At 40.8% G+C, this 272,818-nt stretch overlaps 2 protein-coding genes and 2 pseudogenes across 4 annotated transcripts; 3 read left to right on the top strand and 1 right to left on the bottom strand.

Annotated features, from left to right (window-relative positions):
* The first annotated feature begins 6,323 nt into the window (after positions 1–6,323).
* Positions 6,324–16,082, top strand: LOC110308927 (vomeronasal type-2 receptor 116-like). 3 transcript variants are annotated; one of them, XM_085828611.1, is made up of 6 exons: positions 6,324–6,642; positions 8,479–8,761; positions 9,226–10,029; positions 10,874–11,098; positions 12,239–12,362; positions 13,509–16,082. In XM_085828611.1, exons 1-6 carry the CDS (start codon positions 6,425–6,427, stop codon positions 14,414–14,416), a joined length of 2,562 nt encoding a protein of 853 aa, XP_085684737.1. In that variant the 5' UTR covers positions 6,324–6,424; the 3' UTR covers positions 14,417–16,082. The 3 variants fall into 3 exon arrangements, with proteins under 3 accessions (XP_085684737.1, XP_085684738.1, XP_085684739.1); XM_085828612.1 differs by having other exon boundaries at positions 13,512–16,082; XM_085828613.1 differs by lacking the exon at positions 12,239–12,362 and having other exon boundaries at positions 10,874–11,102; positions 13,512–16,082.
* A 42,666-nt stretch (positions 16,083–58,748) lies between these two features.
* LOC147001813 (diphosphoinositol polyphosphate phosphohydrolase NUDT4B-like) lies at positions 58,749–226,490 on the top strand (annotated as a pseudogene).
* On the top strand, positions 64,629–71,807 carry LOC147001814 (uncharacterized; annotated as a pseudogene).
* LOC147001815 (disks large homolog 5-like) lies at positions 145,114–150,347 on the bottom strand. Its single transcript, XM_085828616.1, has 5 exons — positions 150,296–150,347; positions 149,169–149,331; positions 147,904–148,035; positions 147,047–147,231; positions 145,114–145,411 (listed from the first exon to the last, which is right to left on the bottom strand). The coding sequence occupies exons 1-5, from the start codon at positions 150,309–150,311 to the stop codon at positions 145,347–145,349; spliced, it is 561 nt and encodes a 186-aa protein (XP_085684742.1). The 5' UTR covers positions 150,312–150,347; the 3' UTR covers positions 145,114–145,346.
* Positions 226,491–272,818: the final 46,328 nt, after the last annotated feature.

Raw genomic sequence — 272,818 nt, forward strand, 5'->3', positions numbered from 1 at the left:
TTTTTTTAAGTGTCTTTTGTTTTTTTAATCTTTTTTTGGCGTTTATTTTGGGATCTAAATTTTTTTTTTAGAATTTTAGGGATTTTTAAGGTTTTAGGGTTTTTTGTTTGTTTGTTTGTTTGTTTTTTTAAAAGGATTGTACGATTTTTTTTTTAGGGTTTTAGTGTTTTTTTGGGGGGGTTTAGGGCTATTTTTGAGTTTCAGGGTCTTAGTGTTTTTTATGAGATTTTTAGGATTCTAGCTTTTTTTTTTTCTTTACAGAAATTTAGGGTTTTTTTTAAAAAAAAAGCTTTTAAAGAATTTTATGGTTTTCAGTGTTTTAGGAGTTTTAGAGTTTTCAAAGTGGTTTTTTTTTTTTTTTTTTTTTTTTTTTTTTTTTTTTTTTTTGCGTTTTAGTGTCTTAGGGTTTTTTTTTTTTCCCCAGTGCTTTTTAGGGTTTTAGAGATCGAAATATATTTTTAGAATTTTAGGGTTTATTTTAGGTTTTTAGGTTTTTTTAATTTTTTTTAAAGGATTTTAGGGTTTTTTAGCTTTAGTTCTTAGGGTTTTAGGGTTTTTTTGGGTTTTGAAAGTGTTTTTAGTTTTTTGGTTTATGTGTAACTTTTAGAGTCTTAGGGTTTTTATTTTTAGGGTTTTTTATGTTTTTTTTTAAAGGTTCTTTTCAAGGTTTTAGGATTCTTCTAGAATTTTAAGGTATTTTAGGGTTTTAAGGGTTTTTGTTTTTAAGGTTTTAAGGGTTTTTGTTTTTAAGGTTTTTAGGGTTTTCTTTTAAGGGTTTTTGGTTTTTATTAGGGTTTTAGGGTGTTTAGGGTTTTTATTTTTAGATTTTTAGGATTTTTGGGGTGTTTCAGGGTCTTACTGTATTTTTAGGGTTTTAAAGGGGTTTTTTTTGGTGCTTTTTGAGGGTACTAGAGTTTTTCTACAATCTTAAGGTATTTTCGGTTTTAGGGTTCTTTTAGAGTTTTTAAGGATTTTACAGATACTTAGGGTTTGGGTTTTGATTTTTTTTTTTTTAAGGCTTTACATTTTCTTTTGTTTTTGTTTTTTTTAGGGTTTTAGGGGTTTTTTTTAAGGGTCTTTTTGGGGTTTTTTTGAGTTTTTTTTATTTTCAGTTTTTTAATGGGGTATTTTTTAGGGTTTTAGGGTTTTATTTAGGGCTTCAGGGTTTTTTTATTGTTTTAATTTTTTTTAGGAGTTTAAATTTTTTTATGGTTTCAGTTTTCTTTTTTCGTTTTTTGTTTGTTTGTTTTGTTCCTTTTTTTTTTTTTTTAAGGGTTTTTAAAGGATTTGGGTTTTTGTGTGTGTGTGTGTTTTAGGGTCTTAGGGTTTTTTTTTTTAAAGTATTTCTTTTTTTTTTTGAGGATTATAGATTTCTTCTAGAATTTTAAGGTATTTTAGGGTCTTAGGTTTTTTAAGGATTTTTTAGGAATTTTTAGGGTTTTTTTTTTAGGATTTTGGGTTTTTTTTTTAAGGCTTTAGAATGTTTTTTTCCGGTTTTAGGGTTTTTAAGGGTCTTTTTAGGGCTCTGGATTTTTTAAAAAATAATTTTAGTATTTTTTATAGTTTTATGGGTTTTTTTTTAGTTTTTTAAAAAATAATTTTAGGGTTTTAGAGTTTCTTAGAGTTTTGGCAGAATTTTAGGTTTTTTTTAGGCTTTTAGCTTTCTTTTAGTTTTTTTAAAAGGATTTTAGGGTTTTTAAAGAGTTTTTGTGGTTTTTAGGGTCTTAGGATTTTTTTCAAGGGCTTCTTTAGGATCTAGGGTTCTAGAATTTTATGGTATTTTAGTGTTTTAGGTTTTGTTTTGTAAGGTTTTAGGATTTTTTTAAGTGTCTGAAGTTTTTTATAGGGTGTTTTAGAGTTCATTTTGGGATCTAAATTTTTTTCTTTAGAAATTTAGGGATTTTTTTAGTTTTTTTTTTTTTTTAAGGATTTTAGTTTTTTACAGTCTTAGTTTTTTTTTTTTTTTTTAGAGTTTTAGGGTTTTGGGGGTGAGTATTTTTAAAAGTTTTTAGGGTTTCTTCAGGTTCTTAAGGGTTTTTTTTTGTTTTTTTTTTTTCGGGTATTAGGGGTTTTTTTTAGGATTTTTTTGAGGGTTCTAGATTTCGTCTAGAATTTTAAGGTATTTTTGGGTTTCTTTTTTTAAAGAATTTTATGGCGTTTTAGTTTTTTTTTTTCTTAAGGATTTTAGGGTTTTTAAGTTTTTGTGTTTTTTTTTTAAGGCTTTAGGGGTTTTTCTTAGGGTTTTAGCTTTTTTTAGTGTTTTAGGGTTTTTTCAGGGTCTTGGGTTTGTTTTGTTTTGTTTTTTTACAGATTTAAAAAGGGTTTTAGGAGTTTTTTTGGGATTCAGGGTCTTAAGGTTTTTGAGGGTTTGGGGGATTTTTAAAAGGCTTTAGATTTATTTAGGGTTTTAGTGTTTTATAGGGTCTTTTTAGGGTTATAGAGTTTTTTTTTTTAGAATTTGAGGGTATTTTATGGTTTTATGCCATTTTAGTTTTCTTAAAAGACTTTAGAATTATTTTAGGGTTTTTGAAGGGTTTGAATATCAGGTATATTACTCATATGTGGTTGAGTACAGTCAGTTTCTTTTACAAATTGATATCTCTGGCATGAAGGGGAAGTAATACAAAGTCTGAAGTGTGTTGAAGGCTGAGAAAATTTCAAGGTCCAGCTACTGCCTGACACTTACTCTTTGGGAGTACAAATAACAAATTTAGTTAAAGGATTAATGTTAACGTTCCTCTATAATTGAAAGGGTGGGAGGTAGCAGCCTGACAGTTGGCATTTCAGGTCCCCAACAAAACTGTGTCTTGCCTTCCTTAACCTCTGAGGTCTGAGATGCTGTAGTTTAAACTAGTACTTGCCAGAGCAAAGGAAGAGAACTTACTGCAGAAAGAACTACTGCATCAGGAGCCACCTGCTTAGCCCAAACCCCAACAAGCAGAGAATTAATTGGATGCGTTTTTCTTCCTCATAATTTCTTCCCTCATTGTTAATAAGCTCTGATTTATGTAGCTAGTAAGGAAGCCAGACTTTTCTTCTGAGACAAGACCTCCTGAGAGATCTGAGGTAACTGCTTTGCCACTAAGTGTTCAAGAACAGCCCCAGCATGTAGGCCTGCCATTAAATCTGTAGTGAGAGACTACTGCTTCGCCAAAATCTCTGTTTGGGTTTTGGTTTGGGTATTTGGTTGTTTGGTCTCCTGAAAAAATGTTAATTGAATATGGCCTTCATAAATCTGTAATTGAGCTGAGAATTCATGAGACCTATTCTCTTCCAACAAGTCTTCCATAGATCACTGCATAACTATCTCTAATAACTGGTTCTGAGTATCTTAAGGGACATGTGATCTATCCCCTCCACGTTCATCCTAGTGGGATTTTTCAGTAGAACTTAATGACTGATATTCATTAGTAGGAGAATTTTTAGAAAGAAATGAGAAATTCCTCGGAACGTTTAGAAACTAATCTCTTACATGCCTACGTTGGAAGAACTATAGTGTTTTTAATTAAGGCTGGAATGATCTCATACTTTGGAGCAAGCAGTTGTTCATTGGATAGGTCCCAGGAAGGTCTCCTATAAAGATCAGATCAGATTATGATCAGTAAGGAAAGAGCATTAGGAGGGAGGCAATGACATAAGGATCCCCTTCTATGAACATTCTATGGTATCCTAGAGAGCTCATGGAATCCCCCTCTGATGTCAGTACTATATAGCAACACTAATTGCTGTTAGGGTATTCAATATCTGCATATAAGACTCTTTCACAGGCAGGTGTGCAAGGTTCAAAGATCTATGTATGAGAGAGAACTGGACTTCATGAGATGCAATTTTAGCTCAAAATCTTGCTCTTCATGAGTGTTTAAATATCCAGGGTAGGAAAACTGGGTTCTGATAATGCCAAATTACATTGGCCTCTGTTGGTTATGTCCTTTTACTTTTCTTTCACCATCTGGCCATTTCTTTGGTTAAACTGTCTGGGTATCTGGGACTTGATCAGTGCTCTTTGGATACAAATAGTGTAGTGTGACCTGGATTCCAGAAGACCTCCTGGGAGTCAGGAAGTGCTGTATCTGGTTAGGGCATGCCTTCAATGTCTTTGCTTGGTACAACCATCGTATATCCCACTGTCTCTGGTTTAGGCAGATCTAATAGGAGCCAAGTTGGCCTTGGGGTCTTGGGAAGGCATATTGATCTTCAATAGTTTCAGTTGCAGATGCAAAGTGGAAAGACAGTAGTACTCAGGAAGAGCTCGATAGATACTTCATGTGCTTATCTCTGTGGAGGTCCGAAATGATGTGGGTATTCAACCAAAGGGCTCACCATGTTCCTAATTATGGAAGAGCTCCTGTTAGACAGGTAGGTTGGTATGCTGGGAGGTACACCCTGATTTCATAAGTTCAGACTGCAGAGGTCCTTCAGGTGTAAAAATTTTATATAATATTGAAATTCTATTTTTATATTCAATATTAGTATAGTTATGTATATGGGACAATGAAGATTGGAAGGGAAATTGGACCCTTTATTGTAAGCCAAGTTTTATGGATTAAGGGGTTTTAAGGGGACACCTTGGAAGAATCACATTCAACAATCCTGCATGTACGTTGAGTGTTAGTGAAGTAATATGTCATGCCAATTATGATGCATTGGGTTAAAAAACCTGTGTGTAAACAAGCTATAACATGTCAGATTTAGTCTCACTAGAACAAGTTTAGTTTTCTACAAAAATCATTTAAATTAAAATAAACTGAGATGTTATTTGTAATGAAACTGAAATTATATTTGTTGGAGCATAGATGTATAATGGGTATCACATTGCCTTGCAATTATCTGTGGTTCATGAATAACATCTTTGCTATTGCATATATAATTCATGAAAGAGGAAGTCTTTCCATCCATATAGATTGATGAGTGCAGATATTCAAAAGTGCTTCAAAGCTTTGTATAAATCATACTTCTTTGCCATATCAAACCTTGTTTCAAGTGATTGAAGAAATACAAATCAGTATCTGATTAATGGGGAAAAACAGGATAAGAATGGTTTACTAATAAATGACATCAAAGTTTAATGAAAATACAACAGCAACACTTCTAAGATTAATCTCTGACAGAAAATAGGATAGAAGCCATCACATGTTCCACATAGCATGACATAGAATCAGGTATCTGATTTCAAGAAGAAATAAAGGGACAAGCAACTGGAAAGAAGCTATGGAATATTATCTGTGAAACAAATGTTTATTCATAGTAATAAAGATAGTAAAATAATTTCCATAGCAGGATTTAATTATAATCCAGTGACATACCAACCATTCCAAAAATGGAGTTTAAGACTCACTTAATTCAGTATGGATATTTTGAACAAAAATATAATGTAGTTAAAAAAATTACAAGTCAAATCAATGCTTCATCTTTGTCACTCATTGGAATCTAACCAAATTACATAGATTAGCTTAACAGCATACATCTATGTTGTTGAAATGTAATCCAAGATAGAAATATTTCAAAACAAATGCCAAGTAGAAGTAAATGAAAAGTATGAAGTATATGCTAACATTAGGAATAAAATTCTACCTCTTAAATGACACCTAAATTCTTTCCTTTGCGCAAAATATATGAAGTTAGTCTCTAAATTCTTAATGAGGTGTGAGCAAACATCAACCAAAGACATGTTTCATCAAATGTCATTGACGCCCAGGGACTGATTATCAAGAAAGAGATCAGCATATCAGTGAATGTCTGCACAGGTACTGATATTGAACAGGATGGGTGTTGAATCTTTAAAAACCCAGGCATTTTTGGATTTAGCATAATGTCGTGTTCTCCAGATGGCAGGAATCATAGGAAGCTTGAGGAGATTTTGTAAACATGAGTAGCATACAATAGTATATGAACAGCAGAGAACATGGTCAAATCCAGGCTCAATGTTACATGTGAGACTGCCCTTCCCTAAACTAGACAATGTGTTACATAATGTTCCATGATAAAACTCAACATCTGAATGATATGGAACTTTTATGACCTTTTCAACTTTAGTCATGGTAAAGAAGTTCTGATGAAATCCATTGTGTTCGTACATAATGGCTGTTGACACATGGTCTGGTCTGAGCCATGAAGAAGAAAACTGTCCTTGGGATTTTCACTATGCATATGAATGCAATCATGACCTCTGAGGGTAGAAAAAATGATCTCAAAACATGTTTTCAAAAATATGTTGATGAAAACTTTTCAGATCTCACATGTAGAGCCTGAGGCCAGAATTTTCCCTATGTATCTAGGGAGCATGACATAGGAGGAATGGAAAGGAACTGTGAATATAATAAGTGGATTTCCAGACAGCAGTAGCCTTAAAACAGACACATAGGTGTAACTGTGTGTGTGATGTGTTTCTACATCAGAAACAGATTTCACAACAGCTCCATCTTAGATGTTAGCAGACATGAAGCAGCTCTGTGCTCTCACTATTTCATTTTTGTTTCTGAAGTTTTCTCTCATCTTGTGCTGTTTGACTGAAGCAAGTTGCTTTTGGAGGATAAAGAATAGTGAAGATAATGATGGAGATTTGCAAAGGGAATGTCATTTTTACATTGGGGCAGCTGATAAACCAATTGATGATAATTTTTATAATTCACTTTTAAATTTTAGGTAAGTCATTAACATTTTTTTCCTGTGTCAATGTCATTAGTTAGAAACATTTAGCTGTATACACAAACTGTGGCTTCTGTTATCTTTCTCACAATGTAACTTTAAGAACCCCTGAAAATTAATTATTATATCAATCACTATTTTAATACTTTGAAATGTGTCACAGTTTAATATAGTTTTAATACGTTATGCTTCAGTTCACAATGCTGGACAATGAGAAAGTCTGGATTCTCTCTTTTGAGTCTTTGTTGACAGTATATGTTGAAAGATATCTCTTCATCTGCCTTGGATTCACAATCCCCATCTTTGTCAAGAACTCAATATGAAAGACTGCATCACTGCCTATATTCAGTTATCTGCCAATGCCACATGTATGATCATGCATTTAAATGCCTTCATAAAAGTGTTATCTGTTTCCAACAGATGAACATGCATTGTTTCATTGAAATATTTGTGTATGTGTTGGTCTACTATACCTGGTTAAATGTATAACATTGCTTATATACTTGTGAATATACATATACTTTACTTTAAAATAGTCTTTAAATGAGCCTCATCCTGCAATTCTGGATTTGATACTGAATGTGGAAAAAGAATGCTAGTCTCATATTCTGTTACCAGAATAATCTTTTTATCCAATTACACAAATGCACAGGCACAGATTAGGCTTATTATCACTATCAGATAGATGGTCAATATTTCTATTACTTATTCAATAAATTTAACATTATTTAGTAGTTAATATATATTCACAATTCCTTTCCATTCATCCTATGTCATATGCCCTGGATACATAGGGAAAATTCAGGCCTTAATCTCTACATCTGAGGTCTGAAAACCTAAATCTAGAAGAATCATTGTACTTTTTGTGGAAAAGAACCTGCTCTCAATGTGGCTATTAGGTCTGAGATCCAAAGTGTGAGATGTTATCATTTGTGGCTGCAGATCATGAGGGAAAGAGTGTTGAAACTTTTAGCTAATCAATGTGCCTGCAACTTCTTTCTTTCTTAAACCAAGGTTTCCTGTGCTTTTCTGTCTTTGGCTCTCATCCCATCTCTCATTAAATTTTTATGTCTTAGAATAAAGAAATACATTTTTCAATTGGTAGCCACAGTACACTGTACACTCTGATAGTGATGGTTGCTTCATATTATTATCCTTTTGTGTTAGGTGAGTAGGAATTCATTTCTGATGTATTCTGAATTTTCCCACATCTCATTGCAAAAATTGTAGAAATTCTCATTGATGACAATTTTTTAAGCCATAATAAGTTTTAAAATTACAAATATATGAACTGTGTCAATATACTTTTCTGGATTAGAAAAAAACTTCACGCTGAACACTTAATTAAAATATATAAATTTTAGCAAAAGTCTATGTTTGGTGTCTTTACTCCTGATGAGAGGTAATAGCGAATAATAACAGATGAACTGCCAACTGTGCTGAGGCAGAGAAGATCTCTGTGCTCAGCCATCACTTAAAGGACCTCAAAGTATTAGGAAGACTGAGGTATTTAAAGAAATCTCATAAAATTTTAACAAAATAGAAATAGTAAGAACACACTAAAAGGTAACATTAACTTGATATGTACAAGACCCTAAAGGATAATATTCCGGTCATATGGTATATTGTATCATTGTATATATCTTTAAATGCATAAATAAAATTAAATAAAATATATCTTAAAATAATTAGTCTGGCCGTGCGGTGGTGGCTCACGCCTTTAATCCCCACACTTGGGAGGCAGACTTAGTATATCTCATATTACAAACTTTACAGCATTTGAAATTTTATATTTCAAACATCTCTCTTAATCATCACTATGCCTTCTTTTAGAATTGCAGCAAGTGAATATGAGTTTCTTCTGGTAATGTTTTTTGCTACTGATGAGATCAACAAGAATCCTTATCTTTTACCCAACATAACTTTGATGTTCTCCATCATTGGTGGAAACTGTCATGATTTATTGAGAGGTTTGGATCAAGCATATACACAAATAAATGGACGTATGAATTTTGTTAATTATTTCTGTTATTTAGATGATTCATGTGCCATAGGTCTTACAGGACCATCATGGAAAACATCCTTAAAACTGGCAATGCATTCTTCGATGCCACTGGTAAGAATTTGTGACAATGAATGGGTTAAGAACATTAAATTGCATTTATAGGTGCCTACAAGAAAACGTGGAGAGAATGCATTTGTGAGTGCGCTGCTACACAAACACACACGCATACACACCCATTATATATATATATGTATATGTATATATATATATACCTACATTATACACACACACACACACACATATATATATATATATATACCTACATATATATAGATGAATTTAAAAATCACTTCATAGATGTACACTGCAAACTGGTAAAACTGTGTTCTAGGAATTTCAGACTTGTAAGGAATAGTCTAGAATCTAATAGGAATAATATATGATATGTATAGTACAATCTTACTGTTCTTAACAGGAGTTCTGGAAGGTGAGTAGCATTACCTGTATATGAGTCCAAACATCCTAATAATCATATTTCTCACTGGAAGTTTCTTCCTCTCTTCTACATCCTTTAGGTTTTCTTTGGATCATTTAATCCTAAACTACGTGACCATGACCGGCTGTACCACGTCCATCAAGTAGCCACCAAGGAAACACATTTGTCCCATGGCATGGTCTCCTTGATGTTTCATTTTAGATGGACTTGGATAGGACTGGTCATCTCAGATGATGAGCAGGGTATTCAGTTTCTCTCAGATTTAAGAGAAGAAAGCCAAAGTCATGGAATCTGTTTAGCTTTTGTTAATATGATCCCAGAAAACATGCAGATATACATGACAAGTGCTACAATATATGATAAACAAATTATGACATCTTCAGCAAAGGTTGTTATCATTTATGGTGAAATGAACTCTACACTAGAAGTAAGCTTTAGAAGATGGGAAGATTTAGGTGCTCGGAGAATCTGGATCACAACCTCACAATGGGATGTCATCACAAGTAAAAAAGAATTCACCCTTAATCTCTTCCATGGGACTATTACTTTTGCACACCACAGATTTGAGATTCCTAAATTTAAAAAATTTATGCAAACAATAAACACTGCCAAATACCCAGTAAATATTTCTCATACGATATTGGAGTGGAATTATTTTAATTGTTCAATCTCTAAGAACAGCAGTAAAATGGATCATATTACATTCAACAACACATTGGAATGGACAGCACTGTACAACTATGATATGGCGATGAGTGATGAAGGTTACAATTTGTATAATGCTGTTTATGCTGTGGCCCACACCTACCATGAACACATTTTTCAACAAGTAGAGTCTCAGAAAAAGGCAAAACCCAAAAGATATTTCACTGTTTGTGAGCAGGTAAAGTTTCTTACATTTCATTATGCTTAGATATATCAATGTGATCTTTTAAATGGAACCAGAGAAACAACTGTACATTTGTTAGAGATCATTCTCTCAGTGGAATGATTTATACACTGCAAAAGTCCCTAATGATTCTTTTGCATGGATGAATATCATACACAAAGATAATATTTAATAGGGGACAATACAATTTTATGAATATCAGTGAGTTTTGTGAAAAGGTGTCTCAACATTTCACCAAATGAGTTCAAAATTAAAATAGAAGCCAAGAGTTTTATCATAAAAGACTTAAGTGATGACTAGACTGAATATTTTTCTAAAAAATAGTGTCTCAAAAATTGATACATGGGCTGTTAATATGGGTTAATAGTTATTCATTTAAATTAACAATTTACAAAAACATAAATGATTAAGACTTCCCATTTTATTAAGTTTATGTTCATTTTATATGTGTACACTGTATACACATAAAATCCCACATTTTTATTTTCACAATTTTCAGACATTCAGACTTCCCCTTCATTCTCACATACATGGCTTCATTTTTTAAAAGTATTTTTGACAAACATGTTCACACAGGTACACACACACACATACACACACACACACACATGCACACCATGTTACTTGTTATCTGGTAATCATTTTTTCTAACACATTTTATCATCAAATATTATCATGAAGCATATATATTTTCAATTATCAATGAGGTGTAATGTTTTTTACTACACGGGTTTATTTCAATACAGCTGTCTTTTCTGAAAATCATTAAGAAAAAAGGGAAAATTCTCAACTTGGCATTACCTTTATTGATATGCATATGTGCATGAATCTCGTCTAGGTGTCTTCCTTGATGAAAACCAGGGTATTTACGAACCCTGTTGGAGAACTGGTGAACATGAAGCATAGGGAAAATCAGTGTACCGAGTATGACATTTTCCTCATTTGGAATTTTCCACAAGGCCTTGGATTAAAAGTGAAAATAGGAAGCTATTTACCTTGTTTTCCACAGAGACAACAACTTCATATATCTGATGATTTGGAATGGGCCATGGGAGGAACATCAGTGGGTATACCATAATTTTTATTTTTCAGGATATGTAGATTTTCAAATATGAGATTCAGTGGTTAAGACCGATTGCTAGTCTTGCAAAAGACCATCCTCAATTACAATCATCAAAATTTGATAACTCTCAATGTCATGTTAATCTGGGCATAGAAGGATCAATGTCCTCTGGATTGCATGTTCAATAGCACCCATATGCCAATTCAACCATAATACAGGAATAACTTTGATAAATTTATAATATAGTATATATTTACATATAATTAATTAAAAATTTGTAACTATATATAACCCATTGAAATTTCTGATTCCATGTGAACTAATGTATTGTCTACTTAACTATAGCATGTATTCATTAACATAAATGTTTCTCCAGATTCAAGGTTTTTTTTTTTTATTTATATATTTTGGATTTAAAAAAAATTGTTTACATTTCAAATGTTATCCAACATCCTGTTTTCCCCTCCTCAGTGGAGGATTGCCTTATCTGACATCATTAGCAGGGGAGTTCCTTAGTCTTGTGAAGGCTTCATGCCCCAGCACAGGGGAATGCTAGGGTGGTGAGGCAGGAGTGGGTGGATGGGGAAGCTCCTTCATAGATGCATGGGAGAGAGGGGAAGGGATAGTGTGTTCAGGTTCTTTTACACTTAGGAAAACTTTATTAAATTTATGGGAGTCTTACATAACATATTTTGGTCATAGCCATCAAACCACTCTTCCTAGATTTACCCATTTCGCCCAACTTCTCCCTCCATACACCTCACTATTCTTTTGTATGTTTTTATTTTTTTGTAATTTATAAATCATGAGAGAAAAGCAGGTGTCACACAAACATTCTTTTGGATTGATCAGTTTAGGAAGGAAAAATTGAAATTGCTACAACCTGAATATTACATATATAGTATTACATGATATAGTAAATATTGTGTGACATTCAGTGCATTGCAGGGAAATACAAAATAGTAATGTGCCTGAAACCTTTAAGTAATACAAAAGAATAAGTCATATCAAAAGAATATGTATAATCATATCCGTTAGTGTCCCATGTATCAATCTATGGGTCATTATTCATTTGACAAATGGTTGACCCACACACAATCACTCACAAGCATATTATATAATATTTATTCACTGCCTCAGGTTCCCTCCTCTGTGTGTAGTGTGGCATGTACTGCAGGATTCAGGAAAATTCATCAGAAAGAAAGAGCAGACTGCTGCTTTGATTGTGTTCAGTGCCCAGAAAATGAGGTTTCCAATGAAACAGGTACATGAGTGCATGCAGAAGAAAAATTGCTGAATTTGAATACCTTCTCTTTCCAAACTAGAAATATGAAATGCCCTAGATTCAAACTGAAGCCCTAAAATCTCCATGAATGAGAACTTAATCAGTTAAATAATGTCAACTTCTTTTGGACCCAGCAAATAACTTCCAATATCTTCTTCAATCAAGGTGTTTCTCTCACAATATGATGGTTACTGATTTTATATGATATAGAAAGTGTTTAGGGGGACATACCTGTGTAACAATTTTTTAAAGAAACATTTTAGATGTAATCTATGCATATGTTAATTTTTCTTTGATTTGTTGTCCATAGAAACTTGACTACCTGATCAGTCCATAATCTTTCCTTCCATCACACAGCTTAGTCCCTGACAAAGACTAGATGCTCAGGGTAACAGTTGTTGTTTAATGAATTATATTTTAAGAACTTAGATGGCTTAATGGATTAATAATTTCCTGTTAAAGAGTTAGAACAAGAGTGAAGTTTTGAAGAATGCAGCAACAGATGGGATACTGCTTATCGTCAATCACTCCCTCTCTAAGGAAAGAGGGATGAATATGGACAACCATAACCTTTATGACATAGAGCTTGGAATGTATATTTGGGAAGAAAGAGATTGTAAAACAATGAGAGGGACATGCATAGGTATATGAGGCATATAACTTCAAGAATGAAAATATTCCTTTATGCAAATAGTACTTGCATGAGTAATTGTATGTTCTAGTTCCTATGTATACATACAGACAAAGGGCACACCCACAAAGCAAACAAAATACATGATGCACTTCATCAACTGGTATCAACAAAGATGTCTGCATTATACCCGTGTCTGTGAATAATGGATTTATGTTTGGAGGAATTAAATAATCTGAAATTGTTATTATTAGTCATCATTTGTTTTTATTTAATAAGTATTTTTTCTGTTCTACTTCCTATGATGGTGGTTTGTTCGATCACAAACATAGGTTAATACAGAGCAATCTTAAGTTAGTGGTTCTACAGCAAAAAGGAATGGAATAGATGCTCAACACCAAATTATTTATTGATGTTTCCTATGAATAACAGAAATATAAAATTATTGCATATGTAATTATGATATCTTATAAGGGTTTATTTTCATTTGCCAGCAGATATGGAACAGTGTGTGAAGTGTCCAGATGATAAGTATGCCAACATAGAGAAAACCCACTGCCTCTCAAGAGCTGTATCATTTCTGGCTTATGAAGATCCATTGGGGATGGCTCTAGGCTGCATAGCACTGTCCTTCTCAGCCATCACAATTCTAGTACTAATCACATTTTTGAAGTACAAGGATACTCCCATTGTGAAGGCCAATAACCGCATTCTCAGCTACGTCCTGCTCATCTCTCTAGTCTTCTGCTTTCTTTGCTCCCTGCTCTTCATTGGACATCCAAACCAGGTCTCCTGCATCTTGCAGCAGACCACATTTGGAGTATTTTTCACTGTGTCTGTTTCTACAGTGTTGGCCAAAACAATAACTGTGGTCATGGCTTTCAAGCTCACTACTCCAGGAAGAAGAATGAGAGAGATGTTGGTAACAGGGGCACCTAAGTTGGTCATTCCCATTTGTACCCTAATCCAATTTGTTCTCTGTGGAATCTGGTTGGTAACATCTCCTCCATTTCTTGACAGAGATATACAATCTGAGCATGGGAAGATTGTCATTCTTTGCAATAAAGGCTCTGTAATTGCCTTCCATGTTGTCCTGGGATACTTGGGCTCCTTGGCTCTGGGGAGCTTCACTTTGGCTTTCTTGGCTAGGAACCTTCCTGACACATTCAATGAAGCCAAATTCCTAACTTTCAGCATGCTGGGGTTCTGCAGTGTCTGGATCACCTTCCTCCCTGTCTACCACAGCACCAGGGGGAAGGTCATGGTGGTTGTGGAGGTTTTCTCAATCTTGGCTTCTAGTGCAGGGTTGCTAATGTGTATCTTTGCCCCAAAGTGTTATGTTATTTTAGTTAGACCAGATTCAAATTTTATACAGAAGTACAAAGATAAATTTCGTTATTGAAATATTCATACTATGAAAATGTTAGATGATTCTCAACATATTTTTCTTTGTCTTAACAAAAGTAGTACTTAATCTTATAAAAATTTAAATAATATACAAATTTGAACTTACAAACAGGACAGAACTGTCTATTGTAATACCAATTACCAAACTTTGGTGAAAAATGGTCTCATTCATAAGGACACAATGCTGAAGATATTGAGAACCAGGAATCTCAATTGCGGACCTGTGGTTTTGTGTGTAAACCATGAACTTAATTAATGATTAATGTAAGGTGACCATACTGACTGTGAACACTACCATCTCTGGTCGAGTTGTTCTTGGAGTTGTAAGAAAAAGGTCTGAAGACAACATGGACATAAAGCCAGTAATTGCCATTATCCCTCATGCTTTCATGGAGTGCCTGCATCCAATTTCATGCCTTGGCTTCATTCAATATACAGCAACGGAATATAAAATATCAACAAAATGGTAAATTGTTTCTGTTGAGATTTACAATATCATCGATTCCTGATGCAATAAAAGGCACTTATTTGAAAAGAGAAACAAGAGTGAATATTAGCAGTGTGAAGTACAGTGACAGTATTGCCTATGACAGCACAGAAGCGCTATAATTTGGAATAGCTTTAAAATGTACTAGGCAGATGTTAAGAATGTCAGATAACATCCAAAGAAAAAAACATTTTATTAAAGGGACGATGCATAGCAGATTGTGCCTGCAATATAAGGCTCTTTACATTTATGTGAAAAGACACAATGAGAAGCAATGGAGGGACCTGGGAAGGAAAGTGGACAGGGTGGGGGAAATTGGGGGGGGGGAATCTGGTCTGGTATTGGCTGAGGGAAAGGACTGAAGGCCAGCAGAAAGAATGTAAATAGGCAACCTCAGGAGAGAAGAGGTTGGGGAAACCCCAGAATGCACCAGAGACCTGGGAGGTGAGAGAGTCCCAGGACTCAAAGGAAGGGACCTTAGATGAAATACCTGACAGTAGGGAGAGGAACTTATATAACCCATCTCCAGCAGGAAGATAGGGCATCAAGTAAGTGATGGGGTTGCTACCCCACAGTCACAATTCTGACCCCATATTGTTCCTGTCTGAAAGAAGTATAGGGATAGAAATGGAGATGTGCCCGAGGAAAGGAAGGTCCAGTGACAGGTCCAAAGGGGTCCAGCTCAGTGGGAGGCCCCAAGGCCTGACACTATTACTGAGGTTATAGACCGCTCACAAAAAGGGGCCTATCATGACTGCCCTCCAAAACTTTTTTCAGCAATAGCTGAAAAAGTCAGGTGCAGATATTTGCACCCAACCAATGGACAGAAACAGCTGACACCTTTTGCTGAATTAGGGAAGGCTGAAAGAAGCTGATGAGTAGGGCCATCATGTATGAGGACCAACAGTCTCAGGTAATATGGAACCCTGAGATCTCTCAAACACTGGAACACCAAACAGGCAGTTTACACCAGCTGATATGAGGCCCCCAACACACATACAGTAGAGGACTTCCAGGTCTGTGTTCATTCAGAGATAATGCACCTAATCCTCAAGGGACTGGAGGACCCAGGGCATTTGGAGGTCAGGTGAAGTGGGTGTTGGAGGTATCCACATGGAGACGGGGTGAGGTAGTGTAAAGGCATGGAATATGGAGCAGTCAGAGGGTAGATGGGGGTGTGGTGTATGGAATATGTAGTGTAAAATATAAATGAAAAATAAAATAAAATTTAAAAAGAAATATATGAAATAAATAATATACCCAATGATAAATAAATAAACGAAGTAAGAAAGGAGGGAGAGGGAGAGGGAGGGGGAGGGGGAGGGGGAGGGGGAGGGAGAGGGAAAAGGAGAGGGGGAGGGAGATGGAAAAGGAGAGGGGGAGGGGGAGGGGGAGGGGGAGGGGGAGGGGAGGGGGAGGGGGAGGGGGAGGGGGAGGGGGAGGGGGAGGGAAAGGGAGAGGAGGGAGAGGGAGAGGAGGGAGAGGGAGAGGAGGGAGAGGGAGAGGAGGGAGAGGGAGAGGGGGAGGGGGAGGGAGAGGAGGGAGAGGGAAAGGGAGAGGAGGGAGAGGGAAAGGGAGAGGAGGGAGAGGGAGAGGAGGGAGAGGGAGAGGGAGAGGGAGAGGGAGAGGGAGAGGGAGAGGGAGAGGGAGAGGGAGAGGGAGAGGGAGAGGGAGAGGGAGAGGGAGAGGGAGAGGGAGAGGGAGAGGGAGAGGGAGAGAGGGAGAGGGAGAGGGAGAGGGAGAGGGAGAGGGAGAGGGAGAGGGAGAGGGAGAGGGAGAGAGGGAGAGGGAGAGGGAGAGGGAGAGGGAGAGAGAAGACATCCTGAGTTTAACAATAAAATGGATGGAACTAGAAAATATTATCCTGAGTGAGGTAACTCAGACACAAAAGGACATGCAGGGAATGTACTCAGTAATAAGTTGATATTAGCAAAGAAGTATACAGCACCCATGATACAGTCCATAAAATTCAAAAAGTTTAACAAGATGGAGGAGGCCCCAAGTTAGAATGCCTCAATCCAACTTGGGAAGAAGAAAGAAATCATGGGAGGGAGGCAGGGATGGAAGGAACTGGTTGGGAAATGGCACAGGGAGATAGATAGGAGAACATAAGGTATTGGGTGGAGGGAAAGGACTGAAGCCCTGAGGGCCAGCAGAAAGAATGGAAACAGGCAACCTTGGGAGGTAGGAGGGTGGGAGACCCTGTAAATTGTACCTGAGAACAGTGAGATGAGAGAATCTCATGACTCCAAGGGAGTGGCAAAGAAATGTGCAGTAGGTAGAGGGACCTAGTAGAGCCCACTTCCAGCAGAAAGATAGGGCATCAAGTGTTGGATGGGGTTTCCATTCCACAGTCAAAACTCTAACCCATAATTGTTCCTGTCAAAAAGAACTGCAGTGAAAAAAAATGGAGAGGAGACTGAGGAAAATGAGGTACCACCACAGTCCCAAAGTGGTGTCCAACTCAAGGGGAGACCAAAGGCCTGACAATATTACAGAGGCCATGGTGTTCTCCCATCACTGCCCTCCTAAAGTCCCAACATGCAGCTGAAAGAGTTAGATGCAGATATTTACACCCAACCAATGGAGAGAAGCTACTGACCCCTTTGGTTAAATTATGGAAAAACTGGAGGAAGCTGAGGAGGAGGGCTACCCTGTATGTGTACCAGCAAGTAGTCTCAATTCACCTGGACCCTGAGATCTTTTAGACATTGGATCACAAACCATGCAGCATACATCAGCTGATATGAGACTACCAATACATATACAGCAGAGGAGTGTGGGGTCTGTGTTCAGTTAGAGAACATGTACCAAACCCTCAAGAGACTTGAGGCACACGGAACGAGGAGGAGTAGTGAGGTGCAGTGTGGGGAGACATCCTCAGAGACAGGGGGAGGAGGTATGGGATATGAACAGTGAGAGGGTAGACCAGCAGGGTGATAAAGTCTGTAGTATAAGAAAAATTAAATAATTTTTTTAAAAAAAATGTGTATAAATTGCCTGATATAACTAGATATAGAACTCCAGTCCTCAACCAAAAGAAAACATAGCCATTTTCATTGATTTCTTTGCTTATTCCTTCATTTATTTATTCATTTACAAATTCACTTTATATCTCTTGTATAGTGGTAGTTCCATCTCTCCACCTAGTCTCCATTCAAACAGTCCCACATCTCATTTACCCACTTCTTCTCCTATGAGAAAAGGGATTCCCGTTTTGAGTATGAACTTACCCTGGCCCATTAAGTAACTGCAGTAATAGGCTCACTTTCTTCACCATCTTCAAGTGTGTCTGGACAACACAGTCCAGTCAGAGTGAGCAGGATACAGAGACAGGCATCAGAGACAGGGACAATGCCCAAACCAGTTGTGTGACACACAAAGACAAAGCTGTACATCGTTTAAACGTGTTTGGAGGCCTATATCAAGCCCATGTTAGCATTTTGGTGGTTTGTTGTTCAATCACACTGAGTCCTCAAAGGACCAGGTTAGTTGATTCTATTGGTCTTCTTGAGTCTCTATCTTCTTTGGGTCCAGGAATCCTTCCCCCAACTTTTAGAAGAGATGTCCTGCATCTGGCTTAATGTTAAATTGTGTGTCTCTGCACTTGTTTCCATTGTTGGATGGAGCCTCTCAAGCCCAGATATGCTAGGCTTCTGTCTGCAAGTATAACATGGTGTTATTAACAGGACCAGGGATTGGTTTTTGTTCATTAGATGGTTCATCAGTTGTGCCAGCCATTGTTTGGCCATTCTATCAGTTTCTGTTTCATTTTTTCCCTGAATGTCTTGTAGACAGGACACATTTTGGGTTCTGTGCATGTTTTGGTGACTTCATTCATCCACTGGGAGTCCTGCCAGGTTATATGAGGTGATCACATTAGGTTCCATATCTCCCAATACTAGGACTCTTATAGATTCACAGGAGACAACGTCAAGCATGGTCCCAGGCACATCCTAAAGATGCCACCATACCACACGCCAATTATTTCCTTTCTCTTTACACTGCTCTCCCTCCATATGATGTCCCTACCACATCCAGTCTCATACCATGCACTCCCAACATATACCATCAAAACATATTTTATTTTCCCTTCTGAGTGAGATTCAAACATCTTCCCTTGGGCCCTCCTTTTTATTTGGCTTCTTTGGTTTGTGGACTACTTTATATTTATCCTGTATGTTGTGGGAAAGATGCACTAACAAGTGAAGACATACAATGCTTCACTTTTGCAGTCTGGGTTACATCACACAGTATACTATTCATCAGTTTTCTCAATTTGCTTGCAAAATTAATAATGTCTTGTATTTACTAGCTTAATAGTATTTCATTGTATAAAGAGAAACATCTTATTCACCCATTCTTCAGGCGAAGGACATGTGTGTTATGCCAAGTTTCCAGTTATTAAGAACAAAGCTGCTAGAAATATAGTTGAGCAAGTGTCCTTGTTGGGTGGCAGAGCAAATTTTGGGTAAATATTCAGGTGTGGCAAAACTGGGTCTTGAGATAGAGCTAATCACAATTGTCTGAGAAACCACAATATGCTTTTCTGAATTAAATGTAGAAGTTTGTATTCCCATGAGAAACTGATGTGTTCGCCTCACTCCAAATCCATGGCACCATTTGCTATGATTTGTGGGTTTTACCTCAGCTATTCTTATAGGTGACAAACAGTTTAATTGAATTCAGACACATTTTTGATTTTAAATTCCTTGATGAGTAAGAATTTTGAACTTTTCTTCAAGTGTTTCTAGGCCATTTGATCTTCCTGTTTTGACAATGCTCTGCTTAGCACTGAGACCTACTTACCCTACTATTAAATTGGGTTATTTCTTTTGTTGTCATCTAATTTTGTCTGTCCTTTATATATTTTTGATTATAACACTGTTAGGTGAAGGATTGGTGATGATATTTTTTCTCATTTATTGGTTTCAATTGTGGTTTTGAAGCTTAACTTTGCCTTACAGAAGGTTTTCAATTCAATGAGGGCCATGTTTAGTAACTGTTAATCTCAATGCCTGAATTATTGGTGTTCTATTTACAAAAGTGTTTCCTGTGCCAATGTGTTTGAGCAGTTATCCAGTTCCTTTTGTGACAGGTTTTATGTTGCAGTCTTTGATTCACATTTTCCTGAGTTTTGTGCAGACTGATCTATTTGCTTTCCTCTACATGTAGACATCCAGTTTGTCCAGCATCATTTATTGAAGATGCTTTCTCTTTTGAAAAGTGTAGTTTTGGCTTCTTCAAAAATCAAATGTCTTTAGGTTAGATGGTTTGTTTCTCAGTTTTCAATTTGACTCCAAAATTTCAACTGTCCATTTTCATGGCAATATCATGTAGTATTTAGTACTACTGGCCTGTACGACAGCTTGAAATCAGTGTTCATTATACCTCCAGAAATTCCTTTTTTATTTAATACTTTATTTTTTTGGTACATGACAGTTTTAATATCCTGAGTGGTTTTTTTTTCATATGAAGTTGAGAATTGTTCTTTCAAGGACTAGAAAGGATAATGTTAGAATTTTGTTTGGATTTGCATTGAATCTGTAAATTACTTTCAGTAAGATGGCCAGTTTTTACTATGTTAATGTGCCAGGAACATTGGATATTTTCCAACTTCTGATACCTTCCTAAATATCTTTCTTCAGAGACTTATCAATTCTTCATACATACCTTTCACTTCCTTGTTTACGGTAATACCAAGAAATCTGATATTATTGAATAAGCAATTTGTATTTGTAAATACAAATAAGCAATTTGTAAAAACATTTTGTCTAGCTTCTACAAACATTTTATATTTGGGAAAAGGACGGCCAGTGTTTTTTTGGAGATGATTTTATACCCAGCATCTTTCATGAAGATGTTTTTCAGCTAAAGGAATTCTCTGTTAGACATTTGGAATCACTCATGTACACAATCATACAATTTAATTTCAGGTACCATGAAATTGCGAATGGTAGCATACATGTTTCTCTCCATGTGTGTTTGTGTGTGTGCTTCCTTTTCTTTGTATCTACAAAACAAAAACTGCCGCAGACCCTCTGGGTCCCTGTGTCTGCGTAAAACGGGTCTCTAGAGTAGGTGGGCAAAGCTTAGGATTAATTTGACAAACAGACACACACACAGGAGAGGTGTTGAATCTGAATGTAATGTTCTGGTCGAGCCTCAGACTTTTTATAATACAAAGTAACAGAATAAGGCACATTGAAGTTTTCCAGGTGCAAGAGGAGTGACTTCAAAAGGAACCAGATAAATGTTTACACTAGAGATTAGCACAGATGCAAGAGTTTCACACTTTAGTGTTAATAGCACCAGGGGGTTATTAACTCTTGACAGGCTTCAAGAATAATGTAGTGTCACTGACCCCGAAATTCTCTAGGCCTTGTTAAATTTTATCTTGTCTGGAGAATCCTCATTATCAGGATAGTATATTAACTCACTCTTGGCATGGAATGTAGTCTATAATAAAATTTTTATCTCAGTGAGAATTCCAGTCTCTTACTGCAGACAACTGAGTTAATGGCTCTGATTTATTGTAGTGCTTAATTAGTTACTGAATAGGTTAAGCTCCTTGCTGCTATCTGGGATCTTGGAACACTGGGAGAGGGTTTAGCTAATTCAGAATACAATCTTAAAAGGCATTTACAATAAGGTAATACTAAATAGAGAGCACGTGGATCCATACACTAGACTAACGCAGGAGTGGAAAATTGATTTTATGGTTTATATAGATTAGGGAGAGAGTGCCAGACTCCAGGAAGAGAGTTTCCTTGAAACTCTTTGCTTCATGAGCCAGCTTCCCAGCTTTTGCTTTGTCAAACTGACTCAACCAAAGTACATGGCAAAAAACAAAAACGAAACTATGAAGAATTGTACTAAAATTCAAACATAAAAACATTCCCTTTATTGATCAAGCAATAGTGTAAAAGAAGGAAAATGTGTGGACATTATAATATTTATGATTCATTATACCAGTTAATAAAAGCTCCTAGGACCATATTTGAAGAGAACAACAATATTGCCACTACAGTATGCAAAAATTTCAGTGAAGTAGTAAATGTAAAATTTGATTTTGAAGCCATATCCAACTAAGTGTCAATGTAAGTCTCATAAACAGCCAGGAACTATGTACAGCTGCTTACCAAATGTTTTTGTTTACCGTACATAAAGAACTATAATCTAAATTATATAAATAATAAAAAAACTAAATATAAAGAAATAATTTAGCTTGATTTTCAAAGGATACAAGAGTTGATATTCTCAGAAGTTGAAATTTAAATGACTGAACAACAAAACAGGAGGAAGTTAAACATTAGCCACAAAGGAACAGAAAATTAAAACCAGTTTGAGGATGAACTGGAAAGAGGGGCAGAGACAAGGGGAAAAGGAGGAAATGTTTGTAGAAACAGCTAAAATTAAAGTTCACTTATTGGATGTTATTTTTTTCCTTTTTCCCCTTTTTTATTGGATATTTTCTTTATTTACATTTCAAATGGTTTCCCCTCTGAAAGCCCCCATCCCCTGCCCCCTCTCCCTACCCACCAGCCCACCCACTTTCAATACCTGGCCCTGGCATTCCGCTACACTGGGGCATAGAGCTTTCACAGGACCAAGGGCCTTTCCTTCCAATGATGACCGACTAGGCCTTCCTCTGCTACCTATGCAGCTGGAGCCATGGGTCCCACCCTGTGTACTCTTTGGTTGGTAATTTAGTCCTGGGGAGCTCTGGGGGTACTGGTTAGTTCATATTGTTGTTCCTCCTATGGGACTTCAAACCCCTTCAGCTCCTTGGTTCCTTTCTCTAGCATTAGGGACCCTGTGATCAGACCAATGTATGGCTGTGAGCATCTGCCACTGTATTTGTCAGGCACTGGTAAATCTCTCAGGGACTGCAATATCAGGCTCTTATCAGCAAGCACTTCCTGTCATCCACAGTAGTATCTGGGTTTGGTGACAGTATGTGAGATAGATCCCCAGGTGTGGCCGTCTATGGATGGTCATTCCTTCAGTCTCTGCTCCACACTTTGTCTCTGTATCTCCTTCTATGGTTATATTGTTCCCCCTTCTATGAAAGACCAATGTATCTATACTTTGGTCTTCCTTCCTGAGCTTCATTTGGTCTGTAAATTGTATCTTGGGTATTCTGAGCTTCTGGGCAAGTATCCACTTACCAATGAGTGTATACCATGTGTGTACTTTTGTGATTGGGTTACCTCACTCATGATGATATTTTCTAGTTCCATCCATTTGCCTAAGCATTTCATGAATTCATCACTTTTAATAGCTGAGTAGTACTTCATTGTGTAAATGTAAAACATTTTCTGTATCCATTCTTATGTTGGAGGACATGTGTGTTTTTTCCAGTTACTGGCTATTACAAATAAGGCTGCTATGAACATAGTGGAGCATGTGTCCTTACTGCATGTTGGAACATCTTCTGGGTTTATGCCCAGAAGTGTTATTTCTGGGTCCTCAGTTAGTACTATGTCCAATTTTCTGAGGAACCGCCAAATTGATTTCCAGAGTAGTTGTACCAGCTTGCAATCCCACCAGCAATGGAGGAGTGTTTTTCTGTATCTACATCCTCACTAGTATGTGCTGTACCCTGAGTGTTTGATCTTAGCCATTCTGACTGGTGTGAGTGGAATCGCAGGGTTGTATTGATTTGCATTTCCCTGATGACTAAGGATGTTGAGCTATGCTTTAGGTGCTTCTCATCCATTCTCTATTCTTCAGATGAGAATTTTTTGTTTATCTTTGTACCCAAATCTAAGCCCATCATTCATTCAGATTTCAAGAAGAAAACCAGTGATAGAAAAGAAGGAACACATATTGATGTGAGAACATTTTCTTTCACAAACCTATTGATAGTACTATATAATTCCTGCAGAGAAAGTTATTATCCATGAAAACTAGAAGTGGAGTCAGGTGGTTTTGTTGGTTCCTGTTTTATCCAAGCACTTTAGAGGCAGAGGCCTGAACATCTCTGTCTGTTTCCTGCCAGGCAGCCCTATAATGTGCGTACAAACCAGCCATGTGTGATATAGATAGCCTACCTTAAAATAAATTAACATAAAGTAGAAAAGTATGCCAATTTCCCTTAATCTAACTCAAAATAGTCTTTAAATTATTACAAAGTGTTAACATATTTAAAGAAAATGATGGGGGAAAAAAGGAGAAAATGAATTCTGACCTTCACTGGAAACATTAGTCTACTGATACTTCCTGGTAAGACCTTGTTTCAAAAATAACAAAAATGTAGGAATAATTCTCCAAAACTTCAATTAACTGTAAACAATCTAATTTTACCCAGCTTTTCCCCGGTATTTGCTGCCATTGCAGAACATTTGACCCCAGGAAACACTCTATATTCAAGGTCATTATATATCTATTTATCCTTTCCAACAATATTATACCAGTGTCTGCATATTCCACTGTTTTGTTTTGTTTTGACTTTTTTGTAAACAGTTTCTCATGCTTTGCAATGCTAATTTATACAAGACCATATTTGTTATCTGATTCTTAAGGACATATTTTTTCCTATTTCAAATGTCTTCAAATATTAACTTCCTTCTCTGTTGGTTTAATTGAACTTTGATCATAAGCAAAGTGAGAAGGAAGGAAGGGGTGAATTGATGTATGGCTTATAGTTATAGAAAGACAACTATGGATATCTGGAGCCTTGAACCAAAGTATAGATCGTAAAAAAGAACAGTAATTCCTGGCTCTAGTGTCCACAGTGAGATGCGGACTCCTATATTACTTACAAATTAAGAAAATACTTCAAAGTTATGAGGAAAGGCTAGTGTTAGCTGAGGAAATATCTCAATTAAAGTAGCCTCTATCTGTTCATAGTACTTATTGACAAATTGAAAATGAAGTTTCTAAAGTTTCCCAGTTGAAGACAGTGCATAACAACACTTTACTCCTGGAGGCTTTTTTCACATGCAGTGGTTATCTGACAGTTGTAACAGGGAGAGAAATGTGCTATGTGATCTCTTGATTTCAGAACTTTTCTGACTTTTCCCTGAGGGTGGCACTGTTGGCTTTCTGAATATTCTTTTGTGGGTGGCAGGCATTTCTCTAGTGTAGCTAAACAACACTCAGACAAAGTGGATTAATAGAGAGAGTGGATCCTTTTGCCAGCTCTGAGGTGTTTAAGGTGAATTGATTACTCTGTTGACCATGATCTGCCCCTGCATGACTTTTTATCCCACAGTAATGAGCCTAGGTTAATAAACCAGGAGACCTAGTCATCTACACAGCAGCTGAGTTCATCTTGACAACCATTTTTCTCCTGGTTTTTTAAACCAGAGGCTGGAATACTTTTAAGCTATTTTGCATACAGTGAAATTGTTAATAAGCAAGGAAATGTGATCACTGTATTCAGCCTAGGAATGTGCAGGGAGGCAGAGAAATACCCAGCTTATTAGAGGCCCTTCCTTCTACACAGACTTTACTATCTCAAATATGGATAAAAATCTTGGTTTTATTTAAAATTGGGTTCTTAAGCATGCTCTCTTTCTATTTGGAAATCAGGGTGGTAGGTCCATCTTTTATGACTTCTCATTATGAAAGTTCACTTGTGTTCTTCTGCCTTCAGGGACTACAGGGAGCCAGGATGCCCTCCTGTACTTGACCCCAACATTCAGTTGAAGAAAGAAATGTAGAGGCCGAGCTCATTGTAGCATCTGATGACCACTGGGAGGAATAATATTTGAGATCAGATCATCATCACTAAAGGAACCTTGGACAGTAGATATCCATTGCTTCAGATACCATGATGTCTATGTTACTCCTTCAATGTCAACCCCATCCTTTCCATGTACATCCTTGGGCTATACCTTCAGGGTGTCCCTGTACCCATTCTCATATGCCTAAATGCTTCTCACACCAGAGAAAGAATCAGAATCTTGTGCTCCTGCATGAGTTAAATGTGAAATGAAATCTTTTGGTTCCTACAATGAAAATGACAGCCTGTAGTCTGAGTAACAGAAATCAAGGAAAGGCAGTGGAAAGGACATTCCCAAAATGTATTTGGAAAGGCCCTGAGGAATAGTGACTTGTTTGAGACTGCTGTGACTTAGTGGTGGTGCTTCATAATTCCCTATCAGGTGCTGTATGCTCATCTTAGGAGATAGAAGGGCCTGGCCACGTTTTTTTCTGTCTCAATGCGTAACTGGGATGACTCAGGTCATTGCTGATCCTCTTGTTTTTTATATCTTGTATTTTGAGGTAATACTGCTCTCCACATTTTTTTTCTGCACCACAGTGTGTTCTCCTTTCCTCTGTGTGTTCCTCTGCCTCTCTGTCTTACTGTGTCTCTCTATGTCTCTTTCTCTTTCCCTCTCTCAGCTTCTTCTTTTGTGTTTGTATATACGTAATTACATGCTGTGTTTCCCTTCAGAATCAGGGTCCAAGTGTCTATAGTTTGACCTGAGGATATGACTTCTCACTATTTCTAGCGGATGCTGATGCTGCAGTCTGGGAGCCCCACTTAACACAGAACAGCTCTTTATTATGTGGTGACCGTGGAGGCACATTGAAATCAGTTGGGTAGGTTTTAAAACTGTTCTGCTTCTGCTCCTGGGTCTGATCCTCAGAATTATGTGCAATCTTTCACACTGCACTAATAGTAACCAAGGATATAGAACTGTTGTTGTGAAACTTGTGTAAATGAAATAACAGGTCTTTATTTTGCCAATACCTATGTCATAGACTCCTAAAAACATAATACTCTGTACTCCCCCTCCAGACCTACTAAGGAGCTAATGCGTCCAGATACCCTCTTCCTATAAATATATCCTCTGCTGGCCTTGGAAAAGGGTAACCAGTTTAATAGCCATCATAACTTCTCAGTATATACAATACAGAATATGACATCTCCTGGTATGGTACCACCAAGGCTTTGAGAATTTGTTTCTTCTGCCTTGAATTGACTCTGGATTGTTCATAGTCTTGAGAACACCCTGTCATCATTGTACTGGGCCGTTTCCTAGGTTCATGGGTTTCTTAGATTGGGGGGGAGGATAATGCAGACTTGAAGAAGGGATACAAGGAGGAGTCTGGCACAGGTTATTATGCTGCATGTATTTTTACCAACATCTACAGATGGCAACTAATAGAGAGAACTCAGCTGACAAATAATTTGGACATTTTGAAATAAGAAAATGCTCTAGAGGATTGTGCCCTGCTGCACCAGAAGTTTGAGGACTTGGAGCCAAACTGTAAAGATCTATAGTGAATAAGAGACCCATAGCAGAATGTAGAGCCAGGCAGCTGAGTCAAGCTAATATCTAGCACCATTTGCCCATTAGCTTTCCAGTTTGTGTGTTGAAAATTCACATGTACGCAGAATTAAAGCAATTAAATACCTTCCTCTCTCTCGATGCCACTGGCAAAATGAAAATTTTAAGCAAAAATCCCTGCCAGTTTTCTCATATTTCTCAGTCACAAAATGATATAAATCTTAGCCTGGAACACATTTATAGAAAAGTATATGGGACCACACCAGAGTTGTTTTATTAGCTCAAAGAGATATCTATCTTTGGTTAAATTCTCACTAGTATGTAAATGAAGCTCTGAGAAAACTACCTGTCCTAGTATCATAGCCACTGGCAATTAGTCTGTCCAAGTACAGACAACAAAAGAAGTGGTGTGTGTTTGGAGGCCCCTCTATAGCTGTAAATGGGGAGAGACATTTTGAGTAAGCCTCTGCTTCTCAGAGAAGATAGTTGCCATGTCCTGAGTACATCTCCATTCCCCACATGGCACAGCTACCCTCAGGTCTTTACCCCTGAGCTAGTTTAAATATGTTTGGTCCAAGGAATTATTTTTGCCATTGTTCAGTTTTGTCTGATGCTAATGTGATGAGATTTTTATTAATTGCTTTGACAAAGGAAGTCCCAAATCAGCCTGGTGCTCTCCAAAATCATTTCCCAGAAGATTTTGCCACTGTGATGCTGGTTTCTTCTTAATTACCATGAACTTCTCTGCTCCAGGTAACGAGCATCAACTTTCCCAATAGTTGATTCTCTTCTGGACTCTAAACCCAGAGTCACATGTCCAAAGCTGCTGAGTAGTGCTGCTTGCTAGGGCTGGAACATAGTCCCCTTATTCTATTAACAGCTTTCTCTTTTTTAACTCCCTTAATGCCTATGATTGGTAGTCCTGGAACTTGCTCTGTAGATTGACCTTGAACTCAGAGATGAGAATGGTTCATCTCCTGAATGCTGGTATTAAAAATGTAGACCACTATACCTGGACTTAAATTTTTCTCAACTTGGAACTTGCTTAATATGAGGCTAACTTCAAACTCAGAGTTCAGCTTGCCTTTGTCTCCTGGGATTAAAGTTGTGCACCACCATGTTTGAACCTAAGATTGGCTGGGTGGGATCTTGGCAAGGCACCACTTCGTTATTCTGTTTATCTCCTTGAACACAGGATTTAGCTCCATTCCACTTCCTGCTGCCCCTTTTTTATTTAAACCAAAAATTTACATTTTTCCTTTCTCAGCTTGATTCTTTTCACTAATGTGCTCTTCATGTAATAGTGAACTTTAGTAACCACAACAGAATTTATACCAGGCTGTTTTGTGACTTGGGGCAACTTTCAAAGACTAAATGCATGGCTTCTATGACTGTACTCCTAACCCACATCCCACGTTGAACACGTTTCAGGCACCTGTATATAATGAGGCAGGTCATCTTTCCTCCTTTGCATTTATCCCGGTGTTTGCTCTCAGTAGTATATTTAATTTCTTTTGTTGATAAATGGGGGCATTTTGAGGAAGGGATGAACCATTCCTTAGCAGGCTTTGGAAAGTGAAGACTCAGTTCCCCATGGGGTAAGAGCTCAAGTGTTTCCATTCAAGCCAAGAGAATTATCTGGCTTTGGAAGGAGGAGACTCTCAATGGCTATGTCCCTGGAGAGTATCTTGGAAAGTGCACTTCAAATTCTTATCAACACAGCAAGAACATTAACAGAGAGTTAAAGACCATTCCCCATGACATCAGCAGTACCTTCTCAGTAGATACTATTATATCCTGGAGAGCCATTAGCATCCTCTGATATGTCCTCAGTTATAACAACAGCTCTTAGGATTTTCAAACAGTGCCTATTGGATACATTTATATACATGTTGGAAAAACTGATGAGTCAAATTAGTAGAAAGGATTTTAAGTGTAGAGAGGTGATAGGGAGTCATAAGTGAGCTTGCATTCATTGAGATTCTAAAAATGAGATGTCATAAAATTGCAAAGCTTCTATAAGGCGAAAGATAATATCGATAAGACAAAAAGGCAACTAATAGATTAGGAAAGGATCTTTCCCTATCCTAAATCAAATAGGGGACTAATACCCAATATATATAAAGAAGTCAAGAAGATGGACGCCAGAAAATCAAATAGCCCTATTAAAAATGGGGTACAGAGCTAAAGAAAGAATTTTCAACTGAGGAATACCAAGTGACTGAGAAGCATCTGTAAAAAAAAAAGTTCAACATCCTTAATCATCAGGGAAATTCAAATCAAAATGACCCTGAGATTCCACCTCACACCAGTCAGAATGGCTAAGATCATAAATTCAGGTGAAAGCAGATGCTGGCGAGAATGTGGAGAAAGAGGAACACTCCTCCATTGTTGGTGGGATTGTAAGCTGGTACAATCACTCTGAAAATCAGTCTGGCAGTTCCTCAGAAAATTGAACATAGTACTACCAGAAGATCCAGCAATACTTCTCCTGGGCATATACCCAGAAGATGTTCGAACTTGTAATAAGGACACATGCTCCACTATGTTCATAGCAGCCTTATTTATAATAGCCAGAAGCTGGAAAGAACCCAGATGCCCCTCAACAGAGGAATGGATACAGAAAATTTGGTACATTTACACAATGGAATACTATTCAGCTATTAAAAACAATGAATTTTTGAAATTCTTAGGCAAATAGATGAGATCCATCATCCTGTGTGAGGTAACCCAATCACAAAAGAGAACACATGATATGTACTCACTGATAAGTGGATATTAACCCAGAAACTTAAAATACCAAAGATACAATTTGTAAAACACATGGGACTCAAGAAGAAGGAAGATCAAAGTGTGGATACTTCATTGCTTCCTAGAAGGGGGAACAAAATACCCATGGAAGGAGTTACAGAGACAATGTTTGGAGCTGAGACAGAAGGAAGGACCATCAAGAGACTGCCCCACCCAGGGATCTATCCCATAGTCAGCCACCAAACCCAGACACTATTGCATATGCCAGCAAGATTTTGGTGACAGGACCCTGATATAGCTGTCTCTTGTGAGGCTTTGCCAGTGCCTGGCAAATACAGAAGTGGATGCTCACAGTCATCTATTGGATGGAACACAGGGCCCTTAATGAAGGAACTAGAGAAAGTACCTAAGGAGCTAAAGGGTCCTGCAACTCTATAGGAGGAACAACAATATGAACTAACCATTACCCCCACCCACACCCCCAGAGCTTGTGTCTCTAATAGCATATGTAGCAGTGGATGGCCTAGTAGGCCACCAATGGGAGGAGACGCCCTTGGTCTTGTGAAGATTATATGCCCTAGTACAGGGAGAATACCAGGGCCAGGAAGCAGGAGTGGGTGGGTTGGGAAGCAAGGCAGGGGGAGGGTGTAGGGGACTGCCAGGATAGCATTTGAAACGTAAATAAAGAAATATCTAATAAAAAAAGAAAAATAACAACACCACTGCCTAAACAAACAAAATTCTGTTTTCAGACCTCCAGTTCTTTATGTTTCAGGAGCCTTAGATCACATGAAGGTGGGTGGAGAGTTCTTAGGGGAATGGATGTAGTCCTGGGCTCTCATGCTCCTAAGTGGAGCTTTGTGGAGGGGTCTCAGAGATCAGGGAAGATGGGTGGTGTAAGGGAAGTTTCCTCTATGTGTCTGGAGTCTGGTGAATGTGCAGAAGAGGTTTTGAAACTCTTCATTGTTTCTTTTCCCATTTTTCGGTGTTGGCCTGTTTTGTTCCATTCAAACAACTTTTAAAATGTATTTTCTTGCATGTCATCAAGTGAATTTTTGTTTCCTCTCCAAGGGCTTCTACCTGTTAGCCTGTGGTTTTCTCTATTTCTTTAAAGGTGTTATTTTATCCTCATTAAAGGTACTTGTCACCTTAATAAGATGCAATCTTAGCTCAAAATCTTGCTCTTCATGTGTGTTTAAATATCCAGGGTAGGAAAACTGGGTTTTGATAATGCCAAATTACATTGGCCTCTGTTGGTTATGTCCTTTTATTTTTCTTTCACCATCTGGTCATTTATGTTGTTAACTTGTCTGGGTATCTGAGACTGGATCAGTACTCTTTGGATACAAATAGTGTAGTGTGACCTGGGTTCTAGAAGGCTTCCTGGGAATCAGGAAGTGCTGTATCTGGCTAGGGCATGCCTTCAGTGTCTTTACTTTGTGCAACCATCATATATCCCACTGTCTCTGGTTTAGGCAGATCTAATAGGAGCCACGTTGGCTTTGAGGTCTGGGGAAGGCATATTGATCTTCAATAGTTTCAGTTGGAGATGCAAACTGGAAAGACAATAGTATGCAGAAAGAGCTCAATAGATACCTCATGCCCTTAGCTCTCTGGAGGTCCCAAATGATGTGGGTAATCAGCAAAAGGGCTCACCTATGTTCCTAATTATGGAAGAACTGCTGTTAGACAGGTAGGTTGGTAGGGGTGGGAGATGCACCCTGCCCTCATAAGTTCAGATTACAGAGGTCCTTCAGGTGTAAAATTTCTATATAATATTTAAATTCTGTTTTGATATTCAATATTAGTATAGTTATGTATAAGGGACAATGAAGATTGAAAGGGAAATTAGACCCTTTACTGTAAGCTAAGTTCTATGGTTTAGGGGTTTTTAGAGGACACCTTGGAAGAATCACCATCAGCAATCCTGCATGGACGTTGAGTATTAGTGAAGTAATACGTCATGCCAATTATGATGCATTGGGTTAAAAATCCTGTGTGTAAACAAGCTATAACAAGTCAGATTTAGTCCCATTAGAATACGTTGAATTTTCTACAAAAATCACTTAAATTATAATAGACTGAGATGTTATTTGTAATGGAGAAACTGAAATTATATTTGTTGGAGCATAGATGTATAATGGGCATCACATTGCCTTGTAAATATCTGTGATTCATGAATAACATCTTTGCTATTGCATATATAATTCATGAAAGAGGAAGTCTTTCCATCCATATAGATTGATGAGTGCAGATACTCAAAAGTGCTTCAATGCTTTGTATAAGTCATACTTCTGTGTGTTTCAAGTGATTCAAAAAATATAAATCAATATCTAATTAATGGGGGAAAACAGGATAAGAATGGTTTACTAATAAATGACATCAAAGTTTAATGAAAATACAACAGCAACACTTCTAAGAATATTCACTGACATGAAAATAGGATAGAGGCCATCACATGTTCCACATAACATGACATGGAATCAGGTATCGGATTTCAAGAAGAAATAAAGGGACAAGCAACTGGAAAGAAGCTATGGAATATTATCTGTGAAACATAGAAGAAAACTTTGTTTTATAAACCCATAAAGTACTGCAGTGGATACCTTAAGATTCCCCACCCAACAGAACAACTTAAAGGAAGAAAAGAAACCAAAGATTCCCTTGATAATCATGAAGGACACGATGATGTGTGCTCTGCCTTCTTTCCTCCAAAACAAGTACATAACATGAGCTTTAGGCAAAAGAAAAGGAATTTTAAGAAATACTATTTGTGTTCCAAGCAACATGGAGGATGTCTCTGCAGAAAAGCACATGGAGCCTCACCTCTAAATCTGGGCAAACCCAAATTCAAGATTATTAAAGACCCGAATGTTTGACGTGTAGTCTTGTTTTAATGAGTATGGTATGGATCCCAGTCCATTGCTTATGTGCACCAAATGACTTCCAAAAGACTGCCACAGCCAGGATGGCATTTCAATAGGCGTCACAGCAGAGTGAAGAGTCAGCCTCTATGAACCTTCCCAGTTAATTTGACATGGTATTAGCACCAGGTGTATAACAATTATAGAATATGACACCAGGACACTTAATTGACCCAATCTATAGGTTTGCAAAAGTACTGAAACAAATTTACACTGAAATAATCGTAATTCAACCAAAGTATGAAATAAATGTTTATTCATAGTAAAAAGATAGAAAAATTTAATTCCATAGCAGGATTTTATTATAATCCAGTGACATGCCAACCATTCCAAAAGTGGAGTTTAAGACTCACTTAATTCAGTATGGATATTATGAACAAAAATATAAGGTAGTTCAAAAATTACAAATCAAATCAATGCTTCATCTTTATCACTCATTGTAATCTAACCAAATTACATAGTTTAGCTTAACAGCCATACATCTTGTGTTGCTCAAATATAATCCAAGATAGAAATATTTCAAAACAAATGCCAAGTAGAAGTAAATAAAAAGTATGAGGTATATTTTAACATTAGTAATAAAATTTTATCTCTTAAATAACACCTAAATTCTTTTCTTTGAGCAAAATATATGAAATTAGTCTCTAACTTCTTAATGAGGTGTGAACATACATCAACCAAAGATATGTTTCATCAAATGTTATTGACTCTCAGGGACTGATTATCAGGAAAGAGATCAGCATATCAGTGAATGTCTGCACAGGTACTGACATTGGACAGGATGGGTTTTGAATCTTTTAAAATCCAGGCATTTTTGGATTTAGCATAATGTCGTGTTCTCCAGATGGCAGGAATCATGGGAAGTTTGAGGAGATTTTTGTAAACATGCGTAGCATACAATAGTATATGAACAGCAGAGAGAGCATGGTCAAATCCAGGCTCAATGTTACATGTGAGACTGCCCTTCCCTAAACGAGACAATGTGTTACATAAAGTTCCATGAGTAAACTCAACATTTGAATGATATGGAACTTTTATGACCTTCTCAACTTCTGTCACAGTATGGAACATCTGATGAAATACATTGTGTTCGTACATAATGGCTGTTGACACATGGTCTGGTCCGAGCAATGAAGGAGAAGATTTTCCTTGGGATTTATGCTATGCATATGTATACAGTCATGGCCCCCTAGGGTAGAAAACATGATCTCAAAACATGTTTTCCAAAATATGTTGATGAAAACTTTTCAGACCTCAGATGTAGAGCCTGAGGCCAGAATTTCCCCTATGTATCTAGGGAGCATGACATAGGAGGAATGGAAAAGAACTGTGAATATAATAAGTGGATCTCAAGACAGAAGTAGCCTTAAAGACACATAGTTGTAAATGTGTGTGTAATGTTTTTCTACATCAGAAACAGATTTCACAACAGCTCCATCTTAGATCCTAGCAGACATGAAGCAGCTCTGTGCTTTCACTATTTCATTTTTGTTTCTGAAGTTTTCTTTCATCTTGTGCTGTTTTACTGAACCAAGTTGCTTTTGGAGGATACAGAATAGTGAAGATAGTGATGGAGATTTGCAAAGGGAATGCCATTTTTACCTTTGGGTAATTGATAAACCTATTGAAGATAATTTTCATAATTCAGTTTTAAATTTTAGGTAAGTCATTAACTTTATTTCCTGTCAATGTTATTAGTGAGAAATATTTAGCTGTATACACAAACTGGGTTCTGTTCTCTTCTTCACCATGTAACTTTAAGAACCCCTGAAAATTAATTATATCAATCACTATTTTAATACATCAAAATATGTCACAGTTTATTTTAGTTTTAATGCATTATGCTCCAGTTCACAATGCTGGACAATGAGAAAGTCTGGATTCTCTCATTTGAGTCTTTGTTCATAATATATATTGAAAGATATCTTTTCGTCTGCCTTGAATTCACAATCCCCACCTTTCTCAAGAACTCAATATGAAGAGACTGCCTCACTGCTTATATTCAATTGTCTGCCAACGCCTCATGTGTGATCATGCATCTAAATGCCTTCATAAAAGTGTTTCCTAATTCTGGTTTCCAACAAATGAACATGCATTGTTTCATTGAAATATTTGTGTATGTGTTGGTCTACTATACCTTGTTAAATGTATAACATTACTTATATACTTGTGAATATACATATACTTTGCTTTATAAACGTCTTTAAATGAGCCTCATCCTGCAATTCTGGATTTGATACTGAATGTGGAAAAAGCATGCCAGGTTTTATATTCTGTTTACCAGAATAAACTTTTGGTACAATTACACAAATGCCCAGGCACAGAGTAGGCTTATTATCACTATCAGATAGATGGTTAATATTTCTATTAACTACTGAATAAATTTAACATTAGTCAGTAGTTAATATATATTCACATCTCCTTTCAATTCACCCTTTGTCTTCTGCCCTGGATACATAGGGAGATTTCTGGCCTTAAGCTCTACCTCTGAGGTCTGAAAAGATAAAATCTAGGAGAATCCTGGTATTTCTCGTGGGAAAAGAACTGTTCTAAATGTTGCTACCTAAGTCTGAGATCCAAACTGTGAAATACTACCATTTGTGGCTGCAAATCATGAGGGAAGTCATATTGAAATCACTCAACTTTTAGCCAATCAATGTGCCTGTGACATCTTTCTTTCATAAACCAAGGTTTGCTGTGCGTCTCTGCCTCTCATCCCATCTCTTATTCAATTTTCATGCCTTTGGGATTAAACGAATACATTTTCAATTGGTAGCCACAGTGCACTGTACACTTTGATAATGATGGTTGCTTCACATTATTATCCTTCTGTGTTTGGTGAGTAAGAATTCAGTTCTGATGTATTCTGAATTTTCCACACCTCATTGCAAAAATAGTGGAAATTCTCATTAGTGACAATTTTAGAAACCATAATAAGCTTTAAAATTACAAATATATGAACAGTGTCAATAAACGTTTCTAGATTAGAAAGAAAAAGTTAGTGCCAATCTCTCAATTGAAAAACGCAAATTTCAGCAAAAGACCATTTTTGGTATTTTTACTCCTGATGAGAGGGAAAAGCTAACGGAACAGATGAACTGACAACTGTGCTGGGATAGAGAAGATCTCTGTGCTCAGACATCACATAAAGGATCTCAAAGAATTAGGAAGGCTCAGGTATTAAAAGAATTCTGATAATATTTTTTAAAGAATAGAAGTAGTAACAACACACTAAAAGGTTACATCAATTGCTATGCAAAAGGCCCGAACAGATAATTTTCTGGTTATATGGTATATTTAATCATTTTGTATATTTTGAAATGGATATATAAAATTAAATTAAATGTATCTTAAAATAATCTGATTGATGATAGTAACAGTTGTAAATATTAAAAGCATGATCTACAAATACAGAAAACAAATACAAAACATGTTCTAGAATATTATTCATAATTTTCTTACTGTGAACAAAATTACCATTTTTAGTGTTTAAGTTCAAAGAGCTTTTGTTATTTGGAACTATGTAAAATATTCTTACTCATAAAATAATTTCTCTACCAGAAACACTGATAATCTTCTTACCCTCCCCCCCCAATCCCCTACCGGCCCACTCCCACTTTTTGGCCCTGGCGTTCCCCTGTACTGGGGCATATAAAGTTTGCAAGTGCAATGGGCCTCTCTTTCCAGTGATGGCCGACTAGGCCATCTTTTGATACATATGCAGCTGGAGTCAAGAGCTCCGGGGGGTACTGGTTAGTTCATAATAATGTTCCACCTATAGGGTTGCAGTTCCCTTTAGCTCCTTGGGTACTTTCTCTAGCTCCTCCATTGGGAGCCCTGTGATCCATCCAATAGCTGACTGTGATCATCTACTTCTCTGTTTGCTAAGCCCCGGCATAGTCTCACAAGAGACAGCTATATCTGGGTCCTATCAGCAAAATCTTGCTAGTGTATGCAATGGTGTCAGCGTTTGGAAGCTGATTATGGGATGGATCCCTGGGTATGGCAGTCTCTAGATGGTCCATCCTTTTGTCTCAGCTCCAAACTTTATCTCTGTAACTCCTTCCATGGGTGTTTTGTTCCCAATTCTAAGGAGAAAAGTGTCCACACTTTGGTCTTCGTTCTTCTTGAGTTTCATGTGTTTTGCAAATTGTAACTTATATCTTGGGTATTCTAAGTTTCTGGGCTAATATCCACTTATCAGTGAGTATATATGTTTGAGTTCTTTTGTGATTGGGTTACCTCACTCAGGATAATGCCCTCCAGGTCCAACCATTTGTCTAGGGATTTCATAAGTTCATTCTTTTTAATAGCTGAGTAGTACTCCATTGTGTAAATGTACCACATTTTTTATATCCATTCCTCTGTTGAGGGGCATCTGGGTTCTTTCATAAGGCTGCTATGAACATAGTGGAGCATGTTTTTTTCTTACTAGTTGGAACATCTTCTGGATATATGCCCAGGAGAGGTATTGCTGGATCCTCCAGTAGTACCATGTCCAATTTTCTGAGAAACCACCAGACTGATTTCCAGAGTGGTTGTACAAGCTTGCAATCCCACCAACAGTGGAGGAGTGTTCCTCTTTCTTCACATCCTTGCCAGCATCTGCTGTCACCTGAATTTTTTATCTTAGTCATTCTGACTGGTGTGAGGTAGAATCTCAGGGTTGTTTTGATTTGCATTTCCCTGATGATTAAGGATGTTGAACATTTTTTCAGGTGCTTCTCTGCCATTCAGCATTCCTCAGGTGAGAATTCTTTGTTCAGCTCTGAGCCCCATTTTTTAATGGGGTATTTTATTTTCTGGAGTCCACCTTCTTGAGTTCTTTATATGTATTGGATATTAGTCCTCTATCTGATATAGGATAGGTCAAGATCCTTTCCCAATCTGTTGGTGGCCTTTTTGTCTTATTGATGGAGTCTTTTGCCTTATGGAAGCTTTCCAGTTTCATAAGGTCCCATTTGTCAATTCTTGATCTTACAACACAAGCCATTGATTGCTGTTCTATTCAGGAATTTTCCCCCTGTGCCAATATCTTCTAGGCTTTCCCCCACTTTCTCCTCTATAAGTTTCAGTGTCTCTGGTTTTATGTGGAGCTCCTTGATCCACTTAGATTTGACCTTAGTACAAGGAGATAGGAATGGATCAATTTGCATTCTTCTACATGATAACAGCCAGTTGTGCCAGCACCATTTGTTGAAAATGCTGTCTTTTTTCCACTGGATGGTTTTAGCTCCCTTGTCGAAGATCAAGTGACCATAGCATAGGTGTGTGGGTTCATTTCTGGATCTTCAATTCTATTCCATTGGTCTACTTTTCTGTCATTATACCAGTACCATGCCATTTTTATCACAATTGCTCTGTAGTAAAGCTTTAGGTCAGGCATGGTGATTCCACCAGAGGTACTTTTATCCTTGAGCAGAGTTTTGCTATCCTAGGTTTTTTGTTATTCCAGATGAATTTGCAGATTGCCCTTTCTAATTCGTTGAAGAATTGAGTTGGAATTTTGATGGGGATTGCATTGAATATGTAGATTGCTTTTGGCAAGATAGCCATTTTTACTATATTGATCCTGCCAATCCATGAGCATGGGAGATCTTTCCATTTTCTGAGATCTTCTTTAATTTCTTTCTTCAGAGACATGAAGTTCTTGTCATACAGATCTTTCACTTCCTTAGTTAGAGTCACGCCTAGGTATTTTATATTATTTGTGGCTATTGAGAAGGGTGTTGTTTCCCTAATTTCTTTCTCAGCCTGTTTGTCCTTTGTGTAGAGAAAGGCCATTGACTTGTTTGAGTTAACTATATATCCAGCTACTTCACCAAAGCTGTTTATCAGGTTTAGGAGTTCTCCGGTGGAATTTTTAGGGTCACGTATATATACTATCATATCTTCTGCAAAAAGTGATATTTTGACTTCTTCCTTTCCAATTTGTATCCCCTTGATCTCCTTTTGTTGTCAAATTGCTCTGGCTAGGACTTCAAGTACAATGTTGAATAGGTAGGGAGAGAGTGGGCAGCCTTGTCTAGTCCCTGATTTTAGTGGGATTGCTTCAAGCTTCTCACCATTTACTTTGATGTTGGCTACTGGTTTGCTGTAGATTGCTTTTATCATGGTTAGGTATGGGCCTTGAATTCCTGATCTTTCCAAGGCTTTTATCATGAATGGGTGTTGGATTTTGTCAAATGCTTTCTCCGCATCTAAGGAGATGATCATGTGGTTTTTGTCTTTGAGTTTGTTTATATAATGGATTACATTGATGGATTTCTGTATATTAAACCATCCCTGCATCCCTGGAATAAAACCTCCTTGGTCAGGATGAATGATTGTTTTAATGTGTTCTTGCATTCGGATAGCAAGAATTTTATTGAGTATTTTTGCATCGATATTCATAAGGGAAATTGGTCTGAAGTTCTCTATCTTTGTTGGATCTTTCTGTGGTTTAGGTATCACAGTAATTGTGGCTTCAGAGAATGAGTTGGGTAGAGTACCTTCTACTTCTATTTTGTGGAATAGTTTGTGCAGAACTGGAATTAGATCTTCTTTGAAGGTCTGATAGAACTCTGCCCTAAACCCATCTAGTCCTGGGCTTTTTTTTTGGTTGGAGAACATTAATGACTGCTTCAATTTCTTTAGGGGATATGGGACTGTTTAGATCGTTAACTTGATCCTGGTTTAACTTTGGTACCTGGTATCTCTCTAGAAATTTGTCCATTCCATCCAGGTTTTCCAGTTTTGTTGAGTATAGCCTTTTGTAGAAGGATCTGATGGTGATTTTTTCAGGGTTTGTTGTTATGTCTCCCTTGCTTTGAAGGAGGCAGGCTTTGGGTTTAGAGGCAAACAGTATATAAACTGAGCCCCTACTTTGGTTCAAAGACAAGGATGTGCAGACATATACTGTGACTAGTCCTTGGATCATGACCCTGTTAGTCACTCACCAGTAGAATTGATTTTCTTTAGTCAACTCCTTGCACTTGTACAAGGCCTCACTGATGTCCTGAGGCATTCTCTTCAGGTCAGTCATCACCTGGTCATGTTTCATCTTGAGCATGAATGTCCTAATTTTGATTCTTTGGGAGGACATGACCCGAGGAGCAAATAATCCCATGAACTAAGGATACAATGATCATGTCAATTCAAGCTGAATCGTGGAATACCCCAACACATCTATGCCACTACCTTGCTCCATGTTACCAGTTCCACTTGGAGCTTATTAAACTTATTACTCTTTGCCTGGGGTCAGTAGAGGCAGGAAAGTAAAGGCAGGGATTTGACCTACTTTATCTCCCCGAAGGGGCATTAAAGAATAGACTAGCTCTCCAAGAACTTTACAGGAACCTGTGCTGTAGTCCTGGGTCCACCTTAAACCTGTGATGACACATCTGTTTGTAGACAAGGAATTGTCAGTCCTTGCATCTATTGCTACATAAACTCCCAAAGCACATAATCAGTATCTACAGGATACTACATTAACAGTGTGTACCTAAGGTGAGCACAGATGTCATGTGCTGTGCTGCTCAAAGTGAGGCTCCCTGTGTCTTCACTATTTTTGCCTGGAAACTGTGTCAAGCAAAATCTCAGGCCCCAGCATACTATACAGACACTCCAGATCTTAAGTGGAACATACATACACACACACACATACACACACAAACACTTAGCCCCCTCATAATCAAACACAATCAAATGCCAAATGAACACACACTCACACACACACACACATACACACACAAACACTTAGCCCTCTCATAATCAAACACAATCAAATGCCAAATGAACACACATTATTTGAGAGTATAGTGAATAAAATTTGATAAAAGCAGTGATAAACTATGGCTAATCCAGTTATACTGAGTGTCTTAGTCAGGGTTTCTATTCCTGGACAAAACATTAAGACCAAGAAGCAAGTTGAGGCAGAAAGGGTTTATTCAGCTTACATTTCCATACTGCTGTTGATCACCCAAGGATGAAGAACTGGAACTCAGGCATGTCAGGAGGTAGGAGCTGATACAGAGGCAATGGAGGGATGTTCTTTAGTGTCTTGCTTGTCCTGGCTTGCTCAGCCTGCTTTCTTATAGAACCAAGACTACCAGCCCAGAGATGGTACTACCCACAAGGGGTCTTTCCCCCTTGATCACTAATTGAGAAAATGCCTTACAGTTGGATCTCATGGAGGCATTTCCTCAACTGAAGATCCTTTCTCTGTGATAACTCCAGCTGTGTCAAGTTGACACAAAACTAGCCAGTACACTGAGAGACAGTATGTGGGACCAGGCCCAACCAGATTTTGACAGGACCAGTTGGACCCAAATTACTTCCAGGTCAACTGCAAACGTGATTGGCCATAAACACAGTGAACTTTGCATCTCCCCAAAACTTATACCTGTATAGCATTCTTACAATGCAGGATTAGGGCTCACACACTACAGCTCTTATCCCCAGACTGTAATTCATACACAGGCTCTGATTTACTTTTGGAGAAATCAAATTGCCTGAGTCCCATTTCATTCCTATCTGAACTTGAAGTTCTATGTCAAAAGTCCATTCAGCAAAATGAATTTGGGTGTGTGGACAGCTTGGTGTTGTGGCCTCCTATGATATGAGGGAATCTGAGGTTAACAGAGAGGGCCCAAGACAGTCAGCAAAGAACTGGACATAATGACTACCTGTTGTTCAAATCCTTGTTAGTGTAATTGGCTAGGATTCCCTGGAGTGTGTCTTTCTCATTTTTGATCTTCTGGAAATCCCTTTTGAGCTTCTCCATCCTCTTCATTGTCTGCTCCTGCTTATTGGTGGTGGAGGGTTGGGGTGATGCCTTTCCAACAGACCATGTAGGTTGACAAACACTAGAAAACTTGTAGAGATAATAGGGCAGGGAATGGAGACAACATGCTTTTCCTTTTCTTTGGGGGTTCTTGTAAGATTATTCATTTGATGTGTTTTCTTGGGTATAATTACACTCATTCTGTTGGAATTTTGCTTCTAGTATCCTCTGTAGTGCTGGATTAGTGGAAAGATATTGTTTGAATTAGTTTTTGTTGCAGAATATCCTAGTTTCTCCAACTATGGTCATAAAGAGTTTTCTGGGTATATAGCCAGGGCTGGCATTTGTGTTCTCTATAGAGTCTGCAAGACATTTGTCCAAGATCTTTTAGATATTATCATTTCTGGTGACAAGTATGATGTAATTCTCACAGGTCTTCCTTTGTATGTTACTTGACTTTTTTCCCTTAGAGCTTGTATTCTGTACATTTATACTTTTGTTTAATATGTGACAGGATGATTTTCTGTATTGGTCCAATTGATTTGGTGTGTTGTAGGTTTCTTGTAAATTTAAGGCCATCTTTATCTTTAGGTTAAGGACTTTTTAAAATGATATTGTTGATTATGTTCTGGGTCTTTGAACTGTTAACCCTCACCCACTTATTTTTCTATTATTCTTAGATTTGTTCTTTTCACTGTGTCCTGCATTTGCTAGATGTATTGAGTTAGGAGTTTTTTACTCTTTGTATTTTCTTTGAGTGACTTTTTAATATCATCTATGGTATTTCCTTTGCCTGTGATTCTCTTTTCTATGTTCTGTTGGTGAGGCTTGCATTTGTAGATCCTGATCTCTCTTGTAGTTTGTCCTTCTCCAGGGTTGCCCCAGTTGTGATTTTTATAACATTATTTTACTTTTTCTTTATTGATTTTATTATGTATTTCTATTCCAAATGTTATCCTCATTCTCAGTTCCCCCTCCAAAAACCCCATCCCCTCCACTTCTAGCATTGCCTCTATGCATGAGGGTGCTCCTATACCCCTCCCCCTCACTCCTGCCTCAGTACCCTAGCATTGCCCAACCCTGGATCATCATGCCTGTACAGGACCAAGGGCATTCCCTCCCATTGATACCAGATAAGGCAGTCCTCTGCTATGTATCCAGCTGGAACTATGGATACCCCCACATGGACTAAGTGCTTGGTGGTTTAGTGCATGTGAGTCTTTTTGGTTGATTTTGTTGTTCTGCTTATGGGGTTGCAAGCCCCTTGTGTTCCTTCAGTCCTTGTCCTAACTTCACAATCTGGGTCCCCTCGCTCAGTCCCCATGTTTGGCTGTATGCATAGCATTTCAAGAGACACCAAATACCAAAAGTTGCAGTTATGAAGTAGCATTGAATAATTTTATGGTATGGGGGCGGGAGTATCACCAAAACATGAAGAAGTACATAAAAGATTTGCTCCAGCATTAGGAAGGTTGAGGACCATTGCTACATACTGATATACTGAATCATCTCCTGATTACCCATAATCCTAACTTGATACAAATGTTATCTATCATTGTTTCACTGTGTTTAGGGAAAAGCAACAAAAATGTTCCTCCACCTGTGTGAAAAAAAAAGGAGAGAGAGAGAGAGAGAGACAGAGAGAGACAGAGAGAGACAGAGAGACAGAGACAGAGACAGAGACAGAGACAGAGACAGAGACAGAGAGAACAATACCAGGCTCCTGTCAGCATCAGATTTCTTGACGTCAGCAATAGTGACTGGGTTTGGTGTCTCCAGATGGAATCGATCCCAAGTTGGGGCAGTCTCTGGATGGCCTTTCCTTCAAGCTCTGCTCCTCTCTTTATCCCTGCATTTCCTTTTGAGAGAAGGAATTCTGGATTAATACTTTTGAGATGGTTGGGTGGCCCCACCCTTCAAAGGTTGCCATGCTTATCCAATGAATATGGTCTGTATAGTTCCTACTTCCCCTTTATTTGGTATTTAGGCTTATGTCCTCCCTGTTGGGTTCTGGGAATCTCATGGGTCCCTGGCATCTGAGACTTTATAGTGGTTACACACAGTTCCCCCTCCCCAATGGCTACAGACCTCCTTTCAAATGACTTTACCTCTGTAGTTCTTCCCCATCTCCTCCCATATCTGAACCAGAACCCCCTTTACCTCCTGCTCTTCTCCTCCTCCCAGATCCTTCTCTCCTCCTACTTCCAAACATTCTTGTCTTTCAATTCTGAGTAGAACTGTAGCATTCACATTTTGGTGTGATCTTCCTTCTTCTTCGGTTTCATATGGTCTGTTAGTTGTATCATGGGCATTCAATGCATTTTTGACCAATTTCCACTTATCAATAACTACATACCATGTGTGTCCATTGTGACTAGGATACCACACTCAGGATGATATTTCAACTTCCAACCATTGGTCTTCGAATTTCATGAGGTAATGGTTTTTAAAAGCTGAGTAGTACTCAACTATACAATGTACCCTATTTACTGTATCCTTTCCTCTGTTAGAGGGATATCTGAGTTGTTTTACAGCTTCTGGTCATTTTAAATAAGGCTGCTATGGACATAGTGGTGCATGTGTCCTTTTAATATATTGGGGAATCTTTTGGGTATATGTACCATGGTGGTATAGCTTCATTTAAGGTAGAACTATTTCCAACTTTCTCAGGAATTGCCAGATTGTTCTCCAAAGTGGTTTTTCCAGTTTGCAGTCCCAGCAGGAATGGAGGAATGTTCTTCTTTTTTCACATCATTGCCAGAATCAGCTGTCAACTGAGTTTTGATCTTGGCCATTCTGAGTGCTGTGAAGTGGAATCTTAGGGTCATTTTGATTTGCATTTCCCTGGTGACTAAAGATGTTGAACATTTCTTTAAGTACATCTCAGCCATTCAAGATTCCTCAGTTGAGAATTTTCTATTTAGCTCTGTACCCCATTCTTTAATAAGGTTATTAGGATCTCTGGAGTGTAACTTCTTGAGTTCTTTGTATATTTTGGATATTAGCCCTCTATCAGATGTAGGGTTGGTACAGATGTTTTCCCAATATGTGTGTGCCATTTTGTCCTTTTGACAGCATCCTTTGACTTACAAAGCTTTTGAATTTTATGGGGTCCTATTTGACAATGTTTTTTTTTTTTTTTTTTTTTTTATCTTACAGCATGAGCCATTGGTGTCCTGTACAGGAACATTTCCCCTGTGCCAATGTGTTCAGGTTCTTTAATGCTCTCTCTTGTATTAGATTCAGTGTATGTTGTTTTATGTGGAGGTTCTTGAGTGACTTTGTCTTGAGCTTTGTATAAGGAGATAAGAATAGATCAATTTGCATTCTTCTATATGCAGCCTGCCAGTTGAACAAGCACCATTTGTTGAAAATGCTGTCTTTTATCCACGGGATGATTTTGGCTCCTTTGACAAAGATCAAGTGACCATATGAATGTAGGTTCATTTCTAGGTCTTCAATTCTATTCCAGAATTGTTCTACTTGCCCCTCTCTGTACCAATACCATGCCATTTTTTATCACTATTGCCCTGTAGTATAGTTTGAGATCAGGGACGGTGATTTCCCCAGCCATTCTTTTATTTTATTCTTTTATTGTTGAGAATAGTTTTTGATATACTGGGGTTTATGTTATTCCAGATAAATTTGAGTATTGCTTTTTCTATCTCTGTGAAGAAATGAGTTGGAATTGTGATGGGGATTGCATTGAATCTGTAGATTGCTTTTGGTGAGTTGGACCTTTTTTACCATATTAATCCTGCTCATCAATGACCATGGGATAGTTTTTCATCTTCTACGGTCTTCTTTGATTTCTTTGTTGAGAAACTTAATGTTCTTGTCATTCAGATCTTTCACTTGCTTGCTTAGAGTCACACCAAGATATTTTTTGTGACTATTGTGAGGTATATAGTTTTTAAAAATTTCTTCCTCAGCCTAATTATCCTTTGAGTAGAGGGAAGTTCCTGGGTTCTTTGAGTTACTTTTATATCCATTGACTTTTTTGAAGTGGTTTATCAGCTCTAGGAGTTCTCTCCTGGATTTTTTTTGGGTCACTTATGTGTAATATCCTATACTCCTCAAATTGTAGTGTCTTGAATTCCTCCCTTCCAATTTGTATCACTTTGATCTGCTTTTTTGCCTGATTGCTCTGGCTAAAGCAAGGAGTATGTTGAATACATAAGGGGAGAGGGGGAAGTCTTTCCTTATCTCTGATTTTAATGGGATTGCATCAAATTTTTCTCCATATATTTTGATGTTGGCAACTGGATTGCTCTATGTTGCTCTTATTATAATCAGATATAGACCGTGACTTTCTGATCCCTCCAGTGCATTTAATTTGAAGTTGTATTGTATTTTGTCAAACACGTTTTCTGCATCTGATGAGATTATCCAGTATATTTTAAGTTATTTTATATAGTGGATTACATTGATGGATGTCCATATATTGAATCATTCCTGCATCTGTGGGATGATACAGCATCTAATGAGATGATTAAGTAATAATTTCTTAAATTTATTACATAGCATATTACTTTTATGAATGCCAACATATTGAATCATTCTTACATCCTATGCATGATGCCTATTGGATCATGGTGAATGATCATTTGCATGTGTTATTAGATTCAGTTTCTAAGAAGTTATTGAGTATTTGTTAGGGTTTTTATATGCTCAGCCCACAGAATGGCAATATAAGAAGGTTTGGCCAAGTTAGAGTATATGGGACACTGTGTGTGTGGTCAAGGCCCTCGCCCTAGCTGCCTGGACATTAATGTTCTATTAGCAGCCTTCACATGAACATGTAGAACTCTCAGCTTCTCCTGTACCATGCATTTATGATGCGGCCGTGTGGCCACCTTGTTGATACTGGACTGATCCTCTTAACCTGTAAGGCATCCACATTGAACTGTAGGAGAAGCTGCAGTGCAGCCAGATTTGGAGGAGTCCCAAAACCCTCCTGGGACAACTAGTCATGGAGTTTGTTCAGCACCCATCCTTCTGCAGGAGTCAGGGTGTTGTTCAGAGTCACAACTCTTATCAAAAGGTTTGGAGAACCACCTGTCTGAGGGCCAGAAGCTCTTGTGGGTATCTGCTGATGCAGAGTTAGAAACAGCTCTACTAAGTACTCAGCCTGATACACAGAGTCCTAAGGGGAGACACAGGAAATACAGAGGTCTGAAGGAAAGGACAAAGTACCCAAAATCTGAGTATCCAAGGCTGTATCCTCAGATTAGAAAAGAGAACAGAAAAAATGGAGAGAGAACCCAGTAAGTGGCAATGATTTGAACAAACAGGGTCTGTGAAATGTTAGGAGATCTGCTTTTTGTGTCAGATTTTTGGAAGTTACAGAGTCAACCAGGAATCACGTGTTTCTTTAGTACCCCTGTCTATCTCCATGGCTCATTTCCCCATAAGACAGACCAAATTTCAGGGCCAGCTCTGTGTACCCAGGAAAATCCAAGAGGTAATATTGATTTTTGTGTCAGAAACCACAGTTACTGTAGTAGGTTGACATTCATATGATAAATTGAACTGAATGTTTCATCAAGCCTGGTACAAGTCCTCAATCTATTGTTAGCATGGGGAAAAATCATGTACTTGAAAGAGGGTAATTTCAGTCAAAGCTAATTTTGAAGACTCTGTATGATGGGTAAATCCTGAGCCTTTCAGGATGCATTGACTGCAAAGGCTTCTCATCAGGTTAGCTCTGTGTCCTGTGCTTTCACTATAAACCCTATTTGCTAGCAAAAGATGATGTATTTATATTCTCATTTGAGTATGTCAGAGTGGAAGAGGAATGAGAACCTATGGCCAAGGACAGGAGAGTCTGATGAAGGCTAGGGTCTCTTCTCTAGACAGACACATAGTGGCTAATGTAATGGTTTGTATGGTATAACAATGCATAAACGGTGTTGTGTGCCCTCTCTTTTTATCATGTTGTGTATTCTTTATACACTTATGAATTATTGAATCTATCTGTGCACTTATTGCCACCACATTTGTGTGGATCCTAAAGGTCATTTTGTGAATCAATTTTCTATTATCTTTCAATTCCTGGGGATCAAACTCTGGTTACCAATTTGGTTGCATACACCTTCACCTGTTGTGACATCCCACCAGTTCATTGTATAGTTTTTTTTTTTTTTTGTACTCTTTTGAGGCAAAGTGTCTATAGTCCTGGCTGGCTTGGAACACAAGGATATAACTTCCTGAGCCCAAAATTAAAAACACTCATTACCAAACAAAATTCTCTTGTGTCTTTCAAATATGGATATTAGATATTTCCAATAAACACTTCAGTTTCCCTAACATACATACACAGCATTGAGCAGACTGCATAACTAACAAAGTCTGTAGTGAGAAAATGCCTTCCAAGCAGCAATATTCTGGTCTAGACCCTCTTCTGTTTTTGTCTGACCAGAATTCAAATGTATGTAACACACAGCTAAAGAAAATGTAAATATATAGAAACGACACCTGAAAGGTCCCTTACAAACACATATGCATGGTCTGTGTCATTGCCTTCCAGCACCTCCTCCAAAACACTGAGTATGTCTAGACATTTCTCTCTACAGAGGGCTTTGTAAACTCCACTCTCATGCTATTTAGGAAAAAGTATTGACAATGTGGTATTTCACTACTACATTTACCATACTTCAGGCATGTCTAAAGTTGGAGATAGAATAGAAGTTTCAAGTAAGGAATGTTATTCCTTGTTTTCACAACGGATTAGTAATTGGCTCATACTTGAGAGTAATTAAAAATTCTTTAAAAGGGTTTCTGATGGTACGCCTGCTGATGGCTGCCAGCATCATAGTTTGTTCCACAGCTTAGATGCATTCTGTGGGGAAGCTGGTTGCACCAGTGACGTTTTGGGGGACAGGAGAAAATCCTGAATGTGAATGTCAGGATGCAGATATTGGAGGAGCTGTACTACAACTCCTCACCAGTGGCACTGAGCAAGTGGGCCAACATAAAGATGTCTAACATCTATTGGCCTGAGAAAGAAATTAGGGAAATAATACCTCTTACAATAGCCACAAATATTATCAAATACCCTGGTGTAGCTCTATCCATGCAAGTGTAAGACATGTATGTCAAGAATTTCAACACCTGGAACATAGAAATTCAAGAAAACATTACAAGATGGAATGATCTCTCATGCTTTTGGATTGGTAGGATTTACATAGTAAAAAATGGCCATCTTACCAAAAGCAGTCTACAGACTCAACACAACATTCATTAAATATCCATCACAATTATTTACAGACCTTGATAGGACATTACAAAACTTAATATTGAAAGCCAAAACAAAATGAGAAAAAAAAAACCACATAAATAACAACAACATCTACAACAACAACAACAACAAAACAAAACAAAAAACCCAGTAGATTCAAAACAATCACCTACAATAAAGAAATTTCTGGAGGCATCACCATCCCTCATTTTAACCCTACTATAGAGCAATAGTAGTCAAAACCAAGTGGTACTGGCACAAATATAGAAAGGTTGACCAATGGAATAGAATTGAAGACCCAGAAACAAATCCTCTGACCTTGATGAGAACTTGATTTTTGACCAAGAAACCAAAAGTGTACAATGGGGAAAAAAGAAAGCATCTTCTACAAATGGCTTAGGTATAATTGAATGTCTGCATGTCAAGGAACAAAAAAGACCCATATTTGTCACTTTCGACAAAACTTAAGTCCAAGTAGACCAAAGACCTCAACATAAAACATGATACACTAAATCTGATAAAAGAGAAAAGGAGGGGAGACTGCATTAGTTAGGGAAGCAGAAACCGGCCTGAGTAGGGCCACAGGCCTCACCCGGCCGGATCAGCGCCAGGGTAGCGGGAGCGCAGGGTTGCCTGACACCCGCCAGCTACCCACGACCCCCGCCGCAGGATTTTGGGACTGCTGGTGAGTGGAACACAGCTTCTGCTCCAATCCAATTGCGCGGGACCTGAGACTGCATTAGTTAGGGAAACAGAAACCGGCCTGAGTAGGGCCACAGGCCTCACCCGGCCGGATCAGCGCCAGGGTAGCGGGAGCGCAGGGTTGCCTGACACCCGCCAGCTACCCACGACCCCCGCCGCAGGATTTTGGGACTGCTGGTGAGTGGAACACAGCTTCTGCTCCAATCCAATTGCGCGAGACCTGAGACTGCATTAGTTAGGGAAGCAGAAACCAGCCTGAGTAGGACCACAGGCCTCATCCGGCCGGATCAGCGCCGGGGTAGTGGGAGCGCAGGGTTGCCTGACACCCGCCAGCTACCCACGACCCCCGCCGCAGGATTTTGGGACTGCTGGTGAGTGGAACACAGCTTCTGCTCCAGTCCAATCACGCGGGACCTGAGACTGCTCTGGTTGGGGAGAGAGAAATCCGGCCTACATAGGGCCACAACCCTCTTCCGGTCAGAAAAGCACCTGGGCAGCTGGGGCGCAGGGTCTGCTGACACTCCCCAGCTACCCACAACACCCGCCACAGGATCTTAAGACTTCTGGTGAGTGGAGCACAGCTTCTGCTCCAATCCAATTGCGCGGGACCTGAGACTGCATTAGTTAGGGAAGCAGAAACCGGCCTGAGTAGGGCCACAGGCCTCACCCAGCAGGATCAGTGCCAGGGTAGCGGGAGCGCAGGGTTGCCTGACACCCGCCAGCTACCCAAGACCCCCGCCGCAGGATTTGGGACTGCTGGTGAGTGGAACACAGCTTCTGCTCCAGTCCAATCACGCGGGACCTGAGACTGCTCTGGTTGGGGAGAGAGAAATCCGGCCTACATAGGGCCACAACCCTCTTCCGGTCAGAAAAGCACCTGTGCAGCTGGGGCGCAGGGTCGGCTGACACTCACCAGCTACCCACAACACCCACCACAGGATCTTAAGACTTCTGGAGAGTGGAACACAGCTTCTGCTCCAATCCAATTGCACGCGGGACCAGAGACTGCATTAGTTAGGGAAGCAGAAAAACGGCCTGAGTAGGACCACAGGCCTCTTCCGGCTGGACCAGCGCCAGGGTAGCGGGAGAGCAGGGTTGCCTGACACCCGCCAGCTACCCACGACCCCCGCCGCAGGATTTTGGGACTGCTGGTGAGTGGAACACAGCTTCTGCTCCAATCTTTAAACAGTGACAACGATAACAACTAACCCCAGAGATTACCAGATGGCGAAAGGTAAACGTAATAATCTTACTAACAGAAACCAAGACCACTCACTATCATCAGAACCCAGCACCCCCACTTCGCCCAATCCAGGGCACCCCAACACACCGGAAAAGCTAGACACGGATTTAAAAGCATATCTCCTGATGATGATAGAGGACTTCAAGAAGGACTTTAATAACACACTTAAAGAAATGCAGGAGAACACTGATAAAAAGGCAGAAGACAATAAAGAGGAAGCACAAAAATCCCTTAAAGAATTGCAGGAGAACACTGCTAAAGAGTTACAAATCCTTAAAGAAAAACAGGATAACATAATCAAACAGGTAGAAGTCCTTACAGAAAAACAGGAAAACACATCCAAACAGATGATGGAAATGAACAAAACCATACTAGACCTAAAAAGGGAAGTAGACACAATAAAGAAAACCCAAAATGAGGCAACACTGGAGATAGAAACCCTAGGAAAGAAATCTGGAACCATAGATACGAGCATCAGCAACAGAATACAAGAGATGGAAGAGAGAATCTCAGGTGCAGAAGATTCCATAGAGAACATCGGCACAACAATCAAGGAAAATGTAAAATGCAAAAAGATCCTAACTCAAAACATCCAAGAAATACAGGACATAATGAGAAGACCAAACCTACGGATAATAGGAGTGGATGAGAATGAAGATTTTCAACTCAAAGGACCAGCAAACATCTTCAACAAAATTATAGAAGAAAACTTTCCAAATCTAAAGAAAGAGATGCCCATGAACATACAAGAAGCCTACAGAACTCCAAATAGACTGGACCAGAAAAGAAATACCTCCCGACACATAATAATCAGAGCAACAAATGCTCTAAATAAAGATAGAATACTAAAAGCAGTAAGAGAAAAAGGCCAAGTAACATATAAAGGCAAGCCTATCAGAATTACAACAGATTTTTCACCAGAGACTATGAAAGCCAGAAGATCCTGGACGGATGTTATACAGACACTAAAAGAACACAACTTCCAGCCCAGGCTATTATACCCAGCCAAACTCTCAATTAACATAGATGGAGAAACCAAAGTATTCCACGACAAAACCAAATTCACACATTATCTCTCCACGAATCCAGCCCTTCAAAGGATAATAACAGAAAAAAACCAATACAAGGACAGGAACCACGCCCTAGAAACAACAAGAAGGTAATCCCTCAACAAACCTAAAAGAAGACAGCCACAAGAACAAAATGCCAACTTTAACATCAAAAATAACAGGAAACAACAATTACTTTTCCTTAATATCTCTTAATATCAATGGACTCAACTCCCCGATAAAAAGACATAGACTAACAAACTGGCTACACAAACAAGACCCAACATTTTGCTGCTTACAGGAAACTCATCTCAGAGAAAAGGATAGACACTACCTCAGAATGAAAGGCTGGAAAACAATTTTCCAAGCAAATGGCATGAAGAAACAAGCTGGAGTAGCCATTCTAATATCTGATAAGATTGACTTCCAACCCAAAGTCATTAAAAAAGACAGGGAGGGACACTTCATACTCATCAAAGGTAAAATCCTCCAAGAGGAACTATCAATCCTGAATATCTATGCTCCAAATACAAAGGCAGCCACATTCATTAAAGAAACTTTAGTAAAGCTCAAAGCACACATTGCACCTCATACAATAATAGTGGGAGACTTCAACACACCACTTTCACCAATGGACAGATCATGGAAACAGAAACTAAACAGGGACACAGTGAAACTAACAGAAATTATGAATCAAATGGATCTGGCAGATATCTACAGAACATTCTATCCTAAAACAAAAGGATATACCTTCTTCTCAGCACCTCATGGTACCTTCTCCAAAATTGACCACATAATTGGTCACAAAACAGGCCTCAACAGATACAAAAATATTGAAATTGTCCCATGCATCCTATCAGATCACCATGGACTAAGGCTGATCTTCAATAACAAAATAAATAATAGAAAGCCAACCTTCACGTGGAAACTGAACAACACTCTTCTCAATGATACCTTGGTCAAGGAAGGAATAAAGAAAGAAATTAAGGACTTTTTAGAGTTCAATGAAAATGAAGCCACAACATACCCAAACTTATGGGACGCAATGAAAGCATTTCTAAGAGGAAAACTCATAGCTCTGAGTGCCTCCAAAAGGAAACTAGAGAGAGCACACATTAGCAGCTTGACAACACACCTAAAAGCACTAGAACAAAAGGAAGCAAATTCACCCAAGAGGAGTAGACGGCAGGAAATAATCAAACTCAGGGGTGAAATCAACCAAGTGGAAACAAGAAAAACTATTCAAAGAATCAACCAATCAAGGAGCTGGTTCTTTGAGAAAATCAACAAGATAGATAAACCCTTAGCCAGACTCACTAGAGGGCACAGGGAAAGCATCCTAATTAACAAAATCAGAAATGAAAAAGGAGACATAACAACAGATCCTGAAGACATCCAAAACACCATCAGAGCCTTCTACCAAAGGCTATACTCAACAAAACTGGAGAACCTGGATGAAATGGACAAGTTCCTAGACAGATACCAGGTACCAAAGCTGAATCAAGATCAGGTTAATGATCTAAACAGCCCTATATCCCCCAAAGAAATAGAAGCAGTCATTAATAGTCTCCCAACTAAAAAAAGCCCAGGACCAGATGGGTTTAGTGCAGAGTTCTATCAGACCTTCAAAGAAGATCTAATCCCAGTTCTTCACAAACTATTCCACAAAATAGAAACAGAAGGTACTCTACCCAACTCATTCTATGAAGCCACAATTACTCTGATACCTAAACCACAAAAAGACCCAACAAAGATAGAAAACTTCAGACCAATATCCCTTATGAATATTGATGCAAAAATCCTCAATAAAGTTCTTGCTAACCGAATCCAAGAACACATCAAAACAATCATCCATCCTGACCAAGTAGGTTTCATCCCAGGGATGCAGGGATGGTTCAATATACGGAAATCCATCAACGTAATCCAGTATATAAACAAACTCAAAGACAAAAACCACATGGTCATCTCGTTAGATGCGGAAAAAGCATTTGACAAGATCCAACACCCATTCATGATAAAAGTCTTGGAAAGATCAGGAATTCAAGGCCCATACCTAAACATGATAAAAGCAATCTACAGCAAACCAGTAGCCAACATCAAAGTAAATGGTCAGAAGCTTGAAGCAATCCCTCTAAAATCAGGGACTAGACAAGGCTGTCCACTTTCTCCATACCTATTCAACATTGTACTTGAAGTCCTAGCCAGAGCAATTCGACAACAAAAGGAGATCAAAGGGATACAAATTGGAAAAGATGAAGTCAAAATATCAATTTTTGCAGATGATATGATAGTATATATAAGTGACCCTAAAAATTCCACCAGAGAACTCCTAAGCCTGATAAACAGCTTCGGTGAAGTAGCTGGATATAAAATTAACTCAAACAAATCAATGGCCTTTCTCTACACAAAGAATAAACAGGCTGAGAAAGAAATTAGGGAAACAACACCCTTCTCAATAGTCACAAATAATATAAAATATCTTGGCGTGACTCTAACTAAGGAAGTGAAAGATCTGTATAATAAAAACTTCAAGTCTCTGAAGAAAGAAATTATAGAAGATCTCAGAAGATGGAAAGATCTCCCATGCTCATGGATTGGCAGGATCAACATTGTAAAAATGGCTATCTTGCCAAAAGCAATCTACAGATTCAATGCAATCCCCATCAAAATTCCAAATCAATTCTTCAACGAGTTAGAAAGTGCAATCTGCAAATTCATCTGGAATAACAAAAAACCTAGGATAGCAAAAACTCTCCTCAAGGATAAAAGAACCTCTGGTGGAATCACCATGCCGGACCTAAAGCTCTACTACAGAGCAATTGTGATAAAAACTGCATGGTACTGGTATAGTGACAGACAAATAGACCAATGGAATAGAATTGAAGACCCAGAAATGAATCCACACACCTATGGTCACTTGATCTTCGACAAGGGAGCTAAAAACATCCAGTGGAAGAAAGACAGCATTTTCAACAAATGGTGCTGGCACAACTGGTTGTTAACATGTAGAAGAATGCGAATCGATCCATTCCTATCTCCTTGTACTAAGGTCAAGTCTAAGTGGATCAAGGAACTTCACATAAAACCAGAGACACTGAAACTTATAGAGGAGAAAGTGGGGAAAAGCCTTGAAGATATGGGCACAGGGGAAAAATTCCTGAATAGAACAGTAATGGCTTGTGCTGTAAGATCGAGAATTGACAAGTGGGACCTCATGAAACTACAAAGCTTCTGCAAGGCTAAAGACACCATCAATAAGACAAAAAAACCACCAACAGATTGGGAAAGGATCTTCACCTATCCTAAATCAGATAAGGGACTAATATCCAATATATATAAAGAACTCAAGAAGGTGGACTCCAGAAAGTCAAATAACCCCATTAAAAAATGGGGCTCAGAACTGAACAAAGAATTCTCACCTGAGGAATACCGAATGGCAGAGAAGCACCTGAAAAAATGTTCAACATCCTTAATCATCAGGGAAATGCAAATCAAAACAACCCTGAGATTCCACCTCACACCAGTCAGAATGGCTAAGATCAAAAATTCAGGTGACAGCAGATGCTGGAGAGGATGTGGAGAAAGTGGAACACTCCTCCATTGTTGGTGGGATTGCAAGCTTGTACAACCACTCTGGAAATCAGTCTGGCGGTTCCTCAGAAAATTGGACATAGTACTACCGGAGGATCCAGCAATACCTCTCCTGGGCATATATCCAGAAGATGTCCCAACCGGTAAAAAGGACACATGCTCCACTATGTTCATAGCAGCCCTATTTATAATAGCCAGAAGCTGGAAAGAACCCAGATGTCCCTCAACAGAGGAATGGATACAGAAATTATGGTACATTTACACAATGGAGTACTACTCAGCTATTAAAAAGAATGAATTTATGAAATTCCTAGCCAAATGGATGGACCTGGAGGGCATCATCTTGAGTGAAGTAACACAATCACAAAAGATCTCACACAATATGTATTCATTGATAAGTGGATATTAGCCCAAAACTTAGGATACCCAAGATATAAGATACAATTTGATAAACGCATGAAACTCAAGAAGAATGAAGACCAAAGTGTGGACATTGTGCACCTTCTTAGAATTGGGAACAAAACACCCAGGGAAGGAGTTACAGAGACAAAGTTCGTAGCTGTGATGAAAGGATGGACCATTTAGAGACTGCTGTATCCAGGGATCCGTCCCATAATCAGCTTCTAAACGCTGACACCATTGCATACACTAGTAAGATCTTGCTGAAAGGACCCAAATATAGCTGTCTCTTGTGAGACGATGCCGGGGCCTAGCAAACACAGGAGTGGATGTTCACAGTCAGCTATTGGATGTATCACAGGGCTCCCAATGGAGAAGCTAGAGAAAGTACCCAAGGAGCTAAAGGGATCTGCAACCCTATTGTTGGAACAACATGATGTACTAACCAGAACCCTGGAGCTCTTGTCTCTAGCTGCATATGTATCGAAAGATGGCCTAGTCGGCCATCAATGGAAAGAGAGGCCCATTGGACTTGCAAACTTTATATGCCCCAATATAGGGGAATGCCAGGGCCAAAAGAATGGGAATGGGTGGGTAGGGAAGTGGGGGGCGCTATGGGGGACTTTTGGGATAGTATTGGAAATGTAATTGAGGAAAATATGTAATAAAAATATTAAAAAAAAAAAAAAGAGAAAAGGAGGAATAACCTTGAACACTTTGGCACAGGACACAACTTTCTGAACAGATCACCAACAGCTCTGACACTGATAGCAGCAATTAATAAATGGGACTTCACGAAACTGAAAAGGTTCTCTAAGGTTCAGATCACATCAAAAGGGCAAAATTGCAGTCTAGAGAATGGGGTAAGTTCTTCACCAACTCTGCATCTGTCAGAGGGCTAATACCCAAAGTATATAAAGAACTCAAAAAAAAAAAAAAACTATGTATCAAAAAACTAAGTAAATTTTTATCCAAAATTTAAAGTGGTATACAGATCTAAACAGAGAATTCTTAACAGAAGAATCTCACTAGGCCTAGAAGCACTTAAAGATATGTTCAATATCCTTAATTGTCATCAATGCAAAGCAAAAGTGCTCTGAGTTCTTACAGCTCTCAGAATAGCTAAGATCAAAAACTCAATGGAGAGCTCATGCTGATGAAAATGTGTGCCAAGGAGAACACTGCTCGTAGTGGGAGTGCAGATTTGTACTACCACATTGGAAATCAACTTGATGTTCTCTCTGCAAATTGGAAATATATCTACTACCTCAAGACGTAGTTGAACCATTCCTGGGCATTTATGTAAATGGTACTCTACCATTTCACAAGGATACTTGCATAACTCTGTTCATAGCAGGACCTGGACTGGTGATGGGAAGATCTGTGGAAGAGCTAGGAACCTAGGATAGTGGAAACTCCCAGGAAATTTTTAGGGTGGCTGTAGTTAAGACTTTTAGAAATGGGCAATGTGGAGTCTGAACTGGTCATCTCCTGTAACCAAGCAAGATTTCCAATGGAGGGACTGAAACAACAACCCAGCCACCAAACCTTAGACCTACAATTTTTCCTTCTTTTAAGTCGTGCAAGCTAAAATATGAAGTAGAATTTGTGGAAAGGGCCAAATAATGACTAGCCCAGCTTGAGACCCATACCATGAGAGGGAGCTCTCCTCCCACACATAATTAATGATATTCTTCTATACCTGCAAACAGGGGTCTAGCATAATTATCATTAGAGAGAAAATCTTCACCCAGCAACTTTTGGAAACAGATGCAGAGGCTTGCAAAATTCTGTGGAGGAGGGATAGGCAGGGTTGAAGAAGCCACAGGGGTCAAGTACACCACAAGGTAACCTACAGATTCAACTAATCTGAAACCATAGTAACTCATAGAGACTGAACTGTGAACCAGAAAATCTGTACGGGAGAGGACCTAGGCCCTCTCCACACATGGAACAGTTTCATAGCTGGGTCTTCATGTGGGATTCCTAAAGCAGGAGCAGAGACTGTCTCTGACTATACTGCCTACCTTTGGATCCCCTTCCCTGACTGTAATGCTTCATCTAGCTTGAAAAGAGGAAGGTGCACCTAGCCTGACTGCAACTTGATATGCCAAGGCTGGTTGATATTCATAAGAGGCCTCTTTTCTGAGGAGACTGGTAGGAGGAGAAGTGGGGGCCTTCCAGGGGGCCACTGGAAGGAGGAATTGTGAGTGGGGAATGGGGGAAGCTGAGTTCTGGATATAAAATGAATAACTAATCATTAGTAATAATTTTAAAATTAGTATTTTTTAATCTTGATGATAAATTAATAAATTCTTCCTTATACCTTTCTAATGCCAGTGAAACAAATTGACTCTAACATAGCAAACGTGTTCAGTTCCATTAGAAGATGCAATCTTTTTAAAAAGAATTATTCCCCTTTGATTAACACAAGGGGCATTTCTTAAGTTGTTGTTTCTGTTGCTGTTGGTGTTTTTAATGACTTTTTTTCTACCAAGTCTATTGCTCATATTTCCTTGGATTTAAAAATTCCAGGATTTATAAATCCTATTTTCTCTGCCTCTCTGCCTGTTCTGTACTGCTGCTTGCAACTGTCTTCCCTTGGCATTAGCCAGGAACCATGCTCGTTCCCTGGCAGTGTAGGGTGGTGCAGGTAGAGTGGCTGGTTGCTGTTGGGGGCTCCATGGAGATCAGCAGGAGCTGGAGTCAACGAGGTGTTTCCACCTTAGTGGCCGGACTATGGTAACCTGCTTTCAGCCTAAAGTCCCAGCAACAGCTTAGCCTTGCCATCCTTGAACACACCACTGATGCACCTCCCAGTGGGGTCAGAGTAACCTGACTTTCTTTGGCCCCACTATTTGGCAGGCTGGTGGCAGCCTGATCCCCAATGTGGTGGCTAGAGCAGAGACTGCATGAGCCCATCTCTAGGATGAATTTTAAACCCAACCAGATGTGGAAACAAGACCACAAGGTCTTCCAGAAGTGGGCAAGTCTGCCCATGCTTCCACAGGGAGCAGGAGAAAGAGGTGCTTTTGGTGAGTAGCAGTTGGTATTCAGACTGATGGATTGTGTCAGGAGGAGGGATGGAGCCAGAGGATGAGCCTGGCGGTGCTGCTGTAAGGGAGCATTATGAAGAACCTGGAGTTAAAGGAAAATTAGGCAGACCCCTGGGACTATTTGAGCAGACTCAACACTGGAAGCACAGAACATATATTTATGTTCTGTCAGTCATTGAAATATTGGAAGGCTGGGAAGGCTCTGTGACTATAGGAAGGAAGAGAGAGTGGTTGAAAGTAGGAGATGCAATCAAGGTTCTCTGTCATATGTACACTTGGTGAAGATCCTCTCCCATCTTGTAGCTGATCTTTCCATTGATTAAGAGTTTCTTTTGCTTTCTTATGCACTGTTTTATTGCTAGGACACACCTTGACCAGGATAAAGTATAAAGAAAATATTCAGTTGGGGTTGGCCAACAATATAAAAGGGTGATCCAGGATTGTCAAGGTGGGGAACATGGCAGCAGGCAGGCAAGCATGCATAGAGGCATCATGACACTAGAGGAACAGATGAACTTGCATCTGATACACATAGAGGAGGCAGAGGAAAGAGATAGATACAGACAGACAGAGAGACAGAGACAGAGACACAGAGAGAGTAGACTGTGATATAGAGAAAAAGGGAGAGAAACAGCGAGAGAAACAGAGACAGAGAGAGACAAAGACAGGGACAAAAACAGAGACAGGGACTGGCATGAGCTTTTGAAACCTCAGTGCCAACCTCTAGTGTCACAACTTCTCCAGCAAGATCATATCTACTACTCCTTTCTAAAACAGGTCTATGAAATAGGTGTACCCCCTGGAGCTCGTGTCTCTAGCTGCATATGTATCAGGAGATGGCCTAGTCGGCCATCAGTGGAAAGAGAGGCACATTGGTCTTGCAAACTTTATATGCCTCAGTACAGGGGAACGCCAGGGCCAAGAAGTAGGAGTGGGTGGCTAATGGAGTGGGATGGGGGAGGGTATAGGGGACTTTTGGGATAGCATTGGAAACGTAAATGAAGAAAATACCTAATAAAATAATAATAATAATAAAATACTTGGATACTCCTTAACTTTCACCTATCCATAGTGATTCATCCCTACATTGACTTTTAATGTTGTTAAATATACTATTTTGTAATTTAATTATCTCTTCACATCTCTTAGTCTGTTTCCACTTTTAATTACTCATTTACATGGTATTTTATATCTCTATGTAATAACAGAGTCTAATATTCTCAAAACCAAACCAAAACAAAACAAAAGCATTCAATTATGAAATGACCTTTGAAGGTCATTTTATCCAAATCACTTTATTTATAATTCAGAAGATTTTAATTATTCAATGTGAATATTTTTATTTCATGGGATGTATTAAAGAAATACTGTTGTGTTTCTCCACAGGAGAGTACATTATAACTGTACCCAATTTCATGACTATACAGATAGAGCATGGATACTTTTTTTTAATCCTGACGTTGGGATCCACATAGTTTGACACATTATCCACATCAAAAGCTCAGTGTTCTCTGTAGCTCTGGCTGGCTGGGCACTACTTATAAAGCTTAAACAACATGATACTGGAAGAGCCCCATTCCTGCCTGACACTTCTAGTGTTACAGGACTATGTATGAAACACACATTAATACAGAATGTCCATATGACAGAAATAAGTAGGGATGATGTTTTATCCATAACAATACACTAATTTTATTCAATAACATCTTAAAGTGGGGAGTCAGTTTATACAGTATATAGACTTAGCAAAAAAGCATACTAATTACACTAACAAAAAGATAATGAATATATAATGAAACTTCAAATGAAAACACAGGAAAACTAAAGACATGAAGAAATCAAAACTCTAACCAAAAACCAAACAAAATAATTTAGCTAGGCATCATTCTCTTGCTGCAGATGCTCAGCACAGACCTACCAGCCTGTTGCTGGCCTTGGTGAAATAGTGCAAAGGCAGTCACTGATGGTAATAATCTGGTCAGGATGAATATAGGCATGCCTCACTGGGTTGGGTGTTCTGCGGATGGACTAGTCCTATAAAGGTTAAGCATGAGAGATGTTACAGATGATACTATAAAGTTTTTCAAATTCACTTGACTGATCACCATGAAATAATTCTTGATGACCCAATAGGACGAGTCAAAATTGGCATTGTCAGAGTCCTGCTGGATGCCCACCAGATCTTGATGTATCTCAGCATAGCCAATAGGATAAATTTGTAACCTACATATTGGGAAAAATTTTTCACTAACCTCACATTCTATAGAGGGCTAATATCCAAAATATCTAAAGAACTCAAGTAGCTAAACACCAAAAAGAAAAGAATCCAGTCTGAAAATGTCATAAAGAACTATAGAAAAAATTCACAACAAGGAAGCTTGAATGGCTGAGAAGCACTTAAAGAAATGTGGAAAGTCCTTAGTCTTCAGGGAAATGAAAACCAAAGGGACTGACATTGGTATAAGGCAGTATATTTTCCAATAAAGAATGGTTACGATCAAAAACTGGTGAAAGCACATGTTGGTGAGAATGTAGGGAAAGAGGAACAAAACTCCATTTCTGGTGGGAGTGCAAAGTTCTATGACAACTATGGAAATCAATCTGGAGGTTCCTCATAAAATTGGAAATAGATCTGCCTGAAGGCCAAGGACTTACCTTCATGGCCTATGGCTTCCTAATTTCATGTTTCACCCAATGGCTTATTATTTAGATTGTCCAATTGGCCTTCGACTTTGATCTTGGTAAGCATTTGATCTCTTTGATTCTCAAACAGTTCTGTCCTCACACATTTTTGAGGTACCCCCGCCCCAGGGACATATTTTTCCTTCAAATTTCTCCAAATTTGGGGACTTCTAATATTTGGGGCAACTGAGTGACAAAAGCAATGTATGTTGAGCACATTAGTGTCCAGTGCTTATGCAACTATGTGTGTTTAGATATGGTAAACCCCTAGAACATACTTTATGAAAGAAGCAGTATGCTCTTAGGTTCCCTGTTTGACCTCACTTAACTTTGCCAGCTTTGTGGGCTGCTGTACTGCTGCTCTGAGAATAATTGGAAACTCCTGGAATAGATGCCTCATGTCTCATTGCCTTTACCAGGCTTAGGACACTAGTGGGAGTAGGTTTGATGGAACATTAACAAAACCAGGGCTTCTTGTGAACCATCTGAATGAAGTATCATGTTCCAGGACAGTTCTGTATGAACTTCTCATATCCAGGAAATGGAGCAAGAGACAAGCCAAGCAGAAGGCATCCTTTTACAGCACCCTCGACACATTTTCACAGGACGGGGTAAGTTGGCTTTGGTAGAAGAAGAGATGTCCTGAGATAGTTGTCCCTCATCTGATCAGAGAATAAGAGTTCATGAATTTTGGGGAAACATTGTGAGTGTGGGGTTGCAGTAAGCATCATGTAATGTGAATGAGCAAAAACTATATTAATACTAAAACAAAATGAAAGTATTATCAAAATGGGGCAAAATATATTTTTCTACTAACTCTAGTATGTATACACTGGCAAACACTTTAACATCTAGAATGGCTATATGTTGTAAAGTAGGGTGACTTTGCCATTGACACATACTGTGTACATAGCAAAGATGAATAAAATGGAGGACTTGCATCCCAAAGATCCATTACTCCCCTCACATCAAAGTGACTGTGCCAACTTTAATAGAAATCTGGAGGCTTCTTTTCATCCTGGTCTCAGGGCTCATCCATAATACAGTACCAAGAAAGCTCTGGCCATGTGTTCCTGTGTTGCTGGCAGACTTCTGCCTCAGGCTTCAGAGGCACTGAAGCTTCAGAGCTTTGTCCTTCCGGGGCAGCCATTCTTTCAGCTATACCAGGCCCTCTGTAACCAAAATGGAGACTTCCACAAAGGCCTGTCTTCTCAAAAAAAGAAGCTAAGTTAATCCAAAATATTGAGATACCACTCTACAGTCATGGTGGGTTGGTTCCATGAGACCATACAAGGTAACTAATGTCTCAGTGACTGTTTTCCTTATTTGAAAGAGAGTAATGAGATCATCTGAGGAGTAACCACTTCTGACTAACATGAATGATAGGATTGTAAAGAGCATGGACTTAATGTTCTAGGTACAGTGCAAATAACTGGGGGAGTTAATAACAAAATCCAAAGGAAACAATAGGAATACTAACAACAACAATTAAAAAAAAAACCTTCTGAGTGCTAGGATTAAAGGCATGTACCCACTCTGGCTAGCTTTATCTGTAATAAAAAACAAACAAACAACCCTATTACAGTTCTAGCAGTTGCAGTAGAGGGAGCTGTGTGATACTGTGTGCTGCTTCCTTTCCCCAGATACCTCAGGTCTACAGTCTTCTACCAGGTGAGCTGGACCTAAGAGCAGCTTAGTTGACCTTCCTACTGGCATGGCACGATTCTGCAAAAATCCTTTCATTGATAAAAAAGAGCATGTATGGAGTAGAACCCTTGTTGGTGCATCGAGAATCCTTTAGGGCAGGAAACAACCAAGACACAGATAGTGAAAAACAAAAGAAAAAATCACATTGCCAAAATATGGGCTCCGTATTGGAAGAAAAGGCCCTCAACTTGTAAGGTATCAACAATATCCATGCCTCAAATGTGAGTTCTGAATGTTGGTATTGTGTGTCTCCAGGTGGTAGTCAAAGGCAGATGTCTTCCCGCAAAAGACATACATGCTTTTTCATCTTTCATCTGTGAGGATAGGTTTCATTATAGCACAGATTCAGCACACCCAGCATAAGAACACAGAAACCTCAGATGACAAAGCCAAAGAGACTCCATCCTGAACTTATAGACACATTAAAATTGAGGTTTAACCTGAACTCAGGCCATTCCACTCCTTGCCCTACCTCCTGAGTTTTATGTTTGCTATGAGTAGAGTATTATGATACAACCCCAGCATCCCATGCCTGCACTTGGGAATTCAGGAAGACTGATATTAGAGAACTGATGGCTATGAGGCTACAATGCAGTACAGTCCAGGTTGACCTTTGCTCAATGATGTACACTTTAATTGTCTGGTTGTATTTTAGAAAGGGAGGGTGTGCAAGTTAATAATTTGGAGATGGGACAGAAGGTTTACTACTTTATATTTGTCCTGTCGCTGAGCCCCTAGGTTCCAAAGAAAAGGGAATTTGACTTGCAAAAGTTGGGATTGTAAATGGGAGATTTTGTGAATCACATGGATATGTAGATAGGAACAATGTCAACTATCAAGATATGCACAGTAAGAAAATATTATCCAGGTTTTATACAATTAAAGGTATAGGAGAAAGATATTGTCCTTTGTGAAACAGGGAAAATCTGGGGAATTAGACTGTATGTCACATGAATTCACTCACATGGTATATTTATTATTGAGAAATATCTCTTACATTCACCATCCCTAGAGATTTGGATGCTAACAAAAATCTCTTATGCATGTCAGGGCCCTAATCAATGCTTCCCATCGAAAGCACTTGTCTTCTAATGAAGCAGATGAAAAATCTCTGAATTTAGAAAGAGAGGTTGCCACAGGATATTTGCCAGGTCACAGGAGAGGCTCCAGGAAATGCACAACAGAAACTGGTCAATTTGGGGAGATCTAGTTATCAAATAGGCCTTAGCCTTTCCCAGTGACATCATAAGTAATGCCTTCCTTGGACAATCTCTTGTATCTAGGAGAGAACTAGAATCTTCTGTGATGTCACCTGTGTTGTGGCTACAGCAACTGCCTGTGGGATATTCCTTCAGTGCCTTTTGGGTTCTCAATCAGGCATGATTTCCTGGCTGTGCAGGCTATTTCACAAGGAGAATGGCCATCAAGAAGAGACCAGACCAAGGAAGAAGGAATCTGGCATCCTTTCTTGTAAAAACAGAAGAAGGAAATCATTCTGGGGAAGGCACAGTGAGTCCTGGGCAGAGTTGGGGAAATTCTGGGACAGGTAGGCTTGAGCTGAGCCTTCCCTGAGTAGATATTAGGAGCTGGAGCCTTGGACTTTCTTAATGACAGACCAAGAGACTAGAATTTCTGACAATTCATTTGACAGAGCCAGGAATTGACAAGCCTGCAGCTCCTTTTCTGGGAACTATTTAATTTCATTTAGAGTGTCAAAGAATGCCCTGAGAAGGCACTATGAGAATAACAATGTGTCCCTTATTGATAGGGAGTTGAAGCATTTCATCTTCTAGATTATTGTAGGATACATGAGTCTCTGATGCAGAGAACAGAGGAGGATTCTAACCTGGTCATTTGTTGATGTCTCAGCCACTTTGAGTTTGAACACACATGACTAGGTATTGATGGTTTTCTTGGCATAACATATGACATGAGCTGAAAATGTTCCCCCAAATCTTTATGTGTGAGGCAGCTTATGGATTTCAGGGCAAGGGGTAATATAATAAAGAGTGTGTGTTAGTTGTGACCAACAGTGGTGGTTGGGAAGAGGAATATAACTTAGCAGACCAGCTCAAATATAGCCTTTCTGCTTTTTCAGTGATTAATCCTGTCTCTAGCTTTTCTCTTCCTCAACCTTCTCTTTGGGACTCAGCATGGTCTCCCCTGCCCTGGGCCATCAACTATGCAAATGCATTTGTGTTTATCTATCTTCAGTGTCTGCTGGGAAAACATCACCCCAAAATTGCAACATCACTAATCATATGAAGAATATGAATAAAGTAGAAGATATGAAATTTTATATCAGGAAGATAAATGCTGAGAGATTAGAACTTTTTTGAATCTTGTACATTGACATGAATACTGATTTGAACTACAGGTAAAATTATGCCCTGTATCCTGTTGACTGTATTGTGCCCTCTCTGTTAACCCACATTTTCTCTCATAATGGAGTGTGTCATCTCTCACATTCATTATAAGAAGTCTTGACAGTTGTTAAATTTTTGGATGAGATAAGTGCTGTGTGTTCTATGGTCATCCTCTTTTGTACTTCTCCTTGCTGTGCTTGGAGTCTGATTGGTTCTCTCAACAGCTGGAAGGACCTGGTCACAATAGCTGCCTTACTGTGTAAGAATGCAATGTCTGCAGGTCATTACTGCTTTACTATAATTTTGTTCATGGTACTCTGAGACTATGGAACCTACCTGGATTTATTTGGCATTTTAATTTTGTGTGTGTGTGTGTGTGTGTGAAGTTAGTTGTGTGTGTTTTGTTCAGGATCTGGGGTTCTGAGGCCTTTGATGGGATCTGAGGATTTGTGTGATGCACAGTTTGTAGTGCATGATAGTGTTGAGTCATTAGAGGCCCAAGTTGATCATCAGGGTACTTTGTTCCGTGTGTTTACCTTGGTATCAATAAGGTAACTCCTGGGGTAGGAGGTGTTATAAAGCCTTTTTCTTTGTAAATACTAGTTATGACCTCTGAGAATTCATGTAGCAATAGGATCAAAGGATTATCCCTGCCTTAAAACTAAGAGGAGAAAAAAGCCTTATATCTATGGACCAAAGCATGTGTCACAGTCTAGTAGAAACATGTCAGAGAACTAGTATATTCCTTCAGGCTCACGTAAGAAGCTCTTAAAGGTCAGTCATCTCCATTTGGTCCCATGGCTCTGCTGTCCTCTGACCAAGATATTTAATCAGTATCAATAGGACCCACTTTGAAGGAGCAAGGATGTGGCATACAATTGGCTTGGGTAGTCCAGATACAGCCTTTTTGCACATGATACTTGATTGCTTTAGTTCAGAGGATTATTTACTCTTTGGGCCATGCTCTACCACAGGATGAACTTTGAATTCGCCATTATCAAATCACAACATGAGAAGACAATGTTGGATATGGAAAAATGACGCAGTCAATAAGTGATACCATTGAGAAGTACAAGGAATTCATAGAAGATAAAGATTTCTACAGGTGAGTCCCAGACACAGCTGAGACCCTGCACTAGTCAGGGAATGCTTGTGGCCTTCCAGGACTTTGAACAAAAGTAAGAGCTCTAGTTCTATACCATCTATTTCTTAATAGGAGACCTCCCTTGTGGCATGGGTCTTGGATTTGTACCTCTTAGACTCAGTTCTCCTAAGTGTGAAGATTGTCCAAGACTGTCAGTCTTTATTCTTCCAAATTCAGGATCCTCTGTATAGAAACAATTTCCACCATGCTGGGAATCTCAAGCAATCCTGACCTCTAGGGTTCTGACAGCAGATTAAAAGATCTGGGATCCATGACAAAAATTGAGAGTTTATACCTTTTGGTCTCCTCTCCTCCCTCAGAGGGGATTTGCACTCTTCCTGGTTTTCTGGTACCACAGACATATAAGCAACCATGAGGTACATTTCCTCCTCTGTGATGTACATGGGACGATCTTAGTGTCAGAGTTTTCAGAAGTCCTTTGATTCTTTTGGCATGTGGCTGGTCCATGGATTTGACCTGCCTCTATTTTGGACTGATGGGTATACTGTGGTCTCTAGTCTGGAGCTGTCTGGGGATCAGGGCCCTTGCAGGGATCATAGTACTTGGAGGAGTGGCAGGCAAATGGAAGCTTGCTGTGAATCACCTTTTTTGTTTCTTTGTTTGTTTGTTTCTTTATGGTTCAGCTTCAGGCACACCTACCTCCGGAAAGAATGCAATCAATTGAAGGAAAAAGTAAGGATGTTGCTGAATGAGAACAGAAAGCTGCTGGTAGAGCAGGCTGACCAGGAAGCATCCTATGGTGAAGAAAAGAAGCTCTGTGATGAGACAAGCAAGAACATACATCCCAAGTGCTAAGCAGTAGCAGGTAGGATAATGTGTATCAGAGGCAGATTGCCCTCATGGCTACCCATAAACATAGACAATCCAATGTAACAGTCCACCAACTTATCCAGGCACTCAGCAATGTCTCCTCCAAGTGTTTATTTAGGTGATCATCTACAAGGCTTTCTCTGGAGGTAGCCTTTTTCAAGAAACTATATGTTTAGCAAGCAAATTTTTCTGCCCTGCTATAATTTGCAGTTCACTAGGGGAGATTAGTTGATTACACATTACAACTCTACATGATATTAAGTTTGAAGGGTGCTGTGCTGGAGTCCTTCTTCAGATCAGTGGAGAGCTTTGAAGGAAGAAGTAAAGTCCTGAAGCTCATTTGCTTTATGGGCATCAGGTAGGATTCTAGGTAGGACATAGATTGCAGGGATGATAGCTTAGTGGAACTGACAAATAAGTGGATTTCATTGTTGCCTTTTGGAAGTTTTTGTCCCCCACCCCAACCTTTTCCCCTGTAGATCTTGATTCACACTGAGTGAACCTGAGTAGCAGCATGTCAGTCCTATTTTCTTTGAGTGCTGTTGGAGTTTTCCTTCCTGGGCCTTGTGGTTTGGAGCTGGCTGGATGAGCAGGAATGTAGGAAAGGCTTCTCACAATCTCAGTTGGTGTGAGAGTTTTGAGGCTTAATGTAAAAATTTCTCCATATATACCCCTCATCTGACCAAGAATGTTTTATAGGGATTTCTATTTCTCTAGTAAGAATACTAGGGTTGAAATTCTCAGTTTAAATATCTGCTCTGCATAGTCTAAAATATTTGTTCCTCTAGCATGATAGATTCTTCATTGTTTTTTGTTCCCTTATGTTTTTATGTGTGTGTGTGTTTGTGTATGTGTGTTTATGGGTGCTTATGCCAATCTGTACCTTTGTGGGTATTTTGTAAGGCCAGTTAAGGACATCTGAATTTGTGTAGTCATTCTTAACATATTTCTTTGGGCCTAGGTCTCTCAATAAACCTGATACTTCCTGTTGTTTGATGTCCAGTAGACTTTTCATCTCCTGTCCACTACCAGGTGGAGATCTGTCTCTTATTTAATCCAACAAATCATTAAACAATACTACTATTTTTAAAATAAGTATTAGATTTCTTCATTTTTCCTGCTTAGAGTTATTGCCTGGGAGATTCTGGCTTTTCTTATTGGCTTCACCATGGGCATACATAGAAGCCAACAGGGCATCACTGTTGACATTATTTTGCTAACTATATTTTGGGCATGGCTCTGTTTCAGGATAGATTCTCAGAGTTGTGCAGAGTGCTGCATTTCAGAAATGTCACAACAGGTCATTTAACTAGATTTCTCCTGACTGATTTTGAGAATGATTTAATATCGCATAATAAGTAATGTGTTGAAAATATCCTGAGTAATGATCAAAGTCACAGTCTTCCTCAGATGCTAAAAAGCACTCAGTGTAGGTTTAGTGAGGGGACTGTGATGAGTCAAAATGGGGCTTACTGGAGGCTATAGGTAGAAAGCTCTTTCTTGGCAATTTAGTGCTACGTTGTCCAGGATATCTGTGTAGAGATTTTAATGTCCTTGTAGAACCAGCAAGTATTTGCATAGAAAAAGTTCCTAAAGAGGAGATTAGTATAGGTCAGGGCTGCAAAGCCCCCTTGAGTCTAAAACCCTTGTACACATCATAGCTCCCACTACATGCTCATACAACAATAATATGCTAGATAAGAGCAAGAATTTCATTGATGTATGTGTTTTTGTTTCAGTCTTTTTGTGCTATGTGGTGTGTGTGTTGGGGTGTGTGTGTGTGTGTGTGTGTACCAGCTGTGACTCAGTGTGTTTATTCTAAGTTGTGTGTTTGTATAATGCAAAATGCCTTTGTAATTGTTTGTGGTATGGATATATACAACTGTGTTTGTGTGTCTATATGTGTTTGTGTGTCTGTTTGTGTAGACTTGCAACCATGTCCGTCTTTAGCGACCAAGCATGATGAGTAAAGCCCCTGAGATTTCAGATTGCACCCATGAAAAATCAAATACAGCAGTCCATTTAGTATGCAACTCTACCTAGCTCGCAAGTGAAATAAAAAGGGACACAAAAGCTCATATAAAGTCATACTTTCCACTGGCTAGGTGCCATATTGCTGATCCTCATTGAAAACTTTTGGAGAAAATCATCGGTATATGGTACATAGAGTCGAGGAGGACATTAGTATATAAAATCCATGTTATGTCCCTTTTCTGCTCTGGAAGAATTATGAAGGCCCACTGTAATGTCAGGTGGCTCACTGTGTCTTTTAGGCATTCCAGATTCTTTCCTCACTGCTTGCTACCATTGCCTTTCCAGCTTCCTCTACTCAGTAAAACTTTGCTGTATAATTTGATTTGGATTCTAATCATTGAGAGATTGTGTTGCTTGTAGTTGTACCTATATCCAGCAGAATTCCCATAGCTGTGGTGCAAAACAGGGCTGTTTCAGGAGCCCCTTGATAATAATAATAATCATGATAATCTAAAGAACTCACACTATGTTATTTGTGTAACATTCTGCAATTGCTGTTATTCAAAATCGTTTTCTCAGAGTTAGAGTCAGCCTAATTGGGGGTTGGGAGAAATTAGGACCTTCAGACAGGTCTGGTAATATAAAATCAGGTAGGTGTTTGAGAAGCAAGGTTCAGAAAGTAGAAAAGAAGTCTCCTTGGATCCAGAGATTCCAGAACAAGGAGTAGATATCCACAGAGTCTCTAGGGCACATGAGGTCTGTAATGATCCTCAGGGTAGTCCGGAAGAAGATGATATCCTGATATCCATCAGCTAAAGAGTGAAATTGTACTATGTGATGCAGCCCTTTCATGAACTATTACTCAGTGTTAGTTAATCCATGCAAGTATTTGATCTTCAACTAGTTAGCCTTACCTTACTCAAAATATCCCTGACACAATCATATTATTTGAAGAAAATTGATCCATTGGATCCTATTTATAATGACTTCCTATTTTTCTGGGATTATACCTTTGGACATCAATTCGGTCAGGCAATGATCAAGGGAGCCTCTAATGGAAGGAACTGTTTACTTTGGGAAAAGGCTGAAACAATGAAGGTGAGGCTAGTCCACCACCAACACGTGATCCTTTGCTGGCAGAGAAGCCTACCCTACACAGCCTTTGGAACTTGCTAAGACAGATTGAATAATATGCCAAGATCCCTGATTCTGAGTCTGGTTCATGAGGGGAAAGCATATCACTGACTGAGCTGTCTATACACTTTGCCCACTATGTATCTATGCCATATAAGATTTGTTTTTTATGTCTCCAAAATATCCTGGGAGATTTTTATAATAGCATTAACTGGGGAAACTAAACAGTTTGCTGAAGTATAAGATATTAGTGTTATGTGAATACAAATAATTTGTATATTTGACAGAGTGCTCTACAACAGTCTTAGATGTACAGGTGTGTTGTTATGTTCCTTCATGGCCATCACTTTTAAAATTCAGTTCCTAGTGTTAGAAATATTTTCAGTTAACACATTCTTGCTAATAATAGGACCCATGCAGTGCCTGTGGACTTCATGTGATATATTTTCACTGGTTATTTCCAGATATAGGGGTTCATGAGTGGTACGCTGTCAGGATCCTGCACTAGAGAAATAATCATAACCTTCACTTCAATTCTAGGCAGGTTCCCCATAAGGCATCCACATGGTTTTCTAGGTTGATCACATCTCTCTTGAACTCAGATTCAGAGATTGCTACAATGTTATTATTCTATATATTATACATGGACTATTGGAGTAATATAGTGGTTTTTTTTAAACTCCAGTATAGTGTGTATTTCACAGCTCAGTTTCTAGCTGTTTTTAAAAGCTGAGAAATAATTACAAGCCCAAGTGCTCTGTGACACTTGGGGATGCAGGCAATGACCTCAGCAGATGATAAATCATAATAGCTTGTCCAGCTTAATAGATCTAGTGTGGGACGTAGAGCTGAATTGAAAAACACTAACGGGGCTGTTGTTCCTTCCTTCCCTAGGTGTGAAATACTCCAGCAGAAACTGGAACATGGAACAGACCAGGACAAGGTCTCCTTTGAAGAGATCTTCTATAGGGGAAGCTCTGCATGTGCAAAGCAAATATTTCATATCATCCCCAGTAATCATAGCTATCATCTGCTGCATTTTCTTCCTTTATTTTTGTTTCATTGCAATGAATAGCCCTTAATTTCATCTGGGCTCTGGCTCAGCAAGAGTGAACAAATAGAGGGATTCAGACATGTGCTGAGACAGATCAAGAGCTGCTAGGCAAGCAGGAAGATTCTGAGAGTGTAAATTTACCTTGTCCTGATAGGTCATCCAGGAAAATTACAAAATCATTCTACAAAATTGTAAAGATTTGAGCCAAAGTTGGTAACATGTATTCTGCTTAGTCTTGGGTGTCCATATTCTTCAAACCCACACTCCAAAAAAGGAGACCTACTAAAGATTCTCTTGTAAAGATTGGTACCAGAAGTAACTCATTTTCTACTGTGTTGCCAAGGAAAGTCATTTGCTGTCAGTGTTTGCTATAAAATAACAGCAAAAGAAGGCTGTTTAGCACAATTCTTGTTTTTGGATTTTGGTTTGAGCTTTGATTACTTTTGTTCTTTGGTTTTCTTTCGTTTCATTAGAAGTTTTTTGTTTGTTTCTTTGCTGTTGTTTTGTTTTATAATTGATTTAATATTTTGATAAGGCTATACACTGTACATATTGACTGCCCACTTTTAGTTACTATTGAATAAATTGGATGTATTCTTAAGATTAAAACAGTGATCTCCAACTGTTCACTCATAAGAAACTTCCTTATCCAGGTGTGGTATCACCCTACTGAAATCCCACACCTATCAGACACAAATGGATCTCTCTAAGGAGACTGGGTTCCATAATGACTTCTCAGTCAGACTGAGCTACAAAAGCGATTGATTTTACATTCAGTGTGGATAGTGTGTCCAACTCTGTGGATACCGATGTCATGATGGAAAAATTAACCATATTGTATCCTTGCATGTCAAATATTTAGCTGCTGCTAAAATGCTGTGGATGATAGTGTTGAACAAATTAATGGGAAATATATCAGCATTTCTTAAATGTCTTTCAGGAAATAAAAATATATTCTAAGGGAATATAAAAGCTGTCAGAAAACACAGACATGTATGCTTCTGCTTTCCTTCAAATGTTCTATCAGTGGTAACTACTACTAGAGATATTCAATTTTAGGACCTTTCAAGTTAGGGAATTATTTGGTGATTTTGTTGTTTTTCTTGATTGTGAGAGTGAATTTTGTGCTTGACAATACATTTGGTTCCTTTTAGGGGTTTTAACACAAGCACAGTGTAGAGTTCAGTATTCAGTATCCAGATGTTTTTAAAAGCTGAGACAAAATCCAGGCCCATATGATCTATGAGTTTTCTCCCTCTGTTTTCTCCCCCCCCCCAGTGGTGATTCTGTTTGTTATTTTGATTTATTTTATATTTATGCATGTTTTGCCTTCTGTAGGTCTGTGCAACACTTGCATGCCATTCCCCAAAGGCCAGAAGAAGTTATGGGGTTTCACCTGGAACTAAAATGACAGAGGACTGTTAGATGCCATGTGGGTCTTTTGAGAAACATATTCTCAAATGAAGAGCTATCTCTCCATCCCCTGATATGCACTTTTGTCATTCCTTGTGTGCTATATTAGTGGAATGTATCATACATATAGAAACTGTTTCTTGAGATATGTTTATTTTGTTGTAAAAAAGTAGAAGCACCCATCTCCTTTCAGAGCCAAAGCAGTTTAGAATGTGATTTGAAGTTTCTCTTTGGATCAGAGAAGCAGATTTGGGGAACAGTAACACCAGGTAACAGTTACAAATCATAGTGCAGAGCCCATCACTGACACTACCATGGGAAAGTGGGCAATGCAGAGAATACTGGCATAAGACAATGGAGCTGGTGCCAAGATAAAATCTTGCAATTGTAGTGGCTCTGAAAATGAGATAGAGCCTTCCCAGATGGTGGCTGAATGGCCTCCTCCATTTCTTTACAAAAGGAAACAAGGTATTCAATTGAGTAGCTGGTGTGTACTGGAGATTCATCCTCTGCTTTGCAGGGTAGGGCTCTGATGGGAAAGCCTCTATCAAAGCACTGAATGGGTCACAGGTGCTTAACCCTTAATTCAGTACTTCTGCTAGCTTTCTGATTCTGTACATTACACACAATAACTCTCATAAAAGAATCCCAGTGTTTTGACTTAGTTTGACTGGCATACAGCACATGACATAATCTATACTTTATTATTCAAGACTACTCTCAAATGTTGTGTGAAACTAATTTCAGAACATCAATAACTTTTATATTTCTCGGGTCCCAATGTTGTCTCTATTTCATTTTCTAATAATTTATTCAAAGTTTCTTTAAAAGTCATGAATTAATCTGGAACTATCATTACACAGTTATTGCATAGTTTCCAAGATGATTACACACAGCATACACCTGGGACATTTTGAAATGTGCTGTACTGAGCCCCTTATATCTCAATTTTTCATAGTTTAAGAATCATTACATCAAGAAACATCGAGTTTCACAGACTACACCAAAGCAGAAGAAGAAAGAAATAGGAAATTCAGATTTAATAGAATAGTTATACATATCAAGGCCAGCTGCAAAGCAGTCATGCACAATGAATTCTATACAGTGATTTTACAGGGCTAAGGTTAAGATAACGGGGAATCACGTTTTAGTATGAAGAACTTCCACAGGCTATTGAGATGTTTCTATCACAGCCTACATCAGGCAGTCCCTTATTTCAAATGGCAGGTACCCAGGAGGAATGTGTCTCCTGCTTCTCAAGAACACAGACACCATCCTTTTTTACAAGTAGCTGCTGCAGGCTCCTGAGAGGTTTCCATTGAGACCTGTTGTGGGCAGTGCATGCTCTAATTGCATGGTCTCTCCATCACCATTTAAATGTAAATATGCAGAGACCTACAGACACAGCTGGCCTCCTTGGTTTTTCTAATTATGGGCAAGAAAAGTAAAAATAAAGAAGTACTGAATCTCTCTCAAATGGAGCACAGAATCATATAATTACATGTGTGTATCAGATGGAGAGTTCTCAGTAAGTGAGCAGTGGGAAACTTGAGCTGCTGTGGGCTAAGACTTGGCACCCCCACCTACATGAAAGCCAGAGGACAAAATATGGAGTTTTTTCTCTCCTATCATGTGGGTCACAGGGAAGGAACTCAGGTCTCTATGCTTGATCGCATTACCATTATCCACTGAGCCATCTCATCAGCCAGTCACCACAGACACAGAGTTTAATAATCTATGTATTCATATTTACATTCGGGGTTATACCACAACTATGAAAACTTTCCCCAGAGAATATATCTACTCAATTAAGAGCAATAAATGGAGTCTGGGAGGGATCTATGAGGTGGGTGGCAGACTTTAAAACTTCAATGGAGCCTCACAGTTTTTTGTCTCCAACAAGTCTGGATGAGATGGGTTAATTTTTCCTTCTCTTTGACCTCACCGTGCTATGATTGAACCTAATAAATGTCCATGCTCCCTGAGTTACATTCCAGGTCTGTAACTTCATTCATCTGCTACAACAGCTACAAGGCAAGTAGCAATTTGAGACACCATAGTCAGTTTGGCTGCTACAAGATTGGTCCTTGAGAGTGGCTGAGAGAATGCTTTCAAGACTAGGAATATCTATCTGAAAGAGAAAAGGAAGTGTCTCACTTCACACTGCATAATCGGGAGAGTTTAGTCGTTTAAAGACTGATGTCAAGCTGTTATCTACCTGCACAAATAGCATTACTAGATATCAGGTTAAGCTACCTGACATCTACCAAAACAGTCAAGCACTACACTGAAGACCTACAATTAAATAAGGCTCAGGATCCACCAGAGAATTGAAAGATGGACAAGAAGAGCTGTATCACATGATAATGATCAGTTTCCTATGTGTTTACAGGTGTCCCTTTCTGTGTCAGAGGCAGCTTAGAAAGAGAAGGTGTCCAAAGGCAGAGAGCAACTTAACACATCCCCCAATCCTTCTCAGGCTTCTGCTTAAAAGCCCTGGCTTGACAGCACCAGTTTGGGGATCCAGGGGATTAATTCCTTCACACATTAAGTCTCTGACTCACAGTCTCAGAAATGAGATCTGTTCCAGGAGACCTTCACAAGCATGAAGCATCCACTGGAAGAAGTACTTCCTCAATAAACTCTGAGATCTAATGTTGTTAAGATCAATATCAGCCATCGCTCTCCCTTCCTAGCCTTGCACAGACATGCTCTCCACCATAGGCATGTGATCTCTATTTCAGGATCCATCCATGCAGGATAGTTTGAAGTTTCTTCCCAACATTGGTTAGCTGGCCTTAAATTTTTATTCCTTTGTCCACTTCTACTCACTGAGGAACTTCTCAATTCTGCATTTCATCGAGTAGGCATTTTATGCCTAGTCTGCAGTGTTATCCTATGTGAGAGGTGACAGATCTGCTCCAACCTTGACAATTCTATGGCATTATATTGAACCCACAAGAGCTCTGGATGGGCGCCAGGTAACCTAGGAAAATTAGCATTCCATCTTCAAGCACCTGAACCTATAGGTCTCCATAAACTTCTATCTTTGATTTTGGATGATCTTATTCAATTAAAAACCACACATTCGGCATTAGTTAGGGAAGCAGAAACCGGCCTGAGTAGGACCACAGGCCTCATCCGGCTGGATCAGCGCCGGGATAGCGGGAGCGCAGGGTTGCCTGACACCCGCCAGCTACCCACGACCCCCGCCGCAGGATTTTGGGACTGCTGGTGAGTGGAACACAGCTTCTGCTCCAGTCCAATCACGCGGGACCTGAGACTGCTCTGGTTGGGGAAAGAGAAATCCGGCCTACATAGGGCCACAACCCTCTTCCGGTCAGAAAAGCACCGGAGCAGCTGGGGCGCAGGGTCTGCTGACACTCGCCAGCTACCCACAACACCCGCCACAGGATCTTAAGACTTCTGGTGAGTGGAGCACAGCTTCTGCTCCAATCCAATTGCGCGGGACCTGAGACTGCATTAGTTAGGGAAGAAGAAACCGGCCTGAGTAGGGCCACAGGCCTCATCCGGCTGGATCAGCGCCGGGGTAGCTGGAGCACAGGGTTGCCTGACACCCGCCAGCTACCCACGACCCCCGCCGCAGGATTTTGGGACTGCTGGTGAGTGGAACACAGCTTCTGCTCCAATCCAATTGCGCGGGACCTGAGACTGCATTAGTTAGGGAAGCAGAAACCGGCCTGAGTAGGGCCACAGGCCTCATCCGGCCGGATCAGCGCCGGGGTAGCAGGAGCACAGGGTTGCCTGACACCCACCAGCTACCCACGACCCCCCGCCGCAGGATTTTGGGACTGCTGGTGAGTGGAACACAGCTTCTGCTCCAGTCCAATCACGCGGGACCTGAGACTGCTCTGGTTGGGGAGAGAGAAATCCGGCCTACATAGGGCCACAACCCTCTTCCGGTCAGAAAAGCACCAGGGCAGCTGGGGCGCAGGGTCTGCTGACACTCGCCAACTACCCACAACACCCGCCACAGGATCTTAAGACTTCTGGAGAGTGGAACACAGCTTCTGCTCCAATCCAATTGCACGCGGGACCAGAGACTGCATTAGTTAGGGAAGCAGAAAAACGGCCTGAGTAGGACCACAGGCCTCTTCCGGCTGGACCAGGACCGGGGTACCATCAGCTACCCACGACCCCCGCCGCAGGATTTAGAGACTGCTGGTGAGTGGAACACAGCTTCTGCTCCAATCTTTAAACAGTGACAACGGTAACAACTAACCCCAGAGATTACCAGATGGCGAAAGGTAAACGTAATAATCTTACTAACAGAAACCAAGACCACTCACCATCATCAGAACCCAGCACCCCCACTTCGCCCAGTCCAGGGCACCCCAACACACCGGAAAAGCTAGACACGGATTTAAAAGCATATCTCCTGATGATGATAGAGGACTTCAAGAAGGACTTTAATAACACACTTAAAGAAATGCAGGAGAACACTGCTAAACAGACAGAAGACAATAAAGAGGAAGCACAAAAATCCCTTAAAGAATTGCAGGAGAACACTGCTAAAGAGTTACAAATCCTTAAAGAAAAACACGATAACATAATCAAACAGGTAGAAGTCCTTACAGAAAAACAGGAAAACACATCCAAACAGATGATGGAAATGAACAAAACCATACTAGACCTAAAAAGGGAAGTAGACACAATAAAGAAAACCCAAAATGAGGCAACACTGGAGATAGAAACCCTAGGAAAGAAATCTGGAACCATAGATACGAGCATCAGCAACAGAATACAAGAGATGGAAGAGAGAATCTCAGGTGCAGAAGATTCCATAGAGAACATCGGCACAACAATCAAGGAAAATGTAAAATGCAAAAAGATTCTAACTCAAATCATCCAAGAAATACAGGACACAATGAGAAGACCAAACCTACGGATAATAGGAGTGGATGAGAATGAAGATTTTCAACTCAAAGGACCAGCAAACATCTTCAACAAAATTATAGAAGAAAACTTCCCAAATCTAAAGAAAGAGATGCCCATGAACATACAAGAAGCCTACAGAACTCCAAATAGACTGGACCAGAAAAGAAATACCTCCCGACACATAATAATCAGAGCAACAAATGCTCTAAATAAAGATAGAATACTAAAAGCAGTAAGAGAAAAAGGCCAAGTAACATATAAAGGCAAGCCTATCAGAATTACACCAGATTTTTCACCAGAGACTATGAAAGCCAGAAGATCCTGGACGGATGTTATACAGACACTAAAAGAACAAAAATTCCAGCCCAGGCTACTATACCCAGCCAAACTCTCAATTAACATAGAAGGAGAAACCAAAGTATTCCACGACAAAACCAAATTCACACATTATCTCTCCACGAATCCAGCCCTTCAAAGGATAATAACAGAAAAAAACCAATACAAGGACAGGAACCACGCCCTAGAAACAACAAGAAGGTAATCCCTCAACAAACCTAAAAGAAGACAGCCACAAGAACAAAATGCCAACTTTAACAACAAAAATAACAGGAAACAACAATTACTTTTCCTTAATATCTCTTAATATCAATGGACTCAACTCCCCAATAAAAAGACATAGACTAACAAACTGGCTACACAAACAAGACCCAACATTTTGCTGCTTACAGGAAACTCATCTCAGAGAAAAGGATAGACACTACCTCAGAATGAAAGGCTGGAAAACAATTTTCCAAGCAAATGGCATGAAGAAACAAGCTGGAGTAGCCATTCTAATATCTGATAAGATTGACTTCCAACCCAAAGTCATTAAAAAAGACAGGGAGGGACACTTCATACTCATCAAAGGTAAAATCCTCCAAGAGGAACTATCAATCCTGAATATCTATGCTTTAAATACAAAGGCAGCCACATTCATTAAAGAAACTTTAGTAAAGTTCAAAGCACACATTGCAACTCATACAATAATAGTGGGAGACTTCAACACAACACTTTCACCAATGGACAGATCATGGAAACAGAAACTAAACAGGGACACAGTGAAACTAAGAGAAATTATGAATCAAATGGATCTGGCAGATATCTACAGAACATTCTATCCTAAAACAAAAGGATATACCGTCTTCTCAGCACCTCATGGTACCTTCTCCAAAATTGACCACATAATTGGTCACAAAGCAGGCCTCAACAGATATAAAAATATTGAAATTGTCCCATGCATCCTATCAGATCACCATGGACTAAGGCTGATCTTCAATAACAAAATAAATAATAGAAAGCCAACCTTCACGTGGAAACTGAACAACACTCTTCTCAATGATACCTTGGTCAAGGAAGGAATAAAGAAAGAAATTAAGGACTTTTTAGAGTTCAATGAAAATGAAGCCACAACATACCCAAACTTATGGGACGCAATGAAAGCATTTCTAAGAGGAAAACTCATAGCTCTGAGTGCCTCCAAAAGGAAACTAGAGAGAGCACACATTAGCAGCTTGACAACACACCTAAAAGCACTAGAACAAAAGGAAGCAAATTCACCCAAGAGGAGTAGACGGCAGGAAATAATCAAACTCAGCGGTGAAATCAACCAAGTGGAAACAAGAAAAACTATTCAAAGAATCAACCAATCAAGGAGCTGGTTCTTTGAGAAAATCAACAAGATAGATAAACCCTTAGCCAGACTCACTAGAGGGCACAGGGAAAGCATCCTAATTAACAAAATCAGAAATGAAAAAGGAGACATAACAACAGATCCTGAAGACATCCAAAACACCATCAGAGCCTTCTACCAAAGGCTATACTCAACAAAACTGGAGAACCTGGATGAAATGGAGAAGTTCCTAGACAGATACCAGGTACCAAAGTTGAATCAAGATCAGGTTAATGATCTAAACAGCCCTATATCCCCCAAAGAAATAGAAGCAGTCATTAATAGTCTCCCAACTAAAAAAAGCCCAGGACCAGATGGGTTTAGTGCAGAGTTCTATCAGACCTTCAAAGAAGATCTAATCCCAGTTCTTCACAAATTATTCCACAAAATAGAAACAGAAGGTACTCTACCCAACTCATTCTATGAAGCCACAATTACTCTGATACCTAAACCACAAAAAGACCCAACAAAGATAGAAAACTTCAGACCAATATCCCTTATGAATATTGATGCAAAAATCCTCAATAAAGTTCTTGCTAACCGAATCCAAGAACACATCAAAACAATCATCCATCCTGACCAAGTAGGTTTCATCCCAGGGATGCAGGGATGGTTCAATATACGGAAATCCATCAACGTAATCCAGTATATAAACAAACTCAAAGACAAAACCCACGTGGTCATCTCCTTAGATGCGGAAAAAGCATTTGACAAGATCCAACACCCATTCATGATAAAAGTCTTGGAAAGATCAGGAATTCAAGGCCCATACCTAAACATGATAAAAGCAATCTACAGCAAACCAGTAGCCAACATCAAAGTAAATGGTGAGAAGCTTGAAGCAATCTCTCTAAAATCAGGGACTAGACAAGGCTGTCCACTTTCTCCATACCTATTCAACATTGTACTTGAAGTCCTAGCCAGAGCAATTCGACAACAAAAGGAGATCAAAGGGATACAAATTGGAAAAGATGAAGTCAAAATATCACTTTTTGCAGATGATATGATAGTATATCTAAGTGACCCTAAAAATTCCACCAGAGAACTCCTAAGCCTGATAAACAGCTTCGGTGAAGTAGCTGGATATAAAATTAACTCAAACAAATCAATGGCCTTTCTCTACACAAAGAATAAACAGGCTGAGAAAGAAATTAGGGAAACAACACCCTTCTCAATAGTCACAAATAATATAAAATATTTTGGCGTGACTCTAACTAAGGAAGTGAAAGATCTGTATAATAAAAACTTCAAGTCTCTGAAGAAAGAAATTATAGAAGATCTCAGAAGATGGAAAGATCTCCCATGCTCATGGATTGGCAGGATCAACATTGTAAAAATGGCTATCTTGCCAAAAGCAATCTACAGATTCAATGCAATCCCCATCAAAATTCCAAATCAATTCTTCAACGAATTAGAAAGTGCAATCTGCAAATTCATCTGGAATAACAAAAAACCTAGGATAGCAAAAACTCTTCTCAAGGATAAAAGAACCTCTGGTGGAATCACCATGCCGGACCTAAAGCTCTACTACAGAGCAATTGTGATAAAAACTGCATGGTACTGGTATAGTGACAGACAAATAGACCAATGGAATAGAATTGAAGACCCAGAAATGAACCCACACACCTATGGTCACTTGATCTTCAACAAGGGAGCTAAAAACATCCAGTGGAAGAAAGACAGCATTTTCAACAAATGGTGCTGGCACAACTGGTTGTTAACATGTAGAAGAATGCGAATCGATCCATTCCTATCTCCTTGTACTAAGGTCAAGTCTAAGTGGATCAAGGAACTTCACATAAAACCAGAGACACTGAAACTTATAGAGGAGAAATTGGGGAAAAGCCTTGAAGATATGGGCACAGGGGAAAAATTCCTGAATAGAACAGTAATGGCTTGTGCTGTAAGATCGAGAATTGACAAGTGGGACCTCATGAAACTACAAAGCTTCTGCAAGGCTAAAGACACCATCAATAAGACAAAAAAACCACCAACAGATTGGGAAAGGATCTTCACCTATCCTAAATCAGATAAGGGACTAATATCCAATATATATAAAGAACTCAAGAAGGTGGACTCCAGAAAGTCAAATAACCCCATTAAAAAATGGGGCTCAGAACTGAACAAAGAATTCTCACCTGAGGAATACCGAATGGCAGAGAAACACCTGAAAAAATGTTCAACATTTGTAATCATCAGGGAAATGCAAATTAAAACAACCCTGAGATTCCACCTCACACCAGTCAGAATGGCTAAGATCAAAAATTCAGGTGACAGCAGATGCTGGCGAGGATGTGGAGAAAGAGGAACACTCCTCCATTGTTGGTGGGATTGCAAGCTTGTACAACCACTCTGGAAATCAGTCTGGCGGTTCCTCAGAAAATTGGACATAGTACTATCGGAGGATCCAGCAATACCTCTCCTGGGCATATATCCAGAAGATGTCCCAACCGGTAAAAAGGACACATGCTCCACTATGTTCATAGCAGCCCTATTTATAATAGCCAGAAGCTGAAAAGAACCCAGATGTCCCTCAACAGAGGAATGGATACAGAAATTATGGTACATTTACACAATGGAGTACTACTCAGCTATTAAAAAGAATGAATTTATGAAATTCCTAGCCAAATGGATGGACCTGGAGGGCATCATCTTGAGTGAAGTAACACAATCACAAAAGAACTCACACAATATGTATTCACTGATAAGTGGATATTAGCCCAAAACTTAGGATACCCAAGATATAAGATACAATTTGATAAACGCATGAAACTCAAGAAGAATGAAGACCAAAGTGTGGACACTGTGCACCTTCTTAGAATTGGGAACAAAACACCCAGGGAAGGAGTTACAGAGACAAAGTTCGTAGCTGTGATGAAAGGATGGACCATTTAGAGATTGCCGCATCCAGGGATCCATCCCATAAGCAGCTTCTAAACGCTGACACCATTGCATACACTAGCAAGATTTTGCTGAAAGGACCCAAATATAGCTGTCTCTTGTGAGACGATGCCGGGGCCTAGCAAACACAGGAGTGGATGTTCACAGTCAGCTATTGGATGTATCACAGGGCTCCCAATGGAGAAGCTAGAGAAAGTACCCAAGGAGCTAAAGGGATCTGCAACCCTATTGTTGGAACAACATGATGTACTAACCAGAACCCTGGAGCTCTTGTCTCTAGCTGCATATGTATCGAAAGATGGCCTAGTCGGCCATCAATGGAAAGAGAGGCCCATTGGACTTGCAAACTTTATATGCCCCAATATAGGGGAATGCCAGGGCCAAAAGAATGGGAATGGGTGGGTAGGGAAGTGGGGGTGCTATGGGGGACTTTTGGGATAGTATTGGAAATGTAATTGAGGAAAATATGTAATAAAAATATTAAAAAAAAAACAAAAAAAAAACAAAAAACCACACATTCTGGAAGGACATAGAAGAAATGTAGTGTAGAGACAGGAAAGAAGGCTCTTCCATTAAGAACATTTGTTTATCCACCAGAGGATCCACTGGGCAGCTAACAATCCTATTAATGAGTCTCTGGGTTGAATACCATGCCCTCTTCTGGCCTCTGCAGGAATTGCATGCATTTGGTGCACAGATGTGGTCCTGGGGGGATTTCTAGAGTCCCCTCTGGGCACCCCTAGGGTCCTGCCCTGCAGGCCTGGCTTGCTTGCTTTTTGCTGGTTTTGTGGTACCAGGTGCAGGTTGCAGCAGGCAAAACATACATATAAATTAAAAAAAAAAAAAAAACAACGTTCTAAATTCAAACAAATAAACAAAACCCAAAAAGGCTCCAAATGTGTAGTCACACTTATATTACCTAAAAAGAAAGCCATGTCTCAACATGTCTGGGAAATCTCAACATGGGTAGAGGGAGGTAGTTTTCTGGAAAGTCAGTATTTCTGCTTTACAGTGATCACCAATGCTATATATCAAGGAAATGAGAGGCAGATAGCTCTGGGTTTCCTGATTTCTTATGAACCCCGAATGAATATTCATTTCATAACAAGCTTTACAGCAATAGAGTTGTGACTCTCATAATTTGGTCAGCATGCTTATTACAGGAACATGTGAATGTCATATACCGTATGTTAGGGGTACCTAAATATATGACCTAAAGGATACAGTATAGATCCATTTTCTATCATGAAGTGCTTATACACAGAGAAGGCCATGACATCCATGCCCCCCAAAATGTACCCTTGTGAAGGACTGGCTGTCTGGGAATTCTCGATTTAGACCATGATGCCTGGAGTTTACAGAAAACCATCTCTGCCTGTGAATTCTGGAGCTCCAGGAGTGTGACACCATACCTGGCTAAATACGCTGGGCTTGAGAGGGTAGGCTTTTAACTTGATTTCTTTTTGCTTGTTTGTTTTTTAATTCATAAAAGTGCAGACTTTTCACTCAGTATGGGTTTAAAAAGAACTTCTCTGTACTCAGCTGGATCAGTATATGCAGTGTATATGGCTTCAGCAAAATATCACAATAGTGACCAGAAAAAAGAAAGAGAAAATAAAAATCAAATCTGCACACCAAGGTAACCAAAAATTCTAATCCTCTAAGCAATCAAAAGCAAAACCTACAGGGGCAGTTAAGTAGCACTGAATGTAGTCAACCATGAAGACAAGGTAGAAAGGCAGTTTCAGATGTAATAGCCCATCAAGGCAAGCCTTGCCATGTTTCTTTGGGGGCTTTGTAGTTTAAGTCTTTGTAAGACCAAGGATGACATATGTTACAGGATTTTGCTCAAAGTCTTTTAACTTTATTTAACTCACCTCCATTAAATATTCTTGGTGTTGGGTGAGGACAAGTATTAATTTACAGTCTTAGATATTTCCTCCTGAATGCTGAGCAGCTCTGGATGTGCTTCTTCATTCTCTGAAGCTCTGCCTGATTCAACCTCAGCAAGAGGGGAAGCCCATACACCTCTGTGTGGAAATACCCTGCTCCTGCCTACCTGGAACATCATCTAAACTCTGCTCATGTCTTTCAACTCCTAAGAAGATGAATGTCTTCTTGATGTACAATTTTTGTAGCATGAATATAATATAATATAACATAAACAATATAGTATAGAATACAAATTCTAGCAACCTAAGTGTTCTTGATGCTTTGTCCTGGAAGCACATAGCTCCCCTCTCCCTTTTCCTGACATGTACTACACACAGCAGCACAGACATGAGTATGGTATTGCTCCCTTCTCTCTGAAATGGCTGTTGAGCCTAATGAACTTAAAGCTTTGTTCATCCCCAAGTCTACACATTTTACATTAGCTGCAAATAGTGAAGTTTCTTAGGTTCTCAGCTTGGAGCATGATAGAAGCTCTTATTGTCCATAAACAGTTGTTTCTTATAGTGACCTTGTCCAACCCTACAACTTGGAGAAATGAATGACTGCAGTTATACACTAAAAGCAGTAGAATTCTCTGAAATGCTCTTTTGCAACATGATTTGCAGTTACACCTTTTCAGATGAACCGTCTGAAACTCTAAAAGGTATTCTATTGTTGCCACTCTGAGGATGAAATTTCCAGGGTTTGGACATGCCTCAACTACCTCTTGCTCCAGGCCTGCTTCTCTCAGCCCATAGCTCTCTGGCCTCACAAAAATCAATAGTCTATAATTCATTAAGGGTGTCTTGGAGTCTCCTTGCAAACACAGCCAAAGGATGTCTCCCATGCCTTATTTGGGACTTTTTATTTGATAGCCTATGGCTCTTGGGGAAGAATTTTTATCCCAGTAGCATAACTCTCTCTCTCTCTCTCTCTCTCTCTCTCTCTCTCTCTCTCTCTCTCTCTCTCTCTCTCTCTCTCTCTCTCTCTCTCTCTCTCTCTCCTTTTGACTGTGTGTGAGTGTGTATGTGTGTTGTATAATTTATATAGATGTAAATTAATGCGACCCATTAAGTCTATTTCAAACAATTTAGAGTTAATTTTTCCTACAAATTCCCTCTCCTTCTGTATTGTGCCATTTGTTCTAGTGATCTAGGTGGAGAGGCATGATGAAGAGCTGTTTCCCCAATGCAAAATGAACTGACAGAGTACTTTTCTCTTTTAAGTTGTCCTCTATTATATCGTTTAAGATATTTGCTGACCAAGGGACTATGTGAATATATAAAAATATACATGCATATGTGTACAGAGACACATGAATACTTTCCTTCACATATACATGCACACACACATAAAAGAAAATATGAATGAACAGTACTGTATACTAGCACCTACAACAAGCACCTATCATTACACAAATATGACACATAAACATGCTCACAAACACCTGGGCAAAAACACATACACACACAAACATACACACACACACACACACACACACACACCAATGAAAACACTGCTATATTACAGCACATTTCCTGACAACTGAGGAAGTATTGGGACCTGAGCTGTGTAATAGATTCTTAAATTAACCCAACTTGTGCTGCCTGGGCCTGTACTGATTTCCTTGTCAGGAACTTTTTCCATGCAGATATTTGCTGCTTCTACAAGTTTGATATAAAACAGACAAATGGGTCCTCTGCATACACAAGTGGGTCCACACAAGATTCAAGGTTCTAAAAAAGGGTTCCAAGAATATCCTCCAGCAAGCTCCAAGTGGAAATATATTCTGCTCTCTAAACCTAACTTAGCAATTTCTCATAAGACTCTGGTAGCACCAATAAAAACAGTTAGCCATAGATATTATCCAGTAGCTGCAATCAACAGATTACAGTTCATGAGATATAATGCCAGGGCCAGGAACCAGGAGTGGGTAGGTTGGTAAGAAGGGGAGTGGAAAAGGAATTGGGGGAGGGTTTTTTTTTTTTTTTTTTTTTTTTTTTATGATGGGAAACCAGGAAACGGGATAATGTGAGTAAAGAAAATACCCAATTTAAAAACACAGTTGTGCGTGTGCCCGCAAGCACGCACGTGCGCGCGCGCGCGCACACACACACACACACACACACACATGTTAGTAATGTCAGCCAAAAAGAGGTTAGTGACTTAACATGCCTTGATTTTTCTGAAATGCAGCACTCTGCAAAACAATGAGGGGGAATCTGTACAGAAGCAAAGTCATGTCTATGATACACTCAGCAAAATAACTTCAGCAAAGGGATGCAGTATAGGATTCCATGAATCCACTCGGTGAAGCCAGTAAGACACTCATTAGATTCCAGGGGTTTATCTTAGTGCAATGAGGCAAAGGAGTCTAAGTTTTATTTTTAAAATGCTTACATGTTTAACTTTTTATTACTAAAGAGTTTAATTAGAAAACAATAAAACTGGAGACTGTCCTTCTGTCCTAGGAGTGTATTGGGCCCGAGGAGCTCTGCTCTGAGATAGCTGCCATAGAGAAGTTCGGAGGACCTGGTTCCTAGATAATTCCGGAAGTGACATCCTGATTCACCTCTCCATAGAATAGAGCTGGAAGGGGTTGCTGTCAGGGGTCCAGGAACTCCTCTGCCTAGAAAGGAAAGCTAGCAGTGACCAACGGGGAGGGGGACAAGAGCATGTGACTGGATTGGAAGTGGCCACGAAGGTCACATCTGGCCTGGTCTCCTGACCTCCTGACCCCAGGGTCTGAGTATCTCCTGTGATCCTTGCCAGCGTCCACGAGGCAGGCAATAGGAAGAGTGCTTTGTGAAGGCCCTGCAGCAGAAGACAGACACAGAAGTGGAGCTTCAGGAAGAAGCTCGATCCCAGGGCCACTGGAGTCTGAGGACCAGTTGATGGAAAGCCATGATAATCCAGGTAAGTTGGCTTCTGTGGTCCCTCAACCAACACCAATGCTTTTGCACAACATCAGGGAATCATCTTTGTGACTCTGGGGTGCCTGGACTCCTGCCCCTTGACCTCCAAGAGCCCCACACTCCCATCTTAGAATGATAGGCTGTTGTTTTAGGTTCCTAAGTGTTCATTCAATAGGAACATCGAGATCCTTGGAGCCCCGTTTTGTTCATGTCTTCAGCTAGCTGTTTTTGAGCACCCCTTTTGTGCCCCATATCATACTCGTATTCTAAGGGTACCATGTCTGCTTTGCGGTTTTTTTCTCACATGGGTCGGCCTCCAAACCCAGAGTCTGGAAGTTGTAATGAATGAGGGAAGGACTGGGAAGGGGAATCTGAGGTCACATGGTAAGATTCAGAAGAGGTGGGCTGGACTATCCTATGTTTTCATTCACTTTTAAGTGTTGGCAACATGGCTTCTCTTGGATTAGTAAGACATTAATTGTTGAAACATTCAACTGTGGGTAACATGTAGCCCAGGTTTCTTGGGTAAGACCAGCACTAGTCTACCCCCTCCCTACTACTTCTTTCTGAAGTTTCCTTCATGATGAGATAAAACTCATGAGAAGGCACAGTGAGCCAAGTTGTGTGTCTGACACCTGAAGCAGACAGCATTGACTTCCTCTTTGTTAATGAATTGGCACTTACAAAAACAAACAAATAAAAAACCCCAAAACACTAAAATGTTTGTATAAAATTATAGAAAATAGCACCATGATCTTCCTAGCTATGAGCAATTGAACCTCATATCAATTAATTGAGACCAAACCATACAAAGATTTCTGCCTGGGAGGTGACAGAAAATTCAAAGATGCTGGTCAGACAGCTTAAACAAAACAGGAAGTCTCAGGTTCAGTGACAGACCTGGTTTTTAGGGAATATGTTACAGAAAGACTGAATAAAAAACAAACAAACAAAAAGATGCTGTCCCAATCAATCAATCAATAAATAAATAAAACAAAAAAAGAAAAACTGAACAAAATCTTACATAAATAACTGGACTTTCAACACACCCACCAATATATGTATTGGTACAGACATGCTCATGCCACACACAAACACATACTCTCTCTCTATAGATAGATAGATAGATAGATAGATAGATAGATAGATAGATAGATAGATAGATAGATACCACACACAAACACATAGTCTCTCTCTCTCTCTCTCTCTCTCTCTCACTCTCTCTCTCTCTAGATAGATAGATATAGATATATGTCGCTTTCTCTGTCAAATAATCATAAGTGAGTAGAAAACTATGAGGAGATAACAATGGATGGTAGAGAAACAGTTGAATGGGGACTATGGAAGGCTTATGTTTAATGTGAGACACAGGACTCTGCTATCCATCCCTTGGGCACTAATATTTCTTAGGGGGCACATTTCTTAGACTAGGTTGAGAGTGTTAGTGAAATTTCATTCTTGAAGCCTCACATCTCTCACACCAACACTCAGGCTGAGAGAAGCCTTTCTCACATCCCTGTTGATCCAGTCAGCTCCAGAATATAAGCTCTAGGAATGAACTCTAGCAACACTGACAGAAAACAGTCCTGACAAGTACCTGCTCAGGCTCTTTCAGTGTGAGCCAAGATTTAGGCAGAGTGATGAGACCATCTTGCAATGCAGGGAAAGGGGAGAAAGCATACAAGCCCCCCCCCCCCCAAAAAAAAGCAATGATTTCCACTCATATGGCAATTCCACTGGCATCTAATACTTGCAAATTTTATCCTACCTGTATTCTCACATGACCCCTAAGAAGCAAATGACTTCATCAATCAACATTCTGTGCTACTACAATGGAGGCAAGCACATAGAACACATTTAGCACACTGGCATGTACTTGTGTACTGTGTGTTCAACCTATCTATCATAAGGAAATGCAGCTTTTAGTTCAGCAGGATTGTTTACTTCCCAAACATGTAGTTTCTTGAAAGAGGATAACTGCACAAAAAGTCTTTGAAATGATCACAGAAATGAACAACTGGTTGAGACATAGGAGAGAACCTAGATAAGGTGCAGGATGGTTGCTTAGGCTTGAATGTGTTTAAGGTTAGACATGACTGCAACCTGCTCCTCATGATTTATGCATACTACATGCTGCTGCTTGGTACATAGGTCATTGGTCTTCAGGCTGCCTTCTTTACACAGCCTCTTTGATTCTTTGGAGCATTCTTCGAATGCAATCTGCTCCTCTAGCAACTGTCTGCTCTCCTTCCACAACATTCCGACTTTGTGCTGGAGATGGTTAGATTCACTTTGGAGTTGGCAGTGACTGATGCTGAGTCAAAAACAAACAAATTGTTACACAAGTCAGCATCCATCATCCTCCCACTCCTCCAAGGACCATCCCTGCCACAATGGGCCCTGGTGCCCAGACAGCCCCAGCCAACTGTCCAGATTGTTCATGGAGCATCACACTGAGAGAGGTCAAATCCAGAGGACAGCCATATTTCAGAAGCCGAGGTACATTTGTAAACCCTGACACTAACAGGGACTTATGAATCTCTCACAAGAGAACATGGCACACATGTGTGCTTATATGTCCATGTTATTTAAAAATCACCTGTAAGTAGAAGGCGGACCTTCTCTAGGAGAAGAGAAGAGTCCCAACCAACATACAGTCTTTCTAAGTATCCCATGGAAATCTTATCTATGTATCTACTTTCAAAGCCCAGGAGGCTCAAAGTTGATTTATATCTTCATCATGGTGTTAATCTTTTCTGTTTAAAATATACTTTGTTGGAAACGAAAATGATTTGAGTTTCTCACAGACTCGTCACACTTGGCCAAAATGACTTTAAGAGGTAAAAATCCTAGAGCCTTGATTTGAAGGAGCCAGGCTTCTGGTTTAGAGGCAAACAGTATATAACTGAGCTCCTACTTTGGTTCATAGACAAGTATGGGCAGACATATCCTGTGCCTAGTGCTTGGATCATGACCCTGTTAGTCACTCACCAGTAGAATTGATTTTCTTTAGTCAACTTCTTGCAATTGTACAAGGCCTCACTGATGTCCTGAGGCATTCTCTTCAGGTCAGTCATCACCTGGTCATGTTGCATCTTGAGCATGAATGTCCTTATTTTGATTCTGTGGGAGGGCATGGACCAAGGAGCAAATAATTCCATGAACTAAGGATACAAGGATCATGTTAATTCAAGGTGAATCGTGGACTACCCCAACACATCTATGCCATGACATTGCTCCATGTTAACAGTTCCACTTGGAGCTTATTAAACTTATTACTCTTTGCCTGGGGTCAGTAGAGGCAGGGAAGTAAAGGTAGGGATTTGACCTACTTTATCTCCTCAGAGGGGCATGAAAGAATAGACTAGCTCTCCAAGAACTTTCCAGGAACCTGTGCCATAGTCTTGGGTCCACTTTAAACCTGTGATGACACATCTGTTTGTAGACAAGGAATATTCAATCCTTGCTTCTGTTGCTACATAAACTCCCAAAGGACATAATCAGTACCTACAGGATACTACATTTCCAGTGTGCACCTAAGGTGAGCACAGAGCTCATATGCTGTGCTGCTCAAAGTGAGGCTCCCTCTGTCTTCACTATTTTTGGCTGGAAACTGTGTCAAGCAAAATCTCAGGCCCCAGCATACCATACAGACTCTCCAGCTCTTAAGTGGAACACACACACACACACACACACACACACACACACACATTGACCCCTCCCATAATCAAACACAATCAGAATGGCAAATGGACACACATTATCTGATAGTATAGTGAATAAAATTTGATAAAAGCAGCGATGAACTATGGCCAATCCAGTTCTACTGAGAGAAAGTATGTGGGACCAGGCCCTTCCAACTGTTGAAAGGACCAGTTTAACCCAAATTACTTCCAGGTTAACTGCAAACATGATTGGCCATAAACACAGTGTACTTTGCATCACCCCAAAATTTATACCTGTATAGGATTCTTACAATGCAGGATTAGGGCTCACACTTTACAACCCTTATCCCCAGACTGTAATTCATACCACAGGCTCTGATTTACTTTTGGAGAAACCAAATTGCCTGAGTCCCATTTCACTCCTATCTGAACTTGAAGTTCTGTGTCGAAAATCCATTCAGCACAATGAGTTGGGATGTGTGGACAGCCTGGTGTTGTAGCATCCTGTGATATGAGGGACTCTGAGGTTAACAGAGAGGGCCCAAGACAGTCAGCAAAGAACTGGGCATAATGACTACCTGATGTTCAAATCCTTGTTAGTATAGTTGCCTAGGATTCCCTGGAGTTTGTCTCTCTCATTTTTGATTTGTGGAGATCCCTTTGAGCTTCTCCATCCTCTTCATTTTCTGCTCCTGCTTATTGGTGGTGGAGTTTTGGGGTGATGCCTTTCCAACAGACCATGTAGTTTGATAAACACTAGTAAACTCGTAGAGATAATAGGGCAGGGAATGGAGACAACATGCTTTTCCTTTCCTTTGGGGCTTTTATGAGATTATTCATTTGTTGTGTTTTCTTGGATATAATCACACTCATTCTGTTGGAATTTTGCTTCTAGTATCCTCTGTAGTGTTGGATTAGTGGAAAGATACTGTTTGAATTTGTTTTTGTCGCAAAATATCTTAGTTTCTCCAATTATGGTCATAAAGAGATTTCTGGGTATAGTAGCCAGGGCTGGCATTTGTGTTCTCTTAGAGTCTCTGCAAGACATTTGTCCAAGATCTTCTAGATATTATCATTTCTGGTGACAAGTCTGATGTAATTCTCATAGGTCTTCCATTGTCTGTTACTTGACTTTTTTCCCTTAGAGCTTGTAATATTTTCTTTCTTTATTCTGTACATTTATACTTTTGTTTAATATGTGATAGGATGATTTTCTGTATTGGTCCAATTGATTTGGTGTGTTGTAGGTTTCTTGTAAACTTAAGGCCATCTCTGAGTTTAGATTAAGGATTTTAAAAATGATATTGTTGAAGATGTTTTCTGGGTCTTTGAATTGTTAACCCTCACCCACTTCTGTTTCTATTATTTTTAGTTTTGTTCTTTTTATTGTGTCCTGCATTTGCTAGATGTTTTGAGTTAGGAGTTTTTTACTCTTTGTATTTTCTTTGAGTGACTTTGTAATATCATCTGTGGTATTTCCTTTTCCTGATATTCTCTTTTCTATGTTCTCTTGGTGAGGCTTGCATCTGTAGATCCTGGTCTCTTTTGTAGGTTGTCCTTCTCCAGGGTTGCCCCATTTGTGATTTTTATAACTTTATTTTTACTTTTTCTTTATTGATTTTCTTATGTATTTCCATTCCAAATGTTATCCTCCTTCTCAGTTCCCCCTCCAAAAACCCCATCCCCTCCACTTCTAGCATTGCCTCTATGTACGAGGGTGCTCCTATACCCCCCCTCCTCACTCCTTCCTCAGTGCCCTAGCATTGCCCAACCCTGGATCATCATGCCTGTACTGGACCAAGGGCATTCCCTTCCATTGATGTTAGATAAGGCATTTCTGCTACGTATCCAGCTGGAACTATGGATACCCAGACATGTACTATATCCTTGGTGGTTTAGTGCATGTGAGTTTTGCGGGGCTTTGTTTGGTTGATTTTGTCATTTTCCTTATGGGTTTGCAAGCCCCTTCTGTTCCTTCAGCCCTTGTCCTAACTTCACAATCTGGGTCCCCTAGCTCGTTCCCATGTTTGGCTTCGTGCCTAGCATTTCAAGAGACACCAAATACCAAAAGTAACAGTTATGAAGTAGCATTACAATAATTACATGGTATGGGGGCAGGAGTATCACCAAAACATAAGAGTACATAAAAGATTTGCAGCATTAGGAATGTTGAGAACCATTGCTTTATACTGATATACTGAATCCTCTCCTGATTACCCGTAATCCTAACTTGATACAAATGTTATCTATCATTGTTACACTGTGTTTAGGGAAAAGCAACAAAATTGTTCCTCCACCTGTGGGGAAAAAAGGAGAGAGAGAGAGAGAGACAGAGAGAGAGAGAGACAGAGACAGAGAGAGAGACAGAGAGAGACAGAGAGAGAGAGAGAGAGAGAGAAAGGGAAAGAGAGACAGAGACAGAGAGAAATATACCAGGCTCCTGACAGCATCAGATTTCTTGACATCAGCAATAGTGACTGGGTTTGGTGTCTCCAGATGGAATGGATCCCAAGTTGGGGCAGTCTCTGGATGGCCTTTCCTTCAAGCTCTGCTCCTCTCTTTACCCCTGCATTTCCTTTTGATAGAAGGAATTCTGGATTAATACTTTTGAGATGGTTGGGTGGCTACATCCTTCAAAGGTTGCCATGCTTATCCAATAAATATGGTCTGTATAGTTCCTACTTCCCCTTTGTTTGGTATTTAGGCTAATGTCCTCCCTGTTGAGTTCTGGGAATCACTTGGGTCCCTGGCATCTGAGACTTTATAGTGGCTACACACAGTTCCCCCTCCCCAATGGCTACAGACCTCATTTCAAATGACTTTCCCTCTGTACTTCTTCCCCATCTCCCCCCATATGTGAACCAGAACCCCCTTTACCTCCTACTCTTCTCTCCCTCCCAGATCCTTCTCTCCTCCTCCTTCTAAACATTCTTTTCTTCCCCCTTCTGAGTAGAACTTTAGCATTCACACTTTGGTGTGATCTTCCTTCTTCTTCGGTTTCCCATAGTCTGTTAGTTGTATCGTGGGCATTCCATGCACTTTTTGAACAATTTCCACTTATCAATAACTACATATCATGTTTATCCTTTTGTGACTAGGATCCCACACTCAGGATGATATTTCAACTTCCAAACATTGGCCTTTCATGTTTTTCATGAAGAATTTCATGAAGTAATGTTTTTAAAGCTGAGTAGTACTTCTGTACAATGTACCATATTTTCTGTATCCATTCCTCTGTTGAGGGACATCTGGGTTGTTTTCAGTGTCTGGTCATTATAAATAAGGCTGATATGAACATAGTGGTGCATGTGTCCTTTTAATATATTGGAGAATCTTTTGGGTATATGCACCATGGTGGTATACCTGTATTTGAGGTAGAACTATTTCCAACTTTCTCAGGAATTGCCAGATTGATCTCCAAAGTGGTTTTTCCAACCTGCAAGTCCCAGCAGGAATGGAGGAATGTTCTTCTTTCTTCTTGCCAGAATCACCTGTCAGCTGAGTTTTGTTCTTGGCCCATCTGAGTGATGTGAAGTGGAATCTTAGGGTCATTTTGATTTGCATTTCCCTGATCACTAAAGATGATAACATTTTTTAAGTACATCTCAGCCATTCAAGATTCCTCAGTTGAGAATTTTCTGTTTAGCTCTGTACCCCATTCTTTAATAAGGTTATTAGGATCTCTGGAGTGTAACTTCTTGAGTTCTTTGTATATTTTGGATATTAGCCCTCTATCAGATGTTGGGTTGGTACAGATGTTTTCACAATATGTGTGTGTAATTTTGTCCTTTTGACAGCATTCTTTGACTTACAAAGCTTTTCAATTTTATGGGGTCCCATTTGACAATGTTTTTTATCTTACAGCATGAGCCATTGGTGTCCTGTACAGCAACATTTCCCCTTTGCCAATATGTTCGAGGTTCTCTACTGCTCTCTCTTGTATTAAATTCAGGGTATATTGTTTTATGTGGAGGTCCTTGAGTGACTTGGACTTGAGCTTTGTACAAGGAGATAAGAATAGATCAATTTGCATTCTTCTATATGCAGACTGAACAAGCACCAATTGTTGAAAATGCTGTTTTTTATCCACTGGATGGTTTTGGCTCCTTTGACAAAGATCAAGTGACCATATGAGTGTAGGTTCATTTCTAGGTCTTCAATATTATTCCATCTTTCTACTTGTCTCTCTATACCAGTACCATGACATTTTTATCACTATTTCCCTGTGGTATATTTTGAGATCAGGGATGGTGATTTCCCTAGCCATTCTTTTATTGTTAAGAATAGTTTTTGCTATACTGGGGTTTCTGTTATTCCAGATAAATTTGAAAATTGCTTTTTCTGTCTCTGTGAAGAAATGAGTTGGAATTGTGTTGGGGATTGCATTGAATCCATAGATTGCTTTTGGCGAGATGGACCTTTTTTACTATATTAATACTGCTCATCAATGACCGTGGGAGAGCTTTCCATCTTCTATGGTCTTCTTTGATTTTTTTGTTCAGAGACTTAATGTTCTTGTCATTCAGATCTTTCCCTTGATTTGTTAGAGTCATACCAGGATATTGTTTGTGACTATTGTGAAGTATGTAGTTTTTAAAAATTTCTTCATCAGCCTAATTATCCTTTGAGTAGAGGAAAGTTCCTGGATTGTTTGAGTTAATTTTATATCCATTGACTTTGCTGAAGTGGTTTATCAGCTGTAGGAGTTCTCTCCTGGATTTTTGGGGGCTCACTTATGTGTAATATCCCATACTCCTCAAATTGTAGTGTCTTGAATTCCTCCCTCCCAACTTGTATCACTTTGATATGCTTTTTTGTGACTGTTTGCTCTGTCTAAAAAGTTAAGGACTATGTTGAATACATAGGGGAAGAGGGGGAAGTCTTTCCTTGTCTCTGATTTTAATGGGATTGCTTGAAATTTTTCTCCATATATTTTTATGTTGGCAACTGGATTGCTCTATATTGCTCTTATTATATTCAGATATAGACTGCGACTTTCTGATTCCTACAATGCATTCATCTTGAAGTTGTATTGTATTTTGTCTAACACTTTTTCAGCATCTGATGAGATTATCCAATATATTTTGTTATTTTATATTGTGGATTACATTGATGGATGTTCATATATTGAATCATTCCTGCATCTGTGGGATGATACAGCATCTAAAGAGATGATCAAGTAATAATTTTTAAAATTTATTACATAGCATATTACTTTGATGAATTCCAAAACATTGAATCATTCTTACATCCTATTCATGATGCCTATTGGATCATGGTGATTGATCATTTGCATATGTTATTAGAAACAGTTTCCAAGAAGTTATTGTGTACACTGTCTGACATCCAGACAGTGCTGGGTTGCAGGTAGTTCACAGCAGGTTTGAGCCTGCTGGCCTGCATGGAGACCAGGGCCAGGGGTCCTCAGAACCTTGGACATGCAGGCACTGCTAGAAGTCACAGAGGATCTGAGCATGGAGGAGGCCAGCAGGCTGAGAACTAGCCCTGAAATATGGGAATGGGGAATTCTGGATTAGCTCAGAGGTGACTAGCCCAGGGTGTACTGAGGTGCATTCTTGGAGACTTAGATGGCAAGGCTCTGTAGGCAAAGGCTTTTTCTCCGTGTAATCCACAGTTGGTTTGATGAGAGAGACAGTCCTTGGTTCTAAACTGTTTATTGATTGTTTTTCATGGAAATGAAAGCATAACCCGTCTTGAGGTTAGACTAGAAGTTAAGTACCTTCTGAGGAAGGAATGTCCAGGAAGGGAAGCTTATTGACTAAACCCTACCATCTTCAAGGTACCTCATTAGTAGGGGGAACCCTATTCTGTTCTAAATGACCACAGGCCATGTTCCAATGTAGAGATTTTGGTCCCATGAAAGAGGCCTGGTAAGAAGCAGGTGACATTTTGCCATCTACTGTGGGTCTGGGACTTCCAACCCACTCAACTTTACCAAATTCTGGACATGTTAGTCTACTGTCCCAGGTCTTAGTCTGAGTTATATTGATATGTGGAGACACCAGGACATATGTTTAATATGCGGGTCTCAAAGCCTACCCTCCACACTGACACACTGTTTCTAACAAGCCACAACTCCTAAAAGTACCACTCCCATATTCAAGCCACCACACTCCTCTGCAATCTCCCAAGACATTTACCTCACTCTGTTCTACTGTTTTCCTTTTTCTCCTTCACAAATTATGTGTTCTATTATTTTCTTGAAATATCGTCTTATAACCCAACACTAGTGCATTACCTTTTATGGATACTGCAGTTTAAATACACATCTCTAGACATTCAAAGTTACCATCCACATAAGACACATCATGTGGTATTTTTCTTTTTGGGTCTGGGTTATATCACTCAGGAAGTTTATTCATGTCTCCATCCTTTAACCTGTAAATTTCATTTATATTGTCACAGTTCATTACCATTGTGTATATGAACCATATATTCATTATCCTTGCATCAGTTACATTACATCTGGGTTGTTTTGATGTCCTGCCTATTATGAATAAAGCAGCTAGGAATATGAGCACACCCCAGTCTCTGTCTTAGGATAATGCCTTTGGCTATATGCTCTGGAATAGTGTCTGAGTCTGTGTTCTCTTGCTAGAAAGAGTCACCAGGACCATGATAGGTCCCTTTAAGGAGAGCATTTAAATTGGGGCCTGCTTACCATTTCAGAACTTTAGTACATTTTTTTCTTGACAGTATCATGCAGATGCAGACATGGTGTTGGAGAAGTAGCTGAGAGTTCTGTATCTGGATCTGAAGGAAGCAGGGATACTGGCCCTGAGCTGGGCTTTTGAAACTTCAAAGCCCACCTCCACAGAAGGCCACAGATCCAAATATCATCAAATAGTGCTTTACCCTGTTGACCAACTATTCAAATGTATGAGCCTATAAGGGTTCTTCTCATTTAAACCACCACAAATAGTACAGCTGGTTAATATGGGAGATCTATCTCTTACAATGTTTTACAGAACATTTCTCCCGAATTCCATAGTGACTGTATGGGTGAATATATGTTCTCTTACCCCACACTCATACCAACAGTTGTGGTCATTTAGTCTATTGGTAAGAGCCATTCTGACTGCAGTAAAGGTTAAAACTATTTTAATTTGCATTTTCCTATGAGGAAGGATATTAAATATTTAAATACATATCTATGATCCATTTCTTTCTCTTCCTTGAAGATTCTGATCAGTTCGACAGAACATCAGAAGGGAGTGTGTTTGAGACTGGGACACTCTAGTTACCCCTGCTGTTCCAGAATCTAGTACATAGACCAGGCTGTCCAGAGGCTCATGCAGTTCTTCTTGCCTCTGCCTTCTGACTGCTGGGATTACAGGTGTGCACTACCATGTACACATGCCTGTCTGCAGCAGACAGACAGGCATGCATACGGGCATCATGGAACTAGAGGGGTGGATGAACTTGAATCTGATACATATAGAGGAGGCAGAGGAAAGAGATAGATACAGACAGACAGAAAGACACACAGACAGACATAGGCAGAGACAGAGACAGAGAGAGTGTAGACTGAGATATAGAGAAAAAGAGAGCGAAACATAGTGAGATCAACAGAGACAGATAGGGACAAAGACAGGGACAAAGACAGAGGCAGGGACTGGCATGAGCTTTTGAAACCTCAGTGCCAACCTCCAGTGTCACAACTCCTCCAGCAAGGCTATATCTACTAGTTCTTCCTAAAACAGTTCTATGAAGTAGGTATCAAACATTCAATTATGAAATGACCTTTGAAGGTCATTTTTATCCAAATCACTTTATTTATAATTCAGAAGATTTTAATTATTCAAAGTGAATATTTTTATTTCCTGGGATGTATTAGAGAAATACTGTTGTATTTCTCATTTGTTTGATTGACGTGGTCATCCAAAGGAGAATACATTATAACTTTAGCTAAATTTATGACTATAAAGATAGAACATGGATCCTCTTTTCATCCTGACATTGGGATCCACATAGTTTCACACATTATCCACATCAAAAGCTCAATTTTCTCTGGAGCTCTGGCTGGCTGGGCACTACTTATGAAGCCTAAACAACATGATATTTGAAGAGTCCCATTCCTGCCTGAAACTTCTAGTGTTACAGGACTATGTATGAACCACACATAAATGCAGAATGTCCTTATGAGAGAAATAATTAGGGATGACGTTTTATTCATAACAATACACTAATTTTATTCAATAACATCTTAAAGTGGGGAGTCAATTTAAACACTATATAGACTTAGCAAAAAAGCAAATTAATTACAGTAACAAAAAGATAATGAATATATAATGAAACTTCAAATGAAAATACAGGAAAACCAAAGACCCAAAGAAATCAAAACTCTAACCAAAAATGAAACACAATAATTAAGCGAAGCATCATTCTCTTACTGCAGATGTTCAGCACAGACCCACAGCCTGTTGCTGGCCTTGGTAAAATAGTGAAAAGGAAGTCACTGATGGTAATAGTCTATTGAAGATGAATATAGTCGTGCCTCATTGGGGTGGGTATTCTGCTGATGAACTAGTCCTTCCAAGGCTAACATGAGAGATGTTACAGATGATACCTCAAAGTTTTTCAAATTCACATGACTGATCACCATGAAATAATTCTTGATGACCCAACAGGATCATCTAAAATTGGCATTGTCAGAGTCCTGCTGGATGCCCAGCAGATCTTGATGTATGTCAGTACTTCTCTGAAGCCTTCCAAAAAGGCATCTTGCTGGACGAGAGGCTAGACAAAATAAAGGCCTCATTACCCATAGCAAACCAAAAAAGAAGAAAATGCAGCCCAAGGTTGCCATGGTTACAAGGAGTAGATGCAAGGATTAGATGTGGTTAATTTGCTTTGCACACCCAGTGCTCCTGGTGAAGAGTTGTGTCTGAGCAAGATCTTGACCTGGTCTCTGATCTGTTTGAGCTTCTGTAGAATATTTCAGACCTATGGGACGAAGAGAAAAAAAAACCTGGTGAGATCTTGCCATGTCAGTGATCCAGCAAACACCAGCTTTACTCAGCAGGACAATCCAATATGACCTTTCATCTGATATCTTTCTTGTATCCCCATAGGAGAAGGGGCAGAGAGAACCTGGGCATGGATGTTTTTCTCAAATGTAAAAAATTGCTTGACACTGAACTGTGAACTACACACTGTTCTGGAGTTAAAGTAAAACACCACATTTCTCCAATAGTCTAAATACTTTATATTGAAAAATAAGTTGTATCAGTGTCTGAATCTACCATTGAACAGAGGCCTTCTAGGGAGCCTAGCAAATGTTGAAGTGAAACCTCTTATTATTTCTGGAGTGCAGAATCCTTCCTTGGCTCTCCTTTTGAACCCCTATATTTGGGAATCCCCAGAGAATCCATCTCACAGGAAATCCATGCACATTGAAAGGATACTGTAATCAGCAAGAGTCTGCTTCATGCCAATCTTTCCAAGGGTAAGAAGTGAACTCTAAAAGGATGTTCATGAAGGAAAAACAAAAAACTAAACCCAAAAACCAATAGCCCCGCTATGCATATGGCTCCTTAGGTACTGCCATCCTGTGCTAGTACCTCATCTCAGAGACAGAGAAAGGACGCTGCATCTTTTCAGCCATGCCAGGACAAACCTGCACACACATACACACACACACACACACACACACACACACACACACACACACACACACACACACACAGAGAGAGAGAGAGAGAGAGAGAGAGAGAGAGAGAGAGAGAGAGAGAGAGAGAGAGAGAGATAGGGAGAAAGAGAGAGACAGAGACAGAGAAGACACACACACACAGACCTAGGCAGAGATACAGAGAGAGACGAGAGAGAGAGAGAGAGAGAGAGAGAGAGAGAGAGAGAGACAGAGACAGAGAGAGAGAGATCCAGACACACACATTCCTACATTTCTGAATGAACACAAGCACATGTATTCACACGTACAAATGTATTTCATTGAAGAAACATGTTTATTTTCCAAGCTAATGATAAAAACAGAGACCTCCCAGGACAGTATAGAGCCAGAATTAAAAAAAAACATTTAATTGAAAAATAAAAGGCTGAAGATGTATTTCAGCACTTAGTAACAGTGTCTGGTCTTCTTGACTTCCAGAGTTGAATACCCAGCAAAAACATGGTTGCTTACAACCGTCTTCAGAAGGATCTGAAGACCTCTTCTGGAGTTTCTGAAGAACAGAAGGTGTACTCACATACTTTAAAGAAATATTTTTTTTCTTAAAAGAAAAAGTAAAAGAAAATAATCTTGACTGGGGTAAGAACATAGTAGGCATAGCCTATAGACAGCTCAGTCAATAATGTGCTTTCTCCTAATAAACAGAAAATGGAAATATGGGTTTGTGGCCAAAGCTGCTTAGGAAGTTCCCAAGGCTATGCGCAGTAGGCTTGTTTCCAGCAAAGGCACACTGGATGGAGGTAGATCAGCCTGTTCCTGCCTCTTGCTCACTGTTCCTCAGTGGCTCCAAAGTGAGCAGAATCTTCCAATAGGCCCTTCATTTACCATAGCCTGTATGAGTTTGGATCCAAGCTAGGATCCCAGGCAACTAGTAAATCTCCATAACCAGGATGCTAAGAGAAACTTCTTTCCCTGTAAGGAGATTCTGTCAGAGATGTTTTGAGGAAAATAAGTCTGAATAGTTCACAGTCAAATGGTTGCATGTGTTATTCCACTAGGCGATACTCCATGGAAAGGCTGGACTCAGTGTAATTTTCACTGCTTTACTGATGGTCTTATAGATAGTTTATAGGTCAGGGCTGCTATGAGGAATATCCCTAAAACCATGATGTGCCCTAATTTCTCTTTGGACACCTACTGCTTGTTCTGGAATTGCCAAGTCCCTGCCCAATGCAGTACAATGTTCTGAAGAGTTGGACATGGCATATCAAAGGACTACCCCATTTGAATCACACCAGCAGTGTCTGAGTATCCTCATTTCTCCCCAGCCTCTTTGAGGATGATTTTAACACAGAGTGAATGATGTTGAATAAGAGTAGTTACAGAGTGCTACAGACAGACCAGTGTTTGTTCTGTAGACTATTGTGAGTCTAAAGGGCTGCCTGAGGCAGTCCTGTTCTTGCACTTCACCATAGGTATGCACCTTAAGATTAGTACATTCTCAACACCAAGCCACTCATTCTTTCAAATCATAACACCCTGGACAAACTCCAAGCCAAGAACAACTGAGTGAAGCATGGGCAAAGTTGGAAAGAAAATGGTAGCAGGGAAGGAAGAAAACAAACTAGGGTGCTCAGAAGATGCAACAAGTCCCCTGATCTTCCAGTGGGCAGTCACTATTCACTGAGTACAGAGAAGGAACACAAAGGTTTTTTTTGGTATTATTATTTTTATTAGATATTTTCTTCATTTACGTTTCCAATGCTATCCCAAAAATCTCCCATACCCCCTCTCCTCTACATACCCACTCCCACTTCTTGGCCCTGTTGTTCCCCTGTACTGAGGCATATAAAGTTTGCAAAACCAATGGGCCTCTCTTTCCAATGATGGCCAACTAGGCCATCTTCTGTTACATATGCAGCCAGACACACGAGCTCCTGGGGTAGTGGTTAGTTCATATTGTTGTTCCACCTGTAGGCTCGCAGGTCCCTTTAGTTCCTTGGGTACTTACTCTAGCTCCTCCATTAGGGGCCCTATGATCCATCTAACAGCTGACTGTGAGAATCCACTTTTGTGTTTGCTAGGCCCCGTCTTAGCCTCACAAGAGACAGCTATATTGAAGGAAGATGGAATATTGTAACTTGTTTAAGATCCCACAGCTCTGATCTGGGACTGAGAACAAAGCAGAACAGCCCCCAGGCATGCCAGGGCAGGGCTGTTGTTAAGGCATTCCTAAGAACATCTTGGCCTTAAAGATGAAACGGTATTCAAGGACAAATGGGACTATATTATCTAAGCTAACACCATCTGGCCGGAATCTCCCCTCAATCTGTAGACAGGCAGGGTCATCTTATCTAGTCCACGCCATTTAGACAGGCAGGGTCATCTTATCTAGTCCACGCCATCTGGCCGGAACCTCCCCTCTGTCTATTGCCCCTTGGCGCCAGGAAAAAGTCATACATCAACTGGTTGCTATGTGAACAAAGATAAGCCCAAGCCCACCGGAACAAAGCTCTGATGCCCCTTTTGCTGATATGTAATCTTTCTGTTAATGAATCAACCCCATGCCTTTGTCAAAATTCTTTGTATTCCTAACCCTTTGCTTCCTTAAAAACCCCTAACTCCTGAGCCTTGGGGTCGATTCCCCTGCCTCCTGTGTGAGGTAAGTATCGACCCAGAGCTCTGCTAATAAAGCCTCGTGCATCTTGCAACGCAACAAGAGAGATTCTTGTGTTCGTGGGTGCTTCCCGTCCCTGGACTAGAGTGGGGTCCCTATATTTGGGGTCCAACATTTTGGGGGCTCGTCCTGGATTTTGGGGCACCCAGAACCCCAAGAATACCCCTTGGAGGTACGTCTGTGTGAGTTTGGTGTGTCTGAGTGCGGTGCCGCTGAATCTGTGTCTCGGTTTTCCAGTGTTAGTATTCTGGCAGCTGCCGCTGAGATCCGTGAGGATCCAGTGTGTGTGCGCGCGGAAGGAGACGTCCTGAGCCGCAAAGCTGCAGCCCTGGGGAGACGTTTCTAGGGCGATCCTGGAGGAGGAAGTGCCCAGGGTCAGAGACAGTCGGAAAGACCCGGCTGTCCTTTGGCAGAGTGAGGGAGATAGAGTGCTCTTTCTGCCAGAGCGGGAGTGGACGTGGAATTCCACTCTGTCAGAGGTAGCGTTTGGCTGGTTGTACAAGTCCAGGCAGGGACGAGTGTGCTTGGACGTTCTCGTGTCCCTTGTCTCTGTCTTCGTTTTGTCTCTGTTTTTGTTCTTCATTATGGGTCAGACTCTCTCAACCCCGCTATCTTTGACTAAGGACCATTGGACGGACGTTAGGGCAAGAGGACAAAACTTATCAGTAGTGGTTAAAAAGAAACCCTGGCAGTCTTACTGCGCCTCGGTATGGCTGACCTTCGGAGTGGGTTGGCCTGAGGTAGGTACGTTTCACCTCCCCACCATTAGGGCCGTAAAAGCCGTTGTTTTTCAGGAAGGCTCCGGATCGTTTCCAGATCAGCAGCCGTATATCACAGTGTGGGAAGATTTAGCACGGTTCCCGCCTGCCTGGGTTCGCCCATTTCTTCCACCCCTACATCCAGGTACCAAGGTTTTGAAGGTTCGAGAGAATGCTGAGAAGGAGAAATTAAAAATACTACCTGAAGGAGCCAGCGAGAAATCCACCCCACCGCAACCAGCGGCTGTTTCTAAAATCTATCCGGAGATAGAGGAACCTCCAGAATGGCCCGATTCTCTACCACCGCCTTATCCCCCAGTCCTCCAACCTGCACCCTTTCCCAGCTCCGCAGCCCAGCCCTCGGCTCCGGCAGCTCCACCTTTGGGTCTAGGGAGTGGGGAGGGGGGTCCCTTAGCAGGAACTAGAAGCCGCCGGGGAGTGCTCTCAGAGGGGCTAGCCGATTCTATGATGGCGCTTCCACTTAGAGCTGTTGGAGCTCCCCCTACCGGCCAGAATGACCTCCAGCTTCTTCAATACTGGCCATTTTCGTCTTCGGACCTTTATAATTGGAAAGTAAACCATCCCTCTTTCTCAGATAATCCTACAGGACTTACAGGGTTGATAGAGTCTCTGATGTACTCACACCAGCCCACCTGGGATGACTGCCAACAGCTCCTACAAACCCTGTTTACCACCGAGGAAAGAGAGAGAATCCTCCTCGAGGCACGGAAGAACGTCCGAGATGGAGCCGGATGGCCGGTCCAGACCTCGGTCGAGATAGACGAAGGATTTCCCTTAACTCGCCCCCAGTGGGATTATAACACAGCACAAGGTAGGGAACGGCTGTCCAATTACCGACGGGCACTAGTCGCGGGTCTCAGAGGGGCTGCTCGTAAGCCCACAAATTTGGCTAAGGTAAGAGAAGTTATGCAGGGGCCAGCTGAGCCTCCCTCAGTCTTTTTAGAGAGACTCATGGAGGCTTATAGGAGGTATACCCCGTTTGACCCTACGTCAGAGGGACAGCGGGCTTCAGTGATTATGGCCTACATAGGGCAGTCAGCTCCTGATATTAGAAGGAAGCTGCAGCGGATTGAAGGATTGCAAGATTATACTATAAGGGATGTGGTTAGAGAGGCTGAGAAAGTGTATCACAAGAGAGAAACAGAAGAGGAAAAATTAGAGAGAGAAAAGAAAGAGAAGAGAAGATGAAGATAAGAGAGACAGGAGACAGGAGAAAGCTCTGACTTGAATTCTGGCCACAGTGGTAGATAGAGAAAGGAATAGGACTAGACAGACAGGGGACCTGAGAGATGAAAAAAGGCAGGGGCCAAAGAGACCCAGAAGAGACCGACCACGCCTAGAAAAAGACCAGTGTGCATACTGCAAGGAGAAAGGCCACTGGGCCAGCGAGTGTCCTAAAAAGAAGCAAGGGACACCTGTATTGTCTCTTGGAAAAGGTGAAAACTAGGGAAGACGGGGCTCGGTCCCCCTCCCCGAGCCTAGGGTAACCCTAGAAGTGGAGGGGACACCTATACATTTCCTGGTCGATACGGGCGCAGAATTTTCAGTGCTTAAAACCCCGCTAGGAAAATTAAGAGAGAATGAGAAAACCTTAGTAATTGGAGCCACAGGACAAAAGTCATACCCATGGACTACGACCAGGACAGTAGACCTAGGACGGAATCAGGTGACTCACTCGTTCCTGGTCATTCCAGAATGTCCTATGCCCCTTCTAGGAAGAGACTTATTGACTAAATTGAAGGCACAAATAACCTTTTCCCCTCCTGGGCCGATAGTATCATGGGGAATAGAACAGCCTCAGACTTTAGCACTATCTCTGCAACTGGGAGAAGAATACCAGATTTATCAAAGCGAGTCAAAGCCCCCTGAGGGGCTACAGGACTGGCTTGATCAATTTCCCCAGGCATGGGCCGAGACAGGAGGAATGGGATTGGCAAGGCGAGTTCCCCCGGTAGTGATCGAGCTCAAGTCGGGGGGGCCACTCCAATTGATGTTCGACAGTACCCTATGAGCAAAGAGGCACGGGAAAGTATCCTCATATCACCAGATTACTTCAGCAGGGGATCCTAGTTCCCTGCAAATCCTCTTGGAATACTCCGCTGCTCCCAGTAAAGAAGCCAGGAACAAACGACTACCGCCCAGTCCAAGATCTTAGAGAGGTAAACAAAAGAGTGCAAGACATTCACCCTACAGTGTCCAACCCTTATAACCTACTTAGCACCTTGCCACCTGAACGAACTTGGTACACTGTTTTAGATCTTAAAGATGCTTTTTTCTGTCTGAGATTGCATCCCAATAGCCAACCAGTGTTCGCCTTTGAGTGGCGAGATCCGGAGAGTGGACGGGCGGGACAGCTCACCTGGACGAGGCTGCCCCAAGGGTTCAAAAATTCGCCCACTCTGTTTGATGAAGCCTTACACCGGGACTTGGCCTCTTTCCGAGTCAATAATCCACAAGTGACCCTGGTGCAGTATGCAGATGACATTTTGCTAGCTGCAGGGACACGAGAGGAGTGCGAACTGGGAACTCGGAATCTCCTGGTCGAGTTAGGTGAGTTGGGGTATCGAGCCTCAGCTAAGAAGGCGCAGCTATGCAGGACCCAGGTGACCTATCTGGGATACATCCTGAAAGATGGACAACGATGGCTGACTGATGCCAGAAAACAAACAGTGATGCGGATTCCAACTCCCACCACTCCCCATCAGGTAAGAGAGTTCCTGGGAACAGCAGGATTCTGCAGACTGTGGGTACCGGGATTTGCCACCCTAGCAGCCCCTTTATACCCCCTGACGAAAGAAAAAGGGGAATTTACCTGGACCCAAGACCATCAGTCGGCTTTTGAGACTCTGAAAAAGGCTTTGCTTCAGGCTCCAGCCCTAGCACTGCCAAACTTAAATAAGCCGTTTACCCTATACATCGATGAAAGGAACGGTATAGCACGAGGGGTCCTAACTCAGACTCTGGGGCCCTGGAAACGTCCCGTGGCTTATCTATCAAAGAAGCTGGACCCTGTGGCTAGCGGATGGCCTTCTTGCCTGCGTGCGGTAGCGGCTACGGCAGTGATGGTAAAGGATGCTGATAAACTAACCATGGGCCAAAATGTCACTGTGGTGGCTCCACACTCCCTTGAGAGTATTATCAGGCAGCCGCCAGACCGATGGATGACCAACACGCGAATGACCCACTATCAGAGCCTGCTCCTCACTGAACGAGTGACTTTCGCAGCTCCTACCTCTCTCAACCCTGCCACCTTGTTACCCGAAATTGACGAGACTCCAGTGCACAACTGTGAAGAAATATTGGCAGAAGAAACTGGAACTCGACCAGACCTCACAGATCAGCCATGGCCGGGAGCAGCGAATTGGTACACTGATGGGAGTAGCTTCATGGTAGAAGGTAAGCGCAAAGCAGGGGCAGCAGTAGTAGATGGAAAATCTGTTATATGGTCCAGCAGTTTGCCTGAAGGAACATCAGCCCAAAAAGCTGAGCTTATTGCTTTGACACAAGCTTTGAGGCTGGCCGAGGGCAAGGTTATCAACATCTACACGGATAGCCGATATGCTTTTGCTACGGCTCATGTCCATGGGGCAATCTATAGACAGCGTGGCCTGTTAACTTCTGCGGGGAGAGACATCAAAAACAGAGAAAAGATTCTTAGCCTGCTAGAGGCTGTCCACCTGCCTCTCAAGGTGGCGATCATCCACTGCCCAGGACATCAAAAAGGAACTGGACAAATAGAGAGAGGAAACCAGATGGCAGACCAAGTGGCTAAGGAGGCGGCCCAGGGGCCAATGACTTTGGTAATCAAAACCGCGCCCCAGACGGTTGGAGGGAAAACTGAGAAAAGAGTTCTCACAGGAGAAGAGGGGCTAAAATATTTAGCTGACATTCATCGCCTGACTCACTTAGGAGTTAAAAAGATGATAAGGCTGGTCAGTAGGTCCCCTTATCGCATCCCTGGACTACAACAGGCTGCAGAGGGTTTAGTGAGAAACTGTCGAGCCTGTGCACTCACCAATGCCGGATCCAGTAAGCTCTATGGTGGAAAACGTCTAAGGGGAGATAGACCGGGGACCTACTGGGAAGTCGACTTTACAGAGGTAAAGCCAGCCCGATATAGAAATAAGTATCTGTTAGTCTTTATAGATACCTTTTCAGGGTGGGTTGAAGCGTTCCCCACTAAGAAAGAAACAGCTGCTATAGTAGCCAAGAAGATACTTGAAGAAATTCTTCCTCGCTTCGGAGTACCCAAGGTAATCGGGTCAGACAATGGGCCTGCTTTCGTCTCTCAGGTAAGCCAGTTGGGGACAAATTGGAAATTACATTGTGCCTACAGACCCCAAAGTTCAGGGCAGGTAGAGAGAATGAATAGAACTCTCAAGGACACCTTAACCAAATTAGCGTTAGAGTCCGGCGAGAATGATTGGACAGCCCTCCTCCCTTGTGCTCTATTCCGGGCTCGAAATACTCCGGGAGCCCTAGGTCTAACACCTTTTGAATTATGATATGGGGCGCCCCCGCCTATTTATATGACGGTAGAAAGTAAAACTTGCCCAGACATTTCCTTTGTTCCTTCTACTCGCCTTTTAGCCCGTCTCAAGGCTCTTGAAACGGTGAGGAAAGAAGTCTGGGAACAATTAAAAGAAACCTATGTCGCCGGTGATATTCAGGTGCCGCACCAGTTCGAAGTGGGAGACACTGTCCTGGTGAGGAGACATCGAGCGGGGAACCTTGAGCCACGGTGGAAAGGACCCTACCTGGTGCTGCTGACAACACCCACTGCAGTCAAAGTAGAAGGGATCCCTGCCTGGGTTCATGCGTCCCATGTCAAGAAGGCTCCCCCAGAAATGGACCCAGATGAGTGGACTTTGGAAAGAACTGCTAATCCTCTTAAGCTACGCCTGCTGCGCAGGGGCGGCCCCACCAGACTTTAACCCTCACACTCCAATTCAGCAGTCTTGGGAAGTGCTTAATGAAGAGGGAAACATTGTGTGGGCAGCCACTGCAGTGCACCCCCCTTGGACTTGGTGGCCTGATCTCACACCCGACATCTGTAAGTTCATCTCAGTTCCAAACTTTGTCTCTGTAACTCCTTCCATGGGTGTTTGTCCCCAATTCTAAGAAGGATCAAAGTGTCCACTATTTGGTCTTCGTTCTTGAGTTTCAAGTGTTTTGCAAATTGTATCTAATAGAGGAACACTCCTCCATTGTTGGTGGGATTGCAAGCTTGTACAAACACTCTGGAAAGCAGCCTGTCAGTTCCTCAGAAAATTGGACATAGTACTACTGGAGGATTCCGCAATACCTCTCCTAGGCATATATCCAGAAGATGTTCCAACCAGTAAGAAGTACACATGCTCCACTATGTTCATAGCAGCCTTATTTATAATAGCCAGAAGCTGGAAAGAACCCAGATGCCCCTCGACAGAGGAATGGATACAAAAAAATGTGGTGCTTTTACACAATGGAGTACTACTCAGCTATTAAAAAGAATGAATTCATGAAATTCCTAGGCAAATGGATGGACCTGTTGGGCAGCATCCTGAGTGAGGAGACCCAAACACAAAAGAACTCACATGATATGTACTCACTGATAAGTGGGTATTAGCTCAGGTATTTAGAATACTCAAGATATAAGATACAATTTGCAAAACACATGAAACTCAAGAAACACAAAGTCTTAGCCAGCCTTTTTGACTCTCAGGCACATTGATTTGACTCAGCAGCCTCCTCCTTATTTCTACAAATGATTTTAGTACAGTTAAATTCTTTTCCCTCAGAATTCTCTTGAAAATCTGACTTTATACAATTTTTTGTCTTCTTTAATTATAGTGAGCTAGGTGGACAGTCATGATGATGGGCTGCTATATTTGATGTTTTTCCAAGGCAATATGAAATGACTGAGTATTTTTTCTCATTAAAGATTTTGTCTATTAACAATTAAGATGTTTTCTGAACAAGTGAATATATTAATATATATAGATACATTTAAATACATATATGTACAGAGACACACAAGTGCATCCCTACACATACACACACACATGCACACACACATAGAAAAGGAATACATGAATACACACTTGTATAAAAAAGAACTTACAAGCACCTAACATTACACAAATTCAAAACACACATGGTCAAACACCCCTGGGCAAAAGCACAGACACATACACACACACAAACATACACACACACACTCACCCCAATGAAAACACTGCTATATTACAGCACATTTCCTGTTACTTGAGGAATTAGTGATACCTCAGATGTGTTAAAGGTTCTTAGATTAACCCAGCCAGTGTGCCCTGGCCTGTATTTATTTCTTCTTCAGGAACTTTTTCCATTCAGATACTGGCCGATCCTACAAGTATGGTATAAGTTCTGCACATACAAGCTGGTGCACACAAGATTCAAGGTCCTAAATTAGAGAGCTCCAAGAACATCTTACAGCAAGCTCGAAGTTGAAATATATTCTGCTCTCTAAACCTACATTGGCTACTTCTCAGAAGACCCTGGTAGCATCAATAAAAAGTTAGCCGCAGTTATTATCCAGGATCTTTTCATAACATTGCAGTTCATGTGACATAAAAACCATCTCTAATATCAGTCAAAAAGAGGCTAGTGAATTGACATGCAAGGATGTTCTGAAATGCAACACTCTGAAAAAATATGAGGGGTAATCTGTATTGAAGCAAAGCCATGCCCTTGATATACTAAGCAAAACAATGTCAGGTGAGGGATGCAGTGTAGGGTTCCCTGAATCCTCTTGGTGAAGATAGTAAGACACACCATGCATTTCTAGGGGGCTAATTTAATTCAAGATAGGAAAAGATCTCTAATTGCTATGTTTAAAATACATATTTTGTATAACTTTCTGTTTCTTACTAAAGACTTTAATTATAAAGCAATACAATTGGAGCCTGCCCTTCTGTCCTAGGAGAGGACTGGCCCAAGCCCCTCTGGGTGAGTTGCCATAGAACAGAACATAGGACCTGGTTCCTAGATAATTCAGGAGGTGGCATCCTGAAGCACCTCTCCATACCATAGAGCCTCAAGGGGTTGCTTTCAGGGGTCCAGGATCTCCTCTGACTAGAGTGGTAAGCTAGAGGTGGCTGACTGGGATGGGGAGGAGAGGGCATGGCAGAAATCCAATTTCTTCAAAAGAGGGTAACTCCACAGAAAGTCTTGGAAATGATCACAGAAGTGTAAAACTGGATGAGACATAGGAGAGAGCCTGGATAAGGTGCAGGATGGTTACATAGGCTTGACTGTCTTTATGATTACACATTAGGGCATTCTGCCCATGATGTTTCATTCATCCTACCTGCTGCTGCTTAGTATAGTGGTCTTTGATCTTCTGGCTGCCTTCTTTACATCGTATTTTTGTTGCTATGTTGCATTCTTCCAATGCAGTCTGATCACTTAGCAGCTGTCTGTTCTCACTCCTCAACATCCTGACTTTGTGCTGGATGAGCTTAGATTCAATCAGGAGGTGGCAGTTCCTGAAGCTGAGCCACAAACAAAACATGGTGATTACAGGCAGCATCCATCCATCTTCCTCCCATTCCTCCAAGCACCATTCCCTCATCATGGGCCCTGATCCCCAGACAGCCCCAGACAAGTACCCAGATTGGCCATAGAGGGAGATCAAATCCAGAGGACTGCCAATTTCCAGAAGACCCAAGGTACTTTTGAAAACCCTGACAACCAACAGGGACTCATGTATCTCTCAGAAAAGAACATGGTGTCTATATGTGCTTGTAAGTCTGTGGTATTAAAAAACCACCTGTAGATATAAGGCAAAATTCTCTAGGAGTGAAGATACCCAAGCATCACACTATCTTTCTATGTTTCTCCTGGAAACCCCATCTATGAATCTACTTTCAGAGCTCAAGAGGCCCAAGATTGATTGATATCTCCATCATGGTGGAAACGTTTCGATCTTGAGAATACTTAGTTGGAAAGAACAGTGATTTGAGGGGCTACCAGTCTCTTCACACTTGGTCAAAATGAGTCTAAGATGTCAAAATCTTAGTGCCTTGTTTGAAGGAGGCAGGCTTGCTGTTTAGAGACTAAGAGTATAGAACCTGAGCCCCCACGTTAGTTCAAAGACAAGGATTGGCAGACATACCCTGGGCCTAGTTCTTGGGTCATGACCCTGTTAGTCACTCACCAGTAGAACTGATTTTCTTTAGTCAAGTGCTTGCACTTGGATAAGGCCTCACTGATGTCCTGGGGCATTCTCTTCAGGTCAGTCATCACCTGGTCATGTTGCATCTCAAGCATATATGTCTCAAAGTTGATCCTGTGGGAGGGCATGGCCCAAGCAACAAATTGTCCCGTGAACTAAGGATACAAGGATCATTTCAATTCAAGCTGAATCATGCTCTATCCCACGCCATATATGCCACTTGACTTAGCTCCTTGTTACTGGTTCCACTTGGTGCTTATTAAATGTATTGCACTTCAGCTTGGGCCATTAAGCCCAGGGAAGAAAAGGCAGGGTGCTGATCTGCTTCAGCTCCCTGAAGGGGTTTGAAAGAATAGACTTGCTCTCCCAGAACTTTCCAGGAATCTGTGTCACAGGCCTGGGTCCACATTAAATCTGTATGATTCTCCTCCTGATTTTTGACAAGGAATTGCCAATCCTTGGTTCTATTGCTACAAAAATTCCCAAAGGACATAATCATATATAACACACCAGGAGATTCCAATGTGCATCCACGGTGAGGTGAGCACAGAGGTCAAGTCCTCTGCTACTCAAAATGAACATCCCTGGCTTCCTCACTGTTATTGCCTGGAAATGGAGTCAGGCAAAACCTAAGGATATATCACATGACACAGACTTTCTAGATCGTAAGCTGCACACACAGGAACACACACACCCAGGAACACACACATCCACAAATGCACACACAAGGTCACATGCACCCAGTATCTCTCTCAGGCTCTGTCTCTCTGTCAGTCTCTGTCTCTGTCTCTTTTACACACACACACACACACACACACACACACACACACACAGAGACACAAGACACATAGACACACACACACACACACACAGACAGACAGACAGACAGACAGAGACACACACACACACACACACTTACACTCGATCAGAATGCCAAATAAATAAAATTATTTGCCTTTATCTGAGAGTATAATGAATAAAATTTGAGAAAAGCTGTGATGAACTGCAGCCAATCCAGTCATACTGAGAGGCAGTATGTGGGAAAGGCCACTCCAGGTGTTGACAGGACCAATTGGATCCAAATTATAGCCTGGTCAGTTATGGAAAGCATTGGCTATAAACAAACATTACCTAGCAACTCCCACAAACCAACACCTGTGTAAGCTTCTTAAATGCCAGGATGAGAGCTCACACATTACTACCTTCATACCCAGGTTGTGATTCATGCCACAGCCTCTGAATTACTTTTGGAGGTATCAAAAGTGCCTGTGACCCCATCTCACTCCTATCTGAACTTGAAGTTCTGTGTCGACAATCCAATCAGCAAAATTGATTTGGATATGCAGACAGCCTGGATTTGTAGCCCACTGTAGTATGACGGAATCTGGGCTTAACAGGGATGGCCCAAGATAGTCATCAGAGAACTGGGCATAAAGACTACCTGTCATTTAAATCCTTGTTAGTGTAATTGGCCAGGATTCCCTGAAGTTCGTCTCTGGCATTTTTTATGTTCTGGAGCTCTCTTTTGAGCTTCTCCAAACTCTCGCATCTCTTCTCCTGCTCATTGATGGTGGGGGTTTGGGGTGATGGCTCCCCAACAGAGCCTGTAGGTAGAAAAACAGTAGTAACCTTATAGAGATGATAGGGCATGGAAAGGGAAACCATGCTTTGTCCCACACAGAAGCCTGAGGAAGAGGAAAATCTAGAGACACTGTGAATCCCTGATAGTACATCATAGGTTTCTTCAAGCTGGGCTCCTCAGCTAGGTCCCTGTTCACAACCACCATCACTAAACATATGCCTGACTTCCTATTGTAATCACCCTAGCCCTGAAATGCATAAGCTGCACCAGGCACGAATAAATGGAGGGCATTGTCAGCTGAAAACAAAGTCTGTACCTCTTAGCATACTAGCCAACACTTTTCTAGTCTTCTTCAAATGCATGATGAGAGCTCGTACACTACTACAGGAACCCCAGACTGTGAATCAGTCCACATCATGTATGTTCAATACCAAAGTGTCTAAGACCTTGATTCATAGGCAGGGGAATAGCCCTCTCTGTTCTTGGCATCACAAGCTCATGTATCCTAGAGGAAACTATATTAAGATGAAGTGCATGAACACTCTATCCTGAGAACAACACTTTTCTATTCTCACAGAGCTTGCTCTGCATAATTTTCCATTCAGGGGGAAATTAAGATCTCTCAGCAAAGCAACTGCAGGCTTTTGAATATCAGGCTGTCTGTAAAACTAATCATCAGATATTCTTGACTCTGGTTCTACCATTGAGGAATCTGAAGGATCTAGATCATAATCCCTATTCCTGGAAGGATCAGCTGAAGCCCACATCCTCTCGGCAGCTCCCCAAACCTTGCCCAGGACTCACTGTGCCATCTCCATGACCAGTTGTTTCTTGCCCTTTCCCACCATGACGGGCGGCCAGACTCTTTCTGACTTGGTCTGGTGTCGGTGTGTATTCTATTCTCTTTCCCAAATACCCTGCGGAGCATGGACAACATGCCTCCTTGGGAACCCATGAGGATCTGAAGGAATACCCCACAAGCCGCTCTGGTTACCACAACACTGGTGACATCACAGAAGATTCCAAGGTTCTCTTGAATACAAGAGATTGTCCAGGGAAGTGAGTACTGATGATGTCATCTGGAACTTCCATGGCCTACCGGCTTACCAGCTTGCCCCATCTTGACCAGTTTCTGAGGTGCCCTTTCCTGGAGTCTCTCTTTTGCCCCTGGGGATACCTCTTGGCAACATCTCCTTCCAAAGCTAGAGATTTCTCTCTGCTTCACTACAAGTCCAGTGTTGAATGGGGTGAGTTTGTTAGTGCCATGGCATGGGTCGCTCATCTTGGTTAGGATCCTTTTATGAGGGAGATTCTTCTCCAATATAAGTCTACTTATGGGGTCCATTCATGGAATAAACAGTCTATTATCCCAGGTGTCTTTGTTTCCCAGAGGTAAAAAACCTACTCCTGCACCTTTACTTTTACAAAAGTTGGATTATATGTTTTAGAGTGCAACTGGCTTGAGAGGAGAAACTGTTTCAATATATTGAAACATGTAACTTCACAAAATCTCTGATTTACAACACCATTTCTTTGCAATGAAAACTCCCTTGTACTTGGCAATAGAAGAAGTCACTACAGGGGCAACATCAAATTGTAAAGTTTATGTCCCTTCTTCAAAAGCTAAAATCTTACATTCTCTGTATCTCCAAACCAACCAGACAAAATAGGCATCTGTGAACAAAGGCCAACAGGGACATTGAATGGCTGCTTCCTGGTCGCATTAGCTCTCACTTCCCCAGTTTCTACCTTTTTAGGTTCCCAGTTCCAGGCCTGAGTCTGTTGGAGGTTGGAATATGATTCTGTATTCATGAGATACCTAAGACTCAATTGGATGGATAAAGGATGAAAGGACTTGGGTCCAGTGAAACCTCCATTTTAATGGATTCATAATTTCAGAAGGGGCTCTCTTTGGCATTGACATCAGTACCTTCTTCCTTCTTGACCTGGGTGTGCTGAGTGCATGGTAAAATGCCACCTAACCTCGCAGGTGTATGAGTGTAGCAATCATGCAAAGGCTTTCCACATTGATTGTGTTGTCTTTGGCTACCATCTTTGGTTATGGAATATCACTACAAGAAGGCCCAAAGGTGTCTGGGGAGATGGTGGGGTAGTCAGATGTGTACTCTCTCTCTCTGGTAGTCGTATGAAGTGCATTTATGGAGAACTGGAGAACATGGCTAATGAAAAAGAAAGTTATATTTTAGCTAGCTGATGATATCTGAGCCTAGAAAGCTATGGGGCAGGCATTCCAATAAAATAGTATTGGGATGAATTCCTCCCTGTATTGGGTACAATAGGCACAAAGTAAGAAGGAGGCCCAGCCATTTTTCCCTGAACTCTTCTGAGAGATTTGTAGTGTTTCGGTTAAGGAACTCTTATTTACTTTCATGAGACCAGAACTCTCAGGTATGCACGTAACATGAAAGTTCCCATCTATTCCTTTTTTTTTAATATAGTTTGTTTTACTTTTCTTTTTTTTTATTACTCATTTTCCTCAATTACATTTCCAATGCTATCCCAAAAGTCCCCCATACTCCCGCCCACTTCCCTACCCACCCATTCCCATTCTTTTGGCCCTGGCATTCCCCTGTATTGGGGCATATAAAGTTTGCAAGTCCAATGGGCCTCTCTTTCCAGTGATGGCCGACTAGGCCATCTTTTAATACATATGCAGGTAGAGACAAGAGCACCGGGGTACTGGTTAGTTCATCATGTTGTTCCAACTATAGGGTTGCAGATCTGTTTAGCTCCTTGGGTACTTTCTCTAGCTTCTCCATTGGGAGCCCTGTGATCCATCAAATAGCTGACTGTGAGCATCCACTTCTGTGTTTGCTAGGCCCCGGCATAGTCTCACAAGAGACAGCTATATCTGTGTCCTTTCAGCAAAATCTTGCTAGTGTATGCAATGGTGTCAGCGTTTGGAAGCTGATTATGGGATGGATCACTGGATATGGAAGTCTCTAGATGGTCCATCCTTTCATCACAGCTCCAAACTTTGTCTCTGTAACTCCTTCCATGGGTGATTTGTTCCCAATTCTAAGAAGGGGCACAGTGTCCACACTTTGGTCTTCATTCTTCTTGAGTTTCATGCGTTTAGCAAATTGTATCTTATATCTTGGGTATCCTAAGTTTTGGGCTAATATCCACTTACCAGTGAATACATATTGTGTGAGTTCCTTTGTGATTGTGTTACCTCACTCAAGATGGTGCCCTCCAGGTCCATCCATTTGGCTAGGAATTTCATAAATTCATTCTTTTTAATAGCTGAGTAGTACTCCATTGTGTAAATGTACCATATTTTCTGTATCCATTCCTCTGTTGAGGGGCATCTGGGTTCTTTCTAGCTTCTGGCTATTATAAATAATGTTGCTATGAACATAGTGGAGCATGTGTCCTTCCTACCAGTTCGGACATCTTCTGGATATATGCCCAGGAGAGGTATTGCTGGATCCACCGGTAGTACTATGTCCAATTTTCTGAGGAACCGCCAGACTGATTTCCAGAGTGGTTGTACAAGCTTGCAATCCCACCAACAATGGAGGAGTGTTTCTCTTTCTCCACATCCTAATCAGCATCTGCTGTCACCTGAATTTTTGATCTTAGCCATTCTGACTGGTGTTTGGTGGAATCTCAGTGTTGTTTTGATTTGCATTTCCCTGATGATTAAGGATGTTGAACATTTTTTCAGGTGCTTCTCTGCCATTCGGTATTCCTCAGGTGAGAATTCTTTGTTCAGTTCTGAGCCCCATTTTTTAATGGGGTTATTTGATTTTCTGGAGTCCACCTTCTTGAGTTCTTTATATATATTGGATATTAGTCCCTTATCTTATTTAGGATAGGTAAAGATCCTTTCCCAATCTGTTGGTGGTCTTTTTGTCTTATTGATGGTGTCTTTTGCCTTGCAGAAGCTTTGCAGTTTCATGAGGTCCCACTTGTCAATTCTCGATCTTACAGCACAAGCCATTGCTGTTCTATTCAAGAAGTTTTCCCCTGTGCCCATATCTTCAAGGCTTTTCCCCACTTTCTCCTAAATCATTCACTGTTTATTGACAGCTTTTGGCTATCAATGCTCTGCTATAGTTTGACACAATTCAAAGGGCATGGTATAATTGTTGGTCAGATACCTTGAAGAGCTTTTCAGCTACTCTTTTAGAAGTTTCAGAGTAGTGGATAAAAGTAGAAGGTTTCAGTAAAAAAAAAAAAAAAAAAAAAAACACAAACAAACCACGGACTCTTACTCCCCCATCAGGACACACATCAGTGAAGTCAGTGTCCCACAATTGACCATTGTTTGGTCTCTCATATGTTCCCACTTCTGGCAGAAGTATCTGTCTTTACATGTATTTTACTATTAAGCTGACATATTGCTTGGAGGAATTGAGCCATGCTGTTAAGTCCAGTTATACCATACCTTGTTATGAGCAACTTAGAAAGTAGTGTGTATGCCAGTCAGGTAGTCTGGTGAAGGTTTGTTTTCAGAAACTTGTCAGTATTAGTGTTCCTTCCCTCTGGTGTCCACCACCAAACTTTGGTTTCAGCTATGCTTTAGATATTTTTACATCCCTTATTTCCCCTTGTTTATACTATGGATTCTCAGGCAGCAGTGGGTCACAGTATGTCACCTGAATGTCAGTAGATTCCACTGTTTTTTGTTCGTTTGCTTTTTGATTGCTTTGTTTCAAGACAAGATTTCTCTGTATCGCCTGGTTGTCCTGGAAATCACTCTGTAGACCAGTCTGGCCTCGAAATTAGAAATCTGCCTGCTTCTGCCTCCCAATTGCTGGGATTAAAGGCATGTGCCACCATGCCCAGCTTACACTGATCTTCAAACAATTTTTCGCATGCCAACTCAGTGACCTCATTACTTGTGACCTCAAGGGGGTCATTAAGTTGATGTGCTTTGCCTTGAAACCAAGTGTATCATGGAGGAATTCAAAGAGTTTCCAGGAGAGCCAAGAATTCCTCTTTGTTTTTAATGTTCTTTCTGCCAGCAGTGATGAGCCCTCCTTCTCCATATATTATAATATCCACATATTTATTAAGTAAAGCATAGGGAAATTCCTGGTAAGTGATGACAGGTATTTTCTTTCACCATAGACTTAGTCTATATATCTTTGGGCCAAATAATTTCAGCTGCAATATCTCCCGAAGCCCCTGTGTACCTGGTTCCATGTTTAATTGAGGTATTCCCATCCATGTAGAACATTCCCTCAGACTCTTTCCTGGGATGTGGGGGTGTCCAATATGTCTAGAGTGATCTGGTTCTTCATGTTTGTTTCCTCATACAATTATTGATGAGCTTCTGTGGGTCTTCATCTGTCAAGATGTTAGGAGAAGTGATAACACTGGGTTTTTCAAAGTAGACCCCAGGATAGTCAAAGAGTAGGACTTTGACCATTGCTTTGAACAGCCAGAATTTTGGTGTTGCTTTGAGAAGAACCTCAACTGCATGGGGTGATGTAAATATAAGATGCTGATCCAGAGAGAACTTCTCTGCTTCTTTCACTAGATAGTGGGAGCCACCAAGCTCTAAGACAAGAGGACCAGCCTGAGGATAAAGGATTCAATATCTTGACAGGTCTATTAGAAACTTCTCACAGAACTAGTATATTACTTCAGGCTCACCCAAGGAGCTCCTGAGGGTTATCTCTCCTCATTTGGTTCCCAGGCTCTGCTGTCCTCTGGGCAAGATAATAAGTTTACTCAGTACTAATAGGACCTTCTTTGAAGGAACAAGGATGTGGCATACAATTGGCTTGGGTAGTCCAGATACACCATTTTTTCACATGATACTTGATTGCTTAGTTCAGAGGATATTTGCTCTTTGGGCCATGCTCTACCACAGGATGAACATTGAATTCACCATCATTAAATCACAACATGAGAAGACAATGATGGATATGGAAAAAATGACCCAGTCAATAAGTGATATGATAGAGAAGTACAAGGAACTCATAGAAGATAACTATTCCTACAGGTGAGTCCCTGACACAAGTAAGGAGCAGCACTAGGCAGGGAATGCTTGTGGCCTTCTAGGACTTTGAACAAAAATAAGGGCTCTAATTCTCCTGTTTCTTTTTTAGAAAAATTATTTATTATACATGTAAGTACACTGTAGCTGTCTTCAGACACTCCAGAAGAGGAGGTCAGATCACATTATGGATGGTTTTGAGCCACCATGTGCTTGCTGGGAATTGAACTCAGGACCTCCGGGACACAGTCATGCTCTTAACCTCTGAGCCATCTCTCCAGCCCCACTACCTGTTTCTTAATAGGAGCCCTCCCTTGAGGCAAGGATCCTGGATTTGTACCTTTTGCACTCAGTTTTCTTAAGTTTGAAGAGTGTCCAAGACATTCCAAACTTTATTCTTCCAAATTCAGGATCCTCTGCATAGGAACCATTTCCACCATGCTGGGAATATCAAGCAACCCTGAAACTTTAGGGTTCTGACAGCAGATTCAAAATTCTGGGATCCATGACAAAAATGGAAAGAGTTTATACCTGTTGGGTCTTCTCTCCTCCCTCAGCGTGTTTTTGCCCTTTCCCTGCTGATTGTTCTCTGGTACCCAGACATATAAGCAAATATGAGGAACATTTCCTCTTCAGTGATGTACATGGGACACTATTGGTGTTATGGTTTTCTGAAATGTTGGTTTTCATATTGGTGTTATGGTCTTTGAGTCTTGTGACATGTGGCTGATCTCTGGATTTGACTTGCCTATTTTTAGTCCTGGTGGGTATAGTGTGGACTCTAGTCTGTCCTAACCCTAACCCTAACCCTAACCCTAACCCTAACCCTAACCCTAACCCTAACCCTAACCCTAACCCTAACCCTAACTCTAACTCTTGTTGGGATCCTAGTTCTTAAAAGAGTGGCAGAGAAATGTAAGCTTGCTGGAAATGACCATTTTTTGTTTCTTTGTTTGTGGATCAGCTTCAGGCACTGTTACCTCCTGAATGACTGCAATTAATTGAAGGAAAAAGTAAGGATGTTGCTGAATGAGAACAGAAAGCTGCTGGTGGGGCAGGCTGAAAAGGAAGCATCCTATGGTGAAGAAAAAGGTTCTGTGATGAGGCCAGCAAGAACATCTTTGTAACAAGAGCCAAGCAGCAGCAGGTAGGGTGATGTGTATCAGAGGCAGATTGCCCTCATGGCTCACCATAAACATAGTCCAGTGTAACAGTCCACCAACTTACCAGGTACTTGCCTATGTCTCCTCCAACTGTTTATTTATGGGATCATTTACATGGCTTTTGTGGAGGTAGCCCTTTTCAAGAAACTGTATGTTTGACAAGGAAATTTTTCTGTTCTGCTAGAATCTGCAGTTCACTAGGGGAGATAAGTTGATTACACATCACGACTCTATGTGACATTGAGTTTGAAGGGTGCTGTGTTGGAGCCCTTCTTTAGAATAGTAGAGTGCTTTGAAGGAAGATGTAAAGGCCTTCAAAAGTTTTATGGGGATCATGTGAGATTTCAGGTAGGAAGTAGTTTGCAAGGATGAGAGCTTAGTGGGACTGAGAAATAAGTGTATTTCATTGTTGCCTTTTGGAAGTTTTTGTCCCCCACCCCAACCCATTCCCCTGTAGATCTTGATTCACACTGAGTGAGCCTGAGTAGCAGCTTGTCAGTCCTATTTTCTTTGAGTGCTGTTGGAGTTCTCTTTCCTGGGCCTTGTAGTCTGGAGCTGGCTGGATGAGCAGGGTTGTAGGAAAGGCTTCTCACAATCTCAGTTTTAGTGTGAGAGTTTTGAGGATTAGTGAAAAAATGTCTCCAATATACCCCTCATTCTGACCAAGAAGAATGTTCTCTAGAGCTTTCTAGTTCTCTAGGAAGAAGAGCAGAGTCGTGTTTCTCAGTTGAAACATCTGCTCTGCATAGTCTAAATTATCTTCATCTTCTAGCATGACAGATTCCTGCACATTTATGATTTTAGGTAGGTGTGTGTGTGTGTGTTTGTGGGGGTTTGTGGATGATTGTACCAATCTGTACCTTAGTGGGTATGTTTGTAGGCCAGTTAACGACATCTGATTTTGTCTAGTCATTCTCTAACTTAGTTCTTTGAGCCTAGGTCTCTCAATAAACCTGATACTTCCTGTCATTCAATGTCCAGTAGACTTTTCATCTCCCATCTACAACCATTTGGAGATATGTCTCTTATTTATATCAGCAAATTGTGAAACAATACTATTATTTTGAAAACAAGTGTTAGATTTCTTAATTTTTCCTGCTTAGGTTTATTGCCCTGGGAGATTCTGGCTTGTCTTATTGGCTTAACCATGAGCATACATAGATGCCTACAGTGCATCCCTCTACTGACATTGTTTTGCTAACTATATTTTGGGCATGACTTTGTTTTAGGATAGATTCCCACTCAGAGTTGTGTAGAGTGCTTCCCAGGGTCTGGAAGGTGTAATGAATGAGGGAAGGCCTGGGAAGGGAAATCTGAGTTCACTTGGTAAGATGTGGGAAGAATGGCCTGTAGTAAAGATGTTTTTATTCACTTTTAAGTGTTGGCAACGTGGTTACTCTTGGTTTAGTAAGGCATTAATGGGTTGAAATACTCAACTGTGGATAACATAAATTTGTTGTGTAAGTCCCACCCTGGTCCACCACCACCATCCTACTTCTCCCTGCTGTTTCTATCATGATGAGACGAAAGCTCTTGAGAAGGTACAGTGGGCCAAGTTGTTTGTCTGACACCTGGAATAGTCAGCATTTGCTTCCTCCTTGTTAATGAATTGGCACTTACAAAAACAGACAAAAAACCCAAAACCCTAAATTGTAGAAAATGCCACCATGATCTTTCTTGCTATAAGCAATTGAACCTTGTAATAATTAATTTAGACCAAACCATACAAGGATCTCTGCATGGGAGGTGAAAGAAGATTCAAAGATGCTGGTCAGACAGCTTAAGCAAAACATGAAGTCTCAGGTTCAGTGAGAGACCTGGGCACAAGGGAATATGTTACAGAAAGACTGAACAGAACCTGACATAAATAACTGGACTTTCAACATAGCCAGCAATGTACACTTTGTCACAGACATACATATCTCACATACACACACCGACACACTGAGACACACACACACACACACACATACACACACACCACAAACACACACCCTCTCTCTATCGAAATCTTTATTATTATTATTATTTTTATTATGTATTTTCTTCATTTATATTTCCAATGCTATTCCAAAAGTCCCCCATACTCTCCCTTCCCCCCACTCCCATTCTTGGCCCTGGGATTCCCCTGTACTGAGGCATATAAAGTTTGCAAGACCAATGGGCCTGCCTCTCCAGTGATGGCCGACTAGGCCAACTTCTGATACATATGCAGCTAGAGACACGAACTCTGGGGGGTACTGGTTAGTTCATATTGTTGTTCCACCTATATGGTTGCAGATCCCTTTAGTTCCTTGGGTACTTTCTCTACCTTCTCCATTGGGGGCCCTGTGATCCATCCAATAGCTGACTGTGAGCCTCCACTTCTGTGTTTGCTAGGCCCCTGCATAGTCTCACAAGAGACAGCTAGTGTATGCAATGATGTCAGTGTTTGGAAGGTTATTATGGGATGGATTCCCAGATATGGCAGTCTCTAGATGGTCCATCCTTTCGTTTCAGCTCCAAAATTTGTCTCTGCAACTCCGTCCATGGGTGTTTTGTTCCCAATTCTTAAAAAGGGCAATGTGTTCTTGAGTTTCATGTGTTTAGCAAATTGTATCTTGCATATTGGGTATTCTAAGTTTCTTGGCTAAAATCCATGTGTCAGTGAGTGCATATTGTGTGAGTTTCTTTTGTGATTGGGTTATCTCACTCAGGATGATGCCCTCCAGGTCCATCAATTTGCAGAGGAATTTCATAAATTCATTCTTTTTAATAGCTGAGTAGTACTACATTGTGTAATTGTACCACATTTTCTGTATCCATTCCTCTGTTGAGGGGCATCTGGGTTCTTTCCAGCTTTTCACTATTATAAACAAGGCTGCTATGAACATAGTGGAGCATGTGTCCTTCTCACGTGTTTTAACATCTTCTGGATACATGCCCAGGAGTGGTATTGTGTGATCCTCCAGTAGTATTATGTCCAGTTTTCTGAGGAACCGACAGAGTGATTTCCAGAGTGGTTGTACCAGCTTGCAATCCCACCAACAATGGAGGAGTGTTCCTCTTTCTGCACATCCTCGCCAGCATCTGCTGTCACAAGAATTTTTGATCTTAGCCATTCTGACTGGTGTGAGGTGGAATCTCAGGGTTGTTTTAATTTGCATTTCCTGGATGATTAAGGATGCTGAACATTTCTTTCAGGTGCTTCTCAGCCATTCTGTATTCCTCAGGTGAGAATTCTTTGTGTAGTTCTGAGCCCCATTTTTAATGGGGTTATTTGATTTTCTGGAGTCCGCCTTCTTGAGTTCTTTATATATATTGGATATTAGTCCCCTATCTGATTTAGGATAGGTAAAGATCCTTTCTCAATCTGTTGGTGGCCTTTTTGTCTTATTGACTGTGTCTTTTGCCTTGCAGAAGCTTTGCAATTTTATGAGATCCCATTTGTTGATTCTAGATCTTACACCACAAGCCATTGCTGTTCTATTCAGGAATTTTCCGCTCTACCCATGTCTTTGAGGATTTTCCCTACTTTCTCCTGTATAAGTTTCAGTGTTTCTGGGTTTATGTGGAGTTCCTTAATCCACTTAGATTTGACCTTAGTACAAGGAGATAGGAATGGATCAATTGGCATTCTTCTACATGGTAACCGCCAGTTGTGCCAGGACCATTTGTTGAAAATGATGTCTTTTTTACACTGGATGGTTTTAGCTCCCTTGTCGAAAATCAAGTGACCATAGGTGTGTGGGTTCATCTCTGGGTCTTCAATTCTGTTCCATTGTTCTACTTGTCTGTCGTTATACCAGTACCATGCAGTTTTTATCACAATTGCTCTGTAGTACAGCTTTAGGTTAGGCAAGGTGATTCCACCAGAGGTTCTTTTATTTTTGAGAAGAGTTTTTGCTATTCTAGGTTTTTTGTTATTCCAGATGAATTTGCAGATTGCCCTTTCTAATTCATTGAAGAATAGAGTTGGGATTTTGATGGGGATTGCATTGAATATGTAGATTGCTTTTGTCAAGATAGCCATTTTTACAATGTTGATCCTGCCAATCCATGAGCATGGAAGACCATCTTCTGAGATCTTCTTTAATTTCTTTCTTCAGAGACTTGATGTTCTTATCATACAGATCTTTCACTTCCTTAGTTAGAGTCACACCAAGGTATTTTATATTATTTGTGACTATTGAGAAGGGTGTTATTTCCCTAATTTCTTTCTCAGCCTGTTTAAGCTTTGTGTACAGAAAGGCCATTGACTTGTTTGAGTTAATTTTATATCCAGCTACTTCATTGAAGCTGTTTATCAGGCTTAGGAGTTCTCTGGTGGAATTTTTAGGGTCACTTATATATACTATCATATCATCTGCAAAAAGTTATATTTTGACTTCCTCCTTTCCAATTTGTATCCCCTTGATCTCCTTTTGTTGTCGAATTTCTCTGGCTATGACTTCAAGTATAATGTTGAATAGGTAGGGAGAAAGTGGGCAGCCTTGTCTAGTCCCTGATTTTAGTGGGATTGCTTCCAGCTTCTCACCATTTACTTTGATGTTGGCTACTGGTTTGCTGTAGATTGCTTTTTATCATGTTTAGGAATGGGCCTTGAATTCCTGATCTTTCCAAGACTTTTATCACGAATGGATGTTGGATTTTGTCAAATGTTTTCTCCCCATCTAACAAGATGATCATGTGGTTTTGTCTTTGAGTTTGTTTATATACTGGATTATGTTGATGGATTTCCATATACTGAACCATCCCTGCATCCCTGGGATGAAACCTTCTTGGTCAGGATGGATGATTGTTTTGATGTGTTCTTGGATTCAGTTAGCGAGAACTTTATTGAGTATTTTTGCATAGAAATTCATAAGGGAAATTGGTTGAAGTTCTCTATCTTTGTTGGGTATTTTTCTGGCTTAGGTATCAGAGTAACTGTGGCTTCATAGAATGAGTTGGGTAGAGTACCTTCTGCTTCTATTTTCTGGAATAGTTTGTGAAGAACTGGGATTAGATCTTCTTTGAAGGTCTGATAGAATTCTGGACTAAACCCATCAGGTCCTGGGATTTTTGGTTGGGAGAATATTAATGAATGCTTCTATTTCTTTAGGGGATATAGGACTGTTTAGATCATTAACTTGATCTTGATTTAACTTTGGTACCTGGTATCTGTCTAGAAACTTGTCCATTTCATCCAGGTTCTCCAGTTTTGTTGAGTATAGCCTTTTGTAGAAGGATCTGATGGTGTTTTGGATTTCTTCAGGATCTGTTGTTATGTCTCCCTTTTCCTTCCTGATTTTGTTAATTAGGATGCTTTCCCTGTGCCCTCTAGTGAGTCTGGCTAAGGGTTTATCTATCTTGTTGATTTTCTCAAAGAACCAGCTCCTCATTTGGTTGATTCTTTGAATAGTTCTTTTTGTTTCCTCTTGGTTGATTTTGCCACGAGTTTGATTATTTCCTGCCTTTTACTCCTCTTGAGTGAATTTGCTTCCTTTTGTTCTAGAGCTTTAAGGTGTGTTGTCAAGCTGCTAGTGTCTGCTCTCTCTAGTTTCTTTTTAGAGGCACTCAGAGCTATGAGTTTTCCTCTTAGAAATGCTTTCATTGTGTCCCATAAGTTTGGGCATGTTGTGGCTTCATTTTCATTAAACTCTAAAAATTTCTTAATTTCTTTCTTTATTCCATCCTTGACCAAGGTATCATTGAGAGGAGTGTTGTTCAGTTTCCATGTGAATATTGGCTTTCTATTATTTATGTTGTTATTGAAGATCAGCTTTAGTCCGTGGTGATCTGATAGGATGCATGAGACAATTTCAATATTTTTGTATATGTTGAGGCTTGTTTTGTGACCAATTATGTGGTCAATTTTTGAAAAGTACCATGAGGTGCTGAGAAGAAGGTATATCCTTTTGTTTTAGGATAAAATGTTCTGTAGATATCTGTTAGACCCATTTGTTTCATAACTTCTGTTAGTTTCACTGTGTCCCTGTTTAGTTTCTGTTTCCATGATCTGTCCATTGGTGAAAGTTGTGTGTTGAAGTCTCCCACTATTATTGTGTGAGGTGCAATGTGTGGTTTGAGCTTTACTAAAGTTTCTTTAATGAATGTGGCTGCCCTTGTATTTGGACCATAGATAGTCAAAATTGAGTGTTCCTCTTGGAGGATTTTACCTTTGATGAGTATGAAGTGCCCTTCCTTGTCTTTTTTGATGACTTTGGGTTGGAAGTCAATCTTATTAGATATTAGAATGGCTACTCCAGCTTGTTTCTTCAGACCATTTGCTTGGAAAATTGTTTTTCAGCCTTTCATTCTGAGGTAGTGTCTCTCATTTACCTGAGTTGGGTTTCCTGTAAGCAGCAAAATGTTGGGTCCTGTTTGTGTAGCCAGTCTGTTAGTCTATGTCTTTTTATTGGGGAGTTGAGTCCATTCGTATTAAGAGATATTAAGGAAAAGTAATTGTTGCTTCCTAATATTTTTGTTGTTAAGGTTGGCATTCTCTTCTTGTGGCAGTCTTCTTTTAGGTTAGTTGAAGCATTACTTTCTTGTTTTTTCTAGGACATGCTTTCCGTCCTTGTATTGTTCTGTTTTTTGTTTTTTTGTTTTCTGTTATTATCCTTTTAAGGGCTGGGTTGGTGGAAAGATACTGTGTGAAATTAGTTCGGTCGTGGAATTCTTTGCTTTCTCCATCTACAGTAATTGAAAGTATGGCTGGGTAGAGTAGCCTGGGCTGGCATTTGTGTTCCCTTAATGTCTGTATAACATCTTTCCAGGCTCTTCTGGCTTTCATAGTCTCTGGTGAAAAGTCTAGTCTAATTCTGATAGGCTTGCCTTTATATGTTACTTGACCTTTTTCCCTTACTTCTTTTAATATTCTATCTTTATTTAGTGCATTTCTTGTTCTGATTATTATGTGTCAGGAGGAATTTCTTTTCTGGTGTAATCTATTTGGAGTTCTGTAGGCTTCTTGTATGTTCATGGGCTTCTCTTTCTTTAGGTTTGGCAAGTTTTCTTCTATTGTTTTGTTGAATATATTTGCTGGTCCTTTAAGTTGAAATCTTCATTCTCATCTACTCCTATTATCTGTATGTTTGGTCATCTCATTGTGTCCTGGATTTCCTGGATGTTTTGAGTTAGGATCTTTTTGCATTTTGCATTTTCTTTGATTGTTTTGCTGATGTTCTCTATGTAATCTTCTGCACCTGAGATTCTCTCTTTCATCTCTTGTATTCTGTTGCTGATGCTCGCATCTATGGTTTCAGATTCCTTTCCTAGGGTTTCTATCTCCACCATTGTCTCACTTTGGGTTTTCTTTATTGTGTCTACTTCCCTTTTTAGGTCTAGTATGGTTTTTTTCATTTCCATCACCTGTTTGGATGTGTTTTCCTGTTTTTCTTTAAGGACTTGTACCTCTTTAGCAGTGTTCTCCTGTATTTCTTTAAGTGAGTTATTAAAGTCCTTCTTCATGTCCTCTACCATTATCATGAAATATGCTTTCAAACCTGGGTCTTTCTTTTCGGGTGTGTTGGAGTGCCCAGGACTGGCTGAAGTAGGTGTGCTGGGTTCTGATGATGGTGAGTGGGCTTGGTTTTTGTTAGTAAGATTGTTATATTTGCCGTTTGCCATCTGGTAATCTCTGGAATTAGTTGTTATTTTTGTCTGTGGTTAGAGCTTGTTCCTCTCATAATTCTGTTAGCCTCTATCAGCAGACCTGGGAGACTAGCTCTCTCCTGAGTTTCAGTGATTAGAGCACTGTCTACAGGCAAGCTCTCCTCTTGCCGGGAAGGTCCACAGATATTTGGCATTGGAACCTGACTCCTGGCCGAAGATGAAGGCCTGAAACAGGGCCTGTCCCAGAAGTTGTTAGCTTCTGTAGTCCACACTCTCACCTGCACAGAGGAGTCTCAGCAGGATCCAGGAACCAAGATGGCTCTACCGGGTGCTCTGGCAAAGCCCTCCTGGGCAGGGCAGACACCGCTCATCTGCCTGGGAAGGTGCCCGGATCTCTCCCGAAATCTTAAGTGAGCAGAAAACTATGAGGAGACAACAATGGTGGAAGAACAGTTGAATGGAGACTATTAAAAGCTGATGTATCATGTGGGACACAGGGCTCTGCTATCCATCCCTTGGGCACTAAAAATTCTTAGGGAGCACTCTTCTTAGACTAGGGTGAGTTAGTTAAATTTCATCCTTGAAGCCTCACATCTCTCACACCAACACTCAGCCAGAGAGAAGCCTGTCTCACGTCCTTGTTGATCCAATATGCTCCAAAATATAAGCTCTAGGAAAGAACTCTATCAACACTGACAGAAAACAGGACTGATAAGTCATTACTCAGGTTCTTTCAGTGTGATCCAAATCTGGCAGGGTGAAGAGTCCATCTTTCAATACAGGGAAAGAGGAAAGAAAGCATACAACCACCCCCCCCCAAAGTCAATGAAAACCACTAATTTGGCAATTCCACTGGGATCTAACACTTGCAGATTTTGTCCTGCCGGTGATCTCACATGATCCCTAAGAAGCAAATGAGTTAAAAAAGCTCTGAATTCATTAATCAATATTCTGTACTACTACAATGGAGGCAACCACATAGAACACATTTAGCATAGTGGAATGTACTTGTGTAATGTGTGTTCAACCTATCTATCATAAGGAAATGCAGCTTTTAGTTGAGTAGAATGGCTTACATCCCAAACATGTACTTTTATGAAAGAGGATAACTCCACAGAAAGTCTTGGAAATGATCACAGAAGTGAAGAACTGGATGGACATAGGAGAGAGCCTGGATAAGTTGCAGGATTGTTGTGGAGGCTTGACTGTGTTTAAGGTTAGGCATTACTGCAACCTGACCCTGATGCTTCAAGCATCCTACCTGCTGCTGCTTGGAACATAGGTCATTGATCTTCAGGCTGCCTTCTTTACACAGCCTCTTTGTTTTTTTGGAGCATTCTTCCAATCCATCTGGTTCCCTGGCAGCTGTCTGTTCTCCTTCCACAACATCCTGACTTTGTGATGGAGATGGTTAGATTCACTCAGGAGGTAGCTGTGCCTGATGCTGATTCACAAACAAATTATAATCAATCAAGTCAACATCCATCTTCCTTCCACTCCTCCAAGGACCATCCACCTCCCAATGGGCCATGGTCCCAGGACAGCCCCAGACAACTGTCCAGATTGGCCATGGAGCATCACATAGAGGGAGGTCAAATCCAGAGGACAGCCATATTTCAGAAGGGAAGGCACTTCTGAAAACCCTGACAGTAATAGGAACTTACATATCTCTCAGAACTGGACCTGGGGCCAATGTGTGCTTGTATGTCCCTGGTATTTAAATATCACCTGTAGGTAGAGGGGAAACCTTCTATAGGAGAGAAGAGACCCAACCAACAGAGAGTCTTTCTATGTGTCTCATGAAAACCTCTTCAATGTATCTACTTTCAGAGCTCAACTGGCTCAAGGTTGGTTGATATTTCCATCATGATGTTAATCTTTTCTGTCTCAAAGATACTCTGTTGGAAAAGAAAATGACTGGAAGGGCTCACAGACTCTTCACACTTGGTCTAAATGACTTTAAGAGGTAAAAATCCTAGAGCTTTGCTTTTAGGAGGCAGTCTTCCTATTTCAAGGCATACAGGATATAACCTGAGCTCTCACATTGGTTCAAAAACAAGGACAGGCAGTCACATTCTGTGCCTACAGCTTGGGTCATGACCCTGTTAGTCACTCACCAGTATAATTGATTTTCTTTAGTCAGCTCCTTGTACTTGTACAAGGCCTGACTAATGTCCTGGGGCACTCTATTCAGGTCAATCATCACCTGATCATGTTATATCTTGATTATGAAAGTCTCAAAGTTGATCCTGTGGGAGCAAATGGTCCAAGGAGCAAATAATCCCATGAAGTAAGGATACAAAGATCATGTCAATTCAAGATGAATTGTGGACTATCACAACCCATATATGCCATGACTATCTCCTTGTTACTGGTTCCACTTGGAGCTTATTAAAATTACTACTATTCTCATAGGGTCAGTAGAGCCAGTGAAGTAAAGGCAGGGAGATGACCTGACATAAAGGACATAATCAGTATCTACAGGGAAAAGCCTTTATTACATAGCCCCGGAGTTTCTAGTGTGCACCTAAGGTGAGCACAGAGGTCATAACCTGAGCTACTCAAAGTGAGGTTCCATGGATTCATCAGTCTTTTGCCTGGAAATTGTGTCATGGAAAATCTCAGCCCCATGATACTACACAGATTCTCAAGATCTTAACTAGAACATACACACACACATACACACACACACACACACACACCACCCATATAACCAAACATAATCAAAATGACAAATAAACACACTGTCATGGAATTATTTGAGAGTATAATGGATACAATTTAAGAAAAGCACTGATGAGCTGATGCCAATCCAGTCATACTGAGAGGTAGTATGTGGAACCAGGTCCCTCCAGCTGTTGACAGAACCAATTGGACCCAAATTACCTCCAGGTCAATTGCAAACATGATTGGTCATTAAAAAAAAAAGAATACTTTGCATCTCCCACAAACCAACACCTGTAGAGGATTCTTTCAGTGCAGGATTAGGGCTCACACACTATTACCCTTATCTGCAGACTGTCATTAATACTACAGGCTCTGATTTACTTTTGGAGGAATCAAAAGTGCCTGAGTCCCATATCACTACTATTAGAACTTGAAGTTCTGTGTCCAAAATCCATTCAGCAAAATAAGTTTGGATATGCGGACAACCTGGAGTCGGAGCCACCTGTGGTATGAGGAAATCTGGGCTTAACAGAGATGACCCAAGATAGTCAACAAAGAACTGAGCATAATGACTACCTGTTGTTAGTGTAATTTGCCGGGATTCCTTGTAATTAATCTCTCTCATTTTTGATCTTCTTGAGATCCCTTTTGAGATTCTTCATCCTCTTCATTCTCTGCTCCTACTTATTGGTGGTGGAGGGTTGGGGTGATGTCTTTCCAACAGACCATGTAGGTTGATAAACACTAGTAAATTTTGTATAGATAATAGTGCAGGGAAAGTGAACCCATGCTTAGTCCCACACAGAAGTCTGAGCAATTGGATAATGTAGAGATACAGAGAATCCCTGAAAGAGCAGGAAAGATATCTTCAAGCTGGGCTCCTCAGGTAGATCCCTGTTCCCAACCACCATCATTAACCATTTTCCTCCCCCTTCTCTTTTGCAATTTCCCTAGACCTGAAATGCATAAGCTCTCCCATGCAAGAATAATTGGAGGGCATTGACAGCACTTAAGGGACAATATAGTCCGTACTACCTAGCACAATAAAGATTGACCATAAACACCAGCACCTAACATCTCCCATAAGCCTATCCATGCTTCTTAAAAGGCATGATGAGAGCTCACAGACGACTATACTCAACCCAGATTGTGAATCAGTCCACGTCTTGTGTGTTCAATTCCAAAGTGTCTGGGACCTTGAGTCATGAGAGCAGGGGAATATCCCACACTGTTTTTGGCATCACATCATCATGTAACCTATTGGAAACTCTAACAGGATGAAGTGCTTCAACACTCTATCCTGAGAGTAACACTTTGTTATCCTCACAGAGATTCCTGGTATAATTTGCCAGTCAGGATGAAATTAAAATCTCCCATCAAAGCAAGGATTGATTTCTCAAATCATACGCCCTATTCCTGGAAGGACCAGCTCAAGCCAACGTCCTCCATGTACCTTCCCAACTTTTTCCCAGGACTCATTGTGACTCATCCATGAACATTTCTTTCTTTCCATTTCCAAACATGACAGAATGCTGGCCTCCTTCTGCCTAAGTCTGGACTCTGTGTATTGTATTTTCCCTCTGAAATAGCATGAGAAGCATGGACAACATGCCTGCTTGTGAACCAAATAGACTCTGAAGGAATATACCACAGGCAGTTGGTGTCAAGCAACAATGGTGACATCACAGAAGATTCAAGGGTTCTCCTGAATACAAGAGATTGTCAATGGACTTGACTACTGATGATGCCACTGGGAACTACTATGGCCCACATACTTACCAGCTTGCCCCATTTAGACCAGTTTCTGAGGTGCCTGTACAATTACATATTCCCCGTGTACCTGAGTTCCTCTTTTCCCAAGTACAAGGGGGGTTTCATAGATTCAAAAAAAATGGGACTCTCTCTTTTGACCCAGGTAAGACCCCTTGGCAACTTCTTCCAAATCTAGAGATTTCTTTCTGCTTCACTACACGTCAAATGCTTAGGATGTGGAAAGTTTGTTAGGGACATGGCATAGGTGGCTTATCTTTGTTAGGACCTGATACTCTAGGATCATTGCACGAGGTAGATTGTTATCTAATGTACATCTACTTCTGGGGTCCATTCATGTAATATACAGTCCAATTCCCCAGGTTGCCCTGTTTCCCAGAGGCCAAATTCTTTCTACTGTACCTTTAATGTTGCACATGTCTTATTATATTGTTTTAGTGTTCACATACCTTGAGAGGAGATATTGTGTCAATGTATTGGATATTTGTGCTTATACAAAATCTCTGTTTTACAATCTGAATATTTTTGCAATGAAAACTGCCTTGAACTTGGCAATAGAGGAAATCAGATATGGAGGACTCACAAATATCTATATCAGGATCTGATGCCCACTTCTGGCATGTGGATCTATATGCAGCAGAACACTCATACATTCAAAAATATTAAAATAAAATAAAATAAAATAAAATAATCCATGCCATCTACATTTTCCATGTTTGTTGAGCATAGGCTTTTCTAGTCAGGCTGAGCTTTTAATTTTCTTAGTTTCTTTTGTTATATCTCCTTTTTCATTTCTGATGTTCTTAATTTTGATACTATCTTTGTGTCCTTTAGTTAGATTGGCTAAGGGTTTATCTATCTTGTTGATATTTATTTCAGAAAAAACAGCTTGTCTTTGATTCCTTGTATCTTGCTCTTTGTTTCTATTTGGTTGACTTCAGCCCTGAGTTTGAGTATTTTATGCCATTTATTCCTCTTAAATGTGTTTGCTTCTTTTCATCCTAGAGGTTTTAGGTGTGCTCTTAAGGTGCTGTTGACTCCTTATTAAGATGACCCAAAATTCTTCCTATCACCAATTTACTCTTTTTTCTTTAATTGGATATTTTATTTATTTGATTTTCAAATTGTATCTCCTTTACAGGTTTCTCCTCTGCAAACACCCTGGCCATCACCCTTATCATGTCTCTATGAGGGTGTTCTCCCATCAAACTACTCACTCCTGCCTCACTACCATTGTCTTCCTCTACATTGGGGCTTCAAGCCTCCACAGTATGAAGGGTCTCCCCTCCCACTGATGCCAGATGAAGCCATTTTAGCTTTTTCAGTTCTTCCCCTAACTCCTCCATTTGGATCCCTTCTCTCAGTCCAATGGTTGATTGTGAGACAGATCCCACATCTGTATTGATCAGGATCTGACAGAGCATCTCAGCAGAAAGTTGTATCACTCTATCTCCTCTCAGCAAGCAGCTCTTGGCATCTACAATAGTTTCTGGCTTTGGTGTCTGCATGTTGGATGGATGCCCAAGTTGGGTAGTCTCTTTATGGCCTTTCCTTCAGTCTCTGCTTCATTCTTTGTCTCTGTATTTCCTTTAGACAGGAGCAATTCTGGGTTACAATTTTAGAGATGGGAGGTTGGCCCTTTCTCTCAACTGGGAGACCATGCCTAACCTCTGGATATTGTCTCAACAGGTTCTCCCTTCAGTTTGTGTGGTATTTCAGCTAATGTCATTCCAGTGGGGATACTGGGAGGCTCTTGTTTTCTTGTCATCTGGTAGTTTCTGGTTGCTACACCCAGTTCCCCAAGGCACTCAGTGCTGAAGATTTTCCTGATAACTCTGCTTTTCTTTGTGTCCCAATTGATGGAGTATGGTGCTTGTTTTCATTGAATTACAGAAAGTCTTTAATTTCTTTCTTTTCTGACCAAGTTATCATTGAGTAGACAGTTTTTCTGTTTCCATGAGTATGTGGGCTTTGTGTTGTTCTTGTTGTTATTGAAGATCAGTCTTAGTTCCTGGTGATATGAAAGAATGCAAGCTATTCTCTCAATCTTCTTGTATCTGTTAAGGCTTGTTTTTGGTCGATTTATATAGTCAGTTTTAGAGACTGTTCCATTGTGTGTTCACAAGAACCTATCCTTTTTAAAATTAGGAGTGAAATGTTCTGTGGATATCTGCTAAATCCATTTGGTTCATAACTTCTCTTACTTACACTGTGTTTGTCTTTAATTTCTGCTTGGGCGGCATGTTCACCAGTGAGTGTAGAAAGTTGAAATATGCCATTATTATGTGTGGTTCAAGCTGTGTTTTGAGATTTAGCAAGCAACACATCTTTTACAAATCTGGGTGCCTTTGCACTTGAGGCATAGAAGTTCAGAATTAAGGCTTCCTCTTGGATGATGAGTATGAAGTGTCCTTTCTCATCTCTCTTGATAACTTTTGGTTGAAAGTCTACTTTCTTGGACATTAGAATGGCTTCTCCAACTTGATTCTTTAGACCATTTGCTTGCAAACGTTTTTTTGCAGCACTTTACTCTGAAGGGATGTATTTGTTTGACACTGAGGTGTGTTTCTTGTCTGCAGCAAAATGCTGGGTATAGTTTATGTTTCCAGTTTCTTAGCCTATGCCTCTTTTGGGAATTGAGTCCATTGATGTTGAGAGATATTAATGATAGATGATTGTTAGTTCCAGTTTTTTTTTTTTGTTGTTGTTGTTGTTTTATTTTGTTTATTTTTCCTGGTGGTTTTTTGAGAGAGACTCTCTTCTTTGGGGTGCATGTGAGATGATTCATTTCTTGTGCTTTCTTGGGTATAATTACACTTCTTCATTCCTTGCCCTAACTTCACAATCTGGGTCCCCTCGCTCAGTCCCATGTTTGGCTATCTGTATAGCATTTCAAGAGACAGCAATACCAAAACTTACAGTTATGAAGTAGCATTGCAATACTTATATGGTATGGGGTGGGGAGCATCACCAAGAACTAAGGAACTTCATAAAAAGAGTCACAGCATTAGGAAGGTTGAGAAGCACTGCTCTGTACTGATACACTGAAACATCTCCTGATTACCCATAATCCTAACTTGATACATATGTTATCTATCATTGTTACACTGTGTTATTTAGGGAAACAAAACAAAAAAGGTTATTCCCCTGTGGGAGAGGGAGAGAGAGAGAGAGAGAGAGAGAGAGAGAGAGAGAGAGAGAGAGAGAGAGAGAGAGAGACAGAGACAGAGAGAGACAGAGAGAGACAGAGAGAGAGAGAGAGAGACACAGAGAGAGAGAGAGACAGAGAGAGAGAGAGAGAGACAGAGACAGAGAGAGAGAGACAGAGACAGAGAGCGAGAGACAGAGAAAGAGAGAGAGACAGAGAGAGAGACAGAGAGAGAGAGAGAGACAGAGAGAGAGAGAGAGAGAGAGAGAGAGAGAGAGAGAGAGAGAGAGAGAGAGAGAGAGAGAGAGACCAGGTTTCTGTCAGCACCAAATTTTTTCACACTGGCTATAGTGACTGAGTTTGGTGTTTGCAGATGGGATGGAACAGTAGGTGTGTCAGTCTCTGGGTGGTCTTTACTTCAAGCTCTGCTCCTTTCTTTATCTCTGCATTTTCTTTTGAGAGGAAGAATTCTGAATTAGTATTTTTGAGGCAGTTAACTGGCCCCACTCTTCAACTGTGGCCATGCATATCCACTGAATATGGTTTGTATAGTTCCTACCTCCCCTTTGTTTGGTATTTAGGCTAATATCCTCCATGTTGGGTCCTGGGAATCTCTTGGGTCCCTGGCATCTGGGACTTTATAGTGGCTACAAACACTCCCTCCTCCCCCATGGCTACAGACCTCCTTTCAAATGAGTTACCCTCTGTACTTCTTCCCTATCTCCTCACATATCTGAACCAGCCCCCACCTTACCTCCTACTCTTCTCTCCCTCCCAGATCCTTTTCTCCTCCTACTTCCAAACATTCTTTTTCCCCCCTTCTGAGTAGTACAGAAACTTCCACATTTTGTGTGGTCTTCCTTCTTTCTGGGTTACATATGGCGTGTGAAATGTTTCATGAGCATTCCATGCAGTTGTTTGACTAATATCTACTTATCAAAAGTGCATACCATGTGTGTCCTTTTGTGACTGGGATACCACACGCAAGATGATATTTCAAGTTCCAACCATTGGTCTTCAAATTTCATGAAGTCTTTTTTTTTAATAGCTGTATAGTACTCCACTGTACAATGTACCATATTTTCTGTATCCATTCCTCTGTTGAGGGACATCAGGGTTGTTTTCATCTTCTGGTTATTATAAATAAGGCTGCTATTAACACAGTGGTGCATATGCCTTTTAATGTATTAGAGAATCTTTTGCTTATATGCACCATAGTGGCATAGCTGCATTTAAGGTAGAACTATTTCCAACATTCTGAGAAATTGCCAGATTGATCTCCAAAGTGATTTTTGCCAACTTGCTGTTTCAGCAGGAATGGAGGAATTTTCTTTTTTCATCACATCTTTGCCAGCATCAGCTGTCAGGTGAGTTTTGATCTTAGCCAATCTGACTGCTGTGAAGTGGAATCTAAGGGTGATTTTGATTTGAATTTCCCTGATGACTAAAGATATTGAACATTTCTTTAAGTACATCTCAGCCATTCAAGATTCCTCCGTTGAGAATTTTCTGTTTAGCTCTGTACCCTATTCATTAATAGGGTTATTTGGTTCTCTGGAGTGTAACTTCTTAAATTCTTTGTATATTTTGGATATTAGCCTTCTATCAGATATAGGGTTGGTACAGATGTTTTCCCAGTATGTGGGTTGCCATTTTGTCCTATTGATTGTGTCCTTTGTCTTACAAAGCTTTTCAATTTTATGGGAGTCCCATTTGCCAAATTTTTGATCTTAAAGCAAGAGCCATTGGTGTTCCATACAGGAACATTTCCCTTGTGCAATGGGTTCGATGTTCTTTACTGCTATCTCTTGTATTAGATTACGTGTATCTTGTTTTATGTGTAGGTCCTTGTGTGACTTGGACTTGAGCTTTGTACAAGGAGATAAGAATAGATCAATTTGCATTCTTCTATATGCAGACTAGCAGTGGAACCCGCACCATTTGTAGAGATCTGCAACCCTGTAGGTGCAACAACATTATGAACTAACCAGTACCCCGGAGCTCTTGACTCTAGCTGCATATGTATCAAAAGATGGCCTAGTAGGCCATCACTGGAAAGAGAGGCCCATTGGACATGCAAAGTTTATATGCCCCAGTACAGGGGAACGCTAGGGCCAAAAAGTGTGAATGGGTGGGTAGGGAAGTGGGGGGGAGGGTATGGGGGACTTTTGGGATAGCATTGTAAATGTAATTGAGGAAAATACGTAATAAAAAAAATTAAAAAAAAAAAAGAAAATGCTGTTTTTTTTCTACTGGATGGTTTTGGCTCCTTTGAAAAACATAAAGTGATCATATGAGTGTAGGTTCATTTCTAGGTCTTTAATTGTATTCCTTTGGTCTACATGCCTCTCTCTGTACCAATACCATGCCTGTTTTTATCACTATTGCTCTGTAGTATAGTTTGAGAACAGGGATGGTGTTTCCTCACCCATTCTTTTATTGTTGAGATGATTTTCACTATACTGGAATTTATAAATATGAGATTAAATTTCATAATTGCTTTTTCTATCTATGAGAAGAAATGAGTTGGAATTGTGATGGGGATTGCATTGAATCTGTAGATTGCTTTTTGCAAGATGGACCTTTTTAACCCAATTAATCCTGGTCATCATTGACCTTGGGAGATCTTTTCATCTTCTATGATCTTCTTTGATTTCTTTGTTCAGAGACTTAATGTTTTGTTTTTGTTTTTTTTGTTTTTTGTTTTTTTGTTTTTGTTTTTTTTTTTTTTGGTTTTTCAAGACAGGGTTTCTCTGTGTAGCCCTGGCTGTCCTGGAACTCACTCTGTAGACCAGGCTGGCCTTGAACTCAGAAATCCAACTCAGAAATCTGCCTGCCTCTGCCTCACGAGTGCTGGGATTAAAGGCGTGTGCCACCACCGCCCGGCTGAGACTTAATGTTTTTATTAATCAGTTCTTTCCCTTGTTTGGTTAGAGTCACACCAAGATATTTTATATTGTTTGTGACTATTGTGAAGTGTGTAGTTTTTTTTTTTTTTAATTTTTTTCAACCCCAGTAACTTTTGAGTAGATGAAAGTTGCTGTATGGTTCTAGCTAATTTTATATCCATCTATTTTCATAAGTTGTTTATCAGCTTATGAATTTTCTCCTGGATTTTTTAGGGTCACATATATGTAGTATTGTATACTCCTCAAATAGTAGTCTCTTGAATTCCTCCTTTCCGATTTCTATCTCTTTGATCCTCATTTTTCCCCTGATTGTTCTGACTAGAAACTCAAGTACTATGTTGAATACATAGGGGGAGAGTGACCAGCCTTGTCCTGTCTCTAATTTTAATGGGATTGCTTCAAATTTCTCTCCATAATTTTTTATATTGGCCACTGGATTGCTCTATGTTGCTTTTATTATATTCAAATACGGTCCGTGACTTTCTGACCCCTCCAGTACTTTTAACTTGAAGCTGTATTGTATTTTCTCAAAGGCTTTTTTAGCATCTGATGAGATGATACAGTATATTTTAAAGTTATTTTATATAGTGGATTATGTTGATGTATCTTCATATACTGTATCATTCCTGCATTCCTGGGATGATACAGCATCTAATGAGATGATCAAGTGATAATTTCTTAAATTTGATTACATAGTGCATTATCTTGATGAATGTCAACATATTGAATCATCCCTACATCCCCTGCATAGTGCGTATTCATCATGGTGAATGATCATTTGCATGTGTTATTAGATTCAGTTGCTTAGAATTTTTTTGAGTATTTTTGCATCAGTATTTGTTATGGTTTGTATACGCTCAACTCAGTGAGTGGCACTAGAAAAAGGTGTGCCACTGTTGGAGTAGATATGACACTATGTGTGTGCTCAAGACCTTCACCCTAGCTGCTTTGAAATCAGTGTTCTATTAGCAGCCTTGAGAAGAAGACTCTCAGATTTTCCTGGACCATGCCTTTCTAGATGCTACAATGTTGCCACCTTGTTGATACTGGACTGATCCTCTGAACATGTAAGGCATCCCCATTAAACTGTAGGGGGAAGCTGCAGTGCAAGCAGATTTGGAGGAGTCCCAAAACCCTCCTTGTACACCTAGTCATGGAGTATGTTCATCAGAGATCCATCTGCAGGAGTCAGGGTGTTGTTCATAGTCATATCTCTTATCTAAGCTTTGGAAAACCACCTGCCTGGGAGCCAGAAGCTCCCATGGGTATCTGCTGATACAGAGCTGGAAAAAGCTTTAAGAAGAACTCAGCCTGATTCACAAAGTCCTAAAGGGAGACATAGGCAATATACAGAGTGTGAACGAAATGACAAAATACCAAAAATCTGAGTTCCCAAGGCTGTTTGTTCAGATTAGACAAGAGAACAGAAAAAATGGAAGGGGACCCAGTAAGGGCCATTGGGAAGAAGGGAGGCCAGGTGCTTCTGTTGGTCATGACCTCTGCTGAGAGTTCACACCAAATTTCAATGTGCATTATGTAGGAAGAAAATGCTCAATTTGTTTTATTACATTCACGCTATTTGGGCTGATAATCCATGCAAGGAGCCTGAGAAAGGTCTAAGGTTTCCAACAATCTTGAAGCCACTACTCTTTTTCAGGTCCCCAAAAGGTGGAAATTAACAATGATTTGGCCAAACAGGTTCCTTGAATACTAGGAGATCTGCCTTAGGTGGCAGATCTTGGAAGTGGCAGAGTCAACCAGGAAACAGGAGTTTAAGTATACCTGTCTGTTTTCATGGCTCATTTCCACATAAGGCAGACCAAATTTCAGGGCCAGCTCTGTGCACCCAGGAAAATCCAAGAGGTAATTTTTATTTGTTTTTCAGAAACCAGAGTTACTTTTTAGGCAGCATGACAGTTATAAGATAAATTGAACTGAGTGTGTTGTCAAGCCTGTAACAAATCCCAGATCTCTTGTTACTCTTTCTGTGATTTGCTTAGCTTCCTAGACAGTAGCATGTGTCGTGGTTGCTTGGTGTCTTTGAAATATGGAGGCCTGGCAAAGACAATGCCTAAAAAGCCCTGCATTTCTGCATTATATACAAAGACATCCAAATGAAAGAGTTTTTTAAACTCATAGCCAGCTGCATATTTCAATGTGGATTTTGAAACCAGAACATGCTAGCCTTTTTGGGAGGCACTCCTAATAGTCAGCTCAATGAATACTGGAAACTATGCCACTCTGCTTGTGAGTAGCCTGTATAACATGGGAAACAGAATTAACTCGAGTCTCTTTCTTTAACTCTTACCAGTCTGGGTCAGAAAATGGTGTCCGGCCTTAATGTGTAGTGGGATGATTTGGGCCAAATTATGTAAGCTATTAGATTACATCTTAGCATGAACAGTTTCATTAGGAAAAGTGTCAACATACTGTGATGGACAGAGTATGGTAGAGGACAAGGCCCTGCTCTTCATCCTGAAAAGTGGGCAGAGAAGATGCCTCCAGATGAATGTCTGTCCAGCTATTCATGCCATATTTCAGGTAGTTTTCAAGCTTTGGAATTACACAGAACCTTTAGGATTCTGGCTTGGTACTTCAAATTCAGTTATTGAAGAAGTTAAAGTGTCCCTTCTGTAGGGTGTGGGGCTTCTTTAAACTCAGAAGATTGATATTAGCATGGGGAAGAAATCATGTCTTTGAAAGAGTGTAATTCAAAGCTACTTTTGAAGACTCTTTCTGTGATGGGTAAATCCTAAGCCTTTCAGGATGCATTGACTGCAAAGGCTCACCATCAGGTTAGTACTGTGTCCTGTGCCTTCATGTTAAACCCTATTTGCTAGCAATAGACGATGAATTTAGGTGAGTCCCATTTGAGTATATCAGAGTGGAAGGGAAAGAGAAACTTGGATAAGGACAGGAGAGTCTGATGTAGGCTAGAATCTCTTCACAAGACACATACATAGTGGTCAATGTAATGGTTTTTATGGTATAACAATCCATAAATTGTGGCATGTTCCCTCTATTTTTATCATGTTGTGCATTGTTTATACACTTATGAATTATTGAATCCATCTCTGTGCTTGTTGCCCCCACACTTGGGTGAAGCCTAAAAGACAAGTTGTGAATCAATTTACTCTTGTCTTTCAATTGTTGGACATCAAATTCTGGTCTCCAGCTTGGTTGCAATCACCTTCACTATTGTGACATCCCACGAGTTCATTATATTCATTTTCTTTTACTGTTTTGAAGATAGTATCTATAGTCCTAGCTATAGACGTGGAACACAAGAATACCAATGTCTGAACCTAGAGTTAAAGACACTCATTATCAAACGAAGTCTGTTGTGTCTTTCAAGGATATGTATTAGATGTTTCCAATTAACAACTAGGTTTCTTCAGCATATGTATATAGCATTGAGCAAGTGGTACATCATAAAGTTGCCTACCATCTATTGGACTGAGAAAGAAATTAGGGAAACAACACACTTCACAATAGCCACAAATAATATTAAATATCTTGGTGTAACTCTATCCAAGCAAATGTAAGACCTTTATGTCAGGAATTTTCACACCTGTAAGACAGAAATTGAAGAAAATATCACCACATGAAATGATATCCCATTTTCATGGATTAGTAGGATTTACATAGTAAGAGTGAACATCTTACCAAAGGCAATCTACAGGCTCAGTGCAAAACATCCATTAAATTTCCAACACAATTCTTTTCAGACTTTGATAGGACATTACACAACTCAATATGGAAAGCCAAAAAAAAAAAAATAAAATCAAAAGCAACAAACAAACAAAAAACCATACAACCACAACCAACACCACCAAAAGCAAAAAACAAAACAATACCAAAACCCTGTAGAACTAAAACAATCACCTACAGTAAAGGTATTTCTGGAGGCATCACCATCTTTGATTTAAGCTTTACTAGAGAGCAATAGCAACCAAACAAAGTGCTACAGGCACGGATATAGAAAGGTTGACCAATGGAATTGAATTGAAGACCCAGAAGCAAATCCCCTTACCTTGATGAGAACTTAATTTTTCACCAAGAAACTAAAACTGTATAGTGGGGTGGAAAAAAAAGCATCTTCAACAAATGGCTCAGGTCTAATTGAATGACTGCATGTTAAAGAATGAAAATACACCCATATTATTCACCCTGCACAAAACACAAGTCTAACTGGATCAAAGACCTCATCTAAAACATGATACACTAAATCTGATAGAAGAGAAAGGGAGGAATAACCTTGAACACAATCACACAGGAGACAGCTTCCTGTACAGAATGCCAACAGGTCTAACACTTATAGCAAAAATTTAATAAATGGGACTTCATAAAACTGAAAAGCTTCACAATGACACAGGTAATATCAAAAGGGCAAAAGTGCAACCTACAGAATGCGAAAAGATCTTCACTAACTCTTATATAACTCACGAAACTATGTATCTACAAACTAAATAAAATTTTATCCCAATTTTAAAGTGGGATACAGATCTAAAGAGAGTATTCTCAACAGAAGAATCTTACTAGGCTTAGAAGCACTTAAAGATATATTCACTTTTCCTAGTCATCATCATCAGGGAAATGCAAATCAAAAGTACTCTGAGATCTTACAAGCCTCAGAATGGATAAAGTAAAAAACTCAAGGGACAGCTCATACTGATGAAAATGTGTGCCAAGGATAACACTGCTGCTAGAGGGAGTACAAATTTGTCCTACCAGATTGGAAATCAACTTGATGCTTTCTCTGAAAACTGGAAATATTTCTACCTGAAGACCCAGTTGAACTTTGCCTGGGCATATATGTAAATGATGCTCTACCATACAACAAGGATACTTGTATACCTCTCTTCATAGCAGCACCTGGATTGGGGGTGGGAGGCTCTCTGGGAAGAGCTAGAATCCCAGGACAGTAGAAAAACCCAGGAATCTTTTAGGGTGGCTCTAAGAGTCAAAATGGAAAGTCTGGATTCTGAACTGGCCATCTCTTGTAACCGGACAAGACTTCCAGTGGAGGGACTGAAACAACAACTCAGCCACCAAAACTTAGACCCACAATTTTTCTTGCTTTTAAGATGTGCATGGTAAAAGATGAAGTTGAATTTTATGAAAGCACAAAATAATGGTTTGCCCAACTTGAGACCCATGCCAAGAAATGGAGCCCCCCACCCCCGACATAGTTAATGATATTTGTGTATATGTGCAGCCATGGATCTAGCATAACTATTGTTAGAGAGAAAGCCTTCACTCAGCAGCTTCTGGAAACAGATGCAGAGGCTTGGGGAATTCTGTGGAAGAGGGAGAGGCAGGGTTGAAGGAGCCACAGTGATCAAGGACACCACATGATAATCTACAGTTTCAACAAATCTGAGCTCTGAATAACTCATAGAGACTGAACTTTGAACCAGAGAATATATGTGGGATGGACCTAGGCCTTCTCCAAAGAAGTAACAGTTGCATAGCTTGATCTTCCCGTGGGAATCGTAAAACTAGAGAAGAGATTGTCTCTGACAATATTGCCTAATTTTGGATCCCCTTGTCTTGACTGTCATGATTTATCTAGCCTGAAAAGACAAAGATGCACCTAGGTATACTGCACCTTGATAATGCAAGGCTGGTTGTTATTCATAGGAGGCCTCCTCAATTCTGAGGAGAAGGGTAGGAAGGGTAGATAGCAGGGAGCCATTGGAAAGAGGGATTGTGGAGGGAGGAGGGTGAAGCTGAGATTTGTATATAAATAATTAATTAACATTAATAATAATTTTAAAAACCTTAATTTTTATTGGTAATGAGATGTTAATAAATTCTTCCTCATACCTTTCTAATACTAGTGAAACAAACTGACTAATACATAGCAAACATATTCAGTTCCGTTAGAAGATGCCATTTTTTTTTCTTTTTAAGAGAGACATGCCCCTTAGATTCACACAAAGTCCATTATTTAAGTTGTTGGTTTTGATGCTGTTGTTGATCTTCCAGTGGGCAATCACTATTCACCAAGTGCAGAGAAGGAACACAAAGCCTTAGCCAGCTTTTTTTGACTCTCAGGCACATGGATTTGACATAGGAGCCTTTTCCTTACTTCCAGGTACCACAATTATTTGTTTTCCTACAAATAAAATCAAAACAGATAAGTATTTTTCAATCTACAAATTTTGGAATATCAGATTTTATACCATTTTTTGTCTTCTTTAGTTCTAGTGACCTAGGTGGATAGGCATGAAGATGGGCTACTATGTTTGAGGTTCTTAAAATGCAATATGAATTGACAATACAATTCTCATTAAAGATTTCCTCTATTACCATTTAAGATGTTTAATGACCAAGCAAACGTATGAATATATATAGACACAATTACATACGTATATGTACAAAGACACACAATTGCATCCCTTCAAAGACACATGCACACACACATACAAAAAGAGTACATGAATACACACTTGTATAATGAAGCAACTATAACAAGCACCTATGATTACTGAAATACAAAACACACATGCTAAACACCCATGGACAAGAGGACACACACACACAAATATACACAAACACACACACAGACACACACACACACAGACACACACACATAGAGACACAAACTCCTCTATGAAAAGATGGCTATGTTTCAGAACATTTCCTGTCACTTGAGGAATTATTGGGACCTAAGATGTGTAAAAGGCTCTTAGACTAAACCGGCTTGTGTGCCCTGGCCTGTACTGATTTCCTTGTCAGGAACATTTTCCATGCATATACTTGCTGATTCTACAAGTATGGTATAAGCCTTGCACAGACAAGCTGGCAAACAAGATTCAAGGTCCTAGGAAAGAGGGGTCAAAGAACATCTTCCAGCCAGCTCAAACTTGAAATATATTCTGCTCATTAACCTACCTTGGCCACATCTCAGAAACCCTGGTAGCACCAATAAAAAGAGTTAACAACGGTTATTATACAGTAACATTTCAACATGTTGCAGTTCATGTGACATAAAAATCATCTCCAATGTCAGTCATAATGAGGGTAGTGAATAGACATGCAATGATTGTTCTGAAATGCAGCACTCTGAAAAACTCTGAGGGGGAATCTGTACTGAAGCAAAGCCAAGGCCATGATATACTAAGGAAAACTACATCAAGAGAGGGATGCAGAGTAGGATTCTATGAACCCTCTTGGTGAAGCCAATCAGATATACCTTGAATTTCTAGGTGGTTAACTTAGTACAAGAAAGTCAAAGAAGCCTAAGTTTTATTTTTAAAATATGTATATTGTGGAACTTACTCTTTTTTACTAAAGACTTTAATTATAAAACATTAAAATTGGAGGCTACCCTACTGTCCTAGGAGGGAACTGGGCACAAGCCCCTCTGAGTGAGTTGCCATAGATCAGAACAGAGGACCTGGCTCCTAGATAATTCAGGAAGTGGCATCCTGAGGCACCTCTCCATACTGTAGAGCAAGAACGAGATGCTATAAGGGGTCCAGGATCTCCTCTGCCTTATAGTGGCCAACTAGAGGTGTCCAATTGCAAGGAGGAAGAGGAGAAGGAGGAGGAGGAGAGGGCATGGCAGTAATTAAATTTCTTGAAAAAAGGTCAAATCCACAGTAAGTCTTGGTAATGATCACAGAATTGTACAACTGGATGGGACATAGGAGAGAGCCTGCATAAGTTTCAGGACAGTTGCATAGGCTTGACTGTGTTTATGCTTACACATTAGGGCAACCTGCCCCTGATGCTTCATTCAGCCTACCTGCTGCTTGCCTGCTATATTTGTCTTTGATCTTCTGGCTGCCTTCTTTACTTAGTATTTTTGTTTCTATGTTGCATTCTTCCAAGGCAATCTGCTCCCTTAGCAGCTGTCTGTTCTTCTTCTGCAACATCCTGACATTGAGCTGGATGAGCTTAGATTCAATCAGGAGGTGGCAGTTCCTGAACCTGATCCACAAACAAAATATGGTGACTCCAGGCAGTATCCATCTTCTTCCCACTCCTCCGATGACCATTCCCCTATCATGGGCCTTGATACCCAGACAGCCCCAGACAAGTATCCAGATTGTCCATGGAGCATCACTAGAGGGAGGTCAAATCCATAGGTCAGCCACTTTCCAGAAAACCCAAGGTACTTCTGAAACCACTGATACCAACAGGGATTCATGTATCCCTCAGAAGAGAACATGGGGTCCATATGTGCTTATATGTCTACAGTATAAAAAAACCACCTGTAGGTATAGGGCAAAATTTCTCTAGGAGAGAAGACACCCAAGCAGCACACAGTCGTTCTATGTTCCTCAGGGAAACCTCATCTATGAATCTAATTTCAGAGCCCAAGAGGCTCAAGGTTGATAACTATTTCCACCATGGGGTAAACATTTTCTATCTTGAGGATACTTAGTTGTAAAGGACAATGACTTGAGGGGCTCACAGACTCTACACACTTTGCCAAAATGAGTACAAGATGTTAAAATCTTACAGGCTTGCTTTAAACAAGGTAAGCTTCCTGTTAGAGAAAACAATATAGAACCTGAGCCCTCACTTTGTTTCAAAGACACATATGGACAGACATATCCTGTGTCTAGTTCTTGCTTCATGACCATGTTAGTCACTCACCAGTAATATTGATTTTCTTTAGTCAAGTCCTGGCACTTGTACAAGGCCTCACTGATGTCCTGGAGCATTCTCTTCAGGTCAGTCATCACCTGGTCATGTTGCATCTCAAGCATGAATGTCTCAAAGTTGATCCTGTGGGAGGACATGGCCCAAGGAATAAATAATCCCGTGAACTAAGGATACAAGAATCATTTCAATTCAAGGAGAATCATGCACTACCCCAACCCATGTATGCCATAACCTAGCTCCTTATCACCAGTTCCACTTGGTGCTTATTAAATTTATTACCCTTGGCGTGGGGCCAGTAGAGACAGGGAAGTAATGGCAGGGAGCTCACCTGCTTCAGTTCACTGAAGAGGCTTGAAATAATAGATTAGCTCTCAACGAACTTTCCTGGAACCTGTGCAACAGGCCTGGGACCACGTTAAATCTCTATGACTCTCCTCCTGTTTTTAGACAAGGATTTGGCAATCCTTGGCTCTATTACTACAAAAATTCCCAAAGGACATAATCATATCTACAGGGAGAAGCCTTTATAACATATACCAGGAGATTCGAATGTAAGCACAGAAGTCAAGTCCTGTGCTGTTCAGAATGATCCTTCCTTGCTTCCTCACTGTCATTTCCTAGAAACTGAGTCAGGCAAAACATAATGACCTATCACATTACATAGATTCTCCAGATGATAAGCACACACACACACACACACACACACACACACACACACACACACACACACACACTTACACTCAATCAGAATGCTAACTAAATATAATGATGTGGCATTACCTGAGAGTATAATGAATACAATCTGAGAAAAGCAGTGATGAACTGCAGCCAATCCCGTCATACTGAGAGGCAGTATGTGGGACGAGGCCACTCCAGCTGTTGGCAGGGTCAATTGTACCCAAATTACCTCCAGATCAATTTTAAAAGGATAGGCCATAATCACACAATACCTAGCAAATCCCCCAAACTAACACCTGTGCAAGCTTCTTAAAAGGCAGGATGAGAGCTCACACATTACTACCTTCATCCCCAGATGGTGATTCATGCTAAAGGCTCTGATTTAGTTTTGGAGGCATCAAAATTCCTGTGACCCCCATCTCACTCCTATCTGAACTTCAAGTTCTGTGTTGAAACTCCAATCAGCCAAATGAGTTTGGATATGTGGACAGCCTGGGGTTGTAGTGTCCTGTTTTACTAGGGAATCTGTGCTTAACAGGAAGGTCCCAAGATAGTAAAGAAGTAGGCACAGTGACTACCTGTCATTCAAATCCTTGTTAGAGTACTTGGCCAGGATTCCCTGGAGTTTGTCTCTCTCATTTTTTATGTTCTGGAGATCTCTTTTGAGCTTCTCCAACCTCTTGATTCTTTTCTTGTGCTCTTTGATGTTGGGAGTTTGGGGTGATGCCTTCCTAAAAGACCCTGTGGGTAGATAAACACTAGTAAACTTGTAGAGAAAATAGGGCAGGGAAAGCAGAAACCATGCATTGTCACACACAGAAGCCTGAGGAAGAACAAAATCTAGAGACACTGTGAATCCCTGAAAGAGCAGGAAAGCTATCTTCAAGCTGGTCTCCTCAGCTAAGTCCCTGTTCCCATCCACCATCACTAAACATATGCCTGACAACCTACTGCAATCTCCCAGGCCTGAAATGCATAATAAGCTGCTCCAGAAAGAAGAATTGGAGGGCATTTTCAGTTCATATCTTACAACATATTCCATCCCTCTTAGCACAAGAAAATTGACAATAAACACCAGCCCCTAACATTCCATGAGCCAACACCTTTCTAGGCGTATTACAATGTGTGATGAGAGCTCATACACTACTACACTGACCCCAGACTGTGAATCAGTCCACATCATACGTGTTCAATACCAAAGTGTCTGAAACCTTGATACATGAGCAGGGGAATATACCTCTCTGTTCTTGGAATCACATGCTTATGTAACCTAGAGGAAACTATATCAGCATGGAGTGCTTCAACACTCTTTCCTGAGAGCAACACTTTGTTAATCTCATAGAGCTGGGTCTTTGAATAATTTGCCATTCATAGGAAAATAAAGATCTCTCAGCAAATTAACTGCAGGCTTGTCAATTCCACACTGTCTAAAAAACTAATCATCAGATATTCTTGTCTCTGGCTTTACCATTAAGGAATCTGAAGGATCCAGATCAAACGCCATATTCCTGCAAGGACCAGCTCAAGCCCACATCCCCCATGTATCTCCGCAACCTTGCCCAGGTCTCACTGTGCCTTCTCCATGACCAGTTCTTTCTTGCCCTCTCCCAACATGATAGAGGGACAGTGTCCTTCTGCCTTGATCTCATCTCAGTTTGTATTATATTCTCCCTCCAAAATACCCTGAGGAGCATGGACAACATACCTGCTTGGGAACCCATTAGGATCTAATGGAATACCTCACAGGCAACTCTGTTACCACAACACTGGTGACATCACTGAAGATTCTAAGGTTCTCCTGGATACAAGAGATTGTCAAGGGAAGTGACTACTGATGATGTCACTGGGAATGTCCATGGCTTACCTGCTTGCCAGCTTGCCCCATCTTGACCAGTTTCTGAAGTGCCCTTTCCTGGAGTCTCTCTTTTGACCCAGGGGTTAACCCTTGGCAACTTCTCCTTCCAAAATGAGACATTTCTCTCTGCTTCACTACAAGTCAAATGATTTGAATGGGGAGATTTTGTTAGGGCCATGGCATGGGTAGCTCATCTGTGATAGGATCTAAAGCTCTAGCATCATTGGATGTGGGCGATTCTTCTTCAATATAAATCTAGATCTGGGGTGTATTCATGTAACATACAATCCTATTCCTCAGGAGGCCCTGTTTCCCAGAGGCCAAAAACATCCTCCTGCACCTTTACTTTTATGCAAGTTGGATTATATTTTTTAGTCTGCACATGCCTTGGAAGGACACATTGTTTCACTATACTGAGCCATGTGTTTTCATTAAATCTCTGTTTTACAACCCCATTTCGTTGCAAAGACAACTCCCTTATACTTGGCAATAGAGGAAGGCAGATTCAGGGAGGGCATCAACTTGTAAAGTTTACATCCATTCTTCAAAAGATAAAATCCCACATTATTCCCGTCTCCAAAACAACCACACAAAATAGGTATCTGTGAACAAAGGCCTACAGGGATATTGAATTGCTGCTCCATAGTCCCATTACCTATCCCTTCTCCAGTTTCTACATTTTTGAGTTCTCAGTTCCAGGCCTGAGACTGTTCCAGATTGCATAATGATCCTGTATTCATGAGATGCTTAAGACTCAATATAATGGATAGGCGATGGATAGGGGATGGAAAGGCCTCTGGCCCAGTGAAACCTCAATTTTAATGGATCCATAATTTCAGGAGGGGATCTGTTTGGCATTGACATCTGTTCCTTCTGCCTTCTTGACCTGGGTGTGCTGAGTGCATGCTAAAATGATACTTAAACTCTCCAGTAAAATAGTGGAAAAATCATGTAAAGCCTTTCCAAATTGATTATGTTGTCTTGTCTACCTTCTTGAGCTATGTAATATCACTATGACAAGGCTCCAAAGTGTCTGGGGGGATGGTGGGGTAGTCAGAAGCCCAATCTGTCTCTCAGGTCGTCAGATGAATAGCCTTTATGGAGAACTGGAGAAAATGGGTAATGAAAAAGCAATAGTTATAGATTGGGTAGCTGATTATCTCTGAGCATGGAAAGCAATGCAGCATGTATTCCAATCAAATAGTATTGGGATGAATCCCTCCCTGTATTTATGTACAATAGGCCCAAAGTAAGAAGGAGGCCCATCCACCTTTTCCTGCACTCTACTAAGTGTTTTGTAGTGTTTTCATTAATGAAATCTTCTTTACTGCATGAGACCAGAACTCTGAAGTCTGAATGCACCATGAAGTTTCCCATCTATCCATAAATCATTCACTGTTTATTGACAAGTTTTGTCTATGAATTCTTTGCTATGGTTTGACACAATTCAAAGGGACTGGTAAAACTGTTGGTCCAGTATCTGGAAGAGCTTTTCAGCTACTCTTTGAGAAGTATCCTCTTCTTTTTATTTTATTTTATTTTATTAGATATTTTCTTCATTTACATTTAAAATTCTATCCCTAAAGTGCCCTATACCATCCCCCTGCCCTGCTCCCCTACCTACTCACTCCCACTTCTTGGGCTAAAATCAGGGCAGCTATTCTCAAGATAGGATATCATTCCCAACCATTGTGGCTAGTCATGTACCTCAGCACATACTGCAGTCCTACTGGATCTGGATGGCATAAGCTAGTCAGCCATGCTGTGCTTGGAGGGCATTGTCAGCTAGTATCTGATGTGATGCAAGTAGGTCCTGGATTCCCTAGTGCTTAGCACCACCAAGCTGTCATTGCCTGTGTACAAGATGAAAGTAGTAAATGTCTGAGAACTTGGAATATCCTTTCCTTGATTTTTGCTATCAGACATACATGGAACTTAAAGCAATACACCAAGCATGCAGTGTAGTAAAAGCCTACAGACATGGACTCCTCATAGAGGACCAATTGTGTGTCTGTGTGTGTGTGTATGTGCTTGTATCCCCCATGGGTCTATGCATCCTTGGAATCTGGAGTCTACAGTGGGGCCTGTTGCAAGGTGATGCTGTCTCCATGTGCAGGGAGCCCCACCTTAGTCAGCACTGCTCTTTGTCTATATGTTCACCTTGGTGGCACATTGAAATACCATGAGGATTATATATAGCCATCCTGATACTGAGTCTCCTCCCTGCAAATACTGATTTTTTGCTCTCGGTAGCTATGTAGCAATAAGAACCTACAACTGAGAATCTGTGTTCTGAAGATATATTTTTGAAAAAATGGTAACAGGGTTGAGGTGGGCCAGGACCTGTGGCACAGACTTCCTGGGAACTTTTTAGAAAGGTAGTCTTCCCTTCCAGGCCCATGAGGGAGGTCTTGAAGCCCTTTATCCCTTACTAAGGAACCCTAACCTGTGTTGTCCTGGCATCAGGATACTGAGTTTAATAAGCAACAGAAGGTCTCAGTATATAGGAGGCAGAATGTGACATCCACTGCATGAGGGTAGTCCAGAACATAGCCTGAATTCACGTGATCCTTGAAGCCTGTGTCATGGAGTAAATTCAGTGAGTAGAAGAATGGGTTAGATTTATTTCCTATACTCAAAGCAGACAGCAAAGGATGAAAGTCCTCTATGCATTATGAAAACTACTCAGAAGAGGGTGCTAGATCCTCAGTCCCCAAATTATCCAGAAGATGGGATAAGACAGATTGCCATCCAGTACCAAAGACATCCAGAGAGCATCTTAAGATCAAAGTCAGCTTGTGGTATAGCCCTAGGAGCAAGGAGGAGGAGTCTGCCGCCTGATGCCCTCTTCTGACAGTCAGAATGAAATTAAGGAGCTCTTGTACAGCAGCTGCAGCCTTGACAATTCCTGCTCCCTGTCAAACAAACTGCTTCCCAGAAGCCCCAAGCTCCTGATTCTATTACTGGAATTCCAAGCTCAAGCCCACCTTCTCTAGGAAGCTCCCTCTTTCATGCCCAGGATTCATAGTCACTTCCCCAGGACCATTAATTCTTTCTCTTTAACACTAAGACCAAAGGCCATCTTGTGGCTGCCTCTTTCTGGTCTCTGTAGGTTCATTGTTCTCTCCTCCAAGAAGCCTGCTCAGTTTTGTCAGCATGTCTAAGGATGAACCTTAAAGGTAGTTAATGAATGCTCCAAGAGCAGTTGGAGTCACCACAACATTAGTAACATCACAGACAATGCCAGGGCTCTCCAGGTTACAATACAACATCTAGGGAAGGGACTTCTGATGTCACACAGGACAGCTCTTGCCTTCCTGCTGAGTACCTCACTCAAATTGACCTGAAGTCAAAGTGCCTTTTCCAGAGAGTGGGATAGATTGCCTTTTGGTACTCAAAATATTAAAAGGTGGCTATCAATCACCTTCCAATGCCAAACATATCCAGAAGAGATCCTTTGGATCCCCATGCAAATCCACATGAAATACCCAGACTCCAGAATAAGATACTAGGCAATATACAACATATCTAGATAAAGTGTGATAGATCCCCTTGCAGTACTGAACCTATCCAGAAGAGGTTAATACATGTCCAGCCAGTTTCTATGCTATGAGGACTGACCTGGACAGAATGGAAAATGTCACCACTAATGACCAATATATGGTTATGTTGGCCAGGTGTTCTGGAAGATTTTATGTGAGAATTGCAGCCCAGCTAGTTATTGCAGGAAAACAAAAACTGGAGTAAGGATTTGGTTCATGTCCTGAATCTTATTCTACAGAAAAATTTTAGCAACACTAATACATATTAGCAATGACCAATAGCTGTAAGGGAAGTAGTGTTATACTCTAAGCATACATCAGTGACATATAATAGTGTGTTAGCTTTTTAAATGTGGTAAAGAAAATGCAGATGAATGGGGAATTATGTAGAATTGGAGAGATGAAAATAAGGCATGTATTTTGAGGCAGTAGGCATTTGTGGTGCATGATTTAACCTGAATCTCCCAAGGACAGCATGGTTTATGGAGTGAGGTACAGAACAGCTAGGAATAACACACAAAAACACTGTCTCAAAACCACCATGAGAGAGAGAGAGAGAGAGACAGAGACAGAGACAGAGAGACAGAGACAGAGAGAGAGAGACAAGAGACAGAGAGAGAGGGACACAGAGACAGAGAGAGAGAGAGAGAGAGAGAGAGAGAGAGAGAGAGAGAGAGAGAGAGAAACAGACACAGAGACAGACACAGAGACAGAGACAGAATGAGACAGAGAGTGAGACAGAACAAGACAGAGAGACAGAGACAGAGAGACAGAGGCACACAGAAACATAATTTAGGGACACAGAGAGAGACAGAAAGAGAGACATAATCTCACTCTGGTCTAGACTATTCCCATGAGGAGAACACAAGAGGTATTCATCTACCTTGCATTACTAATAAGATCATACATTATTTGAACATAAACTGAGTCATGGACTGAGTTGGGAAAAGTACAGCAGATCTCTGCTTTGCACACAGAAGCTTCAGTCTTGACAATATCTCTGTGAAAAAAAAAAAAACGTTGTTCTCATCACACTCAGAAGAAACTTTTGATACAAGATGGCACGCATTTATGGGTTTCTAAAAAGGAAATCTAGTTTAGTTCCTTAACTTGATAAGAGGCCTCAACCAGAAACACACACCACACTCTGTTCCTTAGTCAGTAATCAGGAGCATTTTCTTTACAGAGGGAACTTTGACAGAAGATTTCCATCATTGGTTCCATTTAACCATTTAGGTCCAAGAAAAAAAAAGCAACATTCTCTTGGTGGGGAAAATTAAATCATCATTACACAATGATATCATTATTTACATACTAACTTAAGAGAAGGTAAAGATAAACTATTTTAGACTTGAAATACTTACTAATTTTAGAAATGAAGAAGTGGTTCTTAATTATTGATATTCAAATATTTAGTATGGCTTTTGGGATCCAAAGTCAACCTTGACCATGTTAGTGGGTTGTGTACAAGACCAGCCCTGGCTACTTAAGACTATCTAAAATCAGTAGCCTGTCTCCCACAACCATATTGCAAATACATAAGCCACATGCTATCCTGCTCTCTGGTTGGGAAACTATTCTAGGAAACCATTTGTTTTGAAGGCTTTTGCAAAAGGCAAGAATTTACTCTGATGACATTATCTAACCCACATTGCCTTCCAAAGGCCTCATCTTTAATACCATAAATTGTTTCCACTCTTTTGCTACCTCACAATGAGGCTCAAATTCAAGAAGAGATTTTTCTGGTGGGTGAGGGAAGACTTTGTTGAGACCAAAACAGGTGAGAGGAAAAGCCTGCCAGTGTCCTGACAGCTGGGAAGAGACAACCCTGAGAAAATCCTCCACCATGACAGATAGTAGCAGATTGAGAAGTGCTGGGTGTATAGGTCATGTAAACTTCTGAATCAAGTGCATTGTTCTTAATAAATAATGGAGAACTCATGAATGTCAGCTCAGTGTGGCCTCTCAGGACCTTTAGTGACTGAGCCATCTACTCCTTTCCTGTATGAATGCACCAACTATGAAAAATTGAGTTTTTTACTCATTTTTAGCAAAGGTTGACTTCAAGAAATGCCCGAGTACCTCTCCTCCCTGCTCCTTTCTTGCTGAGCCAATGTTCTCTGGATTGTTCATTGACTCCCCAGCATCAGTCTGGACTCAATATATTTCGTCCTGATCTGTCTTCTAAGCTGTTTCAACATTTGATTTCTGTGCCCATAGACCTTGTACTGAGTCTCAGTTCACACTCCAATTCCTAGAGATTTTCCCAGCCTTTCACTGTCATAGAAGTATGCAAAGAATTCATTCACTGCTTTTTTTTTTACATTAGAACTTCATAAGTTTTAATTTTTATTCAAGGGAAAACAAAAAGTTACATAATTTGACATAAAATTCTTCCCATATGACACATATCCTTTATGTAACACTAAACTCCCAGTTTAGAGTTTAAATTCATGAATTCTAAGAAATTCACAAAGATGATTTTGATTTGCAACTGTGGAATATGACTGGCATTGTAAGTATAAAAACACTGGGTCCAGCCATGAGTCTTAAATGCTGTGTTTTCATGTGAAGGATATTCAACAAAGGAGTCAGACTTTGGTTCAGTTTGTAAACTTTGCACAAATTTTGTTATGATCGCCTGCTGACAACAGAGGAAGATACCCATAAACAAAAACAACCTTATAGTTTATTAATTATTATTGTTTTGTTTTGTTTTTCTTTCTTTGTTTTTTTTTCCCTCCAGAGCTGTGAACCAAACCCAGAGCCTTGTGCTTGCTAGGCAAGCACTCTACCGCTGAGCTAAATCCCCAACCCCTAGTTTAATATTTTAATGCAAGCCATTGTAACTCTTTGGGTCTGAATTTTTAACCAGCTGGTACTTAATGTGAACCATAACCAGGGAAAGTACACAATGCTAAATTAACATAAAACATAAGTTGCAGCAGAAAAGAAAAGAGGACACCAAGAGAGGTAAAATCTGATAGAGTCAGCTTCATTGGTTTGGGGGGTTGTTTTTGACATTGCCCAGGTGATTTTGTAATCTAAACCATGACAATTGTCATCTGCTTGGCAACAGTTGTTTTCTAACACTATAATTAAAAATACTACATAGTATAGAATAAACACTCTTTTGTTATAAGCTATTTGCCACTTACTATTTTTTTGAATTAATTATTTACTTAAATGAATGCATGACACCAAGTGCTTGTTCCTGCAGCTATTTATTGACTATTATTTTTAGATGAGATAAGCATATTAATTACCAGCAAATAAATTGTTTTAAAAAGCATTGCTAAGTGTGAACAGTCATCAAAATGGGGGAGGCTCTCACTTGGATCTTCGGCTAAGAGCCTAGTGATTGGTAGTAATGCTTTTATAAGTATAAAATCTAATAATTTGCTTTGTGTATGTGATACATCTGAAACCATAAGTAAAATTTGCTCAGAAACTGGGTTTTATTTTAGAAGATGCGCTCAAACACAAAATGTGTTTTATAAGTTAAGTTTAAAGGCACATCATTGCTCTGTTTTATTATTTTAAAAAATTACTACAATGCATCTGTAGTAAAAACTGTTTGCAGTTTTCTAGAGCAACTTTTATTCCTTTAACCTTGCTTCATATTGCAACAGAATTAATTTTAAAAACGAAAAAAAAACCTAGGGTGAAATTAGTAACATGGTCTAATATAAAAAAAAATCTTAAAAGCAATATTTCCAATTTAAACAGAATTTTGTTGATTTTTCTACAAAGTACAGAAATTGCCCCTCCTGTACTTTTTTCTCTCTCTTGCTTTAAGATGTTTAAAAGTTTTGAGATCTACAGATCTAGATTTGGGGAAAAATCGAATTATTTTCAAAGACAGCTATTTTGTTTTACTCCTTGTAGAAAGACTTGAAGACCTTTCCTCCCCTTCACCAAAATTCTCATTCTCACCTAAAGTAGCTGCATCCATTTTTTTCTCAGGTAAAAGGACATTCTTACAAAGGTTCAAATCTCAAAGTCCCCAATAAAGCACTTAAATTAAGCACTCTTCCTCATGTGTGCACATGTCTGTTATTTTGCAGTAATTTTTAATACTGAAATTGAATCTTTATAGTTCTCCAGAAATACCTTGGTGAGCCCTCAACAGTTTCTAACCACTTAATAATTGTGACCCCGCCAGCCCCTTCAAATAGATCCTTAACCACAAGTGTGGTTGGCCATTCCCCAAACCATAGCCTCTGTCCAAAAAGAAAAGATAGGGCTTTGTGAGGCAGAAAGGAAGTGAGAGAAAACAAAACAAATGTAGCTCAAGCTGAAAGTGAAAAGTGCTTGGACAGATTGGTATTTTCTTTTCTGCATGGCATTCTGCCAATCTTCGCCCCACACCCCACTCCTCAATAAGGTCCGGTTTTTGCATGTAGGAAAATGTTGTTATCTGCCACCCCACGGAACCCCCATAAGTACTTTTCTTTATTTTGTTTTCTTCTGTCCTCATCAGACTGATAACCTTCACCCACTCTGTCAACACCCCAACTCTGGGGGACCTTAATTGTTGGTGGAAACCCTGAAGACCCCCGATGCAGAATCCCACTGGATGCCTTTCATGCCACTTATTTTCAGTAGCTAGATTCCCCCACTAGAGTGGTTGCAGTGAGAACTGGAAATTTTCATTTACCTTTTCCTGGCCCTCCAGGTCCCCAGTTCTGAGCTGCTCACTGGGGAGCACAGCCTTGCTTGCTTGCTCCTGAAGGCTTTAATTTGCATGCTCACCTCCAGGTGGTTCTCAGAGGCTAGAAGGTCCACGCCCTGCTGTCCTCCACTTGGTTCCCCAGCCAGGGCTAAAGCCCAAGGCCCCTGAGCCTTCTGGGCTGCCCCATGGGCAGTGTACTCCCCTGTCCCTCCTCCCTCCCTGGCTATGCCCACACCCTGCCCGCAGAGTTCCACTCACCTGGGCCACAGTAGTCACTTACCTGCTTCTAGGGGCAAATGCCTGTGGGGGCAGACAGACACTCCAGCTTCACAGGAGTCTGGCGCCCCTGGACCACAGGAAAGGGGCCAAGGACTCTCGTGGGTAGGTTGAGGGGCGGGGGTCCTGGCTAGGATCCCAGTGTGTGAGAGTAAAGGTGTGTAGGGGGCTGTGTGGCCCCTCAGAATCTACTTGGGTTAACATTGGGACTGGGTAGGTTATGGGGGTCAGCTGGGAGGAGCTAGAGGTCTCCAGAGGAACCTCCCACAGCGGGAACACGCTGATACCTGGGTCCTATGCCAGCTTGAACAGATTTGGTACATAAAATACTCATATGTTCACTTTTCATCGAGCTTCCCCAAACTCACTCTACTTGAACAGTCACATTTAAAATTGAACGTGCACCATCTGGGTGGGATTCTGTGCTGCAGAATGTGTTTCAGTGCCCCCACGTTTATTTCCCCTGTGCAAGTTCCCTCTGTAGCCTCCCGAGGGGGGTGGGTATGGGCCCCATCTTCCCAACTAAGGAGTAAAACCTTGGCCCAGGCTTCCTGCTGGCGACCCCTCAGGTTCTTTATGCATGGAGTAGTGCACACAGCCCACCATGGTTAAATCCCTGCAAGTGTGCACTCTTGCTTCAAGCCCCAAGTTTACTTTTCTTATTTAAAGCTTTGCAGTTCAAATGCACTCCCTGGGCAGGAGCAGCCCAGAACCTGGGGGCACACTCATCCTGTATATGTGGGCTTTATCTGTGCGGGGGGGGGGGGGGGAGGGGGGCAAGACACTTCTCCCCTTCCAGGGCTCCTTGCTCTCCTACCTCTAGTAGCCCCAGCACTCCCCTACCAGATGGTCTATCCTCCCAGAGTATCCTCCAGGGAGGTCCTCCAAGTCAGAGGCAGAATTTGGTCTCCCACTAAGCTTGCCACACCCCAAAGACCATTTGTGAGAATGAGTCCCTTTCAAATGACTCCCTGTGGAAAAACTGAAAGTAGAAAGAAAGGAAGCAATCTCTGAGCAGATGTCTGACACCCCTACTAGCATACTTGCAGCATTGGGTTACAGGGTCCTAGGAGCCCCATCCCAGTTCTGTGGCCCCACATGGGTGAACCCCAGGTGCTTTCATGCCAACTTCAGATCTCCCCTAGGTCGCCCCATACTCCACAGGACTAGGCCCCAGGAGTGAGGGAGGGCAACAGAGAACAACTATGTAGGTATAAATATTGAGCCATAACATTGATTCTCCGGACGCCTCCCCTCCCCTGTGCTCTGGGCACACTCTGGGCTGCTCTGCAGGCCCACTCTTGTCCTGTTGCCTCCCGCCTGGCGCTCATCCCCCAGGGGCCCCAGCAACCTTATCCTCTGAAGATTGCATGAGCCCTGCTGGGGAAGAAAAGTAACTTGGTTTTTCTCCAAGAAACCCAGCCTGATTAGGGAGCCAGGGCCAGTCGAGGGGAGGAGAAGGGAGCTGGTGGAACCCGGTGGAAGTCTCCAGGGCAGACTGATCACGATTTCTCCTTGTCCTCTGGTCTCCTTCTCCTAGGTGCAGAGGTTGTGGGCAGACTGTGTAATCACTGAGGAGGGTGAAGAGGAGGGATTGGTGCTCTCCGCAGCAGCAGCAGCCCAGCACAGTGGCTTGGCTAGGTGGAGTTTCCTGGAGGCTGCACAAGGCTTGTGCCCAAGGGCAAGGAGGTTGGTCAGTCCTGCCCTGTGGCCAGGAGTCCAACTCCAGGCATCCCTGAGGCCTGTAAGGCAGGAGTGCACATCCTGGTTCCACTGTGCTGAACCGATAGCCTGCAGACAGCATGGAGAAGGACAGCCTGAGTCTCGCCTATCAGCAGTATGAGTGCTTGGAGGAGATCTGCTAAGGCGCCTAAGGGTAGGTGTTCACTACCTGAAGAAAGGTGGCTGCTTCAAGACTCTGAAGCTCATATGAGTGCAGACCAGCGAGGAGGGCATGCAGCTCTCCACCATCCGCTAGGTGGCGGTGCTAAGGCACCTGGAGAATTTGAGCACCCCAACTTGGTCAGGTGAGCCAGGAGCCCTGGCTATGGGGTCCAGGAAGGTGCTGGGCAAGGGGCTGCTGGTGGCCTAACTAAAGTTAAGAGTTGAGTTTCCCCAGATAAAACCGGTGACCCTGCTAGACAGCGCAGAAAAAGAGACCAGCTGTGGCTTCCAGGCAGCCAAGCTATTCTGAAGAGCTTTCCTCTGCCTGCCCCAAGGGGTCTGGGGATTTGGGTGTCTTTTAGGGACAAAACCAGACAACCCCAGAAATGACCCTCCAGCCCTTACTTAACTTTCCTGTCCTTGGGGAGATTTTTGAGAGACAGAGTGAGATAGTTATCCAACTTGCAGATAATTAGACCGAAACTTTAAGGGTGGAGCATAATGAAAATAAAGTTTAAGAAAATGCAGAAATGTCCAAGAATGTGTTTACCAATCACACCCACAGTGGTGCCTTTTTTATATAGTTCTAAATTGGCTTCTGATAGTCTTAGAAGTTCAGAAGTTTAGAGTCTGACACCTAGTGTTAAACATTGTTTGAAAAATGTCTTTCAAAGCTGGGTACTGGGAACACTGAACCAGGAAGATCCAGAGTTCAAGACCCTCCTGAGCTACAAAAGACCCTGTCTGAGGAAAGAAAGGGAGGGAGAGTGGGTGGTAGGGTGGAGGGCAATTGCTTCTGAAAAGGTTTTCTCATTGTTTCATTTAGTATCTGTGGACTGGTATGATCTAACTTAGAATGCCTTTCTCACAGGTAAGATGTGAGTCTGTGCTTTAGATTCTAAAGCCTCTGTTTTCCCTGGAAGAGTTGTACAGGTGGGTGGGGGAGGCATTCCTAACCCACTCTCCTGTGATTGAAGAGAATGGTGTTTTCTTGAAGATGCTGGGATTTCCCCATTGTGCCTTTTCTCATTCTCTCTTTTAAACAGATGCATAGCTGGAAGTTAAAAGGGAATGCACAGACTTTTCTACAAATTAGGTAATGAGTTAACATTCTCAGGTCTTCTTTTTAGAGAGATGATCTTGGCATCTTCATCCTGTCTTCTAATTCCTGTAGGGATTCCTTACAACAAATATGTGCCTACTGTATGCCCTGGTGCGTCCCAGGCTCTATGAGCCAATAGTGTCCTACACACAGATTTGCTCTACTTTTATGGTTCGTAATCTTGAATTCTGGAGCCTTTGTCAGAATAAGACTGTGCGGCCAGAGTGTTCCCATTCCACAGGTGAGTTCTGTTTGTCATCCTTGTAGACTGTTTGAATCTATCTTTGGAGAAAGTATTCCATGGCCACTGTGTACTCCTTGAGATTCATGTTTACTCCTTCAGGTTAGTCCAGCCTTGAGTAGACTTTGAAGGTACAGATAGAACCAGAGGCTGATGAACACCTCTTCCAAATGACTAGCTTGTCCAGTCACTGGTTTTTAAGCTTTTCCCATGTTATTTTATTTCAGGATTATCAAATTGACTCCTTTTCTTTTATTTCTGGAGGTCATCTGCAGACTTTGAATGATAATCCCACTCAATCTTATATAAAAGCACTAAGGTTAGTTGTCCTGAAACTACTTAAGCAGCTACTCAACATCCTGTAGGAAGACAAAACACGAAATTAAGTTCATATAATAGCGGACAATTTACTCCAAAAGAGAGAGCAGGGTTTGTAGACAAGAGCAAACAGCCAATAAGGCTCAGAAACCAGTGGGGCTCTACAGTCTGGAAATGGGACAACAATGTATGGTACCGTGCCATTCCTGACAGACATGGTCAGAATTCCTCCTCATCCTTAGGGAATAAGCCACCTCCAGATGAAAATTAAAATTGTTTCCTTCAACTACCCTCCCCAGCACACAAAGAAACCTGTCTTGATTTATACCAGGACAACCAGGTTAGGAACATTAGCCAAAACTTTCTCAAGTCTCATAATCTCTGGATAATTTAGAAGTTCAGTTTATTTATTATTTTTAAAATATTTTTAAATTAAGTATTTTCATTATTTACATTTCAAATGTTATTCCATTTCCTGCTTTTCCCCCTAAAACCCCCAGTCCCATCCCCCCTTCCCCTTCTCACTATCCCGCCTATTACAGCTCCCTGGTCTTGGCATTCCCTTACACTAGGGCATTGAGCCTTCACAGGACTAAGGACCTCTCCTGCCATTGATGACCAACAAAGCCATCCTCTGCTAAATAGGCAGCTAGAGAAATGGTTCTCTCCACGTGTACTCTTGGGCTAGTGCTTTAGTCCCTATGATCACTGGAGGTACTAGTTGGATCTTATTGTTCCTCCTATGGGGCTGCAAACCCCTTCAGTACCTTGAGTCCTTTCTCTATCTCCTCCATTGTGGTCCCTGTGATCAGTCCAATGGTTGGCTGAGAGCATCCTCCTCAGTATTTGACATGCACTGACAGAGTCTCTCAGGAGGTAGCTATACCAGGCTCTGGTCAGCAAGCTCTTGTTGGCATCCACAATAGCACCTGGGTGTAGTGACAGTATAGGGAATGGTTAGACAGATGGGGCAGTCTCTCAGTGACCTTTCATTCAGTCTCTGCTCCACACTTTGTCTCTCTGTCTCCACCCATGGGTATTTTGTTCCCCATTCTAAGAAGGACCAACATAACCACACTTTGGTCTTCCTTCTTTTTGAGCTTCATGTGGTCTGTTAATTGTATCTTCGGTATTCCAAGCTTCAGGGCTAGATCCACTTATAAGTGAGTGCATACCATGTGTGTTCTTTTGTGATTGAGTTGCCTCACTCAGGATGATATTTTCTAGTTCTATTCATTTGCCTAAGAATTTCATTAATTCACTGTTTTTAATAGCTGAATAGTACTCCGTTGTGTAAATACATCTCATTTTCTCCATCCATTCCTCTTTCGAGGGACATCTGGTTTCTTTCCAGCTACTAGCTATTATAATAAGGCTCCTATGAACACAGTGGAGTATGTGTCATTATTACATGTTGGAGCATCTTCTCGATATATGCCCAGGAGTGGTATTGCTGGGTCCTCAGGGAGGACTATGTCCAGTTTTCTAAGGAACCAGGAAACTGATTTCTAGAGTGGTTTTCAATCATCAGTGGACTCAGTTACCAAATAAAATGACATAGACTAAAAGACTGGAAAAGTAAACAGCACCCAGGATTTTGCTGCATACAGGATATGCACCTCACTGACAAAGACAGATACTATCTCTGAATTAAAAGCTGAAAAACAATTTCCCAAACAAATGTTCCCAAGAAATAAGCTGAAGTAGGCATTCTAATATCGAATAAAATGGACTTTCAGCCTAAAGTTTTCAAAAAACGTAAGGAGGGCACTTCATATTCATCAAAGGAAAAATCTACCAAGATAAACTCTCAATTCTGAACATCTATGCTCCATCTGCACAGGCAACCAAAGCCATAAAAGAAATTTTACTGAAGTTCACAGCACACATTGTAACTCACACAATACTCGAGGGAGACTTCAGTACCCCACTGTCATCAATGGTCAGATAATGGATAGAGATTCTAAACAGAGACACAGTGAACGTAACAGAAGTTATGAACTAAATCAATTTAACAGATATCTATACAACATTTCATCCTAAATCATAAGAATATACTTTCTTCTCAGTACCTCAGGGCACCTTCTGCAAATTTGACCATATAATCGTTCACAAAGCAGGCCACAACTGATTAAAAAAAAATTGAAATAATGTGATGCAACTGATCAGATCACCACGGTCTAAGGCTGATCTTCAATAACAACAAAAACAACAGATTGCCCACATACACATGGAAGCTGAACAATGCTCTCCTCAATTATAACTTGGCAAAGGAAGAAATAAAGAAAGAAATGAAAGACTTTTTAGAATTTAGTGAAAATGAAGTTACAACACACTCAAACTTATGGGATACAATGAAAACCATGTTAAGTGGAAAACTCATAGTTCTCAGTACTTCCTAAAAGAAACTGGAGAGAGTATATACTAGCAGCTTGACAGAACATCTGAAAATTCTAGAGCAAACAGAAGCAAATATACCCAAGAGGAGTAGATGCTCTGAAATAATCAAACTCGGGGCTGAAATCAAGCAAATGAACAAAAAGCACTATACATGAATCAACAAAACCAGAAGCTGATTCTTTGAGAAAATCAACAACATAGAAAATCCCTTATCTAGACTACCCTGATGGCTCAGAGACAGTATCCAAATTAATAAAATCAGAAATGAAAGAGGAGACATGATGACAGAAACCAAGGTAATCAAAAAAAATCATCAAATCCTACTACAAAGATGTATTCAACAAAACTGGAAAATATGTATGATATGGACAATTTTCTTGACAGATACAGGCAAAATTAAATCAGGATCAGATAAAACATATGAACTGTCCCATAACCCCTAAAGAAATACAAGCAATGGGTAAAATCACCCAACCAACAAAAGCTGGGGACCAGATGTGTTTAGTGCAGAATTCTTTCAAACCTACAAAGAAGACCTAATACCAATTCCCTTCAAACTATTCCACAAAATACAAACAAAAAGAATAATACCCAATGTGCTCTATGGAGCCACAGATACACTGATACCAAAGCCACATAAAGACCCAACAAAGAAAGAACTTCTGAATTTCACTAATGGATACCAGTGCAAAATTATGCAATTCACTTCTCAAAAACCAAATCCAAGAACAAATCATTAAGATCATTTGTCATTATCAAGTGGACTTCATCCCATGGATGCAGGGATGCTTCAATATACAGAAATCCATCTGCATAATCCACTATCTAAACAATCTCAAAGAAAAAACACTACATGATCATTTCATGCTGAGAAAGCATTTGACAAAATTCAACATCTATTTATGATAAAAGTCTAGGGAAGATCAGGAATTCATGGCCCATACCTAAACATAGTAAAATCAATATACAGCAAATCAGTAGCCAACATCAAACTAAAGGGAGAGAAACTGAAAGCAATCCCACTAAAATCGAGGAGTAAACAAGGCTGCCCTCTCAGTCCCTACCTATTCAATATTGTACTCAGAGTCATATCCAGAGTAATTAGACAACAGAAGGAGGACAAAGGGATACACATTAGAAAGAAAGAAGGTAAATTACCACTATTTGAAGATGATAGGATCATATACTTAACTGAACACAAAAGTTCCACCAGAGAATTCCTTCTTTTTTCTTTTTCTATTTTTAAAATTTTTTTCCTTTATAATTTTAAACTCCAGATTTTATTCCTCTCCTGGTCCAACCCCATACCATATCCCATACCTCCACCACACACCCCTGTGCCACAGGATGTCCCCACCCACACGCCCACCCAAACCAGAACTTTGAACTCTCTAGGGCCTCCATTCTCTTGAGGCTTATGTGCATTTTCTCTGACTGAATCCAGACCTGGAAGTCCTCTGATGTATATATTTTGGGGGCCTCATAACAGCTGTTGTATGCAGCCTGGTTGGTATTGCAGTGTCTGAGAGATCTCCAGGGTCCAGGTTTACTGAGTGTTCTGGTCCTCCAACAGGGTTGCCCCCCCCCCCCAGTCCTCAGCTTCTTCCAGCTTTCTAACAACAGGGGTTAGCAGCTTTCCATAATTCAACCACAGGGGTCAGCACACAACCAATGGTTAGAAGCACTGTCCACCAGAGAACTGCTAAACCTGATATACAACTTCAGCAAAGTGGCTGGATATAAATTACGTCAAACAAATCAGTATCCTTCTTTTACTCAAAAAATAAACAGGCTGAGAAAGAAATTAGGGAAACCACATCCTTCTCAATAGTCAAAAACAAAAGAAAATACCTTGAAGGTGACTCTAACCAAGTAAGTGAAAGATCTGTATGACAAGAACTTCAAGTCTCTGAAGAAAGAAATCTAAGAACATCTCAATAGATGGGAAGATCTCCAGCTCTCATGGATTGGCAGGATTGATATAGTAAAAATGGCCATCGTGCATCTACAGATTCAATGCAATCCCCATCAAAATTCCAAATCAATTGTTCTTATACTTAGAAAAGCAATTTGCCAATTCATTTAGAATAACAAAAAAAAAATGTCTTAGAAGCATAAACAAAAGCATCACAGGAGAAAATTTGGAGACAAGATGTGGAACAGAGACTGAACCAAAGGCCATCCTGAGACTTCCCACCTGGGGATCCATCCCATATACAGACACCAAACTCAGACACTATGAAAGATGCCAAAAAGTGCTTGCTGACAGGAGCCTGCTACAGCTGTCTTCTCATAGGCTCTGCCTGAGACTGATAAATACAGAGGTAGATGCTTGCAGCTACCCTTTGGTCCTAGCCTAGAGTCCCCAATGGAGGAGTTAGAGAAAGGACTGAAGGTGTTAATGGGCTTGCAAACATAGAAAGAACAACATCAGCCAACCAGATACCCCAGAGCTCACAGGGACTAAACCACCAATCAAAGAGTACATATGGAGCAACCCATGGCTCTACCTACATATGTAGCAGAGAATGGCCTTGCCAGACATGAATGGAAAGAGACGCCCTTGTTCCTTTGAAGGATCGATGGCCAAATGTAGGGAATGCCAGGGCAGGGAGACAGCAGTGGGTGTGTGAGTGGGGAACTCTCTTATAGATGCAGGTGGAGAGGGCATGAGATAATAAGTTCTGAACCAGAAACCAAGAAAGAGGATAAAGTTTGAAAAGTAAGATTAAAATATTTTAAAATAGAAAATAAAAAGAGAAAGAATTGAAGGCCCAGAAATGAAAACACAGGTATGGATACTTGATTTTTGACAAAGAAGTCAAAAATATACAATGTAAAAAAGAAACCATCTTCAATAAATGTACTGGTGCTACTGGCAGTAAGTATGTAGAAAAATTAAAGTAGATCCATATTTATCACCATGAATAAAACTCAAGTCCAAGTGGATCAAAGACCTCAACATAAAACCAGATTCACTGAATCTAATTCAAGAGAAATTGAGAAAGAGCTTCAAACTCACGAAATAGGGGCAATTTTTCTAAACACAGCTCTCATGGCTCAGGTCTAACATCAAAACTTGATAAATGGGACCTCATGAAACTGAAAAACTTATGTAAGCCAAAGGGCATAGCTAATAGGACAAATAGGCAAACTACATATTGGGAAAAATTCTTCACCAACCTTTTGTACTTGCCCTTGTGGTACTTGGAGTCTGATTGGTTCTGTCAACAGCTGGAAGGACCTGGTCACAATAGCTGCCTTACTGTGTAAGAATGTAATGTCTGCAGGCCATTGCTGCTTTACTCTTGTTTTCTTCATTGTACTCTGAAACTATGGAACCTACCTGGATTTATTTGGCATTTTAATTTTCCTGTGTGTGAAGTTTGTTTTATGCGTTTTTTTCAGGATCTGGAGTTATGGGAACTTTGTTGGGATCTGAGGATTTGTGTGATACACAGTTTGTAGGGCATGCTACTGTTGAACCTTTAGAGGCTCATATTGATCATCAGGGTACTTTGTTCTCTGTGTTTACCTTGGTGTCACATAGGAATGGCCTGGGGTAGGAGGTGTTATAAAACCTTTTTCCTTGTAAATACTAGTTATGTCCTCTGAGAATTCATGTAGCAATAGGAACAAAGGATTATCCCTGCCTTAAAACTAAGAGGAGAAAAAAGCCTTAAATCTAAGGACCAAAGACTATGGCACAGTCTTGTAGAAACATCTCACAGAACTAGTATATTCCTTCAGGCTCACGTAAGAAACGCTTGGAGATCAGCTATCTCCATTTGATCCCCTGGCTCTGCTGTCCTCTGCCCAAGATATTTAATCAGTACCAATAGGACCCACTTTGAAGGAGCAAGGATGTGGCATACAATTGGCTTGGGTATTCCAAATACAGCCTTTTTACACATGATACTTGATTGCTTAGTTCAGAGGATTATTTGCTCTTTGGGCCATGCTCTACCACAGGATGAACATTGAATTCACCATCATTAAATCACAACATGAGAAGACAATGTTGGATATGGAAAAATGATGCAGTCAATAAGTGATACCATCGAGAAGTACAAGGAATTCATAGAAGATAAGGATAGGACTTTGACCAAAAGTAATAGCTCTGTTCTATAATATCTGTTTCTTAATAGTAGACCTTCCTTGAGGCAAGTGTCTTGGATTTGTACCGTTGGACACAGTTTTCCTAAGTGTGAAGATTGTCCAAGATTGTCTTTATTCTTCCAAATTCAGGATCCTCTTTATAGAAACAATTTCCACCATGCTGAGAATCACAAGCAACCCGGATCTCTAGGGTTCTGACAGCAGATTAAAAGATATGGGATCCTGTGGTCTCTCTTCCCCCACCTGCTTGAACCTGCTTGCTCAAGGGTGGAGTTTCCTGCTCATTCGTTCTGCCACGCCCACTGCTGGACCCTGTCAGCTTTGCTGCTTGGAGGCACACACGTGTTCATCCTGCTACTGGACCCCGAGTTACTTGGCGGGAAATTGGGTTCCCTCCCCCTTCCTTTATAACTAAAAGTTGGAATTAGTAAAGGGGGGCCTTGAACATGGAATCATCTTGGCCTCATTCTTTCTCCCGCCCCGTCTAGCTTCCTCTCTTTTCAGCTCGAACTGCCATTCTCAGTTGAACCGTTCGCGTTGCGGACTGCGGGCGGGCCACAACAGGATCCATGACAAAAATGGAAAGATTTTATAACTTTTGGGTATCCTCTCCTCCCTCAGAGGGGATTTGCCCTCTCCCTACTGATGGTTTTCTGGTACCACAGACATATAAGCACCCATGGGGAACATTTCTTCTTCTGTGATGTACATGGGACACTGTTGGTGTCAGGGTTTTCAGAAGTCCTTTGATTCTTGTGGCATGTGGCTGGTCTCTGGATTTGACCTGCCTCTATTTGGTACTGATGGGTATACTGTGGACTCCAGTCTGGGGCTGTTTGGGTATCAGGACTCTTGCAGGGATCATAGTACTTGGAGGAGTGGCAGACAAAAGGAAGCTTGCTGGGAATCACCTTTTTTTGTTTTTTTGTTTATTTGTGGTTCAGCTTCAGGCACACCTACCTCCTGAAAGAATGCAATCAATTGAAGGAAAAAGTAAGGATGTTGCTGAATAAGACCAGAAAACTGCTGGTAGAGCAGGCAGACCAGGGAGCATCTTATGTTGAAGAAAAGAGGTTCTGTGATGAGGTCAGCAAGAACATGCATCCCAAGTGCTAAGCAGTAGCAGGTAGGATGATGTGTATCAGAGGCAGATTGCCCTCATGGCTAACCATAAACATAGACAATCCAATGTAACATCCACCAACTTATCCAGGCACTCACCTGTGTCTCCTCCAAGTGTTCATTTAGGTGATCATCTACAAGGCTTTCTCTGGAGGTAGCCTTTTTTAAGAAACTGTATGTTTAGCAAGCAAATATTTCTGCTCTGCTAGAATGTGCAGTTTACTAAGGGAGATTAGTTGATTACACATCACAACTCTACATGACATTAAGTTTGCAGGGTACTTGGCTGGAGCCTTTCTTTAGAATAGTAGAGATGGAATAGTAGAGAGCTTTGAAGGAAGAAGTCCTGAAGCTCATTTGCTTTATAGGGATCAGGTGGGATTCCTGGAAGGAAGTAGATTGCCATGGATGAGAGCTTAGTGGAATAGACAAATAAGTGGATTTCATTGTTGCCTTTTGGAAGTTTTTGCTCCCCACCCCAACCCTTTCACCGTAGATCTTGATTCACACTAAGTGAGCCTGAGTAGCAGCTTGTCAGTCCTATTTTCTTTGAGTGCTGTTGGAGTTGGAGTTCCTGGGCCTTCTGGTCTGGTGCTGGCTGAATGAGCAGGGATGTAGGAAAGGCTTCTCACAATCTCAGGTTTGGTGTGAGAGTTTTGAGGCTTCATGAAAAAATTTCTCCATATATAGCCCTCATTCTGACCAAGAAGAATGTTGTCTAGATCTTTCTATTTCCTAGTAAGAATACCAGAGTTGTGTTTCTCAGTTGAAACATCTACTCTGCATAGTCTAAATTTTTTGTTCCACTAGCATGACAGATTCTTCATTGTTTTTTGCTCCCTTATGATTTTAGATGTGTGTGTGTGTGTGTGTGTGTGTGTGTGTTTATGGATGCTTATGCCAATCTGTACCTTTGTGGGTATTTTGTAAGGCCAGTTAAGGACATCTGATATTTTGTAGTCATTCTCTAACTTAGTTCTTTGGGCCTACGTCTCTCAATAAACCTGATACTTCCTATTGTCTAATGTCCAGTAGAGTTTTCATCTCCTGTCCACTACCAGGTAGAGATCTGTTTCTTCTTTATATCAACAAATCATTAAACAATAATACTATTTTTAAAATTAGTATTACATTTCTTAATTTTTTCTGCTTATGGTTATTGCCTGGGAGATTCTGGCTTGTCTTATTGGCTTAACCATCGGCATACATAGAAGCCTACAGTGCATCACTCTACTGACGTTGTTTTGCTAACTGTATTTTGGGCATGACTTTGTTTCAGGATAGATTCTCACTGAGAGTTGTGCAGAGTGCTGCATTTCATAAATGTCACAGCAGGTCATTTAACTAGATTTCTCCTGACTGATTTTGAGGATGATTTAATATCATATAATAAGTAATATGTTGAAAAGATCCTGAGTAATGACCAAAAGTCGCAGTCTTCCTCGGATGCTCAAAGGACTCAGTGTAGGTTTAGTGAGAGGGCCTTGATGAGTCAAAATGGGGCTTACTGGAGGCTATACACAGAAATCTCTTTCATGGCAATTGAGTACTGTGTTGTCCACGATATCTGTGTAGAGCTTGTAATTTACTTGTAGGACCAGCAAATATTTGCATAGAAAAAGTTCCTGAAGAGGAGATAAGTACAGGTCAGGGCTTCGAAGCCCCCTTGAGTCTAAAAGCCTTGTACACATCATAGGTCCCACTACATGCTCATACAATAGAAAATATGCTAGATAAGAGCAAGAATTTCACTGATGTATGTGTGTTTGTGTCAGTCTTTGTGTGGTATGTGGTGTGTGTGTGTGTGTTTGTGTGTGTGTACCAGCTGTGACTCAGTGTGTTTATTCTAAGTTGTGTGTTTGTATAATGCAAAATGCCTTTCCAAGTGTTTTTGGTATGGATGCTCTATATACAACTGTGTTTGTGTGTGTATATGTGTTTGTGTGTGAGTTTGTGTGGACATGCAACCATGTTTGTCTGTAGAGGCCAAGCATAATGAGTAAAGCCCCTGATATTTCAAATTGCCCATGAAAAATCAAATACAGCAGTCCAATGAGTGTGCAACTCTACCTAGCTCCCAAGGGGAAAAAAAAGGACACAAAAACTCATGTAAAGTCAGACTCTCAACTGACTAGGCACCAAATTGCTGATCCTCATTGAAATCCTTTGGAGAAAATCAATGGAATATGGTACATAGTGTTGAGGAGGAGGTTGGTGTATAAAATCCATGTGTTATGTCCCTTTTCTGCTCTGGAAGAATTAAGAAGGCCCACTGTAATGTCAGGTGGCTCACTGTCTCTTCTCAGCAATCCAGATTGTTTTCATCATTGCCTTCCTCCATCACTTTCCAGCTACCTCTACTCAGTAAAATGTTGCCTTATAATTTGGCTTGGATTCTAATCATAGAGAGATTGAGTTGCACGTAGCTGTACATGCATCCAGCAGAATTCCCATACTGTGGTACAAAAAGGGGCTGTTTCAGGAACCCCTTGAGGATCATGATAATCTAAAGAACTCACACTATGTTATCTGTGTAGCATTCTGCAATTGCTGTTATTCAAAATCATTTTCTCAGTGTTAAAATCAGCCTCAACAGGGGTTGGGAGAAATGAGGACCTTCAGACAGGTCTGGTAGTATAAAATCAGGTAGGTGTTTGAGAAGCAAGGTTCAGAAAGTAGAAAAAAAGTCCCCTTTGACCCACTGATTCCAGAATAAGTACATATCCAGAGAGTCTCTAGGGCACATGAGGTCTATACTGGTCCTCAGAGTAGCCCAGAAAAAGATGATATCCTGATGTCAATCAGCTAAAGAGTGAAAATATACTATGTGATGCAGCCCTTTCATGAATTATAGCTCAGTGTTAGATAATCCATGTAAGTATTTTACTTTCAACTAGTTAGCCTCATCTTACTCAAAATATCCCTGACACATTCACATTATTGGGTGAAAATTGTTCCATTACATACTATTTATAGTGACTTCCTGTTTTTCTGGGATCATACCTTTGGACACCGATTCAGTCAGGCAATGACAAAGGGAGCCTTTAAAGGAAGGAACTGTTTACTTTGGGAAAAGACTGAAACAGTGAAGGAGAGGCTAGTCCACCACCACCATGTGATCCTTTGCTGGCAGACAAGCCTACTCTACATAGCTTTATGAACTTGCTAAGACATATTGAATAATATGCCAAGAACCCTGATTCCGAGTCTGTGTTTATGAGGGGAAAGCTTATCACTGACTGAGCTGTCTATATGCTTTGCTCATTACGTACCTATCCCATTCAAGATTTGTTTTTTATGACTCCAAAATATCCTGGGAGATTTTTATAATAGCATTAGCTAGGAAACTAAACTAAACAGGTTACTGAGGTATACTGTGCTTGTGATGTGTGAACACAAATAATTTGCATATTTGACAGAGGACTCTACAACAGTCTCAGATGTACAGGTGTGTTGTTATGTTCTTTCATGACCATCACTTTTTAAATTCAGTTCCTAGCCTGGGGAATATTTTCAGTTAGCACATTCTTTCTGATTTTAGAACACATGCAGTGCCTGTGGATTTCATGTTATAGGTTTTCTCTGGTTATTTCCAGATATAAGGGTTGATGAGTGGTACCCTGTCAGGATCCTGCACTAGAGAAATAATCATAACCTTCACTTCAATTCTAGGCAGGTTCCCCATAAGGTATCCACATGGTTTTCTAGGTTGTTCACATCTCTCTTGAACTCAGATTTGTACATTCCTACAATGTTATTATTCAATATATTATACCTGGACTATTGGAGTAATATAGTGTTTTTCTTTTAAACTACAGTACAGTGTGTAGTTCACAGCTCAGTTTCTAACAGTTTTTAAAAGCTGAGAAATAATTCCAAGCCCAGGTGCTCTATGACACTTGGGGATGCAGGGAATGACCTCAGCCAATGATAGGTCATAATATATTATCCAGCTGAATAGATCTAGTGTGGGATGGAGAGCTGAATTGACAAATCCTAATCAGGCCTTTGTTCCTTCCTTCCCTAGGTGTGAAATACTCCAGCAGAAACTGGAACATGGAACAGACCAGGACAAGGTCTCCTTTGAAGATAACTTCTATAGGGGGAGATCTGCATGTGCGAAGCAAATATTTCGTCTCATCCCTAGTAATCATGGCTATCATCTGCTGCATTTTCTTCCTTTACTTTTGTTTTATTGGAATGAATAGCCCTTAATTTCATCTGGGCTCTGGCTCAGCAAGAGTGAGCATGTAGAGGGATTCAGACATGTGCTGAGACACATCAAGAGCTGCTGGGAAAACAGGAAGATTCTGAGAGTGTAAATTTTTCTTGTCCTGATAGGTCATCAAGGAAAATTACAAAATCATTCTACAAAATTGCAAAGACTTTGAGCCAAAGTCTGTAACATGTTTTCTGCTTAGTCTTGGGTGTCCTTATTCTTCAAACCCATACTCCAAAAAAGGAGACCTACTTAAATTTCTGTTGTAAAGATTGTTACCAGAAGTAACTTATTTTCTACTGTGTTGCCAAGGACAGCCATGGGCTGTAAGTCTGTGCTGGAAAATGACAGCCAAAGAAGGCTCTTTAGCACAATTCTTGTTTTTAGATTTTGGTTTGAGATTTGATTAATTTTTTTATTTGGTTTTTTGTTTCATTAGAAGTTTTATCTTTGTTTCTTTGCTGTTGTTTTGTTTTGTAGTTGATTTAATATTTTGATAAGTCTACACACTGTACATATTGACTGCCCACTTTTAGTGGGTTCCATAATGACTTCCCAGCCAGACTGAGCAACAAAAGCGATTGATTTTACATTCAGTGTGGATAGTGTGTCCAACTCTGTGGATACCGATGTCATGATGGAAAAATTACCCATATTGTATCCTTGCATGTCAAATATTTAGCTGCTGCTAAAATACAGTGAATGATAGTGTTGAACAAATTAATGGGAAATATATCAGCATTTCTGAAATGTCTTTCAGGAAATAAAAACATATTCTAAGGGAATATAAAAGCTTTCAGAAAACACAGACATGTATGCTTCTGCTGTCCTTTAAATGTTCTATCAGTGGTAACTACTACTAGAGAGATTCAATTTTAGGACCTTTTGAGATAGGGATTTATTATTTTTTTTGGTTATTTTGTTGTTTTTTTTATTATGAGAGTGAATTTTGTGCTTGACAATACATTTGGTTCTTTAAGGGAGTTTTAACACAAGCACAGAATGTAGTCCAGTATTCAGTATCCAGATGTTTTTAAAAGCTGAGACAAAATCCAGGCCCATATGCTCTATGAGTTTTCTCCCTCGGGGTTTTTTTCCCCCAGTGCGATTCTGTTTGTTATTTGCATTTATTTTATATTTATGCATGATTTGCCTTCTGTAGGTCTGTGCAACACTTGCATGCCATTCCCCAAAGGCCAGAAGAAGTTATTGGGTTTCACTTGGAACGAAAATGACAGAGGACTGTTAGATGCCATGTGGGTCTTTTGAGAAACATATTCTCAAATGAAGGGCTCTCTCTCCATCCCCTAATATGGACTCTTGTCCTTCTTTGTGTGCTATATTAGTCGAATGGATCATACCTGTAGAAAGTGTTTCTTGAAGTATGTTTACTTTGTTGTAAAAAAGTGGAAGCACCCATTTCCTTTCAGAGCCAAAGCAGTTTAGGATGTGATTTGAAGTTTCTCTTTGGATCAGAGAATAGGTTTTGTGAGCAGCAACACCAGGTAACAGGGACAAATCATAGTGCAGAGCTCATCACTGACACTACCACAGGAAAGTGGACAATGCAGAGAATACTGACATAAGACAATGGAGCTGGTGCCAAGGTAAAACCCTGCAATTGCAGTGACTCTGAAAATGAGATAGAGCCTTCCCAGATGGTGGCTGAATGGACTCCTCCATTTCTTTACAATAGGAAACAAGGTATCCATTTGAATAGCTGGTGTGTACTGGAGATTTATCCTCTGCTTTGCAGGGTAGGGTTCTGATGGGAAAGCCTCTACCAAAGCACTGAATGGGTCAGAGGTGCTTAACCCTTATCTCAGTACTTCTGCTAGCTTTCTGATTCTGTACATTGCACACAATAACTCTCATAAAAGAGTCCCAGTGTTTTGGCTTAGTTTGACTGGCATACAGTATGACATATTCTATACTTTACTATTCAGGACTACTCTCAAATGTTTTGTAAAACTAATTTCATAACTTCAATAACTTTTACATTTCTCAGGTCGCAACGTTGTTTCTATTTCATTTTCTAATAATTTCTTCAAAGTTTCTTTTAAAGTTATGCATTAATTTAGAACGACCATTATACAGTTATTATTACATTGTTTCCAAGATGAGAACACACAGCCTACACTTGGAATATTTTGAATTGTGCTGTACTGAGCCCTTATATCTCAGTTTTTCATAGTTTAAGAATCATTATGGAAAAGCACCAGGGTAGCTAGGGCGCAGGGTCGGCTGACACTAACCAGCTACCCACGACCACCGCCACAGAATTTTGAGACTGCTGGTGAGTGGAACACAGCTTCTGCTCCAGTCCAATCACGCGGGACCTGAGACTACTTTGGTTGGGGAGGGAGAAATCTGGCCTACATAGGGCCACAAGCCTCTTCTGGTCAGAAAAGCACCAGGGTAGCTAGGGCGCAGGGTCTGCTGACACTCGCCAGCTACCCACAACACCCACCACAGGATCTTAAGACTTCTGGAGAGTGGAACACAGCTTCTGCTCCAATCCAATTGCGCGCGGGACCTGAGACTGCATTAGTTAGGGAAGCAGAAAACCGGCCTGAGTAGGACCACAGGCCTCTTCCAGCTGGACCAGCACTGGGGTACTGCCAGCTACCCACGACCCCCGCCACAGGATTTTGAGACTGCTGGTGAGTGGAACACAGCTTCTGCTCCAATCTTTAAACAGTGACAACGACAACAACTAACCCCAGAGATTACCAGATGGCGAAAGGTAAACGTAATAATCTTACTAACAGAAACCAAGACCACTCACCATCATCAGAACCCAGCACTCCCACTTCACCTAGTCCAGGGCACCCCAACACACCGGAAAAGCTAGCCACGGATCTAAAACCATATCTCATGATGATGGTAGAGGACTTCAAGAAGGACTTTAATAACACACTTAAAGAAATACAAAGGAACACTGGTAAACAGGTAGAAGAAAATAAAGAGGAAGCACAAAAATCCCTTAAAGAATTGCAGGAGAACACTGCTAAAGAGTTACAAATCCTTAAAGAAAAACACGATAACATAATCAAACAGGTAGAAGTCCTTAATGAAAAACAGGAAAACACATCCAAACAGATGATGGAAATGAACAAAACCATACTAGACCTAAAAAGGGAAGTAGACACAATAAAGAAAACCCAAAATGAGGCAACACTGGAGATAGAAACCCTAGGAAAGAAATCTGGAACCATAGATACCAGCATCAGCAACAGAATACAAGAGATGGAAGAGAGAATCTCAGGTGCAGAAGATTCCATAGAGAGCATCGGCACAACAATCAAGGAAAATGTAAAATGCAAAAAGATCCTAACTCAAAACATCCAAGAAATACAGGACACAATGAGAAGACCAAACCTACATATAATAGGAGTGGGTGAGAATGAAGATTTTCAACTCAAAGGACCAGCAAACATCTTCAACAAAATTATAGAAGAAAACTTCCCAAATCTAAAGAAAGAGATGCCCATGAACATACAAGAAGCCTACAGAACTCCAAATAGACTGGACCAGAAAAGAAATACCTCCCGACACATAATAATCAGAACAACAAATGCTCTAAATAAAGATAGAATACTAAAAGCAGTAAGAGAAAAAGGCCAAGTAACATATAAAGGCAAGCCTATCAGAATTACACCAGATTTTTCACCAGAGACTATGAAAGCCAGAAGATCCTGGACGGATGTTATACAGACACTAAAAGAACACAAATTCCAGCCCAGGCTACTATACCCAGCCAAACTCTCAATTAACATAGATGGAGAAACCAAAGTATGCCACGACAAAACCAAATTCACACATTATCTCTCCACGAATCCAGCCCTTCAAAGGATAATAACAGAAAAAAACCAATACAAGGACAGGAACCACGCCCTAGAAACAACAAGAAGGTAATCCCTCAACAAACCTAAAAGAAGACAGCCACAAGATCAGAATGCCAACTTTAACAACAAAAATAACAGGAAACAACAATTACTTTTCCTTAATATCTCTTAATATCAATGGACTCAACTCCCCCAATAAAAAGACATAGACTAACAAACTGGCTACACAAACAAGACCCAACATTTTGCTGCTTACAGGAAACTCATCTCAGAGAAAAAGATAGACACTACCTCAGAATGAAAGGCTGGAAAACAATTTTCCAAGCAAATGGTATGAAGAAACAAGCTGGAGTAGCCATTCTAATATCTGATAAGATTGACTTCCAACCCAAAGTCATTAAAAAAGACAGGGAGGGACACTTCATACTCATCAAAGGTAAAATCCTCCAAGAGGAACTATCAATCCTGAATATCTATGCTCCAAATACAAAGGCAGCCACATTCATTAAAGAAACTTTAGTAAATCTCAAAGCACACATTGCACCTCATACAATAATAGTGGGAGACTTCAACACACCACTTTCACCCATGGACAGATCATGGAAACAGAAACTAAACAGGGAGACAGAGAAACTAAGAGAAATTATGAATCAAATGGATCTGGCAGATATCTACAGAACATTCTATCCTAAAACAAAAGGATATACCTTCTTCTCAGCACCTCATGGTACCTTCTCCAAAATTGACCACATAATTGGTCACAAAACAGGCCTCAACAGATACAAAAATATTGAAATTGTCCCATGCATCCTATCAGATCACCATGGACTAAGGTTGATCTTCAATAATAAAATAAATAATAGAAAGCCAACCTTCACGTGGAAACTGAACAACACTCTTCTCAATGATACCTTTGTCAAGGAAGGAATAAAGAAAGAAATTAAGGACTTTTTAGAGTTCAATGAAAATGAAGCCACAACATACCCAAACTTATGGGACGCAATGAAAGCATTTCTAAGAGGAAAACTCATAGCTCTGAGTGCCTCCAAAAGGAAACTAGAGAGAGCACACATTAGCAGCTTGACAACATACCTAAAAGCACTAGAACAAAAGGAAGCAATATCACCCAAGAGGAGTCGACAGCAGGAAATAATCAAACTCAGGGGCGAAATCAACCAAGTGGAAACAAGAAAAACTATTCAAAGAATCAACCAATCAAGGAGCTGGTTCTTTGAGAAAATCAACAAGATAGATAAACCCTTAGCCAAACTCACTAGAGGGCACAGGGAAAGCATCCTAATTAACAAAATCAGAAATGAAAAAGGAGACATAACAACAGATCCTGAAGACATCCAAAACACCATCAGATCCTTCTACCAAAGGCTATACTCAACAAAACTGGAGAACCTGGATGAAATGGAGAAGTTCCTAGACAGATACCAGGTACCAAAGTTGAATCAAGATTAGGTTAATGATCTAAACAGCCCTATATCCCCCAAAGAAATAGAAGCAGTCATTAATAGTCTCCCAACTAAAAAAAGCCCAGGACCAGATGGGTTTAGTGCAGAGTTCTATCAGACCTTCAAAGAAGATCTAATCCCAGTTCTTCACAAACTATTCCACAAAATAGAAACAGAAGGTACTCTACCCAACTCATTCTATGAAGCCACAATTACTCTGATACCTAAACCACAAAAAGACCCAACAAAGATAGAAAACTTCAGACCAATATCCCTTATGAATATTGATGCAAAAATCCTCAATAAAGTTCTTGCTAACCGAATCCAAGAACACATCAAAACAATCCTCCATCCTGACCAAGTAGGTTTCATCCCAGGGATGCAGGGATGGTTCAATATACGGAAATCCATCAAAGTAATCCAGTATATAAACAAACTCAAAGACAAAAACCACATGGTCATCTTGTTAGATGCGGAAAAAGCATTTGACAAGATCCAACACCCATTCATGATAAAAGTCTTGGAAAGATCAGGAAATCAAGGCCCATACCTAACCATGATAAAAGCAATCTACAGCAAACCAGTAGCCAACATCAAAGTAAATGGTGAGAAGCTTGAAGCAATCCCTCTAAAATCAGGGACTAGACAAGGCTGTCCACTTTCTCCATACCTATTCAACATTGTACTTGAAGTCCTAGCCAGAGCAATTCGACAACAAAAGGAGATCAAAGGGATACAAATTGGAAAAGATGAAGTCAAAATATCACTCTTTGCAGATGATATGATAGTATATATAAGTGACCCTAAAAATTCCACCAGAGAACTCCTAAGCCTGATAAACAGCTTCGGTGAAGTAGCTGGATATAAAATTAACTCAAACAAATCAATGGCCTTTCTCTACACAAAGAATAAACAGGCTGAGAAAGAAATTAGGGAAACAATACCCTTCTCAATAGTCACAAATAATATAAAATATCTTGGCGTGACTCTAACTAAGGAAGTGAAAGATCTGTATAATAAAAACTTCAAGTCTCTGAAGAAAGAAATTATAGAAGATCTCAGAAGATGGAAAGATCTCCCATGCTCATGGATTGGCAGGATCAACATTGTAAAAATGGCTATCTTGCCAAAAGCAATCTACAGATTCAATGCAATCCCCATCAAAATTCCAAATCAATTCTTCAACGAATTAGAAAGCGCAATCTGCAAATTCATCTGGAATAACAAAAAACCTAGGATAGCAAAAACTCTTCTCAAGGATAAAAGAACCTCTAGTGGAATCACCATGCGGGACCTAAAGCTCTACTACAGAGCAATTGTGATAAAAACTGCATGGTACTGGTATAGTGACAGACAAATAGACCAATGGAATAGAAATGAAGACCCAGAAATGAACCCACACACCTATGGTCACTTGATCTTCGACAAGGGAGCTAAAACCATCCAGTGGAAGAAAGACAGCATTTTCAACAAATGGTGCTGGCACAACTGGTTGTTAACATGTAGAAGAATGCGAATCGATCCATTCCTATCTCCTTGTACTAAAGTCAAGTCTAAGTGGATCAAGGAACTTCACATAAAACCAGAGACACTGAAACTTATAGAGGAGAAATTGGGGAAAAGCCTTGAAGATATGGGCACAGGGGAAAAATTCCTGAATAGAACAGTAATGGCTTGTGCTGTAAGATCGAGAATTGACAAGTGGGACCTCATGAAACTGCAAAGCTTCTGCAAGGCTAAAGACACCATCAATAAGACAAAAAAACCACCAACAGATTGGGAAAGGATCTTCACCTATCCTAAATCAGATAAGGGACTAATATCCAATATATATAAAGAACTCAAGAAGGTGGACTCCAGAAAGTCAAATAACCCCATTAAAAAATGGGGCTCAGAACTGAACAAAGAATTGTCACCTGAGGAATACCGTATGGCAGAGAAGCACCTGAAAAAATGTTCAACATCCTTAATCATCCGGGAAATGCAAATCAAAACAACCCTGAGATTCCACCTCACACCAGTCAGAATGGCTAAGATCAAAAATTCAGGTGACAGCAGATGCTGGCGAGGATGTGGAGAAAGAGGAACACTCCTCCATTGTTGGTGGGATTGCAAGCTTGTACAACCACTCTGGAAATCAGTCTGGCGGTTCCTCAGAAAATTGGACATAGTACTACCGGAGGATCCAGCAATACCTCTCCTGGGCATATATCCAGAAGATGTCCCAACCGGTAAAAAGGACACATGCTCCACTATGTTCATAGCAGCCCTATTTATAATAGCCAGAAGCTGGAAAGAACCCAGATGTCCCTCAACAGAGGAATGGATACAGAAATTATGGTACATTTACACAATGGAGTACTACTCAGCTATTAAAAAGAATGAATTTATGAAATTCCTAGCCAAATGGATGGACCTGGAGGGCATCATCTTGAGTGAAGTAACACAATCACAAAAGAACTCACACAATATGTATTCACTGATAAGTGGATATTAGCCCAAAACTTAGGATACCCAAGATATAAGATACAATTTGCTAAACGCATGAACCTCAAGAAGAATGAAGACCAAAGTGTGGACACTGTGCACCTTCTTAGAATTGGGAACAAAATACCCAGGGAAGGAGTTACAGAGACAAAGTTCATGGCTGTGATGAAAGGATGGACCATTTAGAGACTGCCGTATCCAGGGATCCATCCCATAATCAGCTTCTAAACGCTGACACCATTGCATACACTAGCAAGATTTTGCTGAAAGGACCCAAATATAGCTGTCTCTTGTGAGACCATGCCGGGGCCTAGCAAACACAGGAGTGGATGTTCACAGTCAGCTATTGGATGTATCACAGGGCTCCCAATGGAGAAGCTAGAGAAAGTACCCAAGGAGCTAAAGGGATCTGCAAGCCTATTGTTGGAACAACATGATGTACTAACCAGAACCCCGGAGCTCTTGTCTCTAGCTGCATATGTATCGAAAGCGACCTAGTCGGCCATCAATGGAAAGAGAGGCCCATTGGACTTGCAAACTTTATATGCCCCAATATAGGGGAATGCCAGGGCCAAAAGAATGGGAATGGGTGGGTAGGGAAGTGGGGGGCGCTATGGGGGACTTTTGGGATAGCATTGGAAATGTAATTGAGGAAAATATGTAATAAAAATATTAAAAATTAAAAAAAAAGAATCATTACATCAAGAAACATCGAGTTTCACAGACTCCACCAAAGCAGAAGAAGAAAGAAATAGGAAATTCAGATATAATAGAATATTTCTACCCATCAAGGCCAGGTGAAAAGCAGTCATACACAATGAATTCTATACAGTGATTGTACAGGGCTAAGGTTAAGATAAAGGGGAATTACGTTTTAGTATGAAGACCTTCCACAGGCTATTGAGATGTTTCTATCAGAGCCTACATCAGGCAGTCCCTTATTTCAAATGGCAGGTACCCAGGAGGAATGTGTCTCCTACTTCTCAAGACCACAGTCACCATCCTTTTTTACAAGTAGCTGCTGCAGGCTCCTGAGAGGTTTCCATTGTGACCTGTTGTGGGCAGTCCCTCTAATTGCATGCTCTCTCCATCACCCTTTAAATGTAAAAATGCAGAGACCCACAGCCAAACATTAGACTGTGGTCAGAGTCTTGTGGAAGTGTTGGTGGAAGGGTTGTAGTAGCCAGAAGGGTTAGGAAGCCACAAGAGGACCTACAGAGTGAACTAATCTGGGCCCATGGGGGTTCACAGAGACTGAACCATGAGCCAACACCATGTAGGGGTTTGAACTAGGACCCTTACATAAATGAAACAGATGTGCAGCTTGGTCTTCATGTGAGCGACTAACAACTGGAGTGGGTGCTACCTCGGATTTAGACTCTGTTACCTGCCTTTAGATCTCCTTTCCCTAGCTGGGCTGCCCTGTCTGGGCTCAGTGAGAGAGGATGCACTTATTCCTGATGCAACTTGATGTGCCAGGGTGGGTTGGTACTGGGGAAAAAGGATGGTCCCTTTTTCTGGGGAGAAGGGGATAGGGAATTGGAGGGGGAAGGATGTGACATTGGATCTGAAGAGAGGGAGGGGCTGTGATCAGATGGAAATAAATAAATAATTCAATAAAAAAGTGTACATACTATGGCTTTTGGAGAATATCTGTTCAAGCATGTCTTTGACCATTTTCTCCATGGTCTTCTCTCTTATCCCTTCCAGCCAATGCTCTTCTCCTTCCCCATCACTTTCTTTTTTGAGACAAACGTTTAGTAGAACCAATTTAAGCTCATCCTGACTTGCTTCCAAACAAATGACTCAGACTATGCTTATATCATTTGGCTTTGACAATTACTGTGAGGTGGTGGTGCACATGTTTACTCCCAGTGCTTGGGAGGCAGAGGCAGGAGGATTTCTGAGTTTGAGGCCAGCCTGATCTACAAAGTGAGTTCCAGATCAGCCAGGGATATACAGAGAAACCCTGTCTTAAAAAACAAACACAGAGATAATTACTGTGGGGTGACCCGTAATCTGCTTTTCTGACAGCTCACCTGGCTACCTCCCCAGGGGTGGACCCCAAATACTTGCTGTTTCTCCTCCATATGTTCTCATGGTACCTGTCTTCCATGGTGCCTTTCTCTTTTTTTCTAGTTTCTCCTCTTATCTTTCACTTCTCCACCAGCAACCAGATAACTAAAACTCACATATGTCTAATGTCTCCAGTAAATACCAGTAGCCAATTTTAATTAACCAGTGGTTTTAAATTAAGCAACAATATTTTCACAACAAAATCTTTTTATAAGACAGTTCTCTCCTAGGCCCAGACCTTCTTAGGAAAAGAATTTAGCATTACAATACGTAGCAACAGATGGAAACTCAATGAAGTTCTTATAGTAATGAAGGTGATTTAAAATTCCTGATGTAGTCAAGGATGCTCCTGAACTCCTGATTCTGACCCCCTCTCCCAAGTGCTGGATTTCAAGCAATGGTGTGAGATGTCAGTAACTCCAGTTTCAAGGGATATGAGGCCTTCTTCTGTGTCTCCTGACACCATGTACCCACATCATGCATGGAAATACATGGTGCCAAAAAACCTGTCCAAATGTGGGCTATGCATCTTACTGTATATGAATTGGTGGGACAATTTCCTTATAATAACTACGTTTAGTACACTTTTGTTAGCCTAGTCAGAATCCCCAAAGCAGATTCTTAATTATTCCCCTGGATGCACTTTACTTGTAGCTGAATGATGGATGGCCCGGGTTCTACAATTTATCTGTGAATATTTTCATTATCCCCTCCTACAAGTACAAAGTTCCCTTAACAGGTAAACCTAAAACCTCCCAACCTCAGGAATTTATTTGACTTGATCCTGAATAAAAAAACATAATCTCCACCAACTGTTTAGACTGCATTGATTTCATAGTATTCTATCTGCCCTTGCCTCTCCTGGTATTAAAGGCAAGTGTCACAATACTAGGCTAGATTATTGTGTCTTGCAAGATTGAACTAGATCATCTGGGCCACTATAAAGTGATCTTCTGGTACACATAATAGGAAAGTAGGACCATATCCCTGTCATGTGAGGGTCCAGGGAACATGGTGGTACATGATTAATCTATGTGGGCTGAAAAGAGAAGGAGAATGTTCTTCAGAGGAATGAACTACAGCAATGGCTGTTTCTTCTTGACCTTGAGTCAACTCCACTATGTATATTCAGAATAGAAAGCAATTGTCTCAGCAGCAAATTCACAAGACAGTGACTTTCATTACTCTCCATATGCTGCCTAGACCACAGATCCAAAGACCTTCTAGTAGTGGGAATACCTTCTACCTGGAAAACTGTCAGTCACTCTGTACTAGGCCTCTGCATGCACCTCACATTCCACTGTCTACTCCCAGGTCAATATAATCGTTTTAAAGCCTACTGTTGTCAGCCGGGGCATATGCCTCCATCTTAGGGTACCTTGTACTTTCCAACTGGTGTCTGTTTAAACCTAAGAGTGCTAGCACTGTAAATCGTTTCACTCTGTATCACTGATAACTGCTATTTTGTCAGAGGAAGATATTATCATGGCATTACAGGCAACCCGGAGCTGCTGTGCATCATCCAGGCCAGCATCCTCACTAAAGCTGACTCTAACATCTAATGAGGATTCAACAGGACAGAGGAATTATTGGGAATTTCATCACAGGTTTTGTCTCTTTGAGGTAATCAGAGGTAGACAATAAAACAAAACAATAGCAACAAAGAAACAGCAGTGAAACAACAGCATCAGCTACAGTTGGCCATGAATGTATAGAAAACCATTTAGAGCAGTTTGGACCTCATGATGTTCGAACCTCAGTTACCAGTTCCCTGTATCCATAATGCCTAACCTGGGTTTCAAGTGATGGTCCCATGCTGGCCTCCTTGGTTTCTCTCCCTTCTGGACAACAAAAGTAAAAATAAAAAAGTACTGAATCTCTCAAATGGAGCACAGAGTCATATACTTACATGTGTGTATCAGGTGGAAATTTTTCAGTGTAAGCGAGCCGTGGGAAAGTTGAGATGCTGTGGGCTAAGACCTGGTTCCCCCACCTACATGAAAGTCAGAGGACAACTGACAGAGTTTTTTCTCTCCTATGATGTGGATCACAGGGAAGGAACTCAGGTCTCTATGCTTGGTTGCCTTACCTTTATCCACTGAGCCATCTCATCAGCCAATCATCACAGACACAGAATTTAATGATCTATATATTTGTATTTATTTTCTGGTTATAACCCGACTATGAAAACTTTCCCCAGAGAATATATCTACTCAATTAGGGGCAATAAATGGAGTCTGGGAGGGATCTATGAGGAGGGTGGCAGACTTTAAAAGCCTCCATGGAGCCTCACAGTTTTTTGTCTCCAACAAGTCTGGATGAGATGGGGTAATTTTTCCTTCTCTTTGACCTCCCAGTGCTATGATTGAACCTAATAAAAGTCCATGCTCCCTGAGTTACATTCCAGGCCTGTAACTTCATTCATCTGCTACAACAGCTACAAGGCAAGTGGCAATTTGATACTCCGTAGTCAGTTTGGATGCTACAAGATTGGTCCTTGAGAATGGCTTTCAGAATACTTTCAAGACTAGGAATATCTATCTGAAAAGGAAAAGGAAGTGTCTCAGTCCACACTGCATGCTCAGGACAGTTTAGTCATTTAAAGACTGATGTCAAGCTGTTATCTACCTGCTCAAATAGCATTACTAGATATCAGGTAAGCTATCTGACAGGTAGCATTTACCAAAACAGCCAAGCACTACACTGAAGACCTACAAGTAAATAAGGCTCAGGACCCACCAGAGAATTGAAAGATGGACAAGAAGACCCATATCACTTGATAATGATTGGTTTCCTGTGTATTTACAGGTGACCCTTTCTGTGTCAGAGTTAGCTTAGAAAGAGAAGGTGTCCAAAGACAGTGAGCAACTTAACACATCCCCCAGTCATTCTCAGGCTTCTGCTTTAAAGCCCTGGTTTGACAGCACCAGTTTGGGGATTCGGGGGATGAATTCCTTTACACATTAAGTCTCTGACTCACATTTAGTCTCAGAAATGAGATCTGTTCTAGGAGACCTTCACAAGCATGAAGCATCCACTGGAAGAAGTACTTCCTCAATAAACTCTGAGATCTAGTGTGGTTAAGATCAATATCAACCATCTCTCTCCCTTCCTAGCCTTGCACAGACATGCTCTCCACCATAGGCATGTGACCTCTATTTCAGGCTCCATCCATGCAGGAGAGTTTGAAGTTTTATCACAACACTGGTGAGCTGGCCTTAAATGGTTATTCCTTCCTCCATTTCTACCCACTGAGGAACTTCTCAATTCTGCATTTCATCAAGTAGGCATTTCATGCCTAGTCTGCCTGGTTATCCTACATGAGAGGTGACAGATCTGCTCAAGCCTTGACAATTCTATGTCATTATCTTGAACCCACAACAGATCTGCATGGGTGCCAGGTAACCTAGGAAAATTAGAATTCCTTTTTCAAGCACCTGAACCTATAGGTCTCCATAAACTTCTATCTTTGATTTTGGATGATCTTGTTCAATTGAAAACCACACAATCTTGAAGGACAAAGAAGAAATATAGTGTAGATACAGGAAAGAAGTCTCCTCCATTAAGAGCATTTGTCTATCCAACAGAGGACCCAGAGGGCAGCTAACAATCCTATTAATGAGTCTCTGGGTTGAACACGATGCCCTCTTCTGGCCTCTGGAGAAATTGCATGCATTTGGTGCACAGATGTGGTCCAGAGGCTTTTTCTAGAGCCCCCTCTGGGATCCTGTGGGGGTCTGCCCCTCATGCCTGGCTGGCTTGCTTTTGCAGGTTTTGCTGGTACCAGGTGCGGCTTGCAGTAGGTAAAACATACATATATTAAAAAAAATAGCAATGCTCCAAATTCAAACAAATAAACAAAAACCATAAAGGCATCAAATGTGTAGTCACACTAATATTACCTAAAAAGAAAGCCCTATCTCAACATGTATGGGAAATCTCCACATGGGTAGTAGGGAGGTCTTTTTCTTAAAGGTCAGTATTTCTGCTTTACAGTTATCACCAATGCTATATTTTGAGGTAATGAGAAGCAGATAGCTCTGGGTTACCTGATTTCTATTTTTTAATTAGGTATTTATTTCATTTACGTTTCCAATGCTATCCCATAAGTCCCCCACTCGCTCCCCCATCCACTACCCCACCCATCCACTCCCACTTCTTGGCCCTGACTTTCCCCTGTACTGAGGCACATAAAGTTTGCACGACCAATGGACCTCTCTTTCTTCTAATGGCCGACTAGGCCATCTTCTGATACATATGCAGCTATAGACACGATCTCTGGGGGGTACTGGTTAGTTCATAATGTTGTTTCACTTATAGGGTTGCAGTTCTCTTTAGCTCCTTGGGTAATTTCTCTAGCTCCTCCATTGGGGGCCCTGTGATCCATCCAATAGCTGACTGTGAGCATCCACTTCTGTGTTTGCTAGACCCTGGCATAGTCTCACAAGAGACAGCTATATCTGGGTCCTGATTTCTTATGAACCCCAAATGAATATTCATTTCCTAAGAAGCTTTAGAGCAATACAGTTGTGACTCTTATTAATGTGTGCCACAGACCCTCTGGGCCCCTTTGTCTGCACAGAACGGGTCTTTAGTCACCTGTGGGCAAAGCGTCGGATGAATGACAAACAGATGCACACAGGAGAGGTCTTGTGGAATCTGAATGTAATGCCAATTCGAGCATCAGACTTTTTATGCAGAAGACAATAACGAAGTTGGGTGACATACTCGCAAGGTACAAATGAGGTAACCGGATGCTTAATGACTCTTACACAGAACAGAGGAATGAAAACACAAAGACTGGCAGGAACTGGGCAATAAAATAACTGAGACAAAGTCAGCCCTATCTAAGATCAGCTATAGTCTTAGAAGCCTGGTGTGAGATCTTTTCACTCCTAGGGCAAGGGCTTTCACACCCAAGTCATGGTTCTAACTAGGGAGTTCCATTCTAGCTAACCATCTCATGAATAATGCAATACTCTAAAACCACAGCCCTAAACTACTTCCTAAACCATTGTAAATTCCTGTATATGGGAGCGACTTGACTTTTATTCTAAGTGATAGTGTAGTACCAGAGGCTATTCTGAATGTCAGTGAATAAGCAACATTCTTACTGAATTTCAAGCCCATGTTCTTGCTCAAGGACGTTCTAGGACTGTTGGAACACTAAGGCTTTAGCTATGTCAGAATTCAATCTTAAAAGGCATTTATAATAAAGAGAACACGTGGATCCATCCACTAGACTAACGTGGGAATGGAAAATTAATGTATGGGTTAAAGAGAAAGCCAGACTCCAGGAGCAAGTTTCTGTGAATCTCTTTTTGCTTCATGAGCAGCTTTTATTTAGGCATCCCTACCTGAAAAGCTGACTCGACCAGAGTGCCATGGCAAATGTGGTCAGCATGACTATTACAGGAACATGTGAATACCATATACCATATTTTAGGGGTATCTAATTATATGACCTAAAGGATACAGTATAAATCCATTTTCTATCATGAAGTGCTTATTCACAGAGTAGGCCATGACATCCACACACCCCAAAATATACCCTTGTGAAGCACTGAGAATTCATGATTTAGACCATGATGCCTGGAGAGTACAGAAAAACATCTCTGCCTGTGAATTCTCCAGAAGTGTGACACCATAGCTGGCTAAAAATGCTGGGCTTGAGAGTGTAGGTTTTGAACTTGTTTCCTTACTGTTGGTTTGTTTTTCAATTCATAAAAATGCAGACATTTCACTCGGTACTGGCATAAAAAGAACCTCTCTCTACTCAGCTGGATCAGTATATGCAGTGTATATAGCTTTAGCAAAATATCAAAATAGTGACCAGAAAAAAGAAAGAGAAAATAAATATCAAATCCTCAAACTAATGCAACCAAAAACGCTAAGCCTGTAAGCAAACAAAACCCAAATACACAGGGGCAGTTTAGTGGTACTGAATTACAAGTGGTCAGCCATGAAGACAAGGTAGAAAGTTACAGATGTAATAGCTATCAAGGCAAGCATTGCCATGTTTCTTTGGGGGCTTTGTAGTTTAAGACTTTGTAAGACCAAGGATGACACATGTTACAGGATATTGCTCAAAGTCTTTTAAATTTACTTAACTCACATCGATTAAATATTCTTGGTGGTTGGTGAGGACAAGTATTAATTTACAGTCTTAGACATTTTCTCCTGAATTCTGAGCAGCTCTGGATGAGCTTCTGCCTTCTCTGAAGCACTGCCAGGTGCAACCTCAGCAAGAGGGGAAGCCCATACACCTCTATGTGGAAATAAACTACCCCTGCTTACCAGCAACATCATCTAATCTCTGCTCAGGTCTTTCAACTCCTAAGAAGATGAATATCTTCTTGATGTACATTAATAATTTTGTAGCATAAATATAATATAATATAGCATAACCAATATAGTATAGAATACAAATTCTTGCAACCTAAGTGTTCTCAATGCTTTGTCCGGGAGCACATAGCACCCCTCCCCCTTTTCCTGACATGTACTACACACAGCAGCACAGACCTGAGTATGGTATTGCTCCTTTCTCTCTGAAATGGCTATTGAGCCTAATGAACTCAAAGCTTTGTTCATCCCCAAGTCTACACATTAGCTGCAAATAATGAAGTTTCTTAGGTTCTCAGCTTGGAGCATGATAGAAGTTCTTATTGTCCATAAACACTTATTTCTTATAGTGATCTTGTCCAGCCCTACAACTTGGAGAAATGAATGACAACAGTTATACACTACAACCAGTAGAATCCTTTGAAAATCTCTTTTGCCACATGATTTGCAGTTACACCTTTTCAGATAATCCGTCTGAAAGTCTAAAATGTATTCTATTGCTGCCACTCTGAGGATGAAATTTCCAGGGTTTGGACATGCCTCAACTGCCTCTTGCTCCAGGCCTGCTTCCCTCAGCCCCTAGCTCTCTGGCCTCACAAAAATCAATAGTCTATGATTCATTAAGAGACTCTTGGAGCCTTCTGACTAACACAGCCAAAGGATGTATTCCATGCCTTATATTGGGATTTTTTGTTCGATAGCCTATGGCTCTGGGGAAGACTTTTTATCCCAGTAGCATAATTCATTCTCTCTCTCTCTCTCTCTCTCTCTCTCTCTCTCTCTCTCTCTCTCTCTCTCTCTCTCTCTCTCTCTCTCTCTCTCTCTCCCCGTGTTACTGTGTGTGAGTGTGTATGTGTGTTATACAATTTTTCGTATCTGTAAATTAATATGACCGCTTAAGTCATATTAATTTAGTGTTAGTTTTTCCCACAAATTCCCTCTCCTTCTGTATTATCCCCTTCATCCTTCTCAAATTAAGCCTCTCCCTGTTTTGTCCACTTTTCATTTCATATCACCTTATCACCTGTATCCTAATAGCCTATTCTACTCCCATAGTCTCCATTTACATTTTTGTTTTCTATGGTTACTGCAAATTAATACCAATTGAATAGTAGTGAGCTATTTTGCAGTATGCTACTCTCCAGAACACAGGTCATCAAGACAAAAGATAAAGAAACATGAGAATTAAATATTACACATCAAATGGACAGATAGGTGCAGAATATTCTACCCAAGTACCAAAGAATAAACATTGTACTCAACAATCCAGGGACTCTTCTCTAAAATAGACAAGTTTGTGGGCCACAAAAGAAATATGAGCAAAATTGAAATAAGTCTACATATCCTATTGCAACACAGTACAGTAACATTTAAAACCAACAGCAAAGAAATCTCTAATAAGTACAAAACTCATTGTAATTGAACAACTCAGTGCTAGATAATGATACATCAAAGAAGAAATCAAAAAAGAAAAAAAGTAGAAAATTTCCAGGAAAGAACAACACAACAGTATCTCTAGCACATGTCAAAACTGTTCTACAAGGAAAATTAATATCTCTAAGTTCTTCCATTTTAATAATATTTCTTCAATTACATGTCTGGGATTTAAGGACATAAAACTGTGCCACCAAACTGCAGGGTGGGTCTTTTGTACCCAGTTAATCCTCTTTGGAAATGTCCTTGTACATATATCTGTAGTTTTTAATCTCATTCCGATACTAGGTAGTTCTTGTTTGTTTGTTTGTTTTTTGAGACAGGGATTTTCTGTATAGCCCTGGCTGTCCTGGAACTCACTTTGTAGAGCAGACTGGCTTTGAACTCAGAAATCCGACTGCCTCTGCCCCCCACCCCCCTGTCCCTGAGTGCTGGGATTAGCATGTGCCACCCATGTGCCCAGCATGTGGTGGCATATGCACTTGGGTGGCACATGCCTAATAATATTTCTTCAATTACATGCCAAGGCATGTGCCACCACACCTGGCCCACTAGGTAGTTCTTAATCCAGTAAATTTGCAAAAGAATTTAACCATTAAATGCATATTTGGAACTTAAAATTTCAGAAAATGTGTCTGTGGCCATCATGGCTAGAGAATATGACATCAGGCAGTCAGGCAGTAAGTCACTGTGCTGAGAGATTACAACTTCACACACACACATACACACACACACACACACACACACACACACACACACACACACACACTAATGCCACATCTCTTGATCTTCCCCTGTTTCACCACAGGATAGCTGGTCCTGCCACGCTTCTGCAGTGAGGAAGCCAGAATGCAGGGGAGATGCCTTTCCTGCCCTTACCCTTTGCCACCTTAGTTAGACAGGAAGGAAGCCTGAGGGAAAAGAGAGAGTGACAGCTTACCCATCCCTCACAAAGTATAGCTGTTAGAGCAGCACACCCAGCATATCACCTGGGCTGCACACTAGATCTGGGCCAGGTTGCAGGAGCAACAGTGACCCAGCCCCAAGAATGTGAGTACAGCAGACATGATTCTGTCACTTGGCAGCTGAGCTGTGGCATGGGCATGGGAGAGAGGTTGTCCCCAAATTCCCAACCCTGTGCCAGGTAGTGGAGCAAGATGTGGGGCCATACAAGTGTCACAGTTGGCCCTGCTCCTCACCAGCTGAAGCATTCAGGAGAGCAGTCCTGCAAATTGCCTGGGCAGTACAGAAAGCTAGCACTTGTCTATGGATATTATATCACAGCAACAGGAAAAGAAATTAAGTCACCATAGTTTTGAACTCCTGAATTTTAGAATCGAGGATAAAAATCCTCTATTGATTAAGGCATCCACTTTGTGGTACTTTGTAATGATAGCTCCAGAAAATTAACATGGGACTTTTCAAATGGCTATTCTTAAAACATTTGCTGATATTTATTTCACGGATAATGATGTCAGCCTTCACTCACATGAAATCTGTTTGTTTCCTGTAGAATGTACCAGACTTGCATCTTTCCTGTTTGTGCAAGGGCTTTTTAAAAACATGAACACCTCCTGAAGGGGCCTCAGATGCAAAATTTCTGATCTTTCCCTTTCCTCCCCAGACCAACTGTCTCAAAGTCCTGATGACCTCTTATTAGTTTGCACCAAATCTCTATTTCTTGGGATTAGTGAAAACTGCTCTAATGAGGGAGAAGGTAACATTGTGGCTTAGAGCAGTGCCTGAGTATTAGAATAACCATTAGAGCTTCCTGGAAGACACCTATGACTGATCCCATTCCTGCTGTTTAGAGTCAAAGACTGTAGAGTATAGGGGTGAGCTTTTAGTAGAAAGACACCTCCAGTGGTCAGCATGCATAACCAGGGTTGACATTCACTGAAGCTCAAGGGCATTGCCCCTTGTTATTCCTAGCAGGAATAATAGAGAGGAAACTGGAGATGATCCCATCACAGGATTTTTGTGGACAGCCCTGGGGCTAATTATATAAGATATTAATTCTGTTCTGTGAGTGGTTGTGAACAAGGAATGAGTCAGCACTCAGGTGATTTCCTGTAAACCTTATTCCCATTTTAATTTGTAAAATAGAGAAGAGCTGATGATTTGGCAGGTAAAAGGGAAGGTGGAGGGGGAGAAGAAGGAGAAAATGGAAGAGGGAGAGGACACAGAGGAGGAGGAAGAAGGAGAAAATTGGAGCAGAAGCACATGGTCTGGAGAAACTGCAAGTTCTAAGGGGTATCTTAAGCTCTGAAAGATGTTAGTGTAGTGGTAGGTCTGCCCAATCTAGGTGCACTGCATGTAATCATATTGTATTGATCCTTGCCAGGATATATTTGGGTTGGAGAGATTTACTGCAACACTGGCTTTATTCTAGTCTACATTCCTTTTATTATGACACAAAAAAGACAAAACTTTCAAAAAATCTCAGTAGGTCTTCCAAGTATGAGGAGATGAAAGGACTATAGCTGTACAGAGTAGAAGAAAGTCACCATGACAGTGAGGAACAGATGGCATGCAAGGAGAAATGGTAGGAGCAGCCTAGGTGGTTACCCAGAACCAGAGCCTTTCATTAAGTACTGAATGCCTTATGCATTTCTAACTTCTGGTTCTGCTTACACATCATCGTTCTCTGAAGAATGGAAAGTCAGGTACAGGGCAAGATATTCTTCAGTGGTTGTTAGATAAAGAATTTTTATAAAAATGTGTGTGTGTGTGTTTGTGTGTGTGTGTGTGTGTGTGTGTGTGTGTGTGTGCCTGATATATGTAGCACACATGAACATTTTAACATGGAGGGATACACACATTTGTGGCATATCTAGGTCAGATAAGAACATCAAGGGTCCTGTTCTATTACTTTCTGTCCTATTACTTGCAGAGAATATTTACAGTCTGGGTTATCTTTCCAGGTCTTCCTTTCTTTAAATGTATTTTTCTCTCCTCCATGTATCACCCCACTGTGTATCCTCTTAGGATCTAATTTGGCCAAAAGACATAAGCTATGCTTATGGTATGGATAGTGCATAGGTTGTACGGGAAGCAGAGCAAGGATGTATGATGTGTGGTGTGATTTTAGAGTTGATGAGATGGTTGTTGCAGAGATTTGTTTAGAAGGAAGGAGATGGATACTGATAGATAAGAGATTTCAAACAACAATATACTCTAGAAATATACTCTAGTACATAACACTGTAGAAGGGAATGTTCACTCCCCAGAAACATACTATATATTTTATGGAGAACTTAAGTAAATAGTTCAAAGTCTCTAAATGGAAAAATGTGAAAGGGTGGACAAATGAAAAGGCTCATTAGAGGTGGTAGTTTCATTTCTCTTGCTGTGATGAAATATCCAAGCCAAAAATGTCTCAGGGAAGAAGCAGTTCTTCTAGCTTACAGTTTTATGTGACTGTTCATCATTGCAGGAATAACAGCTGGTGGTTGACATTACTGGACTCATCACACAGACAGTCCAAAGCAGAGAGAAATGAACACATATATGCTCACTAGCTCACTTGAGTGCTCTCTTGTGTTCAGCTCAATTCTCCACCTTTATGCAGTTCAGGACCCCCTCCCTGCCTAGGCAATAGTGCCTCTGACAGTGGGCTGTGGTTTTTTACATCAATTAATTTGACTAAGAGAACTAACCCCAAAGATATGCCCATAGGCCACCAATGGATAATCCCTTGATGAGACTCTCCTCCGAGATGACCCCTGGTTGGATGTAATTGACAATTAAAGTTAACCCTCACAGACAGCAAGTTTATGGTTAGAAAAAGTATTTGTTTAAGAAAAACATTTATATTCTACTCTCTATGTATTTAAGGCTATAAAGGTCATTTTTGTATCAGGTAGTCAGGCGCTTTCTCTTTTTCAGCTTAATGAGGCTGAGTCCTGCCATGTTGTCCATGCTGGCCATGAACTCTTGCCCTAGCATCCCAAGTACCAGGTTGAGAGGCCTATACATCTCTGCTCAGGTAAGCTGGTCCTTAAAAATAGAGAAGGTTCTAATTAAGAACTTTTATATTTAACTATTTTTGAAAAGTATCTTAACACCAGTTCCTGTGTTCTCCACAATCCACAATTTTTTGTGCAAAAGAGTATTTCACAACTTTAAAGCTATCTCGTAAGTTCAGTATCTTCAGGTTCATATGGTAATGGACATTATACCTGTCCGAATAAAATTAAAGAGTCAGAAGCTGTTTCTACCAAAAAACAAACCAAGAAGAAAACATTAGGTCAGTCAGAAATGGGAGTTCAAAGCTCCCAAGGAAAAGAAATGTTAAATGATTTGATAGTTTTACATTGTGTTCTTGTAATGAAGCTTCAAAAAAACATAAATTTGCATGCCAGTTGAAAAACCTTAATATTGCCAACCAGCCTGCTAGACAAAGCCAAAAGTGATTTTGCTTAAAACATAGTTTTCTGAATCCAGTATAGAAATATAAAGAAGACATGTTCCCTCAGTGGAAAGTCAAAAGTTGATCTTAGAGAAACAGGAAGACTGGGGTTGGCTAGTGTAGTGTAGTGTAGTGTAGTGAAGTGTAGTTTAATGTAATGCTTAATGTTTAGTGTGCCCAAGACCCTGGGCTCTCTCTCTCTAGTAATGCCCACTTAGAAAAGCTGAAATCAGAACAGCAGGTGACAGATCTTGGGACAGATGTTGAGAGGGTCATGGTAGGCAGTGAGTTGCAAACTCAGCTACCAAAGGATTAGCTCTTCTGTAGAAGTACTCTGGTGGGCAGCAATTGGCCAAATATCTCCAAGTAACTGCTAAAGAGAAATTGGTATGTTCACAACACACATCACACACACAAACATCCATACACACACACACACACACAAACTAATGTGATAGATGTCTGACCTGATGGATGTGCCAATTACCATCTTCTTCAGCATTGTGGTCTTACCACTGACTTCTAGAAAGTATCCAAGAGCAATCACAATAGCCTTTAATGTTTCCTGAGTGGGTACTAGACTTCCATGATGAACAACCCAAAACAAAATAACCAAAAGCTGCCCCTGGGTTTTTCATTTGACAGTTTATGGGATTTAGCGGAGGCATTGTCAAAGCATAATAGAGTAATTTTATTTAAACCTTGTTTATATTTATTTGTATATTATAAAGGTTCTACAATGGTTGGTTTCCATGTAGCCTTTCAAAAGTCTTCAGTCAGTTATCTCACCTCCATACTACCTCCTTGTCTTAGTGCAGTTTTGCTTTTTCCCTGCAGTAAAGGTGTGGAAAAACCACTGGGCAGACCAAATGCAGAGATGTTAGACTATATTTACCATAATCCCTCTGTCTGGTATTGACCTGGATGAAAATGCAGATACACTAATTAGACAGTAGGAAAATGTAGCCTTGGATGTGGTAGGTTGAAACTGGGCTTATATTTTCAAAATTTTAGTACATTTTTGTCTTGGCAAAAGCATGGCATCCTATGGGCAGACATGGTGTGGGAGTTCTGTATCTGGAACTCCAGGAAGCAAGAATACCTGTCCTGAGCTGGTGAACCTTTAAAGCTGTTTTTAATAACAGGAATTACAGAGGGCTACAGGCACAACATAGTGTTTGTGCTTCTGAATATCATGAGCCCATGAGCCTAAGGGGCTCTCTGAGGCAGCCCTGTTCTTACGTTTCACCATACTTATGGCCCTTTGGCTTGGGACAGTCTCAACCCCAAGCAACTCAGTCTTTCAAATCATAACACCTTGAACAAACTCGAAGGAAGGGAGACTTAGTGAGTATAGGCAAAGTTGGAAAGAAAATGGTAGCAGGCAAACAGGAAAACAAACTAGGATGCCAAGAATATGCAAGAATCCCCCTGGTTTTCCAGTGTGCATTTACTATTCACCAAGTACAGAGAAGGAACACAAAGGCTTAGCCAGCCTTTTTGACTCTCAGCCAAATGGGTTTAACACAGCAGACTCATCACTAATTCCAGGTTCCTCCTTCCTTTCTTTTCTTACAAATGATTTCAATGCAGATAAGCACTTTTCCCTCTACAAACCCTTCAAAATCTGACTTTACACCATGTTTGTCTCCATTTGTTCTAGTGATCTAGGTGGAGAGGCATGATGAAGAGCTGTTTCCCCAATGCAAAATGAACTGAGTACTTTTCTCTTTTAAGTTGTCCTCTATTATATAGTTTAAGATGTTTGCTCACCAAGTGATTATGTGAATATATACAAACACATACATACATATGTGTACAGAGACACATGAATACATGCCTTCACATATACATGCATACACACATAAAAGAAAAGAATACATGAATGAACAGTACTATGTACTAGCACCTACAACAGGTACCTACCATTACACAAATATGATACATAAACATGTTCACAAACACCTGGGCAAAAACATACACACACGCACACTCAAACACACACACAAACACACCAATGAAAACACTGCTATATTACATATATTACAGCACATTTCCTGACAATTGACCTAGTATTGGGACCTGAGCTATGTAGTAGATTCTTAAATTAACCCAGCCTGTGCTGTCTGGGCCTGTCCTGATTTCCTTGTCAGGAACTTTTTCCATGCAGATATTTGCTGCTTCGCCAAGTATGGTATAAAATAGACAAGCGGATCCTCTGCACACACAAGTGGGTCCACACAAGATTCAAGGTTCTAAAAAAGGGTTTCAAAACATCCTCCAGCAAGCTCCAAGTTGAAATATATTCTGCTCTCTAAACCTAACTTGGCTAGTTCTCATAAGACTCTGGTAGCACCAATAAAAACAGTTAGCCATAGATATTATCCAGTAGCTGCAATTCAACACATTACAGTTCATGTGATATAATGTCAGGGCCAGGAACCAGGAGTGGGTGAGTTGGTAAGAAGGGGAGGGGAAAGGGAATTGGGGGAGGTTTTTTTTTAATGAGGGGATACCAGGAAACGGGATAATATTTAAAATGTAAATTTAAAAAAATCCCAATTTAAACACACAGGCGTGCAATAGCACGTGTGCGCGCACATACACACACACACACACACACACACACTCATCATTCCTAATGTAGGCCAAAATGAATGATATTAGTGACTTAACATGCCTTGTTTTTTTTGTTTTTTTTTTTTTTTTCTGAAATGAGGCACTCTGCAAAATAATGAGGTGGAAGACATGAGAAGAGAAGTCATTTCCATGATACACTCAGCAAAAACAATGTCAGCAGAGGGATGCACTGTATTATTCCAAGAATCCACTTGGTGAAGCCAGTAAGACACTCCATTAATTTTCAGGGGGTTATCTTAGTGCAAGGAAGGCAAAGGAGTCTAATTTTTATTTTTAAATGCTTACATATTTAACTTTATATTACTAAAGACTTTAATTAGAAAACAATAAAACTGGAGACTGTCCTTCTGTCCTAGGAGTAGATGGGGCCAGAGGTGCTCTGAGTTAGCTGCCATAGAGAAGATCGGAGGACTTGGTTCCTAGATAATTCCGGAAGTGACATCCCGAGGTACCTTTCCATACCATAGAGCTGGAAGGGGTTGTTTTCAGGGGTCCAGGAACTCCTATACCTAGAAAGGAAAGCTAGCCGTGACCAACTGGGAGGGGGACCAGGGCATGTGGCTGGATTAGAACTGGCCACAAAGGTCATATCTGGCCTGGTCTCCTGACCTCCTGACTCCAGTGTCTGAGTATCTGCTGCGACCCCTGCCAGCATCCACGATGCATGCAAGAGAAAGAGTGCTGTGTGAAGGCTTCGCAGCAGAAGAGAGGCCCAGAAGTGGAGCTTCAGGAAGAAGCTTGATCCCCAGGGCCACTGGAGTCTGAGGACCAGTAAATGGAGAGCCATGAGAATCCAGGTAAGTTGGATTCTGTGGTCCCTCAACCAACACCAATGCTTTCCCACCAGGCCACAGAACCATCTTTCGTGACTCCGGGGTGCCTGGATTCCTGCCCCTTGTCCTCCAAGAGCCCTACACTCCCATCATAGAATGATAGGCTGGTGTTTTAGGTTCCTAAGTGTTCTTTCAATAGGAACATTGAGATCCTTGGAGCCCTGTTTTGTCTCATGTCTTCAGCTAGCTGTTTTTGAGCTCCCCTTTTGTGCCCCATATCATGCTCGGGTTCCAAGGGTACCATGCTTCGTGGTACCCCTGTTTTTTTTCACATGGGTGGGCCTCCAAACCCTGGGTCTGGAAGTTGTAGTGAATGAGGGAAGGACTGGGAAGGGGACTCTGAGGTCACATGATAAGATTTGGAAAAGGTGGGCTGGACTATCTATGTTTTTATTCACTTTTAAATGTTGGCAACATGGTTTCTCTCTCTCTCTCTCTCTCTCTCTCTCTCTCTCTCTCTCTCTCTCCCTCCCCCTCCCCCTCCTCCTCCCCCGCCCCTTTCCCTCTCCCTCTCCCCCTTCCCCTCCTTCCTTCCCTCCCTCCCTCCCTTCCTCCCTCCCTCCCTCCCTCCCTCCCTCCCTTTCTTTACCAAAAATCATAAGTGAGTCGAAAACTATGAGGAGATAGCAATGGATGGTAGAGAAACAGTTGAATGGAGACTATGAAAGACTTATGTTTAATGTGAGACACAGAACTCTGCTATCCATCACTGGGGAATAAAAATTTTTAGGGGGCACACTCTTAGACTAGGTTGAGAGCATTAGTGAAATTTCATTTTTGAAGACTCACATCTTTCACACTGACACTCAGCCTGAGAGAAGCCTATTTCACATCCCTGTTGATCCAGTCAGCTCCAGAATATAAGCTCTAGGAAAGAACTCGAGCAACACTGACAGAAAACAGGACTGACAAGTACCTGCTCAGGCTCTTTCAGTGTGAGTCAAGATCTAGGCAGGGTGAAGAGACCATCTTGCAATGCAGGGAAAGGGGAGAGAAAACATAAACCCCCCCCAAAGGCAATGATAACCATTCATTTGGCAATTCCACTGGGATCTAATACTTGTAAATTTTGTCCTGCCTGTCTCACGTGACCCCTAAGAAGCAAATGATCATTTTTTAAGGTGCTTCTCTGCCATTAAGTATTCCTCAGGTGAGAATTCTTTGTTTGGTTCTGAGCCCCATTTTTTAATGGGGTTATTTGATTTTCTGGAGTCCACCATCTTGAGTTCTTTATATATATTGGATATTAGTCCCCTATCTGATTTAGGAGAGGTAAAGATCCTTTCCCAATCTGTTGGTGGCCTTTTTGTCTTATTGGCGGTGTCTTTTGCCTTGCAGAAGCTTAAAGTTTCATGAGGTTCCATTTGTCAATTCACGATCTTACAGCAAAAGCCATTGCTGTTCTATTCAGGAATTTTTCCCCTGTGCCCATATCTTCAAGGCATTTCCCCACTTTCTTCTCTATAAGTTTCAGTGTTTCTGGTTTTATGTGGAGTTCCTTGATCCACTTAGATCTGACCTTAGTACAAGGAGATAGAAATGGATCAATTCACATTCTTCTACATGATAACAACCAGTTGTGCCAGTATAATTTGTTGAAAATGCTGTCTTTCTTCCACTGGATGGTTTTAGCTCCCTTGTCAAAGATCAAGTGACCAGAGGTGTGTGGGTTCATTTCTGGGTCTTCAATTTTATTCCATTGGACTACTTGTCTGTCACTATACCAGTACCATGCAGTTTTTATCACAATTGCTCTGTAGTAAAGCTTTATGTCAGGCATGGTGATTCCACCAGAGGTTCTTTTATCCTTGAGAAGAGTTTTTGCTATCCTAGGTTTTTTGTTATTCCAGATGAATTTGCAGATTGCTCTTTCTAATTGGTTGAAGAATTGAGTTGGAATTTTGATGGGGATTGCATTGAATCTGTAGATTGCTTTTGGCAAGATAGCCATTTCTACAGTGTTGATCCTGCAAATCCATGAGCATGGGAGATCTTTCCATTTTCTGATATCTTCTGGTTTAGAGGCAAACAGTATATAAACTGAGCCCCTACTTTGGTTCAAAGACAAGGATGGGCAGACATATCCTGTGCCTAGTACATGGATCATGATCCTGTTAGTCACTCACCAGTAGAATTGATTTTCTTTAGTCAACTCCTTGTACTTGTACAAGGCTTCACTAATGTCCTGAGGCATTCTCTTCAGGTCAGTCATCACCTGATCATGTTGCATGTTGAGCATGAATGTCCTAATTTTGATTCTGTGGGAGGGCATGGCCCAAGGAGCAAATAATCCCATGAACTATGGATACAAGGATCATGTTAATTCAAGCTGAATCATGGACTACCCCAACACATATATACCACGACATTGCTCCATGTTACCAGTTCCACTTGGAGCTTATTAAACTTATTACTCTTTGCCTGGGGTCAGTAGAGGCAGGGAAGTAAAGGCAGGGATTTGACCTACTTTATCTCCCCGAAGGGGCATGAAAGAATAGACTAGCACTCCAAGAACTTTCCAGGAACCTGTGCTGTAGTCCTGGGTCCACCTACATATCTGTTTGTAGACAAGGAATTGTCAGTCCTTGCTTCTATTGCTACATAAACTCCCAAAGGACATAATCAGTACCTACAGGATGCTACATTTCCAGTGTGCACCTAAGGTGAGCACAGAGCTCATAAGCTGTGCTGCTCAAAGTGAGGCTCCCTCTGTCTTCACTATTTTTGGCTGGAAACTGTGTCAAGCAAAATCTCAGGCCCCAGCATACCACACAGACACTCCAGCTCTTAAGTGGAACACATACACACACACACACACACACACACACACACACACACACACACACTGACACCCCCCCATAATCAAACACAATCAGAATGCCAAATGAACACACATTATCTGATAGTATAGTGAATAGAATGTGATAAAAGCAGTGATGAACTATGGCCAATCCAGTTATACTGAGAGATAGTATGTGGGACCAGGCCCCTCCAGCTGTTGACATTACCAGTTGAACACAAATTATTTCCAAGTCAACTGCAAACATGATTGGCCATAAACACAGTGTACTTTGCATCTCCCCAAAACTTATACCTGTATAGGATTCTTACATTGCAGGATTAGGGCTCACACACTACAACCCTAAAGCCCAGACTGTAATTCATACCACAGGCTCTGATTTACCTTTGGAGAAATCAAATTGCCTGAGTCCCATTTCACTCCTATCTGAACTTGAAGTTCTGTGTCGAAAATCCATTCAGCAAAATGAATTGGAATGGGTGGACAGCCTGGTGTTTTAGCCTCCTGTGATATGAGGGAAACTGAGGTTAACAGAGAGGGCCCAAGACAGTCAGCAAAGAACTGGGCATAATGACTACCTGTTGTTCAAATCCTTGTTAGTGTAATTGGCTAGGATTCCCTGGAGTTCGTCTCTCTCATTTTTGATCCCTTTGAGCTTCTCCATCCTCTTGATTCTCTGATCCTGCTTATTGGTGGTGGAGGGTTGGGTGATGCCTTTCCAACAGACCATGTAGGTTGATAAAAACTATTAAACTCATAGAGATAATAGGGCAGGGAATGGTGACAACATGCTTTTCCTTTTCTTTGGGTCTCTTGTGAGATTATTCATTTGTTGTGTTTTCTTGGGTATGTTTACACTTATTCTGTTTGAATTTTGCTTCTAGTATCCTCTGTAGTGCTGGATTAGTGGAAAGATATTGTTTGAATTTGTTTTTGTTGCAGAATATCTTAGTTTCTCCAACTATGGTCATAAAGAGTTTTCTGGGTATAGTAGCCAGGGCTGGCATTTGTATTCTCTTAGAGTTTGCAAGACATTTGTCCAAGATCTTCTAGATATTATCATTTCTGGTGACAAGTCTGATGTAATTCTCATAGGTCTTCCTTTGTATGTTATTTGACTTTTTTTTCCCTTAGAGCTTGTAATATTTTCTTTTTTTATTCTGTACATTCATACTTTTGTTTAATATGTGACAGGATGATTTTCTGTATTGGTCAAATCGATTTGGTGTGTTGTAGGTTTCTTGTAAACTTAAGGCCATCTCTGTCTTTAGGTTAAGGACTTTTAAAAATGATATTGTTGAAGATGTTTTCTGGGTCTTTGAATTGTTAAGTCTCACCCACTTCTTTTTCTATTATTCTTAGTTTTGTTCTTTTTATTGTGTCCTGTATTTGCTAGATGTTTTGAGTTAGGAGTTTTTTACTCTTTGCATTTTCTTTGAGTGACTTTGTAATATCATTTATGGTATTTCCTTTGCCTGTAATTCTCTTTTCTAAGTTCTTTTGGTGAGGCTTGTATCGGTAGATCCTGGTCTCTTTTGTAGGTTGTCCTTCTCCAGGGTTGCCCCATTTGTGATTTTTATAACTTTATTTTTACTTTTTCTTTATTGATTTTCTTATGTATTTCCATTCCAAATGTTATCCTCCTTCTCAGTTCCCCCTCCAAAAACCCCATCCCCTCCACTTCTAGCGTTTCCTTTATGTATGAGGGTGTTCCTATACCCCCTCCTCCCCACACTCCTGCCTCAGTGCCCTAGCATTGCCCAACCCTGGATCATCATGCCTGTACAGGACCAAGGGCATTCCCTCCCATTGATGCCAGATAAGGCATTCTTCTGCTACGTATCCAGCTGGAACTCTGGATATCCCCTCATGTACTATGTGCTTAGTGGTTTAGTGCATGTGAGTTTTGCGAGGCTCTGTTTGGTTGAATTTGTTGTTCTCCTTATGGAGTTGCAATCCCCTTCTGTTCCTTCAGTCCTTGTCCTAACTTCACAATCTGGGTCCCCTTGCTCGGTCTCATGTTTGGCTGCATGCATAGCATTTCAAGAGAGACCAAATACCAAAGTTGCAGTTATGAAGTAGCATTTCAATAATTACATGGTATGGGGGCGGGAGTATCACCAAAACATGAAGAAGTACATAAAAGATTTGCTGCAGCATTAGGAAGGTTGAGGACCATTGCTACATACTGATATACTGAATCGTCTCCTGATTACCCATAATCCTAACTTGATACAAATGTTATCTATCAATGTTACACTGTGTTTAGGGAAAAGCAACAAAAATGTTCCTGCACCTGTGGGGGGGAAAAAAAAAGGAGAGAGAGAAGAGAGAGAGAGAAACTTGCCAGGCTCCTGACAGCATCAGATTTCTTGACATCAGCAATAGTGACTGGGTTTGGTGTCTCCAGATGGAATGGATCCCAAGTTGGGGCAGTCTCTAGATGGCCTTTCCTTCAAGCTCTGCTCCTCTCTTTATCCCTGCATTTATTTTTGAGAGAAGGAATTCTGGATTAATACTTTTGAGATGGTTGGGTGGCTACATCCTTCGAAGGTTTCCATGCTTATCCAATAAATATGGTCTGTATAGTTCCTACTTCTTCTTTGTTTGGTATTCGGCTAATGTCCTTCATGTTGGGTTCTGGGAATCTCTTGGGTCCCTGGCATCTGAGACTTTATAGTGGTTACACACAGTTCCCCCTCCCCAGTGGCTACAGACCTCCTTTCAAATGACTTTCACTCTGTATTTCTTCCCGGTCTCCTCCCATGTCTGAACAAGAACCCCCTTTACCTCCTACTCTTCTCTCCCTCCCAGATCCTTCTCTCCTCCTACTTCCAAACATTCTTTTCTTCCCCCTTCTGAGTAGAACTGTAGCATTCACACTTTGGTGTGATCTTCCTTCTTCTTCGGTTTCCCATAGTCTGTTAGTTGTATCATGAGGATTCCATGCATTTTTTGAACAATTTCCACTTATCAATAACTACATACCATCTATATCCTTTTGTGACTAGGATACCACACTCAGGATGATATTTCAACTTCCAAACATTGGCCTTTGACTTTCATGAAGTAATGTTTTTAAAGCTGAGTAGTACTTCTGTACAATGTACCATATTTTCTGTATCCATTCCTCTGTTGAGGGACATCTGGGTTGTTTTCGCATCTGGTCTTATAAGGTTGCTATGAAAGTAGTGGTGCATGTGTCCTTTTAATATATTGGAGAATCTTTTGGGTGTATGTACCATGGTGGTATAACTGTATTTGTGTTAGAACTATTTCCAACTTTCTCAGGAATTGCCAGATTGATCTCCAAAGTGGTTTTTCCAACTTGCTGTCCCAGCAGGAATGGAGGAATGTTCTTCTTTTTTCACATTCTTGCCAGAATCCCCTGTCAGCTGACTTTTGTTCTTTGCCCATCTGAGTGCTGTGAAGTGGAATTTTAGGGTCATTTTGATTTGCATTTCCCTGATGACTAAAGATATTGAACATTTCTTTAAGTACATCTCAACCATTCAAGATTCATCAGTTGAGAATTTTCTGTTTAGCTCTGTACCCCATTCTTTAATAGGGTTATTAAGATCTCTGGAGTGTAACTTCTTGAGTTCTTGGTATTTTTTGGATATTAGCCCTCTATCAGACATAGGGTTGGTACAGATGTTTTCCCAATATGTGTGTGCAATTTTGTCCTTTAGACAGCATCCTTTGCCTTACAAAGCTTTTCAATTTTATGGGGTCCCATTTGACAGTGTTTTTTATCTTACAGCATGAGCCATTGGTGTCCTGTACAGCAACATTTCCCCTTTGCCAATATGTTTGAGGTTCTCTACTGCTCTCTCTTGTATTAGATCCAGTGTATCTTGTTTTATGTGGAGGTCCTTGAGTGACTTGGACTTGAGCTTTGTACAAGGAGATAAGAATAGATCAATTTGCATTCTTCTATATGCATACTGCCAGTTGAACAAGCACCAATTGTTGAAAATGCTGTCTTTTATCCACTGGATGGTTTTGGCTCCTTTGACAAAGATCAAGTACCATATGAGTGTAGGTCCATTTCTAGGTCTTCAATTCCATTACATCGGTCTACTTGTCTGTCTATACCAGTACCATGCCATTTTTATCACTATTGCCCTGTGGTATATTTTGACATCAGGGATGGTGATTTCCCCAGCCATTCTTTTATTGTTAAGAATAGTTTTTGCTATACTGTGGTTTCTGTTATTCCAGATAAATTTGAGAATTACTTTTTCTATCTCTGTGAGGAAATGAGTTAGAATTGTGATGGGAATTGCATTGAATCCGTAGATTATTTTGGCGAGATGGACCTTTTTTACTATATTAATCCTGCTCATTAATGACCATGGGAGATCTTTCCATATTCTATGGTCTTCTTTGATTTCTTTGTTCAGAGACTTAATGTTCTTGTCATTCAGATCTTTCCCTTGATTTGTTAGAGTCATACCAAGATATTGTTTGTGACTATTGTGAAGTATGTTGTTTTTTAAAATTTCTTCTTCAACCTAATTACCCTTTGAGTAGAGGAAAGTTCCTGGATTTTTTGAGTTAATTTTATATCCATTGACTTTGCTGAAGTGGTTTATCATCTGTAGGAGTTCTCTCCTGGATTTTTGGGGGCTCACTTATGTGTAATATCCCATACTCCTCAAATTGTAGTGTCTTGAATTCCTCCCTCCCAATTTGTATCACTTTGATCTGCTTTTTTTGCCTGATTGCTCTGGGTAAAATGTCAAGAACTATGTTGAATACATAGAGGAAGAGGGGGAAGTCTTTCCTTGTCTCTGATTTTAAGGGGACGGCTTCAAATTTTTATCCATATATTTTGATGTTGGCAACTGGATTGCTCTATGTTGCTCTTATTATATTCAGATATAGACCGTGATTTCTGATCCCTCCAGTGCATTGAACTTGAAGTTGTATTGTATTTTGTCAAACACTTTTTCAGCATCTGATGAGATTATCCAATATATTTTAAGTTATTTTATATAGTGGATTACATTGATGGATTTCCATATATTGAATCATTCCTGCATCTGTGGGATGATACAGCATCTAAAGAGATGATCAAGTAATACTTTCTTAAATTTATTACATAGTATATTACTTTGATGAATTCCAAAACATTGAATCATTCTTACATCCTATGCATGATGCCTATTGGATCATGGTGAATGATCATTTGCATGTGTTATTAGATTCAGTTTCCAAGAAGTTATTGAGTATTTTTGCATCAATATTTGTTATGGTTTTTATATGCTCAGCCCACTGAGTGGCAATATAAGAAGGTGTGGCCAAGTTAGAGTATAGGGTGTGGTCAAGACCCTCACCCTAGCTGCCTGGACATTAATGTTCTATTAGCAGCCTTCACATGAACAAGTAGGAATTTCAGCTTCTCCTGTACCATGTCTTTCTGGATGTGTCCATGTGGCCACCTTGTTAGTACTTGACTGATCCTCTTAACCTGTAAGGCATCCCCATTGAATTGTAGGAGAAGCTGCAGTGCAGCCAGACTTGGAGGAGTCCCAAAACCTTCCTGGTACAACTAGTCATGGAGTTTGTTCAGCAGCCATCCGTCTGCAGGAGTCAGGGTGTTATTCAGAGTCACACCTCTTATCTAAAGCTTTGGAGAACCACCTGTCTGAGGGCCAGAAGCTCTTGTGGGTATCGGCTGATGCAGAGTTAGAAACAGCTCTATAAGTACTCAGCCTGATACACATAGTCCTAAGGGGAGAAACAGCAAATACAGAGGTCTGAAGGAAAGGACAAAGTACCCAAAAAATGAGTATCCAAGGCTGTATCCTCAGATTAGAAAAGAGAACAGAAAAAATGGTGAGGGAACCCAGTAAGTGGCAATGGGGAGAATGGAGGCCAGGTGTTCCTGGTGGTCATGAACTGCAGAGAGTTCACAGCAAATTTTAATGTGGATTATGAAAGTAGAAAATGTTCCCTTTGTTTTATTACATTCACCTTGTTTGGGCAGATAATCCATGCAGGAAGGCTGAGCAAGTGCTAAGAAAGAAAGTTGATCTCAGAGAAACAGGAGGACTGGGGTTCTCTAGTGTAGTATACTGTAGTGTGGTGAGGGGCGGTGTGTTGTGGTGAAGTGTAGTATACACTCGTGTAGTGTTTGCTGCTTGGTATACATGAGGACCTGGGCTCCCTCTCCAGTTTAGCCCACTTAGAGAAGCTGAAGTTAGAATATCAGTTGGCAGATTTTAGGAGGGTGATGGTGGACTGGGAGTTGCAATCTCAGCTACCAAGGGATTACCTCTTCTATAGAAATAGAGTAGATGAGATAGTTCTTGTAGAGACCTGAGTAGAAGGAAGGAGATGGGGATTGTTAGATAACAAATGTCAAATTACAATAAGAACAAAGAAATTAATTCTAGTACTTAACATTGTAGAAGGGAAAGTTCAGTTCCCAGAAAGATATTGCATTTGATGGAGAAATAAAGTAAAAAGAGTTCCAAGCCTCCAAATGAGAAGATCTGACAGGGTGGGCAAATGAAAAGACGCTTCAGAAAAAGCATCTTAGGAGAGAAACAATTTGTTTAGCTTACAGTTTCATGTGACTGCCCAGCATTGCAGGAAGTCGTGACAGCTGGTGCTTGAGAGTACTGGTCACATCACTCTGACCTTCCAATGCAGAGACAAATGAACACAGATATGCTCACTAGCTTGCTTGAGTGCTTACTTGTGTTCAGCTCAATTCTCCACCTTTATGCATTCGGGGCCTCTTCCTTGTCTAGGGAATATTGCCTCTGAGAGTGGGCTGAGGTTTTTGATATCAATTGATTTGACTAGGAGAACTAACCCCAAAGATATGTCCACAGGCCACCCAGGGAAAAATCCCTTGTTGAGACTCTCCTCCCAGATTGACTCCAGGTTGTTTCCAACTGACAATTAAAGCTAACCCTCCCAAACTTGGTTACAGCAAGTCCTTGTTTAAGAAAAACATTTCTATACTACAGGTGAGCTGTTCCTTCGAAATAAACCAAAAACTAGGTAAGAGGTTTTATATTCTGACTATTTTGGTGAAAGTATTTTAAAACCCAACCCCCAGATTCTCCATAATCCATAATTTGTTTGCAAAAGAGTATTTAGCCACGTTAAAGCTATCTGATGAGATGAATATTTTCAGGGTTGTATGGCAATGGTCATTATACCTAGGAGAAGAAAATTAAAGAGTGTGGAACAGCTTCTACCACAATACCAACCAACAAGAAAACATTAGGTCAAAATGAAAATGGGAGTTGAAGGCTCCCAATGAAAAGAAATGATAAATGATTTGATAGTTGTACATTGTGTTCTTATATTGAATCTTCACAGAGGATAAAGTTGCATGTCAATTGAAAATCTTTAACATTACCAACAAACTTGCTAGACAAACACCAAAGTGATCTTGGTTAAAACATATTTTCCTGTATTCAGTGCAGATATATAAAGAAGACATGTTCCCACAGTGGAGAGCCAAAGTTGATCTCAGAGAAAAAGGAAGACTGGGGTTATCTAGTATAGTATACTGTAGTGTGGTGTGGTGCGGTGTGCTGTGGTGAAGTGTAGTGTATTGTCCTGTAGTGTTTGCTGCTTGTTGTGCCTGAGGCCCTGGGCTCCCTCTCCAGTTTAGCCCACTTAGAGAAGCTGAAATTAGAATATCAGTTGCCAGATTTTAGCCAGAATTTAGGTGTGGGAAACCAACTGGGCAGACCAAATGCAGACATGGTAGATTGTATGTATCCTAAGCCCACTGTCTGGTATTGACCTGGATTGAAATGCAATTACACTACTTAAGGTGTGGAAGAATGTAGCCTTGGGCATGGGAGATAGAAGCTCGGGTTCCCTGACACCTTGGAGTCCATATGACATTGAAAACCACAGGCAAGAGTAGAGAATGGAGGTTCTGAATTCCATGGGCCTATGTTAAGGAGTCTGGGGACATGGACCCAGGAAATCCTGGACATCCAGACACTGCTGAGTTGCAGGGAGTTTATAGCAGCTTAGAGCCTGCTGGCCTGCAAGGAGACCAGGCCAAGGGGTTCTCAAAATCTTGGATATGCAGGTACTGCTAGAAGTCACAGAGGAGCTGAGCATGTAGGAGGCCAGCAGGCTGAGAACTAGCCCTGAAAACAGGGAATGGGGAATTCTGTATTAGCTCAGAAGTGACTAGTCCAGGAGAATTAAGGGGCCTTCTGTTGGAGATTTAGATGGCATGGCTCTGTAGGCAAAGGCTTTTTCTTCGTATAACCCACAGTTGATTTGATGAGAGAGACAGTCCTTGGTTCTAAACTGTTTATTGATTGTTTTTCATGGAAATGAAAGCATAACAGGTCTTGAGGTTAGACTAGAAGTTAAGTACCTTCTGAGGAAGGAATGTCCGGGAAGGGAAGCTTATTGACTGAACCCTACCATCTTCTAGGTACCTCATTAGTAGGGGGAACCCTATTCTGTTCTAAATGACCACAGGCCATGTTCCTATATAGAGGTTTTGGTCCCATGAAAGAGGCCTGGTAGGAAGCAGGTGACACTTTTGCCATCTACTGTGGGTCTGGGACTTTACCAAATTACGGACATGGTGGTCTACTGTCCCAGGTCTTTGGGTTTTATTGATGTGAGGAGACACCGGGACCAAGGCCACTTTTCATTGGCACTGGCTTATAGGTTCAGAGACTCAGTCCATTGATTTCAAGGCAGGAAGCATGGCAGCATCTAGACAGACATTAGTTTGGAGAAGAAGCTAAGAGCTCTACATCTTATTCTGAAGGCACCAAGAAGACTGTCTAACTGGTGTTTAGTAGGAGGATCTAAAAGCTCACCCTCCACACTGACACACTGTTTCTAACAAGGCCACAACTCCTAAAGGTACCACTCCCATGATCAAGCATATTCAAGCCACCAAAGTCCTCTGCAGTCTCCCAAGATATTTACCTCACTCTGTCCTACTGTTTTCCTTTTTTCTCCTTCACAAATTATGTGTTCTATTATTTTCTTGAAATATCCTCCTATAACCCAACACTAGTGCATTACCTTTTATGGATACTGCAGTTTAAATACACATCTCTAGATATTCAAAGTTACCATCAACATAAGACACATCATATGGTATTTGTCTTTTTGGGTCTGGGTTATATCACTCAGAAAGATTATTCATGTCTCCATCCATTAACCTGTAAATGTCATTTATATTGTCACAGTTCATTACCATTTTGTATATGAACCATATATTCATTATCCTTTCATCAGTTATATTTACGTCTGGGTTGTTTTGATGTCCTGCCTATTGTGAATAAATCAGCAAGGAACATGAGCACACCCAGGTCTCTGTCTTAGGATAATGCCTTTGGCTATATGCCCTGGAATAGTGTCTGAGTCTGTGTTCACTTGCTAGAAAGAGACAACAGGACCATGATAGGTCCTTTTAACGAGAGCATTTAAATGGGGGTCTGCTTACCATTTCAGAATTTTAGTACATTTTTGTCTTGACAGAATCATGCACAGGCAGACATGGTGTTGGAGAAGTAGCTGAGAGTTCTGGATCTGGATCTGCAGGAAGCAGGGATACTGGCCCTGAGCTGGGCTTTGAAACTTTAAAGCCCACCCCCACAGAAGACCACAGCTCCAAATTCGATCAAATAGTGCTATACCCTGTTGACCAAGTATTCAAATCTATGAGCCTATAAGGGTTCTTCTCATTCACACCACCACAAATAGTACAGCTGGTTCATATAGAAGATCTATCTCTAGTAATGTTTTGCAGAACATTTCTCCTGTTTTTCGTAATGACTGTACAGGTGAATATATGTTCTCTTACCCCACACTCATGCCAACAGTTGTGGTCCTTAGTCTACTGGTAATAGCCATTCTGACTGCAGTAAGATACAAGATTAAAACTATTTTAATTTGCATTTTCCTATGAGGAAGGATATTAAATATTTAAATACATATCTATGATCCATTTCTTTCTCTTCCTTGAAGATTCTGTTCGGTTCGACAGAACATCAGAAGGGAGTATGTTTGAGACTGGGATTCTCTAGTTAACCCTGCTGTCCCAGAATCTAGTACATAGACCAGGCTGTCCAGAGGCTCATGCAGTTCTTCTTGCCTCTGCCTTCTGACTGCTGGGATTACAGGTGTGCACTACCATGTACAGCCATAGAACATTTTGAAATGTTTAAATTTATAATGTTTTAATATTTAACAGGCAGGTTTCCTGGTGTTTGGTTTTAAACACCATCCGATTGTCTAGAAATGAACTCTCTGTCATATGTACACTTGGTGAAGATCCTCTCACATCCTGTAGCTCATCTTTGCATTGATTAAGAGTTTCTTTTGCTTTCTTGTTCACTGTTTTATTGCTAGGACACATCTTGACCAGGATAACGTATAAAGAAAATATTCAATTGGGGTTGGCCAACAATATAAAAGGGTGATCCAGGATTGTCAAGGTGGGGAACCTGGCAGTAGGCAGGCAGGCATGCATACAGGCATCATAAAAATAGAGGAGTAGATGAACTTGCATCTGATACATATAGAGGAGGCAGAGGAAAGAGATAGATAGATACAGATTGACAGACAAACAGAAAGACTGAGGCAGAGACAGAGAAACTGTAGACTGAGATATAGAGAAAAAGAGAGAGAAACATAGTGAGATCAACAGAGACAGAGAGATAGTGACAAAGACAGGGACAAAGACAGAGGCAGGGATTGGCATGAGCTTTTGAAACCTCAATGCTTACCTCCATTGTCACAACTCCTCCAGCAAGTCCATATCTACTACTCCTTTGTAAAACAGTTCTATGAAGTAGGTATCAAACCTTCAATTATGAAATGATCTTTGAAGGTCATTTTAATCCCAATCACTTCATTTATAATTCAGAAGATTTTAATTACTCAGTGTGAATATTTTTGTTTCCTGGGATGTATTAGAGAAATACTGTTGTGTTTCTAATTTGTTTGTCCGACGTGGTCATCCACAGGAGAGTACATTATGACTGTAGCTAAATTTTTGACTATAGAGATAGAGCATGGATACTTTTTCCATCCTGACATTGGGATCCACATAGTTTGACACATTATCCACATCAAAAGCTCAATTTTCTGTGGAGCTCTGGCTGGCTGGGCACTACTTATGAAGCCTAAACAACATAATACTTGAAGAGTCCCATTCCTGCCTGAAACTTCTAGTGTTACAGGACTATGTATGAACCACGCATAAATGCAGAATGTCCTTATAATAGAAATAATTAGAGATGATGTTTTATCCATAACAATACACTAATTTTATTCAATAACATCTTAACGTGGGGAGTCAGTTTATAAAAGATATAAACTTAGCAAAAAATACAAATTAGTTATAGTAACAAAAAGATAATGAATATATAATGAAACTTCAAATGAAAACACAGGAAAACCAAAGACCCAAAGAAATCAAAACTCTAACCAAAAACCAAACAAAATAATTAAGCTAAGCATCATTCTCTTGCTGCAGATGTTCAGCACAGACCCACAGCCTGTTGCTGGCCTTGGTGAAATAGTGCAAAGCAGTCACTGATGGTAATAATCTGTTGAAGATGAATATAGGCGTGCCTCATTGGGGTGGGTGTTCTGCTGATGGATTAGTCCTTCAAGGCTAACATGAGAGATGTTACAGATGATACCTCAAAGTTTTTCAAATTCACTTGACTGATCACTATGAAATAATTCTTGATGACCCAACAGGACCGGCCAAAATTGGCATTCTCAGAGTCCTGCTGTATGCCCAGCAGATCTTGATGTATCTCAGTACTTCTCTGAAGCCTTCCAAACAGGCAGTCTTGCTGGACCAGAGGCTAGACAAAATAAAGGCCTCATTACCCATAGCAAAACAAAATAGAAGAAAATGCAGCCCAAGATTGCCATGGTTACAAGGATTAGATGCAATGGTGGTTAATTTGCTTTGTACATCCAGTGCTCCTGGTGAACAGTTGTGTCGGAGCAAGATCTTGACCTGGTCTCTGATCTGTTTGAGCTTCTGCAGAATATTTCAGACCTATGGGAGGAAGAGAAAAAAGCCTGGTGAGATCTTGCCATGTCAGCGATCCAGGAAACATCAGCTTTACTCATCAGGATAATCCAGTATGACCTTTCATCTGAGATCTTTCCTGTATCCCCATAGGAGAAGGGTCAGAGAGCACCTGGGCCTGGATGTTTTTTTCAAATGTAAAATATTGCTTGACACTGAACTATGAACTACACACTGTGCTGGAGTTAAAGTAAAACACCACATTTCTACAATAGTCTAAATATTTTTTATATTGAAAAATAAGTGTGTATCAGGGTCTGAATCTATTATTGAACAGAGGCAATCTAGGGAGCCTAGCAAACTTTGAAGTGAAGGCTCTTATTATTTCTGGAGTGCTGAATCCTTCCTTGGCTCTCCTTGTGAACCCCTATATCTGGGAATCCCCAGAGAAACCATCTCACAGGAAATTCATGCACACTGAAAAGATACTGTAATCAGCAAGAGTGTACTTCATGGAATTCTTCCCAAGGGTAAGCATTGAACTCTAAAGGGGATACTCATAAAGGAAAAAAACAAAAAAAAAACAAAAACAAAAACCAATAGCCCTGCTATGTGTATGGCTCCTTAGATACTGCCATCCTGTATGAGTACTTCATCTCAGAGACATGTAAAGGACTCTGCATCTTTTCAGCCAAGCCATGAGACACATGCACACACATATACATACACAATAAAATTGGAGCCTGCCCTTCTGTCCTAGGAGAGGACAGGCTCAAACCCCTCTGGATGAGTTGCCATAGAGCAGAACAGAGGGCCTGGTTCCTAGATAATTCAGGAAGTGGCATCCTGAGGCACCTCTCCATACCATAGAGCCTAAATATGTTGCATTCAGGGGTCCAGGATCTCCTCTGCCTAGAGTGGCAAGCTAGAGGTGGCCGACTGGTATTGGGATGAGAGGGCATGGCTGAAATCCAATTTCTTCAAAAGAGGGTAACTCCACAGAAAGTCTTGGAAATGATCACAGAAGTGTAAAACTGGATGAGACATAGGAGAGAGCCTGGAACAGGTGCAGGATGGTTACATAGGCTTGACTGTCTTTATGATTACACATTAGGGCATTCTGCCCATGATGCTTCATTCATCCTACCTGCTGCTGCGTAGTATAGTGGTCTTTGATCTTCTGGCTGCCTTCTTTACATAGTATTTTTATTTCAATGTTGTATTCTGCCAATGCAGTCTGATCCCTTAGCAGCTGTCTGTTCTCACTCCTCAACATCCTGACTTTGTGCTGGATGAGCTTAGATTCAATCAGGAGGTGGCAGTTCCTAAAGCTGAGCCACAAACAAAACCTGGTGATTCCAGGCAGCATCCATCCATCTTCCTCCCATTCCTCCAAGCACCATTCCTTCATCATGGACCCTGATCCCCAGACAGCCCCAGACAAGTATCCAGATTGGCCATAGAGGGAGATCAAATCCAGAGGACTGCCACTTTCCAGAAGACCCAAGGTTCTTTTGAAAACCCTGACACCAACAGGGACTCATGTATCTCTCAGAAAAGAACATGGGGTCTATATGTGCTTATGAGTCTGTGGAATTAAAAAACCACCTATAGGTATAGGGAAAAATTCTCTAGGAGTGAAGAGACCCTAGCATCACACTATCTTTCTATGTTTCTCCTGGAAACACCATCTATGAATCTACTTTCAGAGCCCACGAGGCCCAAGATTGATTGATATCTCCATCATGGTGGAAACGTTTCGATCTTGAGGATACTTAGTTGGAAAGGACAGTGGCTTGAGGGGCTCCCAGACTCTTCACCCTTGGTCAAAATGAGTCTAAGATGTTAAAATCTTAGTGCCTTGTTTGAAGGAGGCAGGCTTCCTGTTTAGAGACTAAGAGTATAGGACCTAAGCCCCCACGTTAGTTCAAAGACAAGGATTGTCAGACATATCCTGGGCCTAGTTCTGAGGTCATGACCCTGTTAGTCACTCACCAGTAGAACTGATTTTCTTTAGTCAACTCCTTGCACTTGGATAAGGCCTCACTGATGTCCCTGGGCATTCTCTTCAGGTCAGTCATCACCTGGTCATGTTGCATCTCAAGCATATATGTCTCAAAGTTGATCCTGTGGGAGGGCATGGCCCAAGCAACAAATTGTCCCGTGAACTAAGGATACAAGGATCATTTCAATTCAAGGTGAATCATGCACTTCCCCACCACATATATGCCACTGGACCTAGCTCCTTGTTACCTGTTCAACTTGGTGCTTATTAAACTTATTACTCTTCACCTTGGGCCAGTAAGCCCAGGGAAGAAAAGGCAGGGTGCTGATTTGCTTCGGCTCCCTGAAGGGGTTTGAAAGAATAGACTGACTCTCCCAGAACTTTCCAGGAATCTGTGTCAAAGGCCTGGGTCCATGCTAAATCTGTATGATTCTCCTCCTGGTTTCGACATGGAATAGTCAATCCTTGGCTCTATTGCTATATAAATTCCCAAAGGACATAATCATATCTACAGGGAAAAGTCTTTATAACAAACCAGGAGATTCCAATGTGCATCCATGGTGAGCACAGAGGTCAAGTCCTGTGCTACTCAAAATAAACCTCCCTGGCTTCCTCACTGCTATTGCCTGGAAATGGAGTCATGCAAAACCTAAGGATATATCACATGAAACAGACTCTCTAGATCTTAAGCTGCACACACAGGAACACGCACACACACAGGAACACACACATCCACAAACACACACACAAGCTCACATGCACCCAGTATCTCTCTGAGTCTGTGTCTCTGTCTCTCTCTCTCTCTCTTTTACACACATACACACACACACACACACACACACACACACACACACACTTACACTCAATCAGAATGCCAAATAAATAAATTGATTTGGCTTTATCTGAGAGTATAATGAACAAAATTTGAGAAAAGCCATTATGAACTGCAGCTAATCCAGTCATACTGAGAGGCAGTATGTGGGACAGGCCTCTCCAGCTGTTGAGAGGACCAATTGTTCCCAAATTACTGCCTGGTCAATTATGGAAAGGATTGGCTATAAACAAACATTACCTAGCAACTCCCACAAACCAACACCTGTGTAAGCTTTTTAAATGGCAGGATGAGAGCTCACACATTACTACCTTCATCCCCAGACTGTGATTCATGCCACAGGCTCTGAATAACTTTTGGAGGAATCAAAATGCCTGTGACCCCATATCACTCCTATCTGAACTTGAAGTTCTGTGTCGACAATCCAATCAGCAAAATTGATTTGGATATGCAGACAGTCTGGAGTTGTAGCCACCTGTGGTATGAGGGAATCTGGGCTTAACAGGGATGGCCCAAGATAGTCAGCAGAGAACTGGGCATAAAGACTACCTGTCATTTAAATCCTTGTTAGTGTAATTGGCCAGGATTCCCGGAAGTTCCTCTCTGGCATTTTTTATGTTCTGGAGCTCTCTTTTGAGCTTCTCCAACCTCTCAAGTCTCTTCTCCTGCTCATTGATGGTGGGGGGTTGGGGTGATGGTTCCCCAACAGACCCTGTAGGTAGAAAAACACTAGTAACCTTGTAGAGATAATAGGGCAGGGAATGGGAAACCATGCTTTGTCCTACACAGAAGCCTGAGGAAGAGGAAAATCTAGAGTCACCGAGAATCCCTGATAGTGCAACATAGGTATCTTCAAGCTGGGCTCCTCAGCTAGGTCCCTGTTCACAACCACCATCACTAAACATATGCCTGACTTCCTATTGTAATCACCCTAGCCCTAGCCCTGAAATGCATAAGCTGTGCCAGGCAAGAATAAATGGAGGGCATTGTCAGCTCATATCTGACAACAAAATCCGTACCTCTTAGCACACTAGCCAACACTTTTCTAGTCTTCTTCAAATGCATGATGAGAGCTCCTACACTACTACAGGAACCCCAGACTGTGAATCAGTCCACATCATATGTGTTCAATACCAAAGTGTCTGAGACCTTGATTCATAGGCAGGGGAATAGCCCTCTCTGTTCTTGGCATCACATGCTCATGTAACCTAGAGGAAACTATATTAAGATGAAGTACATGAACACTCTATCCTTAGAACAACACTTTTCTATTCTCACAGAGCTTGCTCTTTGTGTAATTTTCCATTCAGGGGGAAATTAAGATCTCCCAGCAAAGCAACTGCAGGCTTGTCAATACCAGGCTGTCTGTAAAATTAATCATCAGACACTCTTGACTCTGGTTCTACCATTGAAGAATCTGAAGGATCCAGATCATAATCCCTATTCCTGGAAGGACCAGCTGAAGCCCACATCCTCCAGGTAGCTCCCCAAACCTTGCCCAGGACTCACTGTGCCTTCTCCATGACCAGTTGTTTCTTGCCCTTTCCCACCATGACGGGTGTCCGGACTCTTTCTGCCTTGGTCTGGTGTCTGTTTGTATTCTATTCTCTCTCCCAAATACCCTGAGGAGCATGGACAACATGCCTCCTTGGGAACCCATGAGGATCTGAAGGAATACCCCACAAGCTGCTCTGGTTACCACAACAGTGGTGACATCACAGAAGATTCTAGGGTTCTCTTGGATAAAAGAGATTGTTTAGGGAAGTGACTACTGATGATGTCATCTGGAACTTCCATGGCCTACTGGTTTACCAGCTTGCCCCATCTTGACCAGTTTCTGAGGTGCTTTTTCCTGGAGTCTCTCTTTTGCCCCTGTGCATACCTCTTGGCAACTTCTCCTTCCAAAGCTATAGATTTCTCTCTGCTTCACTACAAGTCCAGTGCTTTGAATGGGGAAAGTTTGTTAGTGCCATGGCATGGGTCGCTCATCTTTGTTAGGATCCTTTTATGAGGGAGATTCTTCTCCAATATAAATCTACTTCTGGGGTCCATTCATGTAACAAACAGTTGATTTACCCATGTGTCTCTGTTTCCCAGAGGCCAAAAACCTACTCCTGCCCCTTTACTTGTACAGGAGTTGGGTTATATATTTTAGTGTGCAACTGCCTTGAGAGGAGACATTGTTTCAATGTAGTTAGCCATGGGTTTTCACAAAATCTCTGATTTACAACCCCATTTCTTTGCAATGAAAACTCCCTTGTACTTGGCAATTGAAGAAGTCAGGTACAGGGGCAACATCAAATTGTAAAGTTTATGTCCCTTCTTCAAAAGCTAAAATCCCACATTCTCTCTATCTCCAAAACAACCAGACAAAATAGATATCTGTGAACAAAGGCCTACAGGGACATTGAATTTCTTCCTCATAGTCCCATTAGCTCTCACTTCTCCAGTTTCTACCTTTTTAAGTTCCCAGTTCTAGGCCTGAGACTATTGGGGGTTTGAATATGATTCTGTATTCATAAGATATCCAAGATTCAATTGGATGGATAGGGGATGAAAAGGCCTCGTGTCCAGTGAAACCTCAATTTGAATGGATCTATTATTTCAAAAGGGGCTCTCTTTGGCATTGATATCAGTGCCTTCTGCCTTCTTGACCTGGCTGTGCTGAGTGCATGGTAAAATGCCACCTAACCTCGCAGGTATAAGAGTGGAGAAATCATGCAAAAGCTTTCCAATTCGATTGTGTCGTCTTTGGCTACCACCTTTGATTATGGAACATCACTACAACAAGCCCCAAAGGTGTCTGGAGAGATGGTGGGGTACTAGGAAGTCCACTCTGTCTCTCTGTTAGTTGTATGAAGAGCCTTTATGGGGAACCAGAGAACATGGCTAATGAAAAAGAAATAGTTATATTTTGGCTAGCTAATGATATCTGAGCTAGGAAAGCAATGGGGCAGGCATTACAATAAAATAGTATAGGGATGAATCCCTCCCTGTATTGGGTACAATAGGCCCAAAGTAAGAAGGAGGCCCATACACCTGTCCCTGAACTCTTCTGAGAGTTTTGTAGTGTTTCCGTTAAGGAACTCTCCTTTACTTGCATGAGACCAGAACTCTGAGGTCTGCATGCACCATGAAGTTTCCTATGTATTCATAAATCATTCAGTGTTTATTGACAGCTTTTGGCTATGAATGCTGCGCTATAGTTTGACACAATTGAAAGGGCGTGGTATAATTGTTGGTTAAGTGCCTTGAAGAGCTTTTCAGCTACTCTTTTATAAGTTTCAGACTAGTGGATACCCCCATAGAAGTTTTCATTAAAAACAAGCTTGAACTATTATCATCCTCCAGCAGGACACATATCAGTGATGTTAGTTTCCCACAATTGACCATAGTTTGGCCCCTCATATGTTCCCACTTCTGGCAGAAGTATCTGTCTTTACATGTATTTTCCTGAAAAACTGACATATTGCTTAGAGGAACTGAGCCATTCTGTTAAGTCCAGTTATACCATACCTTGTTATGAGCAACTTAGAAAATTGTGTGGATGCCAGTCCTGTAGTCTGGTGAAGGTTTGTTTCCAGAAACCTGCCCATATTTCTTGGCAGAGTGATCCTTCCCTCTGGTGCCCACCACCAAACTTTGGTTTCAGCTACCCTTTTGATATTTTTACACTCCCCTTGTTTATACTATAGATTCTCAGTCAGCAGTGGGTCACAGTATGTCACCAGAATGTCAGTAGAATCCACTGTTGTTTGTTTGTTTATTTGTTTGTTTCGAGACAGGGTTTCTCTATATCGCCTGGCTGTCCTGGAACTTACTCTGTAGACCAGGCTGGCCTCGAACTTAGAAATCTGCCTGCCTCTGACTCCCAGTTGCTGAGATTAAAGGCTAGAGCCACTATGCCAGGCTTCCACTGTTCTTCGGGACAATTTTTGGCCAGCCAACTCAGTGCCCTGATTACTTGTGTCCTCAATGGAGTAATTATCTGCTGAAGACCCTGTGTACCTGGTTCCAGGTTTAATGAAGATGTTCCATTCATGTAGAGCATTGCTCAGAATCTTTCATGGGATGTGGAGGTGTTCATTAGTTCTAGTCAGATCTGTATCTTCATGTTTCTTTTGTCATGCAATTATTAATGAGCTTCTGTGGGTCATCATCTGTCAAGATGGTGGCAGAATTGAAGACAATGTGTTTTTCAAACCAGACTCCAGGATAGTCCAAGAGTAGGCCCTTCACCCATGCATTGAACAGCCAGGGCTGTGGTGTTTCTTTGAGAAGAAACTTAACTGCATGGGGTGATGTAAGTATAAGATGCTGACCCAGAGGTAACTTATCTGCTTCTCTCAGTAGAATAGTTGTAGACACCACAGCTCTTAGACAAGAGGACCAGCCTGAGGATAAAGGATTCAATATCTGGACAGGTTGCAAATATTTTGTGATTCCATGAGCCTCAAATATGTAGTTCCACACTTTTTGCAAATTGAATCATTTCTGCATTCCTTGCATGGTACCTAGTAGATCAACATGAATGATCATTGTGATGTGTTCTTAGATTCTATTTTCGAGAATTTTATTGAGCATTTTTACATCAATATTTGTTATGGTTTGTCTATGCTCAATCCACTGAATAGCACTCATAGACACTGTGGCCCTGTTGGAGTAGATGTGTCACTGTTGGTGTGGGCAAGACCCTAAGTAACCCTTACTACCTGGAAATTAGTGTTCGATTAGCTGCTTTCAGATGACGATGTAGGAATCTCAGATTCTCCTGTACCATTCCCTCCTGGATGCCACCATGTTCCCACCTTGATCATTTGGGATTGAACCTCTGAATCTGTAAGCCATCCCCATTCAAATGGAAGGGGAAGCTACAGAGGAGCCTCAAGAACCTCTTGGTACAACTAGGCATGAAGTTTGTTTAGCTGAGTCAGAGTGTTGTTCACAGTCATATCTACTATCTAAGCTCTGGAGAACCACCTGTCTTTGAGGGATAGAAGCTCCTGTGGGTATCAGGTGATGGAGAGTTAGAAACAGCTCTACTAAGTACTCAACCTGATACATAGAGTCATAAGAGGAGACACAGCTCATACACAGGTCTTAAGGGAAGGGCAAACTATCCAGAATCTGAGTACCCAAGGCTGTTTATTCAGATAAGACAGGACAACAGAAAAAAAAAAAAGGGAGAACCTAGTAAGAGCCAATGGGGAGAATGTGGCCAGGTGCTCCTGGCGATCATGAACTCTTCTGAGATTTCCCACCAAATGTTAATGTGGATTATGAAAATAGAAAACGTTCACTTTGTTTTATTACATTTACCCTGTTAGAGTTGATAATCCATGCAGGGAGGCTGAGAAAGCGCTAAGATTTCCACCATTCTTGAAAGCCACTACTCTTCTTTAGGTCCCCAGAAGGTGGAGATTAACAATGAGTTGAGCAAACAGCGTCCTTGAAACATTTGGAGATCTGCTTCGGGTGGCAGATCTTGGAAGCAGCAGACTCAACCAGGAATCAGGAGTTTCTTAAGTATACCTGTCTGTTTCCATGGCTTGTTTCCCTGTGAGGTAGAACAAATTTCAGGGCCAGCTCTGTGTACACAGGAAAATCCAAGAGGTAATTTTGATTTGTTTGTCAGAAATCACAGTAACTGTGTAGGCAGCATGACAGTTATGTGATAAATTGAACTGAGTGTATCATCAAGCCTGGTGCATGTCCTCGATCTGTTATTACTCTTTGTGTGATTCATTCAGCTTCCTAAACAGTCTCAGTTATCCTGGTTGCTTGGTGTCTTTGAAATAGGGAAGCCTGGCATAGACAGTGCCTGAAAAGCCCTGCATTTCCAGCCAAAGTCATCATCATCAAGGAAATGCAAATCTAAAGTACTCTGAGATCTTACAGCCCTCAGAATGGCTAAGGTCAAAAAACAAAGGGATATCTCATGCTGATGAAATTGTGAGCCAAGGAGAACACAGTTGCTGGTGGGAGTGCAAATTTGTACTACTATATTGGAAATCAACTTGATGGTTTCTCTGAAAATTGTAAATATTTCTACCTCAGGACCCAGTTGAACCATTCCTTGGCATATATGTAAATGATGCTCCACCAAACTACAAGGGCACTTGCACACCTCTCTTCATAGCAGTACCTGGATTGAAGGTGGGAGGCACTCTAGGAAGAATTAGAAACCTAGGACAATGGAAACCCCCAGGAAACTTGGAGGGTGGCTGTAGCTAAGACTCTTAGAAATGGGGGATGTGGAGTCTGAACTGGCCATCTCCTGTAACCAGGCAAGTCTTCCAATGGAGGGACTGAAACAACAACCCAGCCACCAAACGTTAGACCCACAATTTTTCCTGTTTTTAAGATGTTCAAGATAAAAGATGAGGTAGAATTTGTGGAAAGGGCCAAATAATGAATAGCCCAGTTGAGACCCATGCCATGAGAGGGAACCCCCACCCCCACATAATTAACGATATTCTTCTATACTTGCAGACAGGGGTCTAGCATAACTATCATCAGAGAGAGACTTCACCCAGCAGCTCTGGAAACAGATAAAGAGGCTTGGGGAATTTGTGGAAGAGGCAGAGGAAGGGTTGAAGTAGCCACAGTGGTCAAGGACACCACAAGATAATCTACAGATTCAACTAATCTGAGCCCATAGTAACTCATAGAGACTGAACTGTGAACCAGAGACTATGTAAGGGATGGACCTAGGTCCTCTCCACATATGTAACAGTTTCATAGCTGGGTCTTCATGTGGCACTCCTAAAGTGGGAGCAGAGACTGTCTCTGACTGTATTGCCTTCCTTGGCATCCCCTTCTCCTGACTGCAATGCTTCATCTAGCCTGAAAAGGGGAAGATGCACCTAGGCTGACTGCAACGTGATATGAGAAGACTGGTTGTTATTCCTAGGAGGCCTCCTCTTTTCTGAGGGGAAGGGCAGGAAGAGTGGCCTGCAGGGGGCCACTGGAAAGAGGGATTGTGAAGGGAGGAGGGTGAAGCTAAGATCTGCATATAAATAAATAACTGATTAAACATTAAAACATTAATAATAATTTTAAATCCTTACTTTTCATAGTGATAAGTTAATAAATCTAATGGTAATGAAACAACTTGACTATAACATAGCAAACATGTTCAATTCCATTAGAAGATGCCATTTTTTAAGAAACATTCCCCCTAGATTCACACATTTCTTAAGTTGTTGTTTCTGTTGCTATTGATGTTTTTTGTTTTAAATTAGATATTTTTTTATTTACATTTCATAGTTTTCCCTCTGAAAATCTCCTCTCACCCTCACCAATCCCCTGCTACCCAACCCACCCACTCCCATTCCTGGTCCTGGGATTCCTCCATACTGTGGCATAGACAATTCAAAGGACCAAGGGCCTATCCTCTGATTGATGACTAACTAGGCCATTCCCTAATACATATATAGCTAGAGCCACAAGTTCTACCATGTGTTTTCTTTGATTGTTGGTATAGTTCCAAGGAGCTCTGAAGGTACTGGTTAGTTCATATTGATGTTCCTCCTATTGGGCTTCAGTCCCCTTAAGCTCCCTGGGTACTTCTCTGGCTCTTTCACTGGGGACCTTGTGCTCCATCCAATGCATGACTGTGAGCATCCACTTCTGTATTTGCCTGGCAGTGGCTGAGCCTCGCAGAAGACAGCTATATCAGGCTCCTGTCAGCAGGCTCTTGTTGGCATCTGCCTAGTGACTGGGTTTGGTGATGGTTTATGGGGTGAGTCCCAGGAGGGGCAGTCTCTGGATGATCCTTCCTTCTGTCTCTACTCTCAACTTTGTCTCTGTAACTCCCTGCATGGGCATTTTATTCCCCATTCTAAGGAGGAACGAAGTATCCACACTTTGGTCTTCCTTCTTCTTGAAGTTCATGCTTGTTGCAAATTGTATCTTGGGTATTCTAAGTTTCTGGCCAATATCCACTTATCAATGAGTACGTCTCATGGAAGCTTTTGTTGTTTTTAAGGAGTTATTTTTTTTTCTACTAGCTTCATCACTCATATAAAATTTACAGGATTTAAAAATCCTAACTTGTTCTGCTTCTCTGCATGGTCCACACTTCTGCTTCTAATTATCTCTGTTTTGCTTGACCTAGCAGCCTAGTTCTTCCCTTGGCCAGGGAGGTGGATGCAGCCAGGAGTGGTTAAGAGGAGCTGTGGGCTCCAAATAGAGCAGCAGGTGCTGGAGCAGAGGTGGTGCTTCCACCATCTCTCCCTGACTGCAGTAGCCTGTGTTCAGCCCCTCATCCCTGGAAGAGCTCATCCTTGCCATCCTTGTTAGCACTGCCTATGCTCCTCCCAGTGGCACCAGAGCACTGTGCTTTCTTTGGCACTACTTCCTGGTGAGGTGGCATAGGCCTGGTCCCCACACTGGAGTCCTGAGCATAAGCAGCAAGAGCCCAGGTCTAGGATGAAGTTCAAGACCAAACAGACACTGAATATACCCTCAAGGGCTTCAATAATGAACAGCCTGCCTGTGCTTCCACAGCAAGCAGGAGGAAGAGGTGCCTTTGGTGAGTAGCAGTAGTACCCAGAGCAATGGATTGTCCCAGGAGGAGGGTTGGAGACAGAGTAGGAGCCTGGCTGTGCTGCTGTGAGGGAGGTTTATAAGAGGCTGGAGGTAAAGAAAAATTAGGCAGACTCCTGGGAATATTTGAGCAGACTCAGCACTGGAAGCCCAGAACACATGTTTATGTTCTAACAGTCACTGAACTATTGGAAGGCTGGGAAGACTCTGACTATAGGAAGGAAGAGAGAGTGGTTCAAAGGACATGTAATCAAGGTTCTTCAGTGACATTAGCCTGTCCACACAGAGTATCTAGAAAACTAGAGCTTGGGTGTTCTCCAACCAATGGAGAGTCCAGGGTCCCTTCCCTCCCAGATAACAATGCCTTGTTTGTGAGTGCTGCACAGCCCTCTGGGGTGCCTTCCAGTATAAAGTAGAGAATGGAAGCCCCTCCCATTATGCCATGCATATGTCACAAGGAGAGGTTCCTTTCTCTTTTCTTCTAACACCTCTGAGTGCTGCTGGCAAACTGTGCATTTGCTAGGCAGGGATTTCAAATAATTTTCATGTATTTCATCTGCTTTCAAGTCTTTTAAACTAAATAATAAAATAGCAAAAATATTTTTAAGATGCCAAAGGCATGTGGAAGTTTTTTAAAGCCTTCATTGTACTCCATTACTTTGTTTTTCATTTAATAAACTTTTTAATATTATCACTTTGGTCCACTTAACATTGTATGGTTTATTTTGACAGCTCACCTAGTTATTGTGTATATTATTTCCCTGAGTTTTTTCTTACAATATCAAATAGACTCCAACTGTTTGTTGGGAATTCATGAAAAATTTGGGAATGTAAAGAAATATATTCACCCCAAAACGCAACAGAGTCCTGCTCTCCATTTGTAAACTACAGATTTGGGTTGTTTTTGTATGGGCCAGTAGCCTTTGACAAAGCACTTTAGCTTACTATTTCTGAGAACCTGTTCACAGGCAGAATTATGTTACAGTCAATGTACTAGGACCGGTTCCCCATGGACCCAGTGATTTGATGTGAAAGAGTGTGCTGTTTTTTTAGGGAAAACTGTCAGTACCTGCATGTGACTCAGCACAGCTCATCCTCAATTTCCAAAATTGTGTGTGTGTGTTTCAGGATACATGTGTGTTAGTGTGTGTGTACATGTGTTTGTGTGATATATATAGTCTATGTGAACATGTTGACTGTGAGGGATACACACATGTGTGAAATGTCCAGACAAGAAAAGAACATTAAGTGTCTTGTTCTGTTCCTCTCTGTCCTATTCCCTCCAGACTGTGTTAACTATCTGGGCCATTTTTTTGACTCTTCCTCTCTTAAACTGTCTTTTACTGTCCTCCATATATTGCCCTCATTGTATATATTCTTAGGATCTAATTGGTCCAAAAAAGATGAGCTATGCTTATGATGTGATTTGCGCATATTTAGGGTGGGGAGTAGATCAAGGAAGTATGATGCATGGTGTGATTGCAGAGTAGATGAGATAGTTCTTGCAGAGACCTGAGTAGAAGGAAGGAGATGGGGATTGTTAGATAACAGATGTCAAATTACAATAAGAAAAAGAAATTAATTCTAGTACTTAACATTGTAGAAGGGAAAGTTCAGTTCCCAGAAACATATTACATTTGATGGAGAAATAAAGCAAAAATAGTTCCAAGCCTCCAAATGAGAAGATATGACAGGGTGGACAAATGAAAAGACACTTCAGAAAAAGCATCTTAGGAGAGAAACAGTTTGTTTAGCTTACAGTTTCATGTGACTGCCCAGCATTGCAGGAAGTCGTAACAGCTGGTGCTTGAGAGTACTGGTCACATCACACTGACATTGCAATGCAGAGACAAATGAACACAGATATGCTCACTAGCTCGCTTGAGTGCTTACTTGTGTTCAGCTCAATTCTCCACCTTTATGCATTTCAGGGCCTCCTCCCTGTCTAGGGAATATTGCCTCTGAGAGTGGGCTGTGGTTTTTGATATCATTTAATTTGACTAAGAGAACCAACCCCAAAGATATGCCCATAGGCCACCCATGGAAAAATCCCTTGTTGAGACTCTCCTCTGAGATTGACTCCAGGTTGTTTCCAACTGACAATTAAAGCTAATCTTCAAAGACTTGGTTACAGCAAGTCCTTGTTTAAGAAAAACATTTCTATGTTACAGGTAAGCTGTTCCTTTAAAATAAACCAGAAACTAGTCAAGAGGTTTTATATTCTGACTATTTTGATGAAAGTACTTTAAAATTCAACCCCCGGATTCTCCGTAATCCATAATTTGTTTGCAAAAGAGTATTTAGCAACTTTAAATCTATCTGATGAGATGAATATTATCAGGGTTGTATGGTAATGGTCATTATACCTAGGAAAAGAAAATTAAAGAGTGTGGAACAGCTTCTACCACAATACCAACCAACAAGAAAACATTAGGTCAAAATGAAAATGGGAGTTGAAAGCTCCCAATGAAAAGAAATGATAAGTGATTTGATAGTTGTACATTGTGTTCTTGTATTGAATGCCAATTAGAAAATCTTTAACATTGCCAACACTCTTGCTAGACAAACACCAAAGTGATCTTGGTTAAAACATATTTTCCTATATCCACTGCAGATATATAAAGAAGACATGTTCCCACAGTAGACAGCCAAAGTTGATCTCAGGGAAACAGGAGATCTGGGGTTCTCTAGTGTAGTATACTGTAGTGCCCTGTGGTGCAGTGTGCTGTGGTGAAGTGAGGTGTATTTTCCTGTAGTGTTTGTTGCTTGGTGTGCCTGAGGCCCTGGGCTCCCTCTCCAGTTTAGCCCATTTAGAGAAGCTGAAATTAGAATATCAATTGCCAGATCTTAGGACAGATGTTGGGAGGGTGATGGTGGTCTGGGAGTTGCAATCTAGGCTACCAAGAGATTACCTCTTCTATAGACATTTGGTGGGTTTCAATGGGTCAAATATCTCCAAGGAACTGCTAAAGAGTAATAGATAAGTTCTCAACATACAGAAAATAATGCGATAGATGCCTGAATTGATGGCTGTGCCAGATACCATCTTCTTCAGCAATGTGATCTTACCATTGACTTCCAGAAAGGAAGGGAGAGCAATGGCAGCAGTCTTTAATGATTGGGGAGTGTGTATGAGACTCAATGATGAGCAACCCCAAACAAGGTACCCCAAACTTGGCCCTGGGCTTTTCATTGGGTAGTATATTGTGTTCAGGGGGTGAATTGTCAGAGCATAATAGGGTATTTTCATGTAAACCTCCTTTATATGGGTTTGTGAATTATAAAGCTTCCTCAATTATAGGTTTCCTCATGGCCTTTCAGAAGTCTTCAGTCATTATCCCACCTCTATACTACTTCCTTGTCGTAGTGTGGTTTTGCTTTCTGCCCTGAATTGATGGCTGTGCCAGATACCATCTTCTTCAGCAATGTGGTCTTACCATTGACTTCCAAAAAGGAAGGAAGAGCAATGGCAGCAGTCTTTAATGATTGGGGAGTGTGTATGAGACTCAGTGATGAGCAAATCCAAACAAGATAACTCAAACTTGGACCTGGGCTTTTCATTGGGAAGTATATTATGTTCAGGGGAGGAATTGTCAGAGCATAATAGGGTATTTTCATTTAAACCTCCTTTATATGGGTTTGTGTATTATAAAGCTTCTTCAATTGTAGGTTTCCACATGGCCTTTCAAAAGTCTTCAGTCAGTTATCCCACCTCTATAGTACTTCCTTGTCTTAGTGTGGTTTTGCTTTCTGCCCTGAGGCACAGGTGTGGGAAACCCACTGGGCAGACCAAATGCAGACATGGTAGATTGTATTTATCCTAAGCCCACTGTCATATATTGACCTGGATGGAAATGCAATTACACAACTTAGGGGGTAGAAGAATGTACCTTTGGGCATGGGAGGTGGAAGCTGGGGTTCCCTGACTCCTTGGAGTCCATTTGACAATGAAAACCACAGGCAAGAGTTGAGAATGGAGGTTCTGAATTCCATTGGCCTATGTTTAGGAGTTGTGGACAGGTACCCAGGAAATCCTGGACATACAGACAGTGCTCGGTTGCAGGGAGTTCACAGCAGGTTTGAGCCTGCTGGCCTGCAAAGAGACCAGGGCAAGGGGTTCTCAGAATCTTGGACATGCAGGTACTGCTAGAAGTCACAGAGGAGCTGAGCATGGAGGAGGCCAGTAGGCTGAGAACTAGCCTGGAAAACAGGGAATGGGGAATCCTGGGTTGGCTCAGAGGTGGCTAGTCCATGAGTATTGAGGGGCCTTCTGTTGGAGACTTAGATGGCAAGGCTCTGTAGGCAAAGGCTTTTTCTCCGTATAACCCACAGTTGGTTTGCTGAGAGAGACAGTCCTTGGTTCTAAACTGTTTATTGATTGTTTTTCATGGAAATGAAAGCATAACACGTCTTGAGGTTAGACTAGAAAGTAAGTACCTTCTGAGGAAGGAATGTCCAGGAAGGGAAGCTTATTGACTGACCCCTACCATCTTCTAGGTACCTCATTAGCAGGGAGAACCCTATTCTGTTCTAAATGACCACAGGCCATGTTCCTATGGAGAGATTTTTAGATGTATTAGAGAAATACTGTTGTATTTCTCATTTGTTTAATCGACGTGGTCATCCACAGGAGAGTAAATTTAGCTAAATTTATGACTATAAAGATAGAGCATGGATCCTTTTTTTCATCCTGACATTGGGATCCACATAGTTTGACACATTATCCACATCAAAAGCTCAATTTTCTCTGGAGCTCTGGCTGGCTGGGCACTACTTATGAAGCCTAAACAACATGATACTTGAAGAGTCCCATTCCTCCTGAAACTTCTAGAGTTACAGAACTATTTATGAACCACACATAAATGCAGAATGTCCTTATGATAGAAATAATTAGGGATGAGGTTTTATTCATAATTCACTAATTTTATTCAATAACATCTTAAAGTGGGGGAGTCAGTTTATACACTATATAGACTTAGCAAAAACACAAATTAATTACATTAACAAAAATATAATGAATATATAATGAAACTTCAAATGAAAACATAGGAAAACCAAAGACCCAAAGAAATCAAAACTCTAACCAAAAACGAAACACAATAATTAAGCTAAGCATTATTCTCTTGCTGCAGATGTTCAGCACAGACCCACAGGCTGTTGCTGGCCTTGGTAAAATACTGCAAAGGAAGTCACTGATGGTAATAATCTGTTGAAGATGAATATAGGCGTGCCTCATTGGGGTGGGTGTTCTGCTGATGGACTAGTCCTTCCAAGGCTAACATGAGAGATGTTACAGATGATACCTCAAAGTTTTTCAAATTCAAATGACTGGTCACCATGAAATAATTCTTTATGACCCAACAGGATCAGCCAAAATTGGCATTGTCAGAGTCCTGCTGGATATCCAGCAGATCTTGATGTATGTCAGCACTTCTCTGAAGCCTTCCAAACAGGCAGTCTTGCTGGACAGAGTCTAGACAAAATAAAGGCCTCATTACCCATAGCTAACCAAAATAGAAGAAAATGCAGCCCAAGGTTGCCATGGTTACAAGGATTAGATGTGGTTAATTTGCTTTGCACACCCAGTGCTCCTGGTGAACAGTTGTGTCGGAGGAAGATCTTGACCTGGTCTCTGATCTGTTTGAGCTTCTGCAGAATATTTCAGACCTATGGGACGAAGAGAAAAAAAGCCTGTTGAGATCTTGCCATGTCAGCGATCCAGCAAACCCCAGCTTTACTCAGCAGGACAATCCAGTATGATCTTTCATCTGAGATCTTTCCTGTATCCCTACAGGAGAAGGGGCAGAGAGCACCTGGGCCTGGATGTTTTTCTCAAATGTAAAAAATTGCTTGACACTGAACTGTGAACTAGAAACTGTGCTGGAGTTAAAGTAAAACACCACATTTCTCCAATAGTCTAAATACTTTCTATTGAAAAATAAATGTGTATCAGTACCTGAATCTAACATTGAACAGAGGCCTTCTAGGGAGCCTAGCAAATGTTGAAGTGAAGGCACTTCTTATTTCTGGAGTGCAGAATCCTTCTTGGCTCTCCTTGTGAACCCCTATATGTGGGAATCCCCAGAGAATCCATCTCACAGGAAATCCATGCACATTGAAAGGATACTGTAATCAGTAAGAGTGTGCTTCATGCAAAGCTTTCCAAGGGTAAGGACTGAACTCTAAAAGGATATTCAGGAAGGAAAAAAAAAAACCAAAAATCAATAGCCCCGCTGTGCTTATGGCTCCTTAGGTACTTGCTCATCTCAGAGACAGCAAAAGGACTCTGCATCTTTTCAGCCAGGCCAGGACAAACCTGCACACACATACACACTGAGAGACAGAGAGAGACAGAGAGAGAGAGAGACAGAGAGAGAGAGACAGAGAGAGAGACAGAGAGACAGAGAGACAGAGAGACAGAGACAGAGACACAGAGAGAGAGACAGAGAGAGAGACAGAGAGAGATCCAGACACACACATTCCTACATTTCTGAACGAACACAAGCACATGTATTCACACATACAAGTGTATTTCATTGAAGAAACATGTTTACTTTACAAGCTAATGATAAAAACAGAGACCTCCCAGGATAGTACAGAGCCAGAATTAAAAAAAAAACATTTAATTGAAAAATAAAAGGCTGAAGATGTAGCTCAGCATTTAGCAACAGTGTCTGGTCTTCTTGGCTTCCAGAGTTGAATTCCCAGCAAAAACATGGTTGCTTACAACCGTCTTCAGAAGGATCTGAAGACCTCTTCTGGACTTTCTGAAGAGAGGAATAGTGTACTCACATACTTTTAAGAAATGTTTTTTTTTTCTTAAAAGAAAATAATCTTGACTGGGATAAGAACATAGTAGGCATAGCCTATAGACAGCTCAGTCAATAATGTGCTTTATCCTAATAAACAGAAAATGGAAATATGGGTTTGTGGCCAAAGCTGCTTAGGAAGTTCCCAAGGCTATGCACAGTAGGTTTGTTTCCCGGCAAAGGCACACTGGATGCAGGTAGACCAGCCTGTTCCTGCCTCTTGCTCACTGTTCCTCAGTGGCTGCAAAGTGAGCAGAATCTTCCAATAGGCCCTTCATTTACAATATCCTGTGTGAGTCTTGATCCAAGCTAGGAGCCCAGGCAACTAGTAAATCTCCATAACCAGGATGCTAAGTGAAACTTCTTTCCCTGTAAGGAGATTCTGCCAGAGATGTTTGAGGAAAATAAGTCTGAATAGTTCACAGTCAAATGGTTGCATGTGTTATTCCACTAGGCAATACTCCATGGAAAGGCTGGACTCAGTGTAATTTTCACTGCTTTACTGATGGGCTTATGGAAAGTTTCTAGGTCAGGGCTGCTATGAGGAATATCCCTAAAACCATGATGTGCCCTAATTTTTCTGTGGACACCTACTGCTTGTTCTGGAATTGCCAGGTCCCTGCGCAATGCAGTACAATGTTTTTAAGAGTTGGACATGGCATCTCACAGGGTGACCCCATTTGAATCCACCAGCAATGTCTGAGTATCCTAATTTCTCCCCACCCTCCTTGAGGATGATTTTAACACCAAGTGAATGATGTTGAATAAGAGTAGTTACAGAGTGCTACAGAGAGACCAGTGTTTGTTCTGTAGACTATCATGAGTCTAAGGGGCTGTCTGAGGCAGTCCTGTTCTTGCATTTCACCATAGGTATGCACCTTAAGATTAGTACATTATCAACACCAAGCCACTCAATCTTTCAAATCATAACACCCTGAACAAACTCCAAGTCAAGAACAACTGAGTGAAGCATGGGCAAAGTTGGAAAGAAAATGGTAGCAAGGAAGGAGGAAAACAAACTAGGATGCTGATAAGATGCAACAAGTCCCCTGATCTTCCAGTGGGCAGTCGCTATTCACTGAGTACAGAGAAGGAACACAAAGTATTTTTTTTGGTATTATTATCTTTTATGAGATATTTTCTTCATTTACGTTTCCAATGCTATCCCAAAACTGTCCCATACCCCCTCAACTCTACACACCCACTCCCACAACTAGGCCATCTTCTGATACATATGCAGCTAGAGACACGAGCTCCTGGGGGTACTGGTTAGTTCATATTGTTGTTCAACCTGTAGGATTGCAGGTCCCTTCAGTTCCTTGGGTACTTTCTCTAGCTCCTCCATTAGGAGCCCTGTGATCCATCTAACAGCTGACTGTGAGAATCCACTTTTGTGTTTGCTAGGCCCCGGCTTAGCCTCACAAGAGACAGCTATATCAGGGTCATTTCAGCAAAATCTTGCTAGTGTATGCAAGGGTGTGAGCGTTTGGAGGCTGATTATGGGATGGATCCCCTGGTGTGGCAGTCTCTAGATGGTCCATCCTTTTGTCTCAGTTCCAAACTTTGTCTCTGTAACTCCTTACATGTGTGTTTTGTCCCCAATTCTAAGAAGGATCAAAGTGTCCACACTTTGGTCTTCATTCTTCTTGAGTTTCATGTGTTTTGCAAATTGTATCTAATAGAGGAACACTCCTCCATTGTTGGTGGGATTGCAAGCTTGTACAAGCACTCTGGAAATCAGCCTGATGGTTCCTCAGAAAATTGGACATAGTACTACTGGAGGATCCTGCAATACCTCTCCTGGGCATATACCCAGAAAATGTTACACCCAGTAAGAAGTACACATGTTCCACTATGTTCATAGCAGCCTTATTTATAATAGCCAGAAGCTGGAAAGAACCCAGATGCCCCTCAACAGAGGAATGGATACAAAAAAATGTGGTGCTTTTACACAATGGAGTACTACTCAGCTATTAAAAAGAATGAATTCATGAAATTCCTAGGCAAATGGATGGACCTGTTGGGCAGCATCCTGAGTGAGGAGACCCAAACACAAAAGAACTCACATGATATGTACTCACTGATAAGTGGGTATTAGCCCAGAGATTTTGAATACCCCAGATATAAGATACAATTTGCAAAACACATGAAACTCAAGGAACACAAAGTCTTAGCCAGCCTTTTTGACTCTCAGGCACATTGATTTGACTCAGTAGCCTCCTCCTTTCTTCCAGTTACCACAATCCTTTTTTCCCACAAATGATTTTAGTACAGTTAAATTCTTTTCCCTCTCAATTCTCTTGAAAATCTGACTTTATACAATTTTTGTCTTCTTTAGTTCTAGTGAGCTAGGTGGACAGGCATGATGATGGGCTGCTGTATTTGATGTTTTTCCAAGGCAATATGAACTGACTGAGTACTTTTCTCATTAAATATTTTGCCTATTAACAATTAAGATGTTTTCTGAATAAGTGAATATATGAATATATATAGATACAATTAAATACATATATGTATAGAGACACACAAGTGCATCCCTACACACACACACACACACACACACACACACACATGCACACACACACATACAAAAAGAATACATGAATACACACTTGTATTAAAAAGAACTTACAAGCACCTAACATTACACAAATTCAAAACACATGTGGTCAAACACCCCTGGGCAAAAGCACAGAAAAAAACACACACACACACACACACACACACACACACACACACACACACTCACCCCAATGAAAACACTGCTATATTACAGCACATTTCCTGTTACTTGAGGAATTAATGATACCTAAGGTGTGTTAAAGGCTCTTAGATTAACCCAGTGTGCCCTGGCCTGTATTTATTTCTTCTTCAGGAACTCTTTTCATTCAGATACTGGCCAATCCTACAAGTATGGTATAAGTTCTGCACATACAAGCTGGTGCACACAAGATTCAAGGTCTTAATTACAGAGTTCCAAGAACATCTTACAGCAAGCTCAAAGTTCAAATATATTCTGCTCTCTAAACCTACCTTGGCTACTTATCAGAAGACCCTGGTAGCATCAATAAAAAGTTAGCTGCAGTTATTATCCAGGATCTTTTCATAACATTGCTGTTCATGTGATTTAAAATTCGTCTCTAATGTCAGTCAAAAGGAGGCTCGTGAATTGACATGCAAGGATATTATGAAATGCAGCAGTCTGAAAAACTATGAGGGGGAATCTGTACTGAAGCAAAGCCATGCCATGATATACTAAGCAAAACAATGTCAGGTGAGGGATGCAGTGTAGGGTTCCCTGAATCCTCTTGGTGAAGATAGTAAGACACATCATGCAATTCTAGGGGGCTAATTTAGTTCAAGATAGGCAAAGATCTCTAATTGCTATGTTTAAAATACATATTTTGTATAACTTTCTGTTTCTTACTAAAGACTTTAATTATAAAGCAATAAAATTGGAGCCTGCCCTTCTGTCCTAGGAGAGGACTGGCCCAAGCCCCTCTGGGTAGTTGCCATAGAGAAGAACAGAGGACCTGGTTCCTAGATAATTTAGGAAGTGGCTTCCTGAGGCACGTCTCCATACCGTAGAGACTTGAGGGGTTGCTGTCAGCTGTCCAGGATCTCCTCTGCCTAGAGTGGCAAGCTAGAGGTGGCTGACTGGGATGGGGAGGAGAGGGCATGGCAGAAATCCAATTTCTTCAAAAGAGGGTAACTCCACAGAAAGTCTTGGAAATGATCACAGAAGTGTAAAACTGGATGAGACATAGGAGAGAGCCTGGATAAGGTGCAGGATGGTTACATAGGCTGGACTGTGTTTATGATTACACATTAGGGCATTCTGCCCATGATACTTCATTCATCCTACCTGCTGATGCTTAGTATAGTGGTCTTTGATCTTCTGGCTGCCTTCTTTACATAGTATTTTTGTTGCTATGTTGCATTCTTCCAATGCAGTCTGATCCCTTAGCAGCTGTCTGTTCTCACTCCTCAACATCCTGACTTTGTGCTGGATGAGCTTAGATTCAATCAGGAGGTGGCAGTTCCTAAAGCTGAGCCACAAACAAAACATGGTGATTCCAGGCAGCATTCATCCATCTTCCTCCCATTCCTCCAAGGACCATTCCTTCATCATGGGCCCTGATTCCCAGACAGCCCCAGACAAGTATCCAGATTGGCCATAGAGGGAGATCAAATCCAGAGGACTGCCACTTTCCAGAAGACCCAAGGTACTTTTGAAAACCCTGACACCTTCAGGGACTCATGTATCTCTCAGAAAAGAACATGGTGTCTATATGTGCTTATGAGTCTGTGGTATTAAAAAACCACCTGTAGGTATAGGGCAAAATTCTCTAGGAGTGAAGAGACCCAAGCATTACACTATATTTCTATGTTTCTCCTGGAAACCCCATCTATGAATCTACTTTCAGAGCTCAAAAGGTCCAAGGTTGATTGATATCTCCATCATCTTAGAAACCTTTTCGATCTTGAGGATACTGAGTTGGAAAGGACAGTGACTTGAGGGGCTCCCAGACTCTTCACACTTGGTCAAAATGAGTCTAAGATGTTAAAATCTTAGTGCCTTGTTTGAAGGAGGCAGGCTTCCTGTTTAGAGACTAAGAGTATAGAACCTGAGCCCCATGTTAGTTCAAAGACAAGGATTGTCAGACATATCCTGGGCCTATTTCTTGGGTCATGACCCTGTTAGTCACTCACCAGTAGAACTGATTTTCTTTAGTCAACTCCTTACACTTGGACAAGGCCTCACTGATGTCCTGGGGCATTCTCTTCAGGTCAGTCATCACCTGGTCATGTTGCATTTCAAGCATATATGTCTCAAAGTTGATCCTGTGGGAGGGCATGGCCCAAGCAACAAATTGTCCCATGAACTAAGGATACAAGGATCATTTCAATTCAAGCTGAATCATGCACTAGCCTACCCCATATATGCCACTGGACCTAGCTCCTTGTTACCTTTTCCACTTGGTGCTTATTAAACTTATTACTCTTGCCGGGGTTCTGGTTAGTACATCATGTTGTTCCAACAATGGGGTTGCAGAACCCTTTAGCTCCTTGGGTACTTTCTCTAGCTTCTCCATTGGGAGCCCTGTGATACATCCAATAGCTTACTGTGAACATCCACTCCTGTGTTTGCTAGGCCCCGGCATGGTCTCACAAGAGACAGCTATATTTGGGTCCTTTCAGCAAAATCTTGCTAGTGTATGCAATGGTGTCAGCGTTTAGAAGCTGATTATGGGATGGATCCCTGGATACGGCAGTCTCTAAATGGTCCATCCTTTCATCACAGCTACGAACTTTGTCTCTGTAACTCCTTCCCTGGGTGTTTTGTTCCCAATTCTAAGAAGGGGCACAGTGTCCACACTTTGGTCTTCATTCTTCTTGAGTTTCATGCGTTTAGTAAATTGTATCTTATATCTTGGGTATCCTAAGTTTTGGGCTAATATCCACTTATCAGTGAATACATATTGTGTGAGTTCTTTTGTGATTGTGTTACTTCACTCAAGATGATGCCCTCCAGGACCATCCATTTGGCTAGGAATTTCATAAATTCATTCTTTTTAATAGCTGAGTAGTACTCCATTGTGTAAATGTACCATAATTTCTGTATCCATTCCTCTGTTGAGGGACATCTGGGTTCTTTCCAGCTTCTGGCTATTATAAATAGGGCTGCTATGAACATAGTGGAGCATGTGTCCTTCTTACCGGTTGGGACATCTTCTGGATATATGCCCAGGAGAGGTATTGCTTGATCCTCCAGTAGTACTATGTCCAATTTTCTGAGGAACCACCAGACTGATTTCCAGAGTGGTTGTACAAGCTTGCAATCCCACCAACAATGGAGGAGTGTTCCTCTTTCTCCACATCCTCACCAGCATCTGCTGTCACCTGAATTTTTCATCTTAGCCATTCTGACTGGTGTGAGGTGGAATCTCAGGGTTGTTTTGATTTGCATTTCCCTGATGATTAAGGATGTTGAACATTTTTTCAGGTGCTTCTCTGCCATTCGGTATTCCTCAGGTGAGAATTCTTTGTTCAGTTCTGAGCCCCATTTTTTAATGGGGTTATTTGACTTTCTGGAGTCCACCTTCTTGAGTTCTTTATATATATTGGATGTTAGTCCCTTATCTGATTTAGGATAGGTGAAGATCCTTTCCCAATCTGTTGGTGGTTTTTTTGTCTTATTGATGGTGTCTTTTGCCTTGCAGAAGCTTTGCAGTTTCATGAGGTCCCACTTGTCAATTCTCGATCTTACAGCACAAGCCATTGCTGTTCTATTCAAGAATTTTTCCCCTGTGCCCATATCTTCAAGGCTTTTCCCCACTTTCTCCTCTATAAGTTTCAGTGTCTCTGGTTTTATGTGAAGTTCCTTGATCCACTTAGACTTGACCTTAGTACAAGGAGATAGGAATGGATCAATTCGCATTCTTCTACGTGTTAACAACCAGTTGTGCCAGCACCATTTGTTGAAAATGCTGTCTTTCTTCCACTGGATGTTTTTAGCTCCCTTTTCGAAGATCAAGTGACCGTAGGTGTGTGGGTTCATTTCTGGGTCTTCAATTCTATTCCATTGGTCTATTTGTCTGTCACTATACCAGAACCACGCAGTTTTTATCACAATTGCTCTGTAGTAAAGCTTTAGGTCCTGCATGGTGATTCCACCAGAGGTTCTTTTATCCTTGAGAAGAGTTTTTGCTATCCTAGGTTTTTTGTTATTCCAGATGAATTTGCAGATTGCACTTTCTAATTCACAACCCCATTTCTTTGCAATGAAAACTCCCTTGTACTTGGCAATAGAAGAAGTCACTACAGGGGCAACATCATACTGTAAAGTTTATGTCCTTTCTTCAAAAGCTAAAATCTTACATTCTCTCTATCTCCAAAACAACCAGAGAAAATAGGCATCTGTGAACAAAGGCCAAGAGGGACATTGAATTGCTGCTTCCTGGTCCCATTAGCTCTTACTTCTCCAGTATCTACATTTTTAAGTTCTCAGTTCCAGGCCTGAGTCTGTTGGGGGTTGGAATATGATCCTGTATTCATAAGATACCTAAGACTCAATTGGATGGATAGGGGATGAAAGGCCTCGGGTCCAGTGAAACCTCCATTTTAATGTATTCATAATTTCAGAAGGGGCTCCTTTTGGCATTGACATCAGTGCCTTTTGCCTTCTTGACCTGTGTGTGCTGAGTGCATGGTAAAATGCCACCTATCCTCACAGGTGTAAGAGTGTAGAAATCATGCAAAAGCTTTCCACATTGATTGTGTTGTCTTTGGCTACCACCTTTGGTTATGGAATATCACTACAACAAGGCCCAAAGGTGTCTGGGGAGATGGTTGGGCAGTCAAAAGTCTACTCTGTTTCTCTGGCAGTCGTATGAAGAGCCTTTATGGAGAACCGGAGAACATGGCTAATGAAAAAGAAATAGTTATATTTTGGCTTGCTGATGATATCTGAGCCTAGAAAGTTATGGGGCAGGCATTCCAACAAAATAGTATAGGGATGAGTTCCTCCCTGTATTGGGTACAATAGGCCCAAAGTAAGAAGGAGGGTCAGCCACCTTTCCCTGAACTCTTCAGAGAGATTCGTAGTGTTTCCGTTAAGGAACTCTTCTTTGCTTTCATGAGACTAGAACTCTGAGGTCTGCACGTACCATGAAGATTCCCAACTATTCCTAAATCATTCACTGTTTATTGACAGCTTTTGGCTATGAATGCTCTGCTATAGTTTGCCACAGTTCAAAGGGTGTGTTATAATTGTTGGTCAAGTGCCTTGACGAGCTTTTCAGCTACTCTTTTAGAAGTTTCAGACTAGTGGATAAACGCATAGAAGGTTTCAGTAAAAAAAAAAAAAAAAAGCATGGACTCTTACTCTCCCCCATCAGAACACACATCAGTGAAGTCAGTTTCCCACAATTGACCACTGTTTGGCCCCTCATATGTTCCCACATCTAGCAGAAGTATCTGTCTTTACATGTATTTTACTATTAAGCTGACATATTGCTTGGAGGAATTGAGCCATGCTGTTAAGTCCAGTTTTACCATACCTTGTTATGAGCAACTTAGAAAGTAGTGTGTATGCCAGTCAGGTAGTCTGGTGAAGGTTTGTTTCCAGAAACTTGCCAGTATTTCCTGGCAGAGTGTTCCTTCCCTCTGGTGTCCACCACCAAACTTTGGTTTCAGCTATGCTTTAGATATTTTTACATCCCTTATTTCCCCTTGTTTATACTATGGATTCTCAGGCTACAGTGGGTCACAGTATGTCACCTAAATGTCAGTAGATTCCACTGTTTTTTGTTTGTTTGTTTTTTGATTGGTTTGTTTCTAGACAGGATTTCTCTGTATTGCCTGACTGTCCTGGAACTCACTCTGTAGACCAGTCTGGCCTAGAACTTAGAAATATGCCAGCATCTGCCTCCCAATTGCTGGGATCAAAGGCATGTGCCACCATGCACAGCATACACTGATCTCAAACAATTTTTGGCATGCCAACTCAGTGACCTGATTACTTGTGACCTCAAGGGGGTCATTAAGTTGATGTGCTTTGCCTTGAAACCAAGAGTATCATGGAGGAATTCAAAGAGTTTCCAGGAGAGCCAGGAATTCCTCTTTGTTTTTAATGTTCTTTCTGCCAACAATGATGAGCCCTCCTTCTCCATATATCATAGTATCCACATATTTATTAAGTAAAGCATATTGACATTCCTGGTAAGTGATGACTGGTGTTTTCTTTCACCATAGACTTGGTCTATATATCTTGAGGCCAAATAATTTCAGCTACAATATCTCCCGAAGCCCCTGTGTAACTGGTTCCATGTTTAATTGAGGTGTTCCCATCCAGGTAGAACATTCCCTCAGAATCTTTAATGGGATGTGGTGGTGTCCAATATGTCTAGACTGATCTGTTTCTTCATGTTTGTTTCCTCATACAATTATTGATGAGCTTTTGTGGGTCTTCATCTGTCAAGATGTTAGCAGACGTGATGACAGTGGGTTTTTCAAACTAGACTCCTGGATAGACAAACAGTCGGAATTTGACCCTTGCTTTGACAGCCAGAATTGTGGGGTTGCTTTGAGAAGAACCTCAACTGCATGGGGTGATGTAAATATAAGATGCTGACCCAGAGATTACTTCTCTGTTTCTTTCACTAGATAGTGGGAACCACCAAGTTCTAAGACAAGAGGACCAGCCTGAGGATAAAGGATTCCATATCTTGACAGGTCTATTAGAAACTTCTCACAGAATTAGTATATTTCTTCAGGCTCACCCAAGGAGCTCTTGAGGGTCATTACTCTTCATTTGGTTCCCAGGCTCTGCTGTTCTCTGTGCAAGATAATAAGTTTACTCAGTACTAATAGGACCTTCTTTGAAGGAACAAGGATATGGCATACAATTGGCTTGGGTAGTCCAGATACAACCTTTTTGCACATGATAACTTGATTGCTTACTTCAGAGGATATTTGCTCTTTGGGCCATGCTCTACCGTAAGATGAACATTGAATTCACCATCATTAAATCACAACATGATAAGACAATGTTGGATATGGAAAAAATGTCCCAGTCAATAAGTGATATGATAGAGAAGTTCAAGGAACTCATAGAAGATAACTATTCCTACATGTGAGTCCCTGACACAAGTAAGAAGCAGCACTAGGCAGGGAATGCTTGTGGCCTTCTAGGACTTTGAACAAAAATAAGGGCTTAATTCTATACTACCTGTTTCCTTTTTTTTTTTAATTATTTATTATATGTGTAAGTACATTGTAGCTGTCTTCAGACACTCCAGAAGAGGAGGTCAGATCACATTATGGATGGCTATGAGCCACCATGTGGTTGCTTGGAATTGAACTCAGGACCTCTGAGCCATCTCTCCAGCTCCACTATCTGTTCCTTAATAAGAGCCCTCCCTTGAGGCAAGGGTCTTGGATTTGTACCTCTTGGACTCAGTTTTCTTAAGTGTGAAGAGTGTCCAAGACACTCCAAACTTTATTCTTCCAAATTCAGGATCCTCTGCATAGAAACCATTTCCACCACGCTGGTAATATCAAGCAACCATGAAACTTTAGGATTCTGACAGCAGATTCAAAGTTCTGGGATCCATGACAAAAATGGAAAGAGTTTATACCTGTTGGTCTTCTCTTCTCCCTCAGAGTGTTTTTGCCCTTTCCCTGCTGATTGTTTTCTGGTAACAAGACATATAAGCAACCATGAGGAACATTTCCTCTTCAGTAATGTACATGGAACACTATTGGTGTTATGGTTTTCCTAAGTCCTTTGAGACTTGTGGCATGCGGCTGATCTCTGGATTTGACCTACCTCGATTTGGTACTGATAGGTATAGTGTGGACTCTAGTCTGAGGCTGTCCGGGGATCAGGACTCTTGTAGGAATCCTAGTTCTAAAAGAGTGGCAGAGAAATGTAAGCTCGCTGGAAATGACCATTTTTTGTTTCTTTTTTTGTGGATCAGCTTCAGGCACTGTTACCTCCTGAGTGGCTGCAATTAATTGAAGGAAAATGTAAGGATGGTGCTGAGTGAGAACAGGAAGCTGCTGGTGGGGCAGGCTGAACAGACAGCATCCTATGGTGAAGAAAAAGGATCTGTGATGAGGCCAGCAAGAACATTTTTGTCACCAGTCCCAAGCAGCAGCAGGTAGGGTGATGTGAATCAGAGGCAGATTGCCGTCATGGCTCACCATAAACATAGAAAGTCCAATGGAACAGTCCAGCAACTTACCAGACACTTGCCTATGCCTCCTCCAACTGTTTATTTATGGGATCATCTACCAGGCTTTTTGTGGAGGTAGCCTTTATCAAGAAACTGCATGTTTGACAAGCAAATTTTTCTCTTCTGCCAGAATCTGCAGTTTACTAGGGGAGATAAGTTGATTACACATCACGACGCTATATGACATTGAGTTTGAAGGGTGCTGTGTTGGAGCCCTTCTTTAGAATAGTAGAGTGCTTCGCAGGAAGATGTAAAGTCCTTCAAAAGTTTTGTAGGGAGCATGTGAGATTTCATGTAGGAAGTTTTTTGCAGGGATGAGAGCTTAGTGGGATTGAGAAATAAGTGGATTTCATTGTTGCCTTTTGGCAGTTTTTGCCCCCCACCCCAACCCTTTCCACTATAGATCTTGATTCACACTCAGTGAGCCTGAGTAGCAGCTTGTCAGTCCTATTTTCTTTGAGTGCTGTTGGAGTTGGAGTTCCTGGGCCTTGTGGTCTGGAGCTGGCTGGATGAGCAAGGATGTAGGAAAGGCTTCTCACAATCTCAGTTGGTGTGAGAGTTTTGAGGCTTCATGAAAAAAATTCTCTCTGTATGCTCCTCATTCTGTCCAAGAAGAATGTTGTCTAGATCTTTCTATTTCCCTAGTAAGAATACCAGAGTTGTGTTTCTCAGTTGAAACATCTGCTCTGCATAGTCTAAAGTTTTTTTTCCACTAGCATGACAGATTCTTCATTGTTTTTGCTCCCTTATGATTTTAGGTGTGTGTGTGTGTGTGTGTGTGTGTGTGTGTGTGTATGTGTGTTTATGGATGCTTATGCAAATATGTACCTTTGTGGGTATTTTGTAAGGCCAGTTAAGGACATCTGATTTTGTGTAGTCATTCTTTAACTTAGTTCTTTGGGCCTCCGTCTCTCAATAAACCTGATACTTCCTGTTGTTCGATGTCCAGTAGAATTTTCATCTGTCCACTACCAGGTGGAGATCTGTCTCTTATTTATATCAACAAATCATTAAACAATACTACTATTTTTAAAATTAGTATTACATTTCTTAATTTTTCCTGCTTAGAGTTATTGCCTGGAAGATTCTGGCTTGTCTTATTGGCTTAACCATGGGCATACATAGAAGCCTACAGTGCTCACTCTGCTGACATTGTTTTGCTAACTATATTTTGGGCATGGCTTTGTTTCAGGATACATTCTCACTCAGAGTTGTGCAGAGTCTGCATTTCAGAAATGTCACAGCAGGTCATTTAACTAGATTTCTCCTGACTGATTTTGAGGATGGTTTAATATCATATAATAAGTAATGTGTTGAAAAGTTCCTGAGTAATGATCAAAAGTCACAGTCTTCCTCGGATGCTCAAAAGGACTCAGTGTAGGTTTAGTGAGAGGGCCTTGATAAGTCAAAATGGGGCTTACTGGAGGCTATACATAGAAATCTCTTACTTGGCAATTTAGTGCTGTGTTGTCCAGGATATCTGTGTAGAGCTTGTAATTTCCCTTTAGGACCAGCAAGTATTTGCATAGAAAAAGTTCCTGAAGAGGAGACAAGTACAGGTCAGGGCTGCAAAGCCCCCTTGAGTCTAAGAGCCTTATACACATCATAGGTCCAACTACGTGCTCATGCAACAGAAAATATGCTAGATTAGAGCAAGAATTTCATTGATGTTTGTGTGTTTGTGTCAGTCTTTGTGTGGTATGTGGTGTGTGTGTTGGTGTGTGTGTGTGTGTGTTTGTGTACCAGCTGTGACTCAGTGTGTTTATTCTATGTTGTGTGTTTGCGTAAGGCAAAATGCCTTTGCAGGGGTTTGTGGTATGGATGCTTGAATATACAACTGTGTGTGTGTGTGTATGTTTGTGTGTGTGTTCGTGTAGACATGTAACCATGTCTGTCTCTAGAGGCCAAGCATGATGAGTAAAGCCCCTGTCATTACAGACTGCACCCATGAAAAATCAAATACAGCATTCCAATTAGTGTGCAACTCTACCTAGATTCCAAGACAAAAAAAAAAAAAGGACACAAAATCTAAAGTCAGACTCTCAACTGGCTAGTGGCAATACTACTGATCCTCATTGAAATCCTTTGGAGAAAATCAATGGAATATGGTACATAGTGTTGAGGAGGAAGTTGGTGTATAAAATCCATGAGTTATGTCCCTTTTCTGCTCTGGAAGAATTAAAAAGACCGACTGGAATATCAGGTGGCTCACTGTGTATTCTCAGCATTCCAAGTTCTTCTCCTTATTGCCCGCTACCATTGCCTTTCCAGCTACCTCTACTCAGTAAAACGTTGCCTTATGATATGGCTTGGATTCTAATCATTGAGAGATTGAGTTGCATACATGCATACATGTAGCTGTACATGCATCCAGCAGAATTCCCACAGCTGTGGTGCAAAACAGAGCTGTTTCAGGAGCCCCTTGAGGGTCATGATAATCTAAAAACTCACAATATGTTATCTGTGTGGGATTCTGCAATTGCTGTTATACAAAATCATTTTCTCAGTGTTAAAATCAGCCTCAATGGGGGTTGGGAGAAATGAGGACATTAAGACAGGTCTGGTAGTATAAAATCAGGTGTTTGAGAAGCAAGGTTCAGAAAGTAGAAAAGCAGTCCCCTTTGACCCACTGATTCCAGAACAAGGAGTAGATATCCACAGAGTCTGTAGGACACATGAGGTCTGTAATTGTCCTCAGAGTAGTCCAGAAGAAGATGATATCCTGATGTCCATCAGCTAAAGAGTGAAACTGTACTATGTGATGCAGCCCTTTCATAAACTACTGCTCAGTGTTAGATAATCCATGCAAGTATTTGACCTTCAACTAGTTAGCCTCATTTTTACTCAAAATATCCTTGACACAATCACATTATTGGGAGAAAATTCTTCCATTGGATCCTATTTATAATGACTTCCTGTTTTTCTGGGATCATACCTTTGGACACCAAGTCAGTCAAGCAATGACAAAGGGAGCCTCTAATGGAAGGAACTGTTTACTTTGGGACAAAACTGAAACAGTGAAGGAGAGGCTAGTCCACCACCAACACGTGATCCTTTGCTGTCAGAGAAGCCTACTCTACACAGCTTTTGGAACTTGCTAAGACAGATTGGATACTATGCCAAGAACCCTGATTCTGAGTCTGTGTTTATGAGCGGAAAGCTTATCACTGACTGAGCTGTCTATATGCTTTGCTCATTACGTACCTATCCCATTCGAGATTTGTTTTTATGACTCCAAAATATCCTGGGAGATTTTTATAATAGCATTAGCTAGGAAAATCAACAGGTTACTGAGGTATACTGTGCTTGGGTTGTGTGAATACAAATAAATTGCATATTTGACAGAGTGCTCTACCACAGTCTCAGATGTACAGGTGTTGTTATGTTCCTTCATGGACATCACTTTTAAAATTCAGTTCCTAGCCTGGGGAATATTTTCAGTTAGCACATTCTTTCTGATTTTAGGACACATGCAGTGCCTGTGGATTTCATGTTATAGGTTTTCTCTGGTTATTTCCAGATACAAGGGTTGATGAGTGGTACCCTGTCAGGATCCTGCACTAGAGAAATAATCATAACCTTCACTTCAATTCTAGGCAGGTTCCCCATAAGGCATCCACATGGTTTTCTAGGTTGTTCACATCTCACTTGAACTCAGTATCAGACATTGCTACATTGTTATTATTCAATATATTATACCTGGACTATTGGAGTAATATAGTGTTTTTCTTTTAAACTCCAGTACAATGTGTAGTTCTCAGCTCAGTTTCTAGCAGTTTTTAAAAGCTGAGAAATAATTCCAAGCCCAGGTGCTCTATGACACTTGGGGATGCAGGGAATGACCTTAGACAATGATAGGTCATAATAGATTATCCAGCTGAATAGATCTAGTGTGGGATGGAGAGCTGAATTGACAAATCCTAATCAGGTTGTTCTTCCTTCCTTCCTTCCCTAGGTGTGAAATACTCCAGCAGAAACTGGAACATGGAACAGACCAGGACAAGGTCTCCTTTGAAGATAACTTCTATAGGGGGATATCTGCATGTGCAAAGCAAATATTTCATCTCATCCCCAGTAATCATGGCTATCATCTGCAGCATTTTCTTCCTTTACTTTTGTTTTCTTGCAATGAATAACCCTTAATTTCATCTGTGCTCTGGCTCAGCAAGAGTGAGCATGTAGAGGGATTCAGACATGTGCTGAGACACATCAAGAGCTGCTGGGAAAACAGGAAGATTCTGAGAGTGTAAATTTTTCTTGTCCTGATAGGTCGTCAAGGAAATTTACAAAATCTATCTACAAGATCGCAAAGACTTTGAGCCAAAGTCTACAACATGTTTTCTACTTAGTCTTGGGTGTCCTTGTTCTTCAAACCCATACTCCAAAAAAGGAGACCTACTTAAATTTCTCTTGTAAAGATTGTTACCAGAAGTAACGTATTTTCTACTGTGTTTCCAAGGACAGCCATGGGCTGTAAGTCTGTGCTGCAAAATAACAGCCAAAGAAGGCTCTTTAGCACAATTGTTGTTTTTAGATTTTGGTTTGAGCTTTGATTACTTTTGTTATTTTGTTTCTCTTGTGTTTCATTTAAAGTTTATTTTTTGTTTGTTTCTTTGCTGTTGTTTTATTTTGTAATTGATTTACTTTTTTGATAAGGCTATACACTGTACATATTGACTGCCCACTTTTAGTTACTATTGAGTAAATTGGATGTTTTCTTATGAATAAAACAGTGATCTCTAACTCTTCACTCTTAAGAAACTTCTTTATTCAGATGTGGTATCATCCTACTGAAATCTCACACCTATCAGACACAGGTGGATCTAAGTAAGGGGCTTGGGTTCCATAATGACTTCCCAGCCAGACTGAGCTACAAAAGTAATAGTTTGTACATTCAGTGTGTCTAGTGTGTCCAACTCTGTGGATTCCAACTTGAAGGTGGAAAAATTACCCATATTGTATCCTTTCATGTCAAACATTTAGCTGCTGCTAAAATACTGTGTATGATTGTGTTGAACAAATTAATGGGAAATATATCAGTATTTCTGAAATGTCTTTCAGGAAATAAAAACATATTCTAAGGTAATATAAAAGCTGTCAGAAAACACAGACATGTATGCTTCTGCTTTCCTTCAAATGTTCTATCAGTGGTAACTACTACTAGAGAGATTCAATTTTAGGAACTTTTGAGATAGGGATTTATTATTTTTTGGTGATTTTGTTATTTTTCATTATTATGAGAGTGAATTTTGTGCTTGACAATACATTTGGTTCCATTTTATGGTTTTAACACAAGCACAGTGTGTAGTTCAGTATTCAGTACCCAGATGTTTTTTAAAAGCTGAGACCAAATCCAGGCCCATATGCTTTGTGAGTTTTCTCCCTTGGTTTTTGTTCCCCCCAGTGGCGATTCTGTTTGTTATTTGGTTTTCTTTTATATTCACGCATGATTTGCCTTCTGTAGGTCTGTGCAACACTTGCATGCCACTCCCCAAAGGCCAGAAGAAGTTATTGGGTTTCACCTGGGACTAAAATGACAGAGGACTGTTAGATGCCATGTGGGTCTTTTGAGAAACATATTCTCAAATGAAGAGCTATCTCTCCATCCGCTAATATGGACTTTTGTCCTTCTTTGTGTGCTATATTAGTGGGATGGATCATATGTATAGAAAGTTTTTCTTGAGATATGTTTACTTTGTTGTAAAAAAGTAGAAGCACCCATTTCCTTTCAGGGCCAAAGCAGTTTAGAATGTGATTTGAAGTTTCTCTTTTGATCAGAGAAGCAGGTTTTGTGAGCAGCAACACCAGGTCAGGTAACAGGGACAAATCTTAGTGTAGAGCTCATCACTGACACTACCACAGGAAAGTGGACAATGCAGAGAATACTGGCATAAGACAATGGAGCTGGGGCTAAGTTAAAATCTTGCAATTGCAGTGGCTCTGAAAATGAGATAGAGCCTTCCCAGATGGTGGCTATACGGACTCTTCCATTTCTTTACAAAAGGAAACATGGTATCCATTTGAGTAGCTGGTGTGTACTGGAGATCCAACCCCTGCTTTGCAGGGTATGGCTCTGAAGGGAAAACCTCTACTAAAGCACTGAATGGGTCAGAGGTGCTTAACCCTTAACTCAGTACTTCTGCTAGCTTTCTGATTCTGTACATTGCACACAATAACCCTTGTAAGAGTCCCAGTGTTTTAACTTATTTTGACTGACATACTTTATGACATATTCTATACTTTACTATTCAGGACTACTCTCAAATGTTGTGTGAAACTAATTTCATAACGTCAATGACTTTTACATTTCTCGGGTCCCAATGTTGTCTCTATTTCATTTTCTAATAATTTCTTCAAACTGTCTTTGAAAGTTATGCATTAATCTGGTACTACCATTACACAGTTATTATTACATTGTTTCCAAGATGAGTACACACAGCATACACCTGGGAAATTTTCAACTGTGCTGTACTGAGCCCTTATATCTCAGGTTTTCATAGTTTAAAATCATTACATCAAGAAACATCGAGTTTCACAGACTACAACTGAGCAGAAGAAGAAAGAAATAGGAAATTCAGATATAATAAAATAAGTATACATATCAAGGCCAGCTGAAAAGCAGTCATGCACAATGAATTCTATACAATGATTGTACAGGGTAAGGTTAAGATAAAGGGGAATTATGTTTTAGTATGAAGAGCTTCCACAGGCTATTGAGATGTTTCTATCACAGCCTACATCAAGCAGTCCCTTATTTCAAATGGCAGGTACCCAGGAAGAATGTGTCTCCTACTTCTCAAGACCACAGACACCATCTTTTTTACAAGTAGCTGCTGCAGGCTGCTGAGAGGTTTTCATTTTGACCTGTTGTGGGCAGTCCCTCTAATTGCATGCTCTCTCCATCACCCTTTAAATGTAAAAATGCAGAGGCCCACTGCCGAACATTAGGCTGTGGTCAGAGAGTCTTGTGGAAGTGTTGGTGGAAGTGTTGTAGTAGCCAGAAGGGTTAGGAAGCCACAAGAGGACCTACAGAGTCAACTAATATGAACCCTTGGGGGTTCACAGAGACTGAACCATGAGCCAACACCATGTAGGAGTTTGAACTAGGACCCTTACTTAATGAAACAGATATGTAGCTTGGTCTTCATGTGGGCGACTAACAACTGGAGTGGGTGCTGACTCGGATTTAGACTCTGTTACCTGCCTTTAGATCTCTTTCCCCTAGCTGGGCTGCCCTGTCTGTGCTCAGTGAGAGAGGATGCACTTATTTCTGATGCATCTTGATGTGCCAGGATGGGAAAAAAAGCGGGTCGTTTTCTCTGGGGAGAAGGGAATAGGGAATTGGAGGGGGGAGGAGTGGGACATTGAGTCTGACTGGGAAGAGAGGGAGGGGCTGTGATCAGATGGAAATAAATAATTCAATGAAAAAATGCACATCCTGTGGCTCTTGAAGACTTTCTATTCAAGTATGTCTTTGACCATTTTCTCCATGGTCTTCTCTCCTCTCCCCTCCAGCCAATGCTCTTCTCTTTCCCCATCACCTTCTGTTTTGAGACAAAGTTTTAGTAGAACCAATGGAAGCTCAATCTGACTTGCTTCTAAAGAAATGACTCAGACTATTGTTATATCATTTGGCTTTGATAATTACTGTGAGGTGGTGGTGTACACTTTTACTCCCAGCACTTGCGAGACAGAGGCATGAGGATTTCTGAGTTTGAGGCCAGCCTGATCTACAAAGTGAGTTCCAGGACAGCCAGGGATATACAGGGAACACTGTCTTAAAAAAAAAACAAAAATAGAGACAATTACTGTGGGTCGGGTGACCCCTAATCTGCTTTTCTAACATCTCACCTGGCTACCTTTCTAGTGGTGCACCCCAAATACTTGCGGTTTTTCCTCCATATGTGCTCGTGGTACAGGTCCCCCATGGTGCCTTCTCTCTTTTTTCTAGTTTCTCCTCTTATCTTTCACTTCTACACCCACAACCACATAACTAGAAACTCAAATATGTCTAATCCGTCCAGTAAATACCAGTAGCCAAATTTTATTTAACCAATGGCTTTAAATTAAGCAAAAATATTTGCACAACAAAAGCTTTTGATAGGAGAATACTCTCCTAGTTCCAGACCTTCCTAGGAACAGGATTTAGCATTACAATTCATAGCAACAGATGGAAACTCAATGAAGTTCTTAGAGGAATGAAGGTAACTTAAAATTTCTTATATAGTCAAGGATGCTCCTGAACTCCTGATTCTGACCTCCTCTCCCAAGTGCTGGGATTTCAAGCAATGGTGTGAGATGTTAGTAACTCCAGTTTCAAGGGAAATGAGGCCTTCTTCTGTGTCTCCTGACACCATGTACCCACATGATGCATGGCAATACATGGTGCCAAACAACCTGTCCAAATGTGGGCTCTGCATCTTACTGTATATGAACTGGTGGGACAATTCCCTTATAATAACTACATTTAATAATCTTCTGTTAGCCTAGTCGGGATCCCCAAAGCAGATTATCCATTAGTCCCCTGGATGCACTTGCCTTGGAGCTGAATGAAGGCCCGGGTTCCACAATTTATCTGTGAATATTTGCATTATCCCTTCCTACAAGTACAAAGTCCCCTTAAAAGGTAAACCTAAAACCTCCAAGCCTCGGGAACTTATTTGACTTGATCCTGTATAAAAAATAAAAAACAAAAAAAACATAATTTCCACCAACTGTTTAGACTGCATTGATTTCATAGCATTCTGTCTGCCTGTGCCTCTCCTGGCATTAAAGGCAAGTGCCACCATACTAGACTAGATTATTGTGTCTTGCAAGATTGAACTAGATCATCTGGGCCATTGTAAAGCGATCTTCTGGTACACATAACAGGAAAGTAGGACCACATCCCTACCATGTGAGTGTCCAGGGAACAAGGTGGTACATGATTAATCTATGTGGGCTGAAAAGAGTCGGAGAATGTTCTTCAGAGGAATGAACTACAACAATGGCTGTTTCTTCTTGACCTTGAGCCAACTCCATTGTGTATATTCAGAAGAGAAAGCAATTGTCTCAGCAGCAAATTCATAAGACAGTGACTTTCATCACTCTCCTTATGCTGCCTAGAACACAGATCCAAAGACCTTCTAGTAGTGGGAATACCTTCTACCAGGAAAACTGTCAGACACTCTGTACTAGGCCTCTGCCTGCACCTCACATTCCACTGTCTACTCCCAGGTCAATTTAATCATTTCAAAGCCTACTGTTGTCAGCCTGGGCATGTGCTTCCATCTTTGGGTCCTTTCTATTTTGCTACTGGTGTCTGCTTAAACCTAGGAGTGCTAGCACTGTAAACAATTTCACTCTGTGTCACTAATAACTGCTATTTTGTCAGAGGAAGTTATTTGCTTGTGGCAGTACAGGCGACCTTGAGCAGCTGTGCATCATCCAGGCCAGCATCCTCACTAAAGCTGACTCTGACATCTAATGAGGATTCAACAGGCCACAGGGATTAGTGCAAATTTCATCACAGTTTTTTTGTCTCTTTGAGGTAATCAGAGGTAGACAATAAAACAAAACTATAGCAACAAAGAAACAGCAATGAAATAACAGCATCTACTACAGTTGGCCACACATTTATTGAAAACCATTTAGAGCAGTTTGGAACACATGATGTTCTCACCTCAGTTACAAGTTCCCTATATCCATAATCCCTAACCAATGTTTCAGGTGTTGGTCTCATGCTGGCCTCCTTGGTTTCTCTAACTTCTGGGCAACAAAAGTGAGAATAAAAAAGTACTGAATCTCTCAAATAGAGCACAGAGTCATATAATTACATGAGTGTATCAGATGAAGAGTTCTCAGTATAAGTGAGCAGGGGGAAACTTAAGCTGCTAAGACCTGGCACCCCCACCTACATGAAAGTCAGAGGACAATTTATGGAGTTTTTTCTCTCCTATGATGTAGGTTACAGGGAAGGAACTCAGGTCTCTATGCTTGGTCCCATTACCTTTATCCACTGATCCATCTAGTCAGCCAGTTACCACAGATACAGAATTTAATAATCTATGTATTGGTATTTATATTCTGGGTTATACCCCAACACTGAAAACTTTCCCTAGAGAATATATATACCCAATTAAGGGCAATAAATGGAATCTGAGAGGGATCTATGAAGAGGGTGGCAGACTTTAAAAGACTCCATGGAGCCTCACAGTTTGTTTGTTTGTTTGTTTGTTTGTTTTTGTCTCCAACAAGTCTGGTGAGATGGGGTAATTTATCCTTCTCTTTGATCTCCCAGTGCTATGATTGAACCTAATAAAAAAGTCAATGCTCCCTGAGTTACATTCCAGGTCTGTAACTTCATTCATCTGCTACAACAGCTACAAGGCAAGTGGCAATTTGAGACTCCATAGTCAGTTTGGCTGCTACAAGATTGGTCCTTGAGATGGCTGACAGAATACTTTCAAGACAAGGAATATCTATCTGAAAGAGAAAAGGAAGTGTCTCAGTCCACACTGCATGCTCGGGACAGTTTAGTCGTTTAAAGACTGATGTCAAGGTGTTATCTACCTGCACAAATAGCATCACTAGATATCAGGTTAAGCTACCTGACAGATAGCATTTACCAAAACAGCCAAGTACTACACTGAAGACCTACAAGTAAATAAGGCTCAGGAACCACCAGAGAATTGAAAGATGGACAAGAAGACCCATATCACTTGATGAAGATTGGTTTCCTGTGTGCTTACAGGTGTCCTTTCTGTGTCAGAGTTAGCTTAGAAAGAGAAGGTGTCCAAAGACAGTGAGAAACTTACCACATCCCCCAGTCCTTCTCAGGCTTCTGCTTAAAATCCCTGGTTTGACAGCACCAGTTTGGGGATCCAGGGGATTAATTCCTTTACACATTAAGTGTGTGATTCATAGTTAGTCTCAGGAATGAGATCTGTTGCAGGAGACCTTCACAAGCATGAAGCATCCATTGGAAGAAGTACTTCCTCAATAAATTCTGAGATCTAGTGTGGTTAAGATCAATATCAACCATCACTCTCCCTTCCTAGTCTTGCACAGACATGCTCTCCACCATAGGTATGTGAACTGCATTTCAGGCTCCATCCATGCAGATGTGTTTGAAGTTTCATCCCAACACTGGTGAGCTGGCCTTAAATGGTTGTTCCTTCCTCTATCTCTTCTCACTGTGGATCTTCTCAATTCTGCATTTCATCAATTAGGCATTTCATGCCTAGTCTGCATGGTTATCCTACATGAGATGTGACAGATCTGCTCCAGCCTTGACAATTCTATGGCATTATTTTGAACCCATAAGAGCTCTGCATGGGTGCCAGGTAACCTAGGAAAATTAGAATTCCATCTTCAAGCACCTGAACCTATAGGTCTCCATAAACTTCTATCTTTGATTGTGGATGATCTTGTTCAATTATAAACCACACAACCTGGAAGGACAAAGAAGAAATGTAGAGTAGGGACAGGAAAGAAGTCTCTTCCATTAAGAACATTTGTCACTGAACAAAGAATTCTCACCTGAGGAATACCGAATGGCAGAGAAGCACCTGAAAAAATGTTCAACATCCTTAATCATCAGGGAAATGCAACTCAAAACAACCCTGAGATTCCACCTCACACCAGTCAGAATGTCTAGGATCAAAAATTCAGGTGACAGCAGATGCTGGCGAGGATGTGGAGAAAGTTTAACACTCCTCCATTGTTGGTGGGATTGCAAGCTTTTACAACCACTCTGGAAATCAGTCTGGCTATTCCTTAGAAAATTGGACATAGTACTACTGGAGGATCCAGCAATACCTACTCCTGGGCATATATCCAGAAGATGTCCCAACCAGTAAGAAGGACACATGCTCGACTATGTTCATAGCAGCCTTATTTATAATAGCCAGAAGCTGGAAAGAACCCAGATGCCCCTCAACAGAGGAATGGATACAGAAAATGTGGTACATTTACACAATGGAGTACTACCACTCAGCTATTAAAAAGAATGAATTTATGAAATTTCTAGCCAAGTGGATGGACCTGGAGGGCATCATCCTGAGTGAGGTAACACAATCACAAAGGAACTCACACAATATGTACTCACTGATAAGTGGATATTAGCCCAAAACTTAGGATACCCAAGATATAAGATACAGTTTGATAAACACATGAAACTCAAGAAGAATGAACACTGAAGTGTGGACACTATGCCCCTCCTTAGAATTGGGAACAGAACACCCATGGAAGGAGTTACAGAGACAAAGTTTGGAGCTGTGACAAAAGGATGGACCATCTAGAGACTGCCATATCCAGGGATCCACCCCATAATCAGCTTCCAAACCCTGACACCATTGCATACACTAGCAAGATTTTGCTGAAAGGACTTACATATAGCTGTCTCTTGTGAGACTATGCCGGGGCCTGGCAAACACAGAAGTCGATGCTCACAGTCAGCTAGTGGATGGATCACAGGGCCTCCAATGGAGGAGCTGGAGAAAGTACCCAAGGATGTGAAGGGATCCGCAACCCTATGGGTGGAACAACATTATGAACTAACCAGTACCCCGGAGCTCTTGACTCTAGCTGCATATGTATCAAAAGATGGCCTAGTCGGCCATCACTGGAAAGAGAGGCCTATTGGACATGCAAACTTTATATGCCCCAGTACAGGGGAACTCCAGGGCCAAAAAAAAAAAAAAACAAAACTGGGAATGGGTGGGTAGGGAAGTGGGGGGGACGGTATGGGGGACTTTTGGGATAGCATTGGAAATGTAATTGAGGAAAAGATGTAATAAAAAATATTTTAAAAAAAGTAATAAAGGCACAGAAATTCAAAAAAAAAAAGAATTTGTCTATCCACCAGAGGACCCAGTAGGCATCTAACAATCCTATTAATGAGTCTCTTGGTTGAACACCATGCCCTCTTCTGGCTTCTGGAGGAATTGCATGCATTTGGTGCACAGTTGTGGTCATGGTGGGGTTTCTAGAGACCCGCTGGGTGCCAATGGGGGCCTGCCCCATGTGCCTGGCTTGCTTGCTTTTTGCCGGATTTGCTGGTACCAGGTGCGGGCTGCAGCAGGCCAAACATACATATAATAAAAAAAATTAAAAATAGCAACGCTCCAAATTCAAACAAATAAACAAAACCCAAAAGTGCTCCAAATGTGTAGTCACACTAATATTGTCTAAAAAGAAAGCCATGTCTCAACATGCCTGGGAAATCTCAACACGGGTAGTTGGGAAGCCCTTTTCTGGAAAGTCAGTATTTCTGCTTTACAGTTATCACCAATGCTGTATTTCAAGGAAATGAGAGGCAGATAGCTCTGGGTTTCCTGATTTCTTATGAACCCCAAATGAATATTCATTTCCTAAGAAGCTTTAGAGCAATACAGTTGTGACTCTTGGAAGTCACTACACAAGAACCTCCCCATCTCCCCTCTGGGAGACCTATGTTTATTGCCCCCGATCCCCACTATCATAAGGGCAGTTGCTTTTGCACTGGTTGACAACTTAAGGGCCAGTCCCAGTTAGCTAGAAAAGTCCAGAAGTTACTTTTTCAGGACAGGATGAGCGAAAGTGTGATGGACCTGCCTTTCCTACACCCTTGGGATCTTAGTGTGTGTGCTGGGGAGGGAGGCAGGACACTTCTCCCCTTCCAGGACCCCTCACTCGCCCACCTCTAGTAGCCCCAGCCTTCCCCTACCAGATGGTCTGTCCTCCCTGAGTATCCACCTGTTATGTCTCTGAGTTGGAGGAGAATTTCGTCTCCCACTAAGCTTGCCATACCCCAAGGACCATTTGTGAGAGCTAGTCCCTTTCAAATGTCTCCCTGTAGAAAAACTGAACCTGGAAAGAAAGGAAACAATCTCCAAGCAGATGTCTGACCACCCCCACTGGCATACTGGCAGCATGGGGTTACAGGGTCCTAGGAGCCCCAACCCCTTTCTGTGGCCCCACACCTGTGAACCCTGGTGCTTTCATGCCAGCTTCAGAATTACCCCAGGTCGCCCCGTAACCCGCACGATTAGTCAGGGAGGGCAGCTGAGAACAAAGATACAGGTATAAATATTGAGCCATGACATTGAAGCGCCCGGCTCCTCCCCTCCCCCGCGCCCCAGGCACATTCTGAGCTGCTCTGCACGCCCGGTCACCTCCTGCTGCTTCCCGCCCGGCGCTCATACCCGAGGTTCCCCCAACAACCTTTTCCTCGCTAAGACTGCACGAGCCCTGCTGGGGAAGAAGTAACTTGGTTTTTCTCCGAGAAACCCGGCCGGATTAGGCATCCAGGGCGAGTAGAGGGGAGGAGGAGGGGAGCTGTTGGAACCAGGTGGAAGTCTCCCGGGCAGTCTGATCACACTTTCTCCTCGTCCTCCTGTCTCCTCCTCCTAGGTGCAGAGATTGTGGGCGGACTCTGTAATCACTGAGGAGGGGGAAGAGGAGGGATTGGAGTTCTCCTGCAGTGATGGCATGGCGCAGTGCGGCGTGGTGACTTGGATAGGTGGAGTTTTCAAGGCTGCTGTGCTTGAAGTCTGTCCTTCTAGCCTGGCGGGCGCGAGTACAACTCTGTGCCTCCAGGAGGCCTGTAAGGTAGCGAGTGCGCACCCCAGTTCCACTGTATAACGCCATCAGCCTGCAGCCAGCATGGAGACGGACAGCTTGAGTCGCGCTGATCAGCAGTATAAGGGCGTGATGGAGATCTACTAAGGTGCCTATGAGAAGGTGTCAAGGCCCGCGACTTGAAGAAAGGCTGCCTCTTCGTGAATGTGAAGCACATTTGAGTGCAGACCAGTGAGGAGGGCAAGCAGCTTTCCACCATCAGCGAGGTGGCGATGCTGAGGCACCTGGAGCACCCCAATGTGGTCAGGTGAGCTGGGAACCCTGGCCATGGGGTCCAGGAATGTGCTGGGCAAGGGGCAGCTGGTGGCCAAACTAGAGTTAAGAGTTGAGTTTCCCCAGATAAAACCGGTGACCCTGCTAGACAGCGCAGAAAAAGAGACCTGCAGTAGCTTCCAGGCAGCCAAGCTATTCTGAAGAGCTTTTGCTCTGCCTGCCCCAAGGGGTCCAGGGGCACTGGGTGTCTTTTAGGGACAAAATCAGACAACCCCAGAAATGTCCGTCCAGCCCTTACTTAATTTTTCCGTCCATGGGGGGATTTTTGAGAGACAAAGTGAGATAGTTATCCAGCTTGCAGATAATTGGAAAGAAACTTTAAGGGTAGAACATAATGTAAATAAAGTTTAAGAAAATGCAGAAATGTGCAAGAATGTGTTTGCCAATCACACCCACAGTGGTGCCTTTTTTTATATAGTTCTAAATTGGCTTCTGATAGTCTTAGAAGTTCAGAAGTTTAGAGTCTGACACCTAGTGTTAAACATTGTTTGAAAAATGTCTTTCAAGGCTGGGTACTGGGAACATTGAACCAGGAAGATCCAGAGTTCAAGACCCTCCTGAGCTACAAAAGACCCTGTCTGAGAAAAGAAAGGGAGGGGGAGTAGGTAGTAGGGTGGAGGGCGATTGCATCTCAAAAGGTTTTCTGATTGTATCATTTAGTATCTGTGGACTGGTATGATCTGACTTAGAATGCCTCTCTCATTGGTTAGATGTGAGTCTGTGCTTTAGATTCTAAAGCCTCTGTTTTCCCTGGAAGAGTTGTGCAGGTGGGTGGGGGAGGCATTCCTAACCCACTCTCCTGTGATTGAAGAGAATGGTGTTTTCTTGAAGATGCTGGGATTTCCCCATTGTGCCTTTTCTCATTCTCTTATTTAAACAGATGCATAGCTGGAAGTTAAAAGGGAAAGCACAGCCTTTTCTACATTAGGTGATGAGTTAACATTCTCAGGTCTTCTTTTTAGAGGGGTGATCTTGGCATATTCATCCTGTCTTCTCATTCCTGTAGGGATTACTTAAAACAAATATGTGCCTACTGAATACCCTGGTGTATCCCAGGCTTGATGAGCCAATAGTGTCCTGCACACAGATTTGCTCTAGTTTTACGGTACATAATCTTGAATTCTGGAGCCTTTGTCAGAATAAGACTGTACAGCCAGAGTGTTCCCATTCCACAGGTGAGTTCTGTTTGTCATCGTTATAGACTGTCTGAATCTATCTTTGGTGAAAGTATTCCATGACCACTGTGTGCTCCCTGAGATTTGTGTTTACTCCTTCAGGTTAGTCCAGCCTTGAGTAGACTTTGAAGGTACAGATAGAACCAGAGGCTGATGGACACCTCTTCCAAATGACTAACTTGTCCAGTCACTGGCTTTTAAGCTTTTCCCATGTTATTTTATTTCGGGATTATCAAATTAACTCCTTTGTTTTCTGGAGGTCATCTGCAGACTTTGAAATGATAATCCCACTCAATCTCCAGCTCCCTGGTCCTGGTATTCCTGAGCACTGGGGCATCGAGCCTTCACAGGACTAAGGACCTTTTCTCTCATTGATGACCAACAAAGCCATCCTCTCCTAAATATGCAGCTAGAAAAATGGTTCTCTCCATATGTACTCTTGGGCTAGTGCTTTAGTCCTTAAGATCACTGGGGGTACGGGTTGGTTCATATTGTTCCTCCTATGGGGCTGCAAAACCCTTCAGTACCTTCGGTCCTTACTCTATCTCCACTACTGCAGTCCCTGTGATCAGTCCAATGGTTGGCTGAGAGCATCCTCCTCAGTATTTGACAGGCACTAACAGAGACTCTCAGGAGATAGCTATACCAGGCTCTGGTCAGCAAGCTCTTATTGGCATCCACAGTAGCACCTGGGATTAGTGACAGTATAGGGAATGGTTAGACAGATGGGGCAGTTTCTCCATGACCTTTCATTCAGTCTCTGCTCCACACTTTGTCTCTCTGTCTCCACCCATGGGTATTTTGTTCCCCCTTCTAAGAAGAACCAAAGTTTCCACATTTTTGTCTTCCTTATTTTGAGCTTCATGTGGGCTGTTAATTGTATCTTGGATATTCCAAGCTTCAGGGCTAGTATCCACTTATAAGTGAGTGCATACCATGTGTGTTCTTTTCTGATTGAGTTACCTCACTCAGGATGATATTTTCTAGTTCTATCCATTTGCCTAGGAATTTTATAAATTCATTGTTTTTAATAGCTGAATAGTACTCCATTGTGTAATTACATCACATTTTCTGCATCCATTCCTCTGTTGAGGGACATCTGGGTTCTTTCCAGCTACTGGCTATTATAATAAGGCTGCTATGAAAATAGTGGAGCATGTGTCATTATTACATGTTGGAGCATCTTCTCGGGATATGCCCAGGAGTGATATTGCTGGGTCCTCAGGTAGTACTATATCCAGTTTTCTGAGGAACCACAAAAATGATTTCCAGAGTGGTTTTCAACCATCAGTGGACTCAGTTCCCAAATAAAAGGGCATAGTCTAAAAGACTCGAAAAGTAAACAGCACCCAGGATTTTGCTGCATACAGGATATGCACCTCACTGACAAAGACAGATACTACCTTAGAATTTAAAGCTGAAAAATAATTTCCCAGACTAATGTTCCCAAGAAATAAAATGAAGTAGGCATTCTAATATCAAATAAAATCGAGTTTCTGCCTAAGTTTTTAAAAAAGATAAGGAAGGACACTTCATATTCATCAAAGGAAAAATCTACCGATATGAACTGCCAATTCTGAACATCTATGCTCCAATTGCAAGGGCAACCAAAGCCAGAAAAGAAATTTTACTAAAGTTCAAAGCACACATTGTAACTCACACAACAAGGGAGGGAGAGGTCAAGTACCCCACTCTCATCAATGGTCAGATCATGGATACAGAATCTAAACAGAGACACATTGAACCTAACAGAAGTTATGAACTAAATTGATTTAACAGATATCTATAGAACATTTCATCCTAAATCAAAAGAATATACCTTCTTCTCCACACCTCATGTCACCTTCTACAAAGTTGACCATATAAATGTTCACAAAACAGGCCACAACAGATACAAAAAATTGAAATAATCTGATGCAACCTATCATATCACCACGGACTAAGGCTGGTCTTCAATAACAACAAAAACAACAGAAAGCCTACATACACATGGAAACTAAACAATGCTTTCCTCAATTATAACTTGGCCAAGGAGGAAATGAAGAAAGAAATTAAAGACTTTTTAGAATTTAGTGAAAACAAAATTACAACACACCCAAACTTATGGGACACAATAAAAACCATGTTAAGTGGAAAACTCATAGCTCTGAGTACCTCCTAAAAGAAACTGGAGAGAGTATATACTAGCAGCTTGACCGAACATCTGAAAATTCTAGAGCAAACAGAAGCAAATATACCCAAGAGGAGTAGATGGCAGGAAATAATCAAACTCAGGGCTGAAATCAACCAACCAACCAACCAAACAAACAAACAAACAAAAAACTATACAATGAATCAAGAAAACAAGGCACTGATTCTTTGACAAAATCAACAAGATAGAAAATCCCTTATCCAGACTAACCTGATGGCACAGAGACAGTATTGAAATTAACAAAATCAGAAATGAAAAAGGAGACATAATGACAGAAACCAACGTAATCAAAAAAAAAAAAAAAAAAAAAACAAACAACCAATCATCAAATCCTACTACAAAGCTGTAGTCAACAAAACTGGAAAATCTGTTTGAAATGGACAATTATCTTAACAGATACCAGGTACCAAAATTAAATCAGGATCAGATAAACCATGTGAACTGTCCTATAACCCCTAAAGAAATAGAAGCAATGGTAAAATCTCCCAACCAACAATAGCTCCGGACCAGATGGGTTTAGTGCAGAATTCTTTCAAACCTTCAAAGAAGACCTAATACCAATTCCCTTCAAACTATTCCACAAAATAGAAACAGAAGGAATAATACCCAATGTGCTCTATGGAGCCACAGTTACACTGATAACAAAGCCACAAAAAACAAAGAACTTCTGAATTTCATTTATGGATACCAGTGCAAAATTATGCATTTCACTTCTCAAAAACCAAAACCAAGAACAAATCATGAAGATCATTCATCATTATCAAGTGGATTTCATCCCATGGATGGATGAATGGTTCCATTTACAGAAATCCCTCTGCATAATCCATTATCTAAAAAAAATCCCAAGAAAAACACTACATGATCATTTCATGCTGAGAAAGCATTTGACAAAATTCAACATCTATTTATGATAAAAGTCTAGGGAACATCAGATGTTCATGGCCCATACCTAAACATAGTATAATTGATATTCAACAAACCTGTAGCCAACATCAAACTAAAGGGAGAGAAACTGGAAGCAATCCCACTAAAATGAGGGAGTAGACAAGGCTGCCTTCTCAGTCCCTACCTATTCAATATTGTGCTCAGAGTCCTAGCCAGAGCAATTAGACAACATTAGGAGGACAAAGGGATACAAATTGGAAAGGAAGAAATTAAAATACCACTATTTGCAGATGATAGGATCATATACTTAACTGACCACAAAAGTTCCAACAGAGAATTCCTTCTTTTTTTTTCTTTCTTCTATTTAAAAAAATTTTTTCCTTTATATATTTAAACTCCAGATTTTTTTGATTCTTGTTTTTGTTTTGTTTTGTTTTGTTTTGTTTTGTTTTGTTTTGTTTTGTTTTGTTTTGTTTCAAGACTGGGTTTCTCTGTGTAGCCCTGGCTGTCCTGGAACTCACTTTATAGGCCAGGCTGGCCTGGAACTCAGAAATCTGCCTGCCTCTGCCTCCTGAGTGCTGGAATTAAAGGTGTGAGTCACCATGCCAGGCTAAAATCCAGATTTTTTTCCTCTCCTGGTCCACCACCATACTATATCCCATACCACCACCCCCAACCCCCTGTGTCCACAGGATATCCCCACCCCCACGCCCACCCCCACCAGACCTTTGAACTCTCTAGGGCCTCCATTCTCTTGAGGATTATGTGCATTTTCTCTGACTGAATCCACACCTGACAGTCCTCTGCTGTATATATTTTGGGGGCCTCATAACAGCTGTTGTATGCAGCCTGGTTGGTATTGCAGTGTCTGAGAGATCTCCAGGGTCCAGGTTTACTGAGTGTTCTTGTCCTCCAACAGGGTTGCCCTCCCCCCTCCTCAGCTTCTTCCAGCTTTCCAACAACAGGGGTTAGCAGCTTCCCATAATTCAACCACAGGGGTCAGCACACAACCAATGATTAGAAGCACTGACCACTAGAGAACTACTAAACCTGATATACAACTTCAGCAAAGTGGCTGGATATGAATTATATCAAACAAATCAGTATCCTTATTTTACTCAAAAAATAAACAGGCTGAGAAACAAATTAGGGAAACCACATCCTTCTCAATAGTCACAAACAAAAGAAAATACCTTGAAAGAGACTCTAACCAGGCAAGTGAAAGATCTGTATGACAAGAACTTCAAGTCTCTGAAGAAAGAAATCAAAGAACATCTCAGAAGATAGAAAGATCTCCCCTTCTCATGGATTGGCAGGATTGATATAGTAAAAATGGTCATCATGCATCTGCAGATTCAATGCAATCCCCATCAAAATTCCAAATCAATTGTTCTTATACTTAGAAAAGCAATTTGCAAATTCATTTAGAATAACAAAAAAAATATGTCATAGAAGAGTGAACAAAAGAGTCACAGGAGGAAATGTGGAGACAAGCTGTGGAACTGAGACTGAAGCAAAGGCCATCCTGAGAATTCCCACCTGGGGATCCATCCCATATACAGACACCAAACTCAGACACTATCAAAGATGCCAAGAAGTGTTTGATGACAGGAGCCTGCTACAGCTGTCTCCTCAGAGGCTCTGCCTAAGACTGATGAATACAGAAACAGATGCTTGCAGCAACCCTTTGGAATGAGCATAGGGTCCCCAATTGAGGAGTTAGAGAAAGGACTGAAGGGGCTAAATGGATTTGCAACAATTGGAAGAACAACAATGTCAACCAACCAGATACTCCAGAGCTCACAGGAACTGAACCACCAATCAGAGTACATATGGAGCAACCCAAGGCTCAAGCTACATATGCAGCAGACAATGGCCTTGTCAGACATTAATGGGAAGAGAGGCCCTTGTTCCTTTGAAAGTTCAATGCCCCAGTATAGGGGAATGCCTGGGCAAGGAGACAGCAGTGTTTGTGTGAGTGGGGAACTCTCTCATAGATGCAGATGGAGGGGGCATGAGATAACAGGTTTTGAACCAGAAACCAGGAAACAGGATAAAATTTGAAGTGTAAGATTAAAATATTTTAAAATATAAAAACAAAATTAATTGAAGACCCAGAAATTTAACCATACATATCGACACATGATCTTTGACAAAGAAGCCAAAACTTTACAATGGAAAAAAGAAAGCATCTTCAATAAATGGTGCTGGTCCTACTGTCAGTAAGTAAGTATGTAGAAAAATGAAAGTAGATCCATATTTGTCACCAGGAATAAAACTCAAGGCCAGGTGGATCAAAGACTTCAACATAAAACCAGATTCACTGAATCTAATTGAAGAGAAATTGAGAAAGAGCTTCAAACTCACAGGAGTAGGGGCAAATTTTCTAAATACGCTCCGATGGCTCAGGTTCTAACATCAAACATTGATAAATGGGACCTCATGAGACTGAAAAACTTATGTAAGGCAAAGGGCATAGTCAGTAGGACAAATTGGTAACCTACATAATGGGAAAAAAAATTTCACTAACCTTACATTCCAAAATATCTAAAGAACTCAAGTAGATAAACACCAAAAAGAAAAGAACCCAGTCTGAAAGTCGCAAAGAACTATAGAAAAAAATCAAAACAAGGAAACTTGAATGGCTGAGACGCAGTTAAAGAAATGTGGAAAGTCCTTAGTCTTCCGGGAAATGAAAACCAAAGCAATTGAGATTGGTATAAGGCCGTATACTTTCCAATAAAGAATGGCCAAGATCAAAAACTGGCAAAAGCACATGTTGGTGAGAATGTGAGAAAAGAGAATCAAAACTTCATTTCTGGTGGGCATGCAAAGTACTATGACAACTATGGAAATCAATCTGGAGGTTCCTCAAAAATTCGAAATAGATCTGCCTGAAGGCCAAAGACTTACCTTCATGGCCTATGGCTTCCGAATTTCATGTTTCATCCAATGGCATATTATTTAGATCTTCCTATTGGGCTTCGACTTTGATCTTGGTAAGCATTTGGTCTCTGATTCTCAAACAGTTCTCTGTCCTCACACTTTTTTGAGGTATCGCCAACCCCAGGGACATATTTTTTCCTTCAAATTTCTCCAAATTTGGGGACTTCTAATATTTGGGGAAACTGAGTGACAAAAGCAATGTATGCTGAGCACATTAGTGTCCAGTGCATATGAAACTATGTGTGTTTAGATATGGTAATCCTCTAGAACATACTTTATGAAAGAAGCAGTATGCTCTTAGGTTCCCTGTTTGACCTCACTTAACTTTGCCAGCTTTGTAGGCTGCTATACTGCTGCTCTGAGAATAATCAGAAACTCCTGGAATAGATGCCTCATGTCTCATTGCCTTTGCCAGGGTTAGGACACTAGTGGGAGTAGGTTTGATGGAACATTAACAAAACCAGTGCTTCTTGTGAACCATCTGAATGAAGTACCATGTTCCAGGACAGTTCTGTATGAACTTGTCATATCCAGGAAATGGAGCAAGAGAAAAGCCAAGCAAAAGACATCCTTTTACAGCACCCTCGACACCTTTTCACAGGACAGGGTAAGTTAGCTTTGGTAGAAGAAGAGATGTTCTGAGATAGTTGCCCCTCATCTGATCAGAGAATAAGAGTTCATGAATTTTGGGGAAACATTGTGAGTGTGGGGTTGCAGTAAGCATCATGTAATGTGAATGAGCAAAAACTATATTAATACAAAAACAAAATTAAAGTTTTATCAAAATGGGGCAAAATATATTGTTCTACTAACTCTAGTATGTATACACCGGCAAACACTTTAACATCTAGAAGAGCTAGATGTTGTAAAGTAGGGTGACTTTGTCATTGACACATACTGTGTACATAGCAAAGATGAATAAAATGGAGGACTTGCACCCCAAAGATCCATTATTCCCCTCACATCAAAGTGACTGTGCCAACTTTAATAGAAATCTAGATGCTTCTTTTCATCCTGGTCTCAGGGCTCATCCATAATACAGTACCAAACAAGCCCTGGCCATGTGTTCCTGTGTTACTGGCAGATTTCTGCCTCAGGGTTCAGAGACACTGAAGGGCCAGCTTTGGCCTTCCAGGGCAGCCATTCTTTCAGCTATACCAGGCCCTCTGCCACCTAAATGGAGACTTCCACATAGGCCTGTCATCTCAAAAACAGAAGCTAATTTAATCCAAAATATTGAGATGCCACTCTACAGTCATGTTGAGTTGGTTCCATGAGATCATACAAGGTAACTAATGTTTCTGTGACTGTTTCCCTTATTTGAAATTGAGTAATGAGATCATCTGAGGAGTAACCACTTCTGACTAACATGAATGACAGGACTGTACAGAGCATGAGCTTAACGTTCTAGGTACAGTGCAAATAACTGGGGGAATTAACAACAAAAACCAAAGGAAACAATAGGAATACTAACAACAACATTTTTTCAAAAAAATACTGAGTGCTGGGATTAAAGGCATGTACCCACTCTGGCTAGCTTTATATGTAATAAAAACCAAACAACCCTTTTACAGTTCTATCAGTTGCAGTAGAGGGAGCTGTGTGATACTGTGTGCTGCTTTCTTTCCCCAGATACCTCAGGTCTTCAGTCTTCTACCAGGTGAGCTGGACCTAAGAGCAGCCTAGTTGACTTTCCTACTGGCATGGCATGATTCTGCAAAAATCCTTTTCATGATAAGAAAAAGTAGGGAGGAGACCCCTTGTTGGTGCATCCAGAATCCTTTAGGCCAGGAAACAACCAAGCCACAGATAGTGAAAAACCAAAGGAAAAATCACATTGCCAAAATATGGGTTCCATATTGGAAGAAAAGGCCCTCAACTTCTAAGGTATCAACAATATCTGCCCCTCAATTGTGAGCTCTGCATGTTGGTATTGTGTGGCTCCAGGTGGTAGTCAAAGGCAGATGTCTTCCCGCAAAAGACATACATGATTTTTCATCTTGCATCTGTGAGGATAGGTTTCATTATAGCACAGATTCAGCACACCCAGCATAAGAACACAGAAGCCTCAGATGACAAAGCCAAAGGGACTCCATCCTGAACTTATAGACCCATTAAAATTGAAGTTTAACCTGAACTCAGGCCATTCCACTCCTTGCCCTACCTCATGAGTTTTATGTTTGCTATGAGTAGAGAATTATGATACAACCCCAGCATCCCATGCCTGCACTTGGGAATTCAGGAAGACTGATATTAGAGAGCTGATGGCTATGAGGCTACAATGCAGTACAGTCCAGGTTGACCTTTCCTCAATGATGTCCACTTTAATTGTCTGGTTGTATTTTAGAAAGGGAGGGTGTGCAAGTTAATAATTTGAAGATGGGACAGAAAGTTTACCACTTTATATTTGTCCTGTCGCTGAGCCCCTATGTTCCAAAGAAAAGGGAGTTTTCCTTGCAAAAGATGGGATTATAAACAGGAGATTTTTTGAAACACATGGATATGTATATAGGAACAATACCAAGTATCAAGATATGCATAGTAACAAGATATTATCCAGATTTTATACAATTAAAGGTATAGGAGAAAGATACTGGCCTTTGTGAAACAGGGAAAACCTGGGGAATTAGACTGTATGTCACATGAATTCACTCAGATAGTATATTTATTATTGAGAAATATCTCTTCACCATCCCTAGAGATTTGGATGCTAACAAAAATCTCTTCTGCATATCAGGGTCCTAATCAATGCTTCCCATTGAAAGCACTTGTCTTCTAATGAAGCATATGAAAAATCTCCGAATTTAGAAAGAGAGGTTGCAATAGGGTATTTGCCAGGTCACAGGAGAGGCTCCAGGAAATGCACAACAGAAACTGGTAAATTTGGGGAGATCTAGTTATCAAATAGGCCTTAGCCTTTCCCAGTGACATCATCAGTAATGCCTTCCTTGGACAATCTCTTGTATCTAGGATAGAACTAGAATCTTCTGTGATGTCACCTGTGTTGTGGCTACAGCAACTGCCTGTGGGATATTCCTTCAGTGCCTTTTGGGTTCTCAATCAGGCATGTTTTCCTGGCTGCGCAGGCAATTTCACAAGGAGAATGGTGATCAAGGAGAGACCAGACCAAGACAGAAGGAATCTGGCATCCTTTCTTGTAAAAACAGAAGAAGGAAATCATTCTGGGGAAGGCACAGTGAGTCTTGGGCAGAGTTTGGGAAATTCTGGAACAGGTTGGCTTGAGCTGAGCTTTCCTTGAGTAGATATTAAGAGCTGGAGCCTTGGACTTTCTTAATGACAGACCAAGAGACTAAAATTTCTGAAAATTCATTTGACAGAGCCAGGAATTGACAATCCTGCAGCTTCTTTTCTAGGAGCCATTTAATTTCATTTAGAGTGTCAAAGAATGCCCTGAGAAGGCACTATGAGAATAACAATGTGTCGCTTATTGGTAGGGAGTTGAAGCACTTCTTCTTCTAGATTATTGTAGGATACATGAGTCTCTGATGCAGAGAACAGAGGAGGATTCTAATCTGGTCATTTGTTGATGTCTCAGCCACTTTGAGTTTGAACACACATGACTAGGTATTGATGGTTTTCTTGGCATAACATATGACATGAGCTGAAATTGTTCCCCAAATCTTTATGTGTGAGGCAGCTTATGGATTTCAGGGCAAGGGGTAATGTAATAAAGAGTGTGTGTTAGTTGTGACCAACAGTGGTGGTTGGGAAGAGGAATATAACTTAGCAGACCAGCTCAAATATAGCCTTTCTGCTTTTTCAGTGATTAATCCTGTCTCTAGCTTTTCTCTTCCTCAACCTTCTCTTTGGGACTCAGAATGGTCTCCCCTGCTCTGGGCCATCAACTATGCAAATGCATTTGTGTTTATCTATCTTCAGTGTCTGCTGGGAAAACATCACCCCAAAATTGCAACATCACTAATCATATGAAGAATATGAATAAAGTAGAAGATATGAAATTTTATATCAGGAAGATAAATGCTGAGAGATTAGAACTTTTTCGAATCTTGGACATTGACATGAATACTGATTTGAACTACAGGTAAAATTATGCCCTGTATCCTGTTGACTGTATTGTGCCCTCTCTGTTAACCCACATTTTCTCTCATAATGGAGTGTGTCATCTCTCACATTCATTATAAGAAGTCTTGACAATTGTTAAATTGTTGGATAAGAGCTGTGTGTTCTATGGTCATCCTCTTTTGTACTTGCCCTTGCTGTGCTTGGAGTCTGATTGGTTTTGTTAACAACTGGTCACAATTGCTGCCTTACTGTGTAAGAATGCAATGTCTGCAGGCCATTATTGCTTTAATATAATTTTGTTCATTGTACTCTCAGACTGTGGAACCTACCTGGATTTATTTGGCGTTTTAACTTGTGTGTGTGTATGTGTGTGTGTGTGTGTGTGTGTGTGTGTGTGTGTGTGTGTGTGTGTGAAGTTAGTTGTTTGTGTTTTGTTCAGGATCTGGGGTTCGGAGACCTTGGATGGGATCTGAGGATTTGTGTGATGCACAGTTTGTAGTGCATGATAGTGTTGAGTCCTTAGAGGCCCAAGTTGATCATCAGGGTACTTTGTTCCCTGTGTTTACCTTGGTATCACAAGGAATCTCCTGGGGTAGGAGGTGTTATAAAGCCTTTTTCTTTGTAAATACTAGTTATGTCCTCTGAGAATTCATTTAGCAATTGGATCAAAGGATTATCCCTGCCTTAAAACTAAGAGGAGAAAAATCCTTATATCTAAGGACCAAAGCCTGTGGCACAGTCTAGTAGAAACATCTCACAGAACTAGTATATTCTATCAGGCTCACAAAAGAAGCTCTTGAAGGTCAGCCATCTCCATTTGGTCGCCTGGCTCTGCTGTCCTCTGCACAAGATATTTAATCAGTACCAATAGGACCCACTTTGAAGGAGCAATGATGTGGCATACAATTGGCTTGGGTAGTCCAGATACAGCCTTTTTGCACATGATACTTGATTGCTTTAGTTCAGAGGATTATTTACTCTTTGGGCCATGCTCTACCACAGGATGAACATTGAATTCGCCATCATTAAATCACAACATGAGAAGACAATGTTAGATATGGAAAAAATGACACAGTCAATAAGTGATACCATTGAGATGTACAAGGAATTCATAGAAGATAAAGATTCCTACAGGTGAGTCCCAGACACAGCTGAGACCCTGAACTAGGCAGGGAATGCTTGTGGACTTCCAGGACTTTGAACAAAAGTAAGAGCTCTAGTTCTATACTATCTGTTTCTTAATAGGAGCCCTCCCTTGAGGCAAGGGTCTTGGATTTGTACCTCTTGGACTCATTTTTCCTAAGTGTGAAGATTGTCCAAGACAGTCAGTCTTTATTCTTCCAAATTCAGGATCCTCTGTATAGAACCAATTTCCACCATGCTGGGAATCTCAAGCAACCCTAACCTCTAGGGTTCTGACAGCAGATTAAAAGATCTGGGATCCATGACAAAAATCGAAAGAGTTTATACCTTTTGGGTCTCCTCTCCTCCCTCAGAGGGGATTTGCACTCTTCCTGCTGATGGTTTTCTGGTACCACAGACATATAAGCAACCATGAGGTACATTTCCTCCTCTGTGATGTACATGGGGCACTCTTAGTGTCAGGGTTTTCAGAAGTCCTTTGATTCTTGTGGCATGTGGCTGGTCCCTGGATTTGACCTGCCTCTATTTTGGACTGATGGGTATACTGTGGACTCTAGTCTGGGGCTGTCTGAGGATCTGGGCCCTTGCAGAGATCATAGTACTTGGTGGAGTGGCATGCAAATAGAAGCTTGCTGGGAATCACCTTTTTTGTTTGTTTGTTTGTTGTTTGTTTTTGGTTCAGCTTCAAGCACACCTACCTCCTGAAAGAATGCAATCAATTGAAGGAAAAAGTAAGGATGTTGCTGAATGAGAACAGAAAGCTGCTGGTAGAGCAGGCTGACCAGAAAGCATCCTATGGTGAAGAAAAGAGGTTCTGTGATGAGACCTCCAAGGACATACATCCCAAGTGCTAAGCAGTAGCAGGTAGGATGATGTGTATCAGAGGCAGATTGCCCTCATTGCTAACCATAAACATAGACAATCCAATGAAACATCCACCAACTTATCCAGGCACTCCCCTGTGTCTCCTCCAACTGTTTATTTAGGTGATCATCTACAAGGCTTTCTCTGGAGGTAGCCTTTTTCAAGAAACTATATGTTTAGCAAGCAAATTTTTCTGCCCTGCTATAATCTGCAGTTCACTAGGGGAGATTAGTTGATTACACATCACAACTCTACATGATATTAAGTTTGAAGGGTGCTGTGCTGGAGTCCTTCTTCAGATCGGTGGAGAGCTTTGAAGGAAGAAGTAAAGTCCTGAAGCTCATTTGCTTTATGGGCATCAGGTAGGTTTCTAGGTAGGACATAGATTGCAGGGATGATAGCTTAGTGGAACTGACAAATAAGTGGATTTCATTGTTGCCTTTTGGAAGTTTTTGTCCCCCACCCCAACCTTTTCCCCTGTAGATCTTGATTCACACTGAGTGAACCTGAGTAGCAGCATGTCAGTCCTATTTTCTTTGAGTGCTGTTGGAGTTTTCCTTCCTGGGCCTTGTGGTCTGGAGCTGGCTGAATGAGCAGGGATGTAGGAAAGGCTTCTCACAATCTCAGTTGGTGTGAGAGTTTTGAGGCTTCATGTAAAATTTTCTCCATATATACCCCTCATCTGACCAAGAATGTTTTATAGGGATTTCTATTTCTCTAGTAAGAATACTAGAGTTGAAATTCTCAGTTTAAATATCTGCTCTGCATAGTCTAAAATATTTGTTCATCTAGCATGATAGATTCTTCATTGTTTTTTGCTCCCTTATGTTTTTATGTGTGTGTGTGTTTGTGTATGTGTGTTTATGGGTGCTTATGCCAATCTGTACCTTTGTGGGTATTTTGTAAGGCCAGTTAAGGACATCTGATTTTGTGTAGTCATTCTTAACTTATTTCTTTGGGCCTAGGTCTCTCAATAAACCTGATACTTCCTGTTGTTCGATGTCCAGTAGACTTTTCATCTCCTGTCCACTACCAGGTGGACATCTGTCTCTTATTTAAACCAACAAATCA

The sequence above is a fragment of the Mus caroli genome, unplaced genomic scaffold (genome assembly GCF_978045245.1).
Source record: "Mus caroli unplaced genomic scaffold, Mus_caroli_1 scaffold_12, whole genome shotgun sequence".
NCBI classification, from domain to species: domain Eukaryota; kingdom Metazoa; phylum Chordata; class Mammalia; order Rodentia; family Muridae; genus Mus; species Mus caroli.

Bases quoted from the DNA above. Each gene is read 5' to 3' on its own strand.
- LOC110308927 (XM_085828611.1), top strand. From the start codon at position 6,425: ATGTTAGCAGACATGAAGCAGCTCTGTGCTCTCACTATTTCATTTTTG. The intron at 8,762-9,225 runs GTAAGAATTTGT...TACATCCTTTAG, and splicing joins TGCATTCTTCGATGCCACTG to GTTTTCTTTGGATCATTTAA. The intron at 10,030-10,873 runs GTAAAGTTTCTT...AATCTCGTCTAG, and splicing joins ATTTCACTGTTTGTGAGCAG to GTGTCTTCCTTGATGAAAAC.
- LOC147001815 (XM_085828616.1), bottom strand. The intron at 147,232-147,903 runs GTGAGTGACTAA...TTTGTGGATCAG, and splicing joins AAAGAAAATCAATATTACTG to GTTCAGGAACTGCCACCTCC. The intron at 145,412-147,046 runs GTAGGCTGAATG...TTTTATTTGTAG, and splicing joins ATATAGCAGGCAAGCAGCAG to GAAAACAAATAATTGTGGTA.